Source organism: Tenebrio molitor, chromosome 2 (assembly GCF_963966145.1).
Source record: "Tenebrio molitor chromosome 2, icTenMoli1.1, whole genome shotgun sequence".
NCBI lineage: Eukaryota > Metazoa > Arthropoda > Insecta > Coleoptera > Tenebrionidae > Tenebrio > Tenebrio molitor.
Window position 1 is genome coordinate 18990190 of NC_091047.1, and position 288358 is coordinate 19278547.

The following is a 288358-nucleotide window of genomic DNA, read 5'->3' on the forward strand; positions in this document are numbered from 1 at the left end:
CATAGCATCTTAGGTCGGCTCTCGTTTCATTAAAATCGACGACGGTCAAGATAATGCCGCCATGGTAGTTTGGTTCTACCAACTAATTAAAGCAGTGGCTGCACAGTGTCATTAACAAGTTTCAGAAGGGTTATGTATGTTTAACAGAGTTCTCATATCTGCAGTATATGTCATAGGAACTTTGGCAACAGTAAATTATACGGTTATCCACTAGCTATATTATAGTCGGTTTAATAATTATCAGGTTTATCAACTAGTTAAATTGAAGGCTGAACTTCTTAATTGCCCACCGGGAATTTCTGATTAAGAAAACCCAAGATCCTAAAAAAAACGTCCGTAATTTTGCAGTTTCTATGCTTCGAATGTCTTTCACACTTGTTGCAGCAAGCTAGAAGCTGTAATTATGTACAAGTTGCAACTGTTTGTATTTGTATTTTTCAAAATTCTTCGCACAGGAATTCGGAACAAAGCAATCAATACAGTTTGCAATGTGGATCGTCCTTCAAAACACTTCCTCACATTCCTTCACAAAGTTTCTGTTCCGAATCTTCCGTTCACCGCAACGTCCGGTTCCTTGAAACAATTCCACACTAATTTACGATCGCTTTGTTATTATTTTAAGCGAATTTAGTAGAACGGGAACCACATCCCTTGAAGCAACATTAGTGTTCAATACGACCTACACGAACGCTAAATAATTAGGTATTGAATCAATAGATTTACGAGCGATTCATGTCAGTTTTAAACAGTTGTCTTGGTACAATGCGTTGAACTGGAAGGGTTTGGATACACCTCCATCGCACCGAACTAGTTCGCCGTCTAAAAGTATGTAATTAAATTTGCATGGAAACGACTCCGGCAGCAGCTTCTAGCTACGATATGGTCGTGTACTAATTGAGAAACACATCGTCCTCCGGTTGCACCCAGCCCTTTTTGCGCCCTTCCTCATGACTAAATTTAAATGAGAAAAATGCCTCCAAGTTTTGTGGAACAGTTTCTGCACTGTTACGAGCTTATAAAAATGAAATTTTCGCGACATTGTGTTTTGTACCGTTAGTGAAAGATGAAAATCATTAGAATCATTTTCACTTGAACGATCCTTTTTAGAAACAGGTCGACAAGGAGTTCCTTTGAATTTAATTGTAACGCTCGAAAATTAAATTAAAAAATGAAGATTTCGTCTCTTTGATATTATTAAGTTCTGAGAATTTTACAATGGAACCAGTGTTTCAAGATTTTCTTTTGATGAGTAAAGGAATTACGTTGTTCAAACATAATCGATTTATTAAATTCTTTGATATTACACAACGTGATCCCTCAAAAGATATTTTCTGTGGATTTAAATAATTGGATTTAGTGTTTAACGCAATAACAATCTTAAGGTAATTAACTCCGTTAGTTAGCTTTGTTCAAATAAGATAACGCTAATAATAAACTCTATTGACTTCAGTTCGTGTGAATGCAATAAAATAGCTATTTATGTAACCAGTTAGGAAATGCGTTATTTTTTGTGTAACGAGTGGAATATTTGCGGGACGAGCGCAGCGAGATCCCGCAAAATCACACGAGTTACACAATAGTATATTAAAAGACAAGTTTCATAAGACCAGTCTTGAAGCACGAATTCAAGATTAAAAAACGAGTGGCGTAGCCACGAGTTATTTAAAGAATGAGTGCTTCACGGTCTTATGAAACGGGTTTTTTATACTATTTTTTGTAATTTGCCCTTTTTAAGCCGTTTTTAAACAAAAATGTTTACTTTCCTCGATTTAGGGATTTTTGTGGCGGTTGGTAATGTCCTAATTTTAAAAGGAAAATTTGATCAAGTCTTCAAAGTCGCCTTTTGTTTTATCCAAATTCTGTCACAAAACACGAATATGGAAGATAATCTTTCATGTACGCCCGCTGAAATACGTGAAATTGCCAAAAATACAGTCGCGAATTTGTGGCCTGATAAATTCTGATAAATAATTCTTTGCACATTTTGTAATTTAAACTGACACGCATGACGGATCAAGCTTTGCCAACCTAAAAATTTTCGTAAAATGTTCGGTGAAATAATGGCTATAAGGACATCCCAGATGATGACGTCGCGTTCGTTAATATGTCTATTAGAGAATCAAAATGGAGGCAAATTACAAAAAATTGCATTTCCTAATGTGTTACATACAAGATTTTTTCTAATTTTGACAAAAAAAAAGTTTCTTCAAACGTTAAACGAAGTAATAAATTTCATTAATAATAAATTACTATCGTGTTAAAATATCAAGTATGTAAGTAGGCACGGTTATTTTGCTTAAAAACAAAAAATATAACAGTGTCAAATTGATGATACAATAAATTTTTCCTAACCAGTTAGGAAAGATTTTACTTTTCGTAACCAGTTACGAAAAATGTGACGTTTCCAAACGTCAATTAATTTTGAAAAGTGTCATTTTATATGTCAAAATTAGAAAAATGTTATTTTTAAGTGCATACATACTTTGCGAAGACTGTCTTAAACTATCACAGCACAGAAAAAGAAAAACAGATTTTTATTTAATTAACCAAAAATTTAGTTTCACGTCGATATTATTAAATATTATTTTTCTCCAACCGTCTTAAAAGTGGTCACTTTTAATACCGTTTTTGGTCACTAAAGTTGATGTTTTCGTAACTGTAGAAAAAAGTTACGTGTTACTAAGGCAACACTTTTACCTCCTAGCATTAAATATGTTTTTCTACTTTGCGTTCGTACTGATGCTATTACGATACTGTTTTGCGTATCGTAATAGGAAAAGGCGTGATATATACTAATAATACTAAGGCCCAATTTCATAATCAGGCCGTTAACGGCCTGTTTGTTAAAGTGAACTTTAAAATAAAGTCCACTTTAAGTAAGCACTAAAGTCAAATGCATTTCATAAAACGATAGCAGCATTTTTTAACTAAAGTAACCTTTATCGATTCCGACAACCGTCGAGCATTATGTTGGTATGCCTGAATCTTCCGTTGTTACTGTATCCACTTCTACGCGTCTTTGTTTCGTGTTAACCACGTGAGAAAGTAAGGTTGTGTTTTGTGTGGTTATTGTTAGCCACATTGTCGGTTTTGCGGGTTTTTGCGTTTTTCTATTTATATTTTTCAATAATTATGGCTAGTGCCAAGAGAATGCGCTCTAATAATTATAGAAAAGAGGAAGAATTGTTATTGCTAGAAGAAATTAGCAAATTTTGATTTGATGTAACAAAGCCATCACAGTTGCTTTTGTAATCCGAAATCTGTCAAAGAAATCGAGATCATCATAGTGTTCAAAGTAATTTTTCCTTTGTCTGTAGACTTTCGTTCTTCTGACAAACAAAAATTCTTCATCTTCTGATGATGATGAACTTGATGAATTGTTTATTACGTCCATACTTTTTATACTAGTCACAAATTTTAACACTGCAGACTGCACATCCAAGACGGCGAACTGTCATGTCTGCTCCACAGTGTGCTTACTTAAAGTTCCTTTAAATTATTTAAAGGCACTACAATGTCACTTTAAGTTAAAGGTACGTTAACGCGCCATTAAAATAAAGCCTACGATTATGAAACTGTTTCTTATACATAAAGGGACTTTAAAAATTTAAAGACACTTTAATTTTATTATGAAATTGGCCCTTAAAAATAGTAAAATTTAATTTTTTAATTTTGACGGATACTGTGGTGTCGCCGCAGACCGCAGACGTGACCTTGGGTGGAATCCTTCAACTTTAACGGTTTTAAATTTTAAATTTTTTTTTTCATTGAAAAAGTGGCAAAGTAGAAAAAATACTGTATGACATCTCGTTTATAAGGCATTTTATCGCACTTACTCCTTTAGGGCACTCCTCGCTACGCTCGTCGTGCTCTAAAACCGTGCGTGCGATAAAATGCTTTTTATAAGACTCGTATCATAATATACTATTATTTGGTTGCGTCGGGACGTTGTTAGGCCCATTAGGTAGGTATTACTCGTGAATACCCCTGTATACAGGCTGTTTGATAAAAAACGCCTCAACCCATAACTTTTTAATTTATTATCCGATTTCAATGAACAAAAAAAACCAAAGATATGGTTTTTCATGCGCTACGAAGCAGCCATAAAATTTTATTTTTTGGCGTTATTTTCAGTAGCTACCGATAGTCAACTTTTTTTTTTAATCGACACATGTAGTTTTTTAGGCTTAGGCTTCATTGAAATCGGGTTATAAATAAAAAAGTTATGGGTTGAGGCGTTTTTCATCAAACAGGCTGTATATTTTTTTTTAATTTTTAAACTACCATTAGTTTTTGTTCTAGTTTCTAGTAGATCGATTTCCTCTCAAACTTCATGTTACTATATTTTCTCTGTCTATATATCTGTATTTTAATTACTGTAGTGCTAGGCGAGAAAATAATCTACTGCTATTTATTAAATTTTATGTTAGTATTTACTTCGCAGTAGGAAGTTACAAGACTATAATCTAGTCCTTTTATGGAATAATACATATTTTATGGGATGTGACACCGTGTGTATTACTATTTACGAGGTCCTAACGGTGGGCAATAAAAATACACCACGTCCTAAGGTATTTCGTCTGGTGCTGAATGGGGCAGCAATTTTCGTCAATTTCGTTTAAATAAAACGAGTTCCTGTTATGAGGGTCGCACTCTCCGTCTGCAAGAGACGATCCAACCCCTTTTATGTCGGGCAAAGCATACACGTAGTTCCTTAATAAAGCCATTTCCGCGAGTTGTACCGGCACCAGTATAAAACGATAAGCTGTTGATAAGCAAGATGTATCAAGGATAATGAGCGTTATGAGTAAATTGAATAACGCAGAGATACAGTTGACAGCATCCGCGCTGGGGGCAACACGGATCCGCACTTAATGCGAAACACGCCTCGCGAGGACGGCCGACATCAAAGCAACCCTTGGCTCATCAGAGTCCGTGTTCCGGGACACTACTGCTTAATGTTTACTCATGGATATACATATTACACTGGCTTTCAAGGGCCCTCGCAACGTACTCCGTGACTTTAAAGTTTCTTGCATACCTGGGCACATACCCACAATTTGTCAAAAGGGCCAAGATCTTCATCTTGGGGGTCATTCACTCTCTGATATCAACTTAATAATTCATCGTGAACTACACTCACTAACCACAACGATAATACTACATGTTTCTCAACTATAACAACTTAACTTTCCGTAGTGGCGTTGTACCTTAATGTACAGTATAATTGTTATTGTAACATAACTCATGTTACAATTAAGTACTGTTCCACCCTATAAACGTAAGTAAAGACTTACTCCCCATGTTGTACAAGAGAAAGGTCCAAAAGTACGAGGAGAAATTGATGTGTCACCTTTGTGGACAACGCGATACAAACCCCCAGGTTTTTTATAAAAAAAAGCAAACGAAATATAAGGGAGCAATATTACTATGACGTTGTTAATACCATGCAATTAACAATTATTTAGATCAAAGAAGTCTTTGAAATTTTGGACGTACATATGTCCAAATTTTCTTGAAAGTAAAAACCATTTTTGCGTTCAAATTTAATTAATAGTGTCAGTTGTTTGACTTTTATTTGATGAGTTAGCAAATCTGAAATCTGACACTGTCAGTCATAGCCGCCCCTTATCTAAGTAATTGTTGATCGCACGGTATAAAATATCTATATACCATTCACGATGTTTTGGCATAAGGGGAGGCTATGATTTCATTTTTTAACGTTGGATACATGTTTGATTTCTGTCATCTGTGCTGTCACTAAAGTGCGTGACATGTGGACCTATCAAAATGAACGTAACATGTTGCCGAATTTACCGTAATCATAATTAAACGACTTTAGAAACGTATTGATGGTGTTCGTATTAGACTGCAGAACATATTTTCAGTAAGTTATAATGAAGTCAAGTTCTTTTTGTGTATAAATTGAATCGTAGGTGAGTACAAGATAAATATGTAGCACGGATAGTGAAGGAAGAAACAACGACCCAATTGAAATGGTACAGCGGTTTTGTAAGACCTATTATAACTTCGCGATAAAGTTGTGAATTTATGGCTTGAGTCTATTTTGAAATGTACTCCTGAAATTTACCAACATTTTTGTAGATATTGTGAAGAAGTTATTTCGGAAGATTGGGCAAAATGAATGGGAAATCTTTGATTTGAAAACGTTCTTCCTTTAATAATTTCATTAGGAGGACCTGACTCGGGATTTTGATGCAGGTAATGATGATTCAGAATTTCCTAATAAATTATGCAAGTTGAATAGTTTTGTTCATTTTTGTCATGGACGAAGGGTGTGTAAATATTTTGCAGAAAGATTCGAATAAAGTAAGGCTTAATAAGTAGGTAAGTACAAGATTTTATACAATCTAGTTCTAGGAATGTTTTGTTTAAAGTGAAAAATACATTGAGAAGTTACTAACTGGTTGGTTAAGACACTGTATAGGTGGGTTATCTAAGTGGTGCATAAATTAACAGGAGCCACTTCGTCTTTCGGTCCCGGTCCCGGTCCCTACTATTCTGTAGTCTGTTCAAGTCAGTTTCCTGTTTTCTTAAATTGGTTTAAAAATGTGTGACTATTATTCAATTAGAAACTAGTAAAACTGACAACAATGCATTAGTCAATGACGCAGTTTATAACCTCAAACTTAGAAAAACATAACCTAATTCAACAGACAGCTTTACTACTAACTTAAATGCACTTTTTCCATGGCCTCCCCTTATGCCAAAACATCGTGAATGGTATATAAAGTTGACTCAAGTTGCATAAAACCACTTTGCAACTGACCTTCGAAAATTTACATAGTGTAAGGTGAGTGGTTGTAGTATGTAACAGAAGTTTTGTTATTGTGAATTTTATAACGACCTTTTTTAGTAACTTTTTAGTAATTATTTATTTGAGGTTAGGTACAGCATAAATAAATTAGAAGAACGTGTTAAGTTGCTATTTTTGTCTATTTTTTGGTTGAAGATGGGGCCAAACGAGTTTTCTACCTTTTTTTAATGTAGAATTGATAATCGCCAAGTGCCTGCCAAATTAATTTTATTGTTTTAGTGCTTTCGGAATTGTTCCAATAAACTAACAACAAAACAGACGAATCGGTCAAGGAATTGCGTATTTTAGGACAAATGTGCAATGTCAATTCTTGCAGATCCCCTGTTATGTTTTTTCTGACACGAAAGAAGATTTCAGATGAAGTGAGCAGTAAGCTTAACTTGTACTGTTCCCATCAGGATTGGAATAATTATAGGTGGCAGAAGTTGAGTAGAAACGATAAAATATAAATTCAAGCCACTTTGAAATGCCCCAAAATATAATCCCTTTAATAAATGTATTACATAATTATCAAATTAGGAACTAAAATTTTTCAAAGGATGGCCGTCACAGACTTGTCCTAAAAATAAGGGCAGATTTTCAAGACATTCGGATCTAAATCAAATTATCCAGCGAGCCTTAAGTTCTATCCACATTTTCTCCTCTCTTGAACCATGTGGCCTCTTGAGAGATGATGGTAAAAGACCTGATGGTGGTACACTCATTCCATGGAGTAAAGGTCAACGCCTAATATGGGATGTAACATGTGTTGACACTTTGACTGATTCTTACATAAGAAAAACTTCCATAATTGCAGGATCAGCTGCTGAAGAAGCAAGTAAACGAAAACATGACAAATATCAAAATTTAAAGTCTGCAAATTATATTTTTAAAGCATTAGTTTTCATAACATTAGGTCCATGGAGTTTGGAATGTAATACATTTATCGATTACTAAAATTTACACAAGTAGGTCTGACCTAATTTCTTAAAAAATGTTTTTGAAAATATACATTACATACGTAATGTAATGTAAATCTGATTTTTGAATGCTGTGTTGATGGCGATGTAAAGTCTAAATTTAAGAATAAAGAGTTGTTCGTGAGCTATTGTAATATAAAACACATAAAATGGATAAATTGCATTGTATGTATGTATGCTTGTATTGTAATTAAATCAACCGTTCATACCGCAAAAATATTCTGAACTTTCGATTCAAGTTGACGTTGGGAAGCTTCCGGGTATGCAGATTGCAATTCTAACGTGCATCTCACAAGCGATTGTTTCATATGTTTTGATAGCACAAGTCGTTTTGGATCGATTGCTTCTAATTTTATTGCAAATTGTAATTTATTTCAATAAATGCCGCAAATGAATTTAAATGTCAAAATTGTTGACAAGTTTAAATTTCAGCAATGCTACCAACAGTGATTCTTCAAAATTACCAAACACGATGAGAGCTAATACCAACCTAATTTTTCATCTGTGGTTTTTTGCAACTTGAGTCAACTTTATATGCAATTCACGATGTTTTGGCATAAGGGGAGGCCATGGAAAAAGTGCATTTAAGTTGGCAGTAAAGCTGTCTGTTGAATTAGGTTATGTTTTTCTAAATTTGAGGTTATAAACTGCGTCATTGTCTAGTGCATTGTTGTCAGTTTTACTAGTTTGCAATATAACAATACTTACACATTTTTAATCCAATTTAACAAAACATGAAACTGACTTGAACAAACTACAGAATAGTAGGGACCGGGACCGAAAGACGAAGTGGCTCCTGTTAATTTATGCACCACTTAGATAACCCACCTATACAGTGTCTTAACCAACCAGTTAGTAACTTCTCAATGAATTTTTCATTTTAACCAAAACATTCCTAGAACTAGATTGTATAAAATCTTGTACCTATTTATTAAGCCTTACTTTATTCGAATCTTTCTGCAAAATATTTACACACCCATCGTCTATGACAAAAAAGAACAAAACTATTCAAATTCTGAATCATCATTACCTGCTTCAAAATCCCAATCAAATTCCGAGTCAGATTCTCCTAATGAAATTATTAAACGAAAAACGTTTTCAAATGAAAGATTTCACATTAATTTTGCCCAATCTTCCGAAATAAGTTCTTCACAATATCTACAAAAATATTGGCAAATTTCAGGAGTAAATTTCAAAATAGACTCAAGCCATAAATTCACAATTCTATCGGGAAGTTATTTTATAATAGGTCTTACAAAACCCCTGTGCCATTTCAATTGTGTCGTTGTTTCTTCCTTCACTATCCGTGTTACATTTTTTTCTTGTACTCACCTACGATTCAATTTATACACAAAAAAAAAACTTGACTTCATTGTAACTTACTGAAAATATGTTCTGCAGTCTAATACAAAAACACTATCAATACGTCTTAAAGTCGCTTAATTATGATTGCGGTAAATTCGGCAACATGTTACGTTCATTTTGATAGGTCCGCATGTCAGGCACTTTAGTGACAGCAGAGATGACAGAAATCAAACATGCATCCAACGTTAAAAAATGAAATCATAGCCTCCCCTTATGCCAAAACATCGTGAATGGTATATACAGGATTATTCTAAATGATTGTAGTCGAAGTAGGCGTGAAAACTGAATGTAAAATTTATGGTTGCCGCTCCACATAACAAAACATCAAAATGATGTGAATAGTGAGTACACACCGTTCGCACACGGGAGTCAAATAGGGTGCAAAACAACTCAATATATCTGGATTCAATCGTTAATTTAACAAAAACAAATAAAAATCTCATCACCGCACTTTTCACCTAAAAAATGACAGTGACAGCGACAAAACTTACAGTTCACATGAAAGCGGCAAAAATGTGATAACATGGGCATGGCCTACTTCGACTACAATCATTTAGAATAACCCTGTATAAACCATTCACGATTATTTCAAATTCGGACTATCTATGAAAATCTGACATTTTAGTTGGCAGTATTGTGATTTGTCTTAATAAATCTATTTTAGGTTATAATTCAACCGAACACTGCTCCCAAGTTGTTACATTTTTTAAATAATTGAACGCATTAGGAACAATAATCGTAAAATTGTAATTGAAATGAAACATACATATTTGTAGGGCAGTTCTGGGTAAATTCTTATTAACTAAATTAATGACGGAATTGACAACAATGCGAATATTTAAAAACGAAACGTCATATGACAGGACCTGACGCCAATCTAACAAAAAAATATCGCGGCCTCCTGCGTGTTTAAAATAATCGTGAACGGCATATATGTACGATTGCTCGAATTTTGTTCATTCATGTCGGATTTTTGGAATATCTGAGCTTCAAACAGTTTAAATTGATTGTCAAAATGACAAGAATCGAAAGTGGGGTTACGATTCCTAAAGGTTTATTTACATTTTACTTGAATGTCAAGAAAGTGACGGCCAAAATTTTTTGGCCGCCATAGTACGATGTAAAAAAAGTGTACGGTTTTTTATTGTCCGCAACTGTATGTAGTATGATGTAAAATTGAATTTTTATTTTAAAAAATTGTTTGACTAGAGTTTTTCATTTCTCTTCAAATATTTAAATAAAGTTATAAAACTGATTACATACTTAGCTGATCTCGTACCGGTCCGTTATTTTTATTAAAAGAAAAACAAGCAGAAAGATCTTTTGTCATGTAATTATGCAGTTGAATTTTCAATTAAAAATGAATTTTTGGGGCACACAGGTACAAAAAAAATATATTAGAAAATGGCAGTTTTTATTAATTTTTGTGTCAAAATACAAATTAGCTGTCCACATAACCAGTACTACCTAGCACGTACTACCAACACAGTTCTTTTGTTTATTAAAGGTGATATAAAAATATAATACATAGATTAAGTTACATAAATTAATTAAATTAAACAGAAAATAAGATAAATAAAAATATATCTGCATACAGATACTGTTAAATTTTAGATATGAAAATTAAAACAAAATATCCATCACAGTTATTAATTATATTCCTATTCCTAGTAAATATTAAAATTTTATGTATTAATTAAAAATAAATTTAAAAAACCCTTACAAAATAGATTGTATTTTCTCAGGTGAAAATATCTCTTTTAGTATTTGTTTTAGTGTAGCTTATAATTTTCGATTATAACGTTACCTTTCTTGAGATTAATTTTCCTTTCAGCCACACAGGTTTCATTGATTGGTTTTGGACGTTCGCGACATCGATTATCTCCACATACTTTCATTGCCTCATTGAATGTATAAAATAAATTATTGTCGCCGCCATTTGGCCCCACGAAAATATCACAGTCTAGATTTTTCTTTGTGCCGACAATACAACACTGCAAAAACTCTGGATACACAGTGAAGTACCGCCCTAGATCGTAATGTTTTATTTTTAAACTTTTTGCTAGAACTCCAGTAACGTAAACGTCGTCAATCCAAAAGTATTTGAAATAATGTGACAGTAAAAACAATTTTGACGCGATTTTGGGGGTTGTAACATAAAACCACCCAGAAACAAAGGGTGGGTATTTTGAAAAATGATACTCTTTACTTGTGACATACCATTTGTTTGCAGGTTCACGTATGGGAATCATATTCCTCATGATGTAACCTGCCATAAGATTAACTGGCAGTTTAGTATCATTTATTAATTTAGCAACTTTACCTACGTTGACAACAATATCGTCGTCCATTTTTATAACATATTTGGCCATTTGACAATTTTCGCTCACCCATTTGAGTCCCATTAAATGTTTGTACGTTAGATTTCTATAAGCTTCAAAGAAATTACCTTGAATTATGTCACCAAATCGTGTGCTTTCATCCAGCAGTGAAGCTTGTTTCATGTAGACACTTTCAGGAGCTTCACCCAACAGAAACACCCTTCTTAACCTCAAATTTGCCAAGTCATTTTTAGGAAAAGCTCTTCGCATTGAGCTGCGTGTTTCCACATTGTGATAATGAGAAGTTACAATAATTACGGCTAAAAGATCTGGAGCAGAACATGGCTCTGCATTCAGTATGTATTTAAAAGGTATATCAAAAAGATTTATTGTTTTGTTGTTACTAAAAGGTTTGAACGGTAAGGTAATTCTTCTTTCATCATTAACCAATTCTAGTTCCAATTCCGTGGATTTAAGTTCACTTGTATCATATAATGATAATATTAACACAACAATCACGAGCAGCACAATTATCACTAAATAGCGCAGACACCTGTTTTTGGTGCAAGTGAAAGCCCCCATAACTTTTTCATAAATCGTACATTTTGTACTTCCACATGAATTTCATGGCTTCCGACACGAGTGGATTTTAGTCCATCTCCTAATTTGTACAAATATCACTAGATACAGTATTTATATTCTCGATGTTCAAAGTTGCCACCCCTCAAGTTAGAACAACAGCAAACAGCTGTTAATCTGTTATTTAGGTTATGTTGTATTTTCTTTATTATTACCAACCTTATAACTTTATTACACTACATTAGAGTCAAAATTGAATTTTAAAAGTTGTACAGGGCTCTGTACAGGGTTATTCTAAATGATTGTAGTCGAAGTAGGCCATGCCCATGTTATTACATTTTTGCCGCTTTCATGTGAACTGTCAGTTTTGTCGCTGTCACTGTCATTTTTAAGATGAAAAGTGCGGTGATGAGATTTTTATTTATTAGATTTCCAAATTGAAACAGGTATATGCAACCAAAAATACAGAGCATCTGACAGTCTTAATCTCAAATTGATTTGGACATATAGTCCATTTTTTTATTATAGTCCGATGAGCTTAATCCGAATCAAGAAGTCGACATGACCTGCGTCTGCTTTCGACATTTGACAGCAGTGCATGGTTCTACCAATATTTGAAACTTTATTTAGGCAACATGAGACAGATATTGTGTTCTTTCGTGCTTTCTTGGTATTTCTGCAAATTCATTCATCCGTTTTAATTTTATCTTTCAAAAAACCGCTCCCTTCAGAACGCTTTTGATACCTAACTATTTACATATCAACTAATAGGTCAGCTATATTAAAAATTGTTGAAAACAGCACTAAACAATCACGTTTAGACTGTCTTTCTTTCTTCCTAGATTTTGTTTCGGCAACGCCATGAACACAAAACAACTCTCTAGGAATTAGTTTACCCCCTTACCTGTTAACTTCTAGTCTTGCAAGTTTTCGCGCAATTCCAATATTATTTTTGCAATTTACAAATTCTGTAAAAGGATCTGTCCACTGCTTTTTGTTGGCATCATACGGAGGACATTTCAAGCAAAATTAAACAAAATTATCACAAATAACGTGGTTAAAACGTAACCTAAAAATTTGACGTCGCTAGTGGAATAAACGTACAATTCGCGTCTCGCTCTAATCGCACATGCTAAAGCGAGATGCATAGTGGGACACGCTTAATACAATACGTACAAGCATTCAATAGTTTATTTACATTATGTTGAAAAGAGATAGAAATATGACAGTTGTTCTGCTTTTTAATTGATACATCGGACTATAATTAAAAAATGGACTATACGTCCAAAATCTCAAAGCCTTCTTTGATCTAAATAATTGTTGATCGCACGATATAATAAGTTTTATGACTGTCACGTTGTTTTTCATATCCTTTTTGTTGGCGAACGGACTAATTTAAAACTGCTAATCAACATAATTACTGGCGTCTCGTCTCCACATTTTGACTTTGTTGTGTTTTATTATGTTCTGTGTCAATGTTAAGGAAGTTCCTCACAATATGACATGAGTAATTTGAATTTCAACTACCAATGTGTTATCTAAATCCAGAATTTTTAAATTTTTAAAAAGAGATTTCGGTACTATTATTATTATTTGTAAATATTATCAGAAATAACATTAATGACAATCCTTGTTACTTTCTGGCTCTACTCAAGTTAGAAAAATTACTCTAGCTTAGTTGTAATGTTGTAATAGCTTCAAAATTTACAAACAGCAAAGACTTTGCATTTTTACAAATGAAATTATAAATAAACCAATAGTCAAAAATTAGTGCTGGAATTTCTATTTTGCTTGTTGAATTATATGTTATTGATATTATGATATTACATATTTAAATTACAATCAGCAAATTTCTATGTTTGATTGTTAATAACTCCATGAGCAGAGGGTTCACAGTAAATTAGTCCTAGAGGTACCTACTAAACAAATTGCATTGGACAATATAAATTTCAAAACATTTTTTGATATATGTACTTAATTTGAATCTTAATTAGTACCGATGGATGTATAGAATAATATTTGATAAAATTTATGGAACCACTTGAAGCTTTTTCAGGGGCGGTCAACCATTATCCTAGTTTCAAGGGGTAGGATTAGGATGTATGAAGTATAATATTCGATCAATGTCCATAGTCGTAACCTTGCAGCCTCTTCTTAAACCCTTCCTTGCCAACAACATGAAAATATGAAACGTTATTAGGATAATAAATATATTTTTTCTTTCAGTTTCTACTTTACATTCAGCATAATTTTTTGCAGCATTTCGGGACTGGCAAAATTATGAAAAGTAGATATAGGTACATTTGTATATGAGATATTTTATTTAATTCACTTTCCATTTTAACAATAAATAATTCTGTACGCATCCGTAATAGATTTATGCTTTGTTGGCATTCAAACAGCCTAGGGATTTACCATCACATTTTCAATTCTTGCGAGTTCGATTGATTTTTTAACGCTGGAACAAATCTACTGAAAGTCGACAAACAATTCAAGATTATTTATATTTGGAACGCCACATCCATTGAATTTTTTAGTGTTACATTTGGCGAAAAGCCTTGCGACATGTCAGTAATTCTTCGTCATTGTAATATTGATAAAAATCGGAAATCAATATATAGAAGTAGAAAGCTTGACAGGATGGTGATTTTCAGGTTTTCACCAGTTTCTATCGAGTACTTAGAGAGCTTCATTGTCCATTTGAGACGTACGTGCTCTTGCAACGTGCAATGTCCACTCTAGGGTAGGTCGTATAGAATATTGAAAGGGTCCATTTGGTCACTTTATTGCCAGACTTTATCATCCAAATTGCCGCCAATATCTCTGTCCCTTATTGTGTGCATCACGTTGGACTATTTTATGATTTGCCAATCTAAAAGAATAGCTCTCTACTTGAGATAAATAATTCAATAAGAAAATTAATTGCTGATTAATAAATAGAGAACTTTCTCATCCCATTTCCTTTCACATAAAATTAAAATTTAGGCACCAATAACAAATGAATAAAAGCATTTAATTTAATCATAGTGATATCATAATATGATAATAATATTAAGACAACCAAATAAATTCTTTGTATAGTAAGTTCAGATAATTGAGAGCGTATTATAAATCAAGAGTCATTAAATTAAAAATCGAATGCCTTGGGACCTCCATTTTCGTTCAGTCGAGAGAAAAGATAATTATTAACGGTGATAAAATCTGATGGGGTGATATTTAATTTAGTTCGACACTTTCGGACCGTTGACGAAAATAAAGTCCCATATATTTCCATTACAGTTTGGTGGTCGCGACTGACCCCATGCATATAAGACATAAATTAATTAAAGTGTGGGGTGGACGAAAAGCAATTTTGTGTTGGCACCACTAGCAATCCTACGGTCGCATTTCGAAGGCGAACTTCTGCATAGTAGGGAAATTTAAACTTACCACATCGTGCGTGGTCTATAATAGATCAAACACGCCCTTATTGATACGCCATTGGATTCCCACACGGCTGATGTTATATGTTGGAATTCATTTTCGGCATTTCGGCAGAGTTTGCCAGTTTCGTATGGGCCATCAATATGGTTCCATAGAATGCATGGTTTCCGTTCGTGACAAACTCGAATATCTGCTCTCGCATTGTTCACAGAAACAAAAATTTATTGGTATCTAAATCGTCGAAAATTTCAGTTAAATGCATTTCTGTTATAATTTTCTCTTTGTGTATTTCACCGGCAGTTTTCGACTGTCCTTCTTATTTATTGTCCTTATCTCAGCTCGAGTTTACAGCTTCGGCGAAATCGACCGATTTATATCATGCGGTGCTATTTGTTGCCTCCACTTTAACAATTTGAGTAAAATTGTAGATTTGACGATTTCTCCATGCTCCTCAACCTAATTAACTCGTTCTGAATTATTTTTGTTTCATTTTGAAAGCGTACACAAATGTTTTCAACGTGTAGGTTTTGGCAAATAATTTGATTTAGTGGCAGCGAGAAAAGGAGCTGAATTCAATCAAAAAATAATCAGTGGAAACTGGGTGTAAGAAATGTTTTACGAGTAAATCAGACGTATCAGTCCATGAATACTCAATTAGAGGCCATATTTTAGTCTCGTCTCTTTACAAATATCTAGCATCGTAAATTCACATTATCTTAAGTAAATTTGCCTAAATGCACATCAATTTAAATAAATTCCCTGTACTTTGTCTGATACAACGAGCTCCCTTAGATATCGACAATGCATGCATCATGATGTTCATCCCCTCGAAAATGTTACAGCTGATTTGCTTTGCAGTTATTAACATTTTTTGCGAATGAGGTGAATTATATTTGTTACAGAAATCGATACGTGCATGCACTCAATCAACGAAGTTTTTGTTGATAAATATAATTTTAGGTAAAGTTTTGGATCAAAATGTATTTATGGAGCGCCGGACAGGTGGGTACATATCACAATTAATCAAAAGCAGCAGAGAGAATAATTTCGATATTCTGTTTGAGTTTCATCTTGTAGTTGTCGACTATGCTAATTCGGTTAACCTTAATTTTGTCTACTACGTAATTGAAGCATTACAAGAATTTCTCGGTTCTAACCTTAATTTCATGAACTATAAATTTTACAAACCCTTAAATTTTAATTCGACAAAAGTAAATGTCGAGGGGAATGTTTCAAAAATTTTAAAACACCCTAGACAAATAAAACGACTGTGCATAGCAAGTATACGAGTACATATCCGTACCAGTCAAGTTCAGACAAACTTTTCGTTTTCGATAAAATAAAAGATGAGGTAGCACTCTTGATTTGTTTTCAATTTTGATCACTCAGTACTTTACGTAAATGCCAAATCATTTACAGTTTTTAATTTTCAATAACTTAAATATGTATTTAAAAATCCAATTGTGAATCATGCTATATTTTAAACGTTGTTCACATTGAGTTGACAATTTCAAGGTCAAATAATTTAATTTTTGGCTCTGTAATTATGTTTTGTAAATAGTGACATGCAGCTAACCAACATAATGCGATTTAGCAATGCTCAATCCAACGTGTACGTTGTTTACCTGCACTGCAAGTTACTATTTACAAAACATAATTACAGAGCGAAAAAATTAAATTATTTGACCTTGAAATTGTCAACTCAACGTGAACAACATATACCTAAATAGAAATATGTAATATATTATTATATGTTTTATTTTATTTTATTTATTTTACTGAACATAGGGTTCATGGATCTGTAAGTTTGGTTGCCTATTTCAAATGAATTGACTTGTCCATTTTAGAACTGAACATTGCCATTTTACATTGTATATTCAGCGAAATAAAAAACGCATTGTATAATATTTTCTCGTAACATAAAAATACAGACTGATTCGCATAACTTTCCGACCCTAACGAAATTTAAATATAGTCAGCAATACGTTTTTCATTAATAACTTGATCCATAAACATGAATTATTTTAAATTTAAATTTAAAAATAGCAGTTTAAGAAAGTGACTCATCATAATATCAATATCATATCCATCCTTTCGTCATTGGAACACATTTTAATTAGCAAAAATTATTTCAGAATTATGTAGGTAAATACAAAAATGAACTGTCAAGTGATAGTCAATAATGCCGATTTCATAGTAAATAAAGGTATCAAGTTATCATTGAATAACGTATTACTGGCTGCATTTAAATTTTGTTAGGGTGTGAATCAGTCTGTATAGTATTAGAAATTTACGTTATAAGTCCGGTAGGTTACTTGTAACAGTACGAGTTAGACATTATGGACGAGGCGACGTCAAGAATGTCTAAACGAGTACCCGTTACAAGTACTACCGAAAGTGTATCGTAATGTATTTTATTTCATACTGGAAGTCTGTCTGCATCCTAATTTTATTTCAAAAATTAAAAAATTACATTATATTGTGAAAATGGCATCACCATTTTTCCTGTGGCAACGGCCGTTGCTATTGTTTTTTATATTGAAAATCGCATTCATGAATCTACGAGTACTATCCAATGAGAAAGCTACGTTTGTTGTTATTACCATTGATACATAAAATATTTCCGGAAATATTTTTGACAACTCTAGGTGGAAAGAAAAATATTTCCAGTATAACAAAAATTGCAAAATTTTTATTCAGATTACTACATTTTTATAAATAAAAGTTGAATTTGTTGAGAAGTTAAAATTCTAGTTTCATAAAAATTTTCGAAAAAATGGTTTCGTTTCGTTATTAGACTAATAAATTGTACTGCCGCGAGCAATACATTTTGGTCGTCAATATCATTTCAAAATTTGGTTAGATTGACACAAATTTAAAAAATTTCCCTGCCTGATTATGCCCACGTCAACAAAGTGTCCAAAAATTGAAAAAAAAGTGACAATTAATGTCATACAACATGATGATAGGTTTTATGATATTTACGACTGTTTTACAATGGAGCATTTTCGATTGCGTCAAAGAATGACCTTGACGATCAAAATTTATTGCTCGCGACTGTACCTACCAGGGTGGATCTTATTTGTCTATGCAAACAATGCATTCCGTGTTTTGAGTTTGGTGCCAACACCCCGACACCGGCACTGGACATAAAATTCTGGGAAACTGCGGTTCCCAACATGTGTGATGCATCTCTGACGTTGCGACAGGTCGGAAGCAATAAATTAAGAATTGACCTTTTCCACAGTATACCTTCTAAAAAGTAGTCGCACTCCGCAAAATCTTTGTATTCAGTTGTAAGTCCGCGCTAGTTACTGCGCATAAGAGATCCAATACTCCCGATTTAAATTCCTGTCCGTAACGTTTAATTTCATGTAAAACGCCTGTTAAATTCATTGCGCAGTAACTTGCGCGAAAGCACAACGGTTTCAGAAAACATCAAAGTGCCGACGTCGAGTGAGACTACTGCTTAGAAGGTATACTGTGCCTTTTCTCTATAAGACACTTCAGTCTTCTGCTTCATTCTATTCATCTATTCTATTTTCAGTACCATTTGCGATAGTTTTAGTGATAAATGTGTTTGCTGTTTGTAACACAGAGACAAAAACTACTTAATACTTGTCTATTAGTACAATGGATGCGTTTTTGATTAATTGGGTTATAAAACCAGAAAACGTCAAGCCAACATCGAATCTTCTAAAAAAGCTTGCATTAAAAAAGAGGTTGTCTCTAAAACTGTGTGAGAGACATCTGTATTAAATATTAATGATTGTGACGATTTTTAAAATGTTATACAGCGTGTTCCAAAACTATCGTCAAAAAATGTTATACTCCGTACTCTGATAGATTGTACGTTTTTTGACAGAAGACAGACCCAGAGAGTAGTGTGGCGGCAATTAATCTGCAGGGATACAACGGTTTTCTACATAACGTGAAACAATTGAGATGAAGAGTTTAGTATTTTTCACTGCTTTATGTTTTGGAACTAGAATCTAAAAACGTACAATCTATCACCGTACGGAGTTTACACAACAATTTCCCATATCAATATTAAGGCGAAATCGTAATCAAATGTTTTTTATGTGTCTGTACTGTATGGTTTTACAGAGGTTTAAATTACTATAAAAGTGGCAACATTGCACAGAAGTTACAAATAATTTAAGTTTAAAATCATTCATGTTTTTGAATCATGTTATGAATGAAAACCGTATTACTGGCTGCATTTAAACTTGGTCAGGGTTGGAAAGTTATGTGAATCAGTCTGTATTTTGTATTTTATCATGTCCTGTAAAGTTTTGGCGGCAATTTTGAAACATTCTGTATATTTACTATTTAATCCTAATTTATTTTAGTTTTGGTAGCTTTCATTGTTCCTTATTTATTTTCCCATAAATATAAATTCACTTTCCAAAATTAATACGTATAAGTACCTACTTAACAAAATAAAAACAATAGTTATTTATACAACTAGTTAGGAAAGTCATACTTTTTTCACGAATTTGCAGATAAGCAAATAAGTAAAAAAAGAGACTTTCATAATGTGTTGTACACACTATTTTTTTGCATATCGATGCAAGTTGAGAAATTTGGTCTAAAAGGATTAATGAAAAATTACAAAAAAAAAATAAGTATGCTTTGACAATCGTCTCCAAGGAGATGGAATAAAATGATGCAAAAAAGTACTACTTTCACTACGATTTTTCGTGTAAAAAAGTGCTACTTTCATTACGATTTTGCGTGTAAAAAAGTGCCACTTTCATTATGGTATAAAAAATAGTATATTAAAAGACAAGTTTCATAAGACCAGTCTTGAAGCACGAATTCAATATTAAAAAACGAGTGGCGTAGCCACGAGTTATTTTAAAGAATGAGTGCTTCAAGGTCTTATGAAACGAGTTTTTTATACTATTTTTTGTAATTTGCCCTTTTTAAGTCGTTTTTAAACAAAAATGTTTACTTTCCTCGATTTAGGGATTTTTGTGGCGGTTGGTAATGTCTTAATTTTAAAAGTGAAAATTTGATCAAGTCTTCAAAGTCGCCTTTTGTTTTATCCAAATTCTGTCACAAAACACGAATATGGAAGATAATCTTTCATGTACGCCCGCTGAAATACGTGAAATTGCCAAAAATACGGTCGCGAATTTGTTGCTTGATAAATCCTGATAAATAATTCTTTGCACATTTTGTAATTTAAACTAACACGCATGACGGATCAAGCTTTGCCAACCTAAAAATTTTCGTAAAATGTTCCGTGAAATAATGGCAATAAGGACATCCCAGATGATGACGTCGCGTTCGTTAATATGTCTATTAGAGAATCAAAATGGAGGCAAATTTCAAAAAAATTATTAGGTTTTAAAGATTAAGGGTCAGTTTACAGAAGCGAAATTAAGTTAATCGTAATCAAATGCGAGATTAACTGAAGACGTGACCAGATTGAACCAATCGAAAATCGAAGTTTCGAATTCATGGGTTAATCGCGCATTAAAATTTAATTCGAATTAAATATTTACTTCTCTTTCTATAAACTGGCCCTTAGTTTAGGCAACATATCAACTATTTAACTTGTATAACCACACCAACTGAAAATATAACAGGGAGAATTCATATTTTGAAAAAATATGTAGTAAAGAGTATGCAACAAATGATTCCTCGTAACATTTATTTAATCATTATAATTCGTTACTACTGAGTCTAGAGCCTACAACTTCATACATTGTTCTTTATCGAATCGTTGTTACAAAACAGCACCGATGTTTCTATCCTATTTATAATTAAATAAATACAAATCCGTAACTTCGAGACCTCACTGTGCAAAATTAATTTAAATTGTCATTCACTGAGCAAGTTGACATAAGTTCTTCTTCGTTCGCAATCTAATTTGGTGCATAAAAAAAAAATAAAGAAATAGTTTGTCGTTTAACCGCTGACGTGGTAATGCAGTCTTTATTATTTTGACAAAAACTTTAAAGGACAAGTTAAAATATTTGTTAAGATTTGCCTACCTGTCTATCTGTAAAAATCATATTAATTAGCAGAAGTAGATTTTTGTTGCCCAGCTTGCTAAACAATTTGGTAAATATCTAAATATTAAATCTAATCTAAACAGCACAAATATTTTCCCAATACAATACATAAATAGGCAACACATTATTTTTAATTACATTTTTCTGATTGGTATGTAACCAACAAAACAACACTTCCAACAGCTGTATTGTGATGATGACCATTGACGGGGTATTGAGCAGTACTGCAGTAGAATATTTAGAAACATAAAACGGATAATGAAGTGTCCGTTGAGTAAATTCTCACATTTTTATCTTATTTTATCAATAACTATGCTGGACAACAAGCATATTTTTTCAAAAAATGACGTATTTGGGTACCGCATCTGACCAAGGTTGTACCTGTATACTGGGTGCCCCAAAATTCGCGGAACAACGTAGTAGTACGTTGTTAAGTAATCATTAATATAGCAGGTAAAAATGTTTAAAAAAATCAATCTTCTTTTTTGTGGAAGATATAGACCTTTTCGTTACACTAAATGTGGCAACATTTAAAAACACTCTATGTATGCCAATAGTCTGCAAATATTTCATTTTTGTTGCATCCATGGAAATGAGAGGGAAAAATCAGAGCCATGTTGCCGTACGCTATTTTAGGTAAAACGAATATAAAACTGCTACTTGAAAATGCTGGAAATAATGAAGAAAATAATTGCAAACCTGATCACAATCGTTCAGAATTATTAGGCCACTGGGTAGTAAAAGACAAATAGTCCAAATCTTTTTTAATATTTAAAATAAATGAGATCAAAGCTGCACATTCTGAGCCTCCATATCTTCAAATCTAAGAGGTATAGAATTTTTTTATTATTTTTCTCGTTATGTTCTAACATGAGTTGACATTGCCTCATTGAGTTGTTCCGCGAATTTTGGGGCACCCAGTATAGGGTTAGTCACGAGATATAATGGATTTCATATAAATGTTCATCAAGTGAGCAGTGGATTTGTAAAAGCACCTTTAATTTAGTTACATTTCAAAAGTCACATTTATGAAGGTCATGTCCAATAAATCTTTACTTGGTAAAAATCCAAAGACAAAAACAAATAAGAATTACTTTAATTTAATCAGTAAAAAGACGTAACATTGCTTTTGAAATCAGCAATGTTAAAATGGACAAAAACTGAAAAATTAGTCAAATCGGGCTCGCGCAGAGCAAGCAACTTTGAAAGTCAAAGTTACTAGCTTTAGCTTTAATACCAACAGAAAATCAGATTTTCATGGCTTGCTTAGATGCACATTTATATGAAATTGAGTATAGTTCCGATGAAAATTTCGTTATATGCAACCCAAAATACAAGAAACCCCTAGAACTTGATGTTTCATTTAATTCGAAATAAGTTAGCAATCCAAGTAGCTTTGCGAATAATATTAATCATTTCTGACGTATTCAGTGTTTTAAATCCCAATCTCTCTAGTTAAAGCATTTTGGCCCACATGGGGATTTTTCTCTATTACTTGAATGACTGCAACTTCATTATCACTTATCAGTGCCAGTAGCTCCTCTCTGACGGTTTCTTTTTATTGGGGATCAATTTTCACGGAGTTACTTTTCTAAACTTACCGCATGGATGCCGCCTAGTTGGAAATCGCCGTCTGTAAATAAATGCAGCTTGCGCACCATTTTTTTACATTCTCCATACATGAGAATCATATCCGTCTTTTCATCTTTTGTGTACATTATGAAAAAAGCCTTGAAAAATTATGGTTAGTTAAAAATGTGAAAACTGACATGACAGATATACCATAAAATTTAATTTCAAACTATATTGCAATTTTCCTTAAAAAACTGCAAAACTAAATTGTAGATGTCAATTCTATTGGTACTATCCATTTACTAAACTCCCGCACTGTCAAAGTGTTTGCAAGTTGCTGCACTGCCATTCCGAGGCTAGTGTGCATTCACTTTAACGTTGGCGCAAAAATTTGAAACTTCAAATTTGAAGTTAAGTTTAATAAATTCGTATTCTTTCATTCAAAGAATTACTTACAAGAAATGACTAAACAAGAAAAAGATATGAAACATAAAAGAATACTGTTAACGATCAGAGAGGAGCACGGTACTGTTAATTATTGTTTGGAAAGAAGAGAATTAACTCCATTAACATAACCAAACTTTTCTTGTTGACGTTTTTATAACTAGATTTTGTGTACAGGCAACTGAAACTGTATGTCACCATAGGTACACTCCAAAAAAAAGTCAAAAATTTGACATTGACACTGCGAGTGATCAAATGAATTGTAATCGAGTCATCTATGAATCCGAAATCGCATGTGGTTACTTGAACTCCACGCTCCAATAAAGACAGCGTGAAACACAGGTCAGGTGTTGACAGTTGACATTTTATGTAAACTATTGCAACGGAGGTTAAAGTTACAACGAATTTAATTGTATACCCTAGGATCTGACGGAAAATTGAAATTAACAACAAACTTAGATGTGGAAGCTACAACCAAATCAATTTTTAAACTGACGTAACTTTAGATCCCACAATTAGGTAAGCATATTAATCGAAAAAGACATACGGCTTCAGATCCACGAATGACTCGATTACAAATTAATTTGATCGCTCGATATATTTTATTTGACAATATGGAATTACAATTTATTCTTAAAAATCAATCCAAAAAATTTAAAATCTTGTAGGTATGTTTCATATATGTAGGTTACGCTCCTTTTGAAGCATCCAAAAACTTCGATTTATTAGGTTCGTAAGCAATCAAATATTAAACATAAAGCTGAGGAATACAAGAATGGCAAGATTTATGGGTGAATTCAAACGTGACAGGATTTACTCCACATTCGTGTGTATATAAAATCGGGTTAGTTCAAAATATATTACTAATACAGGATATACGTACAAAAATATCTAAAATAAATCTCCAAAGCACAGATATATCTTTAATATATATTCTGTTTACGACATCAGCAAGCAAATAAGAAGTCATGAGAAGGCTCCGATAAAATATTGAATCGGTTGGACCAGCCGATACCCTCTTTGCTCCTCGATGTCCTCTTCCTCACGTAACATTCATGAATATTCAAAGAAATGTAAATGGCGGGAAAGGATGAATCGCACTTGAAACCGCTATAAACCACTGCGTAGAATTTTACACAAACGTCCCAGGGGAGATTTCGGATTCGGGATGATTGTTTCAGTTAGGGATGTGTCTTCGCATTACGAGGTCATTAGGAGTGAATTATTTACTGGCTAAAAGTGAACGGCTCTCTCGAATTTATGACCGCTTTTTGCTCCGGTGAAAAAATATGACTTAGATGGATACGACGCCTGAAAAATAGACAACGGTTCCGTCAGCTCCTCAGCCTGCAGCAAGTGCATCTAAAAAACAATTTGATTGTCTTATCAATCACTCGAGAAATGAGCCTCGAAAAAAGTCACCGCGTAATTACGGAAGATCTATATCTGTATCTCCACTTGAACAAATTAACTCCATATATATATATTATTTATAAAAGCAAATTAGTTACAGCAAATGAAATGCCATCATTAATCATGCGAACAGTCGGCCTTTGTGGAAGTAATTTAAATTTGCTGTTAGTTTAATTATAGGTTGTCTATTTGTTGCCGTTTGATATAAACAAATAACACGGCCTTTAATTTGAACTCGCACAATAAATCAGATTTCGTTGCAAATAATTCGGGTTCAAAATTCCACGATAAAAATAAGCCAAATAAGGAAGAGACAGTCCACAAGAAATATTTTCAAGTGTTGTCGATAGCGATAGGTATCGCTGGCAAAATCACTAAAACGTTTCAGTGAAAATTCATAAATCCCCCGAAACAAATTTTGACAGTTAAAAGTTGGCATAACCACAAATTTGATCGATTGTTCAAAAATAAATCATCGAAAAAAGAAATAAAAACTGTTCGCCATCCACAAGTTGCTGAAAACGATGTCGCAGTCTCTCGAAGCACCACCAAGGGCCGGAGAATTTTTTGAGTGTGGGTTGAAATAATAACATTGATTGTATTGAACATGTTTTATTGATAAATCAATTTTTACTATTTGAAAAACAATAACAAAAATAACAATCAATTAAAAATCACAACAAAAATCTAATTTAAAATGATTTTTAATTGAGAATTACGTCATAATAATAATTGGACTAGCATAGTACAAACACTGATATAAAATTAAAAAGTCCTTCAAATAAAACATTGCGAGTATGATTGTGCTATTCTATGACTAAAAAAATCTAAGTTATTCGTAACCGGTGCAAACATGTTTCAAAATGACCGTGAAACACCGTCTGGGTACGGTTCCGAATAAGACCCTGTGTTTATTTCATAAAGTGAGATTAACTTGATTATCAAAAAACGCTATGCTGCTACTGAAATTTAATATTAAAAGCTAATATTGCCATGAAATGTTTTAAGTGGGCATTAGAAAATGCTTAAACCAGATAATTCGGTTCGTAAGCTAATCATATGTACGAACGTATCTGAAACTGGTGGAACCGACATTTTGTTCAGTCAAAAATCACAAATCAAAATATGTACAGTAAAAATTTCTCAAACGCAGAATCAAGATGTCAGATTCCATAATTTTATTTAGCAGCAAAATTGCTTTCTGATTGTTAACGCGCGGTGAAGTAACCATAGTATTAGGCCATAAAGAAAATGGGTTTCGAGTTCAGTCGAGTAATTTGCAAAACCCACCAGGTTACTAAACTTCACGCGCAACACTGCTAACAGGCGCTATTTTATGTCACCACAAATTGAAGAACTGTATCAGTGTTTGAGGACACAATAAATACCGAAATATAAATAATATGTACAAAAATAAATAAAAGAGCAAACGGAAATGTACACTGTACACGCTACAAGACTTTAATAGAAAATTTAAACTCTAGAAACTTTGGTTTGCCCGAAGAAGTCTCGAAATTTACAATTGAAGGATATTTACAGTGTTACTCGAAGAGTGTTGAATCTAGCGTGTGGAATGTTGAATTGTGAATGGCGTCGACGAGTTTAAGTAACCGTGAAATGTGTTCAGTTTCCAAGTTCTCGTTGATGACGGCTTGACTGAAACTATAATAAATTCCCCTTCGAACCGGTGAAAACTATCAAGTCTATTGGGTCACCAAGTTGATATAATGAAAGGCAAACGTAGTAGCCTCGTCTAACTTTGCCCTTAATTGAAGTTTTGTCATTTTTGAAGACGTCGCCACTCAAACAGCTGCTTGTTTGCCCTTCCCTCGCTCACAACCATGACTTTGGTAAACTTTAATTACAAAAAATATAAGTACGCCCTTATAGTATCGTCATTACACATGTGAAAAAATCGTCCATTGCACGTTCCTCCAGCGCGAAGAGTTAAGCGATTCGCAAAACTAAGAACTCAAGTGAGAAGTTACACGCGAAGTGCGCCGTTTTACGTGAGAGTCAAGTCGGCACTCAACTGCGACAGCCTCCTCGGGTCTCTCCTGCCCCTGCTGGAGCCCCTGGTCCCGCTGGTGTGGTTACTGTAGCCCGAGTCGGACCCGAACGCGGAGTCCTGCGAGTACGGCTTCGGCACTGGTCTGAAAGTGGCCAAATGTCCCAACACAGGCACTGTTTCGTACGGTCCTGGAGTCTGCGACAAGCACTGTATTCTTTGCGTTATGCTGGGAATCTGCCTCCTGTGCGGCGGCTCGACGCTGCCCACTCTGGGGTACAGCTGCAGCAGCGCGTCCAGTAGCATTCCCTCGTGGAACTCCTGCCGTCGCCTGTCCAAGCTACGATGTCTCTTGTTCCCGGGTATGGGAGGCAGGGGCTCGTGGGGCCGGCGAAAGCGAGCGTTTTCGCCGCGAGGAGGCGGCTCTGGTCGATACGGAGGTGGAGGTACGTCGAGACGCCGCCGATCCATCTCGCCGCCCAAACTGAGCTCGTCTTCGGCGAATTCGTCTTCACTGTGGGGCGCCGGGGCCAGTTCGCTGTCTGCATCGCTCAGTTCCTCGTACACTGGGTTGTACAGGTCTTGGGAGCAGTAAGGGTCGGGGCCGGGGGACGAACACAAGAAGACTGGTGGGTGCTGTGATATGGGGTAGCCGCTGGGGTAGTGGATGTTGTTTTTAACGTCTATCATCTGAAACGGACACATCACAGTTACTACAAACGTCACTGGGGTCGGTTGGAGGTAAATCTTGGGGTTATTGCAGACGTAAGACGCAACGTACAACATGGACAAACGTACAAGCTTATTGTAAACATTGCTTACATCGTTGTTGCTGTGGAATATGACATAACGCAACTGTACTGTAAGGTGAATCGATGTGATTACTTGGTTGCCTAAAAGCTAGGGGCTTTAAAATTACGTAAAAGAAAAATATAACACAAAATGTATACAATAAATCACAGCCGACAAAGTTTTAAGAAACGTTTATAATAATCTTGTAATCGACTTCCTTGAAACTTTTATATTGTTGTAATTATTTGAAGAATATTTTTGCACTTGCGCCATTACAGACAAGGGGGAGATGAACGAACATCTCCTGCAATGTACCGAAACAGCGTAAATTAACACGTTCCACAAATCCCCTACTTAACATCAAGTGGATGGAACGCGAAGGAAGCGCTTGAGATGCATCGGAAAATGCAACTTTATCCCAGATACTTTGACTTTTCGACAATGTTTATTGTCGCAAGTTCACCATTCCCGTTACTCTATTTAAACATGATACAAATTTGCCCAAGCACAATGTTAACACAAAGTATTTAGCCAATCTCTGAAACGGGAGAAAGTTAGTTACAACATTTAATTGGCAAGTGTAGTTCTCACAGTTCGATTTGCTAATTCAGACATAAATTTGGCGGAGAACAAGTGATCAGTAAATACATGAAAGCAATTTTTAATGTTTCTTCGAAATTAAGCAACGAACAAGGCAATCGCTTTAGCGATCAAGCGAAACGATAAAATGTTTTTATTACTTATTTTACGTTGTTTCGTGCAATTTCTTCGTAGTCATTGAATAGATCGGTATATTTGTCTTTAGTCGCCAACGAGTCCAGCGGCTCACTGTAAATTTCCTTTGTTTCCACGAGTGGTCTAAGCTGTCCAACAGAAAACACAATAATTAAAAAGACAGGCAAAAAATAGAAGCGCCGCAAATCCTTTTGAATCGGTTTTCGTTTACCGAGGGCGTCTGTTATCGCCGACTGGAAGCGTATAATAATTATAAAGCTCGGTCTTCTTTGCTTTGGTAAATACATTTAATTCCTGAAAGGAGTGAAAACTTTACGCCTGGCACAAATTTGCGCATGACCAGCTATACAAAGAGGGTGTTTCGCTCCAAATTTCTATTTAACGTCCCAAGTAATGTATGTTTGTTCATATGGGCATAAACAATTCTTGTTTCGAACGTTATGGACCATGTTAACCAAAACTCAGCTGAACGGAAAATATAATTTGGGTGTACAGAAATATTGTCAGATGGTAATCGACGCGTTTGGAACAAAGTTTCTGGATTTTCTGACGGACGTTTGTCCGATCCCATTTGTTCCGGCTTCGCCATTTTATATTATGCACGGTTTGCAGTTGCAGCTTTGTAAGTATATTGTCTTGTCACGAAAGAAAATTAATTTCGGCTGCTCGTTTTTGCGTTAAATTGCGAAAGGTAAAAATTAAGATGATGGTCTAAAGGTGTTCCCCTGTAACAAAAGACGGTCGCGTTGTAAAGGATGTCTCGGTTTAGACAATGTGTCGAAACGGGGGAAATAATTTACTTACATTACTGTCGGTACATTAATTTTATGCAAAAGGGGAGTATTAATGAAATTCATACAAACCTCTATGGATGGAGCAACGATATGTCCACCAGCAGGGTGGTGATGAGTCGGCGTTGGCCGTGGAATGACGTCATGGAGGTCCTCGTAAATGCCGCCTGCAGCAGTGGGACCATCACAGTTGTTTTGGGGAGAAGTTTTACAAGGTAGGAAATTTTGTACTTTTCTTTTATGTCTGCAACAATAGCTGTCATTAGTTTGACTGACACTATCTGGAAACCGCATTACCCCTCATTATCAACAGCACTGAACATGATGTTATCGTCATGACAAAACAGTATTTTAACTAGCTTTGAGTGGTTTAAAATGATCCTTAATACGACGCGAATGCGTTTTCATTTCATGTGCAATTTAACACAGACAGACCGACTACTAAGACTTAAATTTATTAACCAATAGAATTTGGTTGTCTAAATAAAAATTTGGTCGGTAGTGCTTTGAAAAATTTTAGGAACGCATAATATGTTACACTCAACTAAGCAACTAATAAATAATAATAATAATAATAATAATAATAAAATAAATAAAAATAGCAGAAAATGGAAAAACAAAGACACTTAATCACAAATTTGACGTTAAACTTGACAACACAGTTACAATGTTTTATAACCTACAACGTACAGTCAATGGACAAATAAAACTGGGACAAAAATGACAATCACATAAATTCAAAATTTACAGATTTCCATAGTTTAATTACGGCTTTATCACAAATAGGTTAAGCTTGGTATGACATATTTTACAGACACTGACAAATATCGAGCGATCAAATTAATTTGTAATCGAGTCATCCATGGATTTGAATCCGTATGTCTCTTACGATTGATATGTCTAGATCTAACTTGTGTTTCAAGCTGTGTTTATTGGAGCGTGGAGTTTAAGTAACGACATACGACTTTGGATTCATGGATAACTCGATTACAGATTAATTTGATAACTGTTTATATTGACAATTCAATAGTCTGATTTATAATGTATTCAAACTTTAAAAAAACTTTGCTAGGCCATTACAATCTGACAGATTTCATCCTGTATATCTGAAGAAAAGTTTGGTTAGGAATTTTGAAAACTTTGAAGTCACAATGTTGGCATACTTATGTTACGTTTTTTTAGGAATCGATTGAAACTGTATTAAAAGAGTGTGTGCGAATTGTCGAAGTTACCTATACTGTATACAGTTTAGAATTTAATCGAATACAAATGCATTGTTCTCATATTGAAGATGTCCATCAATCGCATCGCTACTTAGATCGGGCCTATCTCATTTAAAATGTGTATAGAACTTCAACACACTACGTTTTGTCTCGAAAGACACAACTTTTGGCATTATGCACTTGTAGTAAACCCTTTAAATTACATATTACTTTGTGTTGTCTAATTTAAAATAAATTAGAAAAACGTCAAAATGGCATTTATTGATAACTTTATTTACTTTTTGTTTTAAAATCATCTTGCAACATAGCATTTCAAATTTAGTTAAAAAAGGTTTACAATCAACACGAAATGAAATATTACTACTACTTTCCTCAGTACTGCCAATTTAACAAAATTAAAGCATGGCAACCTATTGTTTTTTTTTAAAGATGGAATAGATTATACATACCTAGTTTTATTTGTCCATCGACCGTACGTGAAATTGTGAGTGTTTTTAGCTAAATTTTTATGTAGGTATGTACAGTGGCGAGCACGGAATTTCGCACACATTGGACATTTCACTGACATAATTTTATTAAAATGAGATACTGGATACTGGCGGCAGTTTCGTGACAGTTTAGGTGAAACATCAGTCATGATCACATATATCACGATTGATTATAATGACCATGAAGCTTAGACTAGATAGTTTTTTTTAATGACATACAAATTGGTGTGCGAAATTCCGTGCTCCCCACTGTACTGTCGCGAGCAAAAAAACTGGTCGTCAAAATCATGCTTTGCCCAATCGAAAATGCTCCACTGTAAAATGGTCGTAAATATCCTAACCTATCATCATGTTGTATGACATTAATTGTCATTTTTTAATAACAATTCAAATTTGTTTTGACACTTTGTGGACATGGGCATAATCAGGCAGGGAAATTTTTTCCATTTGTGACAATCTAACCAAATTTTGAAATGACAGTGACGATCAGAATTTTTTGCTCGCGACAGTACTGTAAAAAATTACATCAAACAAGATGGACAAATTGTGTAGGGTAAACCCAGTCACCATTTTCTCCTGTTCAATTTAAAACATAAGATTCTCTTAGGGATATTTTGTTTTCGAGTAAAAACCACTTTTTAAATAAAATTCACGTGAAAACTTCAAACAAATGTCACAATTGGCAAGTGCAATTTATTAATGTACGCCTCACGTTTTCGGAAATTTCGTTCTTCACAACTGCCACTTATTTATTCTTTTCTTGTTCATACTGTAGGCGGTTGATAGAGAAACTCACTGGGACTCTTTGAAACCTCATATTTTTATAACATTTTGTCACAATAAACCCATCATTTAAATTTTAAAAAGTGAAAATTATATTGTTTAACCTTAGTAAATAACGTAAAAAGTTACGAAGAATGATGTTATCGTCTACTCTGGCACGAATGTCAATTTAAAATTATCATGAAACGTCAGAATCGTTGCCCGCCATGTTCTAATTGATCAACTGTCGACACCGTGGAAATTTGACAACATCGCGTTCATAGAATAGACTCCGGAAAGCCTTTTCTTCTCTTCTCATTTTATATTCACTTTTGTATATTGTCTCCCACATCACTACTTTTGTTTTGCCAAACTTCCATTACTTCGAAATTGTTTGTCTTATTTATTGCTTCAAAAACTTTTAACTTTTCAAGATTTGACGTTGTCAACAGCCTTTAGTGACAGTCATGCAATGTTGCCACATCTATTTCATGTAAGTAAATGTCAACTCTAGTGAAATTATTTATAATTCTCCATAACCTGAATATGTATTCAAAAGTCCAAACATACCCAACGCAACGAAATAAAAATATGTATGTAGATATTTTATAGGTTCACGTTGTAGTATTTTTTTGTTGCACAAAAATATCGATCTATGTACTTACATATTTTCATTAGTAGGGTGCTAGACGCATTACCTTAATCAAATTTGGTCGGTACAAAAATGTGCAAGACACTAATTGACGACACAATAAATGGAAGCGGAATAATTTTCAGTTCGGAATATAATGAGATTTTATATTATGCCAAGGGTTAATGTACAAAATTAAGAATAATAACCTCTCTCCGTTCCCCAGACTTAATCTGTTTAATTTTCTTAGTTTTATATTCCGGAGGAAGAACAATAAATCCGGTATTCCAGTGACAGGATTATAACGAACTGTCAGGCGGAATCATGATATTTGCGTCGAGTGTTTTTATATTTTTGTAGCAGTTCCCTCTGTAATTACAAGAAGGGGTAACTTTTAATAGAATGCTAATTCCGAAACTAAATATAAATTGTGACAACGTACGCGGCCGTGTTTTGACATCTGAATTTATAATTTCGGTACGAAGGGATCCGGTAATCCTCTCAAGATGTTTAAATGAAATAGATCTAATAAAGTAAGTAAACCGCACCAGAGCAAACAAACCGAAATACGACGAATATTCCAATAAAACAAATCGACCTGACTGACAAAACGAAATTCTGTAATTAACTCGACGAGTAACTCTGGACAACAAAAGATTTTGTTGCAGAGATAATTTAATTCTTCCTTTGCCGAGTCACTTCTAAAACAACCTGAAAACGTGCAAGATACTTAAGTTCTTAATTAGAAATTACCATAGCAACTGGTCGAGCGAGTAATTACACGTGTAAGGGGAACAACTAAGACTTAAGTTAGACATCAACGACAACAATTAGCACAAGAACTCTCCAAGACGTGTCGAGGTCCAGGGAATAGTCTTTATTACTCTGCAAATTTCTTTCCCAACTCCCGAATCGAGGTTGGCCACTCTTTCTTTTTATTAGCCGACTGCTCCATAAATCAAGCTTGTTTTTAGGTTATTTCCGAATAGATTATGAGGTTACAGTTAAAATATTATTGTGAAGTTTACACTAATTCCAGTCCGCGGTGGAAGTCTTTCCATAAATTCTTAATGTTTTGTCGTTCTCATTTTTTCTATTCTGGGTTAAACGGTTTGGATATTATCTATTTCAAAATAACTACAAGTCCATAAATACGTTTTCGTTTTATGATGAATGGCGTGGATGCCAACAAATTCATCAGGCCCCCACCAAAACCCCAAAAGTAATTTATTACGCATTTAGTTGATAGTCAAAAATTGTCATGCGGTGTACGTCAGGCGTGGTGCATATGTGAAGTTTTCCATAATTAATGGCGCAGAGACGCTTCGGAGGCAGAGACAATAAAGTGTTCGAGTTTGCTTTTTGTTTGTTTTCTATTTTCGAATATAAAACGTGGTTTAACTTTGCTGGAAAGGCGTGTTCCATTTCGCAAAAATAACGACGTGCCGGCTAACAATGTGACCAACCTTGTGGAAATTATCTCGAATGGCAGTAGCGATTTCCTCTTCAAAATTATATTGAATTTTCGTTATTGTTTACAGTACACTGACCACTGGTGTCGCTCCGCTTAGATGCGCTTTTATTGGAATTGATGTTATTATTTGGTAAATTAAAAACCTTCGAACCTCTTTTCTGTTTGATGTCGCCTACAAGTTTTTAATATCGTCTCTCGCTCCTAGGATTCTTTCATAAAATCCATTTGGACCGAGTGGCACTATTTTAAAAGTGGAGGAATGTGATAAAGTATCGCCCAAGATCAGGTCGAAACTGAACGTGGTGTCGTTAAGGTGGTCTTTGACGGCTTTGGACCCAGAGATTACAGTCTGAAGTGGTGTACTTAAGATAAACCGAGGGTTTATGTTTGGTTTTTGTCAAATTGCTAAGTAGGGCTGCCGTTTAAGTGGTGCCTAATTTTACAAGAAATTTGTGACTGTGTATTATATTATGATTGTTCGAAACCGCCACATAAAACACTTTTTATTAGGAACGTTTTTACGACGAACTGTTTGGAGAGCCCTCTTGCAGATTGCATGAAATTTTTAGAAAGACCTCCTCGTCGAACAGGGCCGGGCCACCTCTCGATAAAGTAACGGCGAAAGGGCGCCATTAGCCTTACCTCATCTAATGACTTCCTGGAGGCCGTAATGGATACGCCACTATAATGAGTCGTGTCGCTGCTGATTAATTATTACACATCTCACCGTGTGATCGCACTTTGCTACCTGGGCATAGATAAAAGACACTTTTCTAAGTCCATTCAGCCACCCTGAATGAAACTTGAGTGCTGCAACTGTGATACGCTTGAAAGCAACACCACCACCACAAAAACTCGGGCGCTAATAATTGGAAGGGTTCAAACTCTCATTCAATTTGATATTCAAGCGCCCGCAAAATGGATAATTGATGGACGATTTTTTACGCGTCCTGCAAGAGGAGCACCTCTTTTTATTGCTAGTGGCAGAAATCCACCGAGCATCAATGCAGAAAAAATGTTGGCGTGTGGTAAAACGATATGAAGGAAGTAGTGTTTCATGTCTGATGTCAAAAAGTGAAGGTAAGCGGATGTTTGTTGTGTGTTTACCCTTGCCTGTGTTCGCCTGCTGAAGTGTGAAATATTAGTTTACTTAAGACTTTTTACCGGGGTTCGATGGTAAATTGGCAACGCCTGAATGCCGCGAGACATGTTCAAAACACGAAATTATTAGTCTTGTGAAATACACTGCTTCATTATTAATGCTGAAACTAAAATAACTTCGGAAGTTTGGCCAATTAACGAGCATGTGTTCGGTCCAATTATTTTTTTCTGTTACGGATGTAATCATGGTTTCTTGATGATTGTTTCAGTTTGTAAACGTGGTGAATCTTTAATCGGTGCTTTCGGACCACCATCCCGAGTAATGACGAAGATGTTATGCAGTCAGGTTGATAATAAACCTGCCACGTTGGAGAATTATCTTGGAATAATTGAATGAGACTTCCTGTCAACTAAATCAAAATAATGTCAATCGGTAAAAGAAACTAATCAGGAATGATGGAACGTATTTGTGGAAAAAAATTTCATCAATTGATGTCTTCATTTATCTTTCCTGCTTTTACTTTAATCAGTTTTTTCAAGATCCTCAAATAAGTGACTACTTTTACTGACGTACGTTCTGACATAGGATTGTTGTGAAAAAAGTGCACTTTCCGTTTGCGTGCCTCTGATTCAATTGTTCTATTCTGCACAAACAAGCTTATTGAAAGCTTTTAGAATGCATTGCTTTTGATGTGATGGAGTACTAAACGTAGAATAATTTCTTAAATACTGACTTTGAACTGTTTACCAAGAGAACCATTTTGTTGTGCATAGGTATTTCATAAAGAGTCTCATCAAAGTGGGCTTTAGATTTACGTATAACGCAGGTCGTAATGTCAGTACTAAGTATTTTTAGAAAATGTATACGATAATATGAAGAGACGAATTGTTTTGTGCTTGTGGCATGAAGGACATCACTTTCTACAATAACTTTAATTACATATTAACATTTTACTTCAGGTTTGTAAGTACTACATTTACAATACACCTTTATCTTTTTTTAAAATAATGTTTTTAACCTCAAAATTACAACACAAATACGAATCAAGTTACGATGTTCTTTTACGACTGTAAAATTGATATGAACATTTTTTAACATACATACACTTCTGTTCATGGAAAAAGCATACAAGTCTTGAGAGAATTTTGTAATTTTTAAATTTACTTGATATTTGTTTCCATGTTTACCCATATCTATTTATGCAAAAGGAAGTAAAAGTACATCATTGTCCCAATTAATCATTTTTCATGATCATGTAAAAAAATGTTAATATTGGTGTCACTTGAAAGCTTTACGAAATGCAAATGAAAGTATGTACTTAAATATTTTTTCTTGGTGAGCTGTCGAGAATTTATTCTTTCATACACAGTGTCGAGTTGCAACGTTTTTTGTGCAAAATCAATTACTGAACAACAAGAAAATTATTCCAGCTGTACGGAGAATTTAAAAAATATAGCTAAACACACGTCAACCGGAAGTACAGTCGGGAGCAATAAACATTGGTCGTCAATGTCATATTAACATTTCGTGCTGTTATCCTAAATAAAAAAAAAACTTGCATGTCTAATTGTCAACAAAATATCAAATAAAAAAAATTATATCTTGAATTGTCAAGATTTTTTTTAAACTGTTTAAACTCATGTCTCCACTAAAGCATATTTTATTGTATTAAATGACATTGAAGGCTAAAATCTATTGCTCGCAAGTGTACATTATGCAAAACAAGAAAAAAATGTTTGGTTGTTCTACTAAATTTGACCAAAGTAAGTTACATAATAGTGAAAAAAATCTTTCCACCGCACACATTCCGATCATTTTGTAACTTTCTCGTTCTACGAAATTGGAAAAAAATTCAAACACCAGTTTTCAATATTTGATGGCTCTGTGTTTATCAATTTAACGCTATACATATAGGTATTTTTAGAAAGTTCAGTTAAGTACAGGGTTATTATAAATATTTGTTAAATTGTAGGGTGCTGTGGAACTTGCCAGTTACAATAGATAGCGTAGTGATACTAGTGATTACTTGGTTGCCTAAAAACAAGGGGTTTCGAAATAACGTAAATTAAAATATGAAAGTTTTACAAGTTTCGTTTATTTCATCGATTAAAGGCTTATTGAAAAGTGACAAAGGTTTACACATAGTACAAAAACGAATGAACTACCAATGTTCTCAAAGAAAAAAATCAAAGCTTTTTTGTCCTATTTTCAAAAATATTCTGCAACATTGAGGAATGGTAAAAAGAGTCTAATGAATAATTAAGATCAAATCGCCCCACAATAAATTTCGTCTGTTGATACGATAAAATGCGGGTAAATTCAAGAGACAGTACAAAAACAAATGTATCGTTTTCAAAGAAAAAATGTTCACTCCTATGTTTCTTTTATTTTGTTTGTAAAATGTCTAACCAATAATATGGCGGCGATAGCCTATAACTTCTTCTTGTAGTTTTAAAATAAACTGTCATTTAAGCACTCGGTTTTTAAAATATTCAAATATTGCAAAATGCTTGTGGGTTGTGCTCTAGTCATTCTCAACAGCTTTCTCAGGTTCTGGAAGCCTTCCAATCTGAACAAATCTGTGGCTACCAAAGACATTTCTTGGTTTTTTATAAACTTTGGATATACGAATATTGTTAGGTATTTATTCTCGGCGAACATTGAATAAGTCCACTCATTATTACAATAAATGTAGGGAATAAACCATTTTGATTATTGCTAAAATAAGAAAATATTTACTACTCAAAACAATCACTAATGTTCTGCACGACATAAAAGTGAAAAACCTCTTTGGTCTCGCTAACTCAGAAAATTACAATTACACAACAGTAAAGTGACAAGTGTGAGCTGTCAAATGTCAAATTTGCAAATTCAGAGAGGCGGCAAATCTTTACGTGTACCGTAAATCACAGCCAACTAGGATGTAACAAACATTTATAACAACCCTCTACTTATGTACATAAAATAAATTCCATTATGTTGTTTTAGCGAATTATGTATGTCTTTTTGGAAGATGCGGTTGGCAAACTTTTGAACGCGAAGTAAAGAAATTGAAGAGTTTTGCTTGTCATATTTCGGTGTACGCCATTCCGACACACTACATGAACCACATGTCCCTCAAGAAATTCGTTTCGCGACGTTTTATTTTCGCCCGAACGAAATCAGACAGACGCGAGGGTGAGGTGGATGTAACAAGAGATATGTCAAGAGTTGGAGCAGCCCCGAACGCTTCTAATCAATAAACCAAGTGAATTTCAACAAAATGCAAGAGAAAAATTGCAAGAATTCCACGTATTTCGTGTCCAAATAGCAGACATTCTGCAGTGGTAGGACCAGTCAGAGATTTCGGAAAGAACCGCAGGAAATCCAGTGGTAAATCGTCGCGGATTAAAATCCCATAAACTCGCCTCCCAAACAGCTGTTTTTCACATATCTCGAGACAAGATGCGCGCCATAAATATCAAGCAGAGCGTGCGGTGTCGATTTCTGGGAGATTAGAATATTGGCGTGTGGGAAAAATGGTTGGCTGTAATAAGCCGGTGACGGTTGAGAGGTAGACCGCCCCTCTAATTATGCAGTTCTAATCGTGTCCCTCTGAATAATCTACGAAGCACTGACCAATAATAAGTCAAACATTAATTCCCCACCAGCCTCGTCGGCGGTTTTATGCGTTATCCACGCTCGCCAGCCCACAAACGTCCACTTCCGGTCTACAAGAGATCGAGAGCTCCCGAAAGCCACCACTTCCGCTTATACATTTTTATATCGGAAGATCGCCCCATTAAAATACAGAGGACACATTTGAATTTCAAAGTGATACTAGGCTGGAAAGTTTGAAAACGTGGCCGAATTAGAAAGTTCCATTGAAGACGTGCTTCGGGCTTGTTTTTAACGACAAAATTGCGAAGTGATGTCAAGAAACTAGAAAATTGATTTCGCAAATACGTTTTGGCTTAGACAGGAATTAGCCGGAATGGAAATCTCTTCTAAATGCTAATTTCCCAAGTTTTATGATAGATAAATATTTAAATTCGCCAAGTTGGAGGAAATTATTGCGACTGAGATATCTCTTTAATTGAGTCTAAAATAAGTAGATTTTCGGCTAGGCCGGGTTAATTTTAATCCATTTGCAACATTCATTGTTCTCTAGGAGCATTCTTCGGGATTAAAAATCCGGGCCAGATTTATTTTGGACGCGTTGCGTGCTTCCCACGAGTATTTCTCAGTTTCTCTTGCATTGTTTTGAACGTTTCAGCTTTGTCTGTGCCCTCTTTGCTGCACGGTTCGCTTATCTAACTGCAATTGGGGTTAGTGACGGAGTCGACGGGATTTATGTGGCGAGTGGCGAAGAGTTTTCGCGAAAATACCGTTTTTCTAATAAATTACACCGCCGCTGAGATATTGCGTTTTCATCGACGGACAACTAACTAGTCCAACTAAAAAGTACTACTCACTTCCACACGAGGATGATGGCGATGAAAACGAAGAGACCAAGTACGGAACACAGCACTATCACAGCCGAGGTCTGAAGAGATGGACTACTGCGGTAGCTTGCGTCGATCAGCTGAAAAAATAAACATCATTACCATGTGCATTCCATGTACGATATTGGATCGTTTTCCGTTCTACATATTTACAATTTTGACTCGGCCTGAAAGCTCTTTTGATCACCACATCCGAACGACAATTACCATGAAACGGAGTCGAAACAGTTTATTTATGGCGAAGAACGTTGAACAGACTTATAACGATAAAATACAAAATGTTATAACAATCTATTTGACTGAAATGTAGGTAGTAGGACAACAAAGAATCGAAATTGATTGGTACGAGTAGTTAAGAAGTTGCTTCGTCATGATATTTTTATTAATTTATTTCAGTCATCTGGTGACTTAAAGTGTTTCACACTCTACAATATTTCTCCAATATTTAGACAGTATTTTAAACAAACAACTCATCATGTGATTATGAAAATGTCACAACCTATGCAATTTTCATCTGTTTTCTTTAGAAAAATGTTACTAATAATGAAACAAGTTCTCTAAATCGTAACGTTTACTCTGAATGTGGATTAGACATCTACTTGAAAACAATAACCACTAATTTATTGCTGATTAATCGTTCACACTAAGTGAACATTAACTTTACACCGCAGAAAATCAAACTGAAATTAGTACTCTCACACTGACGCTTGTTAATAACAGTTTTGGCTCGCCAATAATTCGTTATCGTTTGCTCCAAATAACTAATTGACTGACGTGCATCGTCTCCTTTTTTGATCTGTTTTGAGACATTCCAAGTAGGCCTCAGCACTTTGCAGTGAACAATGAGTCATCGCGGTATCGTTACAATACTTACAGGGTTATTCACGAGAGACTTCCGATGAAAATTTCATTGTATGCAACCCAAAATACAAGAAACCCCTAGAACTTGATATTTTGTTTAATTCGAAACAAGTTAGCAATCCACGGCCTCCTAGATTCATAAGAGACTCGTCTCTTATCCGGCCTGCCGCATTCGTAGTTCTAGGCATTATTTTTGTTTTATAGGGTGCGCCACAGTACGGGGCTTATGTGTTGTACTGGTTGCCTGCCTTGCAGGAATTTATTGTTTTATAGACGTGTTTTCAACATTTTTCAACAGTTTTCACTCACACATACATCTGACACCTTTTCAAAATCTCAAATCAAAAAGATTTTTTATGAATGGTAAATTTAATTTCAACAATTTTCTTTTTTATAATTTTTTTTTTATTTGTCTGTGAGTGCAAGTTACAAAAATTTACAATGACAGGAAGTTCTAATTTTTAAATAAGTGTCTCACTCACATTTTACCATGAACAGGACAATGAGTTAGTGGATTTCCCGAAAGATTGAGGCCAAGATATTCTTCAAAACAAAATTTATATTTTCCTTTGGAATGCTTGGTAGAATTTCTACTATTATTGAATTTATTGTAAATTGTATAGTTTGCGAACGAGAAATTGGAATTTTAGCTTCTTCACTTGCAATGGGTAGATTGTAAAGATTATAATAATGAAGATTTACGATAGTGTAAGTTTATCTACCTGCTAGTTACTAAAAAGGGATGCCAAATATCGGCAAAATGCAGATTGTTTGTCCCTCCTGGAATGAACTGCTCATAGCCGTAAATCTTCATTATTATGTATAATGTTTAACCTTCCCAAAACCCATTGCAAGTGAAGAAGCTAAAATTCCAATTTCTCATTCCCAAACTATACTAGACCCACAAATTGATCATTGGGGTAACTTAGCCTTCCTCTATCTTAGTAATAAATTAATTCCAGTAAAGGGATTTTCTTTTTCGAATTTGAATCTTGTAAATATGACAAGCAATAATCACATCCATGGACTGCCTCCGTTATTTTCATAATTAAGTAGCCACATAAAAAAGCTGTTGCCGCCGTCTCAATTTGAAAATTGGTTCTTGGCAAATAAGTAAAGGAAGACAATTTTTCTAGTTTTTCCAGAGAACTATCTTGCAAGGTGACTGAAATAAATACATTGATCCTAAAATTTGGGAATCTTGGTAACATTTTACTACTTGCATATTCTGCGGCACTCATGAACATGATATTACCAGTATGATCTCTCAGTCGTATCTTCTATGCTGCATTTAAAGTGATATCATTGGGTAGATTATGATAAGAAATGTTAACTTTATGTCGTGAACTAATACAACATTTTTTCTTTGTTTGTGGCATTTTTTAAAGTTTCGACTGCACTTAGTTTTTCAAATTGACAATTTATTATACAAAATGTCATTATTCATACGTATTTTTAGTTGCATATACTAATATATGGGTCACATTAAAGTCGCTAGATGGACATACTATACGGGGAATTTTCAAAAACAGACATTTATCGAATGCGACAGGCCGGATAAGAGACGAGTCTCTTATAAATCAAGGAGGCCGTGTAGCAATCCAAGTAGCTTGGCGAATAAAATTAATCATGACACTTTCTCTTTATTGAGGTTATGAGCAAAAGTTAATATAATGTGAAAACTGACATGACAGGCAATAAGGGCCAGCAATCGTTGATTTAAGTATTACTTTTTAGAAATTTAGGAAGCTAGAAACCATTGGAAAATGTAGCTTCGGTTGCATATAACGAAATTTTCATCGGAGTCTCTCGTGACTAACCCTGTAAGTATATTTAAAAAGGTTTCGAAAATATTGTTGCAAAAGGCTACCTTTTTATATTAAACAATTCTAAAGATTGCCAAAAATATCTGGGTAATCAAATCAGAAAAAAAAGTTTCGAACAATCAGAGGAAATAACCTTTTATATCAATTTCGTTGAACGATAGTTGAACGAATTTTGTTTTCAGTCGATATAATAACTCAAATAATAACTTATCTAGCTCATGAGACAAAACAAAAGATGATTGGTTTCGTATAAATTAGGTGATAAAATATTCATTTATGGTTAAATTCTGCTCTCTGGATATAAAAAAAAGAAAATTCTATCACTTCCGACTAATAATTATTTATTACCTATATAAGACGATAAAATTGTATTTTATCTTCGAGTTCGAGAGGGTTTTTTAGTTTTTTTTTTAAATTACGTTCGAGAAGAACAGGTTTTAAAATCTCGTTAGTATGAGCATTGTTAGGGTAGTAAAAAAACATAACTTTATCTATCCTTGCTGTTAAAGTAGCACTTTATCTACCCTTGCGGTTAAAATGCTACTTGACCTTTTGATTTGAATAGACAAAACTTTAACATCTGCTGTAGAAAAAATGGATTTGTCGCTAAAAGTTTTAAAGACAACCAGATTTACTGTTCATTTCTTTAAAAACATGTATCGTGTACTTAAGAAAATTTGTACTCGAGATAGACTTGGAAATGTCATTGATTGCAGGTGCAGAAATTCCCAGGACAGTTCAGAGTCTAAATAGACACCTAATACCGTCCCTGGTTCATCTGATATGTCAAGTTCTCGTAGACTAAACACAATAGTTTGGGTCTGATCCTGATTTGGAACCAAGTTATTAACGTAAAACCATGCGAAAATTTTATCTTGCGCATCTTCCTCTTCAAGACTTAATTGTGACATACTGTTATTTGAGATAAAAATCATTGAATCACCGTTAGATAGCGTAAAATTTATATTTTGTAAATAACAATGATCTTATCGCCGATCTTTGGGGACCCCGTAGGTTACAAGATGATATGCTGAATACAAATTGTTCTCTATTCGTTAAATAGGATTTCACGAATTTAATGCTCTCATCAAAACTGTGATGAAGTTACATAATATTACGAATGAACCAATCAACTATGTACTTTCAACAAATCATAATAAGTTCTTAGAGTGTCATATTTTTTCTCAGACTATTTTACAGCTACAGTGGTAGAAACATTTCTAAAACCATAGTGATGTTCTGAGAAAAGTAGCAACTCACTATAAATGCTTGTGATGGTTTTGTAAGATTGACAACATATTTTTTTCACTACTAGTAATAAAGTCTAGGGTTATCACTTGTCATAGAACACTGTGAAGTTTCGTTTTTCTACGTTGGCCCAGTGACAGGTATTTTTCATTATTAACTAATGGTGAATAATGGTAACAACCGTCACCTAGCAACGAAAGATTGTCGTTTATTTCATAGGTAACATAGGACGCTTTTCATAGCAACCGTTAGTAACTGACAACTCGGACCGTCGCTTCGGACAAAATAATTTTATTAATAATTATTATCAGAAAGGGTTTTAACGTATCTAGTAGTGAAATAAATTGTATATACACCACGGCAGAGAAGTCCCTTATAGCCTTTGCGCCTTACATCCCTCGGCGCGCCTCGGGATCTAATCTTGGCGCTCTGGCCATCATGAACTTCTCTACCTTGGTGTATAATATACTATTATGGGTTATGTTGCCCCGATTTTCAAATTCAAATATGTATGTCAAATATAATACATTCATATTTGTAATTAAAATTAGTGTACAATTAACGCGAGTAACATAAAAAAATCATCTAAATTATGCATTTGCAGACACGAGAAAACGAGTAACGCGTATAATCGGCGATCATAAATAAATGTAATTTGTATCTGTCGGTGTACGTCGAACGAGGGTTATCTCTTGATAAGGTTGGTAATTAGAATCAAATCGAGCTGTAACAGATAGTCTGTCCGTGATTTGTGGATTATTTGATAACGGAATGAAACGTAATTAATTTCGCAATGATTTAGGAGTAGAAACTGTGTTGTTGCGTACTAATGAGATTGGTGTAGCGCAGATGCATCGTTCTGACAGGATTAAACGGGGAAAGTTTGGTTATTAGCCGAGGTGCCTATTAGATTAAGGAAAGCAATATTGAGCCAAGAATTCAGTCGTAGACCCGTCCACAATTCACTCGATAAGGCAATTGTAATAAATCAAAAAGAAAAACAATTAACGACGATGATCTCGAATTACGGTAAGTAAGTTTGAACCGACGACGGCAACAATCTAGAAGACGAGATTGTATCTGCAACGAACTCTACTAAATCATAAAGTTTCTTTTTGAAATATATGGATCACATTAGATCGGAGAACTGGCAATAGGTCAAGGAGGCAGCTTTCGTGAGTTTAGAAGAAGTTTCGATCTGAAAGATGGAAGGAAGCTCGCAGCTTTGATGAGCAGGAATTGTGAAAAGCTGCACCAAACACGGTAAATTAAAAGCTGCCATGAGGATAAATGCAAAAGCTTGATCCCTACAGGACGCATTTTTTATAAAGGATATGGCTTTCGGTTACTTATTGGCGCGCACAAAAGGGATCACGGCAAGCTTTTAGCAGATATTACGTAAATCAGCGAGCTTTAATTAAAAATATCCCACACGAACTGAAAAACTGCTTTTCACCCAGACACTTAGCCGCTATCTTCAAAGGATTAAAATTTCATTCGATTCTGGTTCCTCTGCTCCACCATCACTTATTCAATTCGGCACTTTATCGATTGCATGTTAGAAAGCGATAAAAGTGCGACGGAATTATTGGAGGCCGCAATTGGTCGTTAGACGGGACGGCGTTGACTTTTTAATTAGACGCTGTACAATAAAAATGGCGAATCTTGATGGCAGGAGAAGTCGTGTGTGACCCAGAATGGCCGGTTCCGGCAGTCGAGAGCAACAAAGAGTTCGTAACCCGATCAAGACTCACCAGCTCATCTTCGAAGACCTACTCGACCATGCACAAATCCTACCAAACTTGGCTGAAAGGGAAACTTTTCAAGTGCTCAACGAATCGCCAACTTATCGGCGAGCCTTGATTGAAATTGAATCAGCGCGCTGACTAACACAATAAATTTATCGTTTTTATTAAATGACACCTTTATGTGGAAAGTTTCGCCGAGAAAATAAAAAAAGTTGGAAAGCAACTGCAACTAATTATCGCCAGACATGCTCCGCTAAGTCGCTGCAGTACAGACACTACACAGCATCTGAGAGTGACAGAATTATTTTATTATACCTAGAATATTTTTAAAACTCTCAAGAAATGCTGCACACTTGCGAACAATTATTTTAGGTTGTCCGCTGCTATGGCTGAGGAAGGATGCAGACTTTTCAAAAAACCATTTTTATGAATGTAATAGAAGTCGCCATTTCAGAATAAGGTTGCCATTTTCATGATAATATATGAGTAATATTTTTTCCACCACCTGATTCATTCTGATTCATACGTTATGGCTCTTATAAACGTATTACTGTGCAGCAATAAGTTATTTTTATTGCAATATTCACAAAATGGTGCTAATAAAAACCAAACAAGTAAATAATATCCGAGCGACGGTTCTTGGGATAGTTATTTAGTAACAAACATTTAAGATGTGTAAATGAAACTTGTAGCAGGTGAGCAGTAATATAGACAAAGGAAGTTTTTGAGGCATAAATAATTTTGATTTTTTTTGTCAAGCCTTAAATGTTTTGAAGGTGCCCAACATTATGTATAAATTCTACGGGTTTTGTTCCGATAAAATTTTAAATGTGAATTGTCTTTTATTGATTACGGTATTTTGAAAATAATTTTGATATAGTATAATAAAGAGGGTGCAAAAAAAGTCTTATTTAAGTGGTTAGGTGTCAGTGTCAACAGTTATCAAACTATAAATGTCAATTGTCAAACGTTATTTATTTATCGAAATAATAAATACTGTGAATAACTTCTCTCATGTAAAAAACAGATTATTTTACAATTGACCCATCAAGTTTGTCGCTGGATGGTTTTACCTTAAACATATGATTTCATTTAGATTCTGACCAAAGTCAGGTTAAGTATTTGAAGGAAATGTCAAAGGACAAAAAGACAACTTGCGTTTGTGAAAAAGACGGAAAACCACGGTGTATTTGACCACAAATTTTTGAACGCTCGTTATGTAGATTTATATGTATTTATATTAGAAATGGATTAATTAATTGGAGCTAAAGCCAAAACAAAATGAAAATCGAAATCAAAAGTAAAAATTTTACCTTATGCTTGATCTTCACAAAACTGTTAGGCGTGATATGTTCAATGTTCGTTGAATTTGTTTCTGGTATGTTGTGAAGCCGTTTCTATTAAAATACCAACCTCTATAAATCCAAATTATGTTTGATATTTTAGTAATAGTTATGAGAATGCACTGCATTCTACGAGTAAACATGAGAATGTCAAAAATTATTTGCATTTCCCAGCTTATTGGTGAAGGTGTTTTGTATCTCTTCGTAACTATAATTCAGTTTAGTTAAATTTTATGTGAAGCATTCCAGTAAGTGAAAAGTAAATATGTAATAATTACTCTTTGTTGAAAAAATTTTTGTGGAAAATTTCTGCAAAGTAAGAAAGTAACTGTATGCCAACTGCACCTATAGAATTAAATAAACTAGGAAACAAGTACATACTTGTTGTTTTCTACATGCACTATTATAATTTGGTTGTCACCGTTAGTAAGTACAAATTTTTAAAATAGAACTTGCATAGTGAAAATGCACTGAGAAGAAAAAAAAGTATCTATTTTGCTTTTTTAAATGAAGATTCTTTTCAAAGAAATTTTTACAACTCGTGCAATGAATTGAAATTGAAGGAATTTCACTGAACAAAATATAACCGTTGTTTGAAGAAAGACAGAAGATGATAACAACATCTGGCATGATTACTTAGGTGTCAGCAAAACTTGTGAAATTCAAGAAAATTAAAGAATTTAAAAAGGTACAAAAAATCCTTGCTCGCGATCGCAACTGTACACATTTGTTTTATGGTACAGAGTCATTATAAATGATTGTACCATCGTAGTTGGCATTGAAAAGCCACACAAATTTTGGATGTGCCGCCAGCCTCGCCACGTTAGACAAACTAGTAGACAGATTTCCACTACCGCCAGTAGCGCTACCTGTGGGCGATACTAATCGGACTCATGTTATGAGGCTTGCGGCACATTCAACTACGTCACCAACACCTACCGCGATGGGACAATCATTTATAATGACCTTGTACAAAGAATGAACACATGAAATACTTCTTAGAAGTGTTTGAAGAAATGGATTTTAAAAAATTAACAATTTTGGCATAATGAAAGATTTATAAAACAAATCCAGTGGGAGAAATGTCTAGTTTGAACGCGACGTTGTCAAACTTGCACGTTGTTGACAGTTAACTGTGTACAGAATATGGCCGGCAACGATTCCTACAGTTTATAACAATTTTAAATCGATATTCAAACCAAAGCGAACATCATTGTCGGTTAATTTTTACATGTTTTTACAACATATACCTAGGACATGATGTTAACTATGTACATATTTTATCTGAAATATTTGTCGTGGCTAAGTTTTGTAAAAATTCGGGGTTTCAGTGAGCTTCTCTACTAACCGCCTACTATAAATTTAAACTTTATTGATTTATTACTTGTAAACCAGACTTGACTCGTATTTGATTAAATTGTATTTTGATTGCATTGTATCGGGTATCGGGTGTTCACTAAAATTTCCCGTTAAAGTGGGCGTTGAAGAGTCGATTGTGAACGCACCACTCGTCAATCTGTCATCCACTTGTAGATTAAAAACAAAAACAATGCAAAAAGTGAGGTTAAAATTAAACAGCTAATCAGAGTGGTAATCCGTGGTACGTTCACAATATGTCGAACACAAATAACTTCATTAAAAATAAGCATTATTAGGTGACGACATACAGCATTCAAAATTGCACGAATACCTACCTAATCTGGTTAGCAAAATTGAATTTAATAAAATAACAATAAGTTTTGAATTCAAACTTCACAAACAAAATCTGCAAAAAGTCAACAGTTCACGCTAGTTTTCGTAATAGAAATGTCGATTTAAAAGCAATAATAATCACATTTGCGCAAAGCTAATTGTATTTCACCGTTTTGTTAGCAGCAAAACAATTTACTACATGAAACCAATAAATATTATGTTTCTGTTTGTAATATGCTCCAGCATACAGTTATTGAAACATAAAACATTTATCGATTTGTAGATGTACAGGTAGCGACTCCGCGTTCATTTTAAACTGATTACAATAATTGGCTGCATTGTTTTACAGTAAATTGTGCGTACCCCACATCAGCTTTCATAACAATAGAAGCTAATTAAATAATTCCACCGGAATCGCTTTAATTTTTCTCGAAGCGTTATGGCGCCACCTGAACGCACGTTACAAATTGAAGCGGCATGTGTTGCGCTTTAACACTCCTTCCCCGGGGTCTTAAAAATTAAACAACCAGAGAAATGCGTTAATTTTCTTTAACGGTGGCTTTTTTAGGGTTAATGCACGACTCGTCGCAGCGCAACATTTCTCAGACGCCGAAACCTCCTAGTTAACGATCTCCAAAGGAGTAGAAGACAACTGCTTCGTCGTTAGTTCTAATCTTAATCCTGAAGCGAAATTATGAGGTCTGAGTCGAGGGAACCTGGTCCTGTGGCTTTGAGTCTTGCGGCCCTGTTGCTCGCCCTCGAATGTTTCCGGAGAAAAAAATACATTTTCTGCTTTCTTGTCGAGTACATTTTACGGCGCTTCTTTTAGTGGTCGTATATTGAAATAAACAATGACTTTAAACGTTTTATCTGAAATGCCACAGTTAAAATTCTGTGATGTTCCGTCGTTTTTATTGGCTGGCTACTACGGAAAGTTAAGCGCAGCCCAAAAACAATTTTATTGGCAATAAAATGACGAGAAGTTGTTTTCTAAATTCTGGTTATTTTGTTTGGTGCAATTCCTTCGATGTTCTTGTAAAACCGCATCATGTTTTTCGTCCTACTGATTCCACTCGTGCAGTCTGTGTATGTTTACCTCTTCGGAGTAAATGTAAATAAATAAGCGCGGGCATGTGGTTTGGACTCCCTGTTTCAGTTCTTTGCGCCCTATAATTCTTTGATGCATGAAATAATGTTATTTATAGTATTTTCGTGGTGTATGTAAATAAACGAAATCCAAGGTATTCGGTGTGTCGCGTTTCGCGGTACAAAACCTTATAGAATATAGATAAAAAAGGCGAGCAATGTGTAGAATGGAAAAAGAATCTCTTAAATTCTAGCCGCGGCAATAACAAACAGAGGAGATCAAACATTAGAGGAAAGAATCTCACCGAAAGAACCCTTCCTGAAAACAAATAAAAACCGAAAAAGGCACAATGACTGCACATCACAAAGACGCCGAAATACTTTCTCGGCTCTTAAATATTTGTTCAAAGCGACACTTTTTGCAGGTGTCCGCAGACGGTTCTCCCTCAAACTAATTGATAACTAATCCGAGTTATTAAATTGCCGAAACGTACGCAACTCCAGATGATGATGAGTCGTTCCGACTCGTAAAATTTATATCATAGTTGCAATTAAAACGGTTCAACCCTTGGGTTCGCCGAATGCGGCTTAATAAATTTTGTATACCACAGTTACGTTTTACTTCAAAATAATAATTCCGTAATAAAGTTTTGATTTACGGCTGCAATTAAATTACTCCGTTTTACTTAGCGCGATTCGGTCCAATCGTAAAAGTGCAACACTGAACATGACAACTGCAATTTTCTAGATAACGTTCGACATTTTTCATCTGCACCGAGCACGTTATACTGCGAAAAAAGTGTCATTTGAAAACGAAGTTTTCTGTAGAGTGATTGGAGGCAACTAAATATTAAAAGTGTTATTGTTCAAGGCTGACTATTGATGTTACTCAGTAATATAAATAAATATAACCTCGAAGATGAGAAAAGGATGGAAAGGTAGCTGTACATAAAATAAAATACATAGCAGGAACAGTGAGTAAAAATAAAATTGGTGTTTTTCACTCAGCTACTGAAGAAGGAGAAGTAATGGGTTTGGGTGTACCTAACGTATGTTTCTTTGTATATTAGTGCACCTCTGTGTCTTTAAATACTAAACCGATTTGGACGAGACTGTACTGGTGGAAAGGTAATTTATCTGAGAGTGACATAGGAAATATAACACTACCTTATCACTTATCACTATCAGTAGTAAAGACAAAATCCAAATGGAGGGAGAAAGAGCGAGATAGTTGTAAATACATTTTCTTGCGTGAATATAATACATAGTACATAGTACAATACAATGTGATCAACAAAAAAAAATATGGGGAGCTTATGGAAAACAAAACTTCTGAAAACGTACGGCGTAGCTCCAATCATCCCCGATAAAGAGAGGTTTCTTTTGCCGAAACCTTTTCTTGAGGGAAGAAGAATCGTAGAGCTGTCTTTACTTGGCGATTAATTGTGGTGTGTCAAATTTGTTACAATTACTTACTTATTGATTTATTTTTTTCAATTAATTGTTGGCTTTATACAAAATAATCAATGCTTCGAAGTTGTACACTTGGGTTAACTCAATGTTATTTCAAATCCGGAAATTGTTCCTTGTTACAACTAAAGTTGTTATTAAAAATAATTAATATTTAATAATAAAAAATTATGTTTTATGATAAACAATCTCCTTAGTCAAGAATATATACCGTGTGAGCAACAATTATTGATTGAGTTGGCAATAAATTCTGGTGACTTTTATGTCATGTTCCAACGAGAAAACCATTGTATTAATAAAATACATATTACAAACCAAGACGTTTAAATTTTAAATGCATGCCAGATGTCAATAATGTCAATAAAACAAAACTGAAATAAAGACAATTCAGTCTTGAAAATTTCATGTAAAATTTGTTATTGCCAACTGAAACAGTTATTGTTGCTCACCCTGTATTTCTAAACAAATTTTTAATGAACATTCGATGTCGGTTATTCAGGAAAACAAAACAAAAATTAATATACATATCTTAAGCTTGTTTGACACGATGCTAAATTTCGTAGTAAATTTGTTAGAAAATGAGAGAGACCCTCGACAGGACCAATGAACGATCAGGATCATAGTCTGTCTTTGTCAGATCCTGATCGTTCATTGGTCCTCTCTCATTTACTAGTAAATTTTCTCAAAAATTTAGTATCCTGTCAAACAAGCTTTGGTGTAAATAACAAAAAAAAAAATCATTATTTAATATTTCTTGACATTGCCCTAATATGAATTATTGACATATCTCCGTGATTAGTAGTAGTAATCTGCCATAACCCTTGAGAAAACCGTGTTTTTCCACATATAATTAGCGATTACATACATGGAAAATCCTCGACCAACTTTTTTTGTAAAAATTCCAGGATATCGATACTTTATGATTGAAAAATTTAAGAAAAATTAGCCATTTTGAAACTTGTTTTTTATCAATTTATATACGATCATCGATCAATTTCTCATAAGAACGCGTGTAAAATATCCAGAAACATTAAAAGGTCATAACTTGAAAATTTCTCGACCAATTTTTTTTAAATTTGGCACAGTAGGTACTTTAGCATGGGTGAAGGACTATTGTACCAATTTTCAGCAATTTTCAGCATTTTTCAATGTTACTCCTGTTCATCCTTAACTAGTGGACTGATAGTAATGCATTCGACTTTACGAATGAAGGAATAACTATAACCAGTAATTTCCCTAAATAGAGCTACACTGTAAGCAAGTGCCTTTTGTAAAGAGCATTTTGCATGATAGACAATATTGGAAGATGTCGTTTAAATTTGCAAGGTTCACCATGATAATTCTTATCATTCTCTATCATGAAAGTTTTTTTTTTTGTGTTAATTGATAAGTTAAGCTTAGTGGTTTAACAATTCAACAATGTCGAATAAAGATGTGACATCTGATAGGTAAAATCGAAAAAACTTTCTGCCAACACTGACATGCGACATAGATCCAAAGCCAATTTCGAATCATTTGTGTCCATTTTTCGAAAGAAGTATCACTTTGGATTTGGTCGAGTTAAAGATTCTAGATACATAATTTAACCGTTACAATACATAATTACATATTTGCAAGTTCATTTGATTACAATGTGCTGACGCTAACACTGATAATAAATCAAACGAGCAGGTTTTGGTAATTAGTAAATTATTGTAACGAATCCAGAGTTTAAAAAATAATAAAAGAGGATGCCAGAGTGTCAGACGGTTCAAAACTATGTTTCTTCTCTCATTTCAACGTGCTATAAATTACCACAAGGTCCATTTACCAGAGTTTATAATCCACGGTCGATTACTCATATATGTATTTAAATTATTTTTATTTCTGTTGGGTTAGTTAGTGACGCTATTTAGCGTACAGTTTGTTAAAGTTAAATATTTACGTTTAAAAATACACTTCCTTCAGCTACTAGTGAGACATTTTCACAACAATCGTGCTCAGCAGTAGATACCGCCGCCAGTCAACAGAAAAAAATGTGTTCCATTTGTTTGAGGGAGATAATTACACAAATGACCTGATAATCTTCGGAAAAATACGCATTACAGTCGAAAATAGAAGTGCGGTATCAGTGTTATTTTAAATTCTTCAACCAGATGGAATTTTAATTGAAATTCCTTATACTTTTTCAATGTCTCCCCTCTCGCTATTTTTATGAAAAATACCGACCCGAATGAAAAAACACTTTGCTTAATAAATGTTATAATTACGGTTGTCATCATTTTCCCACTGCGATAGTCACATTCTGGCTTAAATTATCCGTGAAATACATTTCGTCCGTCAGTAGTCCCTAGACCAGATCAAAGATTAGTAATAATTGTTTGAAAATTTAGAGGAAGTGTCGCTCAAAATTAAACGAACTTCCGGTCGCGACAAAACATTGTTTCAACATGTCGCCAAGACATCATTGTGCAAACTGGTGCATTCCCTGCACTTTTACCTGTCTCAGGTGCAAACACTCACTAATCTGTATTCCAGGTTTTGTGGGTTGTTTGTGACGTTCACGCATTGAAAGTATCGAGTTCCCACGTGCAACACAATACTCCCAAAGTAAGGCTTCGCTTTTCGATCTTGGTGTCAACTGTTATTTACAGAGCGATCGCATAACACCTCGACTACTTGTTGCTCACGAATTTGCATTAATTGCAACGTAAACACAACATGGCGCGACTCGCTGTAATTAGTGGAAAGGCATGGGGCTCAAGACTCATCGCTGGAAAAAATGTAACATCTTTATAATCGAACCGTGGCCGAAGAAATAAAAACTGTTCGAGTCTCGGTTAGCACAGCACGTCTCATTTTCTATCATGGGCTCTTGATTACTTCCACTGTGGGGTTCGACTCGAAGAAGGTAGAGAGAGCGGTCTGCTCACTCAATCACCTCAGGTAAACTTTTTATTCGGGGTTATTAACATATTTTGTAAGCTCTTTATTATGAAACGCGCTGTGCGTGCTTCAGGTACTACGATTAGCCTTTAGCTTCATAAAAGATATCATGATTCGACGGAGATTACAAGACTATATTGCTGTAAATCAGTCGTTTGGAAACGTGGACGATGATATTATAGGGAATTAATTATATTTTAAACGAAAGAAAACGTTAAACATCAAAATCAGCTCTTTATTATTCGACGGTGTGTTACAGAATGCCCCCAAAAACTAAAACTAAACAGTTTTAAATGCAGAAGTGTGATAATTATGACATTTACGACCCAGCTGGGGTTCGATAGTTCATCACCCCAGCTGCATGCTCTTGACTTCGTCGGGGTTAAAATAAAATCCCACGCATTAACTCAAGTTCATAAAAATGTTGACGATATAAAAAATATAAATTCTAAACATTAACTTAAGCACATAAAATATTGTCGATAAATTATACAAAATTTAACAATTAATCCGAATACATGAAATTTTGACGACACGGCCAATCCTGCATGGAGCTCGCCCTCGAGTTCCTTCACAATTGATCGGTACCTGTAATTACAATACAATGAGCAACACACATTTACTACCAGTGTCATGTCAGACTTTCTTTTATTTCTACTTTGATTTCTATGAAACCAACGTAATATCCAATAATGTAACAATCACTCATTATGCCGACCTTGATATCGAACTACCAATGTGACATTCAAACAAAGCAATAAAAAAAACAATTTTCGGTGTGCCAACTTTGATATCTGCGTACCAATGTGACATCAAATAACATCTTTTCGTGTGCCAACTTTGATATCTGAGTATCAACGTGACATCAAACAACATCTTTTCGTGTGCCAACTTTGATATCTGAGTACCAACGTGACATCAATCAACATCTTTTGGTGTGCCGACTTTGACATCTGAGTGCCAATGTGACATCATCCGAACATCAGTAATAATAAATACCGTATCCTCTTCTTCAACCACCTTTTAAGGTGCTCCGTCGCGGCTGAGGTACACCTCAACAAGGGTGAGATCCGGTTCAAAAGGTACCTCCCAGGCGACTTTACTCCTAACAACTTCATAAGGGCCTTTACAACGGAGTGCCAACTTGTGTCGCCTGTTGACCACTCTCTTCAGAGCCACTAGGTCTGCAACCACGAAGATAGGGCCAGCTTAGCGCCCTTTTCTTGTCTTGCAGCATTCCTGACTAGTGATTTTGCTACTCCTTCGCGCATGATCCTCCTGTTGGGTGGTGTTTCTTTTACTGCCAAACCATTCAACGCTCAATTGTTGGAACGTTTTCGACCAAACAACCGCTGCAGTGGTGCAGACCCCCTGGATTTCGGCATCGTCGTGTTTGAGACAAGCTGGATCTTCCAGAGTCCCTCGGACCAGGTACATGGACCATCTCTGCACTCTACTCGCAGCACGTCTGCAATGGTGGACATGTAGTACTCCACTTGCTCATTCGCGCGATGTTCATGTGGTGCAACGAGGTGAAGGTTAATTCTAAATTCCTATAACAATCGTTTAGCAGATTAACAAAAAGCATTTATCGGTGATCAACCTCTTGGTCGTTCGGAACAAAGAAATAGTTTTAAATCAAATTTTCCCCTTTGGTAAACGGGTGGAGCATTAGTTAACCCAAAAGGCATTTTTAAAGATTTCATCTGAGTTCCCTGAGTAGTAATAAATAGGTTTTCTTTTTTTTTTTTAATTCAGTCTTTTTTTTAATCGGGATTTGATGGAACCCACTTGTCATGTGTAAAGAGCTAAACAACTTGTTGCCTTGCAATCAATCGATTTGATTCTCAATTTGAGGCATTAGGTAAAACTGATCCTTTACTGTAATCGATTTAATGCGCGATAATCTACGCACATTCTGGAAGAACCATTCCCTTTTTTTTTTATTAATAAAATCGGACTTGCGTACGGTGAGCAAGAGTGTCAAACTATTCCCCTTTGAGATAAATCATCAATAATTCCACGAGACTTTGCCTTCTTGCGTTCGAAATACGGTAACACCTGACCTAACGAGAACATTAGTCGTCAAACAAATTTTAAATTCACCCAATGTGACAGTCGAACAAGCGGTACTGGTGGTAAAAAGTGACTGAATCTCAAAAATTGAATCTTTTAGCGATTTCGGTGCGTTTTCAGGTAAATACTGCTCATTATTATTGTTGCTTTTATTCAATTGCGGTTCCTTGTATTTGCCTAAATTCATTATACCGGGTAATTTGTTTTGAAATAATCTAACTTCTTTATTAGGCTTACAATGAAATGAAATTAACTCCTTAGCCCAAATGTCGGTACATGTTAACAAGGGTCGATCCGTCATTTTAGGAATAATATAAAAATCCACTTCGACTTCCGGAAATTACTACAGAACGTAATCTTTTCCGTAATTTTTACCTCCGAACTAATTGAATAATTAATGGTTTTTGCGGGTACAAAACAACTCCGGGGTTGCAGCTGCAACCTTCGCACAACCGCACCGCCGACAAGTGACAGATCAGTTCCGGTATCAATAAGATAAGAACATCAACCGGTACTCCGCGAATGATGACAGTCAAACAGTCCGGAGACCTCCCGGAGCACAAGAACTTTACAGATTTTTCGTTTCTGCGACTACAGTGTTCGGCCTTTGCCGAGTACATGTCTCAAATGTCCGCGAAGACCACAATTAAAATAACATTTTTGCTGTTTTCTCGACGTGAACCGATCATGGGGTGCTGACGCGTTTGTTTCGATAAACACGTGCGCCGACAGAAGTTTTCCCGAAATAATCAAATTCACAAAAAGTAAAATAAGGTCTGACACTGATTATTTTTGAGCCTGTGTCACCCCATCTCGTGTTTTATTGCATTCAATACCCCGTCAATTAGCATTTACAAGTTCCAACTCGGTTATATTTTTATTTAACGGGTTAAAATGAGCCAATTTCGTCCTGGCATCTGGCATACCTATTGTTATGATGTAGTACTGCTAGCCAAACACCCTCCTTTTAGCAGGTAGTTTAGGGCATATTTAAGAGGACGCCATCGCCACCACGGTGGTCGAAACAGTTCGTCTTATCGTCTTCTGAAAACTAGTCACGAACGTTGTACTTTTTAATTGTAAATAAAATGATTAAGGACGACCTTTAGTATTATTACACATTCGACGACAGGTAGCCCAAAAGAAAGTGTAGCAAAGTACCGACAAAATCGGGCTACACAACACAATCATACGAGATACGAGGGAAAAGTACTGGACTTACTGTACATTCAGATTCCATTTCAAACCTTATTCCAAAGTCGATTCGCCTCAAAAAGAACAACATAGTTCGATAATAAAATTCGACCATTTCCTGTCCGAAATCTTCCACCTTTTGAACCATTCCAAGGCCTCTCCAACAAGATAGGGCGACACCCGGTGTATTGTCTCGTACTCGTCCCAGCCGTACATCTTTTTCGCTCTTTCATTGTCGGTGATCCAGTCCCTGGCATTTTCCTCTTCTGGATTAAATATGGACAGTCGGATGCTCTCGTGTCCACGGGTATGGCTTCGCGTGGTAGCAGTTTGTCCGCGAATTTCGTCCCCAGAATTCATCCAAAACTCTGACGTAGTCGAAGAATCTGAAGTCGCATTGAAAGGCGCGAGCCTCAAACATTGCGATGTATTTTTCTTTATCACAATCACAACCACAACAGTTTTTCGCACAACACTCGAACGATCCCACTTCTGATATAGGGAATTAATTATATTTTAAACGAAAGAAAACGTTAAACATCAAAATCAGCTCTTTATTATTCGACGGTGTGTTACAGAATGCCCCCAAAAACTAAAACTAAACAGTTTTAAATGCAGAAGTGTGATAATTATGACATTTACGACCCAGCTGGGGTTCGATAGTTCATCACCCCAGCTGCATGCTCTTGACTTCGTCGGGGTTAAAATAAAATCCCACGCATTAACTCAAGTTCATAAAAATGTTGACGATATAAAAAATATAAATTCTAAACATTAACTTAAGCACATAAAATATTGTCGATAAATTATACAAAATTTAACAATTAATCCGAATACATGAAATTTTGACGACAATATTTACTCGTCGTAAAATGCCCCACGATAATTACAGCATGCGCACCAGCTCCATTACTCGCCCTCTTAACTTGTATCATTGTCATTACTCAAAACCGGTCTTACCTACGTCTATCGATAATTTAATTACTGTCATCCTTCCTATCTACAGCCGTCCCCGGGAGCGATGAATTAATAACAATTAAAACCTGAACGATAAACTATATTAACTCGAAGAAAAAACCAATCCGACTTATCTAGATACACTTCGTCTAGTTTGCACAATGCGAACTTGAGATAAAAACGGATCATTGACCAGTAATAGTATGCAGAAAAAGTGTTATAAACTACCAAATAGTTGACTTCCCCTCCGTGTCAATTCCGATAATCGTCAAAAGCTCACAATTAATTTTCCAGGTCCGAGCAATATTTTTGTGGGGTATATGAAATTAAAATGGCTCTTTTTAATTAAAAAGATAAAAGTGATAGCTACTCCTTCGGGCTTTTTCACTTGGACGAGTAAAGAAGTATCTAATTTCCGGTTTGAGAGTTGGAAATGAAACTCGAACGGCACTAGTCTTTTGTAAATAATAAATTGAATATTAAATAAAAACCAGGAGTGGCTATGATGTTGCGGCGAATAAACAATGAATTTATATTCTGATAGTCGTGTTAATTGAGACATTAAGTCCACTGGAATATTATCGACGGATTAGAAACTTGAAACATCACGATTGAGTTCGGTTTGATCACGTTTCGATTTTGGTAAAAACTGGTTTAATTCGCTCCGTTCGAACACAAATTGGGAACAACAATGGGTAGACAGTTTTATATGATCCTGTTTTTGTTAAATTGCCAAGTCAGGAATGGTAATTAACGTGGTGATGAATGATGTTTGAGAAGTGAAATAATAGGATGTACGTAATATCTTGGAGGAGTATTAACACTTTTGTTCTTCGGTATGGGTCATGGAAGGTCTAAAAACGCGCATTAGTTGTCAATGTCCATTATACAGGTGTTCCAACGCTTCGAGGAACCAAGATAATGGCTTCATTATTGTGAAGTTATCAAAAAATCTAATTGCACATTATTATAGACGGTCATTATTTATTAGTTTTTACAACAAACTTGTTTGTATCTTTGAACGCATCAAAAAAATATTGAACTCCATAAATTTTGGCCAGAACCAAACTAAAAGTACCACTTGTTTATTTATTTTGTCCAAAAACTTGTTATTGTTGGCTGACGCAGACCAAAATATACTAGGTTTAAATATTCCAGCTCAATAAAATTTTATTGCTGTCCACAAACGAGGAATATTAACATAGAACAACAAAAGAGATCGTTATGAGTATTAATGTCTTCGACTTGTCATATATAAATAGATAGATAAATCAATTTGGTGGAAAATGTAAGCTATTTTTGAATACTGAACATCAATGATTTAGAAAATTGGATAACGAATCTAATAATTTATGAAATGAAAAATTGTAAAGAATCCATGACATTACCAGCTGAGTATATTCAAATTGAATCTTGCTAATGTCAAAGTGACGTGTGAGGTTATGCTTGATAATTAATTGTTTAGGTAAAAGAGATTCGGAATGCGAACAGGAATTTGAGAAGCTTCAAGAATATTTTTCAAAATTCAAAGGAATTGTAAATACTGAAACCAAAGAACAAATGCTGAGCTACTCGTTCGATTATTTGAATGCATGAAGGCTAATAATAATTTGAACGTCATAATTGTCAATTTTGAAGCGTGATTTTTTAAGATCAAGCCCTACCTTCCCGGAAACGATAAATTTTGGTTTTAACATAAATACCCTTAAAACTAGATGGAAATGATAAATCTGGAGATCTAAGTGGCTACAAGATGAGATGGTTTCCTAATATGCGATTTGGACACCTATTGCTGAGATATTCTTACATTAAAACGATATTGTGAGCATCTTGGTGCAACCTGATTTTACCAAATCATGGTCATAGAAGGTGGCCGTAGAAGGTTATGCCGACCATGTAATGGAGATGTTCACCCGTTGATAAAAACAATACATATTTTCGTCATTTTCATTAGTTTCATAAAACTCCACGTCATGAAATATTTCAAGAATTTTTCTTCGCTTGTTCGATCGGTAACCATTTTTTTCCAAAATTCTTCTTACATTCTCACCACCCAAATCTACGTCTTAAATTCTAGGATTTTCATTTACCGCTGCTAATACCATTATCTCCTTCACTTTCCTCTCTTAAGCGGGGATAAATTGTTTTTAGAGTGCCAAGGGGAAAGTCTACTTGGATATGTTGCTCCAAATAAATCTTTTATAGCGCGAAATGAATTTCGGCCACCTCATAAATATCCTTTTTGAAATAATGATGTATTTTGTATTTTTTACGAAATTATCTCATCAAATGGCAAATACAAAAAGATGGAAGTTCAATATCTTTTTGTTGCAATAGTGCATCGCTCACGCTCGTCCTTGCATGTTTTTTGGTCTCAGTAGCGTGCCCCAATTTGTAGGTATATCCTGTCACTCGTGAATAAATGAGCTATCCAACAGTGAAAGTTCCGTCAAAATCAATTCAGAATTTAAGGCTACAGAGGTGTACAAACTTACAAAGAAACATACGTTGCACCCAAACGCATGCTGTTCGGTTGTCTTGTAATAACAAATAATCGAATTTGTTGCATGGCATTAATAATTAAAATAAAAAATTAATTCTTTTATGCCAACTAGACCAATGAACCAGAGGAAATTATAAATTTGTTGTTATTTCAAGTTTCAATTTTCCAAACCAATAATTTAACAATTCGGCTACAAATGCGTTATTTTAATTAACAATATGTTTGGAAACATTTACAAAAAAAATAGTACTTGATAGAGCTTGTAATTGCTGCAATTATTTAAACGAAAGTGTGATTGCAAATAAATTTCTCGTTTAGTTTAATTAATCAAATGATTGAAGCAATTGAGTTACTACAGAACTGTGCAACCAATTCATTCCTCGAAAATATTTAGTTTGCTTATGATTGATTTTGTACATACTTACTTTGTGATTTGGTTAATTATTAAAAAGTACTGCAAAATAATTTCTATAAAAGCGCATAAATAAATCAATAGAAAAAAATGTATTTTGGTTCGTGATGATCATATTTTATTCAGCTAGTACCTATTGCACTAACTAGTGAATTATTGCAAACCGAGTCGACTCTGGTGCAACAATATTTGCATTGTTACCGCCTATTCGACCACATTCAAATCAATATCTTGAATTGCTAACCACGGCGGTAATTTATTATAAACAATCGCATCACAGGACACGATATTTCACTTTACATCCTTCTAATTGAATATTTATTCGGATCATTAGATGGTTGGGGTACGTTGGCGTGATTGATACATTATTCGTCGCGCCACAATTATTACACTTTATTGTCAAGAACAAATTTGATGACAGTGCATTTGCGTTTCATTGTTAGTTACATAGTGCATTTACAATGAAGTGTTAATATTTAATGGTCAGTGTATTTCCCGTGGGGGTCATGCTTACATTTCACATGTAAATTTTACGATTTAAAACATCATATTTGATGGCGCTGTATGGGGACTCTATACGACTGGAAATTATCAAACGCTTCACGAAATTTCACCTTTTGATAATTTTGTTTATTCGCGTGCATTGTTGTGCTTTATAAAAGAGCAAAATGCAACGGTTCGTTATGACCGACGTGAATTACTAATTCCAGGTATTATCACTTCAATTAAACAAACTGCAACGAGATGAATCAGTAAGCGTACCTGCTGCCGTTGCTGCTACAGTTAAAACAAACGTAATAAAGCGGTAATCTGTCCTATTTATACTAAAATACCGTCTCGTTATTTGTGTTTGGTGATATTTTATTGCCCCTGCTAACGTTTACTATTAAACGTCTGGAAAGGCACATGTCGTTCTGTTATTATTAATAAACTTGTGCTCGGCTTGCAATTTTGGGTGGAACAGACGAATTAATTTGCGTCCTGCCTGGGGGCACACCATTTTGCAATTAATCGCTTCTCTTTCAGCTTACCTAAATCTACCTGTACGGATGTATTGGCTTGGTGCATTTTTAACACCACTACAAACAGCAAGAGTCTAGATCCGAGCAACGCATCTATCAAAGAAAAGGAGTTGCTAGTTTGCAATTCATATGTAAAATGTGCTTGATAGCAGCTAGTACGTATATCAACAGATATTTATACGTCGCAGTGCGCCATTTATATAACTTACAGCACCAAGGAATGAACGGAAAAAGCTGAAATATGGATGCTCCTTCAGATTTTATGTGGTCGACTTGGATCGTCTAAACTGCAATGGCAATAAACCAAACACTAAATAAATATCGGTGGCTCATTTGACTCGCAGACGTTGAAGGAAATTGCTAAACATTGGTGAGGTTGTTAGCTTTAACTAACTAGTTTGATGTACCCACAGTTGGTTGCAAAAAAAAACGGGAATTGTCAGAATAAAATTAACACATTTTTACAATTTTTTGTATGTGAATACTTCTTACGAGGGGTTAGAAATGTTAGAATTATGGTCAAAATTCAATGAAAATTTAAAAAATTATTTGATAAGTACTGTAAAGTAAACAATTAATTAACAAATGGGCAAAACCAAATTTACATTAGGTTTGGTAATTGTTCATTTTAACTACTTCTGGAATTTTCGCGTTTTTTCTGGCTAGACAGCCTCAGGACGTCCTCCTACATCGTTTCCCACTAGTCAAACCTTGTGCAAATGAAAATTTTCCTTACCCTTTAGTTATACCCACTAGTCAAACCTTGTCCAAATGAAAATTTTCCTTACCCTTTAGTTATACATACTAAGACTTGGCGCGACCTTGAAACACAACAAGAGAGAAAAAAAAGGCATTTGCACAAGGTTTGAATGGTGGGACACGATCTAGGAGGACGCCCTGAAGCTGTCTAGCCAGAAAAAACGCGAAAATTCCAGAAGTAGTTAAAGTGAACAATTACCAGTCAATTTTTTAATGGTCACCTGAACCAGGCAAAATTTGTTGAGATGTGATTTGATTTTAATAATCTGTTATAATTTTTTAACTTTAAATCGCATTAGCCCCTGGTTTTTAGGCAAACATCAATTTACCTTCAGTATAGTACAGTTACGCTATGTAGGTACTGTGGGAGGCAAATTTCACAGCCGACCATGATGCAAGAAAGATGTTTATTTATGTTTGCCACACGTGGGGCTCGGATATTTAAGAATTTGATTGTATGTCCAATACATCCCATTGGAACAGTCACCGAGATTTCTTTATTCTGGAAAAATCGTCGTCGGAATCAGGAAAGTACAATTAAAAATAATTAATACAACTTTGAACTGCACAGTGGAGTCATAATTTGAGAGGCTGCTGGTGAAAATGTGTTCATTAACGTTCGTTTGCTCTTCACTGGTTCATTATTAAGAAATAATGTAAGAGCGTCTGTTAAATTGTCGCGTTAAAAAATTAAGCTTTTGCTTAATAATTAAGCGTGCAATTTGGATTCTTTTATTGGAAGTAAACAGTTAACGTTTCTCTGCTTTTCCTGTGATTAATATGTAATGGGTTTATAGCCGACCGGGTCGTGAAAGTTTCTCAAAACGTTAAATTATTACGCCGGCAATGACCGACCATAAACCATTTCCAAATGTCAAGTGGCACACTAAAAATTTGTTTCATAATGACTGCGCTAAGGACATTTTACAGCACACTGCTTTGTCAAATTTATGGCCCCCAAACGGTTGTCATTTAAGGGATGGTTTGTCGAAACATGTTTCCCGGAATCGGTCGTCCATTTAATTTTTGACAATCACAAGAAATATGCACGATGAAACAAAAGAACCACTTGTATTCACGACGGAACTGTAAGAATATCCAATTACAAGAATTTTCTGTATTTTCTCCGGCTAATAATCGCAGGTGCAGTAAATAACTCATAAACGGGAATGAAATTTAAATGCGACTACCGTGTAGAGTTGCAATAAGAAAAATAGGTAAATATATTGACGTGGCTACCGGTCTCGGCTATAAAACTGGTCATAAAATCAAGAACACAAAGTGGAAGAGCTGTCTGTTTTACAAAACAACTTCAATTTCCAAACACAACCTCGAGAGGGGGCTATAAAATAATAAATTTCAAATATTGTAAATAAATCAACTGTTTCGTTCCGGTAGCACTTGTGATTTCACCTGCATTTAAAAACGTCTTAAAATTTAGTGCCCTCGACAAGAGGTCATTTATTGTCAAGGTTCTTCAAGTATACAAGAGGCGTCGCTGTCTCATTTTTGCAGGGCGACCTCCAGGGAAGTTTAGGGCTCGTCTAACCCTCTCAGTTACATCCAAATTAAAGGGTTAGTCTGACGGCGGCTTTACATTCTAATCTTGGCCGTCAAAGCCATCGACAATACTCGACGCGAACTAGCTCTTTGCTCTATGCAGATCTGGCACGGGGTAATATTAATTTGAACGCTTAGTTAGTTCGATAATCACTTACCGGTAGCGCATCACACGTCTCGATGGGTAGGGGGTCTTCCGTGCAGTACATGGGGTCGGAGGGCTGGAGGATGGGCGGCCTGGGCGGCGGTGGAAGCAGGAATTCCGGAGGCGGCCCGGGACAATCGCATTCAGCTGCCGCTTCCATGCCCCACATGGCCTCGAGACCTGGCGGTGGATCGTCTCCGTATTCTCCAGGCCTTTCCATAGACCTCACCCGATTACTGGAAAACAAATTACGGACACGTCAAAAGGCGACTCGAAACTTGATACTCGGCTAAATCGAAAAGCAACGATGGATAAATCACCGAACAAACACGGTCGCGCTCACGCATCCACTTTATTTGTTCACGTTGTTAAATGCGTCAAAAACGATACAATTAACATAAAATGGAGTCATTCATTTCTGATGTGCCGCTTACAAATTATTCTCGTACATAGTTTAGGAATTTCGTTGCATTTGATCGGTAAGTCGACCAGGAAGAATCTGACGAACACTCGAATAAATTTTCTTTATCTAGAATCTAGATCGGAAAACAGTACTTGACAATGCACATGCAACTTATCTATGTCTATGCAAAAGTAGTGCAGATTTTCAAATATAAATTTATTATGCATAATCAGACAGTTTAAAAGACAAATATATCACATTTTTTCATCTTCAACATTAATATAGGTGCGTGCGAGGATATCCCGACGAATTTTATGCCTAAAGATAAAAGTTATTTATTAAGTGAGTATGATATACTGCACATAGGCTACAATAAATTGTCTTTAATTTTAAAGTCGTAAACAATAACGAGGTCTTTAAAATGTTGTGTTTATATGCTATTATTCAGCCGAATTATTTTCCAATGTTTATTGTTACACTGTTTGTATTCTTTTATTGTTGCTTATCACGGTTGGAATTATTAATCTGTTGTGTAAACTTATTTATACGTAAGTACCATCGGTGGACATTAAAAGCTGGGACATCCAAAAAATTTTCATTGTGATTAACCGTTGTCACATTGACATCACTCTCTTGTAAAATTAAAATAATGTCCAATTTGTCAAAAACAAACTATCCAAAAAAATCGTTTCTGTGAATAATTACCAATTATTTAATTGGGAACACAAACAATATCATTCAATATGAAACAAACTGAACTTTAACTTGATGGTTTTGAGGACAAATAAACGTCATTAACCCCGTCATAATTTTTATAACCTTTTCGTAAAAAACCAAATTTAACCGATACAAATTTTGTAATTTTTGACTTTATAGGTACATTTGTGATCTTGTCCCAGCTTTGAATGTCCACCGATGGTACATGAAATCAGTTTAATATAGGGCGGCTAAAAAGTTGCTTTTGGATTTACAATGCATGTCTTAGAGTTGGCAAAGAAATTTTTCGATTTCATCTAAAAGATGTCACTTTTCTACCGTAAAAATTATTAAAGTCGAGTTTACTATTATTCATCCACTAAATAAAAAGTGCGGTTGGCAAAATTACTTTGTAGTAGGTACTTTCTGCTTTATTTGGTTGGCGACTTTATCTTTGTTGATATTCAATTTTTATATTTTTGATAGTTATTCCAATTACATTTACCTACTCTAATGAAGTATTGTTGCATTTAATATACATATTTTTCCGCTTTCATGTCCACGGTTTCATCTGACTTTTTCTGACAATTTGACAGATTTGTTCCCAAAACACAACTTACACTACTAAATTTTGTAAAATTTACACTAAGGAGTGGACAAATTGTAACGACTCCTGATACATACATATTGTAAAAAATACATTTTTATTGTTAATTGTTAAATCATTACAGACTAAGAAATCTGAGGCATTAATAAAAATGATGATAATTTTTTGGCACATTTTGTAGATTTTTATGTGCAAAAATGTCATCAAAAGTTTTTGGCATTTAAGAATTTTGTTTTTGCAAAAATTAAGTTGAAAAACAACACGTACCCAGTTTTATGGGAAATGATCGCTCAGTTACGTATTTCTTGTCCACAGTTTAATAAAAAGTTAAGAACATGACATGGGATTAAAACATTTTGCGTAGAGTATTAAGAAGGTTATGTCTGTACATTTTCAACTTTATTAGGAAACTAATTTTTCCGAAAAAAAAAATAAACGCAAAGAACTGCAACGCTTGATAGATTGACATAGCGGCAACGTTGCATTAGTGACAGTAGTTAGAAAATCTTCACTTTGCTCATAGTAAAGAGCGATCAAATTAATTTGTAATCGAGTTATCCATGAATCTGAAATCGTATGTCGTTACTTGACCTCCACGCTCCAATAAACACATCTTGAAAAACCAGGTTAGATCTGGACATCACAAAAGACATACGGATTCAAATCCATGGATGACTTTCATGTTTTTTTGGGCTAGATTTGGCATATTTTCTTCCACATTTTTATCAATTTAAACTCATAGGTTTGTGTCCATTAACAATGAATCTGCACGGAAAAATTACACAAATTTAATGAAAACATGGGCAACGCCAACTGACAAATGTAATGAAACGCTGCCACTTCTGAAGGAGTTCGAAAACCTACATTTCATTTATACTTTTGACAAGTATCACCACTTTTCCTAATTTATATAATAGTAATTTGACGTATTCTTGGGATATTTTTAATGTAAATATGTAGTAAATAAATTTTGATTTAAAAACATTTTCACAACATCATCTTATATTTCTGTAAGTGTAAGTTTATAGGTACTCGACGCCCAAAAGTTAATCTCTGTGTATAAGAATATTAATAATTAAATTAAAATACTTTAATTTATTGAAGCAAATCTATTTACTTATGAACAGGTAATTGTTAGTGAGATAATTTGCAACGCTGTCGACACAGCCCTGTGCACAGCCTCAAACTCCCATTTTGTTGTAGTTCTCATTTAGTAATAGTTAGTGTACCTTGTAAGCCAGTCCTAGACTGTGAAACAATTTTTTTATATAATGTGGTTACAATTAACCTCAAACTATACACAAGACATTTGTGTACATTCCAGCCAACATTTGCAAAGACTTGTCAGATTTAAACCTTCTCAATAAAAGTGCGACAACTGTCAAATAAAATCGGGAACACTCTCTACTAACAGTGGAGCATGTTATAATGAGAATTTTTTGGACACACTCTGCAACTAGTCTTTTTTCACTGCAACAAAATTAACCAACCCCACGTTTCAATTTCCCTTTCTCGACATTCAAATAAAACCAAAGAAAACTTTAAGAAACGTAGTATGTATTGTTTATTAATTGACTAATTTTAATCCACCAACACTCATTTTGTCAACTCCTCTTTTAGTTTGTATTTATTATCTAAACCTTGACTTGGACCCTGAAATAGTTTCTGAATTTTCTCGTTACAAAATAAATAAATTCCGTGTTTGTTTTAGTGGAGGTTAAGGGGTTGTAAAATATAAAAACTGTGGTTATAGCTTGATAATAACACCACTGTATGATGTAATATAAAGATTAACTGCGATGAATACTTAATTAAAAACATTCTGCACGTGATTAGTTATACGACGGTTTAGCTTTACTCCTACACGTCGACAGTGGCGTTTTGTTTATGAAAACGTTTCACCCAATAAAATAAATGACCGAGGTAAAATGTAATTGATTTAAGTAATGAAAGAATAACAATCTTGGGTTCGTTATACAGCAATTACTTACATAATTTAGAGCTTAGATTTTAGATTAATATCTACCTACGCACTACATACATCTTGTGCCAATTATTGTAAACATAACGTTGCACGGCTGTACGTCAAGTTAACTTAGATAATTATGTTTAGAGATAATAAACTGCAATTCGACTCAATAATCAAACAGATCTCACTAAATCAATACGAAATTTGTACGCCTGTAGATGACATCGTTCATTAGTGTAAGATAATTAAACACCCTCCACGTTACACTAAGCTGTTAGTAACATGTAGAGATGTGAAGCATTTTGCAATTATATTAATCACTTTTATAAAACTATCAACGTTGGTGTACCTTGAAGTGTTAATAATAAATTAAACATGCGACGTCACGACCACTAACTTGGGTAAATAATATTTTAACTACACTCCACAATTCCTCAAATTATCCGCTCACAAACATTTTCACAACAAAGATGTTTTCATTCATTTTAAATATTTTTTACATATTTACCTCTTACTCACAACAAATAAAACGGAAATCGACGATACCGCTATTTATTTAGAGGCAATTCACGCTCCAGTTTTTGACGCAACTAATTCTGATGACCCGGTATCGCAAATGATAAAGAGATTAAAATGTGTCGATAAGGTAAAATAGATAGTTAATTAGAAAATACTGCACAGAAAAATAGTGGAACGTTACTCATGGCATTGCGATAGAGTTACTTTCAATAGGTGGCGCCATCGGTGGCGCTTCCCCGCGAAACATCTTTATATTGTCTACAACATTTGGAGAAACTGAACTGAACTGTGAATATGAAGTTAGTTTAATTTGAAGTTTAACTAAAAAGTTGTCATTTTTCGACGGTAAGTTGTGTGGTTTAAGGTTTGTCCGGAAGTGGCCACTGAGGCAAATAAAATTTGAACACCCCACAAATGGTAAATCAAAAATAACGTAAAGGTTTAGGCTCTAATTGAAGAATTGTTTGCAACTTCTGACTAAGTCGGGAAATGGAAGCACTTCACACACACCTTCGTAAGCCTTCGACTTCACCTGAGCTAGTTTGTCGGTTTTCATTTTACTCCACTTTTAATTCCCGTGAACTGAACATCACCACAAGGCGCTCAAAACATCAAACAAAATCCCGTTTTGAACGGTCGCAACGCAACTCCTCGTTGAAATTCTTCGTAAAAACTATCGCAACTCTTCTATAATCCCATTCGGCCAAGAACCCGCAAGTTCGACGACAAGCGTCGCACACAGAGGAGGCAGAAGAAACGCACGCACCTCTACCTTCTACTCCCGAAAATAAACTGCCGTAAACTACATGCTGAACTTATTTCAAACAGCTGCATGCTTTCCACTTGTGACTTCAGACACCCCTCCACGAGACACTGACCAATCACGTGGCGGTGTGGTAGGGATGCTGAAGAATTACCAGAAGGGGGGATAATAATATCATTATTTTCTAATTTACAGTTGGCCATGTTTATGTACAGGTACCATCGGTTCAAAATCAAGTTTTAGATGGGAGTTTGTGCGGACGTGGTGAAGGTCGGTGGACTGTTTAGAAAAGGGAAATCGGTTTTACTTTTCGACGAGCTGTGCCGGCGGATTCCTTTGTGCAGCGATTAGAGTTTTACAATAAATTTGATGATAAAGTAGATAAAAGCGATTCCGTCGTCACATTGTCAATAAATTACTCAGAGGATGTTTTCCTATTGAATCGTCTAAAAATCATTTTGCTTTTGCAATAATCCGGAGGACAAAAAAGACAGTTTCTTTCGATGGTTTCTTGAAATTATTGAAACATCCGTGGAGAATCTCGGCTAAATAAAAGAGTTGTTCTCACGATGGATCACATTGTTTCATTACACACTTGGCTGACTTACAATTATCCTTTCGGTTGTATAAAAATTGTTATTTCATTTTAATCTACAATTCTGCATTGTAAAAACATTGTACACTGAACATTTGTTATTGGTCGTAAATATACTGCTACTATCCAGAATTACAAGTCAATTCGATTTTAGTAAATTTAAATACCTAAACTCGGTACAGGTTGCAAAGACACACTTGTCATTTGCAACAGCATTTTTTTCATATTTCTGAACCAAATAAAGGCACAAAGGGACCAGAAAATCATAGTTTGGGTTGAATATTTTCCATATAAGTACAGTTTTAAAGTAATTTCAAATGACTAATGCCATAAAAGTGCTGTTGCAAATGACAAGTGTGTCTTTGCAACCTGTACCGAGTTTAAGCATTTATGGTGAAAATAAATTCACAATTTTTTTTTTGAAAGCAGTACAGAATCTTAATAAGATCAATGAGATTAATGCATCATGAGAAATATGTTAAAAAATACATTTCCCTTCGTTTTGAAGCAATGTTAAATATCAAAAAAGATTTCGACAATTGTCTTTTTTTACAGACTAACAATTTTAAAGAATTATGATTCTGTTTGTAATTACATATTTAATGTGTCACTTCCAGTATTTCCAAAAAATGACTTTGTATCGAGTTTACATGAAAAACTTATACCTACAGGGTCTTCATAAATGATTGTCGGGTCAAGGCAGCTTTGGGAAAAATATTATTGTGCCGCCTTTTTGAAACAGATGCCTAATTTAAATCAGTATTATCGGTCACTTTTAACAGTGACGTTTTATTCGCGCTTCATACCAATTCCTTAATCTGTGTGGCGGTATGAGTTTTCCCCTGTTAATGGTGTTGATATCTAGATATTAAATACATATACCGGGTGATCAAGAAGAACTGTTTAAGTTGGCAATACAATTAAGAAATTTTTTTAATTGTGTTATTTATAACACTGCAACTGGATAATGTTTTGTTGGTTTATTTGACAAATATCTGATATAGGTATAGCGTTAACAACGACAAGTCTGCAACAACCGGAAGTTACTCCTGTTATACGATTTAAAATACGATCCAGTGTTACCAACTTAAACAGTCCTTCTTGATCACCCCGTATTAATGTCAGTGGGAGCAAAACATTGTTGAAACTTGTCTCTGGTTAAAAGCCAACAACCCGACCTGAAAATGTGACATTCAGTGTCGAAGTTATTCTCAGCACATTCAAAATTTGATAAGTTTTTATAGCAAGCTGGACCAGACAATAATTTATACAGGGTGATTCATCTTTTACTGCCGGTGGCAAAATTGACCTTAAAAATTATGATTTCACTTTCATATTTTGCAGCCCTAATTTATTATCCACAAGGCACATAATATCAAAAAATGGAATTTATAAGTTAATTAGGTATGTCAAATTTTGGCATTTTCTCAATTATTAATTGTTTAATTTATTCAATCTTGTGGCATATGTACACTCAGGTATTTTCACACAATTTTACCATGTTAAATCAATTTTGGCATATAGTATTATTGAAATAAACGCATTTTGATATTCAAATTTGTATTTGCTTCATGATTTACGACATAATGTCCCAATATCTTAACAATAAGGTATTTATTGCCACAGCAGTGGGTCCTTTACAAATTTTATCGTAAATTCACCTAAGCAGGTCAGTGTTACAGGGTAGTCATTGTTAAGGAAAATTTACAACCCTAAAAGCCAACAACTACCAATAAAAGCAATTTTTCCATTAAAATCGATATAATTCAAAAACTATCAAAGATTTTTCGAAACGGGTTGCAGATATTGATTTTATACGTGATTAGCCACATTCTGATGCAAAAATTTAAACATGAAATTTTTTTTAAAAACAGTTTTTTATAAATATCTGCTCATAGAAAAAAATTTTTTTGAAATCAATTACACCGGCTGAAAGTAAATTTTTCGACAAATTAAATCTGTAAATTTCATAATTTTTTCTCAATTCTTAAGGATCATTTTGCCACCGGCGGTAAAAGATGAATCACCCTGTAGATTCCCTGAGTGAAATGACAGTTCAGAATGTGAAAAAAACGGTGTAAATAATAAAGACAATGAACCAGCAACTAGCACCTCTTTTTTTAATGGTTTAAATAGGGTACTAAGTAAGTTTTTAATTTTTTGTTAACTAAATTTTGTCCTTTTCACAGGACATGCGTCAATTTGCCAAAATTAAACTGCCGCTTCAGAGGTGCCAACTTATATGGTCTTCAAGTTACTATATAAAATTAAAAGGATGTTTATTGTTTAACCAACATGTCAACAGGTGGTGGATGTAGGCATGTGATTAAGTGATAATTAGATTAAGTTATTATTTGAAATTTGTTTAACGTTTGGCAACAGAATATAATGCAAAAATTAAGTTCCCAAACGTGTCTTCGAGAAAAAAAATCACGATTAGGTATACCTGGTGCAGCAAGTTTTACTTTCTCCTCCAAAATCATAATATTAAACACATCATTTATTTGTTAGTATTATTAAATGAGTTTCTGATCTCTACATGTATTTACATATTTACCAAATTAGAGGAAACAATATAAATTACCAGTAGATTTGAATAAAATCCACTTTTGCATTATAAAATGAAATATGGTTTTTATTTATGATCTGCGTAATTGAAGAGTCGTAAATTATGCGACAATGGGAGCAGGTAGTGGTACCCTGGAATCGGGCCGGCTCGGTTCACATTTTTAATGAATTCTGTAAATATGAACCTTAAAGGTAGATGATCCTTTTATTGGTAAATTATACCATTTTGTCATAAATCATTTGAACGATCATTTAATGAACCAATTAAATTTTTGTTGCTGAATCAAAGCCTACTAGACGAAAATCCACCTTGCTGCAAATTTAATACATACATAAATAAAAAAAAATCTCCTGCCATATGAAGTAAGGAAAACCTACAAAAATTATTGTGGCATGTGTAACAATTTTGGTTCATTTCGTATAATCAGAAATAGTGACTTTGGGGATGGAAGTAAAACACACCCAATATAAGTATTTATTTATTTATTTATGTTAAAAATTGCAGCTTTTACGCAAAAACAACATTATGCACCTACTTTAAGTTTTCTTGGAAATAATCTCCTAAGCTTTTATATCAGTTACCTAGCGCTACCCAATTACAAGAAAAATAAATGTTGTTTATTACAACAATTCTGAAAAGAGCGCTGCCTGGATGATTAAAATTCCTCCGTTCTAACTCACCCATCCACATAATCATTCACCGTTGCCGCGACTGTTTGTGAAGATTAAATTAACTTAATAATTTAATCTTAAGTCTATCTTAAATCCGACTAAATAACACTAAAGTAGCGTCTCATTTGCATTTCCCTGTGAAAGTTTCCAACTTCCCGATAGTTTCCGCATCTAATATCTGGCGAGGAGGATATCTCTACCTAACAGAACAAATTTATTTTGATAAATAACATTTCTACAAGCAAAATTAAAAATAAATTAATCATATGATCTAAATCATTTTATCTTGTTGGACACAACATCATAAAACCTCTTCACTTGCAACAAACCACTTGCACTCTACTTACAATTAAAACTGTAGGTACTAGATGATTTTTGTAAACATTCATATTGTCGAATTGAAAATTTTTATAGCCGTCCATGAAAACATATTTTTGACCTTTCGATATCTTTTATTTAATAACTCGAGCTGCGTCACATTTTGGGATCCAATTTGACCCTCCCAATTAGGACCACCTGCCATACTTGGAACACTTAGGATTGAGATTGCGTGCTGTTAATTCAGATTTTTATACGAAAAAAATCACTTACATTTTCCATCGCAAATTTGTTGCAAAGTACGTATAATTTGTCCGGGCCTTCTCAAAATTGGCATTTTGGAACGAGACGATTTAACTTATTGTTTCCTCTGTGCCGGTGAAAATGAGGCAAACTGGCAATGTTTAGTGTTTAGGTGAGTTTATTTATTAGACTGATTGGTAGTAAAAGTCGTAATTAACTACCAATTTATTTACTTAAACGTTAAAAACGGTCCGGTTTATTTGTCTAAATCGATTAGGAGTAATTTTATTTTTAAGCAATTCGGTGAATTTCCGTGCGGTTGTGGAATTGGAACGGGGTGATGCGCTCGTGCTGCACCAGCGCCTAGAGAGCAATTAAATCGTAATAAATTCAATATGAACCCTTTCAGCGAGGAGAGTTTCTCCTAGGAATTCATTATACAATTTTCAGCTTCTAAAACAAACCGATGCAATAAATTAAAGGAGGTAATTGTTTGCCCTATCACTTCAAGTTGAATATATTAGCGGAGACCAAGCAGTTAATTGCCGACCTTCCTATCTGCTTCCATTTATTTAATTCGTGCACTAACGCCAAAACTAACAATACCAAATGGGTTTACTGTGTCAGTGGAAGTCGTGAAAGGCTAATAAAAGTGGGCGGATGATTTTAATATTATCTACAGGTGCATCGCATAAAGGAGCCTCGGATTTGAATGCGCGGCCACGAGCCCGACTTTAAAAATCCTTTGTCCGTCGTCCACGTTCATTTGGTTTTGAGACACGTCCCAGTCATAATAAGTGCAATTTGAAATTTACGGTATTTCAGTTTTACGCCGGTGGGCTTCGCCGCCGCCTCCTCTACGGATACTTGGGGGCATGTGACGCGTCGTTCACGAGTTACCGCAAACTTTTTGTCGCGGAGCACCGCCACGAATACAAATTTTCGTTTGGGGCGGCCGAAATGCATTTCGAATGGCCTGTGCACATCGCGTTTTTTAATGGGGATGCATTCACCGCTTCTCCTGCACGTTTCATTATTGCACTTTCGGCGACGCGACCCACGTGACGAGCGTTCGTTTTATACTCCTTGGATCTCGTTTACATAAATCGGCCACATTTGAGACGGCTAATTAGGCGATTAAGCAGATGTGCCAACGAAGAGGCTTTAGAATTCCGTAAAGGCGAATAAAACTATTATCGTTTACATTAATTATCTGAGGTTGGGATCAAAAACGCATATTTCTTAAGAAGAAAAATAAATTAGGGAAAGGATGTCCACCTTTCTGCAAACAACATCGAACACTTCTGTTTAAATTACTAAAGACATTACTCAGCATTTCAGGTGCCGCATTTGCTTTGGCATTTTCAATCACTTGTAAGAGTTCTTGCAAATTGTTAATGAGATCTCTAAAACTACTTTTTTTAAAGGGGGAACACAATCCTACACTTATCAATTGGCCTGGAAAGAACTCCTCTAAAATTAATTTTGTTCGTGCCGCGTGAGCTGTAGTTGAATCTTGTTGGAAACAGCCGTTTGTTAGTTCCGCATCATCCAGTTGGTTTATAAAGGGTTCGAGAAGGAGTCTTTGGTATCTTCGAGTGTCAATAGTTTCGTTAAAGACGATTGGGATAATAATTCGCCTTCGGGACGTTACAATCCAAACATCATCCAAACACTGGGGATTATAATTTTGGGAGTTAACGAAACTAGAATAGTGAAACCAAGCTTCATCAGAAGGATTAGTTATGTCATTAGCATTACTAAGCAAATTGTTGATGTACCAATGGCAAAATTGGATTTGTGAAAAAGAATCAGGAGGTAGGTAGTACTTAGTTGTTGAACTAAGGAATATTTGTAATTTCTCAAGGATTTCTGAAGGATTCATTGGGACACGAATTGGGACATCATAAAATGAAGGAATGTATTTTTTTAAAGCAAATTTTTCTTAAGGATTCATAGGGACATCATAAAATGAAGGGAATTAGTTAATTAGCTAGTTTTGCATCAAAGAAAGGCATAACGGGGGATCTTTTCTACAGCTGAGTACTGTCCAAGACATTACACCACTCGACTATTATTCAATAATTTGCACTGCAGAGACTAGCTGCTGTCCTACAGGTCAGTTTGCATTAATTATTATCTGCGGTTAGGCTCAAAAACGCAGGAAATTACGAATCCTTAGCAATTCTAGTTTCATATTCATCTGTACGAAAACTTTTGCAAAAGTATACGTTTCCAATTTTCATTTTCCAGCTTTTCGTAATCTCTCTATGCCATTGCTTTGAAGTACTCCTTCAGTTCAAAGGCGACGTTAAATATAAACTAAGGTAGCTAATGTTTTATTTTTTGTTGCTGCAGAATAAGGTTATCCGGAATGCTGCTTGATGCCGCTTTATGTGTCGAGCAACGTCTTGCTGTTTTAATAAATGCGGAGTTTAATATCTGGAGCTTATTCAAGAACTCCAGACGACATTCTAAAAAGTTCCCAGAGCTTCGCCGTAGTCTAACTTTACCGGACTGTTAAAAACTGATTTGTATTTTTATATCTAATTACAGGAAATTAACTAAAATGTCAGCACCACCTAATTACGAAATCAAGAAATGGTCGTCTCGCCGGCGATGTTAATTAATTTTAAACTCGACGAATATTAAATTGCCACGTAGAGTAATGTACGTAACGTATTTTTTTTTTATAAATTCTATTATGTAAACGTTAGTTAGTAGAATACATAAACTAAGTAAGAAATTAAATACATTATTATTGTGCCCCCTATCTAAAAATGCCACGAGCCGTCATTGATTTTTTAAAAATATTTTCGCAATTTTCAAACTGTTGTTTGTTTTGGATTGTTGCGATGAGATAGTTATCAAATCAATGTTGCACATTTAGATATTTTGTGTAGTACATCCGCAACTGGCAGCACTTTGAAGTATGAACTTCATCTACATATATTTTTTTTTACTAATTTTCAAAGACGCCGTAAAGTTGGCGTTAACAAACGTTGTAACTATTTGTCTTTTCGTGGTGATAAACCATGAAATAACGGTAATAACATCCAGCGTGTAATTAATGGTGAAAGTTTTTTAACAGTTCCCCCAAACTGCCTCTTCCGTTTGACGGCACGAGTTATCCATACAAATTTGGCCTGAGGATGAAGGGCTCTTCCGCGTAGTGACCTTTAGCAGCCGTTGGCCAGATGTTACCACTAATGAAAATATAATTCGGCCTCCGTCTCTACCTGAAAGAGAAGTTGCCGACCATAATGAACACATTACTTTAAATTGATACATCAACACATTTTTACGCTCCATGGATTTTCGTGTGCATTATGCAAGAAAGGTTTCGTTTTAATGGGAGCAATTAGTCGTGAAGAGGATGCGATCAGAGGCAAGTCAGTCTGGTAATTTTGTCCCTTTGATAAGTTTAAAGGACCGTTTTGCTCCGACCGACATGCTAATCACTGGGCGGTCCATCCCCTAATTATTTAGGACAGTTTCTGAATCTTGTCGTGTTTTAATCAAGGACCTTCGGATCCACCGGCCGTGAAACTCGAACGCATCATTTTTGAAAACTAAAATTTACATCTTCGTCGCGTCGGCTTCTGTTTCGTCTTGAAGGTGAAGATTAAATAAGAGAAAACATTTTGCCCTACAATGGGTTATTAACTTATTAGATCTAGGAACAGCTCAGCGGTCCGCTTCCCGTTGCACAAAGCTCTGAACCCCTCAATTAATTAACAATAGCAAGAAAAGGCAGCTACAATGCTTCCTAAAAGATTAGGGATTGAAGCCAATTTGGAGTTGTCAGTTTTTCTACCCTCGCTTCAGGTATATTAGAGGTAAACTTCGACAGACAGTCGATAACATCTTACTACGCTTTACAGCTGACAGACGTGATAATTGGCGTGAACCGAACACATAAAAAGAAATCACGAGCAAAACAAAAATATGTTTATAACGTAACAGATGGTTTAACAAATGGATGATAACTTAACTAACGTCGCACTAGGGAGAAGGTTTCTTTTAGCCAACTGTTGATTTCCACACCGTTTAAAGGGTTCTTATGGCTAACGTGACCCGGGAAATAAGCATCACAGTGTTAATTGTTCCGTTATTATGAGCTTAAAATATAAATAGGCAATAAACATGCTCACAGGCAAACATTTAACCGTCACGAAATTGGCAACTTTCGTTATTTATAAGGATTATGCGTAATTTTTACGGATTTTTATATCTAGTAATGGTAATTCCTTTGAAAACGAATACGACCTCTCTTTACACGACATCCAAGTCGGAAGTTTTTCAAACGACGTTATGGGATCACAGATAACACTGAAATGTAATGAACAAATGAAGCTTAAGTATTGATGTTATACAACAGATCGCTCATCCAAACACTGACTATTATATTGTAGACACAGTTCAATAAATAACAACTAAGTCATAAAAATCTGATCAATAGTGTTCTGAAAATCTGTACGGATCCATGTTAACTAAGTGATAAACCATGGAGGAGGCATCAATGTCTTTTGTTCAGTTGAATGAACCGTTGTGTAGTGTTATGTATCCGTTAGTTTAGGGAAAAAACTGTTTTGTAAAAACAATGAAGCACAAAAAAAAAACAGTAACACTTCGTCACAAATTGGAGGTTAAACTTGACCACTGTGACAGCTGACAGCTGCAAGGTTTCGTAAGCTACAACATATGGGAAACAAACAAAATTTGTGACAAAGCAGTCTTGACCAGATTTTGATTTGGAGAACCGGATACTATTATACAAAGTGTCTATAAAAGAACGTATAAAAATCCTGTGAAATTCGAATAAGTATTTTAGATTTTTGCTGCTCTCTGTATATTGTGGTATCAAATAGAAAAACAGAAGTTATGTAGGTATAGAAGTCCATTAATGACAGGTTTTTAATAGACTGTTGTAAGATGAACAGTAATTAAAATATGTATAGAAACATACAAGCAAAACAACTACGACGTCGAACTCACAACTGGCGCTAAGATTTAATAATTGGACATTTGACTGTTGACATCTGATTCGACGGCTTCAACGGCTCAACATAGTTCGACACAATAAAATTATAGAGCTTCACAATTCCACAGGACTCTTGATATATGTACGTTCTTTTATAGACACTTTGTACTACATAGTTAACAGTACATTTTTGGTATGATGTGTGTTAATAATATGTTAATAGTGTTCTATAAGTTATTATAAAAGTAGTTATGAAAAAGAAAAGAAAACTCCGAAAAAATAAAAATTTAAAGGCAATGGCAATTATTTATTGAAGAAAATTAAAAAAAAATAGAAAAAGAAATAATGACAGAAAGTTTTTTTGAGTTATTTATTCAGAGATCAGCACGTGAATGAGTGAAATTAACATAAACATAAATTAAAGTTTACGTTTCAGAATTAATTGTGAAAAAAAAAACTGCACAGCACCATCCCTGGCGGGGATCGAACCCACGACCTTTGGATTAGAAGTCCAACGCGCTATCCTCTGCGCCACAGGGACTGTTGGTTATAAAATTTTCTTGGAAAAAATCACAGCAAGAATAAAAGATTACTCTTGATAACTCGGTAATAAATATTTTTGAAAGTTTCTTGACATTCAAAAAGTTTTATAGACTATATATAAATACTTTTGTAGCTATAAATGATCTGGTGCGACAAATTTAAGTTCCACCGGCAAAATCACGAATTCCATACAAAGAGTAAACCGACTTACATTAGCGAAAAAACATTGTCCTTCTTTTTTCTGTCCGAGACTGTATATTAATACATTTTAACCAAGATGAATTCTAATCTAGTATTTGATTCAGCAATAAAAATTATAAAATCACAAACTGGTATAATTTATCAACAAAAGAATCATTTGCCTTCTTATGGTCTCTCATTTACAGGGTCATTATAAATATGATTAAATTTTATTATTAATAATTAAGTTTGTTTAATTAGAAGTCGCGATTTTAGGGGTGGAAGTAAAACTGTACCGGGTGAGTTTTCGATTTTATGTTTCTAACTACGTCATGTACGTAAAACATGAGTAAACATGTTTTTATATCCGTAGATACTTACAATCCAAATGTTTTTTAGACTGTACTTATTTTTTTGTGTAATGTCTACATAAGTACATATGTATTTTTCTTTGGGTATGTAACGCTTTTTGAGACTCAAATTAGTCCACGCAGCATTCATGAACGCAGGCTACATTACTAAACGAGATCAAAGATTAATGACATATGACTTCATAAAATACATGAAGTAATTTTAAAAAATCTACCCGAGATGTCTAAATTCAAACTCTTCAATAATTGAGTTTCAACATACTTTTCTTAGTTTTTTCTGATCTTAATAATAACGTTCTTAGAAACTTTTATCACGAAGTGGACAAATGACTTGACAGGCCATTTATCAAATTTCATGCGGTAAACTAAACTCAGTTATTAACCGTGACCTATATAAAAAATGAAGAAAGATGTCTATGCTGTTACAAAATAGTTGTACAAAGTTTTTTATTTATGTATTTGCAAACACATACATAATATGTACATACAAACACAAATAAGTATGTATGTATAATTTTAAAAAATCATTAAGGTGGATCGGTCGCTAGACACCCCAAGATAAAAATCTGAATATTTATTATGTTATTGAGTAACACCAGATGCATTCAATTTTTTTTTAAATCAAATGTAACCTCGACGTTTCAGTAAGAAGGACTCTTAACAGGCAGTTAATGGAGAAACTCACAGACTCACTGAACCTCATATTCTTAAGGCTGTATGACACGATGCTAAATTTTGTAGAAAATTTGTTAGAAAATGAGAGAGGACCAATGAACGACAGACTATGATCCTGATCGTTCATTGGTCCTGATCGAGGGTCTCTCTCATTTTCTAACAAATTTTCTACAAAATTTAGCATCGTGTCAAACAAGCTTTACAATTTTTGTCACAATAAACCAAAGATGAAAATTTCAAACAGCGAAAATTATACATATTAGTTGAATCTCGTAAATTACATAAAAATGGACCAGCTTAGTTTGCCACAAATGTCTATTTAAAATTATTATAAATCGTGGGAATTGTTGTCGGCTATATACGAACCTCAATTACATAACTGTCGGTACAATGGAATTTTGACAACGTCGCATCCAGATCATTTCTTTTCTACTCGTGTTGCATTGATTTATGTTGTTTGGTTGTTTCCCACTATTTTTGTTGCAGGTCTTTCATTACTCTGAAATGTTTCATTTTTGGATCCATTTCTTAAGACAATTTTAACTTTTTTAGACGTTGTCAGCAGCTGATTACTCACGGCCATGCAACGTTGCCATATCTATTTCACGTAAATGTCAAATCATTTAAAATTTTTAATTCTCCATAACTTAAATATTTAAAAATCAATAATTAAACAAAAATAATTATTTATATTTTCACATAATATTCTTTTGTAACATAGAAATATAGACCTGCTTTGATCACTATTAAATTACATACCTAAAAAACTATAAAATAGTTTATTCCATTTTACATACTCGTAATTAACAACAACTTGATTCCACAGAAGCCATTGTTATAATCGCAGTAAAAATTATCTTTAATCAAGCGTTAAATTTAAATAGAACAGTTTTGCGCAATCTGTTCTTAGTATCCCTCGCACTCAAGTTTCTTGTTATCCTGGTTAATTTTATCGTACACCAGTTTTGATAATGATAATGTTTATTCCCTTCATTGCAGTTCTCTTGTTATTCATATTATGCATGTGAACACATGTTCTACGCAGCAAATTACAAATTTTATAGAATAATTAATTTCTCACAAAAGTATTGAGTTAAGCGTTTATTTTTTATTAAATCCTTTCTTTCTCAAAAAATATTATAAGTCATCATACGAACATTTAACTATTGAGTATATTAACAATTATAAATTCTTCTTTGTCTGATATTTCCAAAACATTTTTTTTCTAAGCAACCTTCGCTAAACGTAATAATTATTTACACAATTAGTGGGATAAAAGCAATATTACAGGATTCGAGTGTGAAGATTGCAGATGACGAGGGCGTTAGCCCGAGTTCATCTGTAATCACACGAGTTTCCTGTAATATGCTTAGCCCACGTGTTATGTACAAAATTTTATCTAAGACCGCCCCGAATTAAAAAAAAAAGGTAAATCTAATTTATTTCCGCCAGTTTCATTACACCACTCAGTGGAATAATGACTTACTTATCCCACTGAGTGGGGTAATGAAGCTCACTTATCCCACTGAGTGGAGTAATGCAATGCGTCCGGTAATGAAGTTCCTTATTCCACTCAAATGAGTGGGATAAGTGTCATTTATCCCACGGGATTAGATAAAATATCTTTTCCACTCTTTTTACGTTGTCCTTCTTTATAAGATATTTCTGGTCTTTCCGTAATCATTACCGCTTATTTCAACACAAGGATCGTTGAAATTTTAATAGAAACTCCCCCGATACATAAAATATTTTAGTTTTACAATTTTGCCACGGAATCGAACGTTGCATTTTTCATTAAACAGATTTTGCCCGTGAACCGCAAGATTCACGGGGCCTCCGAACAAATTTGATTAATAATTTGTAAATTGTCGTCGGGTCGGGGGCCGGAATATTTTAGACGCAACCCTCATTCAAAGAACAAATGCTGTCCCTCAGCCGCCTCCCCAATACCTGCATCCCTGTTTCAATTTCCGCCAAACTTCTTGATGGCACGGACTCGATTTGAGATGCCCTGCAGAGACGAAAACAAGCCGAACAAACTGAAACAACTTAATTTGAAGAACGCCTCGAATAAAACAGCAGAGAAGAACTAATTTACATCTGTAATATGATGGGCCGACAAAAATCTTAACACTCTCGAACTACACAGTTCAGTTCGAAGTGTTGGACTTTTCCAAACTTTCTCGTAATTTATTGCTAATTTGCATATCATTATTACGTTTATTACAGTACTCGACATAATAAATGACGGCCCGTTGCTGTCAAGGAAGTTTCCAGCGGCCTACACGGCTTATTTACGTCGGGAATTTCGTTTTCGCTAATGAATGTTTTTCAACATTGCTTAAACAATGGCCGACACAAAGTTCACTTGCTAATATTTGATCTTGGCAATGCGGTTGCTTCGTAGGTACTTGGTCAGGGGTTGGGTCGCTTATTTGACGAAGTGCCGAACTGATGCTCGAAATTTGGTAAGTACTTGATAATTCGACGGCAAACAAAGGCCTCGTGAGGTGGTTGGATCACACGGTAAATCCTGTCGAAGTTGAAGTATTCTCGGGAAAAGATAAACACATTATAACGCACTTTAAAACAACTTAAGCCTAGGTAAATATTGAATGCCAATGCCAGAATCAATAAACTTGAGTAATCTAGATTCATATCTGTAAGCCGATACAGCAGTTGACTTTGTTTGGTCGAAGAGATATATTACGCGTCTTTGCCTCACATTTGGCCTCAGGTAGGGACCGGCTCGGGTTTCTACCTGGGAACAACCATATTCTCTACACTGATTATGTGGCGGCATAAACGAGCCGCCCCAGCTATTAAACCAGAATCGGTTAGTGCGGATCTTTCACCTGACGTAATTAATCGCTAATGTCCGGAATTACGTGAACGAAAATTGCTCAAAGTATGCCCACGTTGGTACACAACATTCTTATAAAATATCCACCAATTGAGTATTATTTGAAACAAGTTTTGCTTCCACCCGCAACATAGCGACGAACGAATTTAATCAGATTTGATACACATTTGTTTGGTACTTTTTCGTTATGTAATACACAATAATTAAAAAAGAAACTAATTTCAGATCAAATTTCTAGCTCCTTTTTATTCTCTCAATTTTTATTTGCGAAATTAGCAAATTAGGTTGTGAATAAAACCCACTTTTGCATTATAAAATTAAACATTGCTTTTACTTATTACCTGTGTAGGTACTTGAACGTTCGTAAATTATGCCACAGTGGGATTTGTCGGGAACAGGTAATGGTACTGTGGAATCAGGCTGGCTCGGTTCACATTTATAAATGAAGCTGTAAATTAGAGGCTTCAAGAAGGTAATTGATCCTGTTGTTGATAAATTATACTATTTTGTCATAAATCATTAGATTGGTTTGTCTTGCAATACAAAAACGCAACGATTTATTAAACTAACTCCTATTTGGTAATTTTGAGTGCTGAATCAAACAGCTCATTACACTAAATTTGTTCGTCAAATCTGTTCGACAAATTAAAAAAAAAAGCTATTTTATTACAATTATTATGTACCTAGGTATGTAATGTATCAATTTTGGTTAATTTTGTGTTATTAGAAGCGCTTTTGGGAGTAGCACTAGTGGCAGTAAACTTGCTGCAGCCAATTCAGTGAGTAATTATGCATTCAAACAATAATTTATTTTCAGAGGTGATTTTAAGACATCTCTATTTTTATTTAGGGGCCCGCGACAACCAGATATTATCAATTTTATCAGAACTGCAACCTTTTGAAAATCTCATTGGAGGACAATGTAAATATTGAATCAGTGCAGTGTATACAGAGCGTGAATTGTAGGGAGAATGGGGGGCGATATTCCCCCAATACGGCGACTCGCGAAAATGTTTTAAAAGTTCAAGGTCATTGTGTTTTTTTAAAGCTTGTAATTTCGTTTGTATTATAATTATTGTAGTTGCATAACATAATACGATTTTTGTTAATTAGAAAAAATATAACACTAGATTACCTGAACCTATTATAAATAATTACACAGGCCCACAAAATTTGATTTCGTGAATGGGGTTTTACATAATGTTAGAATATTTTGTAGCTGCTTGCAGAATGTCTAGGTTCTTTGTGTTTTTTGCTACCACTCAAGGATTGGAAACAATTAGGCAGAAAAGGCAAATGTTTCAACATCTGCAATACTTTAATTCACATTGGTCGTATTATCTTTTTGTACAGGAAAAATCGTTTACCAACTACAAATGAAGGTTGTGCAAACATTTAGCTCTGCTTTTTTGATGGACATTATTCCTTTCTTGAAACAAGAGTTTTAACACTATGTACTTTTTCCATTGTTTGTACTCACGACAACAACAACAGTTTTATGTTGATCCTTAACTTAAACATTGTATATTATCATAATATGTATTTGGTAACTACTGTGGTTCCACTTTGCCATTTTAAATTTATGATATAAATAAATGATAAAAATAATCATTCCAACACCAATTACTCACTCTACATTAAAAATTTTAACTAAAGAATCCTCTTTCTACGTTTAGAGGTGTTTTGGCAATATAATGTTTTTGTAATCTTAGTTAAATTCGGTAATAGGGGAGCTTTTCTTTATACCAACTGAATCCTTCAAAAAGATTTTTTAACATTAATAATTAAAGCATTGACGTCTCAAAACTGATTTCTTCTGTGTTTAAACAAGTCACATGATTTAAATTAAGCTTTAACCGTGCAGGATGCCGTATCTTAGACCATTAGTAACATGTTTTTAGTTGGTACAACTTCCGTAAGAAAAAACTTCACTGAAGATTCCTTCACAACATTGTAGCATTGTTTTTTTTTCTAAATGGTTACATACTAATTAGCAAATTTGCAATATACAATGTGAACATAAAGTTTGGAACAAAATGTATCTAAGGAGCATCACCGATATGTGAAAATTGAGGGCAAACAATTCTAATCTTCAATTGGTAATATGAATGTATGTGCTACCGTAATGAGGAAAAACTAAAATTCACAGTTTTACCACGTGCTTTGCAGAAAACTTTTTCATCTTGGAGAATAAACCGTGGAGACCCTTTAATCCAAGATGCTACAAGAGTTTTTCACTTTCGGCACGTTTAAAACCATCTATACGAAGACAACACTGATTGATCTGTAAACACCTGCGTACTGAATTAAAAATTGGTAATTTTTCAGTTTAGATTTAATTTTTAAATATACCTAGCTGCGCCACTAAAGGGACAAAATTTCCCACTTTCTGCGTAAGAGATCTATTAAAAATAAAGCGTCTCATTTTATAATCTTTCACCTGATAAGCACGACGGGTGCTTAACCCTTCACTGAAGGAAGTTATCAGTCATTTAATTAAAGTGGGGGTCTTTCCAGTGAATCAATTTGGTTTTACCTACACTCTACACATACCAGATTTTTTTGCAATGCAATTGGAATAATTCGGCTAAATGATTGGTGAAGGATTTTGTTGTCACATAGTTTCAGAAACTAAGAATTGTGTTAATATAATATGTTGAAATTGATGCGGCGGCAACTGCGGAGTCTGATTCCGCAACGGTTTAATCAAATAATTGCCAACGACGTTCTACGCGAATTTGATAAGAGAATTCCGCTAAAGAATGTTATTTTATCAGAACCGCGCCACCCACTCGGGGCAAAAAAGCGAAAAATATACATTTCAAAGTATCGAGTTACCCGAGTCGTTGGTAATTTCGTGAGGTAGAAATTCAAAACTCCCGGAACAACTTGGAGAAATGAAAAATAAATAAATAATGAATTTTACTCTTTGCAATCAATTCCGTCGCCGTCCTTATAAAAGAGCAATTTTCAGTGGGGCGCTGCACTGAAAGAGATCAAATCGAATTTGCATTATTGCGTTAATGTCGTGTACACCCAGAACTAACGCAATTCTTCACGTTTCAGGAAATGCTTAGGGGCGAACATATTTCCCCTAGTAACCCTAGCTTTAAAAACTTGGCGAAAGTTTTTATCTCCCGTCCTCAGTTCACTTTTGCAGGCATTCTAGCATGAAAGAGTGCACCGAATAAAAATCATATTTGATAAACATCACGGGGGGGATTATTTTGATACAAATCGAGTTAGTCGGTCCCAAAATAATAACCTTCCTGCTCATCGGGCCATGTGATTGGTATTATACGACCCCTGATATTTGATACAGTGCACTTGGAGAAATTATAGATGCTACGGCGAGTTCATTCTGGCGGTTTCACACTTCTGCCGTTGTTACTGTCATCGCCTTCAAAATATTACCGATCACGATTGTTCGACCGATTCTTTTCTTACAATGGTCTCGACTTAAAAAAGGCATGATTGAGGCTGTTATTGGACGTACAACGGTATAATTATAAACCAAATTGATCAATTTGCCAAGCAGACCGTGGAGGAATTGAGTCATTGTCGGGGCAAGATAATAGTTCATAGAAAGCGAATTTCTAGGCTGCGTTTATGGACTTAATTGCTTCCAGCGGCTGCCTTGTGGTTAACGTAGACATTGCGCAGGTAACGTCAACATTATTTACGTTTACACATTCTTCCTAAAATTTATCTCCACATAAAACATCTTTCTACCACCATTGAAACAAGCTGACGTTAATCAATGTTATGAGTCCAACGTGAACATTTTTTTCACAACGTAAAATAAAATATGTACTTACTTTATCTACTATCAATACAAATTGTATTGACTTTCATTTGAATGTCATACTGTCATATTTTATCACACTAGTGCGTTCATTTTGTGAAGGTAATTGTATAACACCTTGTGTCACAACATGGTGACAGCTTTTGACTTGTAGTTGGTTTCCCAAGTTACGGAAATATAATATTTTGCAGTTCTATTGATTATTCTTTTTTGAAAAAAATATGTAGGCAACTTGTGTGTAATATGTATATTATTACATGAGCAAGGAACGAAGGTTTTTATCAACGAAAATTAAGGTTGCTGCACGAGCCGAAGGCGAGTGTGTTTAATCATTTAAGTGGATAAAAACCTTTACTTGCGAGTATAATACTATACTTATTATTCTTAGCTCAATATTTTTAACTTTAAAAATTTTAATGTTCTTTTAGTTACCATGGCTATGTTCTTGTATTTGGTTAGGTTGCTGCAGTTACTGCAATTTCTAATTTTGATTGGTTCAAGTCCGATGTATCAAAGATCCTGTCAATTTTATTCATGGCTGGGAACCAATAAGAGCTTTCACATCAATAAAGTTGCTTTTATGTAATGATCGTAGATAAAGCATATTTTTAGACTCGCCGCTCTCCTGTGTGTAAATTTCCCACTTGTAAAATGTTACATGTTACAAAAAATTACTATTTTCACGGATATGTTAAGTATAGTTATTAGTACAAAATGTTGTATCTTTGATTAAATAATGGAAGACAACTACATCACATGCTCATTAAGAATGTCACATAAAATTAAAAGCTTGTGTCTTTATTTCCTAAATGTATCTGCTTATGAAAATAATATGTATATGTCTAGAAATTTAGAAATGCGAAAAAGAGGGTGAACCACTTTTTCTTGTCCCTCAATACACGAACGTTCCAATTATCCTGAGGCAATATTTGCAACAGAACAAGTCGATCCCAAACCAAAATTGTTTTACCTGTTTCTCAGTTGAAAAGTTGTGAAAACTTGGGTCAAACCTTATATTTTATTTCCTAGTAGAAGACGTACTCGGATTGTGTTTGATAACTGATCGATGTCATAAATAGTTATATTCAGGGTGAGTGTTAATTAGTCGTTGAAAATGTGTTTACAAATTTTAATTTAAGTTTTCGTTTTGTTGTGCATACTAAATAATGAAGTATTCGAGGCATTTGAATAAATTGGATTTTTCAAGGAATGAAACTCGATTCGACTGCTTATTATGCGAGACAAAAAATTAGAAAAATCTAGTTTGTCGCTTGTAGTGTTTCTTTTTCTCCGCAACATCGTAGAAAGGCATTCCAAATACTTACGATGACTCAAACAAATTCCGACATAACGTATTTATTACAAAAAATGTAGCGTTAATTAACATAGTTGACGAATGTACAAAATTCACTCACCATGTACACTATAAAATGTTTAACAAATTCTATTGGTCTAAAAATATTGGCACTATTCTCAAAGTAATAATTGAATTTTAAAAATTTCGCAAATAGATATACAGTACAGATAGATTTATTACACTTAGGCCCGTATTCACCAACGCCAGTTAAAGTTAACTGTAGGTTAAAATATACGAAAACATTGTTATAACAATAGGTAACTAAAGTAACGAAGTATTTTAACCTACAGTTAACGTTAACTGGCGTTGGTGAATACGGCCGTTAATACAATTAATTTTAGTCGCTAAAAATTTGATAATTTTATGCTTTAAACATAAACGGAGCAGCTTTTACATTTTTTTTTTGACGTTAATTCTAATTTTTCGTCAGATTCTTGGTGTAATTTGAAGCTGCTGCACAAGTTTACATGAAACGTCAATAAACAACATCTTAACCTTACTTTCTCGCATTCGTATTTTCTGGCTGTCTTACAGCATATAATTAAAGAAATGATTATCCTCCCAGTATTTTTTTTTATTCACACAAAACCTTATTTATTTTCGATTGCAAATTTCACACGATATTTAGTAATCAGATTTAAAAGATTGTATAAAAGAAAGAAGGGACATAAAATACATGTGCCGACATTATGCGTTTCTGCTGATGTGTTTAATAGAATTTTAAATCCATCCGTTTATTCATTTAACCTTTTGTTAATCGGGAACTTGAAAAGTAATGAGTGCTTAATGTTGAAATCTTGGGCTTAGACTAAGCGTGAAGTCGCTTCCTATAAAGCCAGGTTTACAGGTACGACCGTAACGCATGGTTTTGAATAATGCAGCGATGCAACACGATTTTTTGCAATAAAAATCCGAGTTTGAGCCCACGACTGAAAACTGGTAACAATAAAAATTAATAAAATGAGGTTGTAAAATGTTGATTAAAAATCATATTCAGTTTTTTGCAGGTGGTCGTGAAAAACGACGTGGCGTTCCGCTCTATGCTCTAATAATTTTTATTGCGAAATTCAAAGATGGTGTAGGCTTGGGCGCCGAAAAAAGCTGACTTCACAGACTTAAGACCGACGAATAAATTTTTGCTGCTGATTTAGCAATTTATGTTTTACAGTTTTATTGCACTTTTTCAGAACGAAACGGCGCAGTCCCGACGCGGTAATGTCCCGATTGACCGGTGGTGCGTTGGCGGCTTCTGCAAGCAAATTTTCCCTGGAACACCACTTTTAATAACGATTCCCACCGGCATGTCAAATCTCGACGTTCACCTTCCGGAGAAAGTTAATAATGTGCTTTTCAATAATTCGATTCGATTGGTGAACCGCCTGTTTGGCGGCGGGTTTCGTCGTTCGTGAAGGAAAAGTTGGATCGGTATGGCTTGGCAGAAGTGAGACTTTATTTCCAGACATAATTAGTTGCGGCCCGTCGCGGCGTCACGCGACTCGCCCCGCCTGTTCAATGCTTTGACATCTTCATCGTGATCTGGCTGACTGTGTGTCTGCCTTCATTAATCCAAAGTGTCCGTCCGATCTTTGATGCCGCGCACCAGATGTCCCGGGATAATCTCTCGCAGAAAACAAACTTGACGCTAAATTACCTATAAAATATTTTATACGGATTATCCGGAAGCCTCATCAAATATTTTACAACGGACTGATATCGATTGCAACCAGACTTGTCGCGTCACTTGGGCGTCAAACGATTTTTCTAAGGACGTATCGGACCTACTCTCCGTTTATTATTAAACTCCCGCACTGTCATTGTCAAATTTTTGATTTTTTTTTGGAGTGCACCTAGGTGAGATACCTTTTCAGCTGCCTGTACACAAAATCTAGTTATAAAAATGTCAACAAGAAAAGTTTGGTTATGTTTATGGAGTTAATTCTCTTCTTTCCAAACAAAAATTAACAATACTCTGTTTTTCTCTGGCTGTATTCTTTTACATTTTAAAACTTCTTCTTGTTCAACCATTTCGTGTAAGTAATACTTTGAATGAATGAAAGCGAATTTATTAAACTTAAGTTCAAATTTTAAATTTCAGATTTTTGCGCCAACGTTAAAGTAAAAATTACTAGTCTCAGAACGGCAGTGCGGCAACTTGCAAACACTATGACAGTGCGGGAGTTTATTAAATGAATAGTATCTAAAAATGAGCGACTCAAAATGTTACAGCGTTGTCACCCTGTTCAGAAAAAGAGAGGCGAATATCAACAATATAAGGGGCGATTTTTAAAATTTGGCGTTTTTAAAAATTAAAGTTGGCGTTGAAATTAAATGGTTTTTTCGCAATAACAGAAAATGTTCGTAGTCGAATCATATTTGTGTAACGGCATCTCATTGATGGTGAATGACAATATTCATTTAAAGCCTGGTTTGAAGAATTCCGCCAACAATTTCTCGATGCTATAACACTTTTCGTCATAATTTAACGCAAGATATTAAAGTCTTTCGGGCAACTGGATCGGTTGATCGGAAAAAGAGTAGTGGTCGCCAAAACGAACAGAGGAAGCAATTGCGAACGTGCGACAAGTTATGGAAGAAGTCCCATGAACTTCTGTCCATCGGCTCTCACAAAAAGTTCAATTGTTAACCAGTACTTGTCACAGCATTTTGAAAAAGGATATCCACCTGTATCCCTATCGTCTGCAGGCGGTACAGCAACTTCGTGAAGTTGATTATCCTCTACGTGTTGAATTCTGACATAGGTTTCTTTTAACACTATAAACGAGAATTTGCTGAACTGGAGTTTGTTCACTGATGAATCTTGGTTTTACTTGGACAGTTGTTACATTAGCTCACAAAATATGCGCTGGTGGAGTTCAAAAAAACCTTCTTTGAAGAGGATCCAGTACATCCCCAAAAGGTGGGAGTGTGGACGGTTATTTCAAGACCCAGGATTATTGGACCAATTTTGTTTGACGGTACAAATACCATAAAAATGTTCTTTCCAAAAAAGTTGAGGATGCCAATTTTTTCAGGAAGCTTGACAACTGTAAGGAATCAGGAAATCATGCAGCAATTTCTTGAACAGCTTCATGGTGATGAAATCGTGAACGGGTTTCCAACAAGACGGTGCCCCTGCACACACCACATACGAGACCTTGAATATGATACAAGAAATGTTTGATCGACCAGTCATCAACCGAAATACAGCCATGACTTACCCTTCAAGGTCCTGTGACCTCACTCCGTGCGACTTCTTTTTGTGGCCCTATTTAAAGAATTCGATTTTCCAGCATTGGTTAAATAACCTCTATGAGTTACGTCAGGCAATATTTGCGAAAATTGATTAAATTAAGAATAATCCTTAAATGTTAGCGAATGCCAGCACCGCAATTGTTTGAAGAGTCCGCAAATGCTTTTGAAGTTGATGGAGTACATTTTGATTGTTTATTGTTATTATAAACGTTGTTTCTTCATTAAAGTTTATTTTTGGTTTATTAGGTATAACACTCAACTAGTTTTAGTTACTTTAGCGTGTTGAACTGTCGATTAATTAAATTAAAAGTGAGGTTAGATATAGATTTCGATGATGCGTTTACAATCCACTTTTTAACGCCAACTTCGATGTCAAATTTTAAAAAACACCCGTTACCAGTCTGGACGTAAATAATCCTTCTACCTCTCAACTTTTAAGCCAGGCAAGATAGAACCATCCGTCGGATAAAATCTGAATGAAACGGTGTGGAGTTTTTTAATGTAAAACTGAAGCGTGAATTTGCGACGGTGGCGCTGGGAGCGGTGTCAACTTTGACATTTCAAATAGCGAGGGAGATGTGATACATTATTTCGTGTCATTTATACTTATGTTTGTCGCACGTAGAGCACAGATATTTAAAAATTTGAAATGTTAGGCCGAATATTGAAGGAACTGAATTGGTCTACATCGCAGTGGTAATTTTTTGGCGCGCGAGTGTAGGGTGAACTTTGCACATGTCCAAGAATGCAGTTGGGGCCATTAGAATCATTAAATGTTTGGTAATTTGGATTCTTGGACGTCACTTGAAAGTTTTATTTATAGGTGGAGTTGAAAATTAAGCGTCGTCAACGTGTTTAACCAATTTATCACGGCGCTGCGACGCCATCAAGCTTAAACTTTTCAATAACATTATTTATTAACACGCCGGAACAGTGGTGTAAATAAAAGATGAATTTGAAGGCTTGAAAAGTTCGAAAGAGTGTAATACCTGTTTGGTATGAATTAATATTTGGTGACGACAAAAAACAGAAAATTCCTGTTTTTGAATACAATCATAGAGGAACGTTTTGGTAAATGCTAACTCAAGAACAATTTTTTGCGAATAACAATATGTATAATACATATTTGAAGAATTTGTCAAACTAGAGAATTACCCATCACCTTCGTCATACCTACATGAACCAACCAATATACTCGTATGTATTCTTAAACGTATTTTTATTTACATATTTTATTTCAAGTACAGTATCAAATACATACATAAATAAAATTTTAAATATGTAGTACAAGGATTCTGTCGTTCCAGTCTTGCATTTTCCTTTTTGTACTTTTTTAGATTTTAGACTTAATAATAAGATGAAAGATAATTTATCACAAAGCATTATTACTTTATACTCTTTATAGTGAAGTAACAAAAATCAAAAAAGTTTAATAAGTATTAAAGTTGTCTAGTTGTTGTTGTTTTAAAATACATTGTAGATTATATCATTAAGAGTAGAAGTGAGTCTTTTTGTGCTAAGCCTAGAGATTGAAGACCGAGACGAAGTTGGCAACTGGGCGAAACACAAAAAGACCTTTTACTCTGAATGATATAACGGGTGACTATTAAAATTTTCACTTAGAGTTGGCTATGGATCATTCTTTGTTTTCCGTTGCACCTTAGACACTGACAAGTTTGACATTTCAATAAATGTTTTTTCTCTTAATTTGGTTATGTTTCAATTGAACTGACTGACATTTGTCGTTCGTTCTTGCGTGTGTCTAAAGTAACAGAAAAAATAAAAACTCGTTCAAAGCCAACTCCAAGTGAAAATTTTAATAGTCACTCGTTATGTACATATACTTATATTTTTTTGATTTACATTATCGTTGTGATATTCTCTTCTGATATTTCGGCCAATTAAAATCGTTACAAGGGGATTATGTGACACATGAAATATGAATTATATTCTCACTGACATATTTAAGTATGTACATACGAGTATATAGTTCTATTCTATTACGAGTATATTCAGGTATGTTAATTTACTACATACATATAATCTTTTCATTGACATATTTTTTAATGTCCTGTACTACCATAATAATGTTGCGTTTTTTTCCATTATTTGTATTATTAGGTAGGTGCAGCTGAAATGCTGTACATCAAACGAATTTTCGAATATAAGTTCATTTCAAACATTACATTACCGCAAGCATTTAAATAGCTTCACACAAATTTTAAAATAATTTTTAAGTATTTAATGCAATTAAAATTACAGTTGCAAAATTAAATGCGAATGAAGTTAACAAAAGTACAGTCATTACACCGGAGTATTGCAAATTTTTTGTTTACAGCTTCAATATGCAGCCCTAATAGAGTTACATTTATATTTGAACAGAAAGTTGTACGATCAGAAAGAAGTAAATGTAATGCGATGTCGGTTTGACGCCAGTTGGTAGCATTCTTTTTCAAACGAAAATAGGCTGGTAATAATATATCATCCTTGGTAATTTCATCTTCAATAATTTAGCGGTATTTCTACGAAAATTACATATTCATTGCCTATGAAAAAAGTTCGTTCAATGATGTTCTAAGGGTATTGTGGTAGAAGCATTTGAAATAAAAAATAATAGTTATTGTGGTAGGCATTTATATAAGAGCTCTCTTTCCTGCGAAAGAGCATTTTACAAAAGCTTATCTTTATGATAAACGCGGCAAACTTGAGAAAGAGTCTGATTTTTTATAGGGTTCGATGACTGAATGTTTAGTTTCGAGTGTTCTCTCTGGGAAAATAAGAAAGAGGTCAACAAATCGATACAGTTAATAGGCTTACATCGACGTTATTGCCTATCATTCGGTACTAACGACAATTTTTTATATTTTGTACGAAGCTAGCAATACAATAATTGATTCTTATTTTTTGTTATCCATGCCGGTGGGTAAAATAATTGCTTTTATCAGTTAAACAAAGTCACATGAAAGACTTACAGAAATAAAAAGGTTCAGGGTGCAAGACATCCATTAACTGCTTCAGTTTCTGAAAAAGAAGGAATACTTTATTTCAAAGTTTATGCGCACAGAAATGAAATAGATGTTGAGGAGAATCTGCGATAGTTACTTCCTCATCTCACTCTCAATTACCCGTTTACACTAGTTTACTCAAAAATGTTTTATAGATCGTTAAGTTAAAGTTTTTATAAACTTTCCACTATCTCATTGTTTGATTTTTAAATTTTACTAATACAGTTAGTATTTTTTGCGAGCGCCTTCGTTCATCTTCTTGCCCTGTTCTCCAACTTGCTCAACATTTTACTTCACTGCCCACTCTCATTACGTCATAGGATAATGCTACTTGGCCTATGTTGCTTCTGAAGAATCATGCTCTCTACTACTGGAGAAATTTTACAAATTTGTCGAGCAATTATCGAGTTTATTCGGAACATATGAACATACATTTTACGTTACATTCTACTTCATGTATTATTTTTTGCGCTTTTCAAAGATATAAAGGATAAAATAGTTTTCTGTGATTAAAACCACGTTTACTTATTGGTTCCAAGAACTAGTATAATGGATGAAGAAGTGTAATTAAGGAAAAAATGTGTTATATTTTTAATTTAGAAAAACGTCGACGATCACGTCGCGACTTTTCAGGAACTCGGAATCTTTTAATAGTAAGAAATACTTCCACTAATGCCGCAGTCGCCTTGCTTTCATGGTTGACGCTTTTAATTTAGACAAATGGAATTCCTGTCAAACCCTGCTTCTAAAAAAAGTGTTTACGTTTCGGTTGTTATTCTCTAATTATTATTGCATTACTGAATCCGAAAATCTCTGATTAATTGATCATAGGATTACAGCGAGCCACGTTCCAAATAAAATCCAATTATCTTCGACTATTTTTTGATGAAGGTGAGTAAAAAAAAAATCGACCCAGTACTTAACATGTGCACTAGGAGGGAATAAATAACTTAGCGCCAGTTGAAAATAACTTATGCTGCGGTGTTGTAAGATATGATGTTTCATTAGAGTTTTTTCGATTATCTGCTTCATTAGTACATGCACCAATATGTCTGGAGGATATTTAAAATAAAACCAAGTTTAAGGTGTATAACGCACGCCTGTCACTCGCCAAGCAAAACGTGAAGTAATTAGACACGCGTTTCTTGGAACTTGATGAATTTGTTCTGTTATTGCATCTGGAGCAAAATTTCTGGGCTATTTGGCGTGAAGCAGCTCTAAAGTATCCACAAATGATGACGACTCTCTGAGCAACATAACTAATTATGCTCCAGAATGCAAGCTTAATATTCCAAAAGAATAAATCATTATAGGAATATAGCCGAACTGAAATTGCCTAATAATTCATATCTATAGGTATATACACACATTAATTATAATAATAATAATAATTTTTGGTAAAAGTGGATATAGTAGAACCCCGATTATCCGGCCTAATGTGGACCTGACCCCCTTCGGATTAAACGAAATTCCGGATAATCCGGAAATTTTAATGTAATGTCTTTATATTAATGAAATCATGGTCTTCATATTAACATTTATTGAGTTAGATATAAGTACATCTGTACATACATACTTAGATATGTGTTCATTAAAAAATTATTCTAAGACGTCAAAGATGTTTCTTTGATAGAGGAAGATGATAATTCAACTCCAAGCATGAAGAAAAAAAAAACTAAATGCATTATTTGCCTCATTAAGGGGTGGGAGTTCGGCTCCACATGAATTTAAAAACTTCTGATATTTTTATCGCTTCTGAGAATCTTAACAAAACAAGGCCAATTCCGGATTAAACGGAGTTTGGAACTAAATTCTTCCGGATAAAACGGAATTTTTTAAATCGATTTTGTTTCCGGATAACACGGACTTCCGGATAACCGGGGCCCGGATAATCGGGGTTCTACTGTATAAAAATAAAAATAATATGTAATACAGGGTCTCCCAGAACTGGCGGACCAAAATAATACGGTGAATTCATCATCTTCTGGGAATAATAGGAAAAATGTTCAAAAAAATCTATCTTAAATAGTGATTAGGAAAGAAGCAATTTAAACTGACCAACGCTGTTGTTGATGTTAAGTTACCTATTAATTAGTTTTCCTGCTTTATTTGTAACTATGGATACATTTCAAATGATGCATATGCATTGTTGGGTATCCGCATTGTTTGTGCAATGACGGACGTTTTTAGGTTATAGTATTTTTCAGGTTATAGTATTTCTGCTAGGATGTTCCCTATTGGGAAAACGAACTGCGTACTCCTAAGGAGCAACTGTGGCACTCTCATCACACTGTCCATATAAGACAAGCATATCAAAATATTCTGAAGCGGTAAACATTACGCGTTTTTAATGACTTGTCAGAATTGTCAGAAATAATTTATTATGACATAATATTCAATTATAATGTCTTTGCAACAATCAAATTTGTTTCGATAGTTACCAATATAATTTTTTAAGGTAATTTTATATCTACACGCGATTGGTCAATTAAAAACGTTCTTATTTTAAAATCCAATGAGGATGGATTTTTTTAAATATTTTTCCTATTATTGCCAGAAGATAATGATTTCACCGTGTTATTTTGGTCCGCCAGTTCTGGGAGACCCTGTGTTTGACCAGGATTGTTATTACTTGACAGAAATATCCCTAATGATAAATAAATCCGGCCTGGGTGCTGTACCTTCATTTTTCTATTTTTAGTAAATATGAAACTGAAGGAAGGCAGCAAGGAAACAATTTGGAAAAATAAAATTAACAACCAGGGACTAGAGTTTTCTTCAACAACAAATTAAAGAGAAGCTTAGTTTTTATAATGCAACGTTATAAATTTTAGCCCAACCTACATGGTTAGTTTTAAAAGGCAAAAAAATTTTCTCTACTCTTCTCGTATCAAATTTCTTTCCGTTGTGTTACTATTACTTTATGATTTATACATATATTTTTTATTCCGTAATTTACATTTTTATACCGTGCATTATTCTTCTAAAGGGTCGTAAAGTGGTTTGTTAACGTTTATTTTATTCCTACATTGCGTCAATATTGTATCTACGACAGTTTCATACATAAATATTCTCCTATTTCATGCCTATTTCTTTTCTGTACGGCTTCTATAGAAAGGAAAATTGAATTGATATGAATAAATTGTGGGAACATGGTGATAAAAAATCAGAAAAATTGAACATAAAAGCGGTCTCGACTCGCGCCCATATTGGTAGAACAATAATCTAAATTAAATTAATAACCTTCTTTTATTATTTACTAAACTGTCATATTAAAGACACATTTTTTGTTTTATGGCAGGAAAAAATCAACATTATTGCTCAAGAACAAAGTTTTACAGTTGTATTTGAGTTAGCGTGTAAGTTATGACTGTAGAATTTAAAACAAAAATATAAATATACATTTTTGGTTATTTTTACATATCAAAAATCTACATCTTCAACTTCGATTAGTGTTCAGTTTTTGCTTTGACACATTATGTTTGTACATTTAAATATTTTGTTCCGGCAACTGAAATACGTTTATGTTTCACGTTTCAGTAACAGGTTTGGAATACGATTTCAGTACGTGGTATTCTTCAGTGTTAGTTGCAGTTTTAATTCGGCTGCGAAAACTGCAATAAAGAGGATTAACAGCTCTTTAGTTCTTAAATAAATATAAAAAACTTTTTAATTTGTTTATTTTGATGTTTGGAAGTTTCAAGCAATGAAACGGTTAACTTTTAATCAGATGCTAGGGAAAATTTTGACAGAAAAATCAAAAACTATATATTTATCAACGACTGTTTACCTATGTTACAATTAAGAATCACTTATATCACTTATCTTATTTTTAAAACAGATAAAATCGAGGTTCAAGCAGTAATAAATGATCTTTGTAAAGATCTTTTTGCCACAAAAAGTTCGTAAGAATTTAAGAAGTGACGCATTAGGTAAATCTGGTCCAAAAACTTTAATTATTGGATAAAGAATCTTCGTTCCACCTGAAAACTTTTGTAACTCAAGAAAACATTTAGTTAATGACATAGTTCTCCACGACAGACGAGTAGTTAAATTTATAGCCGCGATCAAAAGCGCATTAAACTACTGACCTCTGAGGCAAATTTAATCAATATTAACCAGGATTCGGATGAATATTTTGAAAGATTTGTTACTGTGGATGAATCTTCGGTTTATCACTTTGATGCAAAGTGCCAAAGAATAGATAGACAGATTATTTATTACATTCTTTCGCATGAGATTCAGTTTGTCAGGAAAAAATGACAATACTCGTATGTAGATATACTGCTCGTCAAATCTTAGATGGCCGCTAAGGATGCGCAGAAGAGGGAGTGCGATGCAAGATGTGGAACCGAGATGCGACAAGGTGAAGTGGTAAAGTGGGGTATAATTCCGAAAAGTACACTCAGATACAGAAATCGACTTGTTCTAACTCCGCTTCACTGTGCTTTTAAAAGCCATGGTTCGGAGTGTACCAGTGTTTCCACTGCTGCGACGCTCGAACAAGTGACGTCCCCACTCCTACCGTTACCATTGCGCATCCGAATCTCAGCGGCCATCTAACATTTGACGAGCAGTAAAATAAATTAAAAAATGCGAACTTACCAAATATGCAATGAAAAACAAAAAATATAGAATAATACAGGATATCTGTCATCAGGATATTCTTGTAAACCTCTAATCCAAATCTGTTTATTTTTTTATATATCTTAAGTTGCTTAATTTCTTAAATTGATCAGATAACTGAATACAAGACTGTTTGTTGGATAACTTTCGGGTGGCACACTTAAACCTTCCCTAACTAAAGTGTATTCATGAAAGTGCCCACGTTTTTTATATTTGTTCAGATTTTCTCTACCATATACCTACCAAGCAATTGAAAATGAGTAATGATATTGCTCTTAAAATATTTAAATTCCTGAAAAGCGGTTTACAATGGTCTAAGCTTGCGGCATTGTCATGATCCTTACTACGTTTTTCTGAATATTTAATATTCCTTTCGTATCCTGGGAGAAACCCTACAGTGATATACCGTAATTTACTATGCTTTAAAAAATTGAAAAATACGTGGTTTTTGCTACTTCTATTAATTATGTATCAATCTTCTTATTAATTTTCTGTTTTTGAAAAACAACCTTATGTGTTCTTGCCAGTGTAAGATGCTTATCAACTAGATCCCTAAAAATTTTACCCTTCTGTTATTAAATTCTTTAGTAGTAGTACTTCGGAGCTCTCAAAAATGACTCCCTTTTATTTACATCTTGTGTTACATAATTATTTGCTATTGCAAGAAGCGTTTTACCATCTGCACATAATAATGGATCACAATTGAGCTTTGTTGGTAAATCCGTTGTATAAACAAAAAATAGAAGAGGCTCCAATACCGGTTCCTGCGGTACTCCAGTTGCAATTTGATAAATTACAAATAAATATGATAAAATAAGATATTAAAGTAAACCAGCACCTCAATAATAAAAAAATATTTTTTTTTTTTCAGATTTTGATGAGAATAATAGTAGGAAATTAATGCCATTTGATTGATATTTTTTTGCATATCGTTTTTTTTTTCACGCAAAATCGTAGTGAAAGTAGCACTTTTTTACACGAAAAATCGTAGTGAAAGTAGCATTTTTTTGTATCATCTTATTCCATTTCCTTGGAGATGATTGTCAAAGCGTACCTATTTTTTTTTTTGTAATTTTTCATAAATCCTTTTAGACCAATTTTCTCAACTTACATCGATATGCAAAAAAATAGTGTGTACAACACGTTATGAAAGTCTCTTTTTTTCACTTATTTGCTTGATTAACTCGCGCTACCCCCTCGTTAATCAATCTGCAAGTTCGTGAAAAAAGTATGACTTTCATAACTACTTGTACAAATATGTAATTGTTCATTAATTTTTTTTTTCCGTAATATGTAGTTTAATTTTACGGAGACAATAATACTGCAAAAATATGCATTCAATTGTGTACAAAGCGTTTTTTTTCACTCGTTGCGCTCATGCGTGTAAATTTCTCACGTGTAAAGAAAATCGTGCTTATTACACATGTTGTATAATAAACTATTTTTCTTCAAGTGTCGGCAATTATTGAATGTTCATTTTGAATCTATATTTTCTCATGAACATTTAAATTTATTCGACTAGTGTTCGCCTATCTCTCCTAACGTAAAATGAACAGGTAAAATTAATGTCCGATGTAGTAGCAGTGTAAACTTGTTCGGTGTTGTTATACTGCAAATTTATCTAAAATTTATCGAAGCGGTGTTATTTATGTGTTCGTTCAACAGTAGGTACAGTCGATTTTGTTTGTAACAAATGTGCACAGCACCATCGGATAGTATTTGCACAAAAGTGAAGCAATACTATCGGGTGATGTTAATATAATTGGTTATAACTGATAAGAGTGGCTGTGCGCAATGAATCAAAAGTTATCTTGGACCGACGGAGCATTATTTTAGTGCACTTTGCCATTGTGGAAAAACGGTATCTAGGGGCTAAAAATAATTTGGCGAACGGTTGCAGCGCACATCCACGAGGGAATATTGATGAGTTCCATAATCACTTTATCCCGATGTACACACACAAGCCGGGCAAAAAAATGGCAAATTGCCCTAGTGTTGAATATCAAACACGGTGTGCAATATGTTGGAGGTAAATGAATTCCGGCAGTGTGTGCGTCCCCGAGGGCCGTTTTGTGGGCCAAAACCACATGAACTTGTGACAACGGCAGATGTGGTAAACGGACATTTCATACCTGTACCACAACTTAATCAGCAGTTAACCAAATTGGAGCTTTTCAATAACGTAATTGCGAATCGGATCTTTCCGAAAGCGTGTTGTTGATATGTTCGTTCACCCCCTGCAGATTAAAAACGAAAATTCTTCGTCGACTGTTGCTTTACAACCATTCTGAAATTCGGCAGAAATAATGTTGTTGTACGCAATTCACGTTAGATAACAACGTTTCAAAACTGTTTCAATTACGTTTGAGGCGCCATTAATTATCGAAGCAATCATTTCGCTGTTCCTCCCCGAAACGCGGCTCTACAATTTCAGATTCCCGCTAATGTTTGGGGTAGCTTCCGAAAGTTCCTTGGTACAAAGCAAACTTTATAGTTCGCCTGTTTAATGCATGCATTACAAAAGTTTGTTGAAATTAGAAATCCCGTTTGATATTTCCGGAATATAATTAATTAAATACACTTTCCCACTGTGCAATTAATTTGTATCTACGCCCAAGTCATCATTAACCTATCTCTTCTCAACACTTCCAATTTGTTCTTGGTGTGCGAACAAACAATCGCGCTGGAGTAAAAACCCCATAATTTATACTCCCAGAATGATTAAAGTTTCCACCCTCACCACTACTTTTTAATTAAATCTGAAGTTGGCGGAAAGTTTCCAGTAGGTACAGTTTCATTTGAAAAACCTAAATTTTTATAAAAATGACCCTTAAATTAAATTTTCAAACGCCAAAAGCAATTATGCGACATGCTCTTTAGTTAGAAATGGAGGTAACACCTACAGCGGTAATTTTTTCTTTGCATACGTGACGTTCTAAGTAGCACTACCTGTTGTAACAATATAATTACGTCTTCAGAAAAATACCGATTCCAAGAATAGATCTATCTTGTCTGATTCGATACACTGTTAACATATTCAAGACTTACAAATAATGTATTGACTTGTTGAATAGTGCTGTAATGAATCCAAATAACCTAATTACGTTACGAAGGGTCTTAACCAACTTGACTTCGTCATCGCGTCTTACTCAACATTTTTCTTTAATGAATAGGAACTTTTACACTCAATAACTTCTCTTCAGTCAGGAAAGGCATTCATCATCTGTCTATCAAGCTGCTTCTTTGAAGCAGTTAACTGATTCGGAATGCAAGATTTTTTCTTTCAATACCATTTACTTTTAAACGAATTGTTTCGCATGTTTTCCTTTTCTTCTTCATAAAAGTAAAACTATTTTTTTTTCAATAAAGCTTTTAATTAAGTCTAACTAGAAATTGCGGCACGGTACTAAGATCATAGGAATAGGACAGGACGAATTTCATATTGGACACAACCAAAAACTTCGTATCGGCTTTGCCATTTTTCTTCTAGTTCCGGTGTGATAAGAATGTCTTGCGATCCATCACCTCCGCTCGCGACACAGGTGAGAATTCAGGATAGTTCTATATAGCCCGATTATTATTTTTCGCACATTTAGGTACTTTCAGTATTATTCAGTCTCAGGTACTATTAGGCTGCAAATTATAATAATTCTCATCTGTGAATTATTTTATAGTGAATCTAATTCTCAATAGCTCAGATTTTAAAATTTGGAGTGTTAAAAAAATTGGCGTATAGTATATTACCAGTTTTAAAGATCTATAACTTTTGCAGTTATCAAGCAATTTCATTTCTTCTCCCATCATTTTAAAAAACCATAAAAATAATATGTCTCAACCGAAGAGAGATATATTATTTTTTTGTTCGACACTGTCAGAATTTGAGAATTTTCTCCTGTGTGAACGGATTTTGATAAAGTTGACAACTTGTCAAAACGAAACGTCAAGCTAATTTTAAAGATTTTTAGCGATTTGGAGCCTTTAAGGGGCTCGTCGAACAAAAAAACGTTGTATTCAACTCGTTCTTGTGTAATTTGGGCTTTTTTGGCACTCGTAGACCTTTAAAACTCTCGTTTCACTCGAGTTTTAAACTGGTCCACTCATGCCAAAAAAAGCCAAAATTACACACGAACTCGTTAAATAAATAACTAATTTCATACATGTGAAGTTTGCACAGCGAGGTTTTACAGCCTAGTCTGTGTAATAAGTAATATCAATTAATAATAACCTATGTATAAAATTTTTTTTCTTTATTTACTTTACTGCACGTGGGATAAATGGTTCATAATAATCGCACGGTCGTAGAAAAAATCTCATTTTAATGTTAAGTATTTTGTTTTGGGGTAAAACAAGTTGAATTTACAAATTTTCTTCCAGCATGCACAATTTTACGGAAGTCTTAGAGCCTTGGAACAATTTTAATGAGATCGATAGGATTGGTGGCTAAAAGCCACTTAGTCTGTCTCCCGACTCTCGTACAAGCGCATTAGAATTTTTCGCTATTAGTACATGAGAGGCTACGGTTTTTGTACAGCTTCGTAATGAGTGAAATCGAAAAGGGACTTGGGGGTGGCAGATATCGATCCCTAAAGCGTTTAAGTTTTGATCGTGTAATATACACGACTGTTCTAGTAGCGAACGATCTTGAGATTTAGATAGACATATTTGTATTCAACTGGTGCGTAAGGGGTAAGGCACATCCCTTTGATTCATCAACATCTATTGTAGCCCAAATTGAATACAAACTGGAAATTCTCAGCTCAACGCAACAAGAGATCGTAATTATTGACTCGTAATGGAATTCTCTTATCTTACCGTCCTTATGGTTGATTAAACTGCGCCTATTAAAATCAGTTAAACACACTTTTGTCCTGTAGTAATATTCTCCCGGTTCGTACGGTAGTAATCTGATTTCAACCATGATGGTGTGGAAAAATTCTGGATAAGTATATATTTGCCGAGTTGAAAAGTTGGCGGTAATTAAGCGCGGAGTCCGCGAAGAATAACTAAAGAGCTTACTTTAGATTCTCTTGTTGAAGTTAAAAAACTGCAAATCCCCGGAAAAACTGAAAAGTCTAGTCAGTCATTAGTGTTTCTTTACCGTGTCAATAAAATGAAATCTTCGAGATCGAACGAACTCTTAAAAAGTATAAAAACTTTTACTCGATCTAAATTGAATCTCTGCAAATTCAGTTTATTTAAAATAATTGTCCTATTTTTAAATTAAAATATGTAAATAACAAACAATTATGCAGCGTACTTGAACGTGGTAATTGCGAAGGTACCCGGAGAGGAATCAATTTGTGAACCAGCGCAATGGTAAGATGAAAATTTGTTTAAAGTGATAGCAATTACCGAATGAGCGCCACCGAAAAAAATCATAAATTGAAAAAGTAATTAATTCTGTTGGGGCGTATTTCCGTGTAATTAATTTTAGATGGCTTCTCATTAAGTCCGCAGAATTCGAAATAAAATTTCCGGAAAATCCCTAAATTGAAGTAAAAATTATTTATGTATTTACTCCATAAAAACGTCATTGGGCAACTAGCGCCGCATTTTATATTTGCACATACGACTCAGAAATGTTTTACGCTTTGTGGTGACCTCATAAAAAGGGGCTTGTGATTGTTCCCGTCCACTTTATTCTGCTTAATTCTACAAATAATGAAACAGTCAAATTGCAGATTTTTTTACATCTGATTGCTCTCTTGCACTTGATTCCACTTAATTTCAGAAATAATGAATCAATCAAATTGCAGAATTTTTAATCTAAGCATCTAGTAATTCTGTACAGGACGATTCTAATACACTCAAAAAAAAAATCCATTACATTGCTTTACCTCGCAACTAAATCGTTTTCGTTTAATTCCAAAATGTACGCTGAACACCGACCGAATTAATTTTTTTCCGACTATCATATTTTACGTTCCTTTCGGAAAAATCCACAAATCCTCTTCGTGCATTGAATTGCCGAGTTTTGACATGATTTTTTAAACACCCACATTTTGTAGCCTTTTCTACCCTGCTCAATAATACAATCATTATACATGAGTTCACCGTTAAGTAATGCTTTGTATTACCCACGGACGTGCGTAATAATTAATTAACACGGGTTGTGAGCAACCGCAAAATTGTATTTGCAAATCTTCACTTAGAGTCTTATACTATAGCGTTCCTATGATACAGTGCAATATGCTTGTCATAATTATTTGAAAAAAATCACAATTCCCGTTTTCAAACACATAAATAAATTTTGATAGTGAAAATAATGAAATCTGTACGTTCTAAAAAAAGTATTGTATTACACTCGCGTGCAATGGTTATTACTCAGTCCAATGATTATGCTACTCGCATCGTTATAAGCGAGTTGAATAATACACTATTATTTTATATTAACTCTGTTTGTAGTGTTTGGGTCTTACGAAAAAATCTGCATACCTATAACACATAAAAAAGTAATTCAAATTAAAATTAGAAAGATGAATTATTGCCCAACCAGAACAAGATTTCGACGGTCGATGGTGCAGGTGTTGTGTTGGTCGTTTTGCGCTGCCATCGCTACAACCGTAATTCATAAATTAATAAGTCGGTTGCATAATGATGTCGAAGGCACGAAAGGCAGTAGTAAAGCAGCCGATAATACTTAAGTTATAGGTACACGACTTAATTTAGTCATGTTGAAATTTATATGTTTTTTTTCGGAGTGGGACACGTCTTCATTATCATAAAAGATCCATTTATCCGTCTCAAAGCAGGTGTATACGAATCTGAAATATCCTTAAAGGGTGTAGGTATGCACTTAACCGAGTATTATATTAACATTGTCCATATTCCGAGAGGCTTAGAGTGAGTGTATTAAGGAGTGAATTATTTAAGAGCTTCCAACACATCCGCACACTTGATCTTTACACAAGCCGCAAGTACGCACGATGAAAAGTTATAATCTCCGAAAATCTCTTTTTGTTATCTCGACACCAGCAGAGCTGTTGAGGAACAGTGCATTGTCCTTGTGCCAAAGGGTGTTAAAGGACCCCAATCAGACACTTGAGATCTCGCTTAAGAATGTACACACCGGACATAGACCGGTCGAACAATCTGCCCTTTATCGGACCACATTTCTAAAGCTATTGTCGTTTCAACAGTTGAACATCCATGAATGTGCAACGCATGGATAATATACAACAATTTATGGACGGTATGGATATGTCGCACATGTTTTTCAGATGGAAAAGCAAAAAAATCCTCGCGAGGAATTCCGCTCAAGGAGGTTTTGGTACAGCCTTACAGTGAGTATGTAATTTCATAGAAATTTACAATCAACGAAAAATTATTATAGAATAGTTCTTTTCTAGTGTTCTTTTAAGGAATTAAAAAGTCTTATTGTTACAATCGAATCTTCATATTTTATTATTGTAAATGAGTTTTGAAAATTATTTTTCAAATAGTTTTCTGTGAACAAATCATAACAATTTCCAGTTTTTAAATTACATTTTTAAGTTTACAACATTTTATATTCTAGTTTCCAAAAAATTGTAAAAATAAATTATTTTTCCTTAACCCTTTCGCTGCTGAATTAAGAAATTTAAGCGTTCTTTGTTTAAGACCAACAGAACTGCCAAAATCATGCCAGTCATGTCAATGTGTCTACCTAATCGCTTATAATAAGCTTAATTGTGATTTTAATTGTTTGGAAAAATTTGTGTATTATGTTAAAACATTACTTAAGATGTACACAAAAATTTGACAAAATAATGAAATATCTTATTCTAAACTTATTCAGATAACACATTGATTTGTTTTGGTCTTACTTGAATTTGATCTCTTTGGTTTATAGCTGATTAAATTCTAAATAAATTTAGTCATATACAAAATTTCGAGATACTAATATTTTTCATGATAATGCTGTTCAAGTTTGTCCAGCGAGAGATTGGTTGACATAAAAATCACTAAATGCTACGTAGAGAAAGTAATACCTAGCGCACGTAAAATTTGAAATATATCCTTCAAGAAGTAACATTTTTGCCCGGAAATTATGCTCTAATTAAGGTATTCTACTGCATTTTGTAGTGTTGGGTTAATTTAATACAATTTAAAATCTCCCAATCTCTCGCTGGACGAAGTATAGTATATTATGATACGAGTCTTATAAGAAGCATTTTGTAGCACGCACGGGTTTAGAGCACGACGAGCAAGCAACTTCGATCGCGTGACGCAACAAGCGACTTAGGAAATGTCCCCTCACAGTTGACACTGCTTGTTGGTCAATTAAATAGTTCTGTTTTAAATTTTTGATATAAGGTCTTGTGTAGAGAATAAAATTATCTTTGAAACGATGGTAGAAAAATTGAGATTGTCCAATAATTCCAAAAGTTGTAGCCGTTCAAATTTTATACTATTTTGTCACGTGTGTTGAAATTATCTTTGAGGTTTTTGAGCGGCAATTTTCATTATTAGGTACTGTAAATAAATAAAAAAAAACTATTATGAAATACATATATTGAGAATAGAATTTACCTAAAGGAAGAAAATTTATTAAATCAATCAAATTGTATCGAAGGTAAAATAACAAGACCTAATTTTTTTATCGGATAAATTTATCAATTTTACGAAAACTTTTTGCTTTGACAATTTTTCGAGTTGAATTTGGGCATTTTTATTCCGGTTAGACCCGAGAGCTTTAGCTCGAGGGTTTAACCTTTGAATAAAAATGCCCAAATTCAACCAGTAAAATTGTCTAAAGCAATAATTTTTAAGTGAAAATTGGGAAATTTATCAGATATAAAAAATCAGGTCGTGTTATTTTTGGCAAGATTAATTCTAGAATACAAAGAGGATGTGGCGGGTCGAATTTAGCTAGGGAAATCAGAGATCTTCATTGGTACCTCTTAATCTACAAACCGGCATCAATCAGTGAAGAAATTGTGCTTCACCTCATTTTTTTATAAAATCTAAATCACCGAACAACTAATTAACTCAGTTTTAGTCAATAGATACATCGACTTTTTAAAAATTAGAGACAATTCGTGAGAATGGAGTGCAATGTGAACTGTACTGTTAGTTCTGAATCACTCTTGGAAAGTTTCAGAGGAAGCATTCATTCTTTCACTCATTTCATTAGAGCGTTTCTCAAGACGGTCCACGGGGACCAACTCTATACTTATTATACATAGGAAAAGAAAAAGGAAGCTACTGGGACCAAAGTTTAGGAAGATGTATTGGCGTTTGGGATGCAGCTTGCTACTCTCATTGGATAACAAGTGACTTCGACAGAAGTCTGTTATGAAACTCGTGCGAACGTGATATGTTCAATTTGAACTCTCCTCAAGTAGCTCCCTTACTGCAGGAGCCTAATTAGAATATATTAGGAACCAGCACAAACCCGTGCGGAATATTCCACTTTCATCTTAAAAAATAATCCAAAAGATCCTGTTCAAAATTTTATCAAGATTTAATTTTACCAGTGGAGCTAGAGAAATCTGTGTGTAAAAATGTAAGCATTTAACGGAATAAATTCGTTTCTGCGTTGATGTCGGCGACAGAAAACGAATGTTTTGTCATGTTTAGCGTTATTTACTCTTGTGCTGTTAGTAAACTGTGTGCGGTGTTTTTCAGTCGATGCGCACAAATTTAATAAATGGTCCGGAGCTACTGTCCTAAATGACGCAAAAACAAATAGACGAATGTTGTCATCGGTAGGAAAGGGTTGGGAAGGGGTAAAGCGCTCGGATTTCTTCAGCCAAGCTTGCAGCTTTAATGGATTCAAACGTTCCGGTCGGGTCCCCGCTGTTTTACACCGACTTCCTCATTACAAATAATTCTTGTGCACGAGAATGAGCAATTATTTCCAGTTTTATTCGCGTTGGCGGCGGTCGTAGCCACACGAAGGCGCGATAACCCGTGGTCAGACCCACGCACCCACACCGAGATGATCCTTATAAACCGTTCCAACGGTGCCATTAATTATATATTAGGTAGGTGCCTATGTATTGTAAACGGGCCCGTTACATGCTGTTTATTGTCATTGTTCTTCAGTTCGAGATGTGTTCCGGATGATAAACGGTCCCCAACAAATTATTCTATTACTTTCGGATTATCCTGTTATCAGCGAGGAGACCTTGCCGTATTTCATCCGGATTTATCTCCTGGAAGTGGACCTGCATTTACATGCTTCATTGGAATTACCGGATTTAAACAAACTTCCACTATTGAGGACTTAATCGTCCAATACTCGCCATAAATCGGATAGTCGCCCGGACCAAATTAAATTTTTACAACTTAATTTTGCCATTTACATAATATACCAATTTTTAACATTTTTTACATGTTACAAGTCAGGATTTCAAATCAGCTTGTCTGAAATTATGTCCACTAAATCTGTTTAATATCCATAAGTTTTGTGAGACCCTCTAACTTGGACCATTATCTCCTGCTGACCAAAAAAATATATACAGTGTGTCGCTCCTAAGAGGAAAACAATCTGATGTTTTTGTTATCTGTACGAGCAGATATGTATTTAAATTTTTCTACACTCGTAGAATTTCAGGGCATCTTTTCAGGCACTTTACTAAACTGTAAACTGTAAACCCAGCCATCAACTGCGATAATTTCTTCCGTTTTCGTCACACTTTTATTCAAAATTGAAAATAAAAAATACAGTTTATTTTTAACAATCAAAATGTGAATTTTGCATTGAAACTTGGGGAGTCAAAATTAGATTTTGAACAATTTTTTCTCATAACTTCTTACGATAACTCCAACGCAAAGCAAAACATGAAGAATTGGTCTTATTCGAGAGATTGGCTGGGCTTGCAACTTACATGCATCTCATGAAGCTTTACGACTGAGTAAAAATTCAAATCTCCATTCCTACAGATAACGAAACTATCATGCTGTCCTCAACTTAAGTGCGACACATTGTATGCCGCAGGCTTATAGCAGAATTAGGGTTTTTGCAAAACAGCGTCACTTTGAATAATGACTTTCAATTATACAAAATGACCTGTCATTTTCAGTGATTTTGCAAAATGCCTGATGGCAGTTAGGCATATTGAAGACATCGCAATATACTGTTTTAAATGAGTAGGCACTTTGAATAAATCCTTTTTAATATACTTATTCCTCGTGCATAATTGGTAAATATTGCAAAGTTTGAGTTACAACTTAAAAATCACGGTAAACGAAAATAATGTTTTAAGGTAGTGTATATGATAAGTAATTTTCTTCGTAACTACTTAGGTACATTAAGAGTAGATTTTGTGTTTTTCGTACACTTTATTTCCAGTTTTAAAATAACGTCAATTACATTTTTTATTCACATGAAGTGCTACAATTTAGGTTAATTTACGAGCTTGTATTATTAAATGCCGCTGCATCTTAAGGTGACGAGAATATCCGTTTTTATTCGTATTATAATAAACTTTCGCACGATGATCGCCAACTGTAAAAATAATTTAATGTTAACCTGTCATTGTATTGTGTAGAGGGTAATTTAAGTTGCGTCAAGGGACATTCATTCCACTTTTTAAAAAATCCCATGTGTACCAAATTTTTTTACGATAATTAACGTAAAAACACCCTAAACGTATTTGCATAATTGAAATTTGAGAATTTTTCATGGAGAAGTAATCGTTTTTGCGACAAATTATCAATTCGGCGAAAAAACAAAGAATTCAAGCGAACAAAAAACACTTCAAAAGAGTAATTTGCAACACCTAATTACTTTCAACCAGTCAGGAATGTTCGAAAATTTGCGAAAAAAACATTGTGCGATAATCAGTTCCCTTTATGTGGGGGGAATAGCTCGTCCAACGAAAGTAAATCTAATAATAGTAATTTGCTTTTTATGATCACATTAAAAGCAAAATTGTTTTATCTTGGCTGACCCAAAACTGATTTGAAAATCATCAAACAGATTTATGATGTAAAGACGAGTTGGTGTTTTTAATTCGACATCCGCCAGGTAAAAAAATAAATTCGCCGTAATGGCAGTTGCACCGTAAGTAAACTTAAGTTTCTTTTAATGGACACGTTTCGAATTCATTTAAGCTTCCGTTTCGTGATCGTTGCAATTATGTTCGGGACGGAATTGTCATTTGGCGGGAGCAAATTGATCGATTCGGAAAGTTTCAAATGAAATGACGCATAACTTTTGGAAATACTTAAGTTGTCAAATGCCCTTAGGTTTAAGAGTTTCCCCATTCGCCAAATTCAATTTCCCCGTTTTTTCGCCACCTATAAATAAATTTCGCGTGTAGTGGTGAGTGCAGTGATCTGAAAACACTCGTAATCCAAGATGTTAAGTGCGTCTGACAACTCCAGTCAAGTTTCTAAGGGTAAGATCAACACATTAACGGGCCTCCTGGATGTTTATATTGGATTTGATGTAACCTGTCATGCTGTCATGTAACCAACAAACGTACTCCTTATCGTATCTAACGACATTCGGATTGTCACTTGTCATGCACCAGCTGCCACAAACGCTACCAGGCTCGTTAAAGACACTTTTTATAAGGAACTACAATCGAAATGAATTAGGATTATCAGTTAGGTGGAGCAGCGCGCCTATTTTAAGATAACGCTAAAAAGAAATGCATGCCAAGGAAACGCTTTAGACGGAATCACAACCTCGCCCAGATTAAATCCATTCATTACTTTCTGGAGATAGACGCAAGGTCGCCTCATATTATCGTCAATAGTACTGGATTCACCAGGTGTTAAGTCAAGCCGACAAGGCAATCAAAACCTCTGGAGTCATGCCAACGTTTTAATAAGAATTTCATCTCCCACCAGTTTGGCGAATGAAAGTCTCTCTCAAAGTACTCAAACTGGCTTCGATCGAAAATAGTTTCACACCTGAACGTGATAATCAACTTGAAACTGAACAATGACAAGTTGTTTTGTATTATTTTCATTTATTACTTACCTGTGAGAAAAATATTTTCAATTCGAAGCTGAGGATGTGGTGTATTTTCTTTCTAGAGAGAATGACAAAATAAAACGCTTAAGGTTTACGCACACCTATGCGAAGAGTCGCAACGGCAGCCAGCACCGAGGAATGCGATATGTATTTATTTGCATCCCATAACATCATACTGCACTTTCCGCTAGTTATTCCACCAGGTAAATAAATATCGCGTCGCTTCCGTGTTTCGTGTTGGTTTGAGCAGACTTTTATTCACTTTCGAGCCAGAAGCGCAACAATTTTCTCTTCAGTTGGTGCTGGCGTTTCATAGTAGATATTTATAAAGTAAGCCTGCTGTGAAGTGAACCTTCAGCTGTGACTGTTTTTCACAATCAATTTGTGACGTTCTTTATAAGATTACAGATCATGGCGCAAATGAAACTGTATTTCCTGAAATTATCAAAATAATGTTAATGTTGGTAACTTCCAAAACGTAGCAGCTAAATGGTGAGGTTCATAATCATGTTAATGTCAATGGTAATGTTAATATTGAGGAGCCCTTGAAAATTTTTGGAGCCTTAACATCACACATCACAAGCGAGCTCATAATCATAATCATAATAATCAAGCTGATGATGTGTATGATTTTATGTTTTCGGCTTTTTCATTAGATACTTTGTAGATTTGTCTATTTCTGTTTATTGTACACACATTGTAATTTTACTTTATTTTGAAAAAATAAGTCTGTCTATGATAATAGTTCTCTTATTTTCTACCACTTATCGTGTATAATCCCAGCAGTACTAAATATACAAATAAATACTGAAGCACATTGAATGCACGAGCTTATTATAACTAGCTCTTGTGGTTGGGATTATGTCCATTGTGCACTTTTTTCAAATGTGGGCAAACTGGTTACCGCAGCAATGCACCGATGTTAAGAAGAGTGTATATGGGGACTGTATGGTCTCATTCGGTATTGTCCAGAAAGTTGCCATTAATCTCGGCGCATTGTCAGTACTACATACAGAACAGATACTTATCATTGTTAAACAAAAGAATTCAAATTGAATACCGCACGATACCGGCCCGCTTTTATTAACTGTTTTTATTGGGCGGTTCGCGACACGGATGTGGACCCTTACGCCCCCGATATAACTAATCGTTCATGTAACTAACAGTTACCACTTGATCGTCTTTCATACGGCGCTCATTTAAAAGTTCGCAACTGCAAGTTGAAACATCTATCCCAGGTAAAGTCGCCGCTCTTTAATTAAATCGAAATTATAACGTGAAACTTCAGATTAACAGACGTCTTCTCGTTGCATGTTGGCTCTATGGACAAGTCTGTGATAAAGGTGAACTGCACCAAAGCTAACTTTTCAAATAATGACGCCAGTGTATACACTATGACAGCTCGTTATCTAAATGAGGTAAAATTGAACTATTGGATTAGTTACATGTTAAGGGCTTCCCAGTCTAATCAACTATTAACTATTATGTAATCTGAACCCTTAGAGTCACAGCTTTCAAAACAGTTAACCAACAAGTAGGTCTTAAGCTTGTGCGCATACAAGTAAATCTTATACATAAGATCGATATAGCATATAACACAGACACCAAGAGACCCTTCAAAAGATCAATTGTTAAGTTTAGTAGTTACTAACTGCCAATAACATCTATTTTGATTATTTCATATTTTTCATGTTGAAGAACCAGTTCACTAGTTATTCTACGGGGTCATAAATGATTGTCTCATCGCAGTAGGCGTTGGTGACGTAGTTGAATGTGCCGCAAACTTTATAACATGAGTGAGACTAGCAACGCCGATAGGTAGCGCTGCTGGCGGTAGTGTAAATTTGTCTACTAGTTTGTCTAACGTTGCGAAGCTTGCGGCACATCCCAAATTTGTGTGGGTTTTCAACGCCAACTGCGTTGGGACAATCATTTATAATGACCCTGTATTGCAAGTATGATAAAGTTGTGAGAATATTTTGTGTAAAAAATTGTATTTGGAAGTACAGTTAAGATAAGCAGAGGTAATAAAATAGCTCTGTGTTTTTATGTCACAAGAGGCAAGAACATGTAAAATACGTTTTTATTTAGTTACATCATAGCATGGATCATGATTGGTTTTTTACATATTTGGGTTATTGAAAGTTGAAAATTATACAGGGTGATCAAGAAGGACCGTTGAAGTTGGCAATACTATTAGGAACATTTTTTATGCGCCTATTTGCAACACTGCAACCGTATATTTGGTTGATTTGACAGAATATCCAACGTAACATTAACAACGACAAAATGGTAGGTTATGAGAGTAAAAATTAACGGTAAAAAGAAATTAAATTTGAAATATAGAACAATAATTGTTTTCAGTGTCAAGACTTCAACAACCGGAAATTACTCCAGCTGTACCATTTAAAAATTAAAAAATCAAACAGTACTTCTTGATCACATCGTAGATGATTTGACTAGTTGACATTTTCGTTAAATAGATATGGCAACAATACATGACCGCGAGTAAATAAGTATGTATTGGCAACGTCAGATTGTAAAAAGTAATGCGCGTTGCCAAATGTCTACACTATTGACAGCTAATTGAGGTTAGAACCTGACTGGCAACGATTTCGACGATTTACAACAATTTTAAGTCAATATTCATGCCATAATAAACTGCAACATCATTCTCCATACATTTCTACAATATATTTTTACTTTTTGAAGTTTATGTCCTGTGTTTTTTGGAGCCAAATTTTATAAAAATATGAAGTTTTCATGAGTCTCAACGATTTTCTCCCTTAACAGCTCATTGGAAGTTCTAAACATATTGATTTATGACTCGAAAACTAGACTTCAATTTGACTGAAAGATTTTTTGAAGGCATTGGATATATTACTGTTTAAGTGCATTTACATTAATCAAAATTTGATGAGTTTAAAATATTCACTGAAACAACGACTCAGCCAAACAATCACATGCACATGAATATCGGTCATGGCTGTTTAACTTGTTTGACACGGTTTTATAAAAAATATGTTGGTTGATTCTGGATGTTAAGTCGACTTTAATTTTAACATAACACGACCAATGACACGGTCATCGCAAAATGGAACAACCGTAAATAATCAAAGACTTGATTTTAAAAACTTCCAAGCTGATGTGACGAACTCTTGTGCTGACAGACTATGACAAACTATACCTACATAGGTCCATGCACCATTTGACTTTTGATATTAATTAGCAACAGGAGCCAACATTTTTTATTTGTGCAAAGAATAACTTCAACATTTTACATTCCTTATTCTGCATGGTGTTAACTAACACGGAACTAACACTTTTGAAAATCGTAGGCGTGAAGCATCATCTTGGACCCATCACAAATGATTCGAATTTAGTTTAGTTTAATAAAGTAATGAAAACTGTAATTGAATTTTGATTTTACAAATACGGCACGAATCCTGGACAGGCAAGTTTTCATATTATCTACCTGCTTTGAAAGACTTCTTATTGACAACAGCGTTAATTAAAAATGACGTTGACTGAAAAGTTATTCTGAAGCTCTTTCAATTAATATCAGTATAAGATAAAAGGTCTGTTATTGGAATTGTATTATTAAATATTTAATAAACTTCCATACTATAACGGTGAATTTTGATTGGATGTAAATTTTCCATTGTTGTAACATAGGAGCAACAGTTTTAACTGTAGAGATGTGTCAACAATTTTTGGTTTTAGCCAACAAACATCATTAATTAAATACTACGTTATATTTATCTCAAAGTAGCAATATTTACTCGCACACATACCTGCATACATACAAAATTCAATATGAAAATATTTACCATTAAACAATCGTTGCTATTAGCATATCTTAATTTATTCCGTTTAGTTTGGGCGTACGTTTGGTGTAAAGGTGTTTATTGGGCACATGCATTTTATACGACTCGATCAAGTGTCTGGAATTTGAATAATCTCATTAGCAAAATCGAAGAGCAAGCATTCTGCACCACCTCTTCGGTTATTTTTTGGCGACTTAGCATATTAATTGGTACTAAAAGAAGGTATAATAGAAATGCTAATGAGTCAGAAGTTTGGCCAACGGCCAAGACGAATCTTAATGTTCCCGATTAAGACGTGGCTGCCGTGTACAAGTGCTCGCACAACATAAAATATATCAAGGCGATTAAAAGAATGTCTTTATTCTGAAGTAGAAGCAGTCGGATGTTGTTTGCACTCTTCGACGATTTGAGTAGATTTGCACGGTCGAACTGTTGCATAAGATATTACAGCGCATGACATTATGCATACATTTCCCGGGGGATTTACCTATAGTTCATGTAATAATAATTACGGGTCTCGGAATTGACCTTAAAACACGGCAGTAAAATTTCTTCGCAAATTGGTAGTGGGTTAGACTTTAATTTTGGCGGAAGTTCCGCTGTTTCTCGTCTGGCAACTCGTAAGCGTACAAATAGCAGACAATGTGTACTATTAGCTACTACCTAATGACGTTTTGTAATGGTAGGGCACCGTGCCTTGACCGGTAGTCTAGCTCTTTGAAAGTGGACCCTTGTCAAATGTCGCTGTATCGTTCATCATCTCGAATAACAACGAGCGAATCCCCGGCACCTCATTTGCACACAATACCATGCGATATCTCTAATTAGAGGTTACAGTTAACATTTAATGATCTCCTTTGGTCTCATCTTCGAGACATATTTTGTAAACTGGTTTCCGATGCGACGGGTTCAGAATTTCCCAATGAACCAGACTTGTTTGATTCATGCCAATTCCAAATAAAAGTAAAGCTCATCCATTATGAACTTGAATTGTCAAAGCGCCGTTAGGTTGGCACTAGCGAAAAAGTAACTATAGTCACGTCAATGAACAATTTAAATTTTTTATTTTTGGTCGCAATTTGAAACAAATGAAAATTTCAAATTTTACAAGTCGTCCTTTGCGTCATCTTCGACGAATTATTTGATTCTGAATGGATTTTTCGTTTTTCATTTTGGCAATAATTTTTGTAAATAAAAATTGCTCGCAATCTTCCTCCATCTATAAAAACATCCATTCCATGTGCAAAACATTTCAATGAGCAAACAAATTATTATTAAAAGTCTCATAACCTCTATTTCCGATTTTGACAGAAATTATATTTTTGGTACTAGGGGATGATCAAGAAGGACTGTTTGAGTTGGTAATACTGAATTTTATTTTTAAATGGTACAACTGAAGTAATTGTTCTGTATTGCAAATTTAATTTCTTTCTACCGTTAATTTTTGTTCTCATAACCTACTATTTTTTGTTTTTGTTCACCATTTTATCTAACTTTCAGAGTATTAATAATTGTGGTAAATTTATATAACAAATAAAGTCTATTTAAATTACGTTCAAATCGGGAAGTACATGGGCGGTCCTATGATTTACGTGATAATCAGTGAGGCTGATGATGTGTACTCTACTCTTTAAGCGTGCTACGTGGTGCGATATCATCGGTGAAGGATTAAATTTCCAAATCAAAGGCTGCCCCACAGGCTAACTAAACAATAACGGAACCATGAAGGAACCCTGGGGTAGACAGGAGATTACTTGTTAGAGTTCTTGTACGAACATAATACCTGCTGGCATTTTTTATTTAAATGACACCTGAAATTTTTCAAAGATCAAAACCTCAACATTGCAATTTAGCGCGCAACAAAGAACAGGTTAGCGTATCAAACACCTCAGATAAAAGGACTAAAGTAACACTCTTAGCACGGATATAGTGTATCATCGAGTCAATTTAAGAGCGAAATATTTTCCATAGATGTAACGTAGAATAATTCTGTGAGAGTTATGGGTAAACTTCTGAAAAAACAATTCTATTTCAAAAACGCTAAAATATAATTAGTTTAGGTAAAATGTAGATTTCTGACACGAATTTACATTTTATTTAAAAGGAAGCAGGAAAAAATCATTAATCTCACGCGGGTGGAGTACATTCCTGACAGTGTCGTGTATTTCTTTACAACGTATTTTATACCTTTACAAAGAATTGTTTGTTTCGTTAATGAAGCCTCATTGGCTCTGTTGTTTGTATAGCGGACTTAAAGAGACATTTTCTTCAACTGCGGTGGAGATCTAGAAATGTTTGTTGTTTTGACCATTTAGATGCACAATCTTGCTTTTTTATTAATTTATTTTCATCAAGTGACGAGTCACCTCTTAAAGTCTTTGTACAGAAGAAAATATGTAATCTTTTTTGAGCAGCTGTTAAGTCGAAGATAAAGTGACCATTATACTGGTTGAGCGGACTGTACAAATAATGTCAATATTTCTGATTATGTTATTAATGCAAACATTACGTCAAACTTGGACAAAAGCATCACAATCTTGACAGTAATACTTTGAACTATCTCGAAGAGAGCATCAAAGCATGTCGATCAGTGGTCGATACCATCTCAAGTGGAACAAAAAACATATCGACGAATAACTGAAGAGAACTAGTATTGAATAAACATTACTTTCAGTCTAAATATAACACTTGCTTTTAAGAAGAAGTAATTAAGGGTTTTCTTAGGTTCTGCTACACAAGATTAAAACGCAAGTGAGCAGGTAATTCATTATTCCAGGCCCGACCGTAATAAAAATATCCGATGATAAAATAAAGCCGAGAGCCTTATTAAAATTGTTAATTTAATTTTTTCGAGTGTTGTAAAAAAGTGAAATAATTAAGTTGTAAAACTGTAGGCAGGTAATAAAATAAGTGACCTCGTCTAATTGCGCTTAATTAGATCTGCCGCCGTAATATCAGATTACATAATTATTTATTAAGATAAAATTGATGTCGGGGATAATGAAGTGCTTTTGTAGCTACCGAAAAGTCATCTAGTGAATTAGTGCAGGGCATCGTCAGTCACTTGTCGTCTCCAGTTGGTGGCAGTGAGTTCAGATGGTTCGAGGAATTCAAGCTGTTGTCTCTACCGATTGATTCGGCGATCAGTATCAGTCTGTCCTGATAACGATCACGGGAGACATGTGCGTACCTGCAACAAAGAAATATCAATTATTCGCCGGCTGTATTAGCATATACGGCATGAAGACATAATAAATGTGTTTGACTTGATCCGATCGACAGTCGGACCATGATGCATCACAAAATGTTAAATAGCATTCCCGACGGAGTTGTATTTGTTGGAGCAGGGGTCACTGGAACCGGTGACGATAAAAAAAATACTTAGACGATACTAGGGGAACAAAGGTAGCTAGTAAATACATCCACGGTGAAGAACTAAGCGAAATGAAATTAATAATTTCTCACGTAAAATACAAACAAAGAGGACTCAAATATTTAACGGATAGGTTGTAGGTATTAGGGGAGTGACATAACAAATATATTACAGCAAATATTATCTTGGATATTGTTTGATTCGGAGTTAGTCATGCTTACAAATCATTTACGATGAACTGTTTATGGTCTAGTAGACAAGGACTCCTGATGGAAATAATTTCGAATGAAACATTTTTTACAAATAGTAAAATATTTAAATGTAAATGGCCGCAAGAGTGTGTTAAATAAAATAAATGTCCTCTTATTACTCAGCGTGTGTGGGTACTAGTGATAAGATAGCGGGATGTCATATATCCTATGTTACTCCTGGAGAAGCCAGTTTATCCAGCAATGAAAGTCTTGCCAAAATCGGTTCAATGGTTAAGGCTACAAAGAGGCACGAACATATAAAGAGACATACTACATCTAAACAAATCATCTTTTGGTAATCAATTTTACTGAAGTGATACGTGGATGAACTAAGACCGGCACAGCCAAAATAAGTACACATTTATGTGCCAGTTTTATAAAAAAAATGCTTACCTCCTTGAAACAAAGCAATTTTGAAAAGCAGAAAAAAAATAAATTTGCTTAGAGGGGTAAAGGTACTCGTAACAGAATAAAGTTGGAAATCCTTTTTAGCAACAAATCTGCTAATGGACAACGGACGTGACCACAGACCTTTTTGCTTTAGGAAGTTACTCTTTCAGACGTCATATTTCACATACGTGTCGCACATGTAAGTAGGTGAATTTTGACCGGTAAAAAGTGTCTAGTGATATTTATGGCTGATTGGTGTAAATCATTTTGGTGGATAGCAATAAATCTGCAGCCGGTGTTAAATATGATTACATAGAATTTATTGATGTGTTTTACACGGAGGAAAAATATGTTTGAGGACAGAGATGTGATAAAATAAATTGGGGTTTAGGAGAGGCCATCAACGAAATATTAAAAATTACAGTGGGGAAACTAATGGAGATGATTTTTCAAACGCTACGATAAGAAGTTTCTGGCTAAAGGAATTTCTCGGAGAAACAAACATAAGGAGATGATAATTGATTTTTAGCTGTGCACGGAAGCCTGTTTATTTCAACACATTCTGTGTAGCAATGACTAATTTTAAATTAGATGTTTCTTTTTTAAAACCGTTCGAAATATCCCAATTTATTTTGATAATCTCTTTTTCTTAAATGTCTGCTAAAATTGGATCCGCAATTGCTTAAATTGTTTTGTAGACACGGATAAGTAGGGGTAATAAAATTTTATTTCAAGCTGTTGAAATAAATGCTCAGAAAAACAGAAAATGTGTTTGTTTTGTTGGTAAACAGTTTTATTACTTATCAAACTAGAATCTAAAAAATCTTTTACGATTTCAAAATTCACTTCATTATTATTTTAATAAAATCAAATCAAAACAATATGTACCTACATTACCACTGCCATTAACCCTGGAACGGTACCCGGGGTACTGGAGTACCCCACGATTTTTTTAAAGTTGTGCTACGTTTTAATTAATGGCAGCAGCTATTTGAAACTCCTCATATTTTCACTACATAAACTAACTTAAATTTATAACGCATAGTTGTCATCCTAGCAGGTGTTGTTTTTTTTGCTCAGGTATTCTGGGGTACATATGTACCCCAGGGTACCAAAATAAGAGTGGTATAAAATTGTTGAAAACTAGGACATTTGTGCTAAATTTCATTTTTATGGTAGCACATTTCAATGTATAGCTAACCAATTTGTATTATTTAGCATGGCTAATCTTTCTAATGATAATAATCGCGTAAGAAAAAGAAGCGCTAGATTTTTCGAATTTTTATAACTTGCTTGACACCGTTGAAATTTGATCCATATGGTGCTGTTTTCTAATCCTAATACACCAGGAAAGGAAGAGTTCCCAAATACATAGAAGATCTTCCCTAAAAAAATTTCGATAGATCTAATCACACTCACATGACTGCGAGTCTTGAAACGTCGAATTTGCCGTCTCACCTTCGCGAAATTATCAGACGAATTCTAAAACTGAACTACCTGAGGAAGCCCCAAATTCTGCTCAACAATCCTCTGTTTGGTGTACACTTTGTCCCAGGACCAAAACCGAAAAACTGGGACTCGGTGCAACACTAGCAATCAGTTTAACTGTATACAACACCACAAAAAGGTGTGCCCAAATTACTGATTTTTTCAAATTATATACATATAATTTTTGTTGTTGTGTTAATTAAGGATGATATTTCACTCTCCCTTGTTAAATATTTTAATAAATCTAATTTCAGTTGGAAAATATAATTTTTTTAATTGGGGTACATTTGTACCCCAGGGTACCGTTTATGGAGTTTTTTTGATGGGTACCGTTCCAGGGTTAAGAATAGTATGTAGTTGCTTTTTCATCACAATTATGCGACTAAAGTGGAGGTTTTTTCATAGTTAAAACAGTTGTTCATAAGTGGGAAGTTTACACACACGAGTGTAGCGAGCGTTATAATTCCGCTTGTAAAAAAATATTTTTCTCGAATTTTCTTTATAAATATGTAGGTATGTAATAATACTTCTATGGATTTACTCGTACCTAAATGCTGACATTATTCAATAATTCATGCTTTGTTTTTTATAAAATTTTAATAAGTATTGTCACTTTATTTTTCTCACATATTATATCCCAAGTGCAAAATTTTTTATCGGAAATTTTTTTGCTAATGAACGAAAACATCCATAAATGAGGTCGGAAGACCAATTATTATAAAATAAGAGAACGAGACGAAGTCGAGGGATTTTATTTGATAATAATTCGTCTTCTGACCGAATAATTTATAGATATTTGAATTCATTAGCAAAAAATTTGCCGATATTAAAATTTTGCACGAGGGGTATACGGCTGATTATTTCCTGAATAGAATGAAAACAAACGCAATCCTTTGTATGCAATTGTTCAAAATATGTAATTAATTAAAAAAAAAAATTCAGGTACCGACATTTTTTATCCGATTATTACACAGTGTGCATTTTAGAGAAATTTTATCGGGTAATTTTTTGTTTTCTCGTATTGATTGGTCGATATTTGTCACGCAATTGGTTGCTAGACACATGAAGGAAATAATCTCCTAAAAAATTTTTTTGCTAGATATTGAACTAACAGAAAATTATTCTCTATAGTTCATTTCTCCAATTAATTTGCTTTAACAACTTCAAAATCCTCTTCCCTGTCTAATTAAACTCTAATATAAAATAGCAAAGATTTGCGAAAATTTAGTCGTTCCTTTCGTATTTTGACCCATTCTGTCAATGACTTTTTAAAATTAAAAACTTCCATGTAGCCTTGAACAACCTCAACGTTCTAAAATCGACCCGACACCGTAAACTATTGAGTTAAGATCTGGCTGGATGGGATCTTCCTATAAAATATATTGCTCAAAATTAACTCATCCATTAGTATGCGTACCAAAAGAAGTGACAGAAGAAGAAGAAGAAGTGGTGAAACTTTTTAGTTTATGAAACTATAGAAAACGAAAACACAAACATTTTCAGATCTCAAGGTAAAACTGTTACATATCGGTAATTATTTGTGGTCTTCTTAGTTCTTCTATTTAAATCTACTGTTGTGTTCTAGAAGATGATTATTGATTATCAATCCCACTGCAAATTTTCACATTTGTGCGTTATTAAAAAATTCAGGTTCCGGAAGGATCGGAATTTCTAATTTTAGGGATGATCTGAGATACTTTTTAATTTAATAAATCGTCTGAAAAATTGTCTCAAAATTGCGTCTAAGGGGGAATAAAAGCCGTTCGGTGAACATGCAGATTTATACTGGTGTTGTTGCGGCAGGAGCTCGAATAAATTGGCGGGAATGATTAATTCTTACGGAAACGGGACGTATAATCCGGTAATGTGTCGAATAACACGGCAGAAATCGTTCGGTAGTCGACTAAAAAATGAATCTGGAAAACGCTCAAATGGATAAATTAATTATCACGTTAGTTAGATGCTCGACAGGCGTAGTTAATTATAAAGTTAGCAAACAACGATAGGATTCAATACAGAAAGTGCTACAATGTTGCCAGGAAAGTCAATATCGTTTATGCTTTCCACAATAAGACAACGTGCCCCTTCCGTCGTCGTCCTGGCTGAACTTTGTTTAGAAACACGAGAGATAACTCCAAGATCATTCCAGTATCTTGCTTCAAGTCTATGACAACCCCATATGCTGTTTGTTTATGATGGAGATTATATTTGATAATTTAAGTTTGAAACATGCTGTCGGAGTTTAATAAGCATTAAACAGTGAATGAGATGAGCTCGCAAAATTGTTTTAAAGTACTTAAGTTTTAGCGCACTACGTTATGAACGAATATTATAATCTCCAAGAAGGAGTGTGTGGAAGTGAATCGAATTACCACTCGTTTTATATTCACCTACATTCACGCTTCACCTACCTACCACTTCAATTGAATTTTACAGTAGCTACTTATTAATGAACTTTCCTGGCTTTCTCCCGGGGGATGAACGTAATTCCTCTAGATCTAGACGTTTCAAAGATATGCAAAACATCGTGTTTACAACCGAAGATGCAATAGTTCGTTTGCATACCAGTAAATATCCATAAAGTTATTCAAATATTTATCTCTTCTTCTTCGACAGTACAGTAGCATTATGTCGTGAACCGCATAGTAGAGTTTATTACCAACTTTGCAACTTATAAGCGCCGATGCAACGTTATGAGTGTTTACTAACTTCACTTGCAAAGTCTCTTAAAATTTAATCAGTCTTCAGTCTTAAGTCATTTATTATGGCGCTTCGTTACAACCCTAATGTCTACAGTTGAAAATTTAATTTTCCAGATTAAAGTGTGTCCATTATTTTATTCATATGTGGAGTTCGTGGCACGCACGTGTGTAACACGTGCGGAAATTTTTACAACTCCATTTTTGTTACTTTCACACATTTGATAATTCAGCAAAAATTCAAGAGATGACGTATCTGTTCTACGTGTACGTACATACATGCATACTTTTGAAGAATTATAGAAAGTTTTAACTTTATTATTTTATCTTTAATATTCGCTCGCTGCCGTCACAAATTTTCGCCGAGAACTCGTATTTTTCAAATTTGTTTTAAATCTACCAAGTGACATATTTAGAAAATGCATCATCCAATAATAACACGTTTTGGACGGTTCTTTTATTATAGTATGTTGGCATAATTTATTAAAGTTTCAACTGTTATCAATAAGCATCATTTTTTTACTACTAGTCTCGAACTGAACCCAGAAGTAGAATTTCTCTCCTACTAGTTAATAATTTTTCATTATTAACCAGTGGTTAATAATGAACAGCCGTCACCTAGCAACGAAAGATTTTCTTTGATTTCATTGGTTAACGTAGACAGATTTGATAAATGTTTCTTCGTTTAGGTACGTTGGACGGATCATATTATTACAATCATCCGTATTACTTGACATCCATTTTATATGGGAATCAATTCTCAATAGGTTTTATGGAAGTTTTTCGAATTTGGAATAATACTAAAGAATTATTATCAGCAAAAACTTCAAAGGTGTGTTCAACACACATGGCATTAATTTTGAACATCTATAACTTTTTTTATTGTATTTACTACAAAACTATGTAGAAAAATTGCAAATCCAACTATTTATTAGTTTAGCAATTTGAATTGCTTAGTCGCTAGCCACGTCGTTCGACTGCACTTTCTAACACGGCATTATCCTGAAAAATATATTAGTCCACCGAAACTTAGTATATGAACAAATTTGTTCAGACTTTAATCAGTTACCCACGAAAAAAATTGAAATTATTTTCACGTAGGACTAAAAGAAATCAATTTTATGTCATTACCACGTTTCATTTGGAGCCCTTAGAATGTTAATGGTTTTCTACCTATTTGGTCAAATATTTTATAACTCTTCTTCTTTACATTCCTAATAAATAAATATGTATGGATTAACAAAGAAACAAGGTGTATTGAGACAACAAATTAATGAGAAAAAAAATCTTAACTGTAGCTTCATAAAATGTTTAGTGGAAGATAACTTGATATTAAATCTTCCGGATATTGTGGCAGTTTGATTAAAATCTGAAACGAAATTAATCTAAATAATGGGATTGTCAACAGAAAACGGACTTCCGTAATTAATTGAAATGATTTGTTTAAATTAATTAGTTAATTTGAATGGTTAAAATAAGTAATAAAAGCAGACCGAGTTCCTTCTTATGTTTACAAATTAGCTTATTTTACTAGAAAGTACCTAAATGAATTTGTACGGTGTAAATTCACGTTTAAAATAAAAAGTGGGAATCTCGTATTGAAAGTGCTAATAAATAATGTTACAAATGAACTAATTCCGTTCGATTTAAATAACGCTTTTGTGACTCCACCTCGTAAATAATTGCATCATTTATCTAATATTGAACTGTACGATCTGTCTCGTTGGATCTCCTGCTTGAATTTTAAGAGATCCTCCGATACAATCTAAATCTGAGATGTAACAAGCTGTATCAAAGCAAGCCATTCAAGCAACACCCACTCCTATCAGATACCTTTGATTAGTACCTGAATATAAATCCTCGCCCGGCATAAATCTCTGCTATCTGACGCCCGAATATATCGTAGATAATGGGATAAATCCGGAATAATAACTATGATCTTGTTAACTGCAATTTAAATAGTCGCCTCATAAATCCTGATTAAGTTCGGCGGGAATCCGGTCGAGATTAATACAAGACCGTGCGGAATTAATCGCGCGTTTGTAGACTTGCGGAATATTCGAGACAACCTCCGGACTACTCCGGTATGTGAGCGGCTTATGAGGAATGTGCAGAGTATTCTTTACTTGATTAAATTAGTTTAGTTTAGAAAGATGTCGGTTTTCATCCGTCGTATGCAAATTGTTGGATTCGAGTTTGCAAACTTTGCTACAAATGTGTGGGAGGTTATGGCAACAGCATAATAATCACGCTGGGAGCTAATCTTCCGCTGCATGTCCTCTTTCACCTGGTTCAAATCTGGCGCCATCAGTGACAGGGCAATTAAAGCAATACGTATCGCATGCAAGACAATTAATTACTGCTCTCGCAGACTGATATATTACAAGTCTTCTGCTATATTTGGCAACATAATAGACACTCTCGATAACAAATGTCCATTCGGTGGGCTCAATTCTGGATTAACATCGTTTATAAATGAGATAGAAATCAAATTTCAGCTTTAAATTAAGAGCCCATATTCGAAAGATAAGTGATGACAACTAGAAATTATATTCCCACTTGGTGCAAGTTAAGCGACTTTTGCTACCTGCACATTATTTGATTTCGATCCTTTAATTAAACGTTTTCTGTTTTCATTAGCACAGATAAGTGTGTCAGATCAAAATCTGCTGATTTATTTTTCGGGGAAGACAACGATCATTCACTACATCAAGACAGACTAACTTTTTCATCGAAATTAATACAGCACAAATTAATTAGAAAAGCACATACATTTTGTGTGTGTAATTTTTCGTTAATGCATACGGCGGGAATCTTCATCTATGTAGTGGGGTATTTAATTCAGCAGCAATAACGAAAAATTACCAAAAAAAAATCCTGATCATCTCTGTAAATCCAGTAGTCATGCTAACCCCAGTTACACTAGAAGACCGACTCTGTTGATTTATTCATGAGTTGAATGATAGTTTTTGTACCTGTAATTCGAGGATGGGCTAATAGTCCGGAACGTGGTTTTGTTATGTCGTTTTTTGCGTCTGCTTGAGAATGCAAGAAACGTAAAAAAGGGTGAACAGCTGAAAGTAAGCAGAGTGCATCCTCCATTTGTTGTTCTATTAGATTATTTTGAAACACAATCTCCTTGGAAATATCACGTTACGAAATTACTCGAGAATGTCCTACCGACGGCGTCATTGTCGACGAAAATGGCACTACTAACACTCCCGGGAAATCACATAAGTAATGCTTGTACTTTGAATTGGAAGCGAGCTGGACATGCCTTTTTATATTCGAGCCAGGATAATGCCGTCTCACCTAATCTGCAGATGAGGCCCTGTTTATTTTAAATTACTCGGCGCAAATGCCATCTGGCCAAAAGTAAATCTATCCTATTGTCTAACAAAGAGATTTATTGCAACCTGTTACAAAGAGAAAGATATTAGCTTAACAAAAAATTTTAAAATGTAATACGATGTGTTAAATTATTAAAAAATTTAACCTAACTTTCGTACATCGTTGCCGCATCTATTTTCCATGTAAAGTGCGGTGATGGTGGATCTTTGACTACAGCTAATTCATCTGTTGAAGTTTTATTAATATGTATCTTTTTTTTGTAATTTTATCTTGGAGAGACAATTACAAAAAATGTATGCAACTAGCGGTATAAAGCACTATTTACGCATAGAATTACAACACTCACTGCGCTCGTGCGTGTAAATATCCCACTTAAAGAAAAACAGTAATGCTTTGTACATGTGTTGCATAACGGCTATTATTCATTCTTAATAAATTAAATGTAAATTCGAATCAACAGGGAAACATCTCTCCAGACTCTTTTAGCGTATTTACTCTTGTCCGGAAATTAAAAAAAAAAGAAAAAAACGTCTGATGAGACAACTGCATTACTTGGTCGTCCCAAAGGTAGACAAGGGACCACTTTTATGACGTTAATCCATGAGCAACGTACCTGTATTATACTAATATAAATTCATCTCGGGCTTCCAATTTTATTTTTAAACGTCACATTAGTGTCCGAAGTAGTAACAGTCTTACATGCATTTAAAATTCAGATTCCTGTTTGGAATAAATAACGTTTGGTACGATAACAATCTCTTCTTGCGGCTAGTTGTGTGTGCAGTTTCGAGTAAAAAATTGTAAGTGGAAAATATGGTTCGTTCGTATTTGCAGTCGATTTGGAAGCTGTCACTCTGCAAAATGCTTATTAAAACTGGTCAAAGTCGAGTCTTACTTGCGGGCGGTCGACGCAGTTAGTGGAAGAATATCAAACACAAAATAAAAACAAGAAAGATCAAAGGCGATATGGGGGAATCGAAAAGTTGAAAGTCAGGTCTACTGCGCATTTAAGGAAATAGAAGAAAGATTTACGGAAATGGATACGGTTGAATCACCGTTTATACAGTGGAGCGATACACGTACAGCTCGTATAAAATGGGGATGCTCTTTTTAAGCAATGTTGCGACTCCGATATGCAGATTATTGGCTGAATGTGTTCGGAATGGCCATATGGACCCTTATGAAATGCAGGCGTGGTCGCAATGTGCATACTTATTACGGTAGATCATATCTGGGATGCTAATCGCCGGAATTGTTTCACAAACCGTGGAATACACACAACTTCCTCTCTATCGCACAGTGACCGCGGCAAAATGACACCACCTCTGCCCTAATGGCACTCCGTTTCACACCAAATTTCTTGAATTGCCATGGCAGTGAGATGCTTCCCCGGAAATTAATTAATTAGAGGAAGTTGCAAATGCGGAACAATGAAGCTTCGCCGACAAATCAACTAGCTACCTTAATTACTGTTCAAGATGGAAACGTAGTTTTTATCACCCCCTAAACAAGGAGGCTGAAAAATATTTAATAAAGGCGAGGGAGATGATTAATAAAGTGCACACGGGCGTCGCTTTAATCTTTTCTCTAAGCTGTTCGTACTGTGCGTACCTTGATAGTTTCTAGAGCAAGCTCTGCTTTTACCAAATATGTCAACATTTCCATAATTAACGAGCGCTTCAGCGAACATATTTGCAAACAGCTTAATAGAAAAATTTATGAATGTCTAATGGAGACTAAAGAGGTGAAATAAAAATCAACCTAGTGCAATTACATATAATCTATTTTTTAATCAAAGAACCACAACACCGCAATTTACACCCAAAATAGAGCTGACAACATTGTACACTTTTGACATAGGGTGAAAAATCTCATCATAAAAGATTGAGGTTATTAGAGATATTAGTAGCGCAGCATGTTAATAAAGTTAATAACAACTAATAACAACTCATTTGAGAGTTTAATAAATTTCTTACTTTGCGAGGCATTTTTAATAACACATTCAAATTTTAGCTGCGAGTTTGCGTACTTTCAAGGACATTAAAAATGACAGATGTTGGCTGGTATAGCCAATAGACATTATTAAATTCCCTAAATTTAGTAAAATTTTATATTTACAAACCTAAATCAACAGGTTGTGGTTCTTTGATTAAAAAATAGACTGTATGTTCATTCTTATGTTGATAGATTTTTAATACTTTCGCTTTTTTCACTTGAATCAGTTTTTTGGACAGACGATGTCATCTACGAAGTGTTCCAAAATCGGAAAAAATAGTTTGCCACCTTTTGACGATAAGGCCTCGCACTACACTACACCAAACATAACCTCCAAGCCGCTGGCAAGTGTCAAATATCATTTCTGTCATTCATTCCCTGTTGTCAATGTTAAAAATTCACAAGAAAGTAAAATAATGCCTCAGGTTTAGCCAATGAAAACTAGTCAAAACATTTTATTATTCTAAGGAATTGTAATTGGTTTAAAACCATTACAAACTGATTTAGTTAATATTGTTTCATTGATAAACCTAGCCTCTCTTACACCTGTCATTTTGACGGTTCTTGATAGTTAGTATCACTTTTCTAGTATGCGTCAAAATTGAAAACACTAAAATTGTCAAAACCTACTGCGATACAACAATCATTTTGGAACACTTTGTATAAGTACATGTAATAAGTATCAAAATCTCAATCGCCTGACAACTTCTTAATGAACATAAAGCGTCTTTGAATCAACAGGTGAAGATCGCTTAACTATCTCAGAAGGCGGCAGTTGTAAGAATAGGCGTTCATCACTGCTAACAATATCTCAGTAGAGCGGAACACAGGCAACTAGTAAAGTTTTGTCAGAAACTGTCAGCGTTGTAGTGCATTGGCGAACATTTAAAAGATGCATAGCAAAAGATATCAAAACTGGTATTTATTGTTATTTCGATTTATGTGTTGTACACTTATTAATGTTTTTTTTAAGTACATACATACAAATTATTACACATTTTGAAATATTCTGCAGATTTTATTTCGAACTTAATCCTAATACATTTAAAAAAATTGAATCTAGATCTATACTACACGTCCCAGATCTCACCAGAAACCGTCCCAGTTTCATTTCAGTTTAATACACTACTTTTATTCGCCAGTCATACACTTTGTTAATTATAACTATATATCGGGTAATAAATTACTTAATTAAATGGGGTAAGTTTAATGAACTGCATATACTTTAAGACTGATTTTTTATACTGCATTAAAAAAAAACGCGTAATCCCGGAAGCGGCAGAATTTGCTTAGTCACGAACCACCACTTGCGGCAGGGTTCAACACCATTTCCGTCGTGGGCACGTGCTTTTAACAAGATTTTGCTCCAACTCATAGTGTCAACGAGATCCTGAGTAGTCGCCAGACTTAATCCACTGGATTATGGCCAATATACCCAACAACATTTTGGATTTTCTAAGAAGATAATGCGACAAGAAGTTGCGGCATGTGATAAACATTTTTGTAACATTCTCAAAATGTATCAAAACCAAAGAGGAACGTTTTGAAAAGAGATATACATATGTATAGATAAATGTGCAATAAAAACTACAACGAAACAGAAACTTTTTTCTGTAATTCATTCACGACAAAGTTCTTGAGCGTACTTCCTTCTCACTTGTTCCAAATTATTTCTATGAACGCTGGATCTGGCAATTGAGGTGAACCATGTCAGAGTATGACTTAACTAAATGGTCTCTTCAAATAAAAATCAGACGTTGTTTTTTGAAATTCGAGAGAAAAAATTACATTTACATACAAATGTTCCTTGGTGCAAGAACTCCTATGTAGGTATGTACTATTCCGGATACGGAATCTTGGCCAACATTTTTTAGACATTTCTAAAGAAAATTATGTAAACCAATCTTTAGTGTCATTAATAAATGACAGTTATTAAAAATCACTTTGAAGTTTTTCTTGTGACATCAAAAAAGCAGGGAAATGGCATTATCGAGTCAAAAGTTGGGTTATATTCAATAAAGGCCAGTTCACACATGTTTGTCAGTTAAATGTCAGTTGTGGCCAAGATTCCGTGTCCGGAATAGTACGCGTACGCCTGTGTCTACTGTCAAATACGGAACTGTCACCAGAATGACCAACATTTGTATTGCCAACCTATGAAAAAACGGCAGCACCTTTTATAGTCACATGGTACAATGTCAACCAGTTTGGTGGGTAAAGAGATGTCACTCTGTTTGCAATTACTACGTCTTTGTTTATCTGTTTGCATAAACAAATAACTTTTTGAATTGTTGTATGGTGTTAAAGGGAATATGTTACGTGTCGAGTGGTTCTGTGTTGGAGGTGTACAGGAGACAAGTATTGGTCGGTGAGGTTCAAAAGGGCAATAAATTAATTGCCAAACTAGACCAGTAATCTGATTTACGGGCAATAATCGTTTCACAAATGTTAAGCGTTCATAAAGCGAAGTATTCCAAAAGGACGGAATGTGTGTATCGCCTGTTAAGCACAGGAGCGGTAAATTTTATTTTATTACACATTAGGTCCGCCACCGATATATCATAGGAAGTTGTGCCCACGGCAACAGTGATAAACGTGGAGAATCGAGTCAATTACAGCAGACAGTATGCGGTGCTCACATGACGGTGGCGCGCGCTCTTTTGAAGGATTGCAGAGGTTAACGGGTAAATGGGCCGCGAAACTAAGAGCAGTCGCAGCAGCTGCGAAGAGATCTGGGCAAGCGAGACGAGAGATCAGTCACTCTTGCCACCGACTGCCGCATTTCTCGCCTTCTTCCGATCCACCAGGAAGTCGGGAACACGTACTTGATCCCGAGGGATGCGACCGGCCGACGCGAACTTCTCTCACAAGTGGTTGTCTGAGAGAACTTCACAGGCTGCACTAAAACGTCTCAAATCGTAATTAATTACTGCACGCCGTGCTGAAGGTCGGGATTCGCAAGCCGAAGTCGCTGCAAGAAACGGTCACTTCTGCGGAACTGCGAGCTTGTTTTGTCTTGCGCCCCCACCGCAAGCACAGCTTTTATGGCGACCATGCACGCACGAGATGTTCCACAATACACCCCCTGGAGTCGCGCTGGAAAGCTTCGCGTACTTGGTCCGACATTAGCAGAAAGCAGGAAACAATTCGCACCGCTAACTTTCCACTTCACAACTCGAAAATTCACATAAATATCTGCTAATGTCCGATTTATGGGAGTTCTAGAGTCATTGAAAAATAAAGCTTTTCTCACGTTTACGTAATTGCACCGATTTTCCAACCCAACAAGACAAAAAATGTTTTTCCGTTCTAGCGGTACCCGAGTAGGATGTAAAATGTTACTTCTGGACCAGGATATTTGGCGTCTTAAAAAACAAGGCAGAATCCGAAAAATTTAGCTATTTTCCCGATTTTGGCATGCGCCAATTGGCTTGGTCTAGAAATAAAAATCCATTTTGGGACATCAAGCGAATTTGTAATGTTTTTTTGGGTGCTTTTTTCCTTTTTTTTGCATGCGCCAAATAATGTCTTGGTCCAGAAATAGAAAGCCATTTTGGGGTGTTTAAAAACAAGGTATTTTGTAAGTTTTTTAGGGATTTCTTGAAAAAATTTTGCATTATTTTGGGAGATTTTAATGGTTTTTTCGTGTGCCCAATTTTTGGTTGTCTACAGATATGTATTTAGGTACTTTGGGGGTGCATAAAAATTAGTGCTTTTAGTTTAGGACTTTTTCGGTTGTTTACTTTCGGGAAAATAGCTAAATTCTTAGGATTCTGCCTTGTTTTTTAAGACGCCAAATATCTGGTCCAGAAGTAACATTTTACATCCTACTTACCCGAGTGAGATTTTTATGTACATTCAAGTTCACATTCCGAGAATATATAAAATGGTATTTTATTAGAATCTTGTAAAGTAAGAGTTTGCAAAGGTGTACGCCACATACTGGCTACACTGTATTTCAAACAAGTGTTTTATGTTCGTCATAAATGTTTGTGAAGTCGTCAAAATCTACCCATCTTAGATGATAAGTATGTATTACGATCTGTCTATCAATTCTACAGAGTGTTCTAAAATTGGTAGAACAACTCAACAATATAAAAAAACATAATGAAAACGTGAAAAAAAGAATGTCCTTTATTTTTGGAGATACATATGTACATCATAAGTGTATTTTTGGAGTTTTCGGATTGTGAATGTTAGAATGAAATGCGAAACAAATTATGTTAATTTTTTTTTATTTAAACACGTTGAGCATTTGAATGTTTCTCGCTCTTCTATTGGGATTCAGTTTCACTCCTTGGTTTTACATTTCTCACGTGTTGATTATAGATTCATTATAAAGTACGCTGCATAACTAATACACGTCATAAATAAATGTCTTGGAGATAAAGAAAAAATAATGAAATAATTAATTACAAATCCAAACATGGAAGGTACTAATGTAGGAACTAAATTAAATGGGTGAGATATGCAGATCATTAGGCGGTCGATTAAATAAGAAGATACCGAGGAATATATGAAGCCACCATAGTAGCAAGTTTGATACATAACAATGACATGTCTTGAGGTCAGGTTTGATTGACGGCACATTTATATCTGCATAATGGCGTGATTAAAGTACACAAAAGCATTGAAAATTATATTGAGAAAGTGAATAAAAAAATTTTGAGTTATATATGGGTACTTGAGATGATGTATAATCGACCTCAGCTCTAGGTCAAAACTTTGTAATAATGTAAAATCTGTGACAGATAAACTTTGATTGATTGATGTACATACTTGGAAAATAACTAAATGGAAGTTGTGTTGGACTTGTCGAAATGAGTGTCGGTATAATGAGCATAACTTTTTATGTTCGAAACAAACGTAGCGGATACTTAATCAATTGGAGGAAGCACTTGATAATGGCCAATAAAACATTCAGAAAAGCTTACGACTTGTGACAGTACTTTCATCACGTTTATTTTTGTTCCCAAACCAAATAAACACCAAAAGAGTAAAATTTACTTTACGACTTTTTTACGCATAACATTTCTTAAATTTAAAATTCGCCTAAAAAATGTGTACTAATCGTTGAGGCGTTGATTTAAGGAAGCTATCAATGAGTTGGTGGCGTCTGTTCCCAATGTTCCCAATTTATTCATCTATTACATTCTCTCCTTAAATGTAGACTGGTGATACGATTAATAAATCGACGGTACGACTCGTGAAACCGGAGGAGCTCGGTTTCACTCGTAGATATCATCGATGATAATCATATCGCTTGTTATATTATAACTGATAATAATTAAAGACCGTAATTTATCTAAACTGCATCTCAAATAATGTGAAGTAACGTGAGCAATCTTCATATCACAGATCTCATCATTCCACTCGGAATTTATTAATGACTGAACTGTGCAAAACTGTGTTATCATTTTGTAGTAAACTGGAATATTTTGCTTCAAAGCGCGGAATATCTAGGGTCGATATTAACCAAAGAGGGTTTGTGCGATGCGGTTAATGCGGTTGGTCATAGATGTGCATAAATGTGTCTGGGTCAGACCAAAATTGTAAAAGCATTCGGAAATATTATAAATCGGTTGTTTCCACAACACAACTATTCTTGAAATTATGTTTGAAACATAAAGACGAACAAAAACCCATCAGAGATGTTTTAGGTGAGCATTAAAGGGATAGTATTTGAAATATTGCTAACTGATTGCATACATATAAAAAGGATCTACCGTGAATGACAACTGTTATGCGGAAGTGAGTGCAAGAAGCCATAAAACAGCAATCGGGAAACAAAGTTCGGAAAGAGATTTTGCTGTTTCACGATGGTGCCCTAAGAAAAAAATAATCATCGTTTTACAGCCTCAACGCAGATCCTACTGCCTCCTTATTCAAAGATTTGACAACGAACTATAAATAGTTGTTAGAACAAATACGGTAAAAAGAAGCATTTCTACACTTCTTATACATAGATAAAACGAAAGAAAATAAAAAAGTGTAAAAATTCTAGACAAATGTAACAAGTGTTCAAATACAAGCCAAGTATCAGTTCTTCATTTCTGGTGATAAAAGTTGAAGATTGCGGTTCATTTCATCTTATTTCCGCAACTCTTGTAGAGGTTTCTGAAATTCGTATTGATGATCAGTCACTTCCACTCTATCGTTTTATACTGCCTGTTTCACGAAATATTTGACAGCGGATGAAACTTCGCCATACCCCCATACCTTAACGGAAACAAAAGTGAGCGCGATGTCACTTGTCACTACAAATTTTTTTGAACACACGCTAGTTTATACAAACCTTTTACCAGTGGCGGTTCGTGCCATTTTTAGACGGGAGTCACAGTAAGAATGTTACGTTTTCGGTGTTCGTGTAGAAGTTAATATTGATAAGCTAGCTAGCTATCGCGATCGCAGCTAGATATTTTAATTGCATTGACATAAGATATTCCTCTTTTTCAATTTTTATCTATTGCGGAAATTTTGTTTATATTTTATTTTTCCTTTGACACATTTCATGCGTTTCATTTCAACAGAATACCAAGTAACACCTACATACCTACTCGTACATGTCGATAAATTGTTGCCCATAAGTAAAATATTATGAACAGCCCACATACTACACTTTTACAGAGTCACTGATTTAGCGTGTTTAGAGAGCATTATTTAATAAGCTTGAGAGCGACTGAAAATTTTTGGGGAGATTTACTTTTTTGTCCAAAAACCAAATTAAATAGTTTCAGTAGGACGAGGCGACACAACAAATATTTTTCGGTTTGTGGATATAAATGTTGGAAATTCTTCGAAAATTTATGGGCACGGCTGAGTGCGGCTTGTCAGAAGAAAGGTATACGTCAGGACATCGTGATTAACACATAGTCGGAGTAAATTACCCGCGAACAGTCTTCGGTTGCTGTGAAGTATACATTCCCTGTTGGATCAAAGCACCGCAAGATCTACGACTGAGACACTCCAGGAAAAATGTCGCAAAAACTTGGATTTATTCCAACAGACCGTCGCGAAATTATTTCGTGCTCTCCTTTTCCTCGGCGCGGTTAAATTCTTGTTAACCGAGATTGTTTACTTATTAACATCTTCCAGCGGCGTCAGATCGGCACGGAAGCAATTACTTCTTCGAAAACACTCCGAGAGAAACTAAAAAAATATATTCATGTATGCAGGGCCGACGGTAAATCCACTTAGGAATACAATAACGCGTATCAGTGTAACAGGGTGTGAAAGAACTCGTACCGGGGGTATTTAAACCAACAAATGATGATGGATGACCACAAAGATTAACACATTATATCAATCTTTTATGCGCTTTGATGGCCAGTGGAATTTAATACGGGGTGGTCGCGTTGCCAAAGTGCATTGTCCGCAACACATTACACCCAACAATGCCCCCAAATTTTTTCCACAAACAATATAAATGGCGACATCAAGGCAAAAGGGGTGTGACAATGCATGACAACCAGCATGTGAATTATCCGGCATCATTAAAACCGTTTTAAATTGAATTTTAAGAGGCGAGCGCTGTCTTTGAAACAATTACGAAAGTAAATTTCAATTAATTGGAACAGTCCGGGGGTGTTTTATGGTGGAGGTGAATTTTACGTTTTTGGTGTCACCGTCCAAAAATACTTTTATCAAAAATACCTCCTTAATTAACTGTGCACAATAAGTTACACACAGAGAAAAAAATGACAATGGCCGCCCCTTTATGGCGTGTTTCGGATCGTAAATTTCATTTTCAACGACGTCTACAAAGGGGATGTATATCATAGCAGTGAACGAGCCGGGTTACGATTCACCGCAATTATTATTTTTACAAAAGACCACGGCATATGCCAGGATTAAGTTATTATATCCAAAAATAAATTATAGCTGCGAAAATTAATAACTACCCCGCCTCAAATCCGGAGGGAGCACGCTGAGCTCCAGGATTAGCGAAGAAATTAGGAAATAGACGATTACTTGGTAATTAATTCGTCGGAGACTTATTGTAGGTACTCCCCGTTTTAGTGCGAAGTCAGTGTGTGCAGAACTTTTCTACGGCATCAAATTAGCTCCGGTTTACGCCCTAACCACTTTTCGTGTACCATGCAACAAAATAATTACACAGCAAATAATATTCAGTACGGTTCAACCTGTTTTTGAAAATTGTAATTGACGGTAGTTTATGCAGTTCATGCAATTTCAAGGCACGTTACACTTTGTGCATGCAGTTGATTATTTCTGAACGATGTCTTCTTGTTGATTAAGGTAAAATACAGGAGCACAAATAATTCAATATTTGCTGCGAGCAGTTTGTTTATCATTATCAGTATTAACTTCTGCAAGAGCACGAGTGTACGAGTATACAGGGAGCATTTTTTAAATGCTCGTTATGTTCTTACTGTGCTTAAAGATGACACGGACCGCCACTGGCATCAGTATTGATTACTAAATATATTATTGGATGAATGATATTAAAATACATATCTGTTTTGGTTTAAACAATAAAATGTGCCAAAAATAATTTTAGTTTAAAGGATAATAGTGTGTAGGTTGTTCTATTTTTAGGACAAATTAAAAATCAATTGCTTTACTCGGACAGTTACGCTGTCTTCATTTATATCTAAACTGTGTAGGTGTATTCATTGAAAACAAAAAGCATTCATCACGTTGAATTGTAAAATCAGTTACGTAGGTGACAATTATAAATCCTATAAATAGAATTAATAGAAATTTTAAACATGGCACTGCGGCAGTTAAAATGAAATATGAAAACCGTGTCTTGTCGTGATAATGGCGAGAATATTTTGGTCGATTATTTCCTGCAAAAATTGCAAACATAGAAAATAAATTCCTAAAAATGACAATGCATTGTTTAGTGACTTTTTGTCATGCTTCCTACAAAAAATTTAGTCCAATCAGATCGCTATCAAATTTGAATTTCAACCAAGAATAGCAGTAATTAATGCACTAGTGTCATTGTCGCATATTCCACTAGTCAAATTTTTTGTTATAATAATTATTGCTTGCTACTCGTATGTAGGAAGCGTCACGATTTTGTTAAATTTGTCCTAAAATTTTAATTTGGATATTTTTAGAACAATAAATGTCAACCCGAAAAGCATTCCATGGGTAGTTTTATTTGGGAACGAATCAAAATCGATTATTTGATCCGTGTTGGGAGGTTCTCATTAATTTATAAAATTCGTAGGTGTAGCCATTGAGAGCTGTCGCTAAAGATTCTGTTCTGCAAACCGTGCGACGATAAAAAGAGAAATTTGCAGCCTGTACATTGTACAGCATAAAGACACGATCTGTAACCCGATCACGTGACACGTATCCCTACACCTAGCACAAAAGGTCGGCATTAATCACAGCAAAAGAACCATTCACATTTAAATGTGCTTCACTCCGATGTCAGACCGTTTAGGCAGTTGCATTGACATGTTTAATATTTGGACAGCCGCGGCATACACTTATCAACACGGCATTAATTTGAACGGCGAGAGCCCATTGTCAGTGGTTAAAACCCAACCCCTATTTCGCACCAACCCACAGGGTAAAAGACGTGGCTGTTCAATTTTTTTAACAATTTAAGACCATTCAAGGCTGCAGAAAAGTATTTTTTTCTACTCCTGTTAAGTAACGCATTCATCATAGATGCGTTTGCTGTTAGGTAATACTATTCATTAACTATGGCCGCGAGTAATGACTCATGTCTGTGTTAGTAATAAAATGGTGAAAATTATGAAATGTGTGTAATGAAAAAGTATCATAAATTACTCGCGTGTAATTGCTATATCGCTAGGACAGAACTTCAACTTCGTGAGTATAGCCATCATTACACGCACGTTGAGTAATTTACTATTTTGGATTGTTTGCGTGTGTGTATTTTGGGCATCTGCTGAATACTAATAAAGTTATTGAATAATTGAATAATAAATAAATTTATTTATTTTTACCTTTTCACTTACAAAGAAAGTCGATGAATATTTGAGAAGGTTGTGGGTGAGTTGTTTTGAAAAATCTTTTCTTTGGTAAACATTTCTGCATAAATATTAAACAGGGAACAATATTGTTGGAGGAAAACAAATCTATTTAATTCGGAGTTGCTTTCGTGGAGTGTAAAAATATTTGTATCATTTCCAGGGAGACGCTTAAAGCGGCTTGAAATAAGTTAAACTAATAAAATTAACGAGCGTTTCAGCAAGGGTTGAGTCTGGAGGAAAAAACGAAATTAGCTCTACGGCGGGAATTCGCAAGAGACCTGCCCCTATATACAGGGGGGTGAGTCGGAATATCAAATGCAATCTCAAAAATCTTATCGCCGTAATTTAATTTTTAATTGTAACTGAAAAGGGGAAAAACAAAGGAGGCCCTCCGAAATAAACGTCAGAGTTTAATTTTCTCTCTGGAAATATTTTAACCATTCCTTTATTATTTATACTTTGCCCAAGACAAAAGCATTCGATTAACATTCTTAAAAGCAAGACGCTTGCAATTGCTAAGACTTTATAATCCTTTTATTCTGGTGAGCAAACATAAACCGGGATCAAATTAAGATTCTTTAACTTTTAATTAAAAGCATTATTTCATCGGGTTGTTAAAGTAGAGAAATTATGGCCTGTTTGTTCAACGAATACGATTAGGTGAGTGAAATGGTTTAGTGTTAATTTGCTCGTTTTCCTGCTACTCATTGTTCTGGCTTCTTAGCAGCCAAGACGGCATTATTTAACTGTTACGATGGCAATTTCCCTTTCAAAATCCCGCAATCTGCCGCCATTTCAACGGGAAATTCGAGAAAAAGTCCGCAGATGCGAAGACGGCGATATTTGAAGAATGCACCAGGAAACGACCACGAAAATTTATGTGCTCATTGTGATCAACGCGCACCGTTTATCGAAAAACCGAATGCAGAATCGCTACGGCCAGATTGTTATCACGTTGAGGCCGCACAATCACCAACCGAAATTTTGTAAACGGCGCCAGAAACAAATCAGGCGATAAGCGTCGACGTTTGGGCGGCGGCGGAATTTTTTGCTCTTTCTGTGCAAGTGCAGAATATCGGGGATTCCCGGCAAATTCGCACCGGATTGATTTTATCAATGAGATTTAAAATAGTCTGAAAAATCCAATCACTCAGGGGATTGAATTTACTCTGGTTGTGGTGTTTGTTTTTCAATACACTCGAACTTCGTGTGCAGTCCTATTGTTCCCGTCGGCTTTTCACTGTGATTATCCGCCGTGGAGACAGTTACTTGTTTCTCTTGTAAATTTTAACAATAGATAGGTGTGAAACATTTGTTAATCTGTTAGCAAGTTTTGTCGAAAGTTTCCTTGCCGACACCGGAGAATAATAATAAGTTGATTAGTTAACAAGCTCCATTGATTTGCGCGCAATCAACACCATTGTGTCAAAATAAAGAAAATATTGTTCGGATCGTCTCCTCCCAGGTGTTTGTGAAACCACAATGACGACAAACGGCATTATACGAGCAAATGAGCGTCCAACAGTACAAAGCAAAAATTCGAAGCCATTAAAAACAGATAAAGTACTAGACGAGGCAATATAAGTGTAAAAAATTCGATTCAACAGGTTTCCAAGCAATTAATTTAGGACGTTACATCACCAGATGTGATTTTTTTACTCGATCAAACATTATTGCAGGTGTTCCATACAGGGCGTTCGTGAAATAAGATTTACGAAAATTATAAGCGGTTTTGCAGTAGGTTAAATGAAAATAAATTTGGTGGTTTGCAAAGCGTACGTTTGTAATTGTTCATCTTGTGATTAACTGCAAATGGTGTAATAATAATGGAAGGTGAGGGAAATGTATACAAATAGGAGGTAGATAATTTAATTTATGCGATGATTGCAGATTTCTTGTGGTAACGTAACTGATGATGGGATCAAGACGGGAAAATAAAGCGGAGAAAAGAAGCAACGTAATAAGGTGTCTTAATAAAAATTTATGGAGAAAGGAAAGAGAAAAACGTTTACAAAATAATTATGGCCTGGGGGATGGAACAGTATGAAATCTTAGATGTTAAATTCTTTCAAAAGCAGCTTCCAACAGATTCAAAGAATGTGATAAAATTATAATCTGTGATTGTGTACTTTATTTATAGTCCAATCAATCAAAGCAGGAAGTTTCTAGTTTGATTGAGAAAAATAGCAACACAAATGAAGATCTCTCATCTTTTCATTATAGGAAGCCGAAAAGTCAAAAAAGAGTCAGAAGCTGATAATACTAATTTGTATTAGTTCTACGTGTAAATTTTTTGAAACCTGTTTAAACAGATCTGGTATATACCACATTTCATTAAAATTAATAGTTTTCATGATACTTAATGTTGTTTGAAAATTCGATCACGCGTCTAAGCTCCCTGTCGCTAAACTAACTACTAGATTTCTAATTTCCGCTATACGATCTTGTAGAGAATAGATTTATTTTTCAAATGGTGTTAGAAAAATTGTGATTGGTCATTAAATGCAAAAGTTATACATATTCATGATACTATGATGTCACGCCTGTTAAAACTACTTCGTGAGGTTTTTGCTCGGTAATTTTTCATCATTCCAAATTTAAAAAAACACTCCTACGGCATCTATCGAGAATTGAGTTCCTGATAAAATGATGTATATACGACGATGATATAAATTATAGCAAAACAAAACAAAACTGATCCGTGGAAGGTATCTAAACGAATAAAAATTAATCACATCGATAATAATTAAAGGTACAATTAAATTTTATGATTTTCAATTTTCATTAATTAAAGTGTAATGCGGAGTAGTGTTTAATTTGTCTGTAACAGTTTAAAAGAGGTTTTTTTTATCAAAATTATAATAGAATTTTAAAATGTCTGAGCTTGAGCGCTTGTAACTTGGAAAATATTTGAGATAATTTAATTATCAGGATGCCATTGAATGGAAATTAAAATTTTAATAGATTCCTTGGCAGTTTTTTAAAATTTGTTGTGTAATTCCCGAGAAAAACCGTGCTGGGTTAATTACAATAGACACGACAGTTGATACTTATCAACTTCGAATGTCCATAACTTTTAATTATTGAGCAATCCCAATTTTTTTACCACTTTAAAGATAATCTTATTTTCAGTTTCAACGACTAGATTTCTAATTTCCGTTATACGATCTTGTAGTCAATAGAATGGCGGCGACATTTGAATCGTTTAGCAGCGTGGTCAAATATTCTAGCACGAAAAATATTAGTCTTACCGAAATCTTGCATATAAGCAAATTTGTTCAGAAGTGAACAAGCTACAAAAAATAAAATCATTTTCGCATGCTACTAGAACAAATCAGTGGCATATCCTTAAAAGATGTTCTTTTGACATTCGCACTCCCGTGGGAGGTATGGCGGATTGAATTAGAGTGTAAAAATCGGGGATATTTATTTGTCATCCCTAAATCAACAAAGTGGTAAGAATTTTTTTTTATTATTTTCTTCAAAAAATTTCATCCAATCAGATTGCTGCCAAATTTGAATATCAGCCAATGACAAGCAAATGACAGCGATATTGAATTAATTAAAATGAATAAAAAAATAAATTAATTAAAACGAATAAAAAAATAACAGTATGTAGTATAATTTTCAATAACTGCAATTTGCAAGTTTTAAAGAAAAATTTTACCGAACCACTTATTAAATAATGCATTTTCGTATTAATAAACTAATTTTATTGTAATTTTTTTTTCAGAAGATTGTTTGCATTCAAAATAATGTATTTAAAAAAAAAACAGGTACATACCGACATTTTTTATCAGATCACAGTGTGCATTTTAGAGAATTTTTATCGGGTTATTTTTTGTTTTCTCGGTTTGATTGGTCAATATTTGTCACGCAATTGGTTGCTAAACACAGGAAGGAAATAATCTGATAAAAAATGTCGGTACCTGATTTTTTTTTTAAATTATTTTGAATAAAAAGGATTGGAAATAATGCGTTTAGTTTCATTCTATTCAGGAAATAATCAGCCGTATACCCCTCGTGCAAAATTTTAATATCGGAAATTTTTTTGCTAATGAACTCAAACATCCATAAATTATTATTCGGTCAGAAGACCAATTATTATCAAATAAAAGCCCTCGACTTCGTCTCGTGCTCTTATTTGCTAATAATTGGTCTTCTGACCTCATTTATGGATGTTTTCGTTTATTAGCAAAAAAATTTCCGATAAAAAATTTTGCACTTGGGATATAATATGTGATAATTTCGCTTTTTCAGTTGTAACTGGAATAAATGTAATATAAAATATTAATAATTTCTTGTTACAATGTCCACAGATCAGATCAAACTCTTCGAGTACCTGAAAAGTTTAACACAGATATTTCATTTTGGTAAAAGTTTAATTGTTCAGTGATTTAGAATATCTACTGTGAATCATTAGAAACTCCAATGATAATGCCAATTTAGAAGGTGTTTACCAAGTAATATCTATCCAGTCGTCGTCACTTGTAAAGAATTCAATTAAGGTCACTTTTAATCGAAATTTATTTTTTTATAAATTTACGATCGTTATATGGCGAATACCATGGGCAAGAGCAACACAGGACAGCGTTGTAAAATTTTTTATAACTCCCGTTTTATTGCAGCATTAAAAGTGCAAAAATATGAACTCATTCCAGTTGGACCAATGTTATTTTCAAGCTGTCTCGGCGTAGTCACGCTATTAGTTCTCTTTAAACAGGGGACTACATGCCCAACGTCGTAATTTGTATTTATGACAAAAGCAGTTACTGTTGAATTATTTTATATCAATTTCAGACTCAAATTTATTATCTTATCACTTTAAAAGCACAACCAACTGCTCCGTAAATTTCAATTCACGCTTCTTTTTAATCGTTTTATGTCTCTTATTAATTCCCGACTGATTTCTATAAAAGTATCGACGTTTGCTTTAACTGTATTTTCATAGCAAGCGCAAAAGACGCTTTATCTTTTTTATTGCATAAAAAATGTGGAGAATATGTTAAGATATAAATCGCGCAAGAATCTGCCCCATTAGTTCTCGGGAATCCGAGGTCTGTAAAGAAGTTGTAATGGTGACTTTCTGTCATGTTTTATGGGTTCCTTCCTGTTAAAAAACCTTCACGCGGTTATGATCCAAGTGTCGTCGTAAATAAACATTTTCAATTTTTGCAGTCTTTAATTAAGATTCGCAGTTTTTCAAGCATCTTGTGCAACATTTTAAATTGATGCAGTAGAAGGATTTCCTTGTAACTAATGTCCGGAATAATTATATGTACCATAATTTTATATCTCTACAATAAGTAAGTCAGTTTGACTTACCTTCCTTTTTTACAGCGATAAATGCCTGTGTTTTTGAGATTTTATCCTTTTCCTTTTTACGCATCGAGGCATCATCCAATGGTATCCACTCTGTGCCATAGGGGAGCAATGATCGATTGAATTTGCTTTCGCCAAGGAAAATTCAATCTGTTATCCTAGTTTTTTGCGATTTTCTTGAAACTAAAAGAGCTAAGGTATCATTTTTATACCTCAAAAGAACTATCTCGAATAGAGGAATGCAACAAATCAATGCCATACGCTGCCTAATAAACACACAATGGTCGATTGTACAAATTCAAGAGTGAAAGACCAAAGGGTGTCAGCACCATCTCAGTGTCACAGTATCCAAATGGTTTTGCTACCTTTTAATAATTCAAAGAACATCACCAATACGTAAAAATTGGATTCAAAGACTTCCATTCCTCAATTAGTAATACAAGTTGTGGAACTCTTTAATCCAAGATGCCACCAAAGAGTTTACCACTTTCGGCGCGTTTGAAAACACCGATTGTTAATTGATCTTTAACACCTTCGCACTAAATTGAAAATTGGTAATTTTTCAGTTTAGACTTAACTGTTAGATCTAGCAATCTTTCGTTACTAAACTAACAAAATGTCTCATCTTCTGCCTAAGAGATAATCACCAATTAAGAACGAACCGTTTACATTTTATAATTCCTGACCAGATAAGTACAACGGTTGTTTAACCCTTCACTCCAGGAAGTCATCAGTAGGGACTTATCTAATTAAAGTGTTGCTTTTTTTGGTTTTACCTACACTTTATTTTCCAGATCCATTCCAGAGCCAAATTGACCAAAACGCGTTAACATACCAAATATGGCAAAAAGTGTTAAAATTATGCAAATCTCACAAACCCCAGATATAACTAATGACGCTTAAAGACGAAAGTAGAGGCACGATTTGTAAGAGAACGCAATCGGGATTTTTCAGTAATTGGTACGTCCTGGATGCGGTCCTGACCAGATGCACCAGCACCCTATAATTTCCTCATACACTCGGGCGGCAGCTGAAGAGATAAAGACATCAAAGTCGAACAGCGTATTATTAATCAGCAATCAGATAAGAAGTATCGCTGGCACAAACACCAATTAAACAGTTCCACGGCAAATACCTCTAATTAAACACACGACTTATTAATTTCGTGAGTTATGTTGTTGGGGCACGGCAACTTATCATTATGTCTGGGCGCAAATTTCAAATGGGAAATTAGCGATGCCGTTAACTCGACAATTATTATTTCGTCTAATAAATTTGTTTATAATACCGCATCGGTTTGGAGCGTTCAATTAATTTGCATAAAATTAAATGCGAACGCAATTAAGTTAAAGGACCGTTCAGACACGAGGGCCTTAAACAATGCCAAAATTAAACGGAGTCACGACGAACGAGTCTTCCCGTTTTTTATTAAATGGAAGTTTGTTGGCGCCCATCCCAGCAACATGTCGTTATTTCCTGAATTATTAATGATCCATCCAGCCATTAAAGGTGTATCGGATTACAGGATGGCCTCGGCGGCACCCCACGTTTCATTGTGGGCAAGGCGAATTTTTTCCCTCCTCTGTAGGAAGTTTAACTTTCAGTCTGTGATTACCTACAAGTACTTCGTAATTTATTGCGGCAACCCACGCCTGAATTAAACGAGGATAACCCACAGTATTCTAAATAACAGAAAAAATTCCTCGTTTCAAGTCCAGCGACCTCCTCCAACTGCTTCAAACTTTGTTCATTCGCGGGACTTGCAGATTAGTTTTCCATTCGGAAAAAATATCTCCAAGCAATTTCTTGTTGGACCGGTCGAATTGGGGCACCGTGCAAAAGAAACGGAAAATTCCACGGGAGTAATCCAATAATTATTATTGCAAATAATAATTTAAGAAAAACTACGTGAGTTTGTTTTGGGTAAATCGAATAAAGGAGATACTCCGTCCTCCGTGGAGTTCCAAATAGCACAAAGAAATTCTCGACTGGAGTCTGGGGTTCGGTGTAAGTTCCTAAAACTTCATCGCACAAACGAGGTGCTGTACTAGTTTTCAATTTGGTAAAAAACTCAACCCAAAGCAATTTGTTGGTAAGTTTATCTCGGTGGCTCAGTTTGGGTGGGAAAAAACAAAACGATTGCTTTGTTTATACACCACAAGAAAACAATAAGGACAACTTATGAAGTAAACGCGGCTACTTTAATCTATTTCGATCGTTGGAAAGAAGTAAAGGCGCATTCAGGTCAAGCAAACGGTGTCCCGGAGCGATTGTTCCTGATAACGAGCGAGGCTACGGTTATAATAACCGTCAGGAGGCCGAACGACCCTCTGGAGGCTCTGCGAGAGACCTCAGAATTAATATCCATTACTCAGGGCGGAGGGGTTCTTCTGCAAACACGCGAAAGTGGAGACATTGATATCGGCCGGAGTCGCGGTCAAACGGTAGCCGATAAGGTATTGACCCACGAAATACAAAATTACCATGGGGTTTACGACAACTGATAACGGGGCCCAACGCTCCAGATAATTCTAATTGCGTGATGCTATCTTATCAATCTTATATCTTGTCTTACATTACGCCCCAATTAAGACAGTCGAGCGGTATTATTCCTTCAGCTGGAATTAATGTCAGCTGGATATCTCATTTAAATGGAAATAGTCAAATGTCTCTTTTATGTTTAACCTGATAAGAATAATCTTTTTACTGCTGGTGGAATTGGATCTACAGCCTCCAGATCAATCTTCTGCCATATCCTATCAACGTTGATCTCGAGCTTGGATGTTTTGAATAATAATTAAAAATTAGTTTTGCAAATCATGGTAATCACATTTCAAATCAGTTACGATTTCTCCGCTAAAGACATTGCTTTTGCTCTAGGATGGCTCATTCCCTAAATATTTCATTTCTCTTTACAAATTGAAAATTTATGTTTTGTGCTGTTAAAAATCAAAAATATACTAATTTCACTTGGCATTAAACACTTCTTTAATCTTTATAGTATACACACAATATGCAATTTTTTTCAGAATTCTTAGATAACATTAAAAAAATTCTTTTAATCAATTTTGACTAGGCATGCGAAATTGCATTATTTCGCGGCGCCTTTCGAGCGTCACTCGTCTAAACTATCATTTGCCATAACCGCAGTAACTTTGTGGAAGACTTTGTCCTCTATAGAATTTTGTTCTGTCGTGCGACACAGGGGTAAAACAAAGTCCAAAACGTAATTTTCAAAACTTCAACCATTTTTATAAATTGCCTCAAGACTTGTCTGAGTTGTTTTTTATACACTCTTAAAATTAATTCAAATAAAATTTTAATTTGAGTGGACGTGTGTTGCCGCTCTTGTGGTGGTGTTGATGAAAATTCCACATGGTCGAGTAAAGATGGGGATGTGGGGGTGGTACAATTTCCGTAAAATATTCATGAGGTCTGCGTTTGTTGAAAACTTCTGGTGAGGAGAGCCTTGATTGGACCTCGTTCGGTGGTTGCCGCAAGAAGACGTTAGTTCGTTCTTTGTTTCTGTCGGATAAAGAAAACTGGCGGAGAAATATTTTATAATAGCAGTGAAAGTGATGGCCTTCAAGAGAGAGGGACTTTGTTGGTCGTCTTTTTCCTCTTTCTTTTTTCTTATCTATATGACGGTGCCTACAGCCCTCCGAACCCTCGAAACAATGCAGCTACATTATACTTCGCAACTTTTCACTCCTTAAGTAAGACGAGAAATCGGAGAGCTCTCCGCTGAGCAATACCGTTTTAAAAATAAATTTAAAATTAGTGCTCCGAAAGAAAAGGCTAACGCGGCTTTAATGACTTCGTTAAACAACTCGTGAGTTATGGCGGACAGTGAGGGGGAAAAACTGTCATACTCGTAGATATATTCGTTCAACTGCTGGGACGCAATATCATAATGCGGGTTAAACTTTTAGAAATATATGTATGTCTAAACATGTCAACAACAGCCATTACGAAACAGTGTGCAGTAATTTGCAGCTTTCTGTAATGACTCGGCGACTACGGGGAATACCGCCTGTCCGACCACCAACTTTAAACTCCAACTAAACAATTCGTCGCTCCAAAAAGTTGAGAAAAACACGCGAATTTATATCCATCTTAAATGTGTTTTTTCTTTGACGACATTCACACTTCTGAATCTGGTTCAAGTCGACAAAAATAAATTATTAAAAAACTTGCTGGTCACCCAAAAAGTTGCTTCTTGACAAATGGATCAAACAAGAAGTAGAGATGACGCCAAATTGCTTGCCACAATAATTATAAGGGGGAATAATCTGAGATTTAAATAAAGGTGGTAGTTATTAGAGAGGATCGATAAATGGTGGGTCAAAAATATTTAAAACGAATCGCTCTCAGATGAGCATGTAGAATGTTAAATTAAAAATAAATGACAACAGGGTGAAAGTAGGTGGAAACACGAATTTTTTTAATTGATCTGGAACTCATGGGATTGCGCACCGCCTACAGCTCGTCCCCATTCGTGAGAAAAAGTACTACTTTATGCATTTGTTGCATAAATTACTATTTGTTCGGAATTTTTTCGATCAAGTTGGACGTTTTACCCTCTATTGACCGGATTAAGAAATAAAATGTAAATGTCAAAATCTACGTTCCCAGAACAAATTTACTCAAATTTTTAAACAAAATTATTATTAAAATGATGCATTTTTTGCAGTTTTGCAAATAAAAAATAATTCACTTAGGCCCATATTCACCAACGCCAGTTAAAGTTAACTGTAATTTAAAATATACGAAAACATTGTTGTAACAATAGGTAACTAAGGTAACGAAACATTTTAACCTACAGTTAACTTTAACTGGCGTTGGTGAATACGGGCCTTATTAAAGTAAATTTTTAAACTACAGAATTGTTTCTATTGGTGGCTCTGCATATTAATTTGTAATTGTAATATGAGGTGAAAATATTCTTTTACAATTGGTATTTGGATATTAGATGACTTTAAGTTTCAATTTTAAAATCGCATGTGGAAGCTATCGTTAAAGTTAAAGAATCTATAATATAAGCTTTGTACAACTGAAAGTTTGAAAGCTCATAAAAGTAAATTTGGAAATAAGAAATATTCAGATATTTTAGAATTCGTTCAAAAATAGTACAATTTAACAATAATATAAACTGGTAAACAATAACAAACACAGTTAAATTGTACATAGTTATACGTAACATGCAAGATACAGACATTATCGCACGCATGTGCAGTTTGCACAACGAGGCCGCGGTCGATGTTGTACAATCACACAAGTGCGATAATGGTGTAGTAGGATTTGAATAAAAATTCAGTGCCCTAGCAACTACACACATAAGCACTAAAATGTAGATTTTGGTTTTTGTGAAAGTTTACCAAGAGAAAATGAGTTTCTTAGGCGAGGGCTGAATGTTATTTAGTAGTAAGTCATAACATGTATGAAATGACTAGAATGAAGAGAACATATTTCACGGTCGTAGATAAAATAATTTTCAGAACTACAGTTAACTTCGCTGCATCCGACTTCACTATGATAGGTCACGTAGATGTTATATATTTTTTATTGGATATAAACATTTAACAGGTCAAACTGGAAGTTTTACGCTCTACTGAGCAGATTAAGAAATAAAATGCAAATAATTTTTGTAAATATCAAACGTCCAAATCTACAATCGCGGAACAAATTTCCTAAAACTTCATTGAAAATAAAATAATGGATAATCGTTAAAGAGATTGTTTTTTTGCAGTTTTGCAAGTAAAAAACAATTCACTTATCGGAGTAACAAATAAAATTACTCTTCAAATTTACAATAATAACTAGAATTTCCACGAAGACTATGAACTGTAATCAAATTAACGATCGTTTTTAAGTATTCTCTATTCAATAAAAAGCAGTAAACAACATAATCATTATGTTTAATGTTCCGAATAAACGATAATTCCTCAACACATTTATACACGAAATACATATATTTATAGCAATTTTGATCGTGAACATGTTCACAATTTTTTGTGATAAAATCTTTCACACTTTACGTACTCTCACGTATTTTACTCTATTAATATCTGCATCGTTTGTTGACAAAGACTTAAATTAAAATTAGATTTTGCTGCACACCGACCCACACATAAATGACATAAACAAAGAAAAATCCTATTTGCATTGTAGCACCGAAAGAAACAATTTAGTCAAATCAAATTCATGAGGTGTATTGTCAGTTGCATTTGTAAAAATCGAACAAGTGCAGGTTTACGGCTATTGCTTTGAGATTTATGTTATGCACGCTGCAACTGCAGTGCTACTATGAAACGTTTTTGTCGATAAAATTCGACAGAAAATTATTCTTTGTTCTAACGTCGCCGCTATTTCCATAGAAAAATGCACCATAAAGTAAAATAAAAGTACATTTGGCGTTTTATCCCCCGATACGACGTCGATACGAACGGAATTCTGGGTTGCAATAAGGAAAGTGAACCCTAGGGGCTCCACCCGGCACTATTTTCAGTTTATTTTTTACCTTTGCCAGATCAAGGGACGCATCCGATGTGACAAAAACGTAAAAAGTAGGTAATATCACGTAGTGACTCAATAAACATTTCCATCTAAGACACGCGCTGACGTTCAACTTATCTGGAAATCCGGTTTTTATAGCCAAGAATAGCTACTCAGCATTTTACACCCCGCGTAAATTTCGAAAGGGGTGTTAAACAAATACAGAAATTCGATGATCTCGCAACGGACCAAGGTATTATTAAGTTAATTATTCTTTCAGCAGACGCGAAAAAAAATGTGTTGACAAATTGTCGGCGGCGCAAATAAACAAAAAATTTAAATGTATAGGGAGTTCCCCCCAGGAATAGAATATAATTTAATTTAGAAACAAGATAAAAGTGGGACGTGCTAAGATTGAATGTGCGCCTAGGACCGAATTCGCTTTAGACGTGAAACTTTTTTTACCGTGCTCAGCTTAACCCCTAAACAATTTATGGACGATTTATCAAGATAAACGGATCCTTATTGAATTAAATAGCGATAATAGCTTCGGCCAACCAGTTGGGTTTATAGGAAATTTATAAAGCAAACTCATTGTTTGTTTTCTTCACTTAATTGCATTCCGTTTCGCGATCACTTTGGCAATAACAAGCCGCACACTGCATTTTATAGTGCACTGAGATTAATGTCGGATTTGCCGGGGTAAATCGCTTTCTTCTGATTTAATGGAAGAAACTGGAATTATGTTTCACCGTGATTTGTGTCGACCTACAGTGCAACGCTTTTCCCACTTACTGTTGGCTATTAAAACATTTACCAGTAGAATGTTACGACTGTCGATGCAAAAGGCAACAGTTAATCTAGAGGTCTTCAAAGCCATAACTAATTGGCTGGAAACGCAAACAACCTAACGGTATTCAGAATTGTATTAATTTTATGACGCGAGGTTGCAATGAGACACACTAGTATATATTTTAGCCATACAGCTTTTGGGGATCAAGGCCTTTTATATTTAAATATTTGTACAGGGTCATTATAAATAATTGTCCCATCGCGCCATCGCAGTAGGCGTTGGTGACGTAGTTGAATGTGCCGCAAGCCTCATAACATGAGTGAGACTAGTATCGCTGATAAGTGCCGCTGCCGGGTAGTGGAAATCTGTGAGGCTGCGGCACATCCAAATTTGTATGGGTTTTCAACGCCAACTACTATGGGACAATCATTTAATGACCCTGCATCTTCATAATATTATTTTGTCGAATTAAATTACCTACCTAACGTGAATCTAAACAAAATTATCTTTTAAATCATAAACAGAATAAATGCAAAATTCAGTTGTGTTTAAATTTTTTGATTACAATATTTTTTCAGTTGGTGGATCTCTATATTTGTAGTTGTCATATGAATTAAAAATATTTTTTTACAGATACAGGGTGTCTGTCACCCTTGTGAATGCGGTGCAGAAAAAGAAACCATCCAACACATTGTGGAAGAATGTCCCCTTACTAAATTCCAGCAAGGTTTCTCCAAACTACATCTACTTACCGAAGACGCCCTAAATTGGCTACAACAAATTAAAAACATATAATTTACCATAATTATTTTATGAATTTCGAATTTTAATTGTAATTTTCTTCATACGAATATATATATATATATTTGTTTCAAAAGTTAGTGTTATTTTTTTTTAATGTGAAGTTATACTTGTGATACATTGTTGTCTTCAGAATTAAAATCTCTATCAGAATTACCAAAAAAAGTACGTAATCTCATTTGAAAAAAAATATTTTGGCAGTTTCGTCATGAAGCCCTTGGAGCTATACGTGAATTTATTAAGCCGTTTTGTAGCCTATTAATAACCATTTAATTTGGTGTATAGATAATGAAAATCCTACGATAAATAAGGGAGCTATGGACTCGTCTTTTTTTTTGGGGACACCCTGTATTAGATGATTTGAAATTTGAAGCGAAATTATAATAATTTTGAATTTTGTTTCGGGGTTCAAATTTTAAAATCTTACGTGGAGAAAATTCGTTAAAATTAAAAAAGACTGTCAATCTATAATATAAACTCTTCTAAAACTAAAAGTTTGAAAGCTCATGAAAGAAAGCTTTGAAATCAGAGATTTTCAAATATTTTAGAATTAATTAAAAAATGCTATAATTTAGAAATTTAACAAGAAGATCAAGCGCTAAACGATGACACTCACAATTAAAATGTAGTTATTTTTATTTGTGTAACAAGTAAGATAAATATCGCATTTCGTACGGAAAAAAGTCACTTTTCCTATCTCGTTGCACAAATAACTATTTCAGCATTATGTTACTTCACTGCATCCAATTTTACTATGATAGTTCACGAACATATTATTTATTTTTTATTATGTATAAAAATTTGACGGAATTGTGAATTATTCGACCAGCAATAACATTTTAAAACGTTTATGCAATATCTGTTTATTTGAGTTCATAAAACTGTAAATGGCTATTTAATTGCCTTCCCCACAGTAATTATTGTTAACCGTTGCAGATGTATGCGCAGAATGAATTGCTCAATTCTCTCATGTGGAACTGCAATCTTCGGTTCAGCAGAAAACTGTTTTGTGCTATAAACAACACAATTATTGTGATATAAAAAATGATAAAACATTAAAGGGTTATTGCATTAAACTAGCGTTGAATAATTCAGTTTCATTACATATGGAGTGGATTATTTTAATAACTTGTGGAACCAATTTGTGGATAAAAGCATTTATTGTTTTCAACTGTCATAAATTCTCATTTTTCTCCTTTGTAAACTGCCTCTTAACTGCCCTAAAGCAAAACGAACCGTTGCCCTCCTAGACAACACATTCAAGGTTACATTTCTGACAGGTCTTGAAAAATTTGTCAAAACTGTCAAACAATAAAATTTTGTATGCAACTCGTTTCTGGGTAAATTGGGCTTTTCTAATTGCCCTAGAGGCCTTAAAATCCTCGCTACGCTCGTGTTTTAATCTTGTCCCTCTGGCAATTAGAAAAGCCCAATTTACACAGAAACTCGTTGCATAAATAACTATTGTCAATAATCCAATACATATTTTGTTTTATAGAGAAATTACTCCAAAAGAGTGCACTGAAGATAATTTTGGTGTTAGTTTGTAATTTTTTTAACTTTGTTTTTTAAATATGTAATTTCATTTCTCCTACTCTTCTTGCTGAGTATGTGTGTTTTTTTTAATAAGGAATTATGTATCAAAATTTTTAACAAGCTGCCTAAGTAGTTATTATTGAATTAATTATTCCAATAATTCTTTTTTTGATCTATAGTGCGTGGAGACGCTTAGCTAGAAAGAGACCATGTTATAAAAAATACTACATGAACACATAAAAAATTACTCATATAGTATGACTCATATTTGGATGTCCAAGTTATTGCAAAATCAAAATTATAAATGTTTAGACTAGAGCTTCTATGACATCTTCAGTTGCAAATTACAATTGCAATTTCATGTTCTTGCAAATTGTTAATTGAAGGACCAAAAAGAAATCAAGAGGAATCAAGTCAGGTGATCGGCTTGGTCACATTGTTATGCCGGGTGAGCATTAGCTGAATCTCGTTAGAAATAGTCATTTTTTCCGTATCATCCAGTTCATTTATATAAAACCCTCAATAAGGAGTCTTTGGTATCGCTGAGCGTTAATAGCTTTATTAAAGAAGATTGAGCGATAATTCGCCTTCAGGACATTGCAACCAACACACCAATTGTAACTGGTCGTAATATGGTACCTCAATAACATTGTGCGGATTATAATGCAGACCAAGTTCTATAATTTTGAGAGTTAAGGAAACCAGAGAGGTGAAACCAAGCTTCATCAGAAACAAGCAATATATTGCAGATAATTATTAAGTAAAATTGGGTTCGTGGAAAATAATCAGGAGATAGTGGTTGATCCAAGGCATATTTGTAAAGGTGTAAATGTACATTTTTCTTTAGGGATTTTTGTGCACGCCAGTGTCTTACTTTCTCAAAGCAAAGTATTACCAACCTATTAAAGAAAGTCACAATCTAAAAGCCTGATTGATTTAATTAGACAATAGACAAATGAATAGTTAGTGTAGGCCATGTATGTGCATTTGTAAACAAACACATTTGTAGTAGGTATTAATTTGCTGCCATTGGTCAGTTTGGCGTTATTGATTTCAGAACGTAGGTTTAGGATACAGCTCGATCATAAAATTAGGAGCTCGCGTTATGTAGATGGCCAATTCCCATTCCTCGTGCTACAATCCCAATGCCGCGCGGCATTTTCGCTTCATTTTCGTGATTGAATTTTGGACACTGTTGCAAATATTTATCTTTATCGCGACCACCATATCGTTTTTCTCCTGGGCGGCAGTCTCGGCGGCGGATTCACTGAAGCACAGCTTTCATAATATTTCTTTGTAAGTTGAAGAGTTGGCGCTCGGACGTCCCCTCGCGATGTTATTGCATTATTCCATTATACGCGCAGTCATTGTTGGCAGTATTTGGCATCGCCGGGGGAAATGCAAGTCTGTCGTCTGGGCGATGGAGGCGCGGTGTGAATGATAGTGCAATATGCGGGCAGGAGGTCGAAGGACCGCCTGGGATCGCGGCTACCCTTAGAGACAACCCCGTCGCGAAAATACGACGTGAAAATTGAACGTCGTGAGTCGAATGGAGGAACTTGGTCGAATGGCTGCTCGAAATATTAGACCAGGTAATGTGGTTTCCAAATATATGAAAGCGATGTTGGCTCTCTGTCAATAGGGCAGACTCGGGATTTTCCTTCGACTCGTTCAACCCCTCTCCTAAGCAAAATTACATTTTTGCCTCACACAACTTTTGAATATAAATGATCGCTCGGAAGGATTCTAGTGGGGCGATAACGAACTTCTAGAATTAATTGCAGACGTTTGACCTTCCGAAGAGATTCATTAACAACTCCGATATTAATTTGCAGAAAAGTGCCAAGTCAGGAAAATCGATGCGGCACGGATGAAGTGATTCCGTTCAAAAATAATTGAATCGTAAAGGTTTCCACAATTTCCACTGAATTACCATATTTATGGCTGCGTTATCTCCATTGCAGACGCAACGTCAATTATTATCGTCCCATAACCAGTAATTACCAATATCAACCGTAATTGCTTAGTTCGGTAGGAAATTGAGTTATTTTTACAGACCCTCTCCACCGATAAACTCCTTAGCTGGTGATTAGCAGCCCCAACAATTATTCTTTCTAGCTCTCAATTAAACCTCGTGTTGATTCTAGCCAGCTTCATGTGACCGATAATTGGATTACCAATGTATGGTACTTCTATGATAATAGGGGAAACTATGCAAGTGTTATCTCTTGAACCACTTACACAAACCCTCTATCTATCTTGGTAAGTGTTGTGGTAATGTAAATCGATGATTATGTGGGTCATTATCATTTATACTTCACCACGAGGACTGACACAAATATTTGATTCAAGAGTCTACTCATAATGGTAACAGTCTACTCTCCAAGAAGATTTGAGACAGTTTGGTCTACAAATTTTATGAAAAATTTACATTATTTAACGATTAGTTGTAACAACCTTCTGATTGAGTTGTTGTCAAAAATACGAGTACTCTTTTTTGTATCTATATAAAGTCACTGGAGCACCTGGAACATCATTTTTCATACATTTCGTAGATTAAAAATACCTAAAGACTGGACTCGAAACAATACAAGAAAGTTTCTGTTTGTAGAGAAATGTTTACCGTCCGTTTTGTACCGATAAGTGACAGTTGTGATAATTGGCAGGGAGTGAATGCACACATGAGGTAATAAAAGATCGGATCGAAGGGTGCACAAACCTATAAAACCCAAAGGGGTCTGAAGTGTTTTTACGATTTTCTGAAAAGACGTACTCTTAGACTAAGAACAAATGTAACGAAACTGGATTCGGAGAAAGTTGCTAGACTTCCTCATAAATTATGTGTCCCGGTTTAGTATACAAAAAATAAATATGACACATTTGAATTATGACGCAAAACGCAAATTTTTTACTGGAACGTCATTAGAATAAACAGTTTCGGCTTCGGGTTGCGTCTCGTGTTTCAGGGAGGCTCATTAGAAGGGCTAGGGCTAAATAGGGCGATCTCATTTTACTGAAGCGGACACATCAGATAGCTCGACTCGAGATAGCAAGTATTAAATCATTGTTCAGCTGTTAAACTGGTGATAAATTTGGAATGTCTTGCGTGGTGCATACTATCCAGATTAATCTGTAATTAGTCAGGCGGCTAGTTGCACTTTTTCTGTGCTCTATTTAATTTGCGTGACGATCAGAGAGGAAGTACAGACTTTTTGAAGGGCGGGGATACAATCCCTTCGCATCGAAGTGATTACGTCTTTGAAACTCCATGAAACTTATTGTATAATGTATTTTGTAGCGTAAGCGGACTGCTTTTCGCACCCTTCATAAAGTTTCAAAGCGTATTCTTCATTCCTTTTTATTTCCTTTTCATAACTTTCATTTCCATTAAAGTTATGCAGCATGCAAACCATCAGGTGTTGGTTCCCTTCATCCCGAGGAAAACACGTAAGAGCCTGTTCGCCTCTTTATGTGCGTATTTTATACCTCACAAACAAGCTTTCTCACAATACTTTGCCACCATCACTCATATCTTCGTCTAATTCCGAGATGAATCCGAAGTGTTTCTTGGGCGATCTTAGCACTGCTGGTTTAGTTGAAAAGTGGTGGGAATTCGAGGGACGCGTCATAATTTTACTTTATCCGCGTGCAAATGTGTGTAAAGCCGCCCTTAAACTCGGGGGATAAAGGGAGGAAAGAGTTCATCAGTATCTCACCATTAAAATGCTCTCCGGTGTGCAGTAGAGCGCAAGAAAAAGGAGCGAAAGGGGCGTCCCTAAACAAAGTGGTGAATTTCACTAGCAGGTCCCCAATTAGAGAACGGTAGAAAAGAGAAACATAAATTCATCACGAGGATGAGATTTTACGACTAACTGGGACGGAGTTGTTGTTGGTAATAAAGCAGATGCGGAGTGTTGTTTGTGGTCCGCTTGCTCACACCATTTTGCATAATAAATTCATGGGAACGATACCTCTTCGAGTGTTCTTTTCAGTCTGTCAGATTAATTTCAATCTGACTCCAAGGTGAATTAGAACACGCCGCAAATTTTTTACGGCGACAATTTACGCATCCACAGACAACTAGAAGGGGAGAATCCGGGATCTTTATGAACCTTGACATCTCCACCAGCTGACAGTCATCAGTCAGAGCGAGTGGGCGTGACCTCCTCATCAATCGAAGAGAAAACGAAAGAAATAAATAAACTGGAGATTAAGCGTTCTCCACGCTGGCCAGTATGTCGTAAAAGAATAATTCGAAAGTGTGAGATAATTAATTTGGCAATTTGAATGGAAAAACAGTTTTTTGTTTAGGCAAAAAATTCCCCTTGCTGAAATTAATGTATGCATGAAAATAAAGGGGCATTTAACAATGCTAATTTGCACTGCTATTTTCCATAAATTCCACAATCCATAATTTAAGCCTGTGAATCCCGAGTATACGTCGCTCTCTCCCCGGTCGTGGCGAGGGGACGAAGTTAAAAAGAAAATTTAGCTCCACTTAAATATTCCATTCCGATTAATTGCGTTACGTCCCTCTTTGCGTCCGACACGCGCCTCCGGCAGTCTCTTCAAAAGTGCTGGTCTGAGGGTGATGGCGGAGATTTAGTGGAATTAGCGGTGCAAACACTTGGAGACCAATGAGCCGTGCGAAGGGATGCGACAAGGGCTGCTCCAGAGGTTGCTTCATGCGAGATCAATGATAACACGAGACAAGGCTGGATCGGTAAATGCTATTTCACGAAACATATCATCTTCTGAAGGCGCCCCCTTCTTTCTCATTCCAGTTTCTCTCATCTACTACCGGAATAGGAGGGACACAACCTGTATTAATATTTTTTCATACCACCACACAGAACACAGTTTGAAATCGTCTAAGTTTCAGTTTAGTTATTATCAGCTGACAGTTACTTCCAACAGTACCAAGATCACAAACATGTCAAGGGATTGTTGACTTATAATCATATTTTGCCATCTCCTCTGCAGTCCTGATCTGAATCCAATCGAGCATTTGTGGGATGAAGTAGAAAGTGAAAGGCTCAGACAGTTTACGATTACAAAAGAAAGTTTAAAACAAACGTAATTGATTCCAAACTTAAATAATATTGCATTTTTGGGTTGGAATACTTGGTGTACACTAGTTTATCATTTTAAAGAAACATTCTGTAGGTTTTATCATAATATTTAGTCATTGCAGTCGATTCACTTTATCTTATCTAATTTTAAAGAGCTATTTTTGAAAAATAATCGTTCGAATGCTTATTCACTGTATGTGATTGTGCACAATTCAGATTTATCTGTTTTGTGTGTAGCGAACAACCATAGAAAATTTTAGCATGTTGGAGGATGAAAGGAAACGAGCAGTATTGAACCAACAAACAATATATTACAAGTTGAAAGCCGAAAGAGAATTGGTAAAAATCAGAGAAAACTGTTTCTCGAAGTCTGCAACTTTGTTTTCAGATTGATTATGGGTCATTAAAAGGCCATAGAATCGATTTACATAATTGCCCAATTGTTCCCTCGATAAATTAAGAAGTTAATTGAATTTTAAATGCGTGGATCGTGTCAATTAACCTTCTTTTTAATTATTTTTTGTTACAAACCAGAGAGAAAAAATTAAACCCTTTACAGTTTTGATCTGACTACGAGTTGCAGTTCCTGTAGTTGGGCATAGATTGTTCTCCCAAAGGGGGGAGGGATTAAATTTAGAAGACTTGATAGTTGATACCTCTCCAGAATCAATAATAAATGAGTGTGCACCAACGAAGCGGTGCCGGAACTAGTTTTGCTTTTACAAATTCATATCAGAATCGGTTGGTAGATTTTCCATCAGCCATCAAATAACGTATTAATGTTTGGGTTGCATTATGGGAAAAGGCCAAGTGACCAGTCGCGTCGAATTTCACCCTAAGGAGCACAGAGACTTAAAGGTCAACACTTACAGACCACTAATCTCCGTTTAAACATGCTATGTGAGAGACAAGCTGCTAAGCTAACAGACTTTGCGTTTAATCTCTCCCGCAACTCCGGTCAGACATGTCGTGATATTATGCAAACTGTACCCGGTGTGGGATTAATTTTCGATTAGTTGTTCAGCACTGCGATAATACAGATAATGTCGGTATCAAAGAGCCGCAATTGGGGACGTTCCCTATAAAGTATCCGGGACTTCAGCCACGGTTGAATGGAGAGGAGTGACATATGCTTCTGTTAAGTTCCTTTCATCATATCCTGCCTAACATTACAACAAAGTGGAAACAAAAACAGAGGTTGCTGAAAGGGAAATTCAAAAATTAGAATGTCTTTTGCGTGTTCAAGACTTCAACAAACAAAGGAACTGAAAAATGTCACTTTTATATATTTTGTATTTTTGTTTTGTCTGTTTGTAACTGCAGGCTATAGACCAAAAAAATTACAAATTGAAAGTGTTTTTATCAGGTTTTTTACTTTTGATTTGTTGGTTGTGTTGAAGATGTAGTCGCACAGTTGAAGGTAGCTATTGCTAAATCGATGGATTGATTTTCAGTTTCTGTAGTTCTGTAGTGAACAGAATAATCTTTAAAATGGTGGCAGAAAAATTAGAGTTGCTGCTCAAAAATTGCAAAAGTCATAGACGTTCAAAATTAATAGTCTTTGTCGTGTATCTTGAAATTATCCCTTTGAAGTTTTTGTGCGGCAATACTTACATTATTATGACTACAAAATTTAAAAAACTATCACAAACTCAATTCACGATTAAATAAAATTAAATAATGACAAATTACAGTCAAATAATACTGATATTGATCCATCGAACGTATCTAAAGGAAGTGCGGCAAGTTTTGCTTCCACTCCCAAATCATGCATGGCTTCTAATTAAACAAAATTATCCAAAATTGGTACATGTGATTGTACAGGGTTATTCTAAATGATTGTAGTCGAAGTAGGCGTAAAAACTGAATGTAAAATTTATGGTTGTCGCTCCATATAAAAAACATCAAAATGATGTAAATAAGTGAGTGCACACCCGTTCACACACAGGAGTTAGATTGGGTGCAAAACAACTCAATATTTTTGGATTCAATCGTTAATTAAAAAAATAAAATAAAATCTTCATTACCGCACTTTTCACTTAAAAAATGACAGTGACAGCGACAAAAATTGACAGTTCACATGAAAGCGGCAAAAATTTCATAACATGGGCATGGCCTGCTTCGACTACAATCATACAGTGTGAAACCTACTTATGGAATAAATTCAGTACATAATTTCAAAACTAATGATATTTGTCGAAAATGCTGAAACAGGTCGATTTTTATTTCTTATAATGCTTATTTTAAGTTGCTTCACTTGTTCATGAGGTCATCCATTTTTGAGCTATGAAGTCATCACCGATTTTTTGAAATGATAACCTCCAGTTTTTTCTTCTCTTTCTGATAGACCTTCCTATTCCCTAAACGATTAATTAAAAAATTTGGTGCCTTACATAACAATTTTTTTGAGAAAATTACAAATTTTACTTCAAAAATTTAATTTAATTTTTAATGTATTTTTGTAATGTAATGTATTTTACTTTAATAGACCAAACAATTAAGAAGATTTACGACGGAGAATTCGCGCTGAAATGGAACAAATCAGACATTATTGAGCGCGGTGTACAGTCTTTATACACTCCTGTGTAAGTGCCAAATGGTTAGCGGGGAGCAATTTCAACATTTGCGTTACATTTTATTGTGAACCTTAGATGTTTGTTTGTTTTTGTTTGAGGTCAATTAAAATTTTTACATTGAAAATTAAATTAAATTTTTGAAGTAAACTTTGTCTTTTTCTCAAAAAAATTGTTATGTAAGGTACGAAATTTTTTTACTCATCGTTTAGGTAGTAGGAAAGCCTATCAGAAAGAGAAGAAAAAAGTGGGAGGTTATCATTTAAAAAAAAAAAAATGGTGATGACGTCATAGCTCAAAAATGAATGACGTCATGTTTTAGAGTTTTTGACAAGTGCCATTAGTTTTGAAATTACTGAATTAATTTCCACACTATATAATGACTGTATAATGACTAATGATAAAGCAAATAATTATTTATTCTTTTGTGGTGGGAGTAGTTTTTTTGATTTTTCTAGTAGAATCTGTTAATTTATTTATTAAATTTCAACCAAGATCAATATTCATGTAATGTAGTATGTATTTGATTCAGCAATCAAAATTACAAAAATTGAATTAGTTAAATAACTGGGTTTTTGTATTGCAAGGCCAACCAATCAAATAATTTATGACAAAATGGTATAATTTATTAACAATCATTTACCTTCTTGAAGCCTCTTATTTACAGTTTCATTAATGATGTGACCGAGCCAGCCCCATTTCAGGGTGCCACTACATGTTACCGGAAAATCCCATTGCATAATTTACCACTGTTCAATTATGCAGATCATAAATAAAAGCAATTTGTGATTTTAGAATCCAAAAGTGGGTTTTATTCACCTAATTTCACAAAAGAATAATGAGAGTGTAAAAAAAAATCAGTGTAAAAATGAGAAATTAATAATTTGATGTAAAATTAGTTATTTTTTTTAATTTATACCGTGTGAGCAACAAGTACTGATTGAGTTGGCAATAAATTCTGGTGATTTTTGGGGACTTTTATGTCATGTACCAACGGGAAAACCATTTTATTAATAAAAGATTACAAAAACCAAGACGTTTAAATTTGAAATGTATACCAGCTGTCAATAATGTTAATAAAACAAACCAAAATAGGTACAATTCACAGTCTTGAAAATTTTATGTAAAATTTTGTATTGCCAACTGAAACAGTTGTTGTTGCTCACCCTGTATGTACATTTGTTTCATATCGAAAAATTACAACAAAATTATGTTCTTAGTGATTAACTATATATCAAATTTGATTAAGTTTGTTCGCCTTCTATCTTGGGGGTGGAAGTAAAACTTACCGTACCCGATATTTAATGTTAATATGTAAATCTAAATTTTATACATAATTTTTAATAACAAAAGTCTTGTGATACCAAATAGTCTTTAATTTGTGGTAATGTATAAAAAAGATTTTTTAAAAATAGAATTAAACATAAAAAAACAATGTCTGTTTGAGTCCTCATAACTTGCCAAATAAAATGCATTCACGTTGTTTTGGCATAATGCGTGGCCATTTTGCATTTAATTTGGTAGTATGTACGTTATATTTTACTAATTTTGAGGTTATAAATAGCGTCAATATCTAGTGCATTGTTGTCAGTTTTACTAGTTTGCCATAGCAGAATACTCAGACATCGCGGGAAATTCAGCAACATGTTATGTTCATTTTGATAGGTTCGCATGTCAGGCCTTCAAACAGTGTGTTCAACGATAAAAAAAATAAATCATGGCCTTCCATTATGCCACAACAACGTGAACGGTATTTATTTAAGGCCCAGTTTACAGAAGCGAAATGAAGTTAATCGTAATCAAATGCGAGATTAACTGAACACGTGATCAGATTGAACCAATCGAAATGTCGGATTCATAGGTTAATCGCGCATTAAAATTTAATTCGAATTAAATATTTAATTCTCTTTCTATAAACTGGCCCTAAGAGTTTTTAATTATCAACATGACAGATAAGTATCAAGTTTGAACGTTTGTAACTTTTGCAATAAAAGTATCAAACAATTTCTTCAATTTTTGTACCATCATTTTAAACATAATTTTATTCACTATAAAACCGTATGTCAGAAATTGATATCTAGGCATTAGATTACCAAGAAGCAGCTCGTTCTAGTTTTTAACGACATTACCCTGAAAATTATTAGTCCTACTGAAATATTGATGATACAACAAAAAAATGTTTAAAATTTAATAAGCTACAAAAAGATTTTATTTCTTTTGACTTTTACACTATTGACTGATGAAAAACATTTTTTGTTTGGAAATTTTTCAGTCATAGAATGCCCTGTTTAGCGGACGTGATTGTATTGATCTATTCATAAATACAGACAAGTATATTATTAAATTTCAACTGCATATCAACCCAATGAAATATAATATATAATTTTTTTCAATTAATAAATTTGCCTCTAAAAATGAAAATGATCAGATCTGTTTCATTCATTTTGTTTAACTCACTCTTGTGACAAAACGGGATTACTGATTAAACTATTTCACTTATATGTAGTTTTAAACATAAGGTAAGTACTAAAATAAATTAAAGCGATTCATTTTTCGTAGATACAGGCCTTTTGCACATTTTTTACTTTCATTTTGGGGTAAAGGCGTAAGAACAGCAAGTTAAATGTTGAAATTGCTTTTAATGGAAGTTGCAAAAAAGTAGATTCTAAAACCAAAAAGACCTCTGCCGGTGCACACAACACCAGAATGGCTTTGTTCGATGTTGGCTAGTTTTAACGTTGCAAACTTCACATTCAAAAAGAATTGCTCAGTGGCTAGAGTCGGTGTGAATTCTAACAAAAAGTTTTATTTGTGCTCGTGAATATTCGAGAAAATAGTGTTTAAAAGTTGCGTGAGACATTGCCCAAAAATTAGGACCCACTTGTAGGTGAGACAATCATAAATGTTGTTAGTTAATTGAAGCATGAACGGAGGTGTGGTAGTTTCGAATGCTTCGAAAGCCCCAGCGATTTCAAATTCAATTTTATTATGACAGTTTGACGCGAGGTTTCAAATAAATTATTTACAGTTGCGAGTAATTACCAAACTGGAGGATGGCATTGTCATTTTCGATTAAACCGAGTTCGTGTGAAAATTGTATTAACCGAAATGTTAGGGGAAAAAGATGAAATGACTCCTGGAACAACTTAATAATCTACAAATGACTTTATAGCGGGCGCACAGCGATGTTATCACAGCATGCGAGAGATATCATCGTACACAGACATGTGTTTAATATAAACATCACTTTAAAATGTTAGTATACGAATATAGAGACAGCATGTCTGCATGAATTTACCATAATATGCAAATATGGAGTACGGGGAAGCGACCTACGTCTTCACAAAGACTGTCATATAGCTGAGCCATCTATGCGTTAATTCCCTTTCACATCTAGACGATGACGAAGGAGAGCCGGTTACTTGGAGATGTTTTAGATAATCGAATTTTGCCGAAGTGGAGCAGAAAAAACTGACGAATATTGTTCGGGGAAGTTTGAAGTTTAGTCTGCTTGTTAACTCCGAGGCGAATCCGTGATTTTCAGATGAATCTGACAGGATGTTGCGTTCTCCATTTCACGCATGTTTGCAGGCTTCTGATCCGTCTGGACATTTGTCAGGACCATTTAGTATTGTCTGAGCAACTTCGCCAACAATCTTGACGTCCCTTGTCGTCGAAACTTTTATTATTGTGTCGGGAAAAAGATCTCAGCTTTAGTTATGTCACACCCTATTTCCAATATCCCCCATAAATTTTAGAGGAGGGCGCCGCCTCCTTGGCAAATTAAATTAATCGGTCAACTAATCGGATTTATTCGCTTAATTAAGACCGTGGCTGTTGTTTTTAGTGTTGCGGCGTGAGAATTAGAAAATTACAAGTCTCGAAACGATTTTAATTAAATTAATAAGTGCCGCATAAAGTTGTTATAAGCTTGTTTCGTTTAAAGCGGCCATAGTTGAATTTCCTGCTAAATTTCCGCCGAGTCGTCGTTCCGACGTTCCACGTTCTCTCATATCATCCAGATTCCGCTTTTTTCTGGGTCACAGATCTAAAAGACTTGTCTCAAGATATAGAGATAGCATTCCGCGGCTGTTTCAAACATCCTAATGTAAATATTCTTTCTATTTTATTTTCCGTGTGCGGATTTGCGTTCCCTCGAGATATTTTAACTTGGATATTTACCGCTGTATATTACAAAACCTGGCCTCGACCTGAAATTAAACCGGCAATCAGAACTGAAACCGAATTACCTTTGGCACAACGGCAACATAGAACAACACTCGTTGCTTGTCTTACGCACGGACAAATAAGGTAAAGGACACACTCCTCACAAAATGTTCCTTTTTTTATTTAAAACTACGAAATGTAAAACAATGCACGGACGTGATAGTTCATTTCTTTGGAACACATTCTGTGATACAAAAAGCAACTCCAAATGGTGTAAAATCATTAAGGAATATAATATCGCATCCAGCTTTGCCTATTTAATGTGATGCACTATCGCGTTTCTTCTCCTTTTCATATTTAGCATCAGCTCTACTTTCTGTTTTTAGACCACACTGATTCATCTTTTTCTTTACCCCACGGCAATCATAACATCAAATGAACCAATGAGCATTACGAAAAACAATTCGTGCGCACCGATATCTCAGAGTTTTTGTAAAAAAAAAATTCTACTTTATACCTATTGTAAGTTGATCATTATGACAAAATGAAAATAAATTACCATCACTGCTGTTTTAGCAAAACTTCGAAGGTGTTGATTTAAACTGTTCGCTGGTTTCTTTTGTATTCACTTATTGATTTGCTTGCACAAGATTTTAAAACGCCAAGTAAAATTCTTTGATACAATTCAAATTGTTTACCTTATTTTTGCTTCAACATCGATGAACAACACTGAAAAGAGGAAACTTTCAAGAGAACAATAAACATTTAACTCTTAGAAAATTTATGCCACTCGATTGTCTTCGAGGATTGATGCCATTCAAGCCCTGTACACGGGTTCTTGTGAAAAGTGTGCTCTTATAGCATTGTCACAAAACCAAAGTTAGATCAAACAAATTGAAGTAAAGTATAAAATAGATGGTGAATATTTTCATCATGATAGTAATGTCAATGTGCAATAAAGACAAAGGAAACAAAAAGTAATTTGATGTGCATTGCTTGTATTTTATGTATGTATTATCGAAAGTGATATTTCGAGTTTGACCGTTAATTTTATTCCTTTATAATAAGTAGGCAAGAAAAGTGGCATTTTTTAAAGTTTCACGTCGATAAAGACATCTGTTGGTTGGTATAGTAACACTATTTGTTACGAGTACTTAAATCAATTTTGCAAAATGAAACAAAAATTTTGTGCCACAAAATAATTTCGGGAATTGCACTCGAACATTTTTTTTGCAGACAATTTTCTTTTTTGACAACTCACAACAATGTTTATTTTGTCGTGACTATTTTTCTCAGACACAAACTTTCGTTGAAAACAGGAAATTGTCGGTTAAAAAAAGCTCTTATGTAATTAGAGTCGATAACATTTATAGATAAGGCAGGCGACGAAATTTAATTTTGTAAGTAGAGTTTTGAATAATTTATGTTAAAGTCGTTCATTACAATCCATTTCCCAGATAAAAAGTAAGGTTGGCAGAGTTACCTTCTAGTACCTACTTTCCGCTTTGTACGGTTGGCAACTTGATCTTTGTCCGCAGGGACATTCAATCATTTTTTATGTTTGAGATTTACGCGAATTACTTTACATGCTCTAATGTGGAATTGTTGCACTTCATATAAAAATTCTTACGATTTCATATTCATACGATTTTATTTGACATTTGTGGTATTTAACAGATTTGTCCCCAAAACACAACTTACATCACTCAAATTTACACCAGGGAGTGGACGGATAGTAATCCTAATGAAATGACCCTAGGTGTAGAATGTTTTATAGCTTTTTACACAACATCCAGATACTTTTCGCCAACTTGTGAATGGGGTTTCAAATAATGTTGTAACAATGCTTTTTTGATTCTCATTTTTCTATTCTCTTAAAAAGGACGTTTTACATTATTTTTTCAATATCTGTATACACGTCCATTTCTACATTTCAATCATAATCTGCCATCATATTTACATTTCAGAGGCCTTACTGTTGTTTACATTTGTCTTTTGATTAAAGTAGTTCAAATGTAAAAAAAAATGTTTTCAGGTTACATTTTAAGTTCTGGAATGTTTGTAACATTTCTTCTACTAACACTTTGTAATCAACACTTTTATTATTGCCAACATAATTTAGTTTTAACAGTTTTAAATGTTTCATTAAAAAGATAACGAAAACACATACTTTGGAATAATAGTTTTGGAATAACAATTCCAAAATCTCTATAATTTAATGTGAAGCAGAGGCAACACTACATTTGAATGTATAAATAATTTTGCTCTTGAGAATAGGTCAGTTCTTTGAGGGTATTCCTTTTTTGTCCAATGTAAACTTCTACTAGCGAGAAAGATCAAGAACAAATATTTACTCCTTTATTTCCGAGATAGTTTTAATGATATGTATGTATTTAAAATTTGTTCAAACAGCATAATAATTTTGTTTTATAATTTGTAGCTTCATAAAATCAGCTATTTTCTAATACATATTGGGATTTAAAAAATATTTTTCAAAGACACTCGACACTAGAGTGTTATTTTGAGTATTTGCATTGCAAAACCGAGAATTTGTAGACACAGCGTTTAATTGCGTTAACCTTTATGGTGGTGGTGTTCATATTTACATTACATACGATCAAAACGGCCGTTTTGATATACATACATATATTTTTGATTTGCTTGTAAAATTTAAACTCGTTAAATACGGTTCGGAGGGCTGATGAAGCTTATTTCGTCGTCCTATCTAAACACGAATTAAACCCCGAACTAAAACCTAGAAGAGATTTGAATAATATATGCAAATACTACCGATTTGCAATTTCCAAGCGGCGAAAAATATTTCCCACAGGCTTAGCTGCTAAACTCCTCCGTAAACTGGGGGAAATGAGGCGTGTGTGTTTTTATATGAAAACTCTATATTTAATTAAACGAATAATTAAAATTTTTGCGTGTGTGAGCATTAATTACGGCTGTTTTTGAAAGGTTCGAAATTCGCAAAGAGGGCACATTAGCGAGGTCCTAATGGCGCGTACAAGGGCCGGTTCGTACTCGTGCAATAATTATCGTTATCGATGCGTAATAACAATGAGCAATATCACAATGAAAGAGAATGAGTGATGGCTCATGCAGAATAAAGGCCAACGTGGATGTAAAAACATCAAATCACTCTCGAAACATTTGTTTTCCTGTCCAATCGGCACAATAAAAACAACATATCTTTCGCCGTAACGATTCATAACAGAAATGAAAAGGGATTTTGATGGATCTCCTCATTACGCATTTAAAAGTTAAAGCTCGAATAAACTGCGGCTCCCCAGCTTTCGACTTAAATCTGGTTTAATTTTTTGCGCATTCAATATTTATCGAAATAAAGTGGCCGAGAGTGGAAAATTTATGGTAGGGTCAGGATTATCAAAGCATTATTCACCCAAAAATATATAATAAACCAACATAATAATCAAAACGTGCGAAGGCCGATATCGGCTCTCTTAGATTTATGGTACAACCCTGTACGCGATGCCATGCATGTTAACCGGTCGACGCCGCAGACGCCGCCGACGCCTCAGAAATATAATTCGTGAGGTGAATTAAATCATAGTAACAACGTTAAGGGGTCAAACACTTGGGAAGAATTACAGGGCGCTTTTATTTGGCTGTAAGACAAGAATTTTCATCGTGTTCGCCCAAAATGAAACCATAAAAAATCAAATATTAAACATACTGCCCGCTTTGTGAATTATTAAGAGACGTTTTATAATACTTTAAAACTTTTTTTATTATGCGGACACGACGTGCAGATGGCGAGGCGAATTAAAGCAACAAATCTAAAATAATATGTCGAGAAAAGTTTTTATACGCCCACGTATTTCACCGCAATCTTTGCAACAAACAAATTTTTTCGTGTGTGGGCGACACCGTCTCGTCACGGAGCTTTATCCATGTTTCAAGAAGAAAGTAAAAATGAAAACACAAATTATCTGTGTGCGTTTTAATTGCGTCAATCGATTCGATGCGCGGAATAAATTATCCGCTCACGAAACACGTAATTTCAATTATTATCTCCGAAGCGGAAACCAAAATGTAATATGCACTGGAAATTTGCAACTAACAGGTAGAGCTGGATCATTCGTGTTGGTTCATTATTTTGGTTGTTTTACAAAAAACAATATTTTACGTTGTCCTGTGAATTTGTTGTAGTGAGAATATAATTCACGTGTAACATGATACCTATTCAACGATTTTAATTTGTTGAAATAGGGAAGTAAGATGATATCACACCGACAATATAAAAAAAAACAATCTACCCACCTTATTTTGGTCCGTTTCTAACAGTATTGCTCGATTATAAGCTGAAAAAAGGTATAATAATCGTTGGGGAGACGTCTCTGATATAAGGAACCAATCAATAAGTCGATTCCAAAAAATAAAGTTATCAAAAACCAAAACCAATGGCATCGGATAATGGATTTAAATCTTCCTCATTTATTCGTTTGTTATATTCTTTCCTACGGACTCGTGGATATCTTCGATGACGATGATAATCATACCATTTGTTATATCGGGTGTTCATTTAAATTTATTTTCAAAGTAGGCGTTGAAGAGTCGATTGTGAACACACCATGGATTATATACACGAATCAGTTGTTTAAATATAACCTCGCTTTTTGCGTTGTTTGTATTTGTTTTTACTCCGCAGACGGACGAGTGGTGCATTCACAATCGACTCTTCTTCAACGCCAACTTTTAAAAAATTAAATTGAAATGAACCAGATGTTTGAATTTTTACACGAAAAGAGATATTTTGTCAAAATGAATACAGTAATCGAAGAATACATATATGGTTTCAATTAAAATATTTCAAATTTTAAAAATTAATTTTCTTTTCGAACATGTTAAACGATTAGAGAATTTTTGTTTTATTGTTTGCAACAAATTCCAAATGTCATGCTTTCTAAAAAACCATTTATATCTTGAAAAGATGCAAAAACTTAATACCAAAATTCAATACTGCTGAATGATCCAATTTGACTAGAAGAAGATGGTAATGAGAAAAAATGTGATTTTCTTTGGCTTTACTAATAATTAATAACAATAATCCGGTGGCTCAACAACTATTAAAGGACTAGGTAAAAATACAAATAACTTTATTCTCACCTTACTAGCTTTATTTTTCTGAAAATTATACAATTTTTATTAATTAATGTATTATAGATTTTTCCTACAGATGTGTTACAGCAATACACACGTATTAAATTCACATACATAATTTGTTTCGTTATTTATTTTCTCAAAGACTTCATTGAATATTACACAAAAAAAAACCCTTAATTAACCCGTTTCAGAAAAAAAAATGATAATTGAAGGATAATTTGCCCGGATGTTGGTCGTGTCATATCTGAAATTATTTCGTTTATTTTGCGCAAAACTTCTTCAGGAAAAAGCAATTAAACTTAATGTATCAATCTTGCCAGGGGCAAAATTTTAACTCCTTGGATTAAATTTAGTAAAAAAAAAAGAAAACAGCTACTTGTTGGTAATCTCCTGATTTAATTTTTTAAATTAGAAAGGAATATTTTCAGTTTCATAAATGTGGTCTTAAAGAAACTGCAGCACGTACAGTATTACCTAATCCTTGGTAGAAGGCACAAATCAGCTTCAAGTAAAGATCTGATTTTTGAACAATCTAAAATCAGTTTAGCTGGAATACCAACAACATTAATTATGCCATACGAATTAATTAAAATATATCAGTATGGCTTTGTAGTAGGCAGCTTTTAATTCGGAATAAACAGTGCGGTATTTTTAAAACCGCAAATAGAGGTGCACTTAATTTTCACCTGGTTCTGAAAATATGCGAATATGCTCGTATAGTTCCACGGTTATCAATGTTGTTTGATTTTCCACTCGATTTGCCACACAACCAAATAAATGAATATACAGTGTTCATGTTTCCTTTTACATACACCAACAAAGCTTTTTCAGTTAAGTACACGTAACACGAAATTAAATATTAATTAACAAAGAGCCGTGTTACGCTTTGTTTTTGACACCAAATTATAATTGGGGTTTGCCGGATAAATATAACCACCGTGGAATAGTTAAATGAATTGTCGTAACCAGAACATTTTATGAAATTTTTGCAATAATTGCCAGCACCAGTTGACTGCACATCCATGAAGTTATTTATGAAAGCTTGCGGTGATACGCAAGAATTTAATATTGGAAATTTTCATCTAAAAATTGGTAGCTGGCAAAAATGCTTTTTTCCTGTGGTGAAAGCTTTTTTAATTATAGCGCTGCGTACCAAGTACTGCGAATAGCACAATGAGCCGTAGTTGTTTCCGTATTCAATTATTGAGCTCGACCAGAAAATGTTAGTCAAAAAGTTGTTTATCCGACTCACGACTGGAAGGAAGCACCTCAAGTTTAATAATATGTGAGAATTAGTAAGCGCCTGATTTTGCCTCTACTACAAGAATTCTAAAACTACAAGGTGGACGTGCTTCGGTTGAAAAGAATGCCAAGTGCAACGGATGCTGCATTATCAAACAGACCACAATCCTTCTTGTTCGGAGGATCCTCTACAAAGTATTAGGTATTGGCGCAATTAAATAGAATTTATACGTTCGGTGTACAATGGTCAGCATTATCCCGGTCATAATCGATAAAGTTATAACCACCTCATAATCTGTAAGTGCGCAAACACCATTTCAATCAACAACATCAGCAGAAATGTTTGCTTCGATGGTACTTGTGAAACTTGAAAAAATGACTTGGTCGAATCCAACTTGTCATAATCATAATTAAAACTGTTGATGGAGTTGCGGTAGTGGTGCAAGGTGTACAAGATTCGAGCCCACATGAAATGATTCGTCCCACACTCGATGATGACCCATGAGAGAATTTTTTACCTTTTTCGCAGTGGGTGATAACAGAAGGCTCTCACATCGTCGGTCATATTTCAGTATTAACTAAAGTAATAATTACTTGGCATATAAATCACAAAGATTTGGTGGCACAATGGCAGCAGGCGTACAAGAAGGCGCGCTAACACGCGTTACATATCATAAAGCTTCGGTGCAGTTGACAGGCTGGATAGCTTAGCGGTTAGGCGGCTGCTATAAGCAGGAGGTGCTGATTTATAGATGACTCTCATTAATTGGGACTCCCACAGATCACTCCACCACTTACCGCCTCATTACTTCGCCAGTACTTTGGCTTGCGTCAGGAGAACCTGTCAGTTCATGAAGGGGACTCACCTGGAATAAATAAAATGAAGTCGGTCACAATGATCAATATTGGACAACAGTCTTTACAGAATACCAAACCAAAAAACGAGATTATCGGATAAAATGGATCGAAATTCTTGAAAGAAATAAAATCTGAGCATTTTCTATTTACATGGTCTTCTGATTCAGTTGGTAGTAACTAAAATATGAGATATTGTGATGATGGGGCGAGGATTTGCAAGCTTTGCAGCATATTGTATGATGCTGCGATTGCTCGTGCATTCTACAACATGATCCTCAGTAGTCTAGTCAATCTACGACGAGATTTGCATCAATTCTACTAGAAGAAAAAATATATGGTGCTACAAATCGGTTTATTAGATCCTATTGTATATTTTCGCTGGAAATACTCGGGCGATGGTATAAAAATTGTTAAAGTCCTTAAAATACGTTTTTCGATTATAAAACTAAAGCAGGGGCGACAAAATTGTAGCTGTCATAATTTAGAAGTGAGAGATGTTCAAAAGCGCGTCGCGAAATATTCCAATTTTGCCTGACTGACAAAAATTAGAAATATTTTTTTTAAGTGTTGAAAATCGAAAATGATTAGAAGTTACTTCTAAATGGCGTTAAAAATTTCTTTTTAGTACCCTAGATACGACGTACATAAAAAAAAGGATAAATCAGTTGTTACGTTATTGAACATTGAAATGCTTCCTAGTGTGTAGTATTCGTCGTAAAATTACGAGTATGATGCTGTTTCTAAATTATTGATTTTTTTGTCCTTTAAACGATAGTGTAATGGTTTGTGTACTCGCTAACGCTCGTGGTGAAATATGCCTACTTGTTCAGTAAAGGATCACTTTTGGATACTTGTTACGTAAGTGACCATTCTGTCATCTAACTGACCAACAACGCGTGTGATGGTCATCTTCTATAATATATCGTTGTAATAGATCTGTTTTACCAAAAATGCTTCTTCAATTTTTGTACGTCATCGCGAGAGAGAGAGAAAGAGAGAGAGAGAATTTTGAAGTGAAATTGTTAAAAAATTATTTAAAGTTGAAATAGTCATTCGTTATCAAGTCACACGTACAGTGTGACATCCTGTGTGTGAAAATCGAGAGGGTCCTGAGGCCAAATAAGGTAAAATAGGCCAGTTTCTGTAACACTTTTTCACAATGGCATTAAAAAAGTATTCAAGTTTCATTTGAAACGAAACTGAGTTTGGAGCCAACAAGAAGCCAAATACAAAAGTACAGCCTCTCAGTTGCTGTTCTATTGTCTAATTACTAAAAGAGCTCACTCCTTGTTATTCTCTCGGGCACTTAGCTAGATAAAATCAATAAAGGAAAGTTGGCGGAGTGTGGCGCAAAGTGTTTGCATTGACGTAGAAAGTGGGAGTGGTTATAAATATTTAAAAATGGTCAAATAGGTGTGATTGACACACAGGGTTTCACTGTGTCCTGCCGACATCATCTACCGCTGACAACGCAGATAATAAGATGTTAGTGATGATGAAAAGGGTTTCCATCGACGTCATCTTACCAGCGAATTGAAGTTTGGTATTGGTGGGATTCGGAGAAACAGTTTCAGAAAAACCGTTTTGATTCATGGCGAAGTTGGGGTCTGAACAGATGGGACCAAGCAATAATAATTGTAACAAACGCACTAGTAGAACCAGAAGTTGTGCATAATCCTCCCACAGTTTGACAGTTGTGCCGTCCACATTTACTTTTAGTAAAGTGCTTCTTGTAATTTCTGTTAAGAAATGGAGAGCGGCAAGTGAAACTGACGTGAGTCGTCTTGTTTGGCGTCAAATTGGAATTTGAAGTTTAATCTTGCCATGCGAATATTTCCAGTGTAGTCGCACTTTTCCTTTTTAAGATTTTCCCAAGAAAGAATTAGTCGGTGAAGTGTGGAGGCGGTTATTTCATCTGGGAGCAATCGGCGAAGCGGAATCAGCAATCGGAATAAAAAGGAGGGCTCGACATTCATATGCAAAATCAATATTTTTCAGTTGTGGAGAATAATAAAGGCTATAAGCAGTGCGAAGTGCTGCCAAACCATGATAAAACCTGACAGTTCCCTTGCCAATCACGGCGGCGTATTCAATCTCCGGTAACTAGATTTTGCGAGCTGCAACCCCTGTCGGTCCACCCTGTGCTCTTTAGGATTTATGAAAAATTAAAGAGGTGAAACCATTAAAGTCAACTTGAAATTCATACATGGAAATTGAATATGATTTACAATAAACGAGATTATATTTTCGTGTTTCGCATTGTACGAATGTGTGCGGTGTTTCAACGTATGGAGGATCGGGTTGCGATGAGATATGGTCCAGTTGATTTACCTTACACGGAGTATTTCTGGTCGGGGCCAGAACCGGAATACATTTAAATAAATAATGATCACATGTGTGTGCAAAGCGACGACTTATCAGACACGCTGTCTCAATACATGCTCATAAAAAATCCACTCAAAATAAATATCACAGATCACTTCAAGTCCAACTGCAAAAATGTATGTACTTTTTTCTATAAATTTCAACTTTGAAAACACTATTTTCTGTGTTTTTGTGCTAACGTGAATTTTGATCTTAAAATCTGACTCTCCTTTATAAAGTTTTAATTTCCCAGTGGACATAATCTTCCACAGCAAAGCACTAATTGACTTCTGTATAAATAATTTAAGTAAACTTACCACAAAAGGCCAACTTTCTAACTGGAAGTTACGTTAAGTATTATTTATTGTAACAAAAGCTCAACGTGTCGCGGGAATAAGTGCTACTCAAGGATATTCGCGTAAGTTTATTTCGATAACAAGTGAAATAAAAAAAAATACAAAAGTTACTCTTTGTGCTATTTGATTAAAGGTAAAATATTTCAGATATTGAGTATTTTAGTTTTTGTCAAGTTATTTCCAGTTCTTACGTGGCAGAAAAAAAGAAGGTCCTAGTTAAAGATTCTGTAGGCAGCTACCAAACATTTTAACATAAATTATTTAAAACCCCATTCACAAAGTTAAATTTTGTGGATCTGTAACTGTTGTAATTTATGCATCACTTAATCCATTTAACGAACTGTCATAAATTTCAAAGGTCTGATAAAAGGGATGCTAATAAATACAAATACAGTGGCTGAGTGGGTTTTAATCAATTTTACGACTGAAATGAAAGAAGCATTCTCTCTTGGAGAAAATTGGAAGATCATTGGTAGTTTTGTGTGATGTATGACCATAATATAAACTAGGCAAAAATGAACAGGGAATTCTACAATTTTTCTTGGAAAGCAAATTAATTGCCTCAATCCTCCCACGTATTCTTAAACACTATCGATTGATTATTGATTGAGAACATCTTAATGAAACGTAAAGAAGAAAAAAACACTCGAATAAAGCCACAAGCAAGAATAAAAATACTTAATAAATATGGATCGGAAGGAAGAAGGTAAAAGAGAATGGAAATTAAGGTAAGGTAGATCTTGAAATGAAGAAGACATTATTGACGCAAGATTCTCTTTTATTTTGATTCACCTACTTTGAAATAATTTATAGGTGAATTCGGAAGCAATGTTGCCAGATATTTTTTACGTAAATTAGACACACATTTCTTGGAAATGCTGCAAATGACACAGTGAATAATTAGTTGCAAATCCGATTATAACATATTATTGTAAATTGTCCCACTAGCATATAAAGAACGAATCGTGAAAAGATTTTCCAATAATCAAAATAAATGAGGTCAAAAATGTAACTTTTAGAAAGTAGATGCGATGGAGTTTTTTCTCTTTTTTTCGTGATCTAACATTAGTTAACAGAGTACCGTTGAATTGTTTGGCGAATTTTGGGACAGCTGTAGTATTTTGTGCTGCATTAATTTTTAAAAGTAAGCTCCACACACTAAATTTAGAACAGGTTGCTGTATATACCTATTATAAATTCTGCGGTTTCTAATTTGATACCCGAAAAATTTAAACGACAGTCTATCATCTATCAAATATTAAAATGACGTTTACTTTAACGGCCGTCGTTAAGAGCAAGCAGCGGCCGCAAAATTGGAATTCGCGGTTTGTTTTAGGAACGCGAAATGCTCGTTTCAAATATTTTAAATTAAAAACGTTTACGTATACAAAATGTGTTGTAGTCGTATGACAAAACCAGGATTTTTGAAAAAATCCCAAATGTTATCATTCAAAAAGACTGTGACACATGTACATTAAAGTTTTACCAACAAAATTTGAAATCATTCTTTCATCAAACTGGAAAAATGTCTTATCAAACAGTTCCCCTACATTTACAATAACATTTAAAAAAAAATTAGATCCCGTGTTTTAACCACTTCGATATTCAAATCATTAATCCGGTACGTTTAATACGAATTGTTTTATTTCATTTTTAATGAACGTGCATTTAATAATAATAAATCGTCTTTGTTATTGCCAGTTCTGTACTTCTATTCAGACGTAATCCAACATGAGAACCACCACCAGCACATTATTATATGTACATACAACAATTTATAGATATTAATCTAGTTTGATCCCTTTCAGGGGCTATGAAAATGAAGGTGCTATCTAACTAGAGCGGTCGAGTGCAAATCTGGCAGTATTGATGGCTTTGCCGATCACAGTTCGAATGCAATATGACGGTGTCACGACCAGATGACGGTCGAAGCTATAGGGGACGGATAACCGCGAGAACTCTTTGTCTGTGCTTAAAATATTTGTAAAACCGTCGCTTAAAAATCCATTTTCCACTACAACAACCGGAAGCTCCGACAACCCGAAATTAACTGTTACGTGAACATCTTAACCGGAGCTTTTAGGCGATTGTCTAAAGCTCAAACATTTCACTAAATTCGGATGCGTCTCTGTTGTCTCGTCCTTGACACCCGGTGGCGAAACAATTTCAGATATCATCAGTTGAAATTACGCCGTCTTTCTTGCGATTTGTTTGAAAGCTCGCTTTATGCGTCAAATATTTGCGAGGCGTAAGGTGAAGTGGGCAAATTCGTAAAAGATGCAAATCGTCGGTGAAATCCGTTAATTAGACAAATAATAAAGCGCCCCTCGGTTTGTTTAGGCAGGGTGGCCAATTACCGAAAGCCAAATAAAAAACCGAATGAAATTACGTAACAATGGAGTACCAGAGGGCGTCGCTCCTCTACGAGCGCCACATTTGTATGACAAAAGCTCTAATCGCGTTAACTGATACTGCACGACGAAAGCTCTCGGTTGACTCAGTCAGTTTTCGATGTTTCAAGACAACCTGACCTGCGGTTTGTTTGAAACACGATACGGCGTTCGCCTTCAAACCTTTTAAAGACGATTCAGGAAATTTTTCATAATTGAGGCGACACGAAGCGGATTTGGTGGCCAGATTTTTATCTTAAACGTCTTAAACGCCCCAACAGGACCGTAATCGAAATGACAGTGCAGAAGTAACCACAAAAAAAATTGGATGGAAGCATAAATCCGCCACAATGTGTTTCAATCTAAAGCGACGCTTTCATCATAAAATTTGGATGTTTGATAAATGTGTTTTATAAACATTTAATAAATGCTGCCGTGTTTCGGGAAATTGAAGTGTCATTTATCAAAATTATACCTCCGATATTTCGGGCAAATGCGGCAAGTGTTGTACGCAGCAATGTGATATCAATTACGGAGGTTTTCATAATAATAATAATAATTCACGTTAATTGTTTTGGAATAAGCGTGACATTTCCGCGTGTCGTTCTTCTAAATTGTTATACATAAATTTGTCGATAACAATGATAATTGTTGACACCAATTTGTCATTTTATAGATACAGCCTAACATAAATTGCTAATTAAAATTGCACTTGACGCAACAATAAAACCATAAATCGATAAACAAAGAGTGGGGAATGTCGAAAAAAAATTGCAACGATTACAAATTAAATTTAATTTTCAATTTTAGGCAAAGCACACTTCTGAAATTGCTTGTAAATTAGTTTCCTAAACTTTCGTCAAAGACTGAGACGTGTTGTGGAATTGTGAATATTATGAGAAATTGTTTAAGTTTCCTGTTGCGTTTCATGTTATTGAGTAAATGAAACTGTTCATGACTTTCAGCAATTTTAAAAATATCTTGATTTAAAAAATAATTGTGGTGAACTTCCCTTTTTGCAATTGTCATAAATTACTGGTCTGTATAATGACATACAAAAGGGAAATAATTTGTAATATAGTTGCACGCAAGTCTGGTACTCCTATACACTACTTTTAAAACCATTCACACATCTATTTATTCTTGTCCTTAAAATGTATGACTAAAAATATAAAAATATAATTAGGTATGCAAATTTTTTAATTTGTTTTAATTTTGTATTTTGTAAAATTTGATTCACCACATTATCGTTAAACGAAGTTAATTTTTTATTCCAATATATGTAACTCCATAAAATTTGAATATACATACTTACATGTACATATTCCTGTAAACGTTAGATTAATTTTAGATAAGTAAATTCGTAATTATATGTATAAATAAGTGTCTATGCATATTTCACTTCTTGTCTCGCTAATTTTAATAATCATTCATAAAGGTAAATTACCGTGTAATTGACGGTAACTGAGCATCTTCAAAAAAGCGTAAACGTTCGCAAAATTACAGTGATTTTAACCAAAACATTTTACTAAAATAAATTAGCTTTAATTTTGTTAAAATGAGAAATATGTGCTTCTCCAGTAAATGTGAAATTACATGAAGTTCTGTTAATGAGAAGTGTTGGCGTTTATTTTTAAATAATAAACCGTTGTTTATCTGGATTAATTTGTCCACATTATTTTGTAGGTAGTCACATTTTAAAACGAAATCTCAAATTGTGCGATGGAATTTTTTGGAAACATTTTTTGTGGGAATATTTCTGCGTTGATAGTATTTTAACCTAACAAATTTTTTAACGTGTTTTTTGCTATTTTTACTGAGAAAAACATTTTCTTTTGCCATTTTTGCATGAAACGGACTATTTAAAAGGAACTCAATGGATACAACATTTTTCTACGTTGAAAGTAACGACATTTATAAAAAATTCAAATCATGCGGTGAAATTTTTGTGGAAAGGTTTTAATGGTGATGTTCGCAATTTTCACGGAAAATAATAATTATTTCGCTTTTTTCACTTGAAATATAATTTTTAGAAAAATCTTAAGGCTTCCAAAATATGTATGTATTTCTACGTTGATATTAATTTAAAAATCATATTTTAAAATACAATTTTGAAACCGGATTCTTTCAGTTTTTGTGGGAAATAAAATTTGCCTTTGCCATTTCTACGTGAAATAGAATTTTAAAAGGTAACCTAAAGATTTCAATAGTTATTTACGTTGATAGTAATCACAATCACGATTTATTTTTGTGGGGAAACAAATTTTATTTTGTCATTTTCACATGAAATATACCTACTATTCAAAAGGACCCTAACGTGTCCCCAAATATTTTTAAGTTTATATCAATGATGTTTTAAAAGGAAATTTTTAATTCGTAGGATGTATTTTTTTGGAAGCGTTTTAAACGAGACTTGCAATTTTTACGGGAAATAACATTTTCCTTTGCTCCTTTTGCCAGAAATAGAATTTTTTAAAGAGATCTAACGGGTCCAAAATATTTTCCACGTTTACTGTAATCACATGTTAAGAGGAAATTATCAAATAACACAGTGAAATTTTGAAATGTAATGAAATTTTCTTTTATGTACTATTTATTACGTGAAATACAATATTTTTTCGGGGAACTAAATCGTAACATGGAATTTGTTTGAGAGTGTTTTTCACGTCGTAAGAAATTTTTGGAATGTTATTAAAAGAAGCCAGATGTGCCTAAATATTTCTATGTTACAAAATGTTGAAATTACAACATTATAGAAATAACTAAGAATTCGGCAACTTTTTTCTACACATTTTGCATTTAAAAGCATGTTAATGACAGTTAACGGAATTGCATGCAAACAGTTTTGAAAGAGCGGCAGCCAAATTTTTTGCAATTTTATGGAATGCGTTAATTTACTTTCCGTGCTGCAATCAATCAGAATTAAAACAGTTTCCATTGGCATTATTTATTCCTAATTAACAGTCTCTCGCGTTATCGAGGGGAGTTTAGTTGGTTATGATTGAATCCATGCAAGTTGATTCAAATTAATGGAAATGTAGTTAACAATTTAAACCGATATTTCGTAAAAAGCGAGAACATTTTGATTACACAGAGACTCGTCGTGCAAAAACCAAATTCTGTAATTGATAAATCGATGTCACCTCAACATTTCAATAAACATAGACCGCATATGGCGTAATAAATTCAATAAATGCGTATTTTGTAATTCCGGTCCGCACCCCTAAAACCAACCAGCGAAACTAACTATATTGTCAGACCACCTGTCCCACTGACAGTTACTAAAAGTGACACTCCCTTTTAACATTGCCCCCTACCTTTTCCTCCCAACCCTTATTTATTATTTCGCATTCGAAGATCGTTTTTAACCGTGTCGTCCCAAATTCGTGCGCGTTTACAACAAGCTGCAATAAATTTATAATAATTATTAAACCGTGAAAATCCTTGCAACATACTAAAGTGTAATAAGCTTTTTGAGTTGATAATGTTGCTAACAAGTTTATGACAGTCGTATCTTCTGTTAGAATTACAATGTAACTAGCCCTAATCAATTCCTTTGATGGTAAACGGATTCAACGTTACCAAAGGCATTACCGCATTGTTAACAGGTTGTTCATACATGCTAACCTTTGACGTAATGCTTTCAATTCTGCAGGTACACCACAATAGAAGGCAAAAATTGCTTACATCATACATCTGCAATTCTAGCAACCGTATTTGATTATGTTGTAGAAGGCTTTTTGTGTTATCGATTTAGAATTAAATATAACCAACTAAATTCGTTTAATCTTGGTCTCGTTAGAAGTTTTTTAAACTTCTCTTAAAAACTTTTCTGAGAAGTAATCAAAAAATTGATGAGAGATATAATCATAAACTTTTGGCGGTTTCCGTTCATGCATAAAATAATTATGTTCTAAAAAATTATTTCACCGGGGTATGCGATTTGTGTGTTTGTTTGCCTCACACATAATTTTTTGTATATAAGTTGTCATAAGATAATTGATCAACAAACAAATTAATAAGTTAAAAAATCAAATTTATAGTATTGCTTAATGTTTCATTGTGTAAACGTTCATGTATTTGTAAAAATTAGTGTTCATGCAGAATTATTTTTTCGCATTTGTTTTAACAAAACCCGATAGGCAGACAATATAAAAAAACAAAACATATTAAGCTTCCCCAGTCTCTGTTTTGTTTCATGCTCTAAAAGCTTTTCCCAACTTTGGGGTAAATAATTGTTAATATTTAAACACTGAAATAAAATGTTGGATAAAACTTTATTGTGTGAACGATGTTTTCAAAACAACAGAATAAATTATACAGTTTTTTTTCTGTTGTAACCAATTTAATGGTGGCCGTGGATGGTGAATGTCTTAGTACATTTTAAAACATAAAATAACAGTTGCATTTCCATTTAATATTATCAGTTTATTATTCTTTATGGATATTTATTTTGAAATAAATTGAAATCAAAATTGAATCTGACTGTTACATATAATAAGTGCATTTGCAGTTTTATTATTTTTCGAATACCTACCCGCCAAATGTACAAAAATGTATTCCTTTTCTAATTTCTGATAACATTTATTATCACAAAAAGGGAATTTGAAATTTTGTTGTTTTCTTTGTAACAAATGTTAATTTAATTCTTATACAATATTTTTTTATTTCATATGGTATTAATTTTTGATTAGGTAAGTCAAGCTTAGCAAAGTACATAGAAAAGATTTTTATTTGGTATGTGTTGGCGTGGGTTATATCAATCCCTTTCTAATGTTGCACTGCACAAGTCCCCCGCTCTTTTACATATAGAACAGCTTTATAAGCAACTAGCATAAAGTATTTTCATCTTTCCATTTCAAGAAGTACTTTATCAAAATGAAAAGGTTCTTGTTTAAAATTCTTATTGTTAGATTTGCAAATTGTCCATCGTTTTCTCTGCACCACACGCTACTATACATTTTGTACTATTCTATCGTGTGTTTTTTAAAATTCACCTCAAAGTATGCGTTGAAGAGTCGATTGTAAACGCACCATGGATTACAGATCACGAATCAGCTGTTTAAAGCTAACCTCAGTTTTTACGTTGTTTGTGGTTTTATTTTGCAGACTGACGAGTGGTGCGTTCATAATCGACTCTTCAACGCCAACTTTGAGGTGAAATTTAAAAAACACCCCATACTATTGGTTAACCAAATGAACAATTTCACAATAAAAAAGTGGTTATTTTTCTATTTATCTAAATCTAATCTATTACAACACTGTGTAGAAAAAATACAATAATTTGGGTATTTTTGTTTCCATACAAACCAAAATTCTGTTGTCGTGCACGTAATTATTTCATAATAGCTTAAGGGTGTCTAAAAATAGTAAAAAATTGAGTTCGTGTATTTAACCAATTTCTACTAACAATATTCGTATTTTTTCTTTATTGGGTTTACTTTTACTTTACCTGCCCAATATCTGTAACTTACGTTAGAATCTAGCTAATGAGAAAATGTTCTGTGTGGTTATACATATTTTACAATTTATTGTTTCAATTGAAGAAATTCAGAATGAGAACAGGAATGAGATGATATACGAGTGTGACAAAATATTTATGATGAAACTCCATCCTCGCGAAACCCCTCGACAAGTGCAAGAACAAATTTATAGCGACGATTCAATGTTTTCCAATAGAAAGTTGTAAATTGTTTACTTGTTATTCTGATATTCTGTATATATCCACCACCCTTAGATGCAAGATACTGTACTTAGGACTCTGTCTCTACTTAGTCTTCGTACTTCTAAAGGCTGTATGACACGATGCTAAATTTTGTAGAAAATTTGTTAGAAAATGAGAGAGGACCAATGAACGATCAGGATCTGACAAAAACAGACTATGATCCTGATCGAGGGTCTCTCTCATTTTCTAACAAATTTTCTACAAAATTTAGCATCGTGTCAAACAAGCTTTACTGATAAGATAACGTGATGTTATGTATCTTGTGTCACTCCTGGATAAATGAGCTATCCAACAGTAAAAGTTCTGTCAAAATCAGTTCTCGTTTAAAACTACAGAAGAGTACCTACTAACAAACGAAGAAATATACACTTACACCCAAACATAAAACAAGAGTGAAATGGTCAGATGTGGAACATTGACAGAACAAGTAAAATGCAAAACTTCTATCAGAAATGAAATTTTAATGCAAACCAAAAAATTTGCCACCAAGAGTAACAGATCTATTTGTTGTTACCGATGACGAAGAGTGAGTAAAAACAAGGTTCTTATAAGTGTTTCGTAGTAAGTTGTGAAATTTACCACGTACAATGCATAGCGTAACTACACCATCCTAAAGGTTAATTGATCAATTGGTTGCCCAAAAATAAAACGCGTTAAGTAAAAGTAAAAAAAAAATCTAATGAATATAATCAAGATCAAATCGCCCCACAATAAATTTCCTCTGTTGACGAAATGACAAAATCAAGAAATAGCACTAAAACAAATGTAATGTTTTCAAAGAAAAAATGTTCAATTTATATATTTGTATACAGTATATCCACTGATTGAGTTACAAAGCAGGAAACATTTTTTTTGTAATTTTTCAGAAAAAGTCACTCCTTATAAAGTGATCTGCTTGTTTTCAGGCTCCTAAAGCAGTTTTCATTTTTGGGATGGCTGTTACAATTCTTTTTTTATTCACATTTATTTCGAAAATTTGAACTACACATTAAAACGATGTAAGTGTTGATAAACTTCTTCTTATAATGTTAACTCTACAAGAGAGAACATACTTAATTCAATATTATGGGACTGACGATCTTTCCTATCGTGAGGTGATCAATAAATGTAACGAAAAATATCCAGAAACAACAATTTCTCATATGGTCGTCCGAAAATTGGTTTGTAAACAAACAAAAAACTGTTTCTACAAAATTTAGTTTCAAGCCAAATATGACATTCAAATTCAAACATTTTTTGTCAATCATACCTTTTTGTAACTTAATCCGTGGACATATTGTATAATAATTATAATTAATTATTAATACATACAAACATTTAAATATAAATATTGCAAAATGTTTGCAATATTGCGGTCTAGTCATTCTTTAATCCTCAACAGCTTTCTCAGATTCTGGAGGCCTTCCAGTGGTTTTTCCTTTATTTGTTCTTCCACCCTGAACAAATCTGTTGATTACATTTTTAATATGGGCCAAGAAGTTTCTTGATTTAGAAAATTGACATATTTTGTTGGGTATTCGTGTTTGTCGGCCAATACCGAATAACTCCACTGATCATTGTCGAATATTACATTTTATTAATAAAACATTTCAAGGAATAAACCATTTTTATTGTTGCTAAAATAAGGAAGCATTCATATTTAGGTGTAGACAGAATGTTTACAGTATTTAATGTCCTGGATGAGATAATCTTGAAAAACTTCTGTAGCTGCCTAACTTATAACACCTTAATTAACACTTTGAAAAGTGATAATGATAAACAATGAAAACTGTAAAGTGAAAACCGTGAGCTGTCAAATGTGAAATTTCCAAATCCAAAAGAGGCAGCAAATTTGTACGTATACCGTAAATCGCAGCCAACTACGATGAAATAATACATTTACTCGTATACTAATTGCGTCTAGTTTTTGAACAGTATTTTTCAAACGATGACCAACAGTCATCGTTTGAAAAATACTACCAACGTAACAGGAGTGTAGCAAGTCGGCGGAACTGCCCTTTCATCAGTTATATTTGTCGGCTGTTAGCATGATTGTGCGTGCATCTTACGAAAATCCAATTCAATCAGGAGAAAATAGGCAGAAGATCTACAGCCTGGACCGCCTCCACGAACTTGGAAAGCTATCGGGTTTTCACAGATTGTTGTTCGTGTGTATGTTGCCAACGGAGACAAGCCATCTATAGTTTATGAGTGCGGAGGGAGCTTCCGTCGGTGCCTTATTGTGATCGTAAGTTAAAACAGCGCCACCCCCATCAGTACAGTTGTGTTTGATCTGACGTCACTGGTCGTGAATTACACGCTCTGTTAGTGAACGGTCGGTTTATTAACAGACACGTCATTTCTCATGTTTTATTAAAGGCGACACATAAGTCACTCGACCGCGGTTTATCAGCTCCGATGTGTGAAGTTTATGTCCTCAGCATTCATTACGCCACTTTTAATAACGCACAAAAAGAAGGAAGCTCGCCGAGCCGAGAGTTTCATCCAGTTACCTAAATATGACAGATAGTGCGATACCTAAAGTTAGGTTGAACTCAAATAGGCTAAGTTAGCGGCGGCTTTAGCAAAACGACCGTTGCGCATCCCTCAATGCATCTGCAAAATTGAATAGAGTACCAACTACGAGTACATCACTCTGTAATGATCGTGTCTGTTTGCAGTAACCGCATCACGGCCCGACCTAGACTAGACAATGTGCCGTTTAACACGTTCAAACTTAACTTAGGAACAAAACTTTTCCAAAAAGTGCACGTCACAACCAGTTGAAATGTGCTTTTCTAAACTTAATGTTCTACATACTTGCTTACATTACGACTACATTTGCATAAGGAATTTCCGACAACTAGACCGCTGCAACGATTATTTTCCAGCATTTTTCTACAAAATGGTTTGTTTTACGTTTTGTTCTTGTGGAACTCGAGACACGTTAAATTTGTGTCATAGTCTTCTATTAAGTTTGTTCTTGATATAATGCACCTGCCGTTTCAAATGTCTTTTATGACATAAATTCGCCACAAATAAAAAATATTCTAGATGTACATTTTAAGCATTTTAAATGGTTATAGTATTGAATGAAATTTGTTTTTTGTCCTATATTTCTTTTGGTTTTCAACAAAGTCTTAGTTTTCCCGGTGTATTGTGAAGTTGACATTTTTGACATTTATTGACCATCAGAATTGTTTTTATATATAGTCGTTTTCAACGACATCCGTGCTGTCAGTGTCATTTTAATATATTGTAGCAGACTGTATACACAAATTCATAACCAGTATTTAGAGTATAAGCACATTTTAGTTAAAAAAATTTCAAACAAGAAATTGAGGTTATGGTAAAAAAAAAATATATTTCGTGAAACATCAAAAACAAACAAGGACTCATGGTGTAAAACATGGTTACCTCGGAATTCGAATGGGACTACATATTTTCTTTGATTTGTCGGAAATGATAGATAATAATTTGAATTTGTCAATTTGTTGCGGAAAGGTAAATTGCCAAATTAAGAAACTCAAAACTACTAAACTGAAACAGCAAGTGATATCAACATGTAACAATGGAAAAATGTCCGTTGATAGCACGAGAGTGATAATGTCGCATACAAAATGTATTCTACAAACAGCTTCAATTAATAATTGTAAAGTAAAATTTGCCAACTTAACCTTACTTACCCATACGAAAGACGGAACACTGAACTTGAACTAAAGTCCATTCAAAAATCAAAAAACCACCAACGCGTCTAGTGTAAAATTTGGTGAGACTTGTAATTTTGAGGTTAAATGTTTATTAAGTGTCTTGTTTTTCTGGGCATGTTTAAGTAAAAATAATAAGAACCAATAAATAAATGAAAAGTGCTGCTAATAAAAACAATATGAACGAAATTCAAAGCAATTTAATTTTATTTTGAATCAAATAAATGTCACAATTTATAGTAACCAAAATAGTATGAAAAAATATCTACCTAGGGTATTTTAAATTTTACCAACCTAAAGCAACAGGTGGTGGTTTTTTGATTCTTGAATGGACTTTAGTCAGCGCTCAGCGATGGCGTGATATCAACATTGCCAACTCAATGCAACGAAACATATTCAAATAGTTTTCACATTCGCGATGTTCTTGGATAAGGGTTGACCACGAATTGTTTTCTCACGTTGGAAAAACTGACTGAACGATTTTTTCTGCCACAATATCCGAAGATGTTGTCCTGTTTCCCAATTTATTTTAATGTCTGTCATAAAAAAAATCAAAATTCCAAAAACCAGTTTCTTGCAACAGTAACTATCAATTAAACCGAGCTAATTTCAATTTAGAAAATACACCTGATTTTAAACTAGCAACAAAGTTTATGTTTCTGTCACGAATCTTAACCTCAAGTTGGAAATAACATAACCTAATTTTAGAAATCCACATTTACGCTAACGAAACTGAAATTTACACAGACGAAACTGTCAGATCTCCATGACTAACCTTTATCTAATAACATCATATCTGGGATCATTATTATTTGTCCACTCCCTAGTGTAAATTTTACAAAGTTGAGTGGTGTAAGTTGTGTTGTGAAGACAAATATGTCAACGTTCCAAACATTAAATAGCGCAAATGAGAGTACAAACGGGAAATTGAAAGAATTTTTATATAAAACGTAACGTAAATTAGAGCATGTAAAGATAAATGCAATATCTCTGAAACATTCAAAACTTGGTTGAAAGTCCCAGTAAACAAAGATCAAAGTTGCCAACCATACATATAAAGCAGAAAGTACTATGTAAAAGGTAACTCTGCCAATCTTACTTTTTATCTAATGGACGGATAGTAATGAACTCGAGTTTAGATATTTTATTTTAATATCTATATAAAAGTAGAAATTAATAGAAAAATGCATAATATTACAATATGCTCTTTGAATGAATGTCTTGTTCTTTTAAAAACTCAATTTTGAAAAAATAAGATCACATTGACAATAATTTCCAGTTTGTAATTTTAAGCCCTAAGTAAGTAAAAAAATATCATTTTAATTCTGTTTGTAGAAAAAAATAGTTTAATACATTTTTACACATGTTCCCATTCACAGTTTCTTCAAAAGTTAAGAGTTTCTTTGCACATATTAATCTTGCCATTGATAGCTTCTAGCTTGCCATGTTATTTCTTGTTAAATACGAGTATGTGATTTTCTGATCAGCTTTAACGAAGTTGTCAACACAACAAAAAACGTAACTACTTTTGTCAAGAATTTCTAACATGCTCTTTTAGGTATTGCTTCCGATTAGTTCTTTCACCATAACAGAAGTGCTCTTACACCTTAAACATCTAGTTTGTTAACTCAGTTAATTTATCGCTCTGACGGTGCCAACGTTAGTGGAACACCTGTCTTCGCTTCCTTACTATGAAATGTTATGGGTATTTTTGTAGATGTTGGCGACTGAAAAGTTTCCATTTTTTTTGTTTATGTGAAAAATTGGTAAATAAACAATTTCTCAGGTAAAAGTACTCTATACACACGAACTTGATATTTTTTTGCTAAAATAGAAAACTCTTAAAAGTGTTTTTAGAATTTAGAAAATATTTTTCGATGGAATACGCTGAAATACCGTTCCTCAAAATAACGTCAAACAAATAATATAAACATCCTGTTAGCATGAATTTGACACAGCTTCGATTTTCCCTAATTATTTTTGTTGTGAGTCATTCCGCTACTTACTACATATGTCTTACTATAATAATTTTTTTCTTCAAGATGAAAAAAGATATGAAGTTTGTTTTAAGAAGGCTTTTGTAACCAAAATTATAAAATATTTTTACTTAAGTGAGAAAATACTAATAAGGCAATTAGTTACCACTGCCAATTATTTTTTATGTCTTCATTATTATAAAAACTGAATCCACCAGAGTAACACAACAATATTGATACTAATTGATGTGTTAAATTAATTTGTTTGTTTCCTTCGAACATTTTATCCAATTAGATTGCTGCCATATTTGAATTTCACGGAATGAAAGCAAATGAAAGCAGTAATTACGGCACTAGTGGGATTACTGTGAAAGTACAGTTGCGGAATTAAAATTTCGGGCACTATTTTTCTGTCACTTCAACAAAATCTGTGTAAAGCACCTTCTACTGTCATCATGACTGACATTAAATCATCTTTGATATGTTGCCTACCCGTTATTATGCCACAAATGACAATTTTTGAATGCGAAAAAGACAAAAACACGACAAGAGTAAAAAATAAGGTTATTAACGTAAAGGTTGTTTTAGAGTTTATATCATGACATTGACAATAGTGCCCGAAATTTTAATTCCGCAACTGTACATACATATTAAATAATCCATTTTCGAAATCATAAATTTATTTCTTGTACCACTATTAAAAAAAGTTGGTTTTTAACCCACAAAATAAGTCTAAAATGGATATTTTCTCTATAATGTGAAATAAAGTAGTTTATTTTACAATTTGGGGAACTTTATTTCACACTTTAACACACTTGGATTTGGACAGACAACACAAAATAAATTTTTGGTAAAATATTTGGCAGTGCTTCATTAACACTTTCACCATCGTATACAAAGCCGTTTCATTACATGTGGGTGTAAACTTCCCACATGTAAAAAAACAGTATTTTACACATATACATATTGCAGAAATAACTAAGTTTTCATTTTTTTTGCTTTACCAAAATATTTTGCGCGCATATTGCATCTGAAATGCAGTTGTTATAAGAATGTTTTCAAATTTGCTAATTAATAATAATTGATCTTTTTAAAACTTTTACAAATTAATTTACAATTTAAGAATAGGTAAAGACAAAATTCACCTATTTGTAATTAAATGTATCAATGATTAAAGGCAAACGGCTTTTCACAGAAGCCTTTTTACTGTCTATCTCAAACAGGTAGTAGCAAGACTGTAGAAGGTACTATTCAGCTGGACTAAAAAACTGACCTCCAGTTGGTAACTGACTAATTTACCTTGAACGTAAGTACAGTGGAACCTTTAATTATGGACACCTATCTAATGCGATCACTTTGTTTTATAGAGATATTTTTTTAATCTTGTAATTACGCCTTCCTAGACCGATACATTAAAAATATACTTATAAACATTTTATACATTTTTAAATTGGATCGAGCAAATCCGTAGTATTTTATGACTGCACATTTAATCTTCGACTGAAACGAATGTTAATTTTGTTTATTATTTTAATTTCGTTGAATTTTAACGAAAAAACCCTGCATTTAATTAACTTTAAACGTTTATATTGAAATGTAAAATTTAATTGTTAATTAAGTTTCCGCCATGTGCAGAACACGCTTTCCAAAGTTCGTAAATAATTTAGGTCTAATAAAGTTACTTCATTAAAAATCCTTTATCAACCCAGATGTGGCTATTTTTCATACAATCTTTTTGGGGCGTTAATTCCAGCAAGATTTTAATACCAACAAAAGTTATTTATCAGTTATGAAAAAGCCCCGCGAGGTTTGCATTTAAAGATAAATTAGCAGAGCTCCGTCGCAAAAGTAAACTGCATCCACTCTCAAAAGAGATAATATGGCGTAATTAAAACAGGGCGCATTGCTATTCAGTCCTAACTAAAATTTCAACGTTATCTGTACCTGCAGATTCGCTGTAATCTGGGCAACGCATCCTCTAAACTCTGAAGAGTTATAGTGCAGTCGAGGGCTTTCCTAGTGAAAACTCGGAAATTGTCTCGAGACATGTAAAGCGTTTTGAGCGTGCATTTGCACGAAGCTAACGCTCTAGAAAATTGCTTCCGTTCGTCAAGAACTTGCGGTCATTCCTAGCACTAGGAGTGTCGATAGGTCGATTCCACTTTTTCCTAGACAGGTTTTCACTTTTATAATTCGACGATGTAGATAGGAAAGCTAGAGCAGGTCGTTACGTCCATTACCTCCGCATCAAGAGCACCCCATCATTAACGAAATTGTATTTTTTAAATAACTATATTAAGGTGAGTTTCTGATATTCGGGTCAATAAAAAAGGACGACGAGCTTGCGGGTGCTTTTTACTACGTCTTGTTAGTACAGCTGCCTTTAATGACTTCATGAAGGTCCCGACAAAAAACTAGTCCCATATTATCTCACGATTGGTCGGGGAATTTCAGAGGTAAAATGCACGACACGCTTTCAATGCACCATTCCTAATAATCATGGAAATTTGACTCCAGCACTCGGTGCCTAGATTAACCATTACACCAAAAGCGTTCAGAAAAACCACTAAAATTGCTTCGGGTGTATAATCTGCTCTATTTGGGAGAATTGTAGGTACAATTTAAGTTTCAATATCAGAAGTATTTACTTTAGCAATCCATTGATTTTCTATGTTATTCTCCGCATTAAATTTCAACGGTGGCCCTTTGTGCATTTTTTGCTAGTAATATTTCTTCGAGCTTTGACTATGTAATGTGATGTCGAATTCATTTTCGTCTTGTTTTATATTATCTTTTCCTTTCCATATTCAACTGTAGTTTCACATTCTGCTCTTAGACGACACTCTCACTCCTCAGGGAATTGTGTTAACAATTTGTATTGGAAAATTACATTTTTGGACTTTAGTTAGCTTTTGTATCATACCTAGGGAAGATTTAGCAAAATCATATAGAATTTCTTTTGTAGAGTACATTTTTTTTTACAAATCGTATTGTAGTTATTAGAGTTTAGAGATGAGAGATGTTCAAAAACGCGCCGCGAAATGTTCCAGTTTTGTATGATTTACAAACAAATTCGTGAATTTGCGTCGATTTTATAATAGTTAAAATTTAAAAATCTAAATGTTCTCCAAAAAGGTTTAGTTTTTATTATTTAAAATTGTAAATGGTTCTGGTTATTTTTAGAAAGAACACATAGGACCAATTAGGATTTTTTTTTTCATTTTTGTATCGATTAGTTAGAATATATGATGATAATTTTATGAACTGGGATTTTATTTCAAACTTTTTATTGTTATCCTCTTCCCTTTTGATAACTTTGTACATATTCTTCAATAACCTTCAATATTTTTGGACCCTCATTTTTTAAGCTAGACCCCGGCAGTTTAAATTTAATAACATGTTCCAGTGAATCGGTGCAAGAAGGGCGAAAGCGTGCGTTAGCAGTTCTGTCCATTCGGAAGGAAAATGTAAGTATTATAATGGTATATCCAACAATATTACGAACATAAAATAAGGTCCGAATCGTGTAGTTGGGCGCTAACCCACCATTAGAGCACGTTGACAAAAGGGCGCGCGTGTCGCATGAATGGCCGAGGTAGAGGGTGAGATTACAGGCTGCGACCGGATGAATCAGCAGATGTATTTGGTGGCTTCCATATCACGACACCTTCCTCCTCGACAGCTTCGATTCAAATATCCCATGATTTTAAATTTAATAACGGCCTCCGCGGGCGAACCTTATCAGCCCCTCGTGCATCGCCTGAGCCCCCAAAATTATTTACTCGGAAAGAACAGTGGCTGAAATTACCCAGTGTCATGCATGTGTCGTCGAAGTTGTGACGATCAAACGCGATAAACAAGAAAAGGAAGAATTGCTTCCATGCATAATTCAAGTCGACTTCATTGGTTGTACTATACCTTGTTAACACTGCGTCCTTCCATACTTAACAAGCTAAATTGATGTTAAAATGTCGTGTGGATAAGTGACAGACTATGATATATGCTCTTATCACGTTAGATTGTTACTCGTGCACGGCGATAACACTCTAAGCTCGATAATTATTATAATCGCAATGTTATCGCGATTTTCGATCGCCCACCCCAATCATCTCCATTGTTGCCAGAAATCAAAGTCCTATAGTGGAACCCAAATTTATCGAATTAAGACCATTTCATTGGCTTTGTTGATTTTCCACAATTCCGCAACTAGCAACAAAAGATCCCGCTGCGTTTCGACACGGGATAAAAAACTATAATTCATAATGGGCAATATGTTGCACCTTATTTTTACGGAGCGGGGCTTATAATTTCGCTGGTTTATTGTGGAGACACGTGCAGGGGTGTGTCTGAGGGGAAGTTTTATGACAGCTGTCGTAATCTCCCTTCCTGCAGACGCATTCTTCAAAAAACTGAGATAGGTGCAGTGAAAAGTAACTACTGACGGACAAACAGATGATGCAACTTGCACAATTTCATGCTCCATAGATGACGAATGATGCAGTGTTGGAAATCTACAGGGGAAGTGGTCACGGGAGACTAGTAAGACTGTTTAATTAGACGGATAACATAAATGTATTTTATTCGTGGAGATATTCTGGTAGCACTGGTGCAAATTGGTTTTGCAGATTGAGTTCAACATTTCCAAAGGTCCTGCAATGTCTGTTTTAGTGTTTTGTGTACGTGCCGGACCAAGATTGGAATCAGTAGCCGACCACGAGTGCGACACATTAATTTTACAGGAAAGTTGGAACATGCCTTTAATAAATGATTTTTCATTTTTCTAGATATTTGATAAGGTCTGTCCGTAGCACGTTCGTGTGGCTATCGATGTCGTTTTTTCACAAATCCAATTTAAATATTTTCTGATCATTGTTTCATAAATTATGTAAAGCATATTACAATTAGATTAATAATTTGGAATACAAGGTTTTACTATGCGCCAAAAGTTTGGAATAATGAAAATATTTTCTTTCCAGTTCAATTTTTCAAAAAAATCGGACAGATTAACTTCGTTTCTTTTAAAAGAATAGTAGATTATATCATTAAGAGTAGAAGTGAGTCTTTTTGTGCTAAGCCCAGAAATTGAACACCGAGATGAAGTCGAGGTCGACAACTGGGCAAAGCACAAAAAGATTTTCTACTCTGAATGATAAATACATACTACGAGTATATTATCTTCAAGCGGGTTACAAAAAAAAATCGGACATAAACTTTTTTTTTGCTGTCATTAAGGCACCAGTAATTCCTATTTCTCTTGTTCCAATATTATTAGTACTTGAGGGTTCTGTCACCCATGCACCTGGACTACTCGTGTAACACCACAGTGGCACCAGTTAAATATTGAATAATAATCTCGTTGTTTCGCTTTTTAGATGCTTTTTTTTAATAGGAATAATTTAATTATGTATTTCGTGTAATTATTGATAAATAAATCGTAAAAAATGCTTCAAATGACCTTACATTTGGCTCGGTCGAGCTGCCTATGGACATTTCAACTCCTAGGATTTAAGGTGTTTCAAGTCTGGTTACAAAAAAAAAGCCACTTCTTCATTTTTTGTCATTTTATCAAATTTTGATTTCTGTCCATGGATGTGAACTGAATTTTGATATTTAAATGTTTTCAAATTAAATTCTGTTGTCACCTTTAAAAATGGTCGATACCCCAGGAACTGTCAGTCTAAAGGTCATATATGTATGTGGGCATACATCAGAATTTGGTAATATATCCAAATCTGCAAAAACTGGGGGAGTGCCATTTGGGCGTCATAGTGTGGGACGCAATATGATTGAAAAAATGTTTCTTTTAAAAAATAAAATTGACCTTTCCGAAAAGCGCAACGGAAAAAAAATCCATTATTCCAAACTCTTGCACTCACAGTAAACACTTCCACATCTAAAGCTTATCAAAGTGTGAGAAACTGATTTCAGTGAAGCAAAAATCTTATTATATTTTCACCCCTATAAAATATTCCATCATTTTCTGTTCAAACTGCTGATCGAATATGTGCAATAAAAGCGTATCAGGCATTGAAACAAAATTTCTATTTTGTAGAATGTTGTTTTTGTTTGTGTCGATACTTCTTTTTTTATTCAATGAATGATGAAATAATATGTTGGTTCATCTACGCAGCTAATATTTTATTAACCACAGCAGAATAATCTCATCCATTTCAATAAACATGAAACCTGTCAATAACTAAAATTTTAATATAAACATTTTTATAACAACGGTTTACACAAGTTGAATCAGTTTTAACATAGTATAACCACACCGGAATACAAAATATGCTTTCATTCCCAGCAAAAGCACAAAATCACACAAGTACAAATTTACACGATCATAAGACCATTTTAATTCGGTTGTCTCTTCCCAATACAGAGTAGGAAAAGAACTTAAAATTAGAGCTGACATTTCTTTCTTTCAATAAGCTTCTAAAGTAAAGGGAAAGATGCACCACTCATACAATACCATTATTTAATAATATAATTAATAACTATCCGATCAAAATTCATATACACTTACACTACAATGTAAATTTACCTCTAGCTAAAATTTACTCTTCCATTTTTACTGTGTTGTAATGCATTTCTCCAGAAACACTTTATTCTCTTTGATGTAGTGAACATCTTTCGCATTCTCAAGTTGCCACTGCTGTAGTATAAAGGATATCTAAAAGTTTATGATTTTCTGACAACTCTTCTTCTAAGTTACTTTTATTTACAAATGTTAGAACGTCATCGCAGCACATATCATTTCTGACAAATCTGGATTTCCACCGACATGGACACAGCACGGAGTGTGTCCCAAATCTCGCTTAATTCGGCTGTGTAAACGTACCGTTGTCACGGTAGCGCTGTAAACATTACGTTCTAGATGCGCGTCATGGGGACTCGTGTTCAATTCAATGACGTATTTTCCCATCTCGTATCGTAATATGAAACGTTACGATACTTACATCGTAAATAACTATTATGACTTATGAGTGACTATTATTTTCATACCCCTATTCGTTATTTTACGACAGTTTGTTCATAACAACTCTGATGACACTTATGGTTGGATTATGCAAATTAACCCATAAGATTTCAAATTTTTTGTTGTTCACAGCCGCTCTCGATCAGAACTTTCTTGAACTGGACTGTATAAAATTATCACTACAAGCAAAATTGCACAACTTGAACAAAACAAAATGAACATTCACACATTATACACTTGTCTCTCGTGAACCTTATTGTGATACAACTTAATAAACGTTACCATGTTTTATTAATTTATTCTCCTTGAAGCTTGCAAACCGTACAAATTCCGTTGGATGTTAGAAAAATTTAAATCAAGTTTACCGGCAACAAGAAAAAGAGTTGCGGGGGCGGAGGGAATTGGCTGATTTAATATTCAACGGGGTTATCTGCCTAGAAAATAGCTGTCTCTCCTCGTCAATAATTCAGCATGTACGGTGTGTGGGTCGTCTAACCAACTGGACGAATCTTATATTCCTATCAATTTTTTATTTATAAACAGATCTGATAAGGTCGTAAAGAGTGAGGATCGTATATGCCAGGTTTGAGCTGACTTTGGTGTGAATGAAATTTGTACGAAACTCCTTGGGCTAAATTACACCCACATCGTAGAGCAGGTGTGACAATGTCACTAGTTTGTATTCGTTTTGTTTGAAAATATCCCGTTTAGAATTTTGCACGAAAATTTAATTAGTCATTTGTATTTAGTTGACAAAGTTGATTGTCAAGGTTTTAAATTAAAAAGAAGATAAATAAAAAATCATGCCCAAATATTTAATTGAACTATTGATTAAATTTGACGAATGAATTATCTTCATTCTTCATTCCGGTTCAATTTGAACTAATTTGAACGATGTTCCGCAAACTGACGCTTTATTGTAGGATATAGAGCTTATACACATTTCAAAATTAAACGAGAAATCAATATTTACGTATCGGTATGGAGTAACGTCTCACATAATTAATTGTTGCATGCAGGTGATTTTTCATGCTTAAATCCTCCTAACAACCTTAGAATTAATACACATGCGGATAAGATCTTCTGTAAATAAAAGTTAATTATTTCCTGTTTACAGAGCTGAATCGAGTGAACTCTTGGGATAGTGGTTTTTGGGTCCGGTCGGGCGGTCAAGCCATTTCGTTTAGGAGGTGATGGTAAAAATCAAAGAGAAAAAATGTTGGCAAGGAGCTGGAACCGCTGCGGGATACTAGTCGGTGGTGAAGGATCTGCGAAGCGACGATCTAAAATGCATTACAATCGGGAAAATCTTTAAGGATACCTTTTTAAAGACCCAGTCCCATTAAGACACCGTCGTCGGTGTCACGCCGAGTAGTAGTTTGGTTCATTCAGAGCTTCACAAGTCACTCACTGGTGGTAATGCACCTGTCAGACGCACTCGTGGTGTGTCAGTCAAAATGTCATGGAACGGCGTTCGTTAGTGTCTTGAGCACAACGTGGATCGCGAGCAAGTCTGCTTCGTGGGTGGTGCATGCACGCAAGACAAGCGTCTGCTATCAACTGAATAAATCCGCGAGTTCTCCTGCTGGAAGCGAGCTTGAAAGCGCACCTCGTCGGCCGGCGCAGATGGATGTGAACTAGCCGACGAACGTAGTGCTATATGGAGGTTCGGACAGATTTTGCGCCCTTCATTGAGGAGAGCCGTGGGCACGAGGCCTAGAGTTATTATATTATATGGAGTTGTTTGTACGACTAGGCGAGCTGAATTTATGCTGATTAAAACGGAGAAAACCTAATAGAAACGGGGGATTTACTCGTGACACCTACAGGATAAGCAAGAACATCACCGCCGAAAGCTTTTTCCGGATAATGCTCCTGGTGGTTCCACTTAGCGAAAGGGATCCCAACAGTCGAATACGACGCTGGAATTACAATCTTCAGCACTAACTAAAGGAATTTATGCCAAAACAAGACATTTATATAAGGTTTTGATGACCCGAAATTTTTACTTAGTAAAAGGAAAAGTGTTATTCCAGATTGTAATTTCATATATCACAGTTAAATAATGATAAATACAAAGGTTTTATCGTAAGTAGAAAAAATGAAATATGTACATATGTCTAAAATTGATATCACCTGTTCAAATTGAAAAATAAAGCAATCTTATTTATCTTCGAAGATCAGTTTCATATTATTAGAACTTAATAAAAAGCTACTAGTTTCAGAAAGCACAGATTATTTTATTAAACGAGACTTCCAATACTTCAGAGTTTTTAGAATCGTATTATTCGACTACTCAAGCAAGAAAAGCAATGTATTTCGGTATGTTTATTTGTATGTTAATGTAACTCTGCAGCCTTAAATATTGAATGGATTTTGACAGGACTTCACTCCTAGATAGCTCACTTATTTAGGGGTGACACAAGATAATAACATTTAAGCTACCTTATCAGTAGAAGGTACATAAACTAAGTATAGACAGAGAAATAATTTTCTGAAGTGGTCTAATCCTGAATGTCTCCAAAGTTACAGATAAACAATTTATGAACAAAATGAACTGTTTATTTGTAAACAGTAAATCATGACTCATGAGTATTGATCTGTTCTTGCACTTGTGGAAGTGTTTCATGAGCTATTTTGACATTAGCAAAATTCTAACCTAATTTGAAAGTACTGACCGAAAAATGTCTTACGGATTCTTATGGAAAAAAGAGAAAAATAAAGAAATGATCTCATTCCCTACATTTTATTTAATTTAAGTTTCTACTAACTATTTAATAAAGTGTCGAAGAAACATCGAGAAACACAATGTCAGAGCTACTTTTAACGTTAGTGAAAATTTTACTAAACAATAAATTAAAACAAAACTGAGTTCTGCAAGTTCTAATTTTGTCCCCTGTCGTAGATTTTTCGGCACATAATATTTACTACTTTGCCTAAACTTTTTTTATGTCGAGATTAAAAACTGACTAATAAATTCCAACGTAAACAAGTCTTGCATGTGTAAAATTGAATTTATTTTAAATGCAAATTAACATTTTTATTATTCGTCAAACAACACGATTTTTTGCATGCTAACTATGATAAGCAAAATTACGTATAATGTTTTGTCATATCAGCAAAATACTTAATCATTTTCCATGTCCTCAAAGAAGAAACAAAATAAATTACGAGCTACCTGCCGGGGTTGGCACACATGAAAACAAATTGGTTTATAAATAAATTACAGTTTTACTACCTTGGCCACGAACAACATCATCGAATCTCTCTTAGATTATTACACTTTTTATTAACATGTATGCAGAACATTAATCACGTGATTTGAAAATGGTTATTTACCCAACAAGTGCGATATAGAAATTATTCCTGCGCGCATGTGAAGCCTGTACAACGAGTTTGTGTATCTACATAACTGCGACAATAACGTAGTATCCCACTTGCTGCGAAAAAAATTGTTTACAACCACTCAGAATGTTTTAAAATTGACACATTTTTCAATTCAGTTCAAACTAGAAAAGGTGTTGATTGCTTTTAAAATCATAGCAACGCCTTAGCAACTTCGTATACAGTAAAATTCACATTTTGTGAAGTATGCGTAGACAAAATCAGTTTCTTTTGGCCATGATCTGCCTTCAGACAAAGAATCAATATCATTTAGACTGTTTAATATGGTCTAATTTGTTCCTTCATTTACTTCGCTGCGTGGCATACGGTAAAATGTTTATTACTGCACGGTGTTCGGTAACGTAAGTAAATAAAATAAATTATAGTTTTAAAAACTGTTTGAATTTCAATAGAAATTTTACAAGAGCAAGAGACTACTACTGTAGTAACTTTATAATTAGTAAGTAATGTTTTATCTTTGAAAAGAGTCGGGACAATTTAAAAAAATGTAATCGGGACTAAATAAAAACTAGACTGTAAACATGAATGAATTATTTATCAATTCACTGGTTTAAATAATTACATTTATATAAACCCATTAATTAGGTAGTGTGTGGTGAAAATAAACTTTGATAACCCGGATCAATGATTATTATTTATAATTATTAATAATTCAACTGATAACAATAATAATTAATCAGGGAAGCAACAGCGTGCCAGTGCTTATTTGCGAAGGGATAATCTAGGGAGGGTTGATCGATAGATTGTGTTTTGTGTTTGGCAAAATCGAGGATGTTGCAGTGTCGAGGCGGAAAGAGTAAGACATAAAGCGAATGGACGTGTTTATGAGGAATCAACATTAAGCCAAAGCAACAAAAGCGGCGGCGGCCGCGTTAAATTTCAAGTGTGTCGTATGGGGACTGTTTACAAGTTAAGGCGGTTTATTTTACAATACAATCTTTCACGCCGTAAAGCAATCGGAGAGCATGCAAGTCTTTAAAATGGCCCATAAACGTCATGCAGTCGGCAGGCTTAGCAACTTCATCAATACGAGCGGCGCAGCATTATGCAACGCACGATCCATCGAAGTTGGCGTTTCCCGGAAGGAACTGCGACTAAGGCAACACCTACACTTGTTATCCCATCGGCGTTGGCCTTTTGTGTTCCCGGTGTGAACACCTGATAGGCGACATCTGCGGCAATCGTATGGGAAAATGTCACGAGAGCCAGATAAACCGAAATAAAATTGGTGGATAACGGTGGTCCGGCTATCTAGTCCCGGTATTGATTTTAAAGTTTATGTCTCACTTGGGTGAAGTTGGACCATTAATTTTTGAATCATTTGCAACGAACAAACAACATTAGAGGCAATAAAGCAAAGTCTATTGCTGTATAAATAAAACTGTCGCTCTATAAACTAAAGAATTCAACCTAAATTACGGCACACAACAATACTTTTCAATTATTGCCAAACAAATAAATAACAAAGCAGGGAGGCAAAAAGTTTTCCGGACAAAAAGTGCTCGCGCTGATGCCAGCGGATATAAAAGGGAAAAAGGTGGAATCCATCATGCTGGAGCACGAAAACAAAACATATCCCAATGCGACTTACTCGTTTTTAACGCAACTAAACAATTTAATTATCAAGTGCTTCTTGTTCATAACATCAGTACATACAATGAACATCGCTTATTTTTTTTATCACAACAATTTACAAAAATGTTTTGTTCAACTTCAGGGTAATGTTTCTTGCTATATAGGTAAGTTTTACAATGCGTCAGATTAGACGCATTAAATAAATAACACTTTAATTATATGCATTATCATACAATTTTTTTTAAATTGTTGGCATATTGGTATATTAAGGAATGTGACAACGTCAATATGAAGTTGAATTTTTATTTGGAACTTTGTCCGAAAGTTCTCCGCTCGAGTTGTTCTCTATCAACTACTGAAGCGTTTTAAGCGTTGTGAAAGAAAAATAAAGAGCTACAGTAAATTTAAACAAATTTAACTCCCTTTAAAAACTTACCTTGCCTTAGGGCTTAGGCCATAAGGAATAAAAGTAAGAATTAAATTGAAAATTAACTTCTGACGTTTAGGATTGTAATTGAAACAGAAGTAACAGCCGAGCTCACTGCACCGCATATACTCGGTCCAGATGTACATATCGTTGGTGCGTAGTTCCTTGGTCTCATACTGATGACTGATGAAACAAAGTGTCGAACACAATTAGGAATTTTCCTCTTCTGATAAACATTGTTTAAAGAAAGTTCGTCCTTTATTTCTTGAGTTAAATAGTTAAATAGATTCAAACAGAATCAGACAGACAGCCAAAATATTTTTTAATGATATGAGTCAAATTGAGCATCACTGAAAAGCTCTGATTAAATGGTATAACATGTCAGCTGACTTTATTGAAAAAAATTAAAAAGATCAATGTCACAATGCTATTAAGAAGTGCTATCTCAACCGTCTCATTCCTGCAATAGGATGGTTGTTACTTGGTATGGATTGAATGAAAATTTTGTTGATTCTTAATGACTATTTGGTGGTTGGATCGTTTTCTTCCTTTTTTTGTTTTTGTTTTGTTGCTTACTTCATCTGTGCTGTGTGTTGGTTGACCTGTCCAATAACAATAATAAAAATTGTGTGTAATGGATTATTTCTCACTAATGGTTCAACAAATGGTTTCATTTCGAGAAATTAAATTTTATAGATAATTAAATGATACTCGTTCAATTGTTTTCTAGGATTTTTACATTTAGAATTCGAGATCTTTTTGCATATTTTGCAATAAATATAATATACATTAAGAAGAAATAATAAAACTAAGTATGTAAAGTTGACTCAAGTTGCAAAAAACCACTTTGCATTTGCAACATCATTTTTATGCCATTAGTCATTTGAAATTACTTTAAAACTGTACTTATATGGAAAATATTCAACCCAAACTATGATTTTCTGATCCCTTTCTGCCCTTATCTGTTTCAAAAATATGAAAAAAATGCTGTTGCAAATGACAAGTGGTTTTTTGCAACTTGAGTCAACATTAATAAAAAGACAATTTAAAAAATGTATTAATTAATATTCAAAGTCAAAATTTCTCTATTTACTTTCTGACTAATTCTATGGATAAAACCTTCTAATACATATATGTATGTATGTATTGTTGAACCAGTCTCGTTTTCAATAAGCTGTTTCAAATCATCCAAATATTCTGCTCTATTAAGCTTTTACGGCTCTTCAAATATCCCCACAATAGAAAATCGAGCGAGTTCAGTTCAGGGGATCTAATCGTCTATTCAATCATTCTTCGTCTCCCAATCCATTTTTCAGTAAATGTATTATTTAAGTACTTCACACAGTTTTATCTTGTTAAAATAAAATTAGTTGTTCTACTAAATTTGGATGCATGAGGTTGGGAAATAGATGTATGTACGCGTATAATTTGAGGCACAATATTCTCTCATAATAATTACGTTAGATTTTCATTTTTAAAAATCGACTTACGATCTTATACCCCTTTACTACTCCTACATCTTTTTGTGGACGATTTACCCTTTCACACTTTTGCATTATCTAAATTATGTAATTAACAGTTTCCTCCATGGAATTGACGTCTGGACTACGAACTGCAGAATTCATCACGGAATTTAATGTGTAAATTATTGTAAATTCACACATCGCTAGCAGTGAGAAAATTATAGTTCAAATATGGTTCAAAACTGTCTCATATTCAGCAACATTCAGTTAAGCCTAATCAGTGCAAGGTGCCAACTTCTGTTCTCGTCAAAATAATTTTTGGCTCAGATCCAGCACATTTGATCCTCCAGAAACGTTTATATAAACACTAGAACAGGTTTTTATTTCTTTTTATCAAGAAACATTTGTGATCAGTACAAGAACACTTAGACTTCGCGTAGCTCTTCTTGTACGTTTTAAGCGAAATCAATACTTGATGAGAAGTAGAGAGTTCAGTTTATGACCTGGTCTAGAGCTCTAGAATTTTTAGTGAAACTTTCAAATATGTCATTGGTGAAAAAGACTTTGCGACTTGATCTACTCGAAAAAACATGCCATTAAGAAATCTTTTTCTTGCAGTCTTAATTTCTTATATGTATGTAATTCGTATAATTGAGACTTCGGCTTAATTTGGACAAATCAGTCCCATCCTGATGAGTCCCAGTTAATCAGAATCCAATGTACTTAGCAACCTAACAACTTTCTTAGACGTTGCGGTTTGCAAGAAAATTGAGTGTTCGAAGTTGTTAAAAGTATCAAGAACTGATAAATTTTCTCCTTCCTTATTCCCTCGTCACAAAGTGTGTTGCATTTAATATAATCAATCAGTTGTTACATATCCATTTGGACAGAGTAACACAGAGTAGATTTTTAAATTTCGTCATCGTGCTAGTTGCCAGTTGTCACAATCCTAGATTTTTTTTACTTTCAAATTATAATTCAAATAATAATTGCTAAAAAATAACAGAAACAGCTCTGCAAATGTTTAGTAAAATTGAAGTTAAGCACCGCCATTATCGACTTATTTGGCTCTTGATAACGGATGGTAAACGTTTGGAGGCGTCTGTAGACGTCGCATACAGCCAATAAAAACCACCAAGAATAATGGCAGAGGCATGACGTAGCCATTTGTTACATCTGGTACAAACCACTGCGTATATATTTATGAGTGCCTACTGTATTCACAATATGACGACGCCTAAGAACATGACGTCTCACGAGTACCGCATTTCGAGTAATAACATTAAATTACCCAACAAAAATAAAAGGTCCAATCCCAGTAATTAATGGAGAATATTTTTCTCCAATCTCGATCGTTACAGCAATACCTGTACTAACAGTACAGTTAATTCTAAATGCAATTACAGTATAATTAGAGTAATTACGTTATGAATTCCACATCCTAAGCCCTGGTTCGCTGGAAATACCGTTTCGATAATTGGGAATAGATTTAAATAATAAATGCGTTCAAATGCATGCTGTAAATTTTTTGTTTAAAATTATTAATTTATATCTTTAACCAAGGTACCAAGTTATCAGGTTAGTTGTTGTATTTTATAACAGTCATTTGAAAACATTTTGAAATATCCGCTTTACAGTTTAGAATTCTAAAAGCTGGGAACTCTGTGTAACACTAAACGTGTTTAAGGATTATTTGAAATACAAGTTTTGCAATTACCGTTTGTTCTGTGTATCGTCAAGCACGTGACATTTGTAATATCTGACAAATTTCCCTCATTTGGCCTGATGGTCGCATCGCCATTTATTAGCCCATCACTTCTCATTTCACTTCTCATTTCGTGAGTATGCGCAAAATAAATATCAATTTTTTTCAGTCAAGCAGATGTTATATTTTTTAATAACAATGCGGTTACGACGGCCGCCATAAAGTCAAATACATATTTAACATGTTGCAGCGGCGAGGTAAAAAATTTCAACACGTTTCACCAGAAATAATATACCTAGACAAGTTTTCAATTTTTTATTATGTGCAACTTGGGTAGACGTGCATTCACTTCTAAACACTAGGCGAACTTAATTTTGCAGAAAATCGAGGATATTACGAGGTTGTCAAACTATAACATAAAATGATATTGTGTCGGTATTGTTTTTAGAGCGAGAGAATTTTCACAAATAGGCAATATCGACCTGTCTGAGGTGGCTGTAAAAATATTTATTTAAGGACATGCCTAGTATACCTATTAAATGTTGCAGTCATGTAAAACTATTAAAAGCGCTACTGCAGACATATTTAGGTATTGTATAATTCAGATTGTAATGTTACATAGAAGGATTTTGCCCTTTTTAAAATTTAAAAATTAAATCATCAATTCATCTTCACACTAATATTAATTAACTCTCCAATTTTTAATTTTTGCATTACTCGTAATTAATTTAAATACATTGTTTGCTTTGCGAACTCTTTAGTTAAATTTAACTTCAAACAAAATTTTCATTTCTGTATTTGTATTTTACTGTAGAGCACCTGAGTTAATATTTATCTTTCTGTTTTACGGAACAGTTGAAGTACCTCTTTAGTCATATGTTGTTGAGTAAGTTTAAAATCGTCACATATATCGCACAGTATATGATTTGTGATGGAGATCTAAGAAAAGTGAACTGTATTAGTAGGGGGCGCTCAAATAGAGAAGTACATGAGCGATCCCGTGTTTTGCGTGATAACCACTCACATAAGAGACCACGTGATGTGTACTTTTCGTTTCGAGCGCACTTTACGTGTTTCCGTAAGAGTTTTTCTGAAGCTTTGAAACTAAACATTGCTATTTTTAGCGCCGTGTTGAAGACTAAAAGTCAGCTTTAAGTGGTAAAAACTCTGGTAAGATATGGTATAAAAAGTCGTTTGATCTCACGATTCTAATTCTATTTACCTATTGGTGCAAATATAAGCGTAAGTAATAGTGTTACAAACGACATTTTCATCATAGGAAATAACGTTACTCAATCGTTCTCTTGGAATTGGAACGTATTTGCCATTGCTGAAGCCTTCAATTTAAACATCTTTGTCCATTAACGATTTAAAAGAGGGTTCGATTTGCACAAAAGAAACAATTTACTTTAAAGTGTGGCAGTCTTTTCTGGCGTGCGTTCTCGAGCTATTTTATATAAATTGAAAGAATAGTTCTTGACGCCGTAAGCTGTTCGAATTCAAATGTCTTAGAGCACGCCGTAAAGACCGTAAACATAAACTTGGCAAACGTACTTTTTATTCTATAAAAAATATTTTGCTTTGAAAAGAAAGTTTACATCTCGCCTGGATACCGCAGTAAATACGAAGTTTGTTGTACAGTTTGTGGATTTTTATATCGTATATTTTACAAATGTGTGTTTCTCACGCCTCCAAACTCCCTTGGGGAAACCAACATATGTTGCCAATATCCGAGACACAACAATCAAATAAGAAATCTTATAAACATACGTGGATAGCGAAAACGTAAATCTCCTTCTTAAATATGCATTAGATTTTTATGTATAGAAAAAAGTATGTATGTTTTTGTCACAGCGTTTGCTGTTCGTGTTCCTGCTTGCTACCTTAATAACACGATAAGATATGGCCCAACAATAGCCGTAATAAAACTTTGTTGGTGATGTCGTAAACAAAAAGATTGACTAGCGGTTAAAACGTAATATTCATACTTACACCTCTTACGCCCTTTGTGTTTTGTTATCGTGAGATGCACAATGTGAAAACTTGAAGATAAATTGTTACCGAATTACTAAAATTTCCAAATCTTATTACATAATTAATTAATTAGTTTTAATAACTGTGCGAACTTGGTGAAACTGATTTAATACTAATTCAGAATAACCCAGAGCTACTCGTAGCAAAATGACATAAATTTTTCATTTATACCCTTGAAAACCAATGACAGCAATTATTTTTCAGTGATACAAAACTTTGGCAACGTATGGTCAAAATGAATTGTCTCGAATCTTGTTTCAAGTTCCTCAAGGCATACCTAAACCGAGAATTTTTGACACATCTTTCAAAAATTTGTAATGTAGTACAACTTGATAACACAACAATTAAATTAACTTTATTTTGATGTTGATTTTACTTGAATAGAGGGCATGAATATTTTTTGTTTGTTAGTGCCTTTTTGTAGCTTTAATAGAGAACCGGTTTCGAAGGAAGTTTCATTGCTGGCTAGCTCATTTATTCAGAACTGACATAAGATACATAACATTACACTATCTTATCAGTAGCAGGTACAAACACTACGTTGAGAGAAAGAGAAGGAGAGAGAGAATGTGTGTTGCAAGTGCATTTTATCGCATCTAAACGTGAATGTCTCCAGTGTTACAAAAAATAATTTATAAATAAAATATAGACGAAATAAGCTTTTTATTTGGAAACATTGAATTATCACTATAAATATGTTGTTGCATTTGTGGACGTGCTTCTCGAGGGTGGAGTTGCAACATACATACATATTTTGTTCTTGTGGCTTATCAATTATCATCTCTAATTCCTGTTCGGGCTTCGAATCTGTTCGAATAAAATGTAAAATACAGGCTGTTTGAAAATTGCTAGTACAAAAAAAAACTGGTAATTGGTAATTCTAATAAAAATCCTCTAGTTTTCGAGATAAAAATGACTAAAAATTGGGTTAAAATTGTTAGTGCGGCACTGAGTTAAGGTATTTTAAAAAGATACTTCACGTTGTTTAGCAATAATGAAATAAAAAATTTGATGTTCTTAAACTGTCAATCTGTGGTTGCCAAGATCTTGCAAAAAAATATAAATTTTTCATATTGTTGTATAGTCCTTCGTTATCACGCTTGGTTACCAAGGTTTAAAAAATATTGCCCCGCCTGAGGCGTAGAATATGCAGGGATAGGGTTACTTTATCCATTTTTTTTTTAAATTAAAAATTGGTTTCTTGGATTTCTTAGGGCTTCCAGATGCCACAGTATTTTTTTGTACTAGCAATTTTCAAACACCCTGTATAACCACACAGTTGCCACTTTGCCACTAGCACGACTAACTAATTTGAAGATAAATGAACGGGTAACGTTTTATGAATTATTATGAAAATGATAACGTTGCGAAACGGGAATTGATTCGGCGTCAATGTTAGTCTTTGAAAAATAAGTCAAGAAGAGAGACCGCTAAATTGACTAGTTTAACAGAAGAACTGTACTTCTCACAGAGTTTAAGAAAGTGTGATCTGATAACATACAACGGTGGGTTCATTATGTGTTTGATTATTATCTAATTCACATTGAAAGATGTTATCACAGTTGCTATTTCGATGTAACAAGAAATAACTGTAAAATTTCTTCTTTGAGGCATCTATCTTAAATTAATTGATCTTTGTCCTTGCTTGTTATTTTTTAATATTCTTTGGTTATAAATATGTTTGTGACTTTAATTCAAATCTGATAAGCAAGCATCTCAAAAAAAAGAGAACAATAAAAATGGTTGTGAATCCTGTATTCAGACTTAATAATAGGAAAGGATTTTTTTTTTCATTAACATTAAATAAATGAAAATGAAAATATATTATTTATACGTAAAACAATATTTTTTTCACTACTAGTCTCAGAAGGCGTCATTATTGACTCTCGAACCGACCCCAGAAGTAGAATTTCTCTCCCTAGGTTAATAATAATTTTCATTATTAACCAAGGTCAATAATGAACAGCCGTCACTTAGCACGAAAGATTTTCGTTGATTTCATTGGTTAACGTAGACGATTTTCATAGCAACCGTTGAAAAATGAGAACTCGGATCGTCGCATCAGAAAAAATAATTTGATTAATAATTATTATCCGAAAGGGTTTTAACGTATTTAGTAGTGGAAAAAATAGTATATAAACCACCAGAAGTACTTATAGCCTTCGCGCCTTAGAACCCTCGGCACGCCTCGGGCTCTAATCTTGGCGCTCTGGCTGTAATCATGAACTTCTTCACCTTGGTGTATAATATACTATTGTGTATACATTTCAAAGTTTAGTAAAGAATCAAAAATTTCACTGTTAAAATTCGAAAATGATTTACTTCTGAAGTGTTGCTTCTATGATGGGGCCAACCGACGAATCTGTAAGTCCTGCGAAATTGAAGTCTTTTGTGGTGCTCATTCGAACGTCTCTCACGTCTATAAAGCTACAATACGACCATTCGTGGCGTTTTGTGCTTTCCAAAAATTATTTTGTGGAATTTTGTTTTGTCTGCCTAGTTTTCGATTCAATTAGGGTCAAAAACTTAATTTAGTAAACTTCCACAATTTCTGTAAATTAATTAAATCCTTGCCTGAGTTGTTCCTCCGATGCAAATATACAATTGGGTCTAGCGAACTTATTTGTAGTAGTCATATATTTTTTTACTCTTATAATTAATGCAAGCGAAATTTTAATTTGATTGCACTATTGTTTATGTGGTAGATTTCGAGAAAAAAAATTGGTTAAATCTTTTAAAATTATGTAATAAAAAAAGAGTAAACTTAAAATAATTATTGTTGACAACTGAATTTGGTTATGAAAACGAATTATTTTTTTTTAATGGTTCCAACTTAAAGAGTTAATAAAAAACTGTATTATTAATTATTCTCGTGATATATGACGCCTGCATGTAAGAATATACATACTTTAAAATGTGATTTCCTATTGTATAAAAAGATGTCTAGACATAATCTCTCGCTGCTGTGAGAAAAGCGCTTAATAAAGATAAAATTACGGCAGCGACAGGTTCGATCTTTAGAGGATAACTTAAAGACTCAGGTATTAAGATGCGGCAAGCCGATCCTTACTTGTTGACATTAAATTAAGCGACCTGGATGTTTAACACAAATAACATGTTGCAAAAAGTTTGGCAAAACTTGAAACTAAAAATGGCAATGCTCATAAGTGCAGTCTAGTGAGTATTTCAATTTCGGCTGTCATACGAACCGCTAAGTTTGCCAAATGTCTTGCCGTTTGTAAATGTGTCAGAACTTAACCTACTTTAAAGTTTAACTCAGTTAGAAGTCAGCAGTTCCAATGATTTGCTGCGAAGTGCTTGCAGTAAAATTTCCAATGACAAAGCTCTCCTAAATTGATGGGGAACGACAAGAATACTGGTCACGTTTCCGAAATATATCTTACTTACCGATTCCGCTTTGGCTTTCTTATCGCTAATGATCTCAAAATTGAAATTAAAATTAATCGCATTCGTGCCGTTTATTAAATCCATCTTGTTGTCAACGGACAGCCGGTTTAGTGAACTCTGCAGGATTTTCCTTTTTGCTCCAATAAAAATATTTCCACGTCTATATCAAAGGCTTAATTTAAATCCCTGTACAATGAGTGCATTAGTTTTTGGCTGATGGCCAATATGCACGCGAACAAGGATTTATAATGTGTTTCCCTTGTCTACAAACAAATCCGTGAGTGCGCTTTTCAAACGAACTAGATGACATATTATTCGCCTTATTTATAGAGGCAGATCTAGTGTGTGGTGACTGAAAATGAGCTCAAATAAAACAAATTGCTCCAAACTTAAATAAAGTCAACATACATACCTACTTAAGTATACATACATACTTAAGAGACTTGTGCGCGTCGTTAATGAAAAGGACTATTTAACTGTTTTCATTGTGTATTTAGATTTAGAAGGCAGCTTTTGACTAAAGGAAACAGAAGGAGCAACAAGTTGTCGAATACACAATTTTGCCTAAAATAAACAATAAATTTTGTGGCGCCAAACAAGAGTTGATGAAGTAGAAGCGTTTTCACAAAACGGTTGTGGTTTGACCTATTTTGTACATTGTCATTTTTAATATTTGTAGGACGACAGTTAGTTGCAGATGTTGGTAAATAGAGGAACTATCTAAATATCTTGAATGTTGAGGTCGCGCCAGCATGCACTTTAAAATCGATAGAGACATCAGTGCCGAGTGACATAGTCTTTATGATGCAAAATGCAGCGTGCAGGCAACCATGTTGTTCGAGCAGAAAACTTCATTTAGAAATTAAACGGCCTGCCGACCACTTAATTGATTACAAATTGAAACAAAATCTCGATGGATGGATGGATTGCAGTTCCCACGAATCACGATTGTTTACTTGAACTTTTATTTCGGTCGAGTCATTGTGAGGTAATGACTTCATCAGTAGATACCGAAGTGCTCCATCTCTCATAATTCTTCTCGAGACGTGAATGTTGTATCCTTCGTTCCGCGCATTACCCCATAGTCTGTTGCATTTCAGTGTTGCTTTCGGGATGGAGGAAACCACAACGTCTGTCACGATTCAGTGCACGTCATTTAGAAAATTATAGAGATAATATCTATTCACTTTGATTGTGACCACAACGAAAAACATAGTAGGCGCTGTTTAGCTGTGTGCTGCATGCGTTTTACACTAAATATTTGTGTGGTGTGAACATGATGTGAAAATGTCAGAATTGTCAAAACTTGACCATGGTAGTAAAGCAATGATTTTAATGTATTTATCAATATTAATAACGGAAATCAATATTTGAAGTAGGAGAAACTAAAAACGTCTGTCTGATTCTGTGATCACGTCTGTTGAAAAGTGGGGTTATATCCAGGTACAGATTATTTAACGTAAAAACTTCGAAATCACCTCATGCAATTCTCGATATTAATGAAGAACGTAGGAAATGGTCATTTGGCAATAAGACAAAACTTTCAGTTAGCTTTGATTTTGATTAATATAAATATTTTCAGATAAAAACTAATCAGACAGAAAGTTCAAAAAAATGATTTACAGGGGATGAAAAGGCAGAAGGTATCAAACTACAACACTTACTAGCCAAAATGTACAACAAAAAACCACAAATAGAGTTAACTTTATTGGTGATGTTCGTCTTTGTGAGTTGTTTTCCCGTTGGCTTCAATAAATGTCTCGAAACAAGTCAATATTAACCGTTTGGTCCCAACTTTGAGAGAAGACGACGTGGCATTTTCTTTTTGAATTCTAAAATTTTGTACCAAAACTCAATTTTATAGATATGCGCACAGTGTACGTCGAAAAACGTTTGCGCAAGTCGTTCTCCGTTCTGTCTTCTGTGAGCGTGACGTTTCTGTCAAAATGGCGCCTCCGAGAGTTGCCAACTGCGGCTGGATTTAGTGTTATCTAAAATTCCCTATCAATAACCTAGCAACTGAAAAGTTACTAGGGAGTGGTCACAATCAAAATGAATAGATTATACGTATAAATTGTGCGTGTAATTCGCAACTGCATCGTTTTTGTTACGATTGCGTCCGACGTAAATTGGACGTTCCCTTTCCACGATCAGAAATCTCGCCGAGGATATAAACCGGCTGATCGCATTAAAAGATTTTTCCTTGTAATTAAGCACGGTAATTGGAAATAGCTTAAGTGTTTTCTTGCAAGTTTTTAAATCAATAAGTTTGTTCAATTTTCTTATTATTTGTTCTTTTAGTTCAACGGCGAGTACTTTTATCGAGATCAATGCACCAGTTTCGTTATCGCAAATCTGAAAAAGAACTGATGTGAAAAACAATTTAAATAAATAAATTATATCTACTGTCAGTAGATACATAAATGCAAACTTTATGACGTTCATTTGAATTATTATAGCATTCATTTGAAGGTCATACTTTATCGCACTGGTGAAACAACGAAACAAGAGTTGAAAGGGTAAAATGGACTAAAATGTCTTAATAATTATATATTTAGATAAAGAAACATGATAAAATAAAATAGGCAAAGTCTCGACCACTTTCACAACCAATCTCCTTTCGTTTCGTTTCTGGTGAAATAAGATGTAAAGCTAGTTTGACACGATGCTAAATTTTGTAGAAAATTTGTTAGAAAATGAGAGAGGACTAATGAACGATCAGGATCTGACAAAGACAGACTATGATCCTGATCGTTCATTGGTCCTGATCGAGGGTCTCTCTCATTTTCTAACAAATTTTCTACAAAATTTAGCATCGTGTCAAACTAGCTTTAAAAATAAAATCGAATAAACTTAAATCATAATACAATTGAAGTTTTCTTGGTATTTACTCTCGTAAAAAACTTAACAAACCTACTAGACTATTTTTTAATAATATTTTCTACTCCGATAATAATTAATATTCTTCGACATCATTTTTCTCCATCAAATATCTTCAGTGAAAGTTAAAGTATTCTTAAAAAATAATATAACTTTTTCAATATGCGACATTATTTTTTGATTTATTATATTGGGTGTTCATTTAAATTTATTCTCAAAGTTGGCGTTAAAGACTCGATTGTGAGCACACCACTCGTCCGTCTGCGGAGTAAAAACAAACATAAACAACGCAAAAAGTGAGGTTAGATTTAAACAGCTGATCCGTGATCTGTAATCTGTGGTGCGTTCACAATCGACTCTTCAACGCCAACTTTGAGAATAAATGTAAATGAACACCTGATACTACAAAAAACGAAATATCCTAAAGTTCTACTATCCATCACATTAATTTATTGCCACCTAAGTTTTATATAAGGAAACATGCTTCAAGTGGAATATGTATTTTAAGAATATTTTCGTCTTCTCTGTTTCTCATTTAGTACCTACCTCTTTTTACCATGATTTAAAATTTTTAAATACATAATTTCATTTAGAATATTTTTTATACAATGGAAAATTTAAATTTTCTTGCAGGAAGTAGATACTTCTTGAATGTCAAAAATCTTAAAAAATAACTGACATAATACCAACACTAAAGTTCTAATTCAATAACCTCAAATGTGCTGTTAAATTGCTTTGAATCACTCTTACTTACTTCCAGATACAATGTGCACATTATATATTCAACCTAACGTAAATCAAAGAAGCTGATGTTTATATTGAACCACTAACCACTGTGGTCAGCGGTTAATACCTGGGTACATTAAATTATCGGTGCTAAAAACTTCTTGATTTATCATGCCAATATCAGCTAAAACAATAATTTTAACGACTCTGTTTTACTATATGAATCTATTTGATGTACGCAATAACAATAAACACATTGGACTTTATGAAACATTAAATTAGACATATAATTTTTATTTGATAATAAAATCTTATTGAGAATTTTATTTATTTATGTTCAAATTTTCACCATATTGGAGTATTTGTCCCAACTTATTTGTTCCCCTACGATTATGCAATTTTTGAGACTTTATCGCCCCGATTTTGAAGCAAGATTAATAAAAATTTAAATATGAATTAGAAAAAAACGTATAAAAATTCCTTTATAACGGTCCAATAAATATATTTTATGAGTCGTAAAAGTTGGCTTACCGAAACCCTGCAGAGCTTATTTTTATTAAGCAGATCGGCGAAAAGTCATTTATAAACAGGTAATTAAAGTCAATTTCAGAGTTTCTGGAGTAAAGTAGGTATACAAAGTTCCTATTCGGTGTGGCGGATAAATTGCTCCAATTAAAAACTGACCGCAACGTCCCCTAAAAGTAGGAGAGAAATCTTCAGGATGTCCGAAACGCGACCGAGCCAAGCATCACACGGTGCAGGACGTGTCCAGGGATAGGAATGAATCACATCCCTCTCACAACTCACGCCCGTCCATCCTGAACAGCAGAAACCCTTAAACAACCCCAAACAGACGGCCATTACGGCCCCGGCAAACTGCCCTCCTGCTTACTTACATTCACAGAGATTAATAACAAACAATATGGTCAAGTTGTCCTTGAAACTAATAGCACCTTTATGGAATTAGGGGTAGTTTGCAGAGTAATCGGACTAATGTGCTTCTGGGAACAGATGGAGGTGACAATCGGACATGGGGACCGAAATGATGAAATGCTGATAAATGCCGATCGATCCAAGTGATTATCGGAGAAATCAAATATGAGTAAACAGTCATAACAAAATGTTGAAATCATTTTGAATGCAGTGGAAAACCTGTTAATTATGCTAAATTTACACGGTTGATTAATCTCGACAAAATAAATTGCGGTGTGGTAGGCGGACCATACGTGTTTTACCAAAACCTTTGTTAAAATTCAATATTATACGACAACAAAATATCCACAGCTCTTCCAGTGTTAATTTATTCCTGTTGTTCCCATTCCGTTGTACTTGTTTATACGCGGTCCAACCGAATATTACATTCTGCATATGAAAAAACTAAAATATGAAATGTTTCCATAAATTTTTGTTTCTATTTTGGGTTGCTTTGTAACTTGACACAATACTATCTTCAAACTGATTTCAAAATAAAATTATGAAACAGAAATCTGCTAACTAAAATGTAGTCTTTTGTAAGAATTAAGAAAAAATTATTAATTAATTGTGCATACCTGATTTATCACTTCTTCAGTTTCCTTCTTACATAGTAAATATCTTATCACACAATCTTTTTCTTTCTGTCTCTTTCTGTCTTAATTAATATGTTTTTTTTTCTTACTATACAGTTTGTCCCAGAACATAGAAAACAGGCATGTGCCGACGCTAAAGGAGACTTCAAGATGACTAAAGTAAATGTTCCTGTAGCTCACACAACCGAGTTATAAACTTTTCAATTTCACCAATCCCAGAAACTCGTCCTCAGGTATTACTAAAAATCGGACAGGTTGCTAGATAGCAAAAATAATTACTGATATCGCAACAGTCAGCGAAAAGTTTGGAGATTTTAATAATTAGAATCCCGGCAATGCAAAATTGCGGTTATTCTGCCTTGATGCTGCTCAACTCTGATTGGTCAAGTGTAGGATGTTTTTTCTTGATTATCGCTTAAGATAGGAATTTTTGTCTTTAAAATTCACGTTATCATTATCACATTTACCCAAATTCTTTTTTCTCTGAGGAGGCAGTTCTGGGACACCTGTATACTCTTCCAGTGTTATTTTTTATTTCTATTCGATAAATGACCTGATCGGAACAGCGTATAAATGTGTTAGACCGAAAAATATTTCATAAGTAGTCAGTTCGTCGTTATGATTTAGTTATTCTTTATCTTAAAAGAGCAATTGAACAGAAGTAGTACAGTAAGTAATTGATCATGGAGTCACGTTTTGGAAAAAGCAAACTATAAAGTGAAGAAAGGTCTTATTCTATACATTTGGCTTGGAAGAATTTCATCGAACTGACATCTTGCGAAATAAACTAGGCAAAAATGAATAGGGAATTTTTCCTTTTTTGAATTTTTTTTAAATACAGTTTAAAATTTATAATGAAATGTGTAAGAAATATATTAATATACACATTAAATGTAATGTTTCAAGTACTTGTAACATTTTAAATTTATTTTGTGTTGAAGAATACGTGGAAGGATTGGGGCAATTATTTTGCTTTCCAAGAAAAATTGTGAAATTCCCTGTTCATTTTTGCCTAGTTTATTTTGAAATCACTGACATACCTACACATACACATTCATAGATTGCTACAATCAGGTTGTTTATTTAGCTCATACCAACAACAAGTGCTATGGCGTTAATTGAAAAAAAATGACGAGATTCAGCTGAATCTTTTGATTTAAATAGTTTTTATTTTCAAGTACATATATGAAAGACAAATTAAATTCTCTACTTCAAGTCAGTAAGATTGTAGAACCTGGGCTTATTGATTATTTCAATTTTTCCATTTGGTAAATTATCTGATGTTTCATTCAACTCTTTTCATGATAGCAATCTGATATTATTGGACAAAGAGTAAACTTTGAAAGCCAAAACTATCAGTTTCCGATTAAAAACTTCAATATTTTCTTTATCCTCATATTGCGATATCCATTGCGTTTCTTCCACTTCTATGGTTTTGTTACTGTAAGAGCTGCATTGTAACGCACGGAGAACAATCACGATGGGCCCAGAAGTGTTCCAAACAGCCACAAAATTATCTCATCGAATTATACAGGGTGTTTCTGAAATAGGTGCATTAATTTTAACTGGTAATAGAACTCATCAAAAGGAACAACTTTTCTCTCTGCCATTTTGGCGAAAAACGTTGCGTAATGGCTTAAAAAACTAGGAAAGATTTTCCTAAAACCGTTCATATCTCCAAAACTAAGCTACCTAAAAACGTGAAACAACCAGATTCTTACGAAGTGGATTTTTTGCTATACGGGTAGATTTATTTGAATTTCGATTTCGGCGTTAAAACACGTTTTCTGGATGAAAATGGATGTTTTTTTCATATTAGCGCTGATCTCAATTAGCCATTGCAGTATTTAGTGGCGTAGGGCTATTTTAGTGAAAAATCTTTCCAATTTTTTTTTTGAATTATTAAACATCGTTCTTCGGCAAAATGGTAGATAGAAAAGTTGTTCCTTTTGACGAGTTCTATTACGAGTTAAAATTAATGCACCTATTTCAGAAACACCCTGTATTCGAATTTTTTTTTGAGATAATTTTCTGTTTTAACAATTCAAGCACTGTTGTCTTGTAAAAATTTCACTCGAAAAACTGTTAGCGACAAAACCGCTTGATCTACGGTATCTCGTCAAATTTCTTGGCGACAAGTTTTCGTTCAAAACAAAAAAAAACCGCTTGAATCGGGTGTTTTTTTAAATTTCACCTCATAGTAGGCGTTGAAGAGTCAATTGTGAACGCACTATACAGGTTACGGATCACGGATCAACTGTTTAAATCTTACGTTTAACACGAGTAGTGCGTTCACAATCGACTCTTCAACGCCCACTACGACGTGAAATTTAAAAAAACACCCAATACAATTACAGTGGATTATTTCCATCACCTGTGAAATTTCAGTTTTTATTCAATCATAAATTAAAAGACAATGACATTATTGTATCTCTCTTCCTGTGATAAATGCTTTCTTCCTGTCACTTTATTTAAAAAAATTATGGTAGAGGTCTTTCAATCTCTCATGGGTTTTGACCTTGGAAATATCTGCGCGAAGGCGGAGTGATAAACAAGTGAAAGAATTGGTAAATGAAAACTGAAAACGTCGACTATTAGTCACCCGTTAAATTTCAAAATTACAATTTCATAAGGACACAAGACAATGGTTCGTTAATGATCAAGTCAGGTGTGAAAAATGAAAATGCTGCAGATTTGGCACTTCAGATATAATAAAGGTTCTACGAATGACGATGCTTCCGGTCGGTTTGTAGCGCGTACTTGAAACCGATGTTCGTCGTTTGCGCAAATATGACTCACAACTCATGAGAGATTGAAAGACCTCTGGCTTGATTAATCAAAAATTAAAAAAAAATATGTTCTATCATATTTTGATCTTGTATGGCAAGGAGTTTATTTTGCATAATGAGTATAACAAAACACGCTTTAGAAGTTGTTCACAAGAAAGTATAACTATTTTGAATGACAAAAATACACCCCTAAACATAAAACAGTTTAAAAAAATCTATTTGACGCCAATCTGAAATTTTCTGCTAGGGGAAAAGTTACGATTTAAAAGATGACTTAAAAATTGAATAACTTGAAGAAAATCAGTGTCGATGATATTATACTGTAAAAACAATGTGGAATGTAACAGTCAAGATGTTGCTAGAAAACTATTATACAGAATTCAGCCGAAAATTTAATCCCTTTGCTGACAGTGAATAAAATTGGTTGAATATAATTTTGTAATTGATTTATGCAATGAAGGCAACCCAGAATGTTTGCTCGTGAATTTCTTCATCTTCAGAACTTGTGAAGGAGTTTTAAAAAAATAATTCAACCTCAAAGAAATTTCAGCAAAGCAATAGTGCTTGAGTTGTTAAAACAGAAAATTGCTTGAAGAAAAAAAAAGTTCGAGTGTAATTTAAGGAGATGATTTAGTCAGGTTGGAGTTGAATTGACAAACATAATGTAAACCATTTGTTTTATTTTAGAATGTATATTTATTTCACTGCGCATTGAAACAGGTATTTCGCGGTGTTATAGATGAATCAAATATAAAAATTATAAGCTCTTGAAATATTACCCTTGCTAAAAGAGTTCATTTCTTCTTATACATAACAAGTCACATCAAAATAACCACAAGTATAAATGGAATATACCTTAAAATTTCATAGCTGTTCTTCCTTTTTGTACTGTTTTTGGTTTTGCTCAAAAATCTAAAAAAAATCTAGTAGTTACATACTTTTCTTGTAATTTATTTTCTTAATATGTACATACATAGGTACTATGTAATAGGTTTGGTGTATCAACACCAAAATAAAATCAGAATTTGAAGCACAATCATAAATGACATTTTGTTAAATTGTTTGATTGGATAGAAACGAACACTCCGCTGTACTACATTAGCGGGGCACATCCACAGTTGCAATGTTATTTTCACAAATGAATATTCGTTTATTTAAAAATTATTATTATATTATCATATAAAATTATTATAAATTGAATTATTTACCAATCGACAAAAGCCTAAATCACGGTCCAACAAAATGTTTTATTTGCCCGAAAATACAATTTAAAAAATATTTTCAGTTGGCGTACGTGCACCCTAACTGCATTTATTTTAGTTTCAGCGCCATTGATTTGTTTGTGATTTTTGCATAAGAGGATTTATTATTGAAATGTACGTCAATGTAATTCGAGGAACAATGAATTTATCAAACATTTTTATTCGCTCACCGAGTAAATCACAGTTGTAAATTCGTTTGTCTGATTTTATGAAATGTAATAATTTAACCGTTGCCATGGAAATTGTTACAACACACTCCACGTCTGTCGGATAATTTTTTTAATTTACATTAACCGAAAAATTTTCATTAATCTTTTTTTTTTTATTGTACCATTGGGAATGGCGTGAGAGAAGACCGACGTCGTCACATTTGTCCACAATTAACGCACACGTTTTTAATAAAGAAATTAGTCCGATTTAAGCATGTGATGGGCTTCCATATGTTGCAGCTTATCAAATTCGTAATTTCATGGTTAATTCATCAGCTAATTTCATAGATGTGCATTGTAGATCTGGGCGTTATCATCCGTCCATGTTATTCCGATATTATCATTGTCGCGTGTTAATAGAGTTTACTAATGCAACTAATGATCGATCACGAAACGCCGTTTATATTGTGAATAGCGTCCCGATCTAATTACTGGATTTATGGGCCAAATCCAGAGCCGGCAGCAAGTCCTGCGACCCTTCTGTGCGTGGCAAACAGCGTTATGAATGTGAGAATCGATGATTTGCCGATAGCTATAACGATAATTGCAGTAATTTATGTGGTACCATATCTAAATGTGCGAGTTGTGTTTACACAGTCCTCGCCGTGTTAGCTGGATTCGCCAAGAAGTCACGTAAATAAAGTTTTAATTAATGTACAGGTGCTGACACCACTATTTAATTAATTGATGCAGCGCTGGATCCGATAAAACGTACATTTATTACATCAGAAGGTACGAAATGGAAACGTTTTCGAATAACGAGTGGGTCGTTAACACCCCTGCACATTACGTGTTCTACCAATGACATATTAATAACTCGATTCTCGAATGAATTGCGTATTTTAAATTCCTTACGCACATGCGGACCGTTTCTAATTACGATTTCGTGGTTTTCATTTTCAATTTGGGAACACAAACAATGCCGTCGTTGTGTGATCGCCATTTTTTCAAAGTTGTTTGGTATGCGACTCTTTGTTCGATCATTGAAGAGGCCGATGCCTCTGAAACAAATACTGAATAAAATAAGATTTGACACTAGTCGATGCCCAATTGATTATTTTTAAAGGATGTTGCTGGTTTCTGTTTTGAAATTTGTACACATAAACAACAATGGACGAATTATGAACCTCGAAATGGGATCAGGAAGTTGTCGACATCTGGGAAGCTGATATTTTAATTTTGGTTGTATGTTTAGATAATTTTGGATAATCCAATTTTAGAACGCAATGTTGGAGTTTAAACCGCGCGAAATAAATTTGAAGAAATTTCATTTAAATTTATTTATCCTCCAAATTGGCGTAGAAGAGTCGATTGTGAACATACCTCTGCAGAATAAAAACACAAACAACGCAAAAAGTGAGGTTAGATTTAAACAGCTGATCCGTGATCCTGTAATCCGTGGTGCGTTCACAATCGACTCTTTGAGGATACATTTAAATGAACACCCGATATAATGTAAACAATAATGATAAAATATCAGTGGTTGTTCTTTCCATCATAGATTTGCAGCTACATTTATTTCTACATCAGAAACCTAAACAAAAAATAGTTTATATTCCCGCGTAATGAAGAGTTTGTCAGAAAAAAAAAATTACTTATTTGACAATTGATAATCAAACACGCTAGGAGACACGAATAGATTTTTGGGTTTTCAATTTGCACGTCTTATCAGATTTAATTAACGACTTGGCAAACTTGGTTCATTCAAAGTAACGACATATCATGTTGCAGAGTTGGTAATTTTATGAAAGTAAAAAGCTTCTCGGCTTAAATTCACGTCGACCCTCTGTAACAAAATTTGTCTTTTACAGTTTATCACCGCACCTATCTAATCCATTAGGCTTTCATTAAAACTGTTGACATAAAGATCTGACCTGTCACATCAACAGATTAGGGGGGAGTAAAATATCTTCGGAACGGAGCGTTGCGTGATTTTGCATTGATTGTTCCCTCTTTCTTGAGGTAATCCAGTCATGTGTCGTTGTTAAAAATTCTTTTATACGCCATCAACACCGAATATTTTGTTAGGTGCAAGCTTGTAGCCGCACAATCTGGAAAAATAAAATTCCACATTTTTTTTCATACCAAAACGCCAACGCCACACTTAACATACGAATGTTTCCTGATATTACACGTTGGCTCCGACTTGTTCGTTCTTATCTTCCTGTGGTTTTTTATTAAGTAAATATTTCAGTTTCGAACATGTCTTGTATTGCTTTTTTCAAAGCTCTAAATTCAGATTACGTTTCCTGAAAATCGCCTTTAAATAGACAAAAAACTTTCTAACCTGAATGTATTTAGGTATGCATAGGGGAGTTGGAAAAAGATATTGATACAGCTCGATTGGATAAACGAATTGTTTCCATCCATTACAGTTATGGCACATTAGCAAACCAAATTATGGCAATTTGAATTTAATTAGTTTGGTAAAACTGACACGAGTAGTGGTGTTGCTAGTGCAGCATTTGTACCTGTATCGGACATGGCAAAACTTGTTTCCCGTCTGTCTGTGACATTGCGAGGGATTGGGTTATGGTAAAGTTTTATGAGATATGGAAATGTTGGCAATCGTGGTCCACTAGGGATCTCCCCGAATTGTGGCGGCGGTAGTTGTGGGCATTGCGCATTTGGCCAAATAAATAGGCTAACCATATAAAGTCAGTTTTCCGGACAATAAAACTTCATACAAACTGCGCTATTCAATGCTTATGAGTTTATGGAAATTTCCGTTTTTATAAAAGGATACCAACTTTAAGGATTTTACAGCGAAATGTTTTATTTAGCAGGAGCCGATTCTGAAGCAATCGAAACATTTATAGTTTCATGTTTTATTGCACCTTCTCCAAAATAAATTTCACAAATAACACTGGAGTTTGGCAGACACGAATCCACAAAGTTAATTTCATGTTCCCATTACTATAGAGGAATAAAAGTTTAATATTGCGGTCGTTGCTCGAGCAGGTGAGTTTAATCTCCTGCTCTTTGCAGATTTCCATTGAGTTTGTGATTCTAATACACGATTATGACGCAGTTAAAAATTTAACAAAGTTGGAAGTTTTAAAGTGCAGTCTGATGCCGTTATAACAAAGTCGACACTGCCAGACTTCATAGAACGGCAAGCAAATCGATCCAATTCTTAACGTATCAGAGCAATAATTATTTATGTTCTATTGAAATATAATTTCGCCTTTGTCAAACCACGTATTTAGCCTTAATTTAGATATAGCATGTGATTGATCTCACGCAATCAAAGGGCTTTTTAATAAAAAGCTAATTTTAGCAATCGATTATTTGTGCTGCCGTTTTGCTGCAAAAATGGAAAACATTTAATGCCGCCAAATTAGCATAATACCCTCTCATTACCTAAAAAAGCACGCAATTTCCTGTATACATCGACAGCTTATGGCGAGTTCGTGATTTGTAAAGTTGCTGGACGTGAGTGATTAACTTCGTTTTATTGACCATCAAAATTAACTCGGGAGAACAAAATAAATTCCAACTGAAATTTATTTGTATTGCACTGTTAAGTTAACTTTTTATTTATCAAGCAAATAATCTTACTTGCATCTCAAAAAATAAAGAAATTAACGTAAAATTGAAGTTAGACATTAATTTTTGATTCTTCTTCAGGGTGCGATGTAAGAATACATAAGATGTGACACATAATTGGGATATTCTGTTTGTCGCTTCGATTAAGATCGATGAAACAGAAATAAGCGAAGAGAGTTCGTTACCCCACGATAAAATCGTGTAGTCCAGACAAATTAAAAATTTGCTTGGAAAAAATATGTGACTGGTACAAATCTTTTCATTAGACCCTACGATAAGTTTTCACCGGAAAAGGAAATTGTCTAAACAATTTACAAAAATTAAATAATTTAAACGCATAATTGAACGTAATTGAAATGAAACATACATATTTGTATGGCAGTTCTGGGTAAATTCTTATTAACTAAATTAATGACGGAATTGACAACAATGCGAATATTTAAAAACGAAACGTCATATGACAGGACCTGACGCCAATCTAACAAAAAATATCGCGGCCTCCTACGTGTTTAAAATAATCGTGAACGGCATATACTCGTAGTTTGTGTGTTATATGTCTGTGTTATGTTATGTGAATTTGGAACAGCTATATCTAAAAGATATGCTTGCTTTTGTTGTTTATTTAAAATAATATGTAATGTCTGGTCTGTTATGCTTAATATGAATTATATTATTAATATTATTTTTATTTAATTTGAAGTACCCACATCTAATGTTTATTACTGTATGAAGTAAAGTGATTGAACTTTCACCCTAAGAAAAGCATTTTACTCTTGATATCCAGTTCTTCCGGTGGCGACGAGGGTGTTTGTTTTTGATTATGCGGCGCCTCCATGGGGTAGACACTGTTTGATGAGCCACTATATTTATCGACGATAAATGGTCGTTTGGTTCATGACCGATTACGGAGACACACTGTGTACACATGTGACATTTGATATGTCACTAAAACGTCTTTGTTTGATGTTTACACCGATTTTGTGAAGAAGGGTGGATTTAATGTTCCCGTGAAAGTAGAGCTGAAGAAGCTTTGAACGCGCCGCAAGTTTGGTTTATATAAAAGCGACGGAAAAAAATCTTATTTAACTTAACCGACATAAATTCTCCATCTATCAACATTTATTCAAGTAAATTATCACTTTCTCGCGTTGAAACCTATTCATTTCCTTATCTGAACGTTTAGAACAAACGACAGCGCCAAGGAAACCAAACATTTGTTACGATCGGACCCGGATTCGAATAAAACAACATTCCTAAATATGCGTTATCCTCTTCTCTCGATGGAAGCAGATAGGAAGCATGACAGCGCATAAATATCACGAAATATTTGTCGAAATTCCGCGACGTCAAGGTTTTCAAAGGTGAAAACTTATCTGTTGCTGCTAAATATAGTCAAGGGTGGATTCTGAACGAGACGAATCGGATACATTTATTTGAAACGACTATCTACATGTTGCCGCCAAGTTAATACAAAAAAGTATCCGAGGAGATGTGAGGGTCGAGATATTTCGTATTCTTAAGTAAAAAAGACCCACTGATATACTGAAAGTTCAGAATCACCTTATAATTCTCTAGAGATGAATCGGATTAACTGCAAAGATGATGGAACATCTGAAAATAATCCTTTTCCTGCATCCCCTTTGTACCAAGTTTAAATTTCTCTCAAGCTTTATTCCCCAAGTACTTTGGGACATAATAATAAGTAGTTCCTTGCAAATATCAAGAGATATTGGAGTATAGTCATAAATCATTTATGGACTATGAAGACCCTCCTAGAGATATGTTCTTGATAACTACCAAGGGATTAGGTAGCGCTGAGGAATTGCGGTGGCATTCCTTTCAAACCGCTATTGTCGTCTGCACACAAGACGAGGACGACAGGTAGAGGTAATTTGAACAATTAGAAATTGAAAGAGGTTTTTCCGTTTTATTTGCTCTTCAAAGACGCATCGCAAATCTAATTATCTTCCACTATAAATGGATGAATTCCTCGAAATGCAATTTAATGATCCGACTTTTTAAGACCGAGTTATCTCAGTGAAATATTCTTAGACTCTGAGCTGGGATTCTTAACAATAATAAGTGATACTTAATGCATTCGCACATTTATGGCGATTTAATAAATGACGCAAAAATATCCAGTCAAGACAAATAAAAATTTTACTTTGCTCAAAGTAAAAAAAATTATGAATGGTTCAAGTAATTTATAAAAACTGTTAAAAATTATTTCAATTTCCTAAGACGGACGGCTGAATTACAGCCATAAATGCTATAACAGTTTAGATGTGACAAACGTTCAAATGTGCGCCGTTAAATATTTCAATTTTGCGTGACTCATAGATTCCTCGGTTCGCGATGGGTTTGTAACAATTGACTGAAAAAAATCTAAATGTAATTTGAAAATAATTTTCATAGATTGTTTAAATAATTACACGAGTATTTCCTCCGATGCAAATGTTTAATAGAGTCTAATGGATCGATTTGTTCCAGCCATCTGTGTCTTTTACTCTTAGAAATAATGCAATGGGGGCCGTCGTAGATTAACTAGACTATTATGAGCCGGCGTGAACGGCTTGCTTTTTAGTGATGTTTAAGGTATGAAGTAAAATAAAGACCAACAAGTCGTCTAGTCGTAATAAAGCCGTGATGGCGCTGTTTTCTGGTTGATATGGTCTGATTGGATTTCGCTGTTGGTTCCTTTGGGGCGGTATCGATTTCCTGAGAGCACGTAATGGTCAGGGAGAGCGGGTCAAAAAAATAATTTAAATCCTTTGAAATGTATAGGAGTAGTGTTGATCGAAAAGTGGAATAGGGTGTCCAACAGCAAATCGACGAACGTGCCGAACATAAAATTAAAGAGAATGACCTCGTCCAGTTGATGGATGAGAAACTCCACTAACATACATCGATCTTAGCTGTCGATAGTTCCAAGAAAATCGAGACCCCCTTATACTCGGTAATTGACGTTAATTTGTCTGTATTTATCAATCTAGCAGCACACAAAAAACCCCAAATCCGGACATTTCACATCTCACAACGCTAACAGAATCTTTCAACAATTCACGTGTTCCATACGTCCAATTAAATTTGGAAAGGGTAGCGTCCAACGGGTGGTTCCAGTGTGGGTGGTTTCCTGAAGAGCTTATTGGCCTCTCGTGTTAGATGGAGTACTAACATACCAGACAGGGTAATAGACAATTACTAGAGGACATCAGAGCTCGTTAGGCGGAATGCGAAATGCCTCCCGGAATGCAACACCGTCAAACACATGTCACCGCAGCTGGCAATACCAAAGTTAGCCTGGTGGCGGTTGCTGTGACGTACCGTGCACAGGTTAGACATTATAATTAGCCCTATAATTGAGGATCTGTAAAAACACGAGTTTTGTTGAATGATTGAAATTTCTTGGAAACCAACGTTAACGCAACAAAAGGCAAGAACACTACTTCTGCAGCCACCCCGGTCAACTATGGTGTCTGTTAAGTTAAAATAAATGACAAGTAGCAAATACTGTATTGATAATGTACGAGAACAAAAACATAAAATTCTTAAACTGTCTTGTGCCTAAATAAATTTCTGCTCAAGAGTCCTTTGATAAAAATTTTGTTTTTGTCACGTATGTTGTAACTTACAGAATGCCAGGCGTCCAGTTTAATGTCAAATTTTCTGTTTGCATCCGTATAATTGTTTTTCATCCCGTGTGGTATTATTCCTGAACTGAACGAAAATGGCTTACTCAACTGAGCAAAAAAACAATTTTTGAAAGAAAGTAATTTTCCCAATAGTCGTATCGTTAGGTCAACAATAAGTGCATTCGGTGCAACATTGCAACAATTTCAGCTTCAGTGTGTTTTTTGTGTTATTAGTCTTGACATTTTGGGTGTCCACTCAAGATCTGCAAACAAATCAAGAATTTTGACTCAAAAAAAAAATTGTGTCTCTGTTGACTGATGGGTAGAGCGTTTGGGAATTTATTTGAGAACTGGTGACACGTATAGGTGTTACGAGTTAGTCAAGTACTAGAAGATCTGTGGGATTTGGCAAATTTAATTATCGATTGTTCTTGCGAACGTGATTATGTAAGCTTACGCAACTCAATTTAACGATCACTTTCTAGTAAGTTAGCTAAAATTTTACCCCTGACTACACCTCAGGGTGAGCTTACGGTCCGACCACTAATTTTCATACTCATTCCGGCGTCTATATCTGTTTGATAGCTCTTAACAAAAGCGCCTCCAGTTTATATTCTCGTGTTTAAACGACGCCTGTACATTTTCCAGCTCCTATCCATAATCGTACAATAAAACGGTGGTGCTCTAGAGCGAGCGAGCAAATTAACTTTAATTTTCCAATCTTAAATTGTCGGGGTGTTTTTAAAGAACGAAATCAAATAAAAGAACTGTTGCCATTCAGATGCATATCGACCATTCACCGTTGAAAATCTAATTTCAATGCACGTATTAGAATCCAGTCCAACTGCATATCCCCTGGCATTGTCACAATGAATAGACGACAAGCAAAATGCAAACAGTTTAATGTTGGAGCGATGTCACACAAGAAATCCATCTTTTTGTCACATAAGTACACAACAATGAGGGCGAGCCTTGGCGAAAACATGTCTCTTGCGAGCAACTGTTTACGGTTCTGGCCTTCAGGTATACTCCAGTAGTAGCTCCTGACGCGAGAGACCGCTATCGCTAAATTAAACAATCATAAACGCAGGCCTGTGTAAGCCGGTTTGGGCACTCGACCGGAAATGATATGGGACAAACTTGCCCTACCTTTACACACCGAGCTTACTATAAAGTCCAGAAGTATGCTGTTTCTGAACGCAATTAATTCGTTGAGGTATTACGCTGTAAGCTCGCAGTGGTCTCAAGAAAAACCCTCAGGAAACCACGCTAAAGTACACCGGGTGTGACAAGCTTTACTGCAGCCCCCTAAATCGCGACTCCTAATTAAACAAAATTAACCAAAAATTTGTAGACACAATTGTGTAAAGCACATAATGTTTTCTGTGTAATTTTTTTTCCTTACCTGGGTGGGTAAGGTTTTCTTTTCAGAAAACAAAATTACAAAAATTGAATTAGTTTGCCAAATAATCTCGGCCTTGTATCAAACCAATCAAAGAATGACAAAATGGATTACTTATTGAAGCCTTTTATTTGCGGCGTCGTAAAATGTCAACCGAGTTAGCCCGATTTCAGGATATTATTAACTGGTTCCGACAAATCCCATTAGCTCATAATTTACAATGATTCAATAATGCAAATAATAATTAAAAACCATTTTCCATTTTTCAATGTAAAAGTGGTTTTTATTCAAAATCTAATTAACATTTTTCCCAAATAATTTGTAAATATCGTAAAGTTATTTTAGTACAAGCCCACTTGTCTTGATAAATACTTTAAAATGTGAAGTTAATAACCTTATATGAGTCATTTTTTGCCCTAAATAATACTCTTGGAATAAGACTGATCAGTTATGTTATAATATGTCATGTTTGTTTGTTCTACAAGATCTGCAATTGGAAGATTTGAATAATCCTTAAAGATGCCTGTTGTTTCTTTGACAACATATACTTTTTGCTACTGCTTTAAAAAGGGAGTTCCTTTGTTCCCAAAATCCCAACTAATCATACAATATCGTAGATGTAGGGTTGCCAAAGTAAATACATATAAGCGAAAATGAAATGACCTACTCGTAGTTTCCCAACACATTACCACGAAGACATAGCTTCTTGAATGTCTGAGGTTGTAAAGCAAATTGTTAACTCCTCCATTCTTTGCGGTTTATTTGCAACCATTATTTTAGTTAAAATGGAACCAAGACAACAACGAAAATTAATAGTCGGCATAGTATAATATTCGAGAAGCTATAACTCTGCTGGAATTTCATTATTATTATTATTACTACTATTTCTTGTCTTTTCTCTACATCCTTGCTGGTAACGCAAGATGCCTTTTCACTCTTTTCAGGGCGAGCAATTCGGTAGGTTATCATTATTAACTGGGACATGGCATCGACACCGTATATAGTTATCACTGGATATTTCTATCAAATAATGATGATTCATCTAATAACATTATTTATATATTTTTCCACTCGCCCATTTTTTACACATAATGAACTATTGAAGTTATGAAATGTGGTTTCCCCTGTGACCACCCATCCAAACAGTGACTGTGTTCGAGGATGCTCCACCTGGAAAACCAATTACAACAGTCATGGATAATCAGTTCTTCAGCTAACTGCTTTTAGGTTATACCAAGAAAATTTTTGAGATTTTAAAAGTACGAACTGCACGGAACATGGGAATTTTAAAATATATAGTATACAAGATAGTATAGTACGAGTATACTGGTCTATACTCGTAGTAGTAAATAGGAACACAGGTTTTTTTTTTCCTAAAAAGTGATCACAATTTGAAATCGTGTTTAACCATGATTTCGAAAATATTTCATTAGAAAAGATTACGAAACTATTTCCATTTAGGTTCCAAACATCGCTTTAACTTTAACCATAAAGTAACAAGTTTCGTTTGTTGCACTAGTTTGTTCCATTTCAAAAGTTTTTCTGCTGCCCCCAGTGAAATATAACTTACAATAATAACTGCACTTCTAACTAAACAAAACATGTCGAGTATTTTAATTACATCAGAAGCTCGTAACATAAACCATGAAGCTATTACCATTATAATCTATCCACAGGATACAGGTATAATTGTTATAGAACTACAAAACGTACATTACATGCAAAAGAACAAGTGCAAACCGGCATAATTATTGATTTCTACGACCAAAAAAAAAACTGTTCTATGTTTCACCATTTTTAGTTGCTAAAATATGTGTTTATGCCATTAGTGAAAAAAAAATTGAAACTCGAGTACGGCTCGCGTGTATTCTGTGTTGTCTCTGTGTCAACCTGCTTGAATTGGGAACTGCACCCAACCAAGCGTTCGAATTTGGTAAAGGTAACCAACGCGGGTTATCTGACAATGAATAACAACATTAATTTGAATAAAGCGCTGCTATCATAAACACGATACAAACCAATTTCCTGGTTGAGTCACTGAAACGTACTACCTGACATTTAATTATTTGGTGGTGTTCTTAATGTTGCGATAAATCTCGTAGTTTTCCGACAACAATCCATGGAATTCGCTTCGTGCAGAATGCATCGATTATTATTTTTGTAATACTTTTCTAGATGGAACGGGATTATACTTGGCTGTTTATTTCATAACAGTAAACTAGAAGAAAATAAAGAAAAATCATTAATAAAATGCAGTTCTTTGAGAACGAATTTGTTTGTTTGTATTATTCGGATATTGACTGAGAGTAAATGAAAATGTTTACCTTCTCCTGATTGTTATTGGATAAAAGGAAAAATAATACAGAGAATCAAACGATTCGAGCATAATACCACTTATACTTACACAAGTCTTGCAAAGAATTTTTTGTAATTAATCACTCAAAGTAACAAGTTTTAAAGTATGTAAAGTAAAAATGTCATATTAAATACACCCTCTTGTTAGTAAGTTAACACAATCTGAGTTTGTAAAGTTGCGAAGACAGTCATAAGATTTGCATGTGAAGTGTAAAGTGTATAAAGTTGCGACTCATTTTGGCATCTCGTAGCAGCTGAGACGAACTTTATTCTGTTATGATTTGTTTCGTCGTTTCCTGATTCTATGAAGTTGTGTGTTTTGAAGCAGTTATTTCATTTCAACATTACACACAGGCTTGAACGCAGACGGAAAATTCGATCAATCCACCAGGATATTCTTTGTTTTTTTCATTAAGTACGGCCTCTGAACTTCTCTGTCCCTATAAAACCCTTTCGATGCCTGCATTTAATTACGCATCTGGGCCCGGGCGCAGTAAACGGACCATGTCGGTAAACATATGACCGACCCACGACTAGAAATTACCCATAGTTAATTCTGAACGCAGGGTTTACTGCGTTGTCACCAAATTCCTTTCTGCGGTCACCCCGAGCTTAAAGCTCCCAAAAGCTGACCGACGCGATGCGGGCGCCGCCACTTCCACAATATCCACAATAATATCCGTAATGTGGCTCTCCCAAATAATTTAATTGAATTTTACGCATTTCTTCCGGTTTAGGACGATGGCCTTTATTTCGGCCTCTTCGATTTTTATTTTATCCAGTGGAGATGCGAGCGCTGCACATTGTTTCAACTAATCTACGGAAAAGATTTGGTAACGTTGTCGTTACATTTTTTTTAATTTGTCAGAATCACTTTTTTTGGAAGTGGGAAGTTTACAGGCATGACCGCAGCGACCATTTTTTGCTATATTATTGTCTTTGTACAATAAAATGATTTATGAAAAAAATTATCATCGTTACTTGATTGAAATATCATGATGATAATTATATCCGGCTTCGATGGCGTGTCCCATTTTTATAATAATAATAGTCCGCCGAACGACAGGTCTCCCTGAAAAGGTATCCTGCGTTACCCACAAGGATGCAGAGAAAAGATAAGAAATAATAGTAATACATAATAATAATGATTAAATTCCAGTAGAATTGTAGCTTCCCGAATATTGTACTATGCCATTCATTACAAACACCGACCGTTAATTTTCGTTGTTGTCTTGGTTTCATTTTAACCAAAATAATGGTCGCAAATAAACCACAAAGAATGGAGGAGTTAATAATTTGCTTTACAACCTCAAACATTCAAGAAGCTATGGTCCCCATGGTGGTGTGTTGTGGAACTAAGTCACTTAATTTTTGCTTATACATATTTACTTTGGAAACCCAACATCTACGATATTCTGCGATTAGTTGGGATTCTGGGAACAAAGGAACTCCCTTTCTTAAAGCAGTAGAAAAAAAGTATGGTGTCAAAGAGACAACAAGCTTCTTTAAGGATTATTCTAATCTTCCAATTGAAAATCTTGTTGAACAAACTTATATATAACATGTTAAGTCTTTTTCAAGAGTGTTGCAGTCCAAAGCGTAAAAAAGTGCTCTGTACACAAACTGCATAGGTACATCATTTTTTGCAACATCATTGTCTCTGTACAATAAAAATCATTACGAAAAAAAAATTAGTAATACATCCTTCAAGATATGAATTAAATTTAAACAGCATATTTTAATCGCGAGTGTTTATTGCGAGCAGCGCAGCGAGGACAATAATTTCACGAGGAACGAAAAAGCACTTTAGTGGTATATATACCACTAAAGTGCTTTTTCGTACCTATATATAGGTACCAATTCTTTTGCACGGTTTCATGGAATTTTTTCTTGATCGTAACATGACCGAATGGCGTATAACTGCCAAGTGATATTTTTCAGTATAAATAAATTTTCAATTAATTAATTATAAAACAACTTTAAAACTTGTCCAATTTTGACAGAATCGGTGAGAATTTGCTGCGGCGAAATAAATGACGGCAGTTTTCTTCTTTCTGCTGCGAACTAAAAATTCCCTTCTTAATAATTAATTGTTTTGAGCATTTCGTTTCATTTTACGACTACAAAACAAGCAATCGCTTAACGGAAGCCATTATTTTCGAGTCTCGTTATTTCCGTATTAATCGTGAGTTCAGAGATAAGTTAAAAACTCTAAACAAGCTTTAGCGGCGTCTCTTACTTTTATCAGAACTGACGTGTCTGAATAAATCAGACCTTACTATTTTCAGTTTTCCGCTTTTTTTCTTGTACAAGCAAGAATATGATTCGAAACGTGGCACGCATGCGATGTTAACGTCTTTACGATTACACGAAATAATTGTTTTTAACAACGTGTCTGTTTACTGCGGCCTTATTTCACGTCTGCATTATGCACACGCGAACTTCAATGTTGGGTTATAGACGCGCAATAATGCCTTATTTGGAAATCATTTACATATGCAAATATGCCCTCTAACTACCTAATTATTTCTCTTCTAACGTTTGACTCGGGATCGTGTCAATCTCGCGAATCCACTCGACTTTAACTACTGTTGAAATATTTAAATGTTTGTGTTATATCAAGCGAACGTTTTAACGACAGCAGTAATTATTTCAGCGAACATTCCATTTTTACTTCTAGTTTCTGTTGTCACAACATGCACGTTCACTACTAATGAAGAATATCACGAAACTAGAAATATCAATCTCATATTTTGCTCGCTACAACAAACAACTCATGGGATTGCTCACTCGCTGACCAAACTTCCCATTCGTGCAAAAAAGTATTATTTTTTATTTCGTACCATAATATCCCAGAAACATAAAAATTGTGAAACAAATGCTTAGGAAAAATTTCATTTGCAATATTTATAGCGAATTTATAATTAAAACGAGTAATAGGAAGTATTGTTTGATAGGTGTTTTTTTTTTATTAATTCATTGACAGGATACAACATTCAAATATTTACATTTGGCGCAACTATCAGGATACACTTTGTTATTATACGGAACGTTCTGTTGCAATTAATAATATCAAAAAATTGTACACGATAAATATCTTGCTTAGGAACGGATACAGCTGCGCGAACACGCAATTAAAACCTGGAAAGCAATAAAATATTTTGCTATATTATTTCAATAAATTTCCCCCTAATGATGCTTAATAAGCGTCATAATTTACAACATCCACTCGCCTAGATCTCTCCGGTACAACGTAAACATTTTACGGAATCTGCACCATAAAAAATCATCGGTTAATCATCAAACACATGTTGAGTGTCATCTACGAGTACGGTATAGCTCCGCCCAAGTGTTTAGTCTGGAATTGGTCCTGTGTATCATATTTTTCGTGTTACGTGAAAATATATCATGCAACTGCCTTAGGTAGTGCCATCGTTTATCACGTCGCTACCACAACTTCCGTATCCTATAGATCCTGATGTTGACTTCCCTCGTCTAACCTGACCTACAGGTCGTCACAACCGAAACGCTAAGCTCTTCCACAAAAACATTCTGTTAATAGCACTTCCAAAAGCTCTAATGTTGAAGCGCTCCTGCACTAAATAGAAAATATTCAGCTGTAATATGACAACTGGTATGATTATCATCAGTGATATTAACGACTCAAACCGAGCTGCAGAACGAAATTGATGTGCTGCTCCGGTTTCACGAGTCATATCGATTATTAATCGTATTAATCGATAAGATAAGAGAAACTTGTGACGATTAAAATCGTTGAAAATGGATTACGTGACATGTAAAATACGAAATTTCTTCAGCCGAACATGTCGCCGATGGAAATTTAATTTCGTTCTCAATAACGATTGGTTTTCGTTGTGTGAATTGTGCGAAGGATATTACATTTTCAATTTCGTTTTTAATTTTGTCACGCCCACGCAGCTTACAAAATAGAATACATTTCTCGCGCAAGATTCGAGAGAGTGTTACAACTTGACCATTTCCTTCTTTGTCGAAGCAATTTTTTGAAAAAGCTTTGTTTTGTTACGTGCAACACGAGTTGGTCTCCCGGTACCCGGAAAAAATTCGTTGTCCCGTGATGGATGTTGTTTGCATGCCGATTGTCCAAGATCGTAATCCCAGATCAACCCGGGCAATCCTCCGGAGCTACCTCGGGTTCTTTGATATATATGAAGGAGGTTTGGAGTGCTGCCGTCTGAGGCAATGCGGTCCACCACGCGTGAGATGTCATTTACTACGGTGACTGCTCCCGAATGCAAGAGTTCCAGCCTCCAATCCCCTGCACAATTATTCAAGCGAACCTGGTGTCTGCTACCACCGCTGTTGCTGGAAGCTGTCTGCAGTTTAGCTTCTTGGCCATTACTAGTCGAGTAGTCAAATAACGGTCTGCACACAATAGTGATGGATCAAACCGCGTTCCTTATCCATTGTCGCCGAACACTCATGATGGATTGGATTGTAATTGGTTTCTGTTATGTTATCTGAAGCAATGAGGCAAGAGTTTCCTAAGTAATTAAGACTGGAAACTCGTAAAAATTAAACTGAACATACAGAAAAGCAATTTTGCAATTAATGCATTAGCAATTTTTAGACATAATTCTTTGTTGAAAAATAAAATTGTAAATGTGAGGAGCGATGTTAGGAAAGTTTGTGGGTGAAAATGTTTTACACTCAAAGTTAATTTTTCTGTAACTCACGAGTAAAATTATTACTACAAATGTTTTATAGTCCCAACCTTGCAACACTGTAATTTTTTTGAGGTTAAAAGAGAAAATGTGTGCTTTTTGACATAATTTAGAAATAATTAAATTAATTAATTAAATTAATAAATGAACTGAATTGTGAATGGTTTGAAAAACAAAAATAAAAATCTTTTTTGAAAAATATAATTTGTTTTGATTATCTTAGAAAAACTTTTTGTTTAACCTTTGTAAAAATATAAATTTGTTTGTACTAAAAAAATTAATGAAAGTAAAATTTAATAAAATAAATATGTAGTAGAAAAATTTGATAATTTCAGCTAATACTGGTTGCAGTGAGGGGGGACCAAAAAACTACCAAAACATCTGTTTTAGTTTACGACAATGAGTGTGAAATCACCAATAGGGTGTTGTTGATGTAATGAATTAACACCGTGAACGTATTAGCTTAATGTATTATCAGTAATAAAGTAATAGCTTAATGGATTAACAATTTTTTACAAAAGGAGGGGCTATGATGGTCATAGAATCAATATGTAGCTATTTTCTGTTAGATTTTAAGATCCACCAATAAAACGATTCCTGAATTGGGATTTTGTTTGCATTATACTCGTCAAAATATATACTTAGGTACTAAGTAATTTAATTGATGAGTAAGTAATTGATTATCTTTAATTTGAAATTAATAATTTTATTGATCAAAATATAATAAAAATTTGAATATTATTCTCTATTCCAATGTATAAAAAAGCTTGTGTTGTGTTTGTAAAACACATTCACGTTGTTTTGGCATCCGAGGCTTTGAAAATTTTGCATTTAATTTGGTAGTAAAGATTTCTGTTGAGTTAAAGTTTGAGGTTATAAATAGCGTCAATATCTAGTGCATTGTTGTCAGTTTTACTAGTTTGCAATAGAAGAATACTCAGACATCGCGGAAAATTCAGCAAAATGTTATCTTAATTTTGATAGGTTCGCATATCAGGCACTTTGGTGACGGAAATCAAACAGTCTGCCCAACGTTAAAAAAATAAATCATTGCCTCTCATTATGCCAAAACAACATGAATGGTGTTTATGTTCATATGTTGTTAATAAACTTGAGAACCACTACACCGATTTACAAAATTCTTCCAACGTTAAATAGCTCTGTTCTTCAGAAGTAAAATAGATTAGCATTATCACCATGTAAATAGACCATGTTATAGACTAGTGAAGTGACTTAACAAGACGACTGAAACCTCCGGTAACCGCTACTTAACTATTGTATAAATGAGAAGCCAAAAGATATTTTTATTAACAAGTTTATTAATAAAAGAGCTATAAAAGTATTTCTTGATAAATTCAAAAATCTCCAAAGAATTCAAATTATTACATATAAAATAGACCCAAAAAATCAAAGTTTCAACTTTATAAACTTTTCACGTACAGTACGTCGAAAAAAATTACGTCAAAGTTATCTTTGGCTTTATAATGGACGTCTCAGTGTTAGTAGAGAACTGTTAGACCAATTACAGTTTGCAACGGAATTATTATTCCGAACTTTGCTTCTATTTAGAGAAATCGGCAGAATTCAGCAGAAGAAAGGCAGTGAGTGATAGGATAGGAGAGAGACATCAATTGGAGACATTTTTCGATAGAAATCTATTTGTTTGTTGAAAATTTTCGCAGCATTATCAAAATAGATTTCAAGCGTACCATAAATTCTCAACTAATTTTGAGAAATGTGTTGGAAAAAGTTAAATGGACCAATGATACGATGAAAGAAACCAGAATCTGGAACCGTTCATAAAACAACTTCATGCTGTCGAGATAACCGAAGGTTACTTTCTAACAAGCACAACAGTTCACACAGTTATCTGATATTTAATTACTTGGCAGAATTTTATGATGATCGAATAATCACCAAGAATTTATGGTCATCCAGATCACTCGATTAGAATTTTTCTAGTCGGACATCCTGAAAATTCCAATGGACACTCAGATAACGCTACAACTCTTAGAAAATGTTTTCGACAATATGAACAGACGAGTAGTTTCAACAATTCCTTTAACCCTGCAATTAGCACATTACTTTTAGTTTGAATGTTTTAAACGTTCACTTTCTTCTCAAACTGTTTCTAACCTCAAAATTCACCAGACGCAAATTAGTTTCAAATTACACTATATGTAACCACATTTGCTGCGAGAATTGTTGTCGGTTTCTCTAAATAGAGCTACATTGTGAGTAAGTGTCTTGCAAAACCATTTTCGAGGTTTGACACATTTGTAAAGTGCCCTTTAAATTCTTGCGAACAAGTTCAGTTTGATAATTCTTTTCTTTGACTATAAAAAAACTGACATCTGTCAGATAAATTCGAGAATAGTTATTTTTGTATTAAGTGCGCAAAATGATTTGTTGGGGCTTGAGAATGAGTTTTTGGTCGAGACCGTGAGGTCGAGACTTCAAACTCATTCGAATGCGCCAACAAAACAATCATCTTTCGCACGAAATACAAACACTATTTTTTCTACAACCGCATTTTAAAATTTTTGTAAAATTTTCCTTGGATGCGAAAATATTTGTCAAAAATGACATACTTTGCGACTTGATAACGATGCATAAATGTCACATTTTTTGACGGTTGTAGAAAAAAACTTTTTGCCAACTCTAAGACATGCGTTATGAATCCGAAGGCGACTGTAATGAGAATTTTTTAGGCATGTGTGGTGTAGTTCTGAACAATAATTTTATAAATCAACGTTAATTGCATTATATAAACAGGAAGTTGTCAGTGTTTCCTAACAATAGTGTAAATTATAAACCAATTTGAATTGTTAGCAAACATTGTGCTTTGGTGGGCAAATCCGATATTACATTATACAAATCCAACGTCATGTTGATTAATAATTGACAGTGAGATGTTCCCATCTCGATGATCCATATTTTATTAAAGCTCCTAATGTGGCATTAACAGACGTAAATGTTTTGACCATTAGCCTCGAATAATGCCATTAACATGAATGAACGATTACTACTAATTAGGAGCGAACACGAACACTCAAATTAAATTAATGACATGGGCGTGAGGCGTCTGCGATTCTATTAAAATCCTCCATATTGACGAACACACGAAGGGAAGTTCATAACAGAAGCATACGCAGACATATGAAAATATTCAAGACGTGTTAAATCCACTCTTGCAACACAAACGAATATGTGTGGTGCGAGAGGAATCGTCTTCCATCCTCCGCTACTACCACAAAAACGTAGATATAATTAATTGATCTTATTAAGATCAAGTCTCACTTGAAGAGAGTCGGTTTATCAAAGTTATCAGCATGGGACATCTATTATCTCATTAGTCATTGTGAGATAGATCAACCGGTCGCGACGAGAAAATCTATCTCACGTACACAAAAAGCCAACATAAAAAGCTCTTATCTTGATATTAAGCACATGTTGATCAACTTGACATCGGACTAAATATCAAAAGAACGTCATTTTAAGTTGCTATATTAAAATGTCGTCTACCTACGACGTGCATGATATAAGACCATTTTTTATTTACGACAAAAATATATGAAAGTTTCCCCCATTTGAGATGCTTGCAGCAACCTTTGTTGAAATCACACACTCTCAGTGTTCACGTTTCTGATGTTAATCTTTGACTTTCTTGCTTTCATGTAGCTTTAATATTCCAGCGACTAATTTGCGAAAAAGTGTCTGGTTTTCTGTTGGCAGCGAGGTCATCGGCCTCTTTTCCCTATGTTTTCACAAACTATTCTACGAATCAAAACGACGACAGTTCCAATTGTGGATTGACTTGTCAACGTCGCTCGATAAATTATAAATTCTTTTTAATATTGTTCGGAGTTCGCCACCGACAAGACACCATTATGTGGCTGTGTCAGACATCCACAAAGAAAAGGAACTAATGCTAATAGTTGTATTAGGGGATCCGTTTCAACGAACAGCTGGACCGTTTAAATTCACACAATGCAAAGGATGCTGAATCGTTGAACGACGTTTTGTGGCATTTGTGGTGAATTCTTGAATCTATTAGTTAATTGGCAATTTTGTGAGGGTTTCGGTGAATCGAATTCAACAAAAGCCGTCTTGCGTAACCCTTTTCAAACACTCTAAAAGGATTCTGCTCATTATCAAATTCTCGAGCGTGTTATTTCGTCTTTTATGCGGAACTTGATGGGTTAATAATTTCGGGCAGGCGGAGGTTTTTTCTTAAGAGGGAAAATCCAATCTACGTCAGAAGTATTGGCGACAGTATCAGAAATATCATAAAGGCAGTTTCCGTTCGAATCAAAACCGCAAGAGGTGACAAGTAAAGATTTATCCATTTCAACTTTCCACTACATAAAGCTTATTCGGCCGGTTCACGTGTGTTGGAAAGTGTGGAGCGGCTAATGTTTTGTGCAGAAATCTTAAAAGTCACCGCCATGCCTTTTGCGGTTCTTCTGTGCGACCAAGCCGCCATTGTAACTGAACAAAAGTACAAACTTTTAAGGAGACCGACTTTTAGATTGCCGAACATATTTCTATGAGAAACTGTACCTTGGAAGTCAACGTCTTTGGTTTAATTTTAAAATCTCGTCTTACCTAATCATTTTAAACTTTACATAACGCAGACCTAAAAAATTTAAAGCTAAAGTCCATTCATAACTTTACATGAAGAAAATTACAAAAAACTAAAGTAAAATCGTTATAGATGTGAATTATCAGTGTCAAAGTTTTTAAAAATTCAGTGACTGTACGGCTAAAAAATGTAAAAAAATATTGACTGTTTTTGCTGAGACTGTACGTATGTCAAATGCTAAGAGTGAGGTTATAGGTACTCCAGAAAATGGAAAACATTGTTAAAAGATTATAATTAATAATTATTAAATTGCAATTCATTGTAGCAGCTTTTGTTTTGCGGAAAGCAATGTTCGTTTCTTTTGTGAATTCATTTTTCTTTCAATAAAATGTTTGAATTTATAACTTGTATAAATCTACCTGTCACGTTTGACGATTGGCGCCAGAATAAAAACTTAAATTCAAAAATCTCGAGAAGCGCGCCTAGTAATTTTAGTTGATACCAACCAAACGTCATTTGAAAAATGCTCTAGTAAAATGTTTCGAAGAGGTAAAAACGTTGGCACCTTTCTTTTCCTTTATTCTAAAATCTTGAGTTGTAAAAATGACACAGAGAATGACAACCTCACAAATACAACCTGACACATTTTTCACCAAACAGTGTTGCCGGTTGTATTTCTAAGGCAGACTTTATGTAAGTATACCTAACGATTTTACTTTAGTAATATGAAAAAATACCGAGTGACTATCAATGATTAAAAATTATTTTGTTATGTTGGTAAAACATTTGAAATCTTTAGTTGGCAACATCGTTGACATGACACACGCAATTTTCAAAATTGAGACAAACGTCAAAAAAATCTAATTTTTGTTTCCAACGCCAATGTACTTCGTGACTTAACCTAACCTAAATAGAAATGGTTGTCAGATGATGCACGAGAGGATTTGCACTACCAACTGCATCAGTGTTGCCAATCCACTATTTTGCTTCAATCATTTATAGTCACTCGGTATAACATTAATATCTGTTCACGTTGGGAAGAACAGCTGTGGTGCAAATGACTGATCTGTTGTTATGACAACTCATGAAAGTTAATGCCAAATGTGTGCGATTTGCACCACTAATGTTCAATCCAACGTGAACAGGTTTTACTACCCAACATCTATGCCCATTTGCACCGAATTTCAACTTAATCGGGGTTACTTAATCATGATTATCTTTTAACCATGATTAAAATTGTGTTGCTTTGCACCACACCAAAATTAACTAATCGTGGTTAAGTCACGTTCGTCACGTTTTTGTAAAATATTATGTTGGTTGGTATGGTTACTATTTTTTTGGAAAAACAAGCGTTGCTGGCACAAACAGAAAAGAATAAAGAAGAGGCTTTGTACTGGCGACAACGTCGAGAACATGATTTAATTAAATTTGAAATAGAAAAGGAAACAATGATTGTGACATTACAAATAAAGCAGAAGGAGTTAAATGAATAAATAAATAGATTTGTATTTGTTGTATAAATATATTAAAAAATTCTATACATTTTATTTTTGTTACTTATATGTATAACCTACAGTCGGGCGAAATAATCATTAATAAATTGCCTTCTTGCTAAAGTACCTGCAGCTACACCAGCATTGTTTTCGTATTGTATATTTGGAATTTGACCTTCTCCTATCAAGCGGTTCAATTCATGTTCATCAAGTTCTTCTGGCACAGGTGGAGGTTCAACATCACCCATTTTAATCACAAATCATTTGGGTATTTAGAGAGAAATACGATTTTCTGTTTCGGTATATCTCCCCATCTTCACCACCAGGAGACTGCACTTTAATGTGAGTACAGTCAATGGCCCCAATAACTCTGGGAATGCTGCTACGTCATAGAAACGTTTTTGGATTGTGCGTATATCATTTTCTGTATTGGGAAAACCAACGTACACATTATAAAGTTGTGCAATGACTTCAGATACCCGGACAACTATTCTTGAAACTGTTGCCAAATGCATTCCCATGTAATCCGCTATCTGGTCTAAATGCCCTTCAGTTGCATATAAACGTAGGCACGCTAACAATTAGTTTATGGGGGCAACGCTGCTGTTTCTGTAAAAAAAATCAATGTACTGAATGAAAAGTGATTCATCGAAATGTAAAAATATTTATGCAGATAGGTATCTACTTACTTGTCTGTTGTGTATTCTAGCTGATCTTCTATCGTCGTTAGAAGCTGATATACACAGTTTTTTGTCAAGCGAAACCTTCTTCTGAATGTTCCTTCGTCTAAATCCTCAAAATAATGTTGCCTTACATATATCTGACCATTTTCAATAAAATCAAGGACTTCAAGATCATCATCTTCCACAATTTCGAATTCTATTGCGTTCATTTTGTCAACAGTCAACAGTCGCAACGACATATGACATATACGATTTCGTTCTAATCACGGTTAAATTCTTAACCGGCCAAAACTCGACCGGTTAGCTAACGTTCACTTTAATCGTGATTAAGAGGATGGTGCAAAGCTTTAACCGGCGTTTACGAATTTAATCAGGGTTAGTACTTTAACCGAGGTTGGTGCAAACGGGCATTAGTTATTTAAGATAAATAAAAGGAAACACACAAATGATTGAAGAAAATGTTTGTAATGTGTTAGAAAAATATGAATTTATCAGTAAGATGTATAATTAATTCAAGAACCTACTACTTTTAATATGTAATATGTATTGTGTTTTTGTAACAACTAAAAGAACGCTGCAAGCACTTTTCCAGATTCCGCAATATTATCGGAAATGTTTGTATTATAAAACAAAAATGTTATGTAATTATGTTATTAATATAAGCTCTTCTCTTTTTACTAAAAGAATAATTGTGCATTGAAGTTTTTGTAAATATCGTGCTTCCAGGTTCTGATTTTAGACAGATATTGTAGAGAAATTAAAACTCATAATAGTTGTACAATAATTCTCGTGTTTTCAACAGCATCCATTATAAATTGACTTTTACGTGACATTTTAAATGGCATTAAATTGTTTATTATCCACACAGAACATTTCTACAATGAGACAAGCTATAACAATAGATCAATAGAATAATGGTTGAACACTGCAAAATACATTTCAACCTATACGCTCATAACTATCCATAGACTCCCCAATGTAATTTGTTTTTTCCAAAATTAAGGTTAAAATGCTGTCAAAGTGTGTCAAGTATGAAAAACATCAAATAAGATCACGTGTAAACATGAAATCAAAAGTATTTTTTATATAAAATTCACCCATTTAAATACGTACCTATTATAATTGCAGTCACTCTCAAACATACAAAAATTAATTTCTTGATACTGCTTGTGTCAGATTTAGCTGCCAACTATATAAAACCAGAAGGGATTAGAAGGTTACTCGGCCAACCCACTGGACCGATATTAAATATTGAGTTATATCGAGTCGAGTGTGAACACACCACGGCTTACAGATCACGGATTAGCTGTTTAAATCTAACCTTACTTCTAGCGTTATTTGTGTTTTTACCCAGCAGTTGATGAATGGTACGTTCACAATTGACTCTTCAACGCCAACTTTGAGGATGAATACCTGATACAAATATCATAATTAATTCAAAAATATTGAAACAAAACAATTTGTTTAATGACAAATGAGATACATATAGTAAATTCAAAAAACTCCTGGACTGTCAAAATTAAATTTTAAATAAAATGCTTGTTTTGACTGTACTTGGGTATAAAAAATTTTCGCTAGAGTGTACCGACGTTAAAATCTAGTTTCAAAATATATTTAGGTTATGTTTTCCTTTTTAATCATTGAACTAAAAATATTTGGAACATTTGAAACGAAATGCAGTAACTTAAAAAACTGGAGCAATTTAATCAATTTTATAAAAAACACAAAGAAAAACAGAAGGTGACACAGGACAAACGTAAAACCGGTACAAACTAAACAATAACCAAAATTGAAAATCGCTTCCCATACCAGCCTGTTTGAGTCAGATTCCCGGATTCCGCTAAGGATATATTGGGTGCAACATCTTTAATACCCACATAGTTAACCAGTCAGTTTTAATTAGGTTTTCATTTTCACAATGCAAGATGCTGTTTCTCCACAGTTGGGTTAAAATCAGAAACGTTTTTTTGTTGGAGGTATGGCTTTATAATATAATAATTTGTTATGGCCCTCTTCTCTCGCGCCAATAGAACCACCATAGTTCGTTTTGAACTTTCCATTTTAACCTTTTTACAAAATGCACTTAAATAATTTGCAATTTATTTGACAATGTCAATTTAAACAAATGAATAGTTTGGAAAATAAAAAAATCATGGATACCGACGGGGCAATATGAAAATAACTAGTGATTTAACCAACCTAACAACTGCAATTTTGATTTTGACAGTCCAGATGTTTTTTGAATGGACTTTATTTATATTATTTTTCAACACATTTTTGCAATGCCATTCTTTAAAAGTCAAAGCAGCAGTGGGCGCTGATTGTTTTCAAAATAATACTTGTAGCAACGCCCTAATAAGAACAAAATTTATGATTTCGATTTTGTGAAAGTGTTTTTCAAATAGAGTGCGGCAATAAAGTCATTATCTGTCTGAAATTAGTGTCCCACGGTCGTACACAAAACATTTAATTAAGACAAAATTGGCAGTATTGACAGACATACAAGAATAAGAAATATCATTTATAAAAAATATTTGTTGAGTTCTCGAAACAATAATTGAACCGATAATGAGTTAGTTTGAGTTGTTTGTGTATTTCGCAAGACTTGCATAATAGGTACATGCACTCCAAACTGAGAAATGGGATTCAACTGAATCGCTTCCATGGCAACTGAGTGGAACTATGAATTAACTGTTGTAGATATGTTTGTGAACTTATCCCTGGATGAATAATTCCGTAGTTCAGACTGACCCATCTATTGGTGTTTTTTTTTCGTTTGGTTCGACGTAGAAATGCGATTTTAAGTCGACGTTGAAATACTGAAGAACTGTACCTTCTGCTAATAGCTTTAATTAGCAGGAATGTGTCGATGCATGTGTGTTTGCCGCAATGTAAGCACATATGGAGCGGAAGAGCATCGCATTCACCCTGTTTGTTTGACATGAATGACATGTGTCTGCGTCGAAGTGAATATCCGGTATGTTTAATATCGTCAGCGACATCTACCGCCCCGTGGCGATAATTTCTCAAATCAAATCCGTGCGTTAGATGCAGCTTAACAATACATCCAGTGTAGTGGGTAATTATTCATTCGGCTACCGATTGAGTAATGAAGCTTTCATTACGGTGAATGAAATTGTTGAAAATTAATTAAAATGCCGGAGTATGATCTTGGATCCATTGAAACAGCAACAAAAGACAAGGCCGCTACAATGGTACCTATCAAATGTGAAATTATATTTTCTTGAGATATCGACTTGCGACTCAGTGCTCTACAAAATGCCGGGCGAACGCAATTATTCGACGTAATGAAGTCAGCTCAGTAAATGAACATTTGCAGTAGAGAGGATATCAAATAACAATTCAGCACTACATATTATCAATTAGTCTACAAAGCAGAATGTTCATTGACAGACGCACGGTAACACCACGGCAGCGCTTTCTACGTAATTCCATACAGAAATGTTCAATACAACATGCTTTTCACACAATCGCGCTTTGTACGTTCGGGATTATTGCATTTTCCTCTTGCGTAATAATAGAAATTGAATTATACGTTCCTATTGTCTATGAAAGTGTCAACAACTTTCACAAATATCCAAATCCTGGCTATTTCCTTGGTTTAAATCGGCAAATGGTGCGCTGTACCTAAGTTATTTGCTTAACAAATGACAAACTTTGGATAACATCACTTTTGTTGGAGTCGTGATGGACGTCGGAAAAGTGTTTACTTCGAGTAAACCACTTGAAGGAATAGCGTTTAGGCATTAAAATGGCAAATGTGTTCGAACCGGCTCCAAACCAAATCCGTTCTAACACATTTTCAAATATCTGAAACGAATTACTGACTTTTAGAAAAACATTTCAATCTGTTGGTGTTCGGATATAATTAAAATCAAATAAACTTGTGTTAATTTTAAATTTGATTTGTCTGTTTGGGGTGGTTTTCTATAAACGAGATTGTAAAAGAACAAATCGAGAAGACAATAACAGCACAGGGTTTTTTTTTATTCAAGCAATGAAAATTCTTTTTTTTGTTCGACACTGTCAGAATTTCAGAATTTTCTCCTGTGTGAACGGATTTTGATAAATTTCAGCGATCTGAAGCCTTTGGGGGGCTCGTCGAACAAAAAAACGTTGTATTCAACTCGTTCTTGTGTAATTTGGGCTTTTTTTGGCACTCGTGGACCTTTAAAACTCTCGTTTCACTCGAGTTTTAAACTGGCCCACTCATGCCAAAAAAAGCCCAAATTACACACAAACTCGTTAAACAAACTACTATTATCTGGTAGAAGGAAAAGAGTGTGAGGTAATATCACAGTTTAATAACGTAGTAAAAACTAGCTTTGGAGTTGAAAAGTATTCTGTTGTTTTGTTTATCGAATACAAAGAAATTGTTTATGAAGAGAACAATAGAATCTTAATTAAATGTTCAAATTTGAAAATCTGGAATTTCATTTCCAGTGTTCAGTAATTAACAAAATAAAATCTGAAAATTAAATCATTAATCATTAAATTAAATCATGCGGTAGAATGAATATGTAAATTCGATGGTTTACCATTATTGTAAATTATGTTGAAATTAGTTTCCGAATAAAAGGTTAATGAAATAAAAAATAACTATAATTTGTCCAGCGAGAGGTTGGTTACTATAAAAATCACTAAATTCTACGCAGAGTATTATCTAGCGCGTGTAAAATTTGAAATATATCCTTCAAGCAGTAACATTTTTGCCCTGAAATTATGCTTTAATTAATGTATTCTACACCTTTTCCAATTGTAGTTCAGAAAGTAAGAGATTAATTTCAGAAAATATCAAATGTAGTTCAGATTAGTAAGATGTGTTTCAGAATGTGTTAATTGTATTTCAGAAATGTAAAATGTATTTCAGAAGGTGCTAATTGTATTTCAGAAAAATTAAATGAATTTCAGAAAAGGTGAATTGTATTTCAGAAAATATCATTTGTATTTCAGAAAATAATAATAAAATTAAAACATACGCAACAACTGATCTTCGGGTTCTACAAGTTAGAAGCATTGGCGTTGTCGAACGAAGACTTCTTTACTTGGAACAAATTTTATGTACATAGATTTGGCAAAAGACAGAATTGTTCTCCTCGGTAATACACAATTATGATGCGTTTTGAAATGCAAATGATACTTTCTGATTTACAAATGATATTTTCTGAATTTCATATAACGTTTTCTGAAATACAATTTACCGATTTGAAATACAATTTACGATTTCTGAAATACAATTTACGATTTCTGAAATACAATTTACTAATCTGAAATACAATTGACATTATCTGAAATACAACAATTGGAAAAGGTGTAGTGCATTTTGTGGTGTTGGGTTACAAACCTACAATTTAAAATCTCCCAATCTCTCGCTGGACGAAATTTAGTTATTAACAATTGAGAAAATAAAAAAAAAGTTTATAGGAAATTAAAATCAACAACAGAGAATTATTGTTAAATAAATGACGTGAAGTAGAAAAAATATATTATACTCGTTTAGTAAAACTCTCTTATTAAACTAGTATTTAAGTACTTAATGAAATATGTATACATCTTATTACTGGATCTTGTCCGTCTAAAGTTTTCACCAGAAGCTAAAGAAATATGCGTTCAATATTTTCTAAGTTTAGATGAAGATGAGTGTAGAAAGCAGATTAAACAATGGATATACAGGGTGGTCCCGATATAACCTGCCAAAAAAATTCTGGGTCATTAGAAGGATCTAACAAGTCCAAAAAACCCCTTTTCATTAGGTCCAAAATCATGGGGATAAATTAACCCCTATCCACACTCATTCGACGCTGCTGACCACAAAAATACGTACCTACTCAGGAATTAATTGTTGGTGTTTGTAAGGATGACAGTATCTAAGCAACATAGGTACCTGAATCGTTTATGACAAATCTCAAATCTGACAAACTAAATCAAATTAATGACATTTATTGAAATTGCTGTACACTGTGTGCGTTAATTCACCAGCTTATTTAGGTACAAAAGCTGATTTTGTGGACTGAGGTGAATGAGTAATAAATAAAGTGGTGTTCCTCAATGTGTAAATAAACTTAGAGATAGTGTGTGCAAAATTGTGGAAGAACTGTGTAATAAGAGTATCGTCTTAATTGTGGTTAAATAGCCGAAATAATGCATTGAATAAATTTATTTACACTTTACATATTCGTACTTTCAACTCTAACTGAGAATATCTACTAACTAATGAAAGGTAAACTAGACTAGAAAAATTATTTCATAATAAATGTTCTGTGTGCCTTCCGTTGGTACCAATTTTCATAAACAAAATTCAGCATTTCTGGGTTTTTACGAATCTGGTTCGCGGCGTCTGTTACGTGTTTCTGGAGTTGGCCTTTTCTATTTATTTCAACTTCGCATACCAAATCTTTGGTGTGGCCCCAAAAATTAAAATCCAGAGGGGTTAAATGGAGTATCGGGGACGCCATCGTATTGGAATCAGTCAGAACCAACCTCACATAAATGCAGATGTAGCTCCACAAAAGTACAACGGGACGGAAGGACTCCTTCAGGAAAACGCTCGCCGTATGGTCGCCTTGCCGGTCATGAATTACCACGTGTTTCGCCATAGAGTAAATGCAAATCGGCGTATTCTTGTTTTGTGAATTTCATAATTTTTGGAAAGATTCGCAAATTTAAAATTAAACTTGACAAATGTCATAGGTGTTTCAGGTACCGTTGCTAAAGAAATTGCAGCCAAGTAACCAGAATTACCTTTTAAAACCGATTAACTCATTAGCGTACAGCAAATTTTGACCAAATTTTCAATTATTTTTATCTCGAAAACGAAAAGACTTTTATTAGAAACATTTTTTGTGTATGAGTTCTACTCATCGTCACCTATTACTGGATTCCTTCTGGCAGGTTATATTGGGACCACCCTGTATACTCTAACGTAGATCTAAAAAAAGCCTGATGGAGTGTTGCAACAGTTTACTTGTCTTTATTTTGCATTTAAAATCCGGAAGCTTTAAAAGCACTATTAATATTAAAAGAGTGTTCACGGAATGTTAGTTCCAAGTCAAAGGCTTGTTTTGCTCTCACCTGTATTGTCATAGAAAACTGAAAAATTTCTGCCAGTAGACGAAATATGACTTTGCACTTACTTATCAACAATACAACTAAAGTTCTTTTGGAAATATTAGTACCTAGTTAGTGAGAATATTAAATTATGGTCCAGGCTTCACAAATGTCTGGGTAAATAGTTTATTTTGAAATTGATGATCTATCAAATATAAAATCTACTTAAAATATCTTAGAGAAATTTGATAAAACAGCAACGATTGAATAATTTTTTGGTTCACCCAATTTGCCACTCTTGAAATTAAGTAAAATTTTAGCCATTTTCCAGGTGTTGGAAAAAATGCTTAAGTGAAAGTCCAAGCAACGACAATCTTTATTAACAAAACTAGTTACATTATCACAGCCACAATTCAATTTAGGCTTCTCCTACATCAACCTCCTCTAAATTATTTTAGGTAGCTTAGTTTTGGAGATATGAATGGTTTTAGGAAAATCTTTCCGACTTTTTTAAGCCATTACGCAACGTTTTTCGCCAAAATGGCAAAGAGAAAAGTTGTTCCTTTTGATGAGTTCTATTACCAGTTAAAATTAATGCACCTATTTCAGAAACACCTCTTACTTCAACTAATAATTGACAAAAAATTAATAATTTATTTGGCGACCTCGGTTTTGGGCCCAAGAGAATCACTTTGTTTGGGAAACGCTGAAAATTTTCAAATTTGGCGGGCAGTTTTGACGTATGACCAATCTAAAAAGTAAAGCTTCGTGGTAAATCTTTTATGTCATTCCAGGTAATGTTTGATTTTGATCGTTTAAGTTTTTTGAGTTTCATGAGTCTTTGATTTGTAAAATGATGATAAAATAGTGTCTGAAATTTATTCAGAAAACAACAAAGGCTTAAACGACAAAGTAAAAAGACACATTTTTTTAAAAGCTCGAACGACTGACTACTGTTTTAGTTCCTTTGTTTCTACAATTCTACAATTAAATTTCGCTTAATTAGATTCTCATTTATTGATTATCTGGGTACACGTGAGCTGTTAAAAGGGAAAACTGATAGAATCTTGTTTCTGTATTTTAGTTTTAAAAAATGTGTACACATAAGGAAATCAACGTAAATCGAGTTTGGAAAGTTAGGCACTTGACTATGCATAGCGGGTTGCTCGTAACGCGTTTATCTAAGGGCGGGCTCACTTAGGGTTATCTCCCATGACGCGCGCTTATAAAATATATAGTTTAGTATACAATAGTGGAGAATCCCTCGCGGTTACACCTCCTCTCTTCCTGCTGCACTTGCATCGGGTTACAACGAAACAATACAACGAGACACACTGTTTCACCCCCTAAATCGTCACAGATATTTTCAGTTTATTACAAAGGGAAAACGTCAGGGCAATTTGTTTTGCCGCATTTCTCCAATTACAGAGTGTTCTGATTCAAGATGTCTGAGTTCAATTCTCGATTAAAGTTCGCATCAGGTTTGGACAATGAAAATGTTATTCTATCCGGCCTAGTAGTAGGTTACGTCTGAAAACTGACATAGGGATGCTGCCACTCCGTAATCGATACATCCCCCGTGAATCATTCGTAAAGCAACAAAAGGATACTGTCAAGTGCAAATCCGACAAGCGTCGTTGCCGGATTGACAGTCTAATACTCACCGGACAAAATCATCATACATTATGGATGCATTGATGCGCTGATGCAGTATTGTTGAGCATATTTGCTCGGAGTGAATGATAGCTAGTGATGCAAAAAAGAGACGAATTTTAAATTAAACAAAAAATTGTCAAGTCAAGAGCTTTGTTCTATTTTACCCATCTGTAATTAGGCCAAAATAAAACACATTAAGGATAACAAAAAATAAAAGAAATAAAAAGAATACACAAAAAGTTGAACGTTATTTTTTCCATGACTATACTATATTTCACTATTTTTGGTGCGTACAACATCTGTTTATGGTAATCGTGAAAGTATAAAGCGTGAAAAACGTCCCGTAGCTTATCATTATTTCATTCTGGCGTTATGCAAATGCATGCACCGAAATATCCGAATCACAAGGGTGCACTGAAAACAATTGAAGTTATCTTACGATGTTTGTTTTAGAAACGTCAAGTAGATTTGTGTTTTGATGTTCATTTCTTTGCTATACAGTCGGTATGGAACTCATGTATAAGGTTTTTTGTCACTCGTGGAATTGCCGCACTCCCCTGTAAAACTTCTCATTCGTGACAAAAAGTACAGATTTGATAACATCGAGTGTCCACTTGAAAAGTTCATCAAGTAGCCTTTGAATTTTTCACAACGTTGTGAAGATCAATGACAAAAGTTAGGTTAGGACCACGTTAAGAAGTGACATTTTTGACTAAATTTATTTTATATGTAATGTAATGTGAGTGCCACGTTATCAAAAAGGGTTATAAATTAGAGCAGAACATGTCTCTGGCTACATTTTGGTAACATTGAATACAAAACCTTTTAATTTGACGAAAGGCACAGCGATGTGTCTTTTGTAAAATTTTACGTTAGATGTGTTGAATGTTGAAGGCATTAAATGCACACCAAGACATTGTTGCCTAGGTTGTCGACAAGCCAGTTGCAAAGATGTAATCTTCTTGGAAAATCTGTTGCACTGTTATGAGTATGACACGGTAGTGATAAAGATGTAAATTTTTGTGAAACGTGTGCTTTGTTCCAACAGAGAGATTTATCTGCTGTCATTGTCGGATAGATTTTTTTTGGTGCATTTCACATCTTGAGCATTAGCAACAATTTCGTTTGGACGTTTTCAAACTACCCCACTGCCTGGTTTTCGCAAGACACTACCAGTTCCACGAAACACATTTACCGCTCTGTCCAAAGTTCTCTTAAACTGTATGTAATATACAGTAAAATTTGGAAGTTCAGCTTGAAATTCCTCAACACAATTTTGCACTGAAAAAACCCAAACTTCCCCAACTTTGGTACCGTTTTCAAAATAACTTTCGATTAAAAAAAATTGTGTTCCACGGTGAAAATTATCGTGAGAAGAAAATGTTGTTTACTTGTTTACGTTACACTTGCAAAACTTGCAAAACACAAATGACATCCCTTTTTCATCAAAAAATCGTAGCCAACTTGATGAACTTTTTATCTGAACACCCATTACAAATAATAATCATTTCTTAACACATTTTTTTAATAAGTCAAAATTGACGTAAATAACCTCTTACAGAGTGAAGTCGTAAGAATGTGACAGGTTTTGTATACAGGCTGTTTGATAAAAAACGCCTCAACCCATAACTTTTTTATTTATTATCCGATTTCCATGAACAAAAAAACTGAAGATATGGTTTTTCATGCGCTACGAAGCAGCCATAAAAAAAAAATTTTTGCGTTATTTTCAGTAGCTTACGATAGTCAACTTTTTTTTTTTTTAATGGACACATGTAGTTTTTTAGGCTCAGTCTGATAAAGTTTTTTTTTCTAAATCTAACGATGTATTAAAAGTTATCGTTTGGTCCATAGCTGACTGAAAAAAAAAAATGAAACAATTTTTAATTGTGGTTCAGTTTATTATGAAATTTTCAAGTGTGCCGTGAAAAACAAATACAAATATACAACAAAATAAACAATACAAATAGCAACAAATGTCAAGTGTGAGTTTGAACATTTTCAGGTGCAATCTTGAAGGATTTTATTATTATTTTCTTGGAAAACATAAATAATAATAATAATTATTATTATTTTTTCTATTAACTTTTTGTTTTTGACTAATTACGATTTTTATTACACTCGAACATAAAATAATAGTCAAATGACTGCTATCCTGCATGACTGATAATGTTATTTTATACTTAAATAAAAAAAGTTTAAAAAAGCAGATGAAAACTTCTAAGCTGACGTTTAGATGACATTTATCGTACTTTGTATTCCGATTGTTTTTCACGGCACTCAAAAATTTTATAATAAGCTGAACCACAAAAAAATGTTTTTTTTTTTCAGTTAGCTATGAACCAAATGATAACTTTCAATACATCATTAGATCCAGAAAAAAAAACCTTACCAGACCAAGCCTAAAAAACTACATGTGTCCATTTAAAAAAAAAAAGTTGACTATCGTTAGCTGTTGAAGATAACGCCAAAAAAAAACATTTTATAGCTGTTTTGTAGCGCTTAAAAAACCATATCTTTGATTTTTGTGTTCATTGAAATCGGGTAATAAATAACAAAGTTATGGGTTGAGGCGTTTGTCATCAAACAGCCTGTATTTGGTTGATTATTTAGTCTCAAAAAATTTCCATCAACCACACTATTTTCATTCAAATGTCTGCGACTTCACTAAAAGATTAGTTCGATCAATCCCTTTTATAAACACTTTCCTAGACGACAGTCCTTCGTAGATAAAATAGTGTTATATCACCAATCATTGCTTTAACAGCTTTAAATACGAACTCAGTTCGTTTTTAGGAGAGTTGCAACACTGTCGTTTCGCTAAAAATATTTAAATTGTTAAGTGAAACTGTTACGCCGAACAATCATTTATGATTGTTTTATACATACACAAAGCCACCAACCAAAATTCGTCATAATGAAATCCCTGCTGTTCAACCAATCAGATTTTAATGACATTTCAATTGCGTTCCAACAACCATAGCAACATTTGTATAATTAAATACCTAGGTTTAATTCAGGCTTGCTAACGAACAGGTTAACTATGGTATGATGACATAAGACAAAAATGCCACGTGTGATACTTACAATCATTTGTTTGGCGAGCAAAACAGTATTTTTGCTTACGTTTAGCTCGTTAGCAATTGCTCGTATGGTAATACCCTCCCCAAGCCCAAAGCGTTGTTTAATTAGGTGTTTTTGGAATTCAGTTAGATTCGGCATTACAGCTGACAAGATAACTGTCAACAGTGATTGTAAAAGTCAGTTTTATTTTGACTTTATCGTGACAATTAGAAGCTTGATACAAATGTAAGAAATTTTGAGTGTCTCAGTTTTTTTTGTCCACCAACCGTACATTCATTTAGAATTCTTCGTACAATGTTGTATGTTTGTATAAAATAATCTAATTAAATATCATTTAAACTTAGAATTATTGACGATTCCTGATCTTGACCGCCAAGAAGAAAATCACAATTTACTTGCAAAAGAAGAAATTCAAATCAATTGGGAGCTTCTCAGTTTGTAATTTGGTGTATCCTAAAGGAGCAAGGTTTACATCCATATCACATCCAAAAAGTTCAGGCACTAAAACCAGACGATTTAATTTACCTTTGATGTTTAATTTTATTCTTTTACTCACAATTACAGTTTTTTACTTAGTAGCTTAACCCTTGGTTGTTGGCTGAATAAAATGCAGGAACTATTTTATCGTCACTTTACAAATTTTATCAAAAATACATGATGAAACTCGGAAAACTTAAACGATAAAGATCAAACAAAAAGCTTGACTTTTTAGGTTGGTCGTACGTCAAAACTGCCCGACAAATTTGAAATTTTTCAGCGTTTCCCGAACAAACTGATTCCTTTGATTCTCTTGTAAACCATTAAGATTTGTCTTAGGCAAGTTCAGTTATTTTGCTTACTTTTAACATCTACTACCTCAGATTAAAATATCTGCACAATTTTCAAAATCACACTGTATAATTTAATTTACATTAAAATAATGATGTGAGGATATGTAGGCATCTGAAGGAAGGAACATATTTTTTTTTTGGAACGTCCGTTACCGTCCAGTAACGTATGTCACGCATTGCTTTATTTTACTTAATCGTGAATTTTTCTTCATATTGTTATTTAGGGAACCGATTCTGTATAGAAGCTGTTTTGTCAAACCAAACATATTGTATCAGTGAAAAATTTAAATATTCAAAACAGAAGACTAGAAGCTTTGTGAGTTTTTCGAAAGTTTTCTAAATTTGTAGAATAAACATCTGTAGTCAATGAAGCACTGTGTTGGTGCATGTTAATTACGCCTACAGAGACGTTGATTGGTTTTTGGCGTGGTTACCTACCAATTTTAGAACAACTTTTATGTATACTATTTTTAGGCTGATAACTATGTATGTAGAGACTCATAAGATGGTTGCCACTATTTTTTACCTATGTTGCACATGCTAATAATTTTTCCATTATTTTAGTATGTACCTATACCGGGTGTAGAATTGGTTTACGAGACATAGGATTTTACATGTAAAAATAAAGAGTTTCAATTATTGGCTCCCCTAATAATTTTACGGCAAAATAGTTAAAATGAAAGTTGGAGAGAATTAAAATTACTGTCTAATTTCGGTCTTACTTTTTTTCTAACATCTTCTGGTACTGAAAGAAAGGCAAGAAAGAAGTTGACACAAAAACAGTAAAAAGTACTACTAAGCATGAAATTGTATTTCTTTCTTTAAATGTTATAATGGAGGATCTTTTTTAAGCAACTTCCAAGCAACATTTGCTTCAGGTTTCCCAGACCGATCAATTCCTGCCACAGAAACAATTGGAAGAATTGTAGAGAAGTTTGAGCATTTAATGGAAGATACCTTTTCATTCATCCTGTAGTCCTGTACGACTTCATTTGAAGGGTAAATTAAAAGACAATTAAATAATAGAGAAACCATCCGACAAATACATAGTATTTTAAAAGTCAAATTTCATGGCTAGTGCTACTTTTTAGTATTTTTGTGTTAACTCCTTTCTTGCTTTTCTTTCAGTACCACAAGATGTTAGAAAAAAACAAAGAGTGGAATTAGACACTATTTTTAATCCTCTCTAACTTTCATTTTAACTATTTTGGCATAAAATTATTAGGGGAGCCAATAATTGGAACTCTTTATTTTTACATGTAAAATCCTATGTCTCGTAAACCAATTCTACACCCGGTATGTACAGTGGTCAATCATTGAATATAAACCTTTAGGTTATTTACATAGTATCAGACATAAAGTTTGCCTCTACCCTGATTTCCAAAAACTAGCAAGAACTAGAAGAGCTCTGTTTTATTTTTATAACGTCCCATTAAAAATCTTCTGTAAAAAGGGAAATAAATACTAATTGTACATTCTTTTTAGTTCTTTGTTGAGTTTAATCTTGAGTTGAGTTCCATGACGTACGGAAAAATCTTGTAATTTTTTCTATTACCGACTACTGTTGTTTTGCTGTGATGCGGGTGATAACTATTCGAAGGAAAAATAATTTTAATTAATTACAGTACAGAGTAGAAGAAGTACTACTAAGTAGCATGATATTTATTCAAAATTGTTAAAACATGTTTTCCATCTAAATGTAATAAAAATCTAACTCAAGTAATTTGCTTTCGGATGTTATATCACATTAAGCACATGCTAAGCCAACTCGTAAAACCTTTTCAAACACCTTTGCATTATTAGCGACATTACTGGTCGTAATACAAATAAAACTCAGCTTTACGTCTGTTCAGAAATTGCTTGCCATATCATGCCATAATTAATTTCTCATGTGCAAATGTCTGTGAGTAATGCCGTAATCATGTGTTCCTCTAATTAGATATAAATTTAATTAAACTACATATTTAATCTTAGTCTCTGTCACGGTTACAAAATATCCTGGTGCACTACATACAATCCACTACTGCACGTTGGACAACAAGCAAAACAAAAATGTTTTATTTTCGCATCCGTCAGACATCCCCGTACACCGAATGAATTATTTTGTGCAAAGCAGCTTAGTTCTGCAGCGAAATATGAAAAATACGCTCAACACTTTCCTGCTGTTGAAAGCTAATAGCTCGTAAAATAGCGTTTCTTGCATCATTAAATCGCACCGTAGTAGTTGAAGTAATAATGATAGGAAAAATTACTTCGGTTGAAAATAACCGGAAATTGAAGTTTTCAACGTGATTACACCGTTCGTAATAATCTGTTTATTTAATAACTCCGGCGATTCTTCATCCTGCAGGAAAAAATCGCCGAATTTCTTTTTCGTACGGCAAAATAGTTTAATTGCCCCGGGGAAATTCGCTGTCGTCCCTCCTAAACGATTTGCTAACACTGCAGGCTCAATATGAGTCCGACATATTTTTACAACGTAAAAATTAATCCTGTTGCAATATTGCCGCGCGCCGTTTCCGCAAGCTGACTCTATGCGGATGTTGCTGAGATTTTTTATGGTGAAGATTATCATACACTTTGCATTTACGACACAAAAAATCCATTAAAGGAAACAAATTGCTTATCCGTATTCACATTTTGCCAACGTTCGACGCGATAAAGGGACTCGCGAATGGGATTTTTTGTTTTATTGCATGTTCAATCCATAAATTACACTAAAATTAATTTAGATAGCGATCGGAAATATAACAAAGTTTAATTATTATTTGTCCAGTCGTTCCTCCGATAAATCAGCGAGACACGTCATTTCGGTTTTTAATTGAACCGTGGATAGAAATAATTAGAACGATTTATGGCTACACACTTCCTCAAAATTGTTAGTGCAGTGGTCGTGCAGTTATCAATTTTAAATTTGCCTCGTGATAAGCGTATTAATGACGTGTTCGACTTGAGTTGACTTTAATTGCGGAAACGATAAACCGTGGTTATATGAGCTGATCGGGTTGCATTAATTGTTGCAATTGGATAGTTTTAGAGAGGCTAAATTGTAATATATACGTGGATGAATACGAATCATGGCTCATAAATTCATGGTTCTGATGCCATGGAAAATAAAACAATTTTTTTAATAGTCATTATTATAAAGTGGGCGTATCGAAAAATAAATGTTATAACAAACGGTGCTTTGAATTATTATTAATTGATATAAATATTCGTAATGATAAATAAATCCGGCCTCGATACCGGGACCCTCTTTAAGAAAATTGGAACTGATCAGATACAAACAATAAGTTTAAAAATGTTAATTTCCTAAATTACTATTTAAATAATATGTACATACAGGGTGTCCCAAAAATGGCGTACAAACTGCTCACTACCTTATCGAGGATGTCTAAATGTACATGAAAAAAATATGGAAAAAATGTTTCCGACAAAAAAATCAATTATTTTTATTATTATTATTAACGGTAATACAATGTAAACAAAGATATATTCGTACACCCTGTATGTGTAAAAGTAAACTATTTGAACAACATTAAAAAACTAAAAATAAATATGTATACTTCTACCTAATGATAATAAGTTAACTTAATTCCTCAACAGTTTTACAAAACAAGTTTCACAAAAATTATGAGGCGGTAGTCAATACTGTGACAAAATAACTAACTAACGGGCCTTCAAATAAATTTATATTTAGAGCAACCTATGGAAATTCAATTGTTTGTAACATTTTTCCAGCGTAGAAAATGACACAAGAAACGTCTGACATTTTAACGAAATAAAATTAGGTTAGAAAATATTTTTAATTTTTGTAGTGCATTCTCCCTATTCCCCCTCCACAGAATATGACAATATGAAATTGGGAAAAACCTTACAATGTAACCTGTGTAACTAATATATATTTATTTGAAGGCCCGATATATATTATTTTGCAATATAAGTATGTAAGTATGTTCTTTAATAATTTTTCGAAACAGAAAAATGTTTTCACACCTGTTATCAAAATAAATAAAAACTATATATTTTTTATATTCCTCAAGTTATCCTCGAACCCGTGAACCTTCTGAGTAGCAAGAATGAACGAATTAATGTTAATTTAGCATTGTAAATCAAAAATGTTATGTAATTATGTTATCAATACAATTTTCTATTTAGCAAAAAATAACAAATTATGTAATTTTCAAAATTCTGGGAATTTTCAGACTTCGAGCTTTTTCCAAATTTTCTAGATTCATCGGATTCCTTGAGGACTGTGAATTGTTTGGATTCCTTAGATTTGATGTAATTTTTAGATTCTTTGAACTCTTCCGATTGTAGATACAATGTATTCTTCCGATGATTCAGATTTTTTGGATTGCCTTTCTTGGCTTTTATGTACTATTTTTTTTTAATTCTTTATATTCTTTCCATTCTTCTGATTCTTCGGGTTTCTTGCATTTTTTGGATTCTTGAATTCCTTGAATTCTTCTACATTTTATTATATGTACGAGTATACCCTCGTACTCTGATTTTTTTTTAATTTATAGATTTTTAATATTTCTTGGATTTCATGATTCTTTTTACTCTTTGGATTTTTTGGAATCTCTTACTGTTTTTGAATTTTTTATATTCTTTGGTACATACATATTTGTGGATACTTTAGGGTCTTTGGAATCTTCTAATTCTTTGTCTTGTAATTCTTCTGCTTTTTTGGATCTGTTTTATTTTTCAGATTTCATTCGGAGTCTTCGCTTAATTCTCATAATTCCTTGCATTTTTTAGATTTTTTGAGTTTTTTTGAATTCCGTCTACTCTTTTGTTTTATTCATTTATCATTTTAATTATTTCAGTTATTTTGATTCTAATAATAAGATTTTGTTGTTCATCATTTGTTAAAATTTTCCAAACAACCGACATATTTTTGGATTTTTTTTTTAATTAAACAGCCTTCCGTATGAGCGAAGCGAAATTAAACTTTGTGACATGGAAATACAGACAACCTTTACCATATTTGCCTTTTACAACAAATCAAACACTTATTAATCATAAACGTTGTAATAACTATAGATATTAACAATAAATTAGTATACAACAAGAAGTATAAACTTGGATATGCTGTAGGTACTAATGTTTATCTTGTATAGTTCTTTTTATCCTTTATTCAGTTCTGTTTGTTTAACATAATCATTCTTATTAATTTGACCTGCATGAAATCCCCCACATATTTATTTTGGAATTTGTTTCTTAATACTATTTTAAGATTAATGACATTTTTATGACAAACTACATCTGCAAGAACTTGCAACAGAATTTGTTTGTCCATGTACCTACTCGTTTCGACACAACCACTCTACAGTATGTCCCCAGATTGAGTTTACAAGAGGAAAAAATGTTTTATTTTTTATTTTACGTAAAAACTTCAGAGGAATAACATTTTTTGCTTCATCTGAAACCCCCATTTCCGTTATTACAATCTCAGTATTGATACACTGTATTCTTACATTAATATTTTTTGTTAAAATTTGGACTTAGAATTAATTTTTATGCTATAAATTTTATTACAATTGGACTGGTTTTTTGACAAACAAATTATTACTGTTTCAAAATGTTGTGTTTAGAACAAAGAATTCATTTAATCCAATGTTGGACCGGTTTTTGTCACATAATTACAAAATTTAATGAAACATTTCCCAATAGTTATGCATCAGGCATGGGTGTTCAGAAGCTTAAACTTCGATACAGGGTTGAATTATGTACAGAAAAAGGAAAATAGTTTTTCTGCATTTTCTTTGATTTTAGTGTTAAGTCTTCCTCTGTGTTGAAAAAGACTTTTTAATAACAGAAATGGGGGTTTCAAATGAAGCAAAAAATGTTATTCCTCTGAAGTTTTTACGTAAAATCAAAAATAATTTTTTTTTCCTCTTGTAAACTCAATCCGGGGACATACTGTATATTTAGAAAAAAAAAAGAAAACAACATTGTTCCAAAATGCTACATTTTCTACTTTTCAAACAGTGACTCAAAAATCCCAGACTCATATATGAACAAAACGACCGTTTTGTGTCATGCTCTTGTTAAATATTTTCCAAGTTGTAAATGGTGGTTTAGATCACAAGAAAATGTCACCTCGTCGGTTCCTTTGAGCTTACCAAGGTATTGTGGGACGGATTTAGCCCCAGTAGCGTCATAATAGCGGTTGGATGGTCGGCCTAAGCTAATCAGCGTAGCTAAGATTCGTCACGGGACACATGCATTGAATGTCCGCATGCATTGACTGCACATCTTTCCAGCGACCACCAAAATGTTCACCCCGTTCGACCATAAATCGCGACATGTGTGAATCACTTGGAATTTTGCTCGTTTCTGTTTTGTTTTACACGGTCGATAAAAGCGGAGTCGACGTCACCTATGATTTTTTGCTTCGATTAGGTGCAAGGTTGATAGAACCCAAATGGAATTATCGCTGGTGCAGAACATTTTAACAAGCACTGTTAGTTTCAGCAAGACTACCACCTCGAATTGTGCACGAACCCTAAAGCGCGTTAAAGCTAATCAGCGTGAACGACCCGATCAAGCAATGTTTGCTCCGTTAAAGAAACTCAGGGCATATCTAATGATCAGCTGTCGACGTTTTCACACGTGTGTGACAATGCTATCGAAAAACAACAACAAAAACAAGACTCTTATAAATTGCAGCTTTTTCGAAATTATTCATTTCGGACAGCTGTGTACATCCAACACGATTTTCAGTGTAAAAACTAATCGCATTTTACGCAGAAGATCCCTCTGATTTCATAGCACAAAGGAGACCAAATCCGCAGCTTAGCAAATGGCGGTTGAATTTACCACACCATTTCAACAATAATTATAATTCAAAAAGCATTGCCATCCGTGCAGACAGGTCCCAGACATTTCAGGATTTATCATACAACCTGTCTAAAATGGTACAAAATTGAACAAAAAAATACTAACGAACGCACCAAGTTATAAACAATTCCTTTATTAAATATACGGTGCGGTAATTGATGGACTGTACTCATAGACGTGCGGCAATGAAATTTTCTTCAGCACTGTCGTTGTGAGGCATTTTTTCGTTATCGCTGATTCGCTGTTGTTGTTTTCATTTTTTAGAAAACGCTGAAAATGGAAGATATTACAACACAACGTAGTCACAACTAACCTCAAACCGTGCACATGACGTTTCTAGGCATTGCTGCCAACCTGTGAAAACTGTTACAGTGTTCTCACGTTTAACAATATTTATTATATTTTATGGATTACTCCCTAGGATTTAGGGATATTCGTTACTAGGTTGCCATAAATTTGGTTAGGTTGGAGGCTATGTGGTTTCTGGTGACAAACAAAAGATATCCCAAAAATGTAAGACAGCAAATTAATTGTAACAGTTGCAAATGACTAATTTCTCGCTATGTGATAGATGATTTTTCGTTTCACAATCAATTTTGGTTACTGGCGGCATATTTATTTGGATTTAATCTCTCAATTCAAAGTAACCAACCTTAGGCATTCAAAATAACTTTTGAAAATTCTAGTTACAAACAACATGAAAAACGTCATTTCCCTAAAAGTTCGAATTCTAGGGAGTAATCCATTTTTGACACGAGAGTATTTACGTAATATTTAAATCACATTTATTAATTTGCATCGCAACTCAATGGCGCAATGTCAACTCAGGGTAGAAAATAATGAGAAAAATAATTAAAAAATTCTTCCCCTCTTAGATTTGAAGATACGGAGGCTCAAAAGCTTTGATTTCGTTTATTTTAAATATTTAAAAAGGGTTTGAACTATTATTTGCAATTATTTTCTTCATTATTTCCAGTATTTACAAGTATGTACACTGACGGACAAAAAAATTGTCGCCAAAATGCTTGCAAGCCTTCACAATTATATGTCATAAGTGACATATATGGCAAGCGAGTTTCTGTCTAGACTTGTAATGGAACTCGCCTTGGTTAACCTAAAATTAAAAGTATGATTTACATTAACGAAACATTAAATAAAATGACAGTGCCGTCAAATGAGTGACGACAATTTTTTTTTATCCGTCAGTGTACATAGTAATTTTAGGTCCGTTTTACCTCAAATAACGTATGGCAACATGGCTTTGATTTTTCTCTCTCATTTTCATGAACACAACAAAAATGAAATATTTGCAGGTTATTGGGATACATATGTGGAATGTTTTTAAATGTTGCCACATTTAGTGTAACGAATAGGTCCTTATCTTCTACAAAAAAGAAGAATGATTTTTTAAACATTTTTACCTGATATTTTAATGACTACTTAAAAACGGACTGCTAAGCTGTTCCACGAATTTTGGGGCACCCAGTATATACAGGATTATTCACGTAAGATGATGAGCCTAACCAGGTAAAAATGCAACCTAAAATACAATCTTACAAAGCATACACTGTGTTTTGGTATTTAAAAATTAAATCAAGTAGGTATTCTATTAGTTTGAAAGGTATATCTGGGTTATCTGTCATTGCATTTTTCGTTTCTATTTAGTATTTTTGGTGTTCCAGCCATGACAGAACCGACATGATCCTACTTACCCATTACTTTTGTGATTTTAATTGCTTATTATTGTTATTAAATCATACTTTGTTGAGAGAGGTATTTTTCTGTCAGAACTTGACATTCATTACGCTGACTTTAAAAGCTATCTCTGTTTAATGTGCATTATGGTAATGTACTAGCGACCAAGATAGCTTTATAAATTGTATTTTGGGTTGCATTTTTACTTGGCCAGACTCGTCATCTTACGTGAATAATCCTGTATTTATGCTTACTGCACATTGGGCTCAGAAACAGTGATGAGCAATTTTTTTTGTGTCATTAATTGTCATTATCTTCCCATTGTCAAATTTTATTGATGAAATGAAACGGGGTGATCAAGAAGGACTGTTTAAGTTGGTAATGCTGAATTTTATTTCTAAATGGTACAACTGGAGTATCTTCCGCTTATTGACGGCTTCACACTGACAGCCGCATCAGTGACAAGTCAAATTTGACATTTAAATTAAATTAAACATGCTGGTGAATCGTTAGAGAGAAGAGTTAATTTATGTTTAGAGCAAAAGGGGGAGCACTTTGAGAATTTCCTTTAGTTAATTTTTAGATTATTATTCCGAATTCCGACTTTGATTTCTTTTTGCCGTTAATTTTTATTCTCATAACCTACCATTTTGTCGTTATTAATGCGTCAGATATCTGTCAAATAAACCCACAAAACATATCCGGTTGCAGTGTTGTAAATAGCCGAATAAAAAAATGTTCTTAATTGTATTGCCAACTTAAACAGTCCTTCTTGACCACCCGGTATTATATTGGAACAAATTACTTAATGACTCCTACTTTATTAAAATATGATATTGATTTTAGACAATTAAAAAAAACGCCCCACAATTCATCGAATTATTGACATTTTGTTGACACTGGACATAATAAAAAAAATAAAAGAATTTTGAGTTTCCGGTACTTTTATCGAAGATTGTGTGTCCGACACGTGAGAATTTATTTTCTCTAAGAATTATTTCTCCAGTTTATTTAACGTCATTGCGCAACGAGTTACGTCGAAAAGAAAAATCTGTCCTACTTTGAAATGTAAAATAGAACCAATAGCCCTCAAAGAAGAGCTATTTTACATGGAAAAGATTATCACCAGTCTTTTTGTTCGTAAATGCTTGTAAAGTGGCAATATCCCAGTCAGGGGCACTAAAGGAATTTTTATTCCAATTTCGTAAAATAGCTCGCCCATTGTGTCCCTAAGATACTCTTGTTTAGGGCCCTGTAAAAAATGCCACGTCACATTTTACCTGAGAGGGGAAAAACAAACATTGACAGTGCAAGTCACCGAATTTGTTTGTCTAGTTGGAATATAGTTCACACAACAGGCCGCACAAGAAATCTGAGAGAGGATCTGAAATCTTACCACCCGGAGATTTACACCGGTTTTAAACACTTTAGGGGTAAATTATGTAGTTAGATATCTTTGGATGAAGGGTTCGACCCTGCTGATTAATCATTCATGAGCTTCTATGCAATGGAATTTTTGATGAAGCCGTTTTTTGACGTTAAGAAATTACAATCCACATGGGTCCCAGCATAAATTATCGAATTCAAGTTTAATTAGTTTTGCAGCAACAATTAAACTTGGAACAATTTGGAGCGTGCTAGTGTGTTTCGGCTTAATTAACGGGACGTAAATGGCTACGGCCCCCACAACAGCAATATGTGCGATAGATTGTTTATTAATTTTTTGGCGGAACTGCGATAGAGAAATTTTTAACGCGAGCCGCAGGATATAACACAAATCACCATTCCCGAACCGTGAGTTCAATAGCTGACAGATAAACGATTGGATCTGGAGTGCACTCGATTTGCTGGCCCCGACTCCTATCGTGTTCCTCTGGGACCTGCGGACATATCTATGGCGATGATCCGCCCTCGTTTGCCCCAGGATATGACAATAATAATCAATGTCATGATGAAAAAGCTAGCCCTTTTCACCCGCTCAAACGGCCTCCGTTTTATGACTATTCGTATGGATTTACACACACTTTGCGAGCTTTACGTCAAAGAGATACGACTGAAATATGTAACTTCGCCTGCTTATTAAAAAGATGACCCTCTTTTTCATTTTAATAACAAGAGAAAAATCCTCTACTCTCAAAACATCGAAACAAGAGCAAAGACAATAAATATTAATTCCATCGCAAACAATTTCCACTTGTTTGTATACCACATGCGAAGAAAAGATATTAAAAATCTGTACGATCCTCTGGGTGTGCTTAATTTTTTTATTCGCGCTATGTGGTTATTTTTGTGGAGGCTATAATTTAACCTCTGCGGCGTTTCGACGTTCAATATTCAAAACTGTACGAAATCTCCCTTGGGGGATGCTAGAAAAATTGTTCCCTCACTTTCAAACTAAACTGAATAAATCACTCTTGTAACAGACTTCAAACAAAACATTCCCCTCCCTTTAATGCATGTTCTACGAAGATTATGAACAAGCAACATCAATATTCCTTTTGATTCTTGCTACTTCCGAAATGGTTAATGTGTGCAGCTGCAAAGACAAACATCGCACACAAATCATAAGAACGAGTTATGGTGTGTCGACACATGTACAAGAACATTTTTTACTTAATTTTAGACCCTACGTTGTCGTTTTAATTTATAATGGCTATTAATGACGAACACGCTCCTATCTTAATGTGGAGGAGAAAAAGCGTGGCGACAAGGATGTTTACTGAAATAAAATTGTTATTAATTGGACGTGTGATGTAGAGAGAATATTGATTATGGAGAGGTTCCGAAGGATCAAAACGGGATGATGGAAAAGCGATGCAGCTATACTGCACAATACCACAGTTTTAATTAGGACAAATCACCCCAATTAGTCATAGGAAGCCGACCTCTGAAATAATTCCTGTAATGAGGTCCCTAATAATCCGATATCAAAGAAGTTACTTCGGTTTCCCTGGTGACTCTTCTGACATTACTAACCATGATCCCCCTTATAATAACGCGTCATCCTATAACTTCTGGTTTATTATGTGCTCCCAGACTTAACCCCTTCTTTGGTAGGCTTTTGGGCTCAAGGGGTATTATCGGGATAAATTAGTAAAATAATGAATTAATCTGAGATTTTTGCTGTTCTCCTTGTAACGGACTATCCTATTTGTCCTGGGATTAGTAAACAAGGGAAAGGGCCCCCTGTTATTACCGTCTGTGCTTGCTGCTAAATACTAAGATTCATTTTTATTCCACAACACTGTCTGACGAACCAGGCATATTTTGTTAAAATTTCAATTAAACAATATAAATTTAAGACGTATATATTTAAGCTGGCTGAAAATGAGAATAAAAATAGGAGAAACAAAAAAGTGACCAACTTAAGAAATATTAAATATCTGCTTTCAAGTATTGTCGATAGGCAGCGCTAGCAGTCACCCTATTCAAGGTTGGTAGAAACGAGATGCGTTTAGGAGGTTGTCTCGTTCCCATTTAAAACTATAGTCTGTTTTTTAATCAAAGAACCACGACCTGCTGATTTAGGTTTGCAAATATAAAATTTTACTAAATATAGGGAATTTAATGATATCTGTTGGCTATACCAGCTAACGTCTGTCATTTTTAATGTCCTTGAGAAAAACTATTTATCAACTAATAGGTAATAGGAATTATACACCAAGGTAGAGATGACATTTTTTTAAGCCGAGGTAGTAGGAATAAAGAAGCGAGGCTTAAAATTGTCTTCTTTGCCGTGGTGTATATATTATTTTTTCACTACTAGATACGTTAAAACCCTTTCTAATAATAATTATTAATTAAATTATTTTGTCCGATGCGACGATCCGAGTTTTAATTTTTCAAGGGTTGCTATGAAAATTGAAAATCGTCTGTCTACGTTAATCAATGAAATAAATCAAAGAAAATCTTTCGTTGCTAGGTGACGGCTGTTCATTATTAACCACTGGTTAATAATGAAAAATTATTAACTAGTAGGAGAGAAATTCTACTTCTGGGTTCAGTTCGAGAGTCAATAATGACGCCTTCTAAGACTAGTAGTGAAAAAAATATATTAAAAGTTGTTGAAAACGACACTAAACAACTAGGTTTGGACTGTATTTCTTTCTTCCTAGATTTTGTTTCGGGATTGCCACGTAAAGTCAATGCCCTTACACGCTAATAAGAAATTTGTTAATGTACTTTACAGGGGAACGAGATAATAATGGTCCGCTTCTGCCAGTGGGTGCTGTTCAAGAAAGAGTTGCGTAGCTTTTCCTTGGCATCATACGGCGGAAATTTCAAGCAAAATTAAACAAAATTATCACAAACGTAGTTACGACATAACCTAAAAATTTGACGTCGCTAGTGGAATAAACGTACAATTCGCGTGTTGGTCTAATCGCACATATCAAAGCGAGATGCATAGTGGGACGGACTTAATAAAATATGTACAAAAATCCAGCGTGTTTTACATTATGTTGAAAAGAGATAGCAATATAACAGTGACAGTTGCTCTGCTGGACTATAGTTTGCATTTTTCTCACGCATGACGTCATAATGCATTAAACTTTTACGCCAGAGTCTGTCGATCACGCATTAGGTGTTCTCTTACTAGAATAAAACTCAAAAAAACCACCCAATAAACCCAACGGAGCTTATAAACCTTGGTGGGTTCTATGCGAACACTCAAAATTTTTGGGTTGATTTTACGTCACGACTTACTTACTGTTCATTTCATTTTGATAGGTCCACATGTCAGGCACTTTAGTGACGGAAATAAAACAGTGTGTTCAACGTTAAAAAAATAAATCATGGCTTCTCATTATGCCAAAACAACGTGAACGGTGTTTATTTACGATATTAATTTTTACAGCCTTAATTTATGTAGCGAATTTGAATCGTCATGATTATTATTATCGTCATTATACACTCATCGTACCCATTCGGCATTACTCTACATAAAATAGGTTTTAAAAGCGTTACGCTATTTCCCACAATATGCAGTGCGTTATGCGAATATTGTGAATAATTTAACTGGTAATAAAACTCACCTGTAGCAGTAATTTCCCTTCCCCCTATTTAACCAGTCATTCGACAGGTGCAGATGGAAACATCAACGAAAATAAATTGCTTCGCACACAAAACACTTATCCAGTTTTTCTTGACAAAAAGTGTGGTCTCAAATTCCGTTTAAATCTACCTGTTCATGTTTTCATCCAAAATTTGGAGTTTTTGAGTTGTGTTTGGTGCCAAAATAGTGAATTGCACCAATTACGAAGGGTTGGAAATGCATCAGAATTGCAACGATTGTACAGCGACAGATTTTCTGGACAGCCTTTGTCTGTCAATGTGTAAATACAAGGCAAATTTAATTATATTTGTAATTTTGACCTGACCTGACCTGATCTGATTTCTACATTTTTTTATTTTTTTTTAACCATATTAGACATTCAAGAAGTACATTAATTATTACGACGCCCGGGCGATATTTGCCAATTTTAACAAGAGACGGCAAAATAATTAAAAAGATCGAATTCTATCACGGGAGCTTAGAATTCAATTTATTCAGGTCGTCCAGATTCTCTAGTTATCTGATTGAATTGCCACTGAAGTAGATTCAGTATTGGCTTGTCCGATTCGCCGTAGGAACGATATTTATGGTAAATTAAACTACTTACCTGCTTTCTGGAATTAATTTCGTTACATAACTCGTCTGCTCTCGAAGTCAAAATAGTCAACTACAATAATTGTACTTATATGGTGAGGAATTTCGTTTGTGTTGCGGTCGCTTTAATGCACATAATGGAATGTTTTGAGTGGCGCAATTATGGCCGATTTAAATAAATGCATAATTCGAAGGACTATTTACATGTCACTGGCGCGGCCATAAAATGGATCGGTGGGCATGACCGAACTGTTCCAGTTAATAAACGGGAACCCACGTAGAATTAAATGTAGGTATGTTGATTTTTTGTAATAGTTCAAGACCGGATGGTAAGTTGACGGTAATGACCATTAAAATAGCTCGAAATAGCCCCACAGAACAGACACCCACGCTTCTCATATGCATAATGAAACGTACACGGGACGCCCTCCATATGTATGAGTGCACGGCGTGATGCCACCAGGAGGAATAATGGACTCCACACGTCCCCATCGATTACCCACTCTGGAGCCCATTTATGGGAGAAGTACATCGTCCAGACACCAGATCACGTTTGTTGATGGTAAATACTGAATACTCAACTTAATTAAAACACTCTTAGACAAGGAGTCAGTCCTGCTGATCAATAAATTCTTGCCTCTTGAATTCTTGTTTTGTATCTTTTCCTCAATTAGAAACCTTCAAATAAGTTTAAAAGAGAAAACCAAACCTACACAAGATTTTTCATATTAAGTCATGCTAAATAATTTTATGTTATACTGTGTTCTTCTTATAAACATCGGTGGCGGCACAGAACAATAGGTATACGCTGCTTGTGAACAGTGACTTCTGCAAAAAGTGCAAAAACACGAGTCACTGTAACGCGTCATCGAAAACGCAATGTTTACAGCGTTACCATGACAACGACACGTTGAGATAGCCGAATTGTGCGGTTCTTGGTACACACTTCATGCTGTGTCCGCCAAGAGCCAACTTTGTCGATATGAGGTTTGTTCCATCAGCAGTTCTTGACAGTCAGAGGACGTCAGGAGCATGCGCAGTATGTTTATTGCGTTCCATCAAAGACGCGGACCAATTCGTGATTCAATAGTCGGCTGTTCCATCAGTGTTCAAACTAGTTTCGGAACGATCACAAAAGTTTCTGGACTTTGAGAAAATTTGTAGTCAGACGCATGCGCATTCCACACATCTAGCGGATTGAGGTTATAGTTGATTGAAGTGAAAGATTTCAATTTAGACTGTTTAGGGTTGTGTTACTTATTTACAATCCTCAAAATGAGTGATTTATCTGCCGAAAGTGATAACTTGTCGTCAGCAAGTAACAGTGGTAACGAGAAGGACCTTGAAGAAGTTGTGGAATTGTTAGAAGACAATGATGTGCGCCCAAAAAACATAAACTATTTTGAGCAAATAATTCCACAATACGGTGACCAAGTTTTCTTGGAACATTTCCGAGTTAGCAGACATGTCGCAAGTGAGATTGCCGAACGATTTGCTGTTAGTATTTATTACAAAACACACGGAGGCTGTTACGGACAATTAAGTCCCCTAAATGTTATATATGTATTTCTTTGGTTTGCTGGCCATCAAACAGCAAGTTTCCGAGATGTAGCCGACCGTTTTGATGTGACCATAAGCACTTTATTTAGAATCATTAGACGAGTTACATATTTTCTAAGTAATCTTTCACCATTAATAATAAAGTGGCCAAGTGATATTGAAAAAAACGACATTGAAACATATTTTCGACAACATGGGTTTCCTGGAGTAATCGGAGTAATAGATGGATCACACATTAAAATTGATAAACCCTCAGATGACCCAGAATCTTACATAAATCGGAAAGGCTATTACTCTATTCAGGTAGCTTATACGAGTATATTAGTAGAATTATTCAAGTAAGATTTATGAATTTTTCAGCTTCAGGTGGTGTGTGACCATCATCGCAAATTCTAGACATATTTGTAGGTTACCCAGGCTCGGTACACGATAGTCGTGTTTTTCGTAGCTCACCACTGTTTGCCACTCTACAACAAAAATGTGACAATTACCATTTGTTGGGGGACAGTGGCTACCCACTTCGAAGTCATTTGATGACACCTTTCAGGAACAGAGGACAATTGACAAGAGCCCAAACTAATTATAACGCAGCTTTGGCATCTAATAGATATGTGATTGAACATTGCTTTGGATTGCTTAAACAAAAATTTCGACAGTTGTATCACGTCAAATTGAGAACAATACGTGATATAGTTTATTTTATCCGGGCCTGTTGTGTTATTCATAATTTGGCAATCAATGATGATGTTCCATTTGATGATAATAATCAAATGGTAGACCAACAAAATGCAATGCTGCCTGAACTAGAAGAAGAAGATCCCGATGAAATGCCCGAGGACCGAAATGGTGCGCAAAAACGAAATGAGGTTGTCAATATTATAAATGAAAGATAATACATTGTTGCTTTATATAAATAAAACAATTTTTGTAATTTTTAGATGAACGTATCTATTAGATTATCAGAGATTAGTAACACATTATTATAAAACATTATTAACAATTAAATTTTTGAACATCCATTAGCTGAAGCAGTTCATTCCTACATTTTATTAATTCATTTCGTGTTTTCATTTCTTGTACTTTCTGTTTTTCAATTTCTAACTTCTCTTGTTCAATTTTAACTCGTGCTTTGTAATATTCATTCCGATCTTGGCGCATTTCTTCAATTATTTTGTTGCGATTAAGGATGGTAGATTTTACTTTATGTTTTCTTGATGTGGATGGTGTTGGCTCACAGTCCTTCGGAGGTAACGACGAACTTTGGGCACTAATTGAAGTTGAAAGTATAGCTTCTACTTCTTCAACAGGTGCAAGTGTATCCGTAGCCAAAAGTACCTCTGGATGAACATTTCGTTTCTTTTGAAAAACTCGGTCCATTTCCTCTGCAAATTCAAAGTATTTTCTTCCTCTTCCTGTTTTGTTTTTATTGTCACAATATTTTTTATATCCTCTGTCTAGAACCCTCCATTTATTTTCGCAGTGACTGGCGGTGAAACTAGCTTTTAGGATTCCATTTAATTCAATCGCTATGATTTCCCACAATTTTTTTAAATTCTTTATTTGTAGAGTACCTACTTTTTTTTATTCTTCTCATAGAGATCGATCAACAGTTTCGTGCTATTAGATGACCAACTTACATAATTCGCATTGGTCTGCTCCATATTATTCATAATACCGTTTGGTTTGGATGCAGGACCCACAACATTGTTGGTGGAGGCCTCTTTGGCAGGTGGCACATTTATTGTGATACATTCCTTTAAACCTATTCAAATAATACAATTAAACCCTATTTTCAAAACGAAATTGATTTATGTACTTACAGTTCATTTTTTAAAATTCGTCACAGATTGTGTTGTCAGGTTAAGGTTATGTTAATCGCGCCAAAAGCTGTACGGGACGAATAGTCAGAAACTGGTAATTTTCGCGCAAGCGCATTGCTTGCAGTTTGAAACTTGTCTCAGACTTGTTTGTAACTCTTTGATGGAACAAACCTTGATAGTTTAGAATTATACTGGAATGGCGTCTCACTTTATCTAACATTTATAAAGAAAAATAACTTGCACGAAGGCTTACAAACTTATAAACTTTTAGATATACTTAAAAGGCATTTGCACAAGGTTTGAATTGTGGGAAACGATCTAGGAGGACGCCCTGAGGGTGTCTAACCAGAAAAAACGCGAAAATTCCAGAAGTAGTTAAAGTGAACAATTACCTAAGTTTTTTCTTAATATGTACATGATATGTTTTTATTTACCTAACGAACGTTTTCATTTTAACCTGCGATCAAGTAACGCCGCTCTCTTTTACACACCTACGAGTAGATCGTTTATTATTTCGTACGCTTTGAGATTTCCTCCAAATACTTCAAATTTATAATGAATTTTATAATTAACATTTGATTTCAACTTTTGAGGCTTTTTCCAAATTTTCATATTCTGAGAATTAGAAAATCATGTTTTAGGAAACCATGCCTCATCCGTAAAAAAACTCTAAAACATTATCGTTATTAATAGAGAACCATTCACAGACCAGTGATGGGTAGAGCTCTTGAACTATAGTTACTCGACAAAGATAGAGATGCAAATCCTTCTATAATACATATCGAATTACACGTTCCTAAAGATACCTCCATTTGTTGTTACAAATAAGGAATTAAAATCTTCAATTCATTTGATACTATGTACATATCTCTTTGAGTGGCCTCACGAGTAGGTATTGATGGTCATCCATTTCCACTCTTTCCTTCTGAATTTTCTGTTTTAGAAAATAGTTTGACACATCAATCTACAGTTACCCAAAATGCTTTGCAGTCAACGACGTTTCCAGAAATTCTTGCTGCTACTCTTCGTAACATCTTTGTAACGAGTACTTTCGTGTTAATTTTTCGACGCACATTCTTACTGTGCCCCTATCTGACAACGACACGAGTCGCTACTGTTAATGCTTAGACTAGGCCGAGTGTTTAAATCAAAAGAGACGTTGCTCTGGCCAATCGTGATTTATTGCAACTGAAACAAAAAGCCTTATTCTTGTAAACACGATCTCCGTGGGAATTTTGAAAACAGTAGCACAATTATACGTCAGATAAGTCGGATGGGTCGGGAATGTAAACATGCTTAGAATGATAACCTACTCTAAATTAGTTGTCTGGTGGCTACACCATATAGGTGTCACCCGCTGTGTCTGTATACTTAATGTTCTTCTAATATGTTAAGACGCCCACTAAACGCGCCAAGTTCATTGTGTCTTCCACTCTCAAGGTACTCCGATGTATCCATCAACTTCATCCTACTAATAGCTGGGAATAATTGAATCAGCCTCCATTTTTAAAGATACCATCTATTTCATGGATCAATACGCTCACATTCATTTCAATTACAAACCGTCATCTTTTCGATCGCAAAATATATTACAACTGACTCAGTAGCTGCCGCACAAGTTGCACAACGGAGTTGCTTTGGTCAGAAAATTTTTCTAAATTCTGCCAACTTGAAAAACGTTTCGTTTCGAGTTTTTCAATTTTGTTCATTTCGCTCTAAAATTCGATCACGTTAAAAGTTTTCTCCGTGAAAAGAATGAAACGCTTTTTATTGCAACTAAAATGAAATATTCCGCTTAGGGAATAGTTTGTCTCATGTTAATAAATTCTTCCAGAGCTCGTTATTAAAGTACGGAGTTCAGTATTATTTAACTGGAAACTCCGATTGCTCGGTGAAGCTGACGTCATAAAGATTACCGTTCGAGATTTACTCAATAAAAATGAGTTTTAAAACCTTCGAATAATTTATAGAAGATATAAGATTACGAAATGAAATAAGCAGGAGCGCGTGCGATGAAACATTATAATAAGAGGGTCTCAAGCGTCATTGACTTTTTATATGAAAGTTCTCCCTCGCACATGACAAACTAACTCCATATAAAGTAATTACGGCCCTCTTATATTTCAATCTGATGATCCGCTGGTGCAATTTCTGGAGGAAACCGAGAATAAGATTGATTATGATGCAGAGATTCGGAGCCGTGTGCTACCCCTCGAAAGTTTTAACACTTGAGCCCTCCTTCGTCGTGTTTCTGCGGTTTCTATATTAATGCATCAAACTTCAGATCCGTATTTTATGTCTCAGATGTAAGTTGATGCGTTTTTTATGTCGTTATTAATATTTGATGGCACCCGAGCATGATTAGAGTCGGCCTCGTCGCATTTACGTCTGCAGATTATCCATATACGGCCTGAGTGCGGTTTTATGTTTAAATTCAAAATTTTCACTCCGACTCCTCCACGTGCGAGTTATTCTCGGAGGATGGCTTCAGCACAAGTCCGCGGCGGCGTCCCTGCAGACCTTTTCGTTCCTTCTAAAATGCCAAGACCGGGGGGCTATTAAAGGTCTATCGTATATCAAGCGGGTTCATTGATTTAGGTCCTTCGGGCGATGGTGCGCTAGGTTTCCGGGAGCGTCCGACCGGAACAAACCCTCGCTGTCGACCAAGACACCCCGCACAACAAAAATTAAAAAGCAACACGTTTTTTCCACCACTTTTTGCAATAAATCCGCCAATTTTGAACGCTCGTTCGCCGCCATTCGTAAACATAAATAACGAACGCTAAGCTATATCGTAAGCTGCTAATGAAATGCAAACAATGTTTATTGGGCATGTGGTAAAAAGCGAAACCTGGTAAAAACCAGAGGTAAGGTTGGCATGACGACGCTCGTCTAGACTTAATTTGAAAAGACGAAACCACCAATTATCTTCTCAAATCCACTTTAATTTAACCGACGAAATGCGAATTTAAGTGTATATCGGAACTCTTGCTGGTAATAAGCGTCGCTGAAAAGGTCTCAGTGAATCGCTGAAGATGAACAGGTATTGTTGCGGAAAGTTTCTTAACAAATCTCATGGTGAACCGAATCCTCTGGACCGAACTTTCGACCGCAGTCAATAAAGTTTGAGAGCGTAACTTTTTAATTCGAACATATGGTAGAACTATCGCCGACGTTTAAGAAGTTAGATATTTGAAGAACTCGGTGAATCGCTTAACAGTTTACCTGGGAAAGTTGGCCGTTTTTCGAGTTATTGCCGAGTGTAAAAATAAAAATCCCGAATTTGACTGCAATTTTGTAGTTAAGTAACACTCCGAAGTGCCGCCGTTCTACGGGAACAAGTTTTATGTTTATTTTATGCTAGAACTTTAATGAAACTGCCGTAAATATTTTATTATTTTTACATTATAGATATGTCCAACGCTCGTTCTAATCTTAGAGAAAGTTTATCCGCTACCTCGTTCGCGTTATTAAAATGTTCTGTAAAATTTATTATCTGGGGAAACTGTTCCGATGGACTGACAGGCAAGTGAAAAACTAGAAAACAAAGAGTTTTTTTTTTGTTCAAGTTTAGTGAGCAATACATATTAATTTCATAACTGACAAGACATGCCGCTTTGTAATTAAGCCAATTCGTTCCTTCATTAGTGACAACGGCAACAATAGGAAGCACGTAATAGGATAAGGTACAAGCTGTACGAACAAAACTTTCTTGCTGATATTTTGCTTGAAATTTAATATGGGAAATATTGATTAGGTATACCTAAACTTGAAACGTGTTTATCAAACTTTTCCAAAGCGTAGTAATACAGCAAAAATACATTATTGTCAATTATAATAATAGTAATAGCTTCCAGCTATTATTTATGATTATTATCAACTGTGATATAACAAGTGATGTGATTATCATCGATGATAATGAAACCGAGTTGCAGTTGAATATGCTGCTCCAGTTTCACGAGTCGTATCAGCAGTTTATGTTTGATGAGAGAATATAATAAACGAATAAATGAGCTATCCTGTTGATTGAAATTCGTGCCTAAAAAAATTACTAAAAAATGTAAAACCAGTAACTTCCATTTTTATATTTTTATTTTTTAAAATAACATTTTCAATCAGTGATTGTACGCTGTCTCTAGCAAGTTTACACATTCGCTGGAATAACTAATTTTCATTAGTTAAAGTTAGGGTCGTGCCTAATCACACGCTACAGCCTACAAGAAGTGGAAAGGTTTTTGCAAAGTGTTTTTTCTTGTAATGGAGATTGTCAAACAAATTGATATTTGTATAATTATAAGTGATTTTTAAAATTCATTTCATATTTAATTTTATTATTTTTTGTATTTTACTCATTGTATTCGTTTACAATGTTTAGATAGTTGAGTCGGTTCAAAAGATTTTTTTTAAATCTTTTCTTCTAGACAGTGATCATTCCTGACATCCTGACATCCACCCTTGTTAGGGAGATTGAATTTTAACCAATTAGAAATACCTATGTCGTGTGTTCATAATTGCGAAACTTTTATATAATCTGTTGAACATTATGATGTATTTGTTATTTTCTATCTGGTCAAACCAATTTTCCTCGTCTCAATTCAAAATAGCATTTGTCATTTTACTTAAATTCGTTCATCAAATCTAATGCTCTTGTACCCTTAACTGTTCTATACGAATATCTAATTTAATTTCCAGCAAGTATGATATTAATTTTGATTGGAAGAAATATTTATTAAATTGTGTCATTAATTTAAACTTTAGTCAATTTTTTTGTATTATTTTCACAGTCGCATTCTCTTTTTTTTTCTTTATACATATTACATGTACTGAAATTGGGTATAATAAAATTTATTCTTGATTATCTCAGTCTCCATATTATTACAATCATTAATACGAGACAGGGCTGCCCGCTTAGTCCCCTGCTATTTACGATATATGTGGCCCAAGCGGGGGCACTGTGGTAGGCAAAGAAAAAGTTTGGAGCCTGGCGTTTCCGAATTACTTGGTAATAGTGGGAAAGAGTGAAAGAGAAACGAAAGAAATGATGAAGAGCCTGGGAAAGCATGTGAGGAAGAAAAAACTAGAAGTAAATGTTGACAAGACGAAAATGATGGTGTTCAATAAGAGAAAGAGGAAGAGTGAAGAGAATGAGTGGTACTGGAAAGAAAGGAAAATAGAACAAGCAAACGAGTTCAAATACTTGGGTTACACATTAGAGTCACGGATAAGGCACATATCAGAGAGATAGTGAGGAAGCAAATAAGGTAGTGGATATGTTCGGGGAATATGAGACAGAAAGGGGGGAGGTGATTTCAAGAGGAGAATGATGATGTTTGACAGCATGATAGAGAGTACATATGTACATATATTGATGTACGGGTCAGAGATCTGGGGATGGAAGGAACAAGAAGAGATAGAGAAAGTACAAGAAAAATATTTTAGAGGGGTGCTAGGAGTGGACAGAGAAACGCCAGGCTACATAATGAGGGAAGAGTGTAAGAGGAATAGGCTGAGAGTGAAAGCGGGAAACAGGTGGCAAAGTTTGAAAACAAAATGGATGGAAGGGAAGAGTGCAGGATACTAATGGAATGCTGGAGAGAAAAGAAAAAAACACGGAAAAGAAGGAGAGAGAAATTCTATTAGAGAAACGGGTATGCCAGTGAAGAAGTGGAAAGATTAAGAACAAAAGGAAGATGGATGAATGTAGAGCTGAGTGAAAGGCACAAAGATATAGACAACCAAAAAAAGAAGGGAAAGAATCAAAGAATCCAGATATAACAGGGAGTATGAGAGGTGTATGACAGAGAAAATTCCGGAGTACCTGAAGAGAGAGTGCAAAAAAAAAGAAAAATGATGGCTAGATTTAGATGTGGGAACGAGAAGAAGAGAGAAAACAAGTATTGGATAGAAGGATGTAGCGAAATGATAGAGAGGGAGAGAAAGGAACGGGGAGAAAAACCGAATGAAGGCGGAAGGGAGATAAGATGAAAGAGATATGGAAGAGGAGGGAAAGAATAAAAAAAGAATGGGGTGGAGGATAGAAATAAAAATGTAATTTTTTGGAATTGTTATTTTTATGTTTTTAAACAATTGTAATCAGGAATCCGAAAGCTCGTAGGGCAAATAAAGCATATCTATCTAAGTATGATATTAATTTTAATTGGAAGAAACATTTATTAAATTGAGTCATTAGCTTAAAATTTAGCCAATTTTTTTGTATTATGTACATATTTTCACAGTCGTATTTTCTCTTTTTTTTTCTTTGTATCACATATACTGAAATTGGGTACAATGAAATTTACCCTTGGTCATCTCAGTCTCCATAATTACTACAGTAATTAATACCGGGTGATTTTAAATGAATGTGACTTTTTTTCATAGGTTGGTAATATTATTGTTGGTTATTCTGCTTTTTAATGTGATAGTTGACATAGACATAGGCGTCCTCGCCTATTTGACACAATTTATTAATACATAAAATGTCAAAATGACGTACGTACGCCAATGTGTTGATTAAGGTATCAAGTTTGCCAAAATAATTTATGAAAAATGTTCCCAACTTAAGAAAAAAAGTCACAATAATTTAAAATTACCCGGTATGTTATAGTGATTATGTAGAATGCCTACGACTTTCCATACATATTTCCTGAAATATCTGGGAATTCAGTATTCTTTTATATCCACGTTCTCATTGTCACTGCTTTGATAGTGACTATGTACAATCACTAGTAATTACAGCGACTGATTTTACTACTTTCCCTCTAACGTACTATCGAATAGCAAAAAAAAACTGTTACAGTATGTTACTGTAGAGACTTCCAAACTGAATGAGTTTGAATGAGTTTTGGAAGTGTCTATACAGGGTGGTCCCGATATAACCTGCCAAAAAAATTCTGGGTCATTAGAAGGATCTAACAAGTCCAAAAAACCCCCCTTCGTTAGGTCCAAAATAATGGGGATAAATTAACCCCTATCCACACCCATTCGACGCTGCTGACCACAAAAATGCGTACCTACTCAGGAATTAATTGTTGGTGTTTGTAAGGATGACAGTATCTAAGCAACATAGGTATCTGTATTGTTTATGACAAATCTCAAATCTGACAAACTAAATCAAATTAATGACATTTATTGAAAACGCTGTACACTGCGTGCGTTAATTCACCAGCTTATTTAGGTACAAAAGCTGATTTTGTAGACTGAGATGAATGAGTAATAAAATAATAAAGTGGTGTTCCTCAATGTGTAAATAAATGTATAGGTAGTGTGTGCAAAATTGTGGAAGAACTGTGTAATAAGAGTATCGTCTTAATTGTGGTTAAATAGCCAAAATAATGTATTGAATAAATTTATTTACACTTTACATATTCGTACTTTCAACTCTAACTGAGAATATCTACTAACTAATGAAAGGTAAACTAGACTAGAAACATTATTTTATAATAAATGTTCTGTGTGCCTTCCGTTGGCATTTAAGCACATTTGAGTACGCTGGTACCAATTTCCATAAACAGAATTCAGCATTTCTGGGTTTTTACGAATCTGGTTCGCGGCGTCTGTTACGCGTTTCTGGAGTTGGCTTTTTGTATTTATTTCAACTTCGTATACCAAATCTTTCGTGTGGCCCCAAAAATTAAAATCCAGAGGGGTTAAATGGAGGATCGGGGACGCCATCGTATTGGAATCAGTCAGAACCAACCTCACATAAATGCAGATGTAGCTCCACAAAAGTACAACGAGACGGAAGGACTCCTTCAGGAAAACGCTCGCCGTATGGTAGCCATGCCGGTCTTGAATTACCACGTGTTTCGCCATAGAGTAAATGCAAATCGGCGTATTCTTGTTTCGTGAATTTCATAACTTTTTGAAGGATTCGCAAATTTAAAATTAAACTTGACAAATGTCATAGGTGTTGCAGGTATCGTTGCTAAAGAAATCGCAGCCAAGTAACCAGAATTACCTTTTTAAAACCGATTAACTCATTAGCGTACAGCAAATTTTGGCCAAATTTTCAATTATTTTTATCTCGAAAACGAAAAGACTTTTATTAGAAACTTTTTTTGTGTATGAGTTCTACTCATCGTCACCTATTACTGGATTTCTTCTGGCAGGTTATATCGGGACCAGCCTGTAGTAACATATTGTACCATTTTTTTTTTGCTATCCAATAGTACATAAATATGTGTGCTTAAATTATTATTTTTGTTCGACAATGTCAGAATTTGAGAATTTTCTCCTGTGTGAACGGATTTTGTTAAATGTCACAACTTGTCAAAACGATACGTCAAGATAAGTTCAAAGATTTTAAGCGATTTGGAGCCTTTAATGGGCTCGTCGAACAAAAAAACATTGTATTCAACTCGTTCGTGTGTAAATTGGGCTTCTTTTGGCACTCGGTAAATAAACTACTAATTATTGTTGCTCTATACACAATAACCGGAATATTACTATACAACAAATTTAAAATCTACGGCATAAAGCATTTTTCTTTGTCTGCAGAGTATGTCTCTAATTGTATGACTTTTGCGTGCAGTCTGAAACTTGTTGCAACCGAATTACCAAATAAAAAAAATGTGGAGAATCGAACAGTTCAATATTGCCGTATCTGTTGTTGCAATTCACACCCAACTCTACTTTGGCGAACATTTTACTTGTGTTTATGTCGGATCTGGACGTGGTATCGGATAAAAGCCCCATATATCACAGCACCGGACGTTGTTTCTTTGCTTCTGTAATGAACTTTTAATTGAGCCCTAGATCAAGTTAAGTAACTTAAATTCGTTTTAACATCAGAGCGTTCAGTTTTCAATTGATCTTCGTTTACCCCGGTTAATACAATTAATATGGGGTAATTAGGAAGGCCGAATAATTTGCACTTTCCGCCATTAAGGAAAAACTTCTCCGATTCTGTCATCTGCAAAGTTTTCAGACGTCACTCACAAATAAGTTCATCGCACCGAAAACTAATCAAAGACGATAAAAGCCATTTTGATTCTCTAATTGTGCATTGTTCCTCAGACAATTTTCTTAGGGTTTCGCAGCTTTTGTTATTTTTACAGGCGAGCGAGCAAAAATCTCCTATTGTTCCAGAACTGGAATAGTCAAGGGGGTAAAAATCCTAATGGAACGAAATCTTTCGCGTGTTGTATCAAGTCGGGGCATGAATCCGATAATTATTTTTAATTTATTGCCACCGGTGCATCGCTCCAAACTAATTAATTCCTCGAATTTGAGCCAATTGATACGTCAGGACTATTAGATTTTATCGGTGTAACGACAGGGTATACGGTTTCAGGCAATAACTAACAAAGAAAAAACTCTTCCCTTCAGACACCTGTGATTGTGTGTGTGCAAGACAGGCAAATAAATATGGGCGGTGCGATTGTCTTGTATCAAAACCATAAATCCAACCCTGGAACATTTCACTTGGTATCTGGACGCGACTGTACGATGATAGCGGTGTAATTATAGCACTTAATAAAAAGATATCGCTGGTACGCGGATTATTTATGAATGGTAAATATTCATGTCGCATTCAATATATGCATTCGAAAGCGGCATCGATAAATCGTGGGGTGGCCCAAGGTGGGGCCACCACGACGGCACCAAAAATTATTATTTCCCGGTCCTGGACCGCATAAATAACGGAGCCGATGACGCGGTCCTCGTAGCTGGACCTTTTAGGTGTCCCTCTCCAGAGGTGGCCTTTCCGACCTATAAATAAGCCGTCAAAGACACACATTGTACAATTATAACAAATAGCCTTTGTTCTTTGAATATCTTGCACCAGAGGTTACTTGTTAATCTGCGAGAGGTAGGAGTGTGTGTGGCCTCCTCTCGGAATCCAACGTGAATACGTGTGCGGTTATCGGCATATTTGAAAGGTTACACACCTCTAACCGCAGCGTTCGGTACAAAACCGAAACCATTTATTCCGGCAAATATCTTAATCCTTACCTGTTTAGTGTAAACCGCATTTTTTTTTACTTAATTGGAAGCTGACGACGTTTCACGCTTGGGTCCGCTCCTGGCGGGACTATTCATTCTTATAAAGATGTAAAATATCGCCGATTAGGTTCGACGTGTCAAACGAAAAACTGTTAAACGTCTTTGAAGCATTCACAAAAAGATACGTTTCAATTACGAAAAATCAAAAATTAAATGTAAAGGGATTTCCTGCTTCTTATGACTTCATTATGACAATTATAGATACATATTATCGTGACAAACTCAAGGCTACCCGTAGCATTGATAAATGGGTCAAAAGTAGATATCATGATATCAATGATTCAATAATCAGATTCGAATCAATGATTCGAACGCTATCTAGGGTAAGCTACGATCGTCCTTTTTGTTACCGAAGGAGGAGAGGTAATATGTGATTTATGTTTATTTGTATGTTTGTGCACACATGTAGCTTCAAATACTGAATCGATTTCAACGGGACTTTCACTGGTAAGTAGTTCATTTTTCTAGCAGTGACATAAGATATGTGACATCATGCTATCTTATCAGCTTGCCGGACAGTACATTAAGAACTAATAAACTAGAGACTTGTAAATATATTTTCTCATATCTGCATAGGCATACTTAAACATCTACACTTGCAGCGTTGCCGATTTTCATAAATATAATCAGAAAACATTTAAATTCCTAGTGGAGGATAAACATGTATATAGTTTTGTAGATTTATAATTATTAAAAAAATGCTGATGTATGTTTCCAAGATTTAAATTTGGTAGAAATAAAATGGACATTGACAATTGCATGTTCAAGTTTTGACCTGATCTTGGGTCAAAATCAAAATTAACCCCTAAATCTTTGTATTAGGTAAAGACAATTCAGTTTTAAGTATGTACTGACGTTCTGTAGAATGTTTTCCTGGAGAATATAATATGTAATTTAATATTTAGAAATGTTTGAATCAAATTTGCTCACAACACCTTTTGTAGATTTTATCAAAAAATTATTGGGTGCTGTATCAATACTTAAAGTCAATTAAGTGCCAATTAAGAAACATCAACAACTCTATTAGTAGCAGGTGTTTTTTATTTGTGCTTGATGGTACGACTTGATCGCAGATTTTAAATGCAGCTACACGCACAGTTTCAGTGCAAATAAAGTTTTAATTGCCAATCTGCACACCACGTTTTCCCAACTGAAAAAAACTAAACTCACATGATATTTTCATGCTGAACTGTGCTAGAAAAAATACAAAAAAATCTATTTTAATTAAAATCGCCGTCTACTCCCACCGAAATAAAGGAGTTATTCTTTGCAAGTTTAATCTCCACCCTCCCGACGACAAAAACTACATTGTGGATATATGTATTTCTATTTAGCGCTAGTAAATTTAACGGCCGGCAGTCCATTAATCAAAACGTTTAGGATTGAAATGAAATATAATCGGCAACACATCTGGCAACAATATCGGTCTATCTGGATTTATTCATAAAATCGATTTACGTGTGTCATATAAACACATTACTGCACCCAGCATGTAATAATTGTGTTCCTGGGTGTCCTCTCCTCGCGAAGCCTTCTCAACAGCGCTGTTACTCAACTTATTTTAATGTTTCGATCGTAAAGATACAACAGTTTTATTTTTGACCACCTGCATTTATCAAATATCAACCGGTCTATAAATTTGCATGACGCTTCATAATTACTACAGGTAGGTCCGAGCTGTATTTGCAAGTTTACATTTTTCGGCCCAGGTTTGGTCATTTATCTGGAAAAGTCCGGTTGACAACGGAGCATTCAAATGAAATCTCTTCTCATACGCGGGCTGTCACTGTATAAGGGAGTGTCTGGCATTCTGTTATGGATGAGCTCTCCTCTGACACGCCAACATTAATTTGTTTTATGTAATCAACCTCTGATTTAAGTCAGGTGCATAGTGAAGCGGCGTTGACAATGGTGATGATCTATCATTTATACGGGAGCTTGTCGGAACGTCAGCGATTGTTGTTAATTCCACAAGTTTTTAATTACGCTGTGGGAGTTCACAGCCCTTACCACTCCTCGATTAATCTCCAAACCGTATAAAAATGGCCCAAGAAAATTCACCAAAACCGAAACAAAATCAAACAGTGCGTACACGGCACCGTTAAATCGTGGCGCCATGATTTACTACGTTCATTTTATTTAAATTATGATCTAGTGGTTTTCTGTTGGTAATGGGGAAAGCATTTTTTATGACGTGTACGCACTGGTTGAACGTCTGTACTGTAGGCGGAGCGACCGTTGCTGAAAGGGCTCTGCTAATGGATACTACATTTTATGGCCGAAACTTTCATCTCCAGCCTCAATAATTAATACCACTAATTACTTCTCTAATTTCATGGTCCATAAAAATTCATCATCTTCACGTTCGAAGGTGATGAGTGCGTCGTCGGTTTGGCGTGAATCCGGCACTGAGTCAAACAATCCCGCCAATTAAGTCATTATTTCTTCACCTGTCTCATAAATTCTAGCAACAACCCGAAATTACGGATGGTCTATGAAATCAGAAAAAAAATTGTTGGGTTGGTGTTCGGCGAAATTGTAAAGTGACCCATCCGGCTACCGTATTTATGAGAAGGTAAGTGTAATCGTCGTGACGTCATTTAATTGGGAAGGTGAGGAAGATTGTGGCGCCCGGGGTTCCAATGTATTCTTTATTATCGGATGATTTCGATGGCTGTCTCCTGCGGTTACCTTATTATATATTCAAGAATGCCTTGATGGTACGTTTCAGGTTGTAAAATAACAATCACCGGGATGACTAAAAACAGACTCTATCAGTACCATTATATCATCTTGGTAAATTAGATAATTTGATCAAATGTAATTTTAATAAGACGGTATTTAAATATTTTTTACTGTACTTCGGGGGGTTTCCAGTAATTGGAGATTTGTAAAATAATCATCTGTATCTGAATGTTAATTCAAAACGTTGGCGTTGAAGAGTCGATTGTGAACGCACCACTTGTCAATCTGTCATCAACTTGCAGATGAAAAACACAGACAACCCAAAAAGTGATGTTAGATTTAAACTGCTTTATCGGAGTTGTAATCCGTGGTGCGTTCACAATCGAGCCTTCAACGCCAACTTTGACGGGAACACCCGATACAAAATATGTAGTACTATTGGTTGAATTTTAAACATTTTACTATTCATAACAGCACTTGTACTGTTATCAATTATCATCCATAACAGCTCTGTTGTAATCGATAACAGTTCTGTTACGTTGTTATTGTTGGACATGGATTCGGTAAGTTCTGTGCTTGTTGGGAAAGCGGAAAACGAGTGAAAATAGATTAGTACTTTGTCTTGGAATAATGTATAACAATTTTATTTTTCGGTGTACTCTCTTCATACAACTTCCAGATTACAATTATCTTGTTAAGTAAAAAATGTTCTGTAATTAGAGAATTGTTTTTTTGACCGCTGTAGGAATTATCCGGTATGCCAATTAACCGGAATTCATAACATAATAGGTAACAGGTACTTTCTGTCATACATAGTAATAATAAAAGATTATTTCACAATTACAAAAAATTTTTTTTTTTAAATAATTAAAACCAAAGACGTTGTTGCCAGGGTAATTGGCCGATGGAGAGGAATGTGCTATTAATTACTAAGTCTAAATTTGAACCTTAAAACTGAAAATATTTGTAACATACCTAATCTGAAAATGTTAGGCCTACTATATGTATTGTTAAATTTAATTAAACCGTGCAAATTTAAAAAACTTGGGCTCCAAAGTCTGATCGTTTGATTTCCATTCAAAGCTGTGGATTCGGCTTTGAGGAAAACTTCACAAAACTATCGCGCCGTAATAACAAACATAACAACATCACCGAAATTCCTGATTGTGGTTTTTGTTGTATAGATACGAGAATGTAATATAAACCCGAGGAGTGAGGAGAGGTTACGGATGGACAGTGGTCAGAATTGATCGGTACATCCACCGGTTTAGTAAATCAAGAGTTGTGGGAGAGGAAACCATCGCCTTTTGACCACGTTTACACGGACCCACGGACCGATCTGCACACACACGTCGTTTCGTCCTGCCAAGAAAATAACTCACGAACTCGGAGGTCTGAGTGTTCTCGATCACAGCTTTTGCTTTGTCGTCGAGCGTTTCTTGCAACAACCACTAATACAATAATACAACAATGCAACAATTTCATTTGATGTGTACGACTGGATGGGTGAACTAGTCGCAACGAAGTACTTTGTCGTGTTCAAATCTGAGTACACATTAATCGCATTTTAGTCGCGCTTTGTTATCCGGTAGTGCTGATATTAGGTGTAATGTTTGTGGGAAGGGGTCGCGTGTTTTTGTTTAAACGGGAAAATGTCCCGCTGGAAGTTTCCTAATTCTGTCGGATTAGCATAGCGGCCGATAACGCTTGTTGTTAATCTCCTTAATATTGACTTTGGCTTTGAATATGGAAATGATGGTTTGTATGAACGGCGTCTGTGGCGCGGCCCCGGCTCTGATGAAGTCATTATAGGCCCGCCGCGGGCCATCGGGGGGCGACAGGTGCTTTGCCTTGTTCCGAGCGGCGTGCGTGCGGTCAGACTGTGCAAATCTCACCCCAACATGCCTGCAAAAACCAATTTATATACTTACACATCCAGACACACCGAAAGCGAGGCCTAAAAAACCGCCCACATCACGAACCAAAAACGGTCACGCCATCAGATTTACGAGGGGGGCGATTTTAAAACTGTAATCTGCTCTCTGGACCCGGTTTTTTGTCACAAAATCAAACGCGTTCACACATAATCAGCGTTCGGTGATGGCTTTAAGGGTAGACGAGGCAGGTGAGTGTCTGCGACCTGCTCGATTTTAATCCAGACGGGCAAAAACAACACGTCGTTTCGTACGAGCAAATTTTGCTTGTTTACAATTAAATCATCCGCTTTGTAGCTTTCCAGCTATCAAATTTTGACCTCCAAAAAAATTAATGAGGCAATAGACAGAACCAGTGAAAGGGATATTGGATATCACGTACCAGTTCATTTATATTTTACAATTTTGTATTTAACTTCACTTGGTAGTTAGTTAATTAGTAGTTTAGTTAAGATCCAATCTTGTCCTCCAAGCTTTTTTAAGGTCACTTGCTAAATTAATGAGGCAGTAGACAAAACAGTGAAAAGAATATTGGCATCAATGTACCAGTTTCTTTGTATTTTACAATCTTGTATTCACTTGTTAGTGAGTTAGTTAGTTGGTTGGTTAGTTAGTCCAAAGAAATAAGACAATGGACAAAACCAATGAAAGTGATACTGGCATGGGTGT

The 288358-nt window shown here is 34.5% G+C and overlaps 2 protein-coding genes, 3 long non-coding RNA genes and 1 other non-coding gene across 15 annotated transcripts; 2 read left to right on the top strand and 4 right to left on the bottom strand.

Annotated features, from left to right (window-relative positions):
- Window positions 1–5648: 5648 nt before the first annotated feature.
- On the top strand, window positions 5649–10417 carry LOC138123313 (uncharacterized). Of its 3 annotated transcripts, XR_011156757.1 has the most exons (5): window positions 5649–5887; window positions 5937–5999; window positions 6106–6827; window positions 6878–7007; window positions 7058–10417. It is a non-coding gene; the product is annotated as an uncharacterized lncRNA (long non-coding RNA). The 3 variants fall into 3 exon arrangements; XR_011156756.1 differs by having other exon boundaries at window positions 5937–6827; XR_011156758.1 differs by having other exon boundaries at window positions 5937–6814; window positions 6910–7007.
- Window positions 10418–10559: 142 nt separating this feature from the next.
- On the bottom strand, window positions 10560–12414 carry LOC138123312 (beta-1,3-galactosyltransferase 5). The gene has a single exon (XM_069037953.1). It carries the CDS (start codon window positions 12063–12065, stop codon window positions 10935–10937), a length of 1131 nt encoding a protein of 376 aa, XP_068894054.1. The 5' UTR covers window positions 12066–12414; the 3' UTR covers window positions 10560–10934.
- Window positions 12415–25536: 13122 nt separating this feature from the next.
- pxb lies at window positions 25537–198623 on the bottom strand. Of its 6 annotated transcripts, XM_069037452.1 has the most exons (6): window positions 198325–198623; window positions 94613–94661; window positions 64271–64493; window positions 39401–39510; window positions 29339–29510; window positions 25537–27638 (listed from the first exon to the last, which is right to left on the bottom strand). In XM_069037452.1, the coding sequence occupies exons 3-6, from the start codon at window positions 64475–64477 to the stop codon at window positions 26946–26948; spliced, it is 1182 nt and encodes a 393-aa protein (XP_068893553.1). In that variant the 5' UTR covers window positions 64478–64493; window positions 94613–94661; window positions 198325–198623; the 3' UTR covers window positions 25537–26945. The 6 variants fall into 6 exon arrangements, with proteins under 6 accessions (XP_068893553.1, XP_068893555.1, XP_068893556.1 ...); XM_069037454.1 differs by lacking the exon at window positions 94613–94661; XM_069037455.1 differs by lacking the exons at window positions 94613–94661; window positions 198325–198623 and adding an exon at window positions 68984–69276.
- Window positions 53851–62505, bottom strand: LOC138122996 (uncharacterized). Its single transcript, XR_011156680.1, has 2 exons — window positions 54629–62505; window positions 53851–54217 (listed from the first exon to the last, which is right to left on the bottom strand). It is a non-coding gene; the product is annotated as an uncharacterized lncRNA (long non-coding RNA).
- On the top strand, window positions 68665–76361 carry LOC138122995 (uncharacterized). 3 transcript variants are annotated; one of them, XR_011156679.1, is made up of 5 exons: window positions 68665–68796; window positions 74944–74984; window positions 75038–75428; window positions 75478–75728; window positions 76167–76361. It is a non-coding gene; the product is annotated as an uncharacterized lncRNA (long non-coding RNA). The 3 variants fall into 3 exon arrangements; XR_011156678.1 differs by lacking the exon at window positions 68665–68796 and having other exon boundaries at window positions 73100–74984; window positions 75969–76361; XR_011156677.1 differs by lacking the exon at window positions 68665–68796 and having other exon boundaries at window positions 73100–74984.
- TRNAR-UCU (transfer RNA arginine (anticodon UCU)) lies at window positions 79063–79135 on the bottom strand. Its single transcript has one exon. It is a non-coding gene; the product is annotated as a tRNA-Arg (tRNA).
- Window positions 198624–288358: the final 89735 nt, after the last annotated feature.

Excerpts from the sequence above, each read along its gene's own strand:
- pxb (XM_069037454.1), bottom strand. The coding sequence starts at position 64,477 with ATGGAAAGGCCTGGAGAATACGGAGACGATCCACCGCCAGGTCTCGAG. Across the intron at positions 39,511-64,270 it reads AGACGTGTGATGCGCTACCG|CTGATCGACGCAAGCTACCG; the intron begins GTAAGTGATTAT and ends TTATTTTTTCAG. Across the intron at positions 29,511-39,400 it reads GCCATCATCCTCGTGTGGAA|ACATAAAAGAAAAGTACAAA; the intron begins GTGAGTAGTACT and ends CTATTGTTGCAG.
- LOC138123312 (XM_069037953.1), bottom strand. The coding sequence starts at position 12,065 with ATGGGGGCTTTCACTTGCACCAAAAACAGGTGTCTGCGCTATTTAGTG.